The sequence below is a fragment of the Candoia aspera genome, chromosome 7 (genome assembly GCF_035149785.1).
Source record: "Candoia aspera isolate rCanAsp1 chromosome 7, rCanAsp1.hap2, whole genome shotgun sequence".
Taxonomy (NCBI): Eukaryota; Metazoa; Chordata; class Lepidosauria; order Squamata; family Boidae; genus Candoia; species Candoia aspera.
The window spans coordinates 47,484,571-47,745,743 of NC_086159.1; the positions used below are offsets into that span (position 1 = coordinate 47,484,571).

A 261,173-nucleotide genomic window follows, 5' to 3' on the forward strand; every position below is an offset into this window, starting at 1 on the left:
TTACAAACATACTTATTATTTCTCCTTCCTCTTTAAGATTTATTTATTTATTTATCGAATTTGTCACCAACATCTCCTCCCACTGGAGGGACTCTGGGTGGTTTACAACAGAATACTCACTAAAACAATAAATATATAAAATACATTATAAAATTACAAATTATTAATAATATAGATTAAAAAATATAATCAGTTTCAAAGATCACATTACATGGTTCCCTTCTTCCCATATTCAACCCTTTTTAATCAGCAAATCCAAAAATCAGCATTTCACTTTTTTCCATTTTCAGCAAAAAGTCCATAAAAGGTTTCTTGTCTTTTATCCAAATACTTATTGTTTTATCCCTGATCAAACAGGTCAATTTTGTCATTTCTGCAAGTTCCACTATCTGCACAATCCACTCCTCCTTTGTGGGTATTTCAGTATTTCTCCATTTTTGCACAAATAATAGTCTTGTTGCAGTTACCATATACAAAATCAATCTCCCATAAGTCTTTTCTAATTGGCTATCCAAAGTTCCAATAAAAAAAAGTTCCAGTTTCATCTGAATACTCTTTAAAATTTTTTGTATCATCGTATGTATTTGTATCCAATATTTCTTTGCTTTTTCAGAAGTCCATCATGCATGTACCTTCATGTTTTTCAAAATGTCCTTTCATATTTTTCACATTTCCAGCATTGACTAGAAGTACCTTTATATATCTTAGATAATTTCTCTGGTGTAGTATACCAACAGTACATCATTTTATAAAAGTTCTCTCTTAAATTATAACATCGTATGAATTTAGATCCTTTCAGCCATATTCTCTTCCATTGGTCCATCTGTATATTATACCCAAAATTCTTAGCCCATTTTATCATGCACTCTTTAACTTGTTCTTCCATTTCAAATCTCAGCAAAAGATTATACATTTTAGCGATCACATGTTCATCATTTGTACATAGTTCAGTTTCAAATTCTGTCTTATGTTGTTCAGTTCCAGTTACCTTTTTATCTATATTAAATCTCTCTCTTAATTGTGCATATGAAAGCCATTGAAAATTAAATCCCTCTGCAGTCAATTGTTTTCTTGACTTCATCTTAAGTTCTCCATTTTCCTGTACTAACAAATCTTGATATGTTAACCATTTGTCTTTGCCAGCTGTTTCTCTTCTATAAAATGCTTCTTGTGCTGAAGCCAATAAAGGTATTTTCAGGCACAGCCTGAGTTTATATCTATTCAATTTCTTCTTTCATAAAGTTTAAGTTAAAGTAAATTTTAAAAATCACTATGGCACTCCTAACACAGTGATTTTTAAAATCTACATTAACTTTATCATACCATAGAAAGTCAAGCCATCCAAATCTCAGGTTGTGTTCTTCTACTTCTAACGTTCTCTTGTTTCTCAACAGCACCTACCCTTTCATCCAAACCAAACAGCAGGCTGCAAAATACAATTTAAAATCAGGCAATCTCAGTCCTCCTCTATCCTTTGCATCTTGAAGAATTTTATATTTAATCCTTAATTGCTTTTCTGTTTATCAGTCAGTGAAGTGTGTTCTTTTCTCTTATGCAATATTCTAATAGGTATTTCTCTGAGCAGAATTACTTCTGTATTATTAATCCTTAGCCTAGTGTTATAGCTTTCAAGGGAAATATATAAAAGGGCAGAAGTGTTAGAAAATTAAAGCGGTTGTTGGTCACTGCTGATGTGATATATGTACTGTGTGGACAGGCACAGGTGGAGGAAGAATCTGCAGCTGAGGACCCAGCAGGCTGGTGGAAAAGACTGCGGCATTTGGAACAGACAGACAGACCAGACGTTGGCAAGGGCAGCTTGACAAAGGTGCTGGAATTCCAGGAAGCTCAGGGAAGAGTTATTTTTCCTTCTTTCCGTTCTTGCTAGGCTAAAAGCAAGCTTGAGAAGTGAAAGTACTGCAGCTGTCTAACAGAATCAGCATATCAAAGTTGTGATAAAGAACACCTGTGTGAATCAGGAAGGAGGGAGATAGTTAAGAAACTGTAAAAAGAAATGCCTCATAGTTTGTTAAGTTAAGGGCATTGTATATATTAGAAATAAACATATAATTAAAAGCACTGTAACAAATAAACATCTGTATAATTTAGAGGAGGATAGAGTGTATGTGTCCAGAACGTTACTCTCTGTTTTTCTACCCTCCAACAAAACAAACACATTTTTTCTTTACCTTAGTTGCAGTATCAATTGTCCAAGAGGGAACTGGTAAACCAGTGATAATATTGGAAAAAAGAATAACAGTTACGATCCAAACACTGTTGCAATAAATCGAACTGTTATTTGTCAAGGCAGCTGTCTATGTCACAAATATAATGTGGCACACTGATTTACTTAAGAAAAACTTTAAAAATGGTAGTAGAGCAAAAATCCAAAATCCTATTGTCAAAAGATCAGAATGATACAAGTGAGGAGGAAATACAGTAACTCACTGCCCTTCCTGTTTCTTTTTTTCAAGTTTTTTTTCCAGTTAAGAGCAATTGAATGGGATTCTTTAAACCAGCTTCAACCCTGGGAGCAGGACTGAAGGTTGAGACAGCTTTAAATCTATAGAGTCAGAGTCCTTCCAGGGTCCAAGTATGTCACCTCCCTGTTCCATTCTAGAGTTCTAATATCAGAAGGAATAGCCACATAACTTTCTTCAGGGAGGAGGAAGGGGAGAAGATCTACTGTCTCCAACTTGAGTGAAATCTGTGATTTATCCTATGCCTCCTAACATGCCCTGCTAAGACTGTAGTAATAGGCAGAAGAAACAGCACACTAACAACATAATCCACCATGGGATGGTCTGTTTTTGAAAAACCCTCCTCAGAGCTGAATTATAGGCATGGTCCAACCAAAGATAAAGTCAATTATATCCCTTGAAGAACAAGTTTAACTTCTCCATTAAAGCCAGTGGATTTTAAAAGTGTTTAACTTTGGCTGCATTATGCATTGTATGTTTTTCATCTAAAGTCAAACACTGAGGAGGCAACCCTTTTTTCCCTCACCTTTTCTACAGTGTGTACCCTCATCCACACTGAAACAAGTGCACATATGAGAATGATTTTATGCATGTGAACTTAAAAGTGAACATTCTGTAGAGAACAACACAATTCTAACATTTGGAACTGTTTTAAGGCAATACTCTAGATTTCTCAGTAGGTTTGATCCTGGATAAAGTACATAATGATTGTGATTTTTTTTTCTCTCACTAACTTCCCTGACCTTAATATGTTGGTTTTAACTTCAGGCTGTTTGATGAAAGGATTCTATTTAATAATTCATCTCCTATTTTTATCCATTATGATTCTTTTCCTGCTGCCCTCGGAAATGTTACAATTTTCATATTACAACTGTCTGGCTGATCTGGCTCTTTCCTCCTGTCTTTCCTCCCCACCCTTTTCTGCCACACATTTCATTCAATAGTGCTGAACTTCTTACCATACAAATGGCATCCAGAAACTTGCCATATATGGTCAGCTTAATGACTTCAGCAGTTAATTTCACGTCTGGAATCTGAACCACGGTGTAAATGCTAAAGAGTCAAGTAGAGTTTTCAAACACACTGTCCAACTTTCTTTTTCTATTTTTAATGTATGCTCTCCACTTAATGGCTTTTGTTTGCTCAGACTCTACAGAGAACCTATATATAGCTCCTGACAAAGCATAAAGGAGCATTGTATTAATATAATGCAAAAGAGAGATTCCTCATTATTTAAGCAATTCTAATTAGCAAGAAAATGCTAATTTGAGCCTTGAGCCTTAACTACATCTAGCTAAGGACTTTACTTCTGCTGCTGCACTTTATCTGCAAAATTTAGAATTCATTAGTCTGGCAGCCACTGATCTTCTGAGGAAATCATACCGATTTTGAACCTTCCTGTTTCCTTTTCATTATTCCTAATGTAATCAGCCACGGGACGCGGTGGCACTGCGGGTTAAACCGCTGAGCTGTCGATCGGAAGGTCGGCGGTTCGAAACCGCGCGGCGGGGTGAGCTCCCGTTGTTAATCCCAGCTCCTGCACACCAAGCAGTTCGAAAACATGCAAATGTGAGTAGATTAATTGGTACCGCTTCGGCGGGAAGGTAACGGCGTTCCGTGAGTCATGCTGGCCACATGACCCGGAAGTGTCCTATGGACAACGCCGGCTCCAAGGCTTTGAAACGGAGATGAGCACCGCCCCCTAGAGTCGGACTCGACTGGACTTTACGTCAAGGGAAACCTTTACCTTTACCTTTAATGTAATCAGGGAAGAGGATATCCTAAAGTCAGATATTACTGAATAAAGATGTAAGGTGATTAGTAAGTGGGAACCCAGTGAAATCCTCACTGTTAATTATTTTAATATAACCTAGCCTGAGGTTTTATAGTTACTTCCAGCACAAAAATAAAGGAACCTAGGAAAATAGTGAACAGTAACGCCTTTTATTTTTGATTAAAGTCTATGTGACTTGATTTAAATCTTGCAAGTATGTTATCCAAGTCAACAATGTTCTAATGAAGACTTTATTTGCTAATCTCCAAAACCAAATGCTTTTGTGGATACAGTATAGCATTATCAACTACATATGAAAATGGGAGACTAGTGCTTGAGTTACAGGGCCCAACTTTTTATTTGATCCCCACCTAGTAACTCTCATAAGCTACACCTTCAGTTCAGTTCCAGGAGCCTGTGAGTTCTAGTCCCGCCTTAGGCCAGAAAGCCAGCTGGGTGACCTTGGGCCAGTTACTCTCTCTCAGCCCAACTTGGTGCAATGTAGACTAGCCTCCTCGTGGTGCACCCCAGGCAATGTGACTTGTCACAGCTAAATAGTCTACACATCTGGCTTCTGGACCTCACAAGGATTTCCCAGCAAGTAGCATAAACACGGAACTGCTATGCCATATGATAAAAAAAAAAAGTTCAGTTCCAACAAGGTGTTGGACAATTATTCATATATAAAATCCCATTCACTATGGCAGTCATTCCCAAACTGAGGCCATCCAGATACAGATGGTCCTTGTTTAACAACCACTCATTCAGTGACCATTCAAATTTATGATGGTGATGAACAAGTGGTAGTTATGACTGGTCCTCAGAGTTCTGGCCATCACAGCACCCCACGGTCACATGACTGTGATTTCCAACATTCCCTGCCAGCTTTCCACAAGCAAAGACAATGGGGAAACCAGCAGGAAGTCAGAAGTCATGGTCACATGAGTTCCTCATTTAACAACCCGTGCAATCCTTACTTAATGATGACAACTGGAACTGCCATCACTAAGTGGTGTGGTCACTTGACATCTCACTTTACAACCACATCACTTAGTGATGGCAATTCCAGTCCCAATTGCCATCGTAAACCAAGGACTACCTGTATAGCAACATTACACTTCCCAGAAGCTCCAGCCATTGCAACAGTTCAGATTTCTGGCAGTTTTAGTCCCATCTTATTTGAAATATACCATATTGGGGGAACAGCTTCATAGCTACACTATGGGGGGGGGAAGTATTCACAGAAATATTACTGGGAATTTCCTCTTGCCACCCTGCGTATACCAAAAGAATTTCCAGAAGTTTGTCTGTTATCTTTATACCCCTATTTCGTTCACAAATAAAAAATGTACTGTAGCTCTAAGTCAGGCAGGGCATTCATGGTAGTGGTGGTGGTGAGGTCAGGAAAGCAGATGTTACTGACTGACTGATACATGTAAAAAAGGGATGGGGCTTTGACTATATGGTTTCATCTACCATTTTACCTTTTTTGAGCCCCCTCCCCAAGAGGTCTGTGAAGAGAGGGATACACAACATTTTTTTCACAAAATCCACACTTGGCCTGAAAAAAATAGACACTACTCGAACAAAACAAGGGGCAGAATATGATAAAAATGTATTTTAGATTTAATTACAACCTAATTAGTGGTCCCCTTTTTAAACTTAAAATATTGTCTATGTATGTAGGAATTCACCTTCTTAGAACTTTGAAAATTACTATTTTGTCTTTGGAGGGTCCCAATGAGTTGCATACCTGATTTGCAGAGGCTACACGTGACCAGGGGCCTCAGGTTAGCTTAAGTTAGGGTGGGTATTGTTATCACCAGAAGAGATTACAAAAAGGCCAACTGGTGTGTAGCATATACATTTACTTATATATTAAATTTATCACCTGCCACATTCCCAAGACTTCACAGTAATAACACACAGAGATAAAACTACATAATCATAAAAACATAGAATCCAAGGATTGGGATATTCATCCCTCTCAGGCATCAGACATCACCATAGGCTCCCTGGAACAATTCTGTTTTCATGTTTCCAGAAGAACAAAACTTGTCTTGATACAAGCTGGAGGCTATTCCAAAACACAGGCATTGCCACAGAAAAGTAGCACCTACAAAACTTGGTGGTATGTACTTCACAGAAATGGGGAACTATCCACAGTTCCTCTGGGACAAACAAGTCAGGAAGATATATTCTGGTTGGAGAAAATGGTCCTGAAGATACTTTGGTGCCAAGCCACACTGGGCTTTATACAGTAGGTAACAACCTACTGAATTCTGGATTAATTGAAGCTTCCTGTGGTCTTCAACAGTAGTTGCAGTAGTCCAACCATGTGGTGATGAGGACATGAGTAACTGTTGTAGGCATATACATATGTTGGCACAAATTTATAAATAATATAAGTTCAGTAAGATATGCAATTAAGGGACGCAGTGGCGCTGCGGGTTAAACCGCTGCACTGCTGAGCTTGCCGATCGGAAGGTCGGCAGTTCGAATCCGCGCGACGGGGTGAGCTCCCGTTGCTAGTCCCAGCTCCTGCTCACCTAGCAGTTCGAAAACATGCAAATGTGAGTAGATCAATAGGTACCGCTTCGGCGGGAAGGTAACGGCGTTCCGTGTCGTCATGCCGGCCACATGACCACGGACGGGTCTACAGACGCCGGCTCTAACGGCTTAGAAACGGAGATGAGCACCGCCCCCTAGAGTCGGACACGACTGGACTTTACGTCAAGGGAAACCTTTACCTTTACCTTTAAGATATGCAATATTATAGTAAGGATATAGAGGTCCACGGAGATAACCTTAGAGAAAGTGTGCAAAGATGGTTATGAAAACATGTTCAAAAGCATGCTTTAAGCCCAGAAAACAAAGAAAACATTAGGAAGCAACATAGACTGGTTTTACCCTAACTTCTTCAGGGTTGAGAGGGAGGGAAGAGAAAATGCAGTCGGGCTTTCAAGATTCTGTTACCACAGGCTATATCAATAAAATACTGTTCCAGTCAAACTTGCAGAGTTGGAAGGAAGGAAGGACTGGTTTGATAAACTGGTAGTAAAACTGATGGCAGTTGTTTCCATTTACCAAACAAACAAAACAATATACTGTAGTAGTATTTTAGTACTAGCTTACAAATGGGCCACCTCTACAATATTTCTGTTTTTACAACATTTATTTTGTGTCTTTGGAAATTCTATCCATTCCTTTCAGGGAGTGCAAACTGTTCCCTTTGGAGTCATGTGGAAAAGTAGGTATTATTGACTTCAATAACCATTTGTTCTTTTATTGAACAAGAGAATAAACAGTCACAATAAACTTTGCATGCTGTAAATTGTCAGGGGATTGTTCCAATCTGCCTTCCCACAAGCTCAATGTACATTTAAGCTGTTAGGGAGTTGGGGAGGGCAGAATGGAGTGTCAAGTTTTTTGGACATAGTTCAGGCTGAGCACATGAACCATGAAAGGCTTTTATTGGTATTTTTCATTGAACTTCACTCACCCCTTTAGGTTTGCTTTTAATTTATGATTTTAACACAGGATAACCAACTTGTTAGCAAGGGAAAAGCAAGTTAACAGGTTGTTAAAAAACATTTATGCATCATCCCAAGCCATTAAAAGCATGCTTTAGTGCTCAGTGTATATATTATGAAACTAGAAACCTTTATCTCCCAGTACATTATTGGAGGACTGAGCCACCTAAAACATTAGTTTCAATAGTATACAGATTTTTTTAAAGAAATAATTTCCCCAATGATTGAAAATGCATTATCAAAAACAAACAAAACAATACACAATGTCATGAAAATTGTACATGCTAATTTATATGCAGAGATGGAAAAGTAGAAATAATTACTGCAACTGAAAGCAAAATGCAATGCCCCTCATTATACAAAATGAAATTATAACAAGGAGATTGGTGTAACTGAAGAGTTTGCTATCCAGATGCTCATCACAAATAGACACCTTCCAGGTACCTTTTCAACCTGTGTTTTATGATTCTTTATCACTGAATAGATTTGAAATAGACAATCTTTCAAGCACAAAATAAAACTTCAGGATAAGAATTTTTAAAGAGAACAAACCAAAACCAAAAGAAAAAAGAAAATATACAGTATATGACCTTAAGAAGGACAAACAGTTTAAACCTCCACATTCAGTATTTCTACCAGAATAATATTAGTGCAGAAAAAAGTAGTAATCTATTAGGCAAAAATGTTGTAACATGGCTAAGAAATATATCCTTAATGGTAGGATTTTTCATTCATTATGTTACATTTTCAGCCATACTTTTAAATACTGAAAGATGTTTTTAGACTTTCAGTGTTTTTTTAATAATAGCAGACAATGGGGATTGAATCAATTTCTTATGCTGTATGTATTTACATGCTTTAAAAAATAACAGTATATTAACAGCAGGATTGTTGGGTGATAGTCCAATTTCATCAAAATATTTATTGGTTATTGTAACCAAAGATAGTAGCCCACCTCTTTGCTTACCACACACCATCAACACCATCCAGAAAGCTTACAATTATACCATCTAATTTTGGAAAAGTAGAGCACCACTTATGACTTAGCACAGTGTTTCTTTGGCAAAGAAGTATTGTGAGATTTTTATTGCATAAATTACAGCTAGCTGTTAGGTTTAATCTTTTACACTTTCAGGTTTATCATTCATTGTTTATCCAAGCTTTGTTTTTTTTTGCCTGGCTCCTCTTTGGGTTCAACGAGACTTATTATTAGAACCCATTGAAATACTGGCAAATGTTGGAATCCCTGTTTGTGCAGGAATTGGTTTCAATACCTGCACTTAATACTGCAGGACGTGTTTAGAGAATACGGGGCTGAAGATATAACTTACCCATGACAAGCTTACATTATGGGATAATCCCAGTTTTAGAATAGTGTCTCTGTTTTGGGGTAGTCTGGGCCTCTCAGAACATTACTACTTTGGATTAATTTAGTTCTGAGGAAGTGTTTTTTAAAACTTATATAGAAATAGAAAAAAAACAAGTTTGATTTACCTCAAAGTACTTCTTGGCAGTTTATTCACCTTAGGCCCTTGCTATCTGGTTTCTTTGATCTAGACATTATTGTTACTATTGAAGTTCCACAGACACTCTAAAGAACTATCTGTTGCTCATAAGCCAGTAACCCTTCTTTTTAGGGAGTTGAGGAAAGTTGATGAAATTGATATTATTTTTGTGACCTTTAGAATGATGAGTTCAAATGTTCAGGTGATAGTTGTTCAATACCTTTGGATCTAAGAATGGCCTCTTAAGAAGGGAGCACACCACAGGTTCCTTCAAAGCCTTGGATGGCATTCTTTCTCACACTGAGGTGTTGACAATGTCCCTGGTCCATGACATTAGCTCCCTCCTAGCTACCTGAAGGAATCAAGAGGGGCAGGTATCCAGCCCACAGGTAGCATAGGACACCTTCAAAAGCACCCTATCCATCAGAGGTCACAGATCAAAAGGAATCTCAAGTAACTAAGCAAGGTGACACCTGCAAATCTGAGCAACTTTGTCAGCAAAACATTGTGCTAATTGACCACAGTAACTGGGTGAGAGTCTGGATGCAGTTGTTTCCTAACAGGTAATTGACTTCCTGAAATGCAGCTTCAGGATGAAAACTTGCTGATGCAGTAAGAGGGGAGAAATAATGGTGTTTTGTTTCTCTTATCACTACAGAATAGGCCCATATGTGGTCACGTATTCATGCTTAGTCAGATTCTCTTCTTGATGTTCTCCACCAGTGCTCTAGTTATTGCTTCTGTTGCTTTATCTCCCACAGGCTATCAGTAAACCAAGGAGCCATCCATGATCAGCCAATAGAGAGACACCGCTTGGGGGAGATTTTTTCAAGGGCTTGGGTCATCTCACCATGCCAACAGTGAACCCGGCCTTTAACAGATTCATTTGCCAGATTATAAGCACTCCCCAAGCACTCACTGGAAGCCACCTAGATCCATGAGGTGTCAGAGGTGGGATTATTCAAATAGTTCCAGCCCTACATAATCAGCTGCATCTGGAGCAGGAAGTGATCTGACCATCACAAAGGGTTGATGATAATGATCTCCACATCCAGATCACATAGCAATAGCAAGGTCCAGAGTGTGTTTACTTATGTTATTGGACCTGAGATTGCCATGGATACCATGAACTCATGGGTTTGATTTGATCTGGTATCCTTAACATGGAGGTTGAAGTTCCTCAATACCAAAGGCAGGGAGTCTCCACCACCACTTCAACAATCAGGTCCAGAAGTCCAGAGAAGGACCCTGCTGGGCAGCAAGGTGGCCAGTACACCAACAGGTTCCCTAGCTTTACTCTTTGGCACTACTCAATACATAAGCACTCACATCCTGCCATTGCAGGAACAGAAACCCTGACTACAGATAAGGTATTCTGACAGATCAATACCACAACACACCCCTGGCCTCGAGGCTGATGCAGGATCTGAAACTAGGTCAGGCAAATTTCAGAGAGAGGAGTATCACCACTCTTGTCCAGCCAGTTGTAAGTAATTTATGACTAAATCATGAATGGACATGGTCTTATCACAGACAGACCTGGCATTCAACAGCCACATTCCGAGGACAGCTGTGCTAATAATCCAGCCACCAAGTCCCCATATATTGCAAGTTAACACAAAGGGATAATTTTCACTGGACATGAGATGTCTGAAAAGTTATTCTCATCCTTGCTCCTGCACAAGACAATGCCTGGTTAGAATGGATTCATTTTGGTTTCTTGTAGTAGTGAGTCACCACTTACTATGACTCTTCTCTTTGTCTTCTTGTAAGTGCTATAACCCCTCTACTATTCAGGAATTCACTTGCTGCCTTATGATCTCCAGTGTCACTTTTTCTTCCTTGAAGATTCAGCATCCATTTCTTAGGTGAAGGCTGGAAAACTGATTGGTTCAGAATATCTTCTGTCTTTTGCTTCTGGTTGTCCCTTTGGCTTGTCCTTTCATTTGACTTTCTTCCTTACAAAGAATTGCTGCTTTTGTCAATTTCTGTACCTCTTTTTTGACCTCAAAACTCTTCATCCTCTTACATGCTTATCTGTTTTGTGGTTGTGTTGACCCATCAATTCTGTTGCATTCATTTCTAATCTTTTAAAAAAGGTTGCATAACAAAAAAATAAAAAAGCATTTGATAGAAATGTATATGCCAACACATTGTCAACAGTCCACATAGCAAGGAGACTACACAGTCTTATTGTTTATTCAGGAGCAAAGAAGGAGTAGTTGAGCCACAACTGAGTGATGAAGCCTGGTTGCAGGTTCAAATACTCCCATCTTCACTTAAATGTCCTCAAACAGAAGCCCAGGGGCTACTACCAGTCAAAGCAGGGTATACTAAATGGGTTGAAACAATTATTAGATTTGGTAAAGACAGCTTTTAAAAATCCTTCACTTCATTTGGAATATTGTTTTGTGCAAGTTTACATTTCTTGCAGTAGAAATAAGGGTGTTTATAATAGCAGTATTTTTGAAGACCACTTCTTATAAAACATTATCTGAAACTGGCATCCTAAACTGCTTCAACCCCTTCCCCACTCATGCAGCATTAGCATGCTATGAAACACCTCCACACTCCTAATAGTGGTATCACCCTTTGCACCAAATCAACAGTCAAGTTTCAGGCCTGAGAAGCTGAGAGCACTAGCTGGTAACGTGGGTGGTCCAATCTAGTCAGGGCTGAAGTTGACAGCTGAACTCAGCTTTAGGCAGCAACAGGCCCAACAGGAGAAGGCAAGAATGGTAAGATTTATGCCATGGAATGTTTTGCTAAATCAGCCATGGAGAAGAGTAGGGAGGAAAATTGGCTGCTGGCAAGCATCCTTAGCCTTTCTTAACAACAGCTTGCTAAATTCAAATCAAAGGAGGGGCAGGAAAAAGACCCTCAGCTAGCAATGGCAGGGGAAGCTTTACTTACACTGATAATATGGTAATTTTGTTTGCTGTGTAGAATAAGGGAATGAATGCCAAATTTACCTCAGGAATTACTCACTTCCCTCATTGAGATCAATGATTCAGTTCCAGCCTTCTGGCTACATATGAGATTTGTCTATGTTGTAAAAGCCAAGCACTTCTGCCACAGTCCCATGAGTGGGAGAAAAACAAGTACCACAAGCACAGAAAAACACCTTAGTCCAGCCAAATTAACTTTCCTAACAAATGCCTTGATATTAAGGAGGAGTTGCATTTATTTGTATTACATTTGATGTTCAGTACCAATTAGCTCCGAAGAATTCAAATAAGCAAGGCTTTAGGAACATATTAAACAAAATAAAAATAGTGAGCTTGGAGTATTTGTTCATGGGAGATAGAAAAGAGAAATGACTCAATATAAATCAAAAGTAAAGAAGGCCTCTTTACTATGGAAATCAAGTGTCCACAAGAAAGAAATTGAGTTTGAGAGAGTGAAGTAACTATTATATAAAGAGCTCATTACCACAACTTTGAGTGCCACTTTTCATTCATGAAAAATACAGGAAGCTCATGAGATTGACTGAATTTCACCTAATTTATGAGTTTGTAAGTCGGTATCAGAATTTTCTTAAATTCTTCTTCTTTTCCAGATCCAGTGTATAAATGGTGATGGCGGGGGTGGTGGTGGCCATCTTGGGGCCCAAAGGCACAGCATTCTATGGGCTCCCTTTAGCCCTGTGTCTTCAACAAACCTGATTGCACAAGGCCCCAGTAGATGTCATGAGCACTGATGGTGAGCAGGAAGGGGCCTCTATCCAGGGGGGAAAACGCATGCGTAGTACTGAGGAATTAAGCAACCAAAGAGACACAGATCAGACCTGCCTTGACTTTTGGGATTTATCTGTCTGGGTTTTCCCACGCTTCTTCAGTTTGTTAGGATTTTCTGTCTAATGTAGCAGTAATAAAACACCAGAGACCTATTCCTCGTCTCAGCGTGGTTCCTGACTGTTAGGACAGTAGAAGATATAATGAAGGAGCAGCACTGATTGACTTTGCTCTAGGCATGGTAAAAAGTGTTTTCCAGAAACTTAACCCTGTACTTAGGAATTGCTTATAGCAGAATCTCACAGGCACAATGCATCTAGAAAAGTTGCTTTTCTGTAGAGAAGATGCAAACCATATATACACAGTATATATCTGCTCTAGGGTTTTAACTCTAGGCCTTTTCCTCCCTGCTTCTCAGGCCTTCAGAAACATGGCTGTTCTCTTCCCAGTCTTGAGACTAGGGGACATCTGCTCATACTGTAATGGTTCTGTCTAGCTTGATAACTAAGAGCTCCCACCTGCCTACTTCAGCAGTTAGGATGGTAGAAGGAAAGAAGAAGCAAGTGATGGAGAAGCTATTACCACCTCTTCTGCTATGCCACCTCTCCTCCCACCCCCCATCCACTGAATCTACACAGTGGTTGTAAGAGTGGTGAAGAAGTAATACTTCACATATATATGGACTGCTGCTCAACAACACTGTTTAAAGTTACCTGGGCCCTTTTGGAGAGTGCTGGAGCAGGACATTAAATGATGGGCCATTGTGATGAATTTGCTTAGCATTTAGAGGACAAAACCATTCACATTTACTTAGAATTGGATGCTAGATGAAGAAAGCCAGCTGAGATGACAGAGGCAATGTCTGTTATGGTTATCTGGGAATGGTCTGAGCCTGTAGATCCTGAGAAAGTTGCTAGTGATAGTTGATAGTTTTACCTTATGTAGCATGGATTTCTGCCCCACTTGGTTAGTGAAAGCCTCCAAGGAAATGTCAGAAGGCTGGTTGAAAGCAGTGGTGAAAGCATGCCTTCACTGTCTCTGCAATAGTATTCCCTGAGACTCAAGTTGCCCTGACCCTGCTATCCTTCAAATGTGCCTTAAAGACCTGGCTGTAGGGCACAACTATGATGCAAAAAACCACTCCTTTTCCCTACCTGAATGTTGGAAATCATGTTCTTGGTTTCAGTGAACTAGTTCACAAGGCCTTTTACATCAAGAAATAAACAGATCTTGAAATGCTTTAAGGAAAGGAGCTTAAAGTATTGCTGTTCTAGCAAGCTTTCCGAGGGAGCAATTGATTCTTTATACTCACATAGTATTGCAATTCTAATACACTATATTTCTGCCAAAATAGACTAGGAAATACTACACAATAACTAGTAGATCACAGAGAGGAGTGAAGAGAGACAGAAAGAAGAAAAGGGCTGCTGCTAGTCTCTAAATACATTATGATTTCAAAAGAGAATTAATTTGCTAATGGGCATAAAGCAGTATGTCTCCTTTTCCTGATAAAGGAAAGAAGGGGAAAGTCTGCAATATGTGAGTATTAAAGTCTTATAACTCAAGATTTTGCCAATCTTAGACCCTTCTTTTAGTGACCTAAAGCTGAAAGGTTTAGCTGGAAGTTTGCATGCAGAAGATTCCAAACATCTCCACTGAAAAGGCTCATTGTATATAGCATGTGATGGAATGACCCTCATCTCCCTGAGGTTCTGGACAGTTGGGACATTTCCACACCACATTGTTTCCATACTCCAATCCCTCTAAACTGTTTTGAAGTTGGTTTTGCCCTGGAACACTGAGCATAGGCAGGAAGCATCATGAGCAAATCGCTGATCATCCAGATCAGTGTTTCTCAATCTCAGAGCCTTTAAGATGTGTGGACTTCAATTCTCAGAATTCCCTAGCCTCACTTTCTTGTGTTGCAGCCACCCTTAGTTCCAGTAATTAAAGTTAAGGCAGCTCCACCAAGCAAAACATCTGCTTTGCCAGCTTTAAAACTTAAATTTTACTGGACAGCTCCATTCAGCTGAGTATATAAAAAGTGGATTAGTTGATTCTCTTAAAATGAATTAAAAAGTATTTTCAATGACTCAGACTCTGCCTATAGTACTATGTTGCAAGCAGTGTTTTCCGACAAAGAGATGCTGCAACTATAACATACATGCAGCATTATCTGAAAACAAATTATGTCTTTTTGCTTAAGAGTTGTATCTTTTAATTTAGTCGGTAAAACTTTGATTAATAAACAATGAGTACTTCAACTGAAAGAGATCCCTAATAAAACAGAATGGTCAGGCTGCCGGTGAAATGCTTGGAGAAAGTTTGGCTGCTCCTTTCAGCAGAGATGGCAGAACTGGTGGTAAAAGCCTGCTCCTCTGCTCCAAGGCAGCAGCCTCCAAGAACAGATGGGATCCCAGGATGAAGAAAGACTGATGGGGCTTATGTAAATTACAGCCCAGAAAGCTAAAGCCATGGAGGCGTTTGTTTTGCTCTTTCTAATCTCTTCTTCATAGGGCCTGAACACTTCCATTGCTGAAATATGGTAAGGTGGCTACAGCATCATCCCCACGCTTACCAAACAGGTAAAGAGGAGGAGGGGAAATGTATCATTAAAGAGTGCAAGGAATACACATTAAAATAAATTAGAGTGTTAATGCATGTTTATAGACATTGCTTCAGTCTGTGTGAGATTTTAAACCCATCCAAATTCACAACACCTCCCTTTCTTAGAAAAACAACAGGAAGCTATTTAAGACCACTTTACACATGTGAAGGGCCAAATGAGGAACTTATATGTGACCTTGTCCTAATAATACAGAGCTGCTCAACTCTACTTTCTGCATGTTAACAGGAAGGTCTGAGTCAGGAGGCCTTTGTGCAGGAGCTTTCCCGGATCACAAAACACTAGCATTTCTTGTATTTCATGGATTCCTGATTATTGCAAAACACCACAGGAAATCACTACTGAACCATCCTAAAATCCAAAACTACAGGTTCTTGCAAATATCTCAAAACCAGGTTCCTCAGTCATTCCATGCTTATGATGGATGACAGTTCCGTGCAAAGGAGATTACTCCAGATTTGCAGGAAGTTCATTTTCTCATTGCCCTTCTTCCTGCCTACCAGCTTGGGTTTCTCCCAAGTTTGGAGAAAAGCCTTAAATGAAATTATACCACCCTGAATGCAAGCAATCATGCACCAGTCTCAGAATGACTGGTAGGGAGTCTGCAGGATACGGTTAAAAAAAAAAAAAACAAGATGGCAGCCATTACGGTGCAATCAAAGCTCTCTCTGTTCTTAGGCAATGCACATAAACAACAGGCAGAGCTCCAATTACACCATTGTGGTTGCTATCATGACTTTTTTAAATCATATCTTGTGGATACCCCTGAGGTCTGAGGATATTATCCACCAGCAATGTTACTATATCACCATGATGCAAAGCCATATCTTGTCATGCCAAATTTCCACTATGAAATCATTTTATCAGGATAACAGAATTTAGAGGACTTGCTTCTATCCACCATGGTATATAAAAAATATTTTAGCTTACTCTGCAAACTATTGTAAGATTGATGCATCAGCAGTGCAAAGCATCTTGAACACACAGCACTTACTCAGAGAATGTCAGCATGTGCACAGACTCAATGAATGTTTGTGGCTCTGCATGCACATGTGTTTTAATAATCAATTCTGTTCACTTTCCAACACTGAAACTCTCAAAGCTGAATAGTTAATCAGCAGGACCCTCTAAAATTCATTTAAAAAGTTCATTATTCCATAGTAGTTGTCCTAAAGTAATTAGCCCTTTAAAACAATTTGCAATCTCATATTTTGCAGAAAAGGATAAGCTATTCTAGGAAAAATATGTTCTAAAGACTTCTCTCTCTCTCTCTCTCACTCACATACACTTCCCTTCTATTTTTATAACACATTTATAGGGGCCAGTTCAAACAGAAGTCTTCCAATCCTATCCTTGAAAGTTCTGCTTTGACCCCTTAAATGGCTTGTCAGATCTTCTAGCAGAGTGCCACCTTCAGCCTTGTGAAGTAACAGCCAAAGAAATTGGTGGTTATGCATTAAAGGGTCCAGAGTTGAATGTGGTTTTCTATTTATGCTTGCCAACATTTGTTTTGAAAAGATGCCAGAGATATTTCTGCAGCTGGAATTAAGTGGAAAGAGAAGCCCATGAAATAGGTCCTAACTTCTGGCTTTCCCAGTGCCAGTCTGATAAAGCTTGTTGACTTTTTCTTTTTGTACCAGTTACACTTATGTTGCTCTTAGGAACCCCTTCATTATTTTCCATAAGAATCTTTATTCTGAAAGATGGATGTCACAAACAAGCAAAAATCTATTCAGATTTATGTAGAAAAACTGACATTACCACATTAAGTATATGTCAGGGGTGGAGGGGGGAATTATATTTACCATTTTCAACTCACCTCTGGGCAGGATATCCAGCCAGACATTACCACAGTCTAATTAACCGGATAGGGCAGAGACCAGAGTTAAGGTTCAGAAAACATAACACTCTCCCCTCTTCACCTTCCTAGTTGCTTGACAGCAGATGCATGTGGTAGCTTTTTTTATATCTTACATATGCTGGAGGATATACTTAACCCTTTCTTTGCAAGCTGTATTTCTGCTCAACATTGTCTTCCTTCTTACCAGATTTTCTAGCCACGAGGGAAAAGATATAATACAGAAATATTTTTAATAATGGTGAAAAAACAGCCAGATATAACATAACATAGCATCCTGAGAAGAAAGAATTAAGGGCCTTCCCTCTATCTCCAATTCTTCAAGACAACTATTTATGCCTTCCACATTGACTTTTCATTAACAAAAACAACAAGTTACAAGGTCTGCTCTATGGTAGGATGGTAGGCTTAAATTAGCCAGTCCAGACATTAGATATAGGACAAATAATTAGATGCAATATTCCACAAAGATGCCTACTTCATTTTGTCTTCCTCGCTCCATACAAAAAGCAACGTCAGCTGACCTTGTAACTGCTGAATGAGCAAGTGCAGTTTTCTTAAGCATATCATATGCCATTTGTCTTTTATTTCTGATTCTTTTTGATATTTATGTTCCTATAGTAGAATCTAACAAAATAAGGAGGGCAGACTCTGAAAACAAAAGAGCAAAAGGAGGAAGGGAACAAAGTCTGAAGGGAAGCTGTGTAAAGACTTTGTTGATCGGGCCCAATGTGTTTTGCCTGGATAGCTCTTTCAAGGACGCAGACAGAAACGTGGAAACATACAATATACATTTATATATTGCAAACAGGTCAACCATGATAGAAACACTCATTTACTCTTTGGCTACAATAAGTGGAGAACTTTGTGTAAAATATTACACACATTGTAGGCATTATAAGAGCATTATATTGCTCTTATATAGTGCTTGTTTGCAATCTATATTCTTAAGGAATGGCTAATACACATTGTATATGTATAGCTAATATATATGCATGCTATTGTACAACATTTCTCTATTCTAAAAAATCCTGTCTCAGCAATTTTGATTTTCATTTAAATACTATAGCAAAAGAAAAATAATGTGTAAAGATCAAGCATCACTCTTACCTTTGTAGACTGGTTGGAAGCTATTGCACTGAAATCAGTCACTGAATTGTTAGAAAAAGAGCAGCTGTTAAAAAATTGCACATACTTTCAGCAAAAATTGGTTGAACTTAAAAAGAAAGATTTATGTGTCCAAATGACCAGCAATGTAAAGTGTGACTGGTAGAAACTGATGTGTGGGAAGGAAAGGGGGAAGGAAGTGGGAAAGGGCTAGGAGAGACTAAAAGAAACATTTTTTTAGAAATTAGTTACCAAAGTAAGGGCAAATACTGGTTGCCTCATTCAGTCCCACAAGGGATAAACTTTAAAGTCAGGATCCATCTTAGTATCTCTTATTAATAAGAAGTTTTCATTATTTTTTGTAATATGTTTTATTGTTGAAAACTCTAAGTCTGACAATGGATCCTTTTTCCCTATAAAGCTTTTGACTATAGGGGCTCCTGTTCCCTCTTTTCTGACTCATTCATTCATTCAGTTTAAACACTGTCTGAGTCCAAGTGACTCTGAGCAGTTCACAAATAATAACATAAAAGCCCAATAGAAATCAAAAACAAGATGGGATTCTGGTGCAATGTAAAGATAGAAAACAAAAATAACAAACACACCAAAGGGGCCCCATCTCTCTCACCCCAAGGCCTAGGAGAACAACCAAGTCTTCAAGGCTTTATGAAATGCCAATAGGGTAGGAGTAGCATGGATTTTGGGGGGATTTCATTCCAAAAGGCAGGCACCATGATAGAGAAAGTATGCCTCTTGGATCCTGATAGATGACATTGTTTAATTGAAAGGATCAGAGCACACCAACTCTTCCAGCACCTACCAGCCAGGCAGAAATCATGAAAGACAGGCAGTCCCATAAATAACCTGGCCCTATGCCATGTAGGGCTTTATAGGTAATAACCAACACTTTGAATTACACCCAGAAACAGACTGGCAACTAGTGCAGCTGACAGAGAAAAGATGTCAAATGGGTATACCAAGGTATGCCCATCACTGCCTGTGCTGCTGCATTATGGACCAGCTGAAACTTCCAAGTGATTATCAAGAGCAGCCCCGCTGCAGTAGCTGAGCCTTGAGGTGATTAGGGAATGAGTGACTGTCAAAACAGCCTCGCAATCCAGGAAAGTGTGTAACTGATGCACCAGATGGATCTGAGCCAGGCCCCCTAAGTGACAGCTGCCACCTGCTCTTTGAGAAGGAGCTGTGAGTCCAAGAGGACTCCCAGATTGTGGACCACTCTTGAATGGGGAAGTGCTACCCCATTCAAGAATATGGATAGAAAGTCCACGGATCCAGGGGGGCCTTATATTCACAGCCGCTCAGTCTTGGTAGGATTGAGTCAGAGTCCGTTCTTCCCCATTAAGGTCTGCACAGCCTCCAGGCACGGGGACAGGACCTCAACAGCTTCATTTGGCAGGCTTGGGGTTGAAAGGTATAATCAGGTGATATCCAACTCTAAACCAGCAGCTGACCTCACCCAGCAGCTTTATGTAGATGTTAAACAAGAGGGGGGAAAGCATCAACCTATGGCACCCCACATAATAAGGAACTAGGGGATGACCTCTTCTCCACCCTCCACCAACACCAACTGGAACCAGCCATGCAGGATGGATGAGAACTACAATAAAACAGTGTCCAAAAGTCCATTCCTAGTCCCCAAGGCTGGTTCAGAAAGATACTATGGTTGATGGTACTGAAGGCCACTGAGAGATCAAGGAGCACTATGATAGATGCACTACCTTAATCCTGGTTCCATCATAGGTCATCAACAAGTGTGACCAAGGCTGTTTCAGTACTGAATCTCAGCATGATAATTGATTGAAATAGATATAGATAATTTGTTGAGGTTTTCCTACTAATAGATTAAGACTGCTATTGTGCCTAATCATTTTGGCCGGGTTAAAAGGTTGTATTAGATTGTCTCCTCTCACGTGCTTCATGCAAATCACCTGGAGGGGGGGGAGGAAACCTGCCCGGACTTGTTCTCACTTCTTTTTTTTTCTCTCTGCCGGCAATGTAAGCAAGCAAGGCTTGCTCCAAAGGGAGCTAAGTCCTTTAAATGTTTTGCTTTTGTTTTTGCTTTCTGTAAATAAATTATTTTTATAGAAATGCTTGGTGTGTGACTTTTTTGACCTCTCCTGGGCTAAAGGCTTTCCCAGCATCTGCCAACAGGTTATGTGCCCAGTAAAACCAAGAGAGAAAAGAGAGATCAACTCCACACCTCATGCACAATTTAAAGGCAGGTAGCAAAGACCTGTGAAGATTTTCTTTGGAGCCACCTGGAGATTTTCCAGCAACTGCCGGTCTGCAGGACAAAGAAGCTAGCTGAGGTGACTTGCAAAAGAAGGAAGAAGCCATGGCTACCTCCCAGCCCTCAGCGATGCCTCTGGAGCGCCTATCAGAGACCAACTATTTGAATTGGGCCCTGAAGATGGAAATGTATCTTCGCAGAGAGGATCTTTGGCTGCCAATTGGTGAGCAAAACCCCCAAAATCCCAGTGCTGAATGGCTGAGACAGGATGAGCGGGCTAGAGCCACCATTATCTTGGGAGTTGAGGACAATCAGCTAGTCCACGTGCGAGGCATGCAGTCTGCAAAGCAACTTTGGGACGCTTTGAGAGACTTATATGTAAAGGCAACAGCAGGGAGTAAAGTTACTCTGACGAAAAAGCTGTACAGAGCCTACCTTGCAGAAGGAGATAGCCTTCCTGAGCACCTGCATTATATTCAGCAGCTGTTTGTTGAGTTGCAGGAGAGAGGAATGGAATTTACACCTCTCACAAAATCATATATCCTCCTGTCCTCACTAAATGCAACGTGGGACACGCTGATTTGTACCCTGGAGGCTATGCCTGAAGCAGACCTCACCCCATCGTATGTTACACAGCGCTTACTCGCTGAATGGGAGAAGAGAGAGGAAAGATCCCCCCCCATCTCTTCTGGAAAGCTGCAATACCAGAAAATGAGGGAAAAGAAGGGAAAGGAACCTGAGGCCACAGCGCTAGCCAGCAGCGATGCTTCACTTGTGGTTCAGCTGGACATTTGCAAAGAGACTGTGCCATGAGACCCAAGAGTAGAAAGACAGAGAAGAAAAACACAAGGGCAACACAGAAGAAGGCTCTTCAGACAACCCAAATTGCACAGGTTGCTGAGAAGGGTAATTGTGATGTATGGGTGTTAGATTCTGGGGCCAGTTGTCATTTATGTAATTGTAAAAGCTCTTTTGTGTCACTGTCTAAAACTGAAAGACAAAGTGTATCTTTGGCTGATGGGTCTGTGACCAAAATTATGGGACAAGGTGACTTGTATTTATCCTGCTTAGGAGAAACTGTAAAAGGTGTGTTGTATGTGCCAAATTTACAATCAAACCTTTTATCTGTGGCACAATTGGCTGCAACAGGGTATATCATAACATTTAAGAAAAATGGTTGTGAGATACGTAAAAATGGGAAATTGTGTGCTACTGGTATGTTAAAAGACTCCTTGTACATTGTGCAAAATGCAAGGAAGCCAAGCTGCAAGGCTGCAGTTGGCAACACGCCATATCATGACCAATGTGTACACCTGATGCACAGGAGATTTGGTCATGCTAATTTCAAGTATATAGCACAAATGCCACAGCTGTGTGCTGACCTAAAGATAAAACCCTGTGATAAATACTTAGACTGTGTAGTTTGCAAAGAATGCAAAACACTAAAAGCTCCTGTGAGTAAGCACAGTGACAGAGTTACAACTAGACCTTTGGAAATTGTACACTCTGACATTATTGGTCCTTTTGCTCCAAGTCTTGGACAAGCAAGGTATGCAATGACCATCATTGATGATTTCTCAAGATACACATTTATCTACATCTTAAAACATAAAGATGAGGCATTTGAGAAATTTAAAAGTTTTGTGACATGGGCAAATGGAAAATTCCCTAGGCCTGTATCTGCACTCCAATGTGATAGAGGAGGAGAATACCTTTCTCACAAATTCAGAAGGTTCCTAGTGGAAAAGGGGATAGAACAAATTATTTCTAACCCGTACACCCCTCAGCAAAATGGTGTTGCTGAAAGAAAGGGCAGAACCTTGAAAAATGCGATGGAATGCATGTTAAAAGATTCATGATTATGTTTTAAGTTCTGGGGAGAGGCAATATCGACTGCCACTTATGTTCAGAACAGGTTGTATAACTCTATGATTCAGGACACTCCATTCCATTTGTTTTATGGTGTGAAACCAAAGGTAAGCCATCTTAGAGTCTTTGGTAGCACTGCATGGGTTCACATTCCAAAACAGCAGAGAAGGAAAGGAGGCCCCATAACAAAGAAAGCCATCTTTGTTGGCTATGAACAAAGCCAGAGGAGCTACAGGTTCATAATGGGAGAGAAATTAATAATTAGCAAAAGCGCTTCTTTTGCTGAACAAAACTGGGGGAGATTAAATTCTAGCTCTCCAGTTGAACTGACCACCACAAGAGAACAGCAAGGACTTGCTGATGGTGATCTTATGCCTGATGAGGACATTAAACCAGAAAAGCAAACTGAAGATCTGTCTGATGAGACAGATGCTTCTCAGGAAAGTGATAGGAGTCAAAATTTAAGCCCTGTATTACCTCGCAGATCTCAGAGGAGTAATAAAGGCGTTCCTCCATCACGTTTTCAGGCTGAAACAGTAAAGGCTTTTCACATATTCACAGAACCTGAGTCTTTAGAACAAGTGAATGCTTTACCACCTGAGATTGCACAAAATTGGCATTCTGCCATGCAACAGGAATTAGCATCCTTGAAAGAAAATAAAACATGGAAACTGGTAAATCTACCTCCCAATGAACGCTGTCTGGGTTGTAGGTGGGTTTTCAAACTGAAAAGGGATGCTGATGGCAAAATCCAAAAATATAAAGCAAGGTTGGTTGCAAAAGGGTTCACTCAAAGGAAAGATTTAGACTTTGACAAGACTTTTGCACCAGTTACTAAAGGTGAATCAATTAGATTACTGTTAAAAATTGCTGCACTCAAAGGAATGTCAGTTCACCACTATGACATTCAGACTGCATTTCTCTATGGTGATTTAGACCACAGATTATACATGCAGCAACCCCCTGGCTATGAAAAAGGGGAGAATCTAGTCTGTGAACTGCAGAAGTCAATCTATGGGTTAAAACAAGCTGCTAGATCCTGGAACCAAAAAGTAGATGAAAAACTGCAGAATTTTGGTTTTGAAAAAGGAAAAGCAGATCCCTGTGTATATATGAAGGACAGACAAGGCTGTATGTATCTGTGCATTTATGTTGATGATTTGCTGCTGTTCACATCAACAGAAAAAGGCTTGATTTTGAAGCCTGCATGAAAAGCCATTTCATATTAAAAAGCCTTGGAGTTGTGACCAATTACCTAGGTTTGGAAGTACACAGAGACAAGGATGGTAGCTTTCTGTTAAACCAACGTAGTAAAATTCAAAAGCTGCTAGAGGATTTTAATATGCAAGACTGTAAACCAGTCTCTACTCCGATGATAATAGATTTTCAGAAAGATATAGGAGAAACTCAATTAACTGAGGCAGAGAACTATAGATCTGCAATTGGAAGTTTACTGTACATTGCAAATCATTCTCGCCCAGATATCTCAAATTCTGTGGCCATTTTAAGTAGACAGGTAGAGAAGCCTACATCTACTGGAAAAGCAGCATTGAAGAGGTTAATGAGGTATTTGCAAGGAACAAAGAATTATTGCCTGAAGCTAAATGCCTCTGGAACTGAGAAATTGCAGGCTTTTGTCGATTCTGACTGGGGAGCAGATGTCAGTGACAGAAAATCCACTTCTGGGATTTTAATTCAATTTGCTGGATCTAGCTTAGGCTGGCATTCTAGAAAACAAACACTTGTTGCTCTTTCTACTGCAGAAGCAGAGTTTTATTCTCTAACACAAACCTGTAATGAGGTTACATGGTTTAAACATTTGTTAAAAGACATAGGCATGGAAGTGAACCAGCCTATAACTGTTTATGAGGATAATCAAGCTTGCATTGCTATGGCAAAATCTGAAGCCTGCAGAAATAGAACAAAACATATCGATATTAGATATCAATATATCAAAGATATGATAAGCAAAGGAGAAATAATGTTAAAATATTGTGAATCAAAAGACATGATTGCTGATATTTTAACCAAACCTCTTCCTGTATCAAGACACAAAGAGTTGTCACAGAAGATTGGTTTGCATCTTAATCTGTAGTGTAAAAAGGGGAGTGTTGAGGTTTTCCTACTAATAGATTAAGACTGCTATTGTGCCTAATCATTTTGGCCGGGTTAAAAGGTTGTATTAGATTGTCTCCTCTCACGTGCTTCATGCAAATCACCTGGGGGGGGGGGGGAAACCTGCCCGGACTTGTTCTCACTTCTTTTTTTTCCTCTCTGCCGGCAATGTAAGCAAGCAAGGCTTGCTCCAAAGGGAGCTAAGTCCTTTAAATGTTTTGCTTTTGTTTTTGCTTTCTGTAAATAAATTATTTTTATAGAAATGCTTGGTGTGTGACTTTTTTGACCTCTCCTGGGCTAAAGGCTTTCCCAGCATCTGCCAACATAATTTGCTTCTTCCAGGTTTTTCTGCAACTGAAGACTAACCACCTTCTCAATAACCTTCTCCAAAAAAAGAAAGGTTGGAGACACGACGGTAGTTATCTAAAATTGTTGGATCCAAGGATGGCCTCTTGAGGAGAGGATGCACCACTGCCTCTTTCAAGGTTGATGACACCACCCCCTATCTCAACAAGGCCAACACCAAAGCATGAACCCAACTATACGTCACCTCCCTGGCCACTTTAACAACCCAGGAGTGACCTAGGTCCAATAAATAGGTGGCTGAACTAACAGAGTAGTGAACCCTGTCCACTTCCTTAGGTGTCACCAACTCAAATTCATCCCAGATCACATTCCAAGACTGAGCCTGAGATACCTCAGCTGGACCTGCCCAGTTGGAGTCCAGCTTGGAGCAGTTCTGAGCAACTTTATTTGCTAAATAGCCCAAATATTCTTCATAGCAGCCCTGCAGATGATCCTGTGGGCTGTATCCCTCCCCAGCAAGGACCTAACATGTGGCCACTAGTATGTGTCAAGTCATTCATGACTTGGGACAGGTTCATGGTTGCCATGGAGGCCACAAATTCCTGAGCCATCCTGGACTCAACACCACCAGGCAACAAATTGAAATCCCCAAGCACTAACAGACTTGGAGCCTTGGAGACTTCTGCCCAGCAATGGAATCCCGCAGCTCAGGCAGGAGGGCAGTATGTGAGCAGTAGTCCCAATGTCCTCTTAAGCCAAACTTCAGCCAAAGCATCCAGTTATTTATGGAGCAGAGCCTCTGAAAGACTGTAACAACTCACTGATGACAAGTCACTTTTCCTCCCTTTCTTGCAGTCTAAGCATGTACAGAACCCAAAACCAGGGTAGACACGGCTCCCATTGGGGTAATACCCACTTCCAAGCCCAACTGGGTAACCTGATGTTACCTAAAAGTTCTTCTGGGGCTGCTGGCTGGGGAATTCTGGGAGTTGAAGTCTACCCATCTTAAAGCTGTCAAGGTTGAGAAACACTGAATTGAAAAGCAAGAACATTATATAACAGAAATTACATTCATGCTTATAGATACAGTGAATCCTTGTACAAATATTTTCTTCTAATTTCTTCCATGTAGATGACTAAAGAAAAGTCACTATGCATATTTATCTGCAATAAATGCAGTGGCCATAAGGAAAATGGCCTTGTGGATGAGAAAATTGAATAATAGTACTGTTATGTGACAAGGTGTATCCATTACTTAGATCACCTTAGATTACTATGTCTTTGAGAACGTTTCTGAGTAATCCATATTATCTTATGGTTGACTGCAATACATTTGTGGTGGGATCCAAAAACATTACACGTAACAGAATCACTCAGTTCCCGATCTATGAGATCATGTGACTTGGTGTGGTTTTTTAAAAAAACTGACACTTATCAACAACCCTGGGTAATCTTCCCAAAGAACCATTGTTTTAGAATCTCAGACTATGACTGAAGGTCAGCCTCCAAGAAACCGTTACATCCCAAGAGAAAGATGAAGTCATATGGTCATACCACTGTGCTTTCAATCATTGTCAAATTGTAGACTTTCTTCACTTCAGAAAGAATTGCACACCAACAAATGTAACAATAGCAGCTAACTTACAAAAAGTGGGGAAAGTTGGGTAGGCAATTTCCAGCTGCAAGACTGCATTAAAAGACTTGGGGGCTTTAAGCTTAAATCTTTTCCGTTTTTTTTTCTTTCCCTCCATATCATCCTTGGTTTCTTTTAAAAAGTAACTAATTTTGGCAGCAAGATAACTATTCTTTGCTACATTCATATTATTAAGGAAATACATGATAAAGATTTTTCACCAAACAAGTATTGTATGAGTGGTCATTCTAGGGAGCAACATTAAAACTGTCCTAAGGAATAGGAGATGACTATATTGTTACGTGATTTGCAGCCAGCACCCTAAACTGTACCTTCTAATTGGGCTTAACATTTGCACAGTCTCCATAGTCCAGTTAAGCCAGAAGAATGAAAACACTGTTGGCAGCAAGCAGATCACTCTTGTAGTGAAGGTGGCATCTTACGCAGTAGAAGGCAGCAAGCAGGCTGCTCACGCTGAGGAGGAAGACAGGGAGAAAGGTCGGCTGGGGGCGGGGGCGGGCAGGCATGGTGGCAGAATACGGCAGCCTCTTCATCTCGGCCATGCTGTGCAGGGCAGCCAAAAGGGCAGAGATGGAGGGGGAGATAGGCGGGGGGAGTGAAATGGAGGCAGTCCAAGCTGGGAATGGCTTGGATCAGGGTGGGTCCTCCCCTAACGACCATGTGGGATTCGCTTAATGATGGTGACTGGGACTGCCGTAACTGCCATCGCTAAGCAGCATAATCAAGTGATGTCATGCTCAGCGACCGCTTCACTTAGCAATGGAGTTGCTAGTCCCAATTAGGTTCAATAAGTGAGGACTACCTGTAATTTGTTATTTTTCCAAGGAAAGGATAAAACACCCCCTCCTTCTTCTAGCAGTCAGAGGAGAACAAGGACTCTTGCTCAACGAAAAGATTGCCTTCCTGCCTCTCTCTCCTTTTTGTTTTTATCCAAAGGAAGGAAGCCCAGCCTCCATCACACCCAACCCAGCAGATAAGGACCTGTACCACCTATTTGCCCTCTCTCTCCTTGGTATGTTTTCCCATGAATCAGCCTCCCCAAAACCATCTCCTTCTTTCTTTCGGCTTGTTTAATCCATCAATCTCTCTGTTTTTCATAGCATCAATCTAGGAATTGGGCATTATAATCTAAAATCCCTGTTAGCCTGCAAATTATTAATTGTTACTTGTAACTATTGAATACGAAGTGATGATTTGATTACCCTCTATGACTTTAGTCCAAATGTTATTTAATACATTGTATTAATTGATTATTAAGTACCGTTTTACTTTGAATTTTAAGCCTATTTAATAAACGTCAGTTTCCAGGCCTGACAGAACTGTTATTGTGGGAGCTCACAGTTTATTACACTATCTTCTAAATTACAGAGTTTAGGTTAGTAATAGACCTGGAATTCTCTGTTCTGGAACAAATAGAAATAATTTTATTGGCTAAGTCAGAAGGTACAGGATGACACAGTCACCCGATAGATTTGTCACGCCATTCACCACCCTATAAGCATCTTTGCTGAATAATACTTTCTATATGAAAATAGTAGTATCAAGAAAAGTATATTCAGTAGCATTATAGTATTTCAGAAATTATCTATGATGTACTCAATTAACTTCCACTGGTATCTTGGGGGCAAGGATTTTTAGATAACTACTGTTCTGTGAAAATATATTTGCCCACTTTTGGAATTTTTACAAATTTTTGCAAGTCAGTGTTATCAGGTCTTAAATGTAGGACATACTGATATATATAATAGGAAAAAAAATAACACTGAAGCTTCTTTCATTTTCATTTCACAAAAAGTCATCCAACACTCAATAAACTACAGGTAGTCCTTGCTTAATGACCACTTATTCAGCAACTATTCAAAGTTACGAACTTGCTAAAAAAAGTGATTTATGACCCGTGCCCGAAGTTATGGCCATTGCAGTGACCCCACAGTCACATGATCAAAATTCGGGCACTTGGCCCCGCACTTACGACCCCAGGGACACTGCAACTCCCCCCACCCACCTATCTCCCCCCAATCTATGCCTTTTTGACCCCCTGCTGCCCTGAGCTCCACCACCGCAGCTAACCTTGCCATCTTCTGCTGCTGATGAGGCATGCCTGGCATGGCTGCTGGGCCAGGTTTGACTGGCTTTGGGTGTAGAAAAAAAAATGGTAAAGGCAGCCCCTTTGCAAAGAGCTGCTGGGCAGGACTGAACTAGCTTCACTCCAAAAAGGGGGGGGAAAAACAGTAAAAAAACTCAAAGCAGTTTCTTTGAAAGAGCTCCTGGGCGGGGCTGAGTTTTTGGAATGTGAAGCCAGCTCAGCCTCGCCCAGCAGCTCTTTGCAAAGAGACTGCCTTTACCATTTTTTTCTTTTTCCACACCCAAAGCCAGCTCAGCCCACCCAGCAGCTAGGCTGGGCACATGTCAGCAGCAGGAGCAAGAAGATGGCAAGGTCAGCTTGGGTGGCAGAGTGCAGGGTGGCAAGGGCAACTGCAGCTGGGACTGGGCTGGGGTGGCTGCAGCTTCCTGCAGCGAGGCAAACAGCCTTACACCCATGCAGTTCTGGGACTGCTTGCTGCCCCACAAGGCAGGGTGCAGGGCAGCCAAAAGGGCAGAGATGGAGGGTGAGATAGGTGGGTGGGCGGAGTTGAAGAGGGGGCAGTCCTTGACCTTACCGAGGCTCCGGGCTGGGAGGGACCAAGCCCAGAATGGCTTGGATTGGGGTGGGTCCTCAGCTAATGACCTGTGGTATTTGCTTAACGACAGCAAGGGGAATTGCTGGGATTGCCGTTGCCAAGTGATGTGGTCATATGACAAGTCACTTTACAACCACTTCACGTAGTGATGGAAATTCTTGTCCCAATTACCGTTGTTAAGCGAGGACTACCTGTAGTGTGAAGAAATAATCACTGCTCCCCCCCGTCTTCCCATAGTTCAGTTAATTCACTTTAGGGGATCATTAGCACTAGCTGTATGAGTACATCATTAAAGAACCAGGGCAGATTTGGCTAACCGTGCCCTACATAAATATCATAACTTTTGCTATTGTTGCAATAAAGTTCTCACATTAACAGCAAATATGAAAGAATAATAATGCATTGGAGTTTGCATTAAATCTACATCCATTACAATGGATTATAACAGTGCTGGTGCTCTTTGTTGAGCACAAACTATGAGTTGCACAAATTAATGAATTGTATCTTGATTCCTATATTTATTTGAAATATATTGTTTTAAAATAATTTATTTTTCAAATGAGAGGTTATCTTAGATTCAGGGAAAATACAGTAATCAATAAAATTTCCTTTGGGGGCGGAAATCACCTTAAATACAGAGTGGTCATCCATTTGAATAAATATAATAATGGACAATTTTATTTATTTATTTATTTATCATATTTTTATCACCGCCCATCTCCCCAACACCAGGGACCCTGGATGGTTTTTATTTTATAAAATAAAATTATTTTATAAATTTTATAAAAAGTTAATTCATGCATGGTTCGAAACAGATATGATCCTTTCTCAACAATTACAATAATAAATACTCTGCAATTTCCTCATTCAGCAATGCTACCTGGAAAATAAAATTCATGTTAAGGTTTGTCCCTGGGTAATTGCAGATCCTCTTCACAGATAAACATACAGTAACAAAATGATTAAATGAAACAATAACTCCCCTTTCAAAGACGCAGAAAGTGTGAACATTTTGGCTGTCTTTAGCTGACATTTTAGTCTTTATGAAAAGCTTATTACATGATTGTTCAAATTTGCCTTCTATCTCAAAAACCATGGGTGAAAATCAGTGCTTTGGAACTCCACCTGTTTAACCAAAATAACTATCTAAATGACCTCAGTTTCAACTCTGATGATCATGTTAATAAAAACAACTAAAGGAAACTGAGGAAAAGTGTGACATTTTCAAATTCTTTATCAAATCTCTCTCAAGAGTCCCTTGGATTTGTAAGTTATGTATGTACATCCTTAAGTGATGAGCTCATCTGTAAAGCAGCAGATCCAGTTAATGTGCTCTGCCACAAACATGTGCCTATTGGTGCCTAAGAAACTAACATGTCAAATATCTGATTGATGTTTTCCTATTAACTGTGCAAGAATACATTAAGTTAAGCCTTCTTTTCATCTTGGTAAATACTTGGCAGTACAGATGGCCTTCATTTGTAATCATAAGGAATTAGTGCAACAAAATAATTGCATTGGTGCTCTTACCTATCAGTTGCCTAATCTTGATAAAGAAGAGGCATGACTTAGAGAATGCAATTAAAATGAAATGAAATAATTAAAGCCAAATATTGACTAGTGACAAACATTAATCAGGAACAGGTTGAGAGTCCAAATCCCATACTTCAATCATACAAATATTTTTAAAACTGCAATCACAGATAGAAAATCCAGGTGAAATTGAATTTAATGAAGAGATAGACTATACAATCAATTTCAGGACCACAATACTTTCAACGATCTCTCTTGAATCAGGCCCTAACCCAAAATGCAAGTTGTGGAAGAATGAAAATATATTATGCAAAGTAGAAGAAATCTAAATATAAGAAAGTCAGCACACCTAAATTAATTAAGCACACCTCCTTGTGGGGGAGATGGGTGGTGATAAATTTGATAAATAAATAAAATAAATAAATGCATCAATTCATTTTAACATCATTAATTAGAATTAAAAGGATTTTGGAAAAGGTGAAAGATCTTATAACTCACTTCTGTGACTTGCATTCATAGCCAGAACTGTATAGGCTGCAAGGGTAGAATACTGCCTGCATGTTTTTGTGGGTTTTTTGTTTTAACACATTTCTTTGTAAGAAATAACCATTTGCCCAAACAAATTTTGGGAATAGTTTGTTTCCTGAATAGTTTTTGTTTGAAAAATGCCTGGAATGATTATTTTTAACTCCTAATAAGTTATTAGGTAAGATAAAAAACACCCCAAATTGTAAAGAATCTCTACAGTGTTAGCTAAGTGGGGGTAGGAGGGAAGGATTACATTCCAGGCATTTTTTTACAAAACGATGCCTCTGCACGGGTGCTTTTAATTTTCTCTTCCAACATATTATTTTAACTGGCATCAAATAATCCTGGATAGCAAAAAAAAACCCACCGAAGGTTTGAGACTCTTCTATGCCTGGATACCTGTTTTGTTTATAAGGTGAAAAGAAAAAAAGAAAAGAAAAGAAGAAAAGGGGAGGGGAGGGGAAGGAAGGCAAGGGGAGGAGAGAAAACTTAAGTGACTGAAATTCAGAATATTATTTGCTACAGAATGGGTGGCAGTATCATAGAAGGAATACATTTAAGATGTAGTTTTGTGTAACTTCTGCAATAAAAACTGTACTTCAGTAAGTTTTGTCCCTGCAATTGGAGGATTTTAAGAAAATTAAAAATCATATTGACAGCCATGTTTGCCATAGCTGTTTCTATAGTTTTAAATGATAAACTGGTTTAAACTACAATAATTTATAGAGCTATCTTCTCAACATAGTGTCCCTCAGATGGGAGTCTGTAAATTGAGAAAGACTGATGGAGAGCATGAAAAAATGAACATCCTACATGTTTTTCCAGACAATACTATTCTAGAATACAAACTAGTCAGTAAAACATAATATTTCTTTATTTTGCCCAACGTTTATTTTGACATACACAATCTATATTGACATGAATATGGTGATGCCACTTCTATAAAAGGAATACAGTATATGATCGTATGCCATCATATTAATGTATTCTTGACTATGTTAAATATTTCTAGTCATTAGCCTGGAAACCAGCAGTTAGTGAGTACTAGTTCTCTTTTAGGCATGGAAGCTAGTTGGGTGACTTTGAGCCTGTCGTTCTCTCTCAGTCCAACCTACCTCACAGGGTTGTCTTTGGGAAAATGGGAGGAGGAAGCATTATGCATGCCACCTTGAGTTGTACAACTAAAGGTAGGATATAAATCCAATAAACAAATAATAGTTGCTCATCCTTGTGAGTTGAAATTTTCAAAAACATCCATTTATCCAAAATTACAGAAATTATCATGGCTGATATTCATGAATAATTGCCTCATGCATTCCAGATAGCTTCAGCAAAGGATCGTTACCTTGTCGTGGTGCTGGAGCTTGAGCACCTCAATGATGCCATGAGCTAAACCGTGAAGGGCCACCCAAGATGGGAAGGTCATGACAGAGAGGTCAGACTAAATGCGATCCCTGGGGAAGGTAATGGCAACCCACCCCAGTATTTTTGCCATGAAAACTAAATGGATCAGTACAACCAGAGATATGTCGGTATACCATTGGAAGATGAGACCCCCAGGTCAGAAGATGGTCAAAATGCTACTGGGGAGGAACAGAGGATGAGTTCAACTAGCCCCAGACGTGATGACGCAGCTAGCTCAAAGCCGAAAGGACGGTTAGCGGCCGATGGTGCTGGTGATGAACGGCGAATCCGATGTTCTAAGGATCAACACGCCATTGGAACCTGGAATGTAAGATCTATGAGCCAGGGCAAATTGGATGTGGTTATTGGTGAGATCTCGACATTAAAGATAGACATTTTGGGCATCAGTGAACTGAAATGGACTGGAATGGGCCGCTTCACATCAAATGACCACCAGATCTACTACTGTGGACAAGAGGACCACAGAAGAAATGGAGTAGCCTTCATAATTAATAGTCAAGTGGCTAAAGCAGTGCTTGGATACAACCCAAAAAACGATAGTATGATCTCAATTCAAATTCAGGGCAAGCCATCTAACATCACAGTGATCCAAATATACGCCCCAACCACAGATGCTGAAGAAGCTGAAGTACAGCAGTTCTATGAGGATCTGCAGCACCTACTGGACAACACGCCTAAAAGAGATGTTATTTTCATCACGGGAGACTGGAATGCTAAGGTGGGCAGTCAAATGACACCTGGAATTACAGGTAAGCATGGCCTGGGAGAACAAAACGAAGCAGGACATAGGCTGATAGAATTTTGCCAAGACAATTCAATGTGCATAACAAACACTCTCTTCCAGCAACCTAAGAGACGGCTTTATACATGGACTTCCCCAGATGGACAACACTGAAATCAGATTGACTACATCCTTTGCAGCCAAAGGTGGCGGACATCTATACAGTCGGTAAAAACAAGACCTGGAGCTGACTGTAGTTCTGATCACGAACTTCTTCTCGCACAATTGAGGATCAGACTAAAGAGATTAGGGAAGACTCACAGATCAGCTAGATATGAGCTCACTAATATCCCTCAGGAATATGCAGTGGAGGTAAAGAATCGATTTAAGGGACTGGACTTAGTAGATAGGGTCCCGGAAGAACTCTGGACAGAAGTCCGCAACATTGTTCAGGAGGCGGCAACAAAATACATCCCAAAGAAAGAGAAAACCAAGAAGGCAAAGTGGCTGTCTGCTGAGACACTAGAAGTAGCCCAAGAAAGAAGGAAAGCAAAAGGCAACAGTGATAGGGGGAGATATGCCCAATTAAATGCAAAATTCCAGAGGTTAGCCAGAAGAGATAAGGAATTATTTTTAAACAAGCAATGCGCGGAAGTGGAAGAAGACAATAGAATAGGAAGGACAAGAGACCTCTTCCAGAAAATTAGAAACATTGGAGGTAAATTCCAGGCCAAAATGGGTATGATCAAAAACAAAGATGGCAAGGACCTAACAGAAGAAGAAGAGATCAAGAAAAGGTGGCAAGAATATACGGAAGATCTGTATAGGAAGGATAACAATATCGGGGATAGCTTTGACGGTGTGGTCAGTGAGCTAGAGCCAGACATCCTGAAGAGTGAGGTTGAATGGGCCTTAAGAAGCATTGCTAATAACAAGGCAGCAGGAGACGACGGCATCCCAGCTGAACTGTTCAAAATCTTGCGAGATGATGCTGTCAAGGTAATGCATGCTATATGCCAGCAAATTTGGAAAACACAGGAATGGCCATCAGATTGGAAAAAATCAACTTACATCCCCATACCAAAAAAGGGAAACACTAAAGAATGTTCAAACTATCGAACAGTGGCACTCATTTCACATGCCAGTAAGGTAATGCTCAAGGTCCTGCAAGGTAGACTTCAGCAATTCATGGAGCGAGAATTCCCAGATGTACAAGCTGGGTTTAGAAAAGGCAGAGGAAGTAGGGACCAAATTACCAATATCCGCTGGATAATGGAAAAAGCCAGGGAGTTTCAGAAAAACATCTATTTCTGTTTTATTGACTATTCTAAAGCCTTTGACTGTGTGGACCATAACAAATTGTGGCAAGTTCTTAGTGGTATGGGGATACCAAGTCATCTTGTTTGCCTCCTGAAGAATCTGTATAACGACCAAGTAGCAACAGTAAGAACAGACCACGGAACAATGGACTGGTTTAAGATTGGGAAAGGAGTACGGCAGGGCTGTATACTCTCACCCTACCTATTCAACTTGTACGCAGAACACATCATGCGACATGCTGGGCTTGAGGAATCCAAGGCTGGAGTTAAAATCGCTGGAAGAAACATTAACAATCTCAGATATGCAGATGATACCACTTTGATGGCTGAAAGCGAAGAGGAACTGAGGAGGCTTATGATGAAGGTGAAAGAAGAAAGTGCAAAAGCTGGCTTGCAACTAAACCTCAAAAAAACCAAGATTATGGCAACCAGCTTGATCGATAACTGGCAAATAGAGGGAGAAAATGTAGAAGCAGTGAAAGACTTTGTATTCCTAGGTGCAAAGATTACTGCAGATGCTGACTGCAGTCAGGAAATCAGAAGACGCTTAATCCTTGGGAGAAGAGCAATGACAAATCTCAATAAAATAGTTAAGAGCAGAGACATCACACTGACAACAAAGGTCCGCATTGTTAAAGCAATGGTGTTCCCCGTAGTAACATATGGCTGCGAGAGCTGGACCATAAGGAAGGCTGAGCGAAGGAAGATCGATGCTTTTGAACTGTGGTGTTGGAGGAAAATTCTGAGAGTGCCTTGGACTGCAAGAAGATCCAACCAGTCCATCCTCCAGGAAATAAAGCCAGACTGCTCACTTGAGGGAATGATATTCAAGGCAAAACTGAAATACTTTGGCCACACAATGAGAAGACAGGACACCCTGGAGAAGATGCTGATGCTAGGGAGAGTGGAAGGCAAAAGGAAGAGGGGCCAACCAAGGGCAAGGTGGATGGATGATATTCTAGAGGTGACGGACTCGTCCCTGGGGGAGCTGGGGGTGTTGACGACCGACAGGAAGCTCTGGCGTGGGCTGGTCCATGAAGTCACGAAGAGTCGGAAGCGACTGAATGAATAAACAACAAATTCCAGATAGAGCCAATAGTAGCATAATTGTGATTTCTGACCTTGACTTCGTTGGCTCAGTTTCAGACTGGAAGAACCATTGAGAGAGTCTGTTCTAATATTCCCATCAAACTTGTTTCCAAAGATAAAAGAATAAAGGGTTACCCTAAAGGACCTTAAAATCTGCACAAATTTATACAAATAGAGGTATACATTGTCTATACAATAGACACACCAATCCTGTATTTGAAATTAACATTTTTCAGTATGTATGACGGGTGGGCATCAAAGAGAGAGAAAGGGAGAGAAAATTTCCAAATCAAATCTGTAATTTGTATACAGTTTTGTTCCTCAAAACAGAATAGAAGTCTGGGATTGTTTTGAAAGCAAAGAGTTACAGAAGACAATTACAGAGGCCCCCAGAATATGCAAAATCTGTTTGCAAAATCTGTACAGTATAAATGTACATGTGCATAACACCTGCATGTATAAATACCTGAATGGCTGCAAAGGTTTAATACTTGTCTTGGGTTTCAAATTTCTATTCAAATCTTAGAACTTCAGAGAAATAGATGATACAATTTTTTTCAGAAATATAACTTACAGAGGAAATCAAGCTATCATATTAGACCATAACCAAAATCTTAGAACTACTTGATTATTTTAAAAAAGAAAATGAAGTATTGTCTTGAGTACTTGTTTTATTCTATCTCCTCACACAAATATAGGACTTGTGTATCTTATACAAATTTCTAATCTATAAATATTTGAAAAGTGATTTTATGCTGCATCTTCCAGGCATACCTTTCTTCTATAGATGTGTATCATATGTATTGTTGTTGTTATTTTAAGGACACAGATTAAAAGATAAAACAGTTCCTAACTTAAGACTCACTATCTAGAACCACCTAGACTGTTCAACTGTTATTTGATCAACTTAAAACCTACACAACAGTGTGCAAACTTTCAGGTTGTCAAGAATTCTTCATCAGGTAAGATGGTAAACAAAGCAAAAAGAATGGAATGAGAAAGAGGTAATTTATGTAATATGAATTTTGAATTATAAAGCAAGGAATAGAATTGTGTTTGTCACTCCAAATCATGAATGCTACTGAAGATGGGGGAATAATTCTTTATCAAGTTGGATCCTAAAGTAAGGACATTTATAGACGTAGAGTTTCCTAAGCCCATTTACTTCTAATAGGTCTCTTCCTGGCAGGAATCAGGACTTTTCAATTATTTGCAGTTTTCCTTCCCCTGGGGGAGTTATAGGTGGCTACAGAGGGAAATAAGAGATGAGAAAAGTTCTTTTTGTGAAGTTCTTAAATTAACTAGAGATCTCAGTCATTAGGTAAATACTATGTAAACCCTGCTTCAGTGATTTTGGGGGGGGGGGAATGTTCTAGGGACAAACGTTTTCATCACCAAAAGAGGAAACAAATGATGAAGAGATGAGTGACCTTTCATGCCCTTGCATATCTCTTCTTTTCACATGTCAGCCAACAAAGCAGCAGAACAAAGAAGCTGTTTATTTTGTTCCTCTAATCAATCAAACTTTTGCTAATGAGGTGTGACATACTTTATCTGAGTATTACCACTGCAAAAAGGTACAGCTGCTCCTACTGCCAGATACTAACCCTATGACATTTGAAAGATGGGAATACAGGAACACTTCTATCCATACTGAAGACCAAAGCCTGGAGTGCTGCCCATCACAACTGATTTTTATTGATTTATCTATATTTAGAAACAATCTGCTGCCCATTTCCTTAATGGGTTGGCAACTTATAAAGATACAATTAAAATGCCCATAAAACAACATTAAAGGTAGAAGAAAGAGATATAAAACTCAAAGTAAAACAGTGACATAAAAAGTTAGAAGTAAATCATCTATTTAATTTTACTTTTGTTTTGCATTTTTTCAAATTTTGCTGGTCATTGACTGAATAAACAGTATTTCAAAGGTTCAAAGCACTTCTTGAGTTAAACTCAACTACAGGTGATTTATATGAATACATCCATAAAGTTTTCTTGGTAACAATATAGATATAGTTTATCATTACCTTTTTCCAGGATTTTCATTTAGTTCCTAATCTAGTTTACAATCTAGGGATTGCCTGGTGATCTCCCATCCAAATATCAATCAGTTCTAACGCTTTTTGATCAGCCAAGGGCAGCTGGGTATAACAAGAATCAGCCAGTTTCTGATACATATTAATTTATTGTGTGTTCTCCCTAAAAGTTCAATTCTTTTGCCCCACAAAATAACATCTACATGAAATTTTGTATTCAAATACATTTGTGATATACAGTATTTGTAAATATATTTTCTTTCAAAAGATATGGTTTAAATGCATTGCACTAGGTGACTCCATAAATTGTACTAACTAAACCATTGTGTGGTTTGTTTGTTTGTGACTTAGCTGGAGCGTAAATGGGAAATCAGCATATATATAATATATATATTATTTGGGGGAGAATAAATCACAGGTTGAAACTATAGGGTTTTGTTTGTTTGTTTGTTTGTTTGTTTGTTTTGCTTATTGATCATGACCAGGGCTGAACATGATGTATAAATGGAAATGCATAATTTGATTCTGGTTTGGTGACCTTTTTTAGTGATCTATAGAAGCTTCTAACTTATTCAAGAATGGCATGACAAGACTAGCTAGATTAGGGATTTGGGATTGACCAAATGAGGAAGTAAAAAGAAAAGAAAGCAGGCTTTGGTTACAATCACTTTGCTCCTTTACAAGACTGATTCTGGCTTGTCAAGCTGGTTAAAATAAACGTTGGGTTAACGTGTGAAAGCAATTTTCATATATTATAATAAAGATCACAACTGCATTAAAACATAGAAGGTTTGAAAACTTTATCTAATTGGCATATGAAACTGGTAGGTGCAAATCAATCCAGTTAACAGAAGACTCACAAAAAATTTAGTTTCTCAAAAATCTCTAATCTATGCACTCTGAATTATTGGATTTCTTCTAATATTAACAGAAAGAGTCTCAGTATAAAGCAGCCAAATGTACTGTATAAACAGCCCCAGAATAAATGATAGGAAACTGTGTTATACCATGTCAGATCCTTGCCCTATGTCACTCAGCCCTATCAAGTACACTGAGTGGTTTCAGCTAACAAAGGATTTCAGGCAGAGGTTTTCTTGAGCCCTATCTGGAAGAATGAAGAATTCAACTCAGAACCTTCTGCTGGAAAAGAATGTGCATTATCACTGATGTACAATTCTTGCTGTTTCTTCAGATGAGAAGTAAAATCTGATAAAGATTTTATAGAAACACATTTTTTTTTAAAATGGAGCTCTTCCTGATAAAACATGCAGGCTACATATAGAAAAAAGATAAAACTAAAAAGCTACAATTTTGCCAAGGTAGCCTCACCCTCTGAACATATTTGCAGCAGGAGAAAATTCCCCATTTGATTCTACAGTTATGTTTTGTTTATAATGCTATTGATTATGGAAGGATATACTACACCGGATTGTTGTAACAATTTTCTTGCTCCCATGTCACACTCTCATGGAGTAAAGTCTGTAGAGATCTAAGAGTACTGATGTGAATTTCTTTTGGCAACCAGAGAGAATGATTATTAAGCAATTTCTTTATTCAAATAGGATAAGCTTCAATTGTCAGAGCAATAGAAAATGTTCATTAATGGAAAACAAGGACTGATAACTTTATTGGTTGGTTTGGTAATTACACTTAGAGTTATGTACAGTCACAAATAGAGGTCTATAAGATTATGGGCACTTCCTTAACTGGAAACTTTATATGTCTCCCAAAAGAAGAAACGGAGCCAAAACTATCCAGCTTACTGCTCCGATAATGGGTTGAATCTAAATCTAATAATGTTAAAGTGGACTCATTGAAATAATTTGGATTTAAGTTAGTTCATTCATTTTAATGCTTGTTAGAGTAAGCCTGGATCCAACCTACCGAATCAAGGCAATGGTTAAAAGATTTCTCTTGGCTGACACTGGAATTATTCAGATGGAACCATCTACTTTTGTTAGGTTTTCCAACATTTCACTAAAGCAGCTGGGAACTTCAGATTGGTTTGTTCATCAGAATTCATCCTGGCAAGTTTTGCAGTTGGCTGTAGTCTTCTATTTAGACATGTAGCACAGGGATCACAGAAAATCCAGAAAAAAACTAAAGGTATGATAATTACTATAGTTATGTATTTCCTTCCAGAAAGGATATCAGTTTATGATTCATGCTTGGAAAGAATTACAGCCATAAAATAAGTTCAATTATATCCTTCAATGGATAAATGCCAGTTGCTTAAATAAAATCACAAGTGTTTGAATCACATATAATGCATTCTTTATGCGGCAAAGGTGGTCGGACTAAATGTAAAACTGATTTTAGAGCTGAATCTCACATTACAACCCTTACATAAGAAGCTAATGGAAACCCTTCAAGGTGGGGTTGAACCACTGCAAACTGCTTACCCCATGACTCAGGCAACTGTATAGAGAGATCGTTGATGGGGCTGTGTGGAGATTACCCATGTTGTCATTGATTGGCACCTGCATGGAGCTGTTGAATTTTATCCAAACTGCTTAATATCTAGATGTAAAGGATGCCCCCAATGCAGTGCTTTAGCTTTAGAAAGATGTTTTTCAAAAAGAAAGATACCAGATATCACATTTATCTATGATCATCTGATCTAGAGAAAAAGAATACCAGTGTCTAATCATCATATGACTCATGGCAAGTGAAAATCCTGTCTTCATTTAATGATGAAATTGGCATCATTTAATTATGCTGATCTATCCATATCAAAGCACAGTTAGAAATAATAATTATTTTTAGTGGGGAAGGAGAATTAAGCAGATTGTTAATTGCTTGCCTGCTTCCAGTGAGACTTGCTCTTATACTATTTTTTTGTTGGAACATCTGAATTTAAATACACAAAAGACCCATTACTGAACCACATTCTGTGGGATCTGCAATTCTGGGGCCACTAGATGCATTCATGATTCTTCTGTCAGCACATACCAGTGATAGCCATAGGAAATTCAAGTGGGATAGCATTTAATTGCTATTGCTATCTCTGTCCTATGTGTCTGCTGGTATTGGGTCTGGTTACATTTACTCATTTTGAAAAATGTGTCATTTTGGCAGAGCTTGCTAGCCTTTTCCTTAAGGAAATGGTTTTCTAATGTGATATTTTTGACAAAATCATCAAAGCTTCAAGTTCATTTTATTTTGGTTGTAGTCCATCGTAACATTTAAAACTATCAGATTATGAATCCTTCTAAACTTACCTATAAACAATAATCAAGATAATTAAAAAAGGTAAATTCATAGATAATCAACAGATAATCCATGCATTTGTGATAAGTGGGTACTTTTTAATTTTTTAAAAAGAAAAGAGGCTCAGCTGTGCTAAGGTGCCTAGTACCGCTATACAGAGTGACAACAGCAGCAGTTTGAAAACACAAGGACTTCTGAAGACCTTGTCATTGAAATAGAAAGGCAAAAGGTGAGCTGTGAGCCCACAGCGATCAGTGCCGGGTAGTAGAGTCAGCTGAAAACCTTCTTGTAACTAGAGACATATACAGCTGAATTGGCTTGCAGAGCTGACAGCTGCCTCTTGAGCAGTGTTTGCAACCAGAGCTGTGCCCTGTTGAAGCAACTGGCTTGGAACAGTTCCACAATGCTTCATTTCCCTTTGGGTGGCCCACGGAAATTGCTCTGCTCAAATGAGGCTGCAGGCATTAGCCAATCTTCTCAGCTTTGAAAATACAGCTTGATTATGCAGCTTCAGTTTTTTAAACCCGAGCAGTACTTGTACTGGCTCAATAGTGATCTCATAACATAGATATGCATGCTGTGTTAGAAATATGCATGACAAGTACTTTTTTATTTCTATCTCAGAAATAAAGGATGCATTGGGAAAAGGTACCACACAGAAAGATGTTGGCATGGATATTTGCCTGATATTTGGATTTCTCCTGACTTGGAACTGCTTAGTCATATGATCTTCAGTTATAACTAAATTAGAACTAAATTGGTCTTTCTTTGAACAATAATGTTCAATATGTATTACAGAAAATTGCTTGCAGTAACCATGTGTGTTATGTAAAACTGGAAGTCAATATGCTGATGTTTGGAGAAATGTACACCAAAACACATTCAATTTTTAACTTCTTAAATTAATAAAAATATATATAAAAAATTAAATTTTACATGTGTACCAAAATTAAATGTGAAAAATCTTGGTTTCAAAAATGAAAAACTGAGAAAAACTGAAACATCAGATTTGCCCATCCATATTCTAGCAGCATGGCACTCAACTCCCATAATTCCTATTCATCATATTGGCAATGGGAATATAGCAGTTGGATCCAAATACACCTGGAGGCCAAATCTCATTCTGATTTTCGAGATGGCTATTTTAAATCGCTAAATAAATTAATTGCTTTGACTTTTAGCAGGCTTCCAATAAGTAACCTTAGATTTCAATTGATTTACCCTGAAATAATTGTTTCTGTGAATTGTGGCCCGAGAAATGTAACATTGTGATACAATGTGCTTTGGTGACATATCTTGAAAAGATTGATCATGATGAAGTACAATGCAGTATCTGGATTATAGCAATACAGAATTTTGCTTAGAAAGTAATATAAAACCATCATTGAATAGTGTGAGCTGGTGAAATAGGAAACATAGCCATAGTCTTTAGTTTGCCTATGAAAATTCATTTAAGCTTAACAAACGTCCATGACTTCTATTATTCTCTCTTTAAATATTTGCTCTATAATAACATTGCATGAGTTTTAACTTGTCTCAATTCTCATAAAATCCTTGTATAATTAACAACAGCACTCAAGAAAGCACTTGTTTAGCATGTCAACACTTCCACCTCCACTCCCCGAAATGATTCATGTTATTGGCTTTTCTATAAAAGGTGTTTTCAGCTACTGTAATCCTCTAGGTATGTGTTTCATCTTCCAGTTTTGGATTGGTGTGGACACATGACTAAAATCCTCCTAACTTAAACTTGCTATAGGTAACTCCTCATAGATAAAATATGTACTACTCCCTAGTATAACACAAACAGGAATTAAAAGATATTTTACTGGTTGATTTTAAAAAGTGCCAAATCTTTATGGCTTTTTAATTGCATTTATTGCAATAAAGTGAATCTTATACATTCTTTAGGCATGTCATTCTCTCTCTCATAACCTTCAGGCTCCATTACTGATCCTACTTTTCACTTTCCATATATACCAATTATTTTCTATTAAATAGAAAATAATTGGTATATATATATTTATTTATTATTCACATTTCTATCACCGCCCATCTCCCCCTAAAATATATGGCAAACTCAAGATATTTGGAGCTACTGAATTACCTTTTTTCTGCTTATCCCCACTGGAAAAGCACTTTATGGGTTAATAAACAAATCTGTAAATAAGCCAAAATTGAGCCATAAGATTCAAGTTGACCTTAGAGAAATTTGACCCTAACCCTAACTTTATCTGCAATACAGGGCAAAATGAACCACAAACAAAATCTGGACCAAAATATACATCTAAGATGTCCACTAGCTCTAAAGTTGTGCCTTAATACTTATCCTTAAATCAGTTTTAACCAGTGCCCTCACTGTATCATAACCCTAAACCTAAATTCACCAGATCTCCAATGCAAATTACAGAGGGAACTGAACTGCAGAAGAAATACCAAACCACAACATACATCTAAGATATCCACTAACCCTAAAATTATGCTATAATAGCCATCACAGTGAGTTTTGAGCAGAGACCTCAGATAACATAACTGTAATCCTAAATTAACCATATCTCCAATACAATCTATGCTGTAGAAGGAATTACAGAACAAACCCTGAACCAAAATTATAAATCTAAGATGACCACTATACATAAAATCATGTCCTAATAGTCATCATGACATTAATTTTAACAGATGCCCTTCAGTGCAAATTACTGGATAAAATCAACCTGATCATAAGCTCTGAACTAAGCTATGAACCTAACCCAAAAATTGTTCCCTAATTCTCATCCCGACCAAACTGAACTGCAGAAGAAATCTTAAATTACCATATGTCCTTCCAGACAGGAAACACGACTAGATGAGCTAATTCTACTTTATTGAAAGGCTACATTAACAGAATCTTGCAAGTCTGAAAGTACAAATCTCCTGCCCTCCCTATTTATCCCTTGAGTGGTCAGGGCGAGTCTTTCCTAAGTTTCTTCTTTAGACCATTACCTTCTTGTGGACTTCCTTTTATCTGATCATTCCCTAGGCAGCATCTCTCAGCATGTTCTCCAAGGTCACCCTCACATTCCATCACACCATATCTCCAATGCAAATGGTAGGGCAAAATGAATCTCAGAAAAAACTCTGAATTGAAACAGAAACCTAAGATGACCATGAGCCATAAAATCATGCTCTAATACTCATCCCAGCATTAGTGTTAATCAGTCCTCTCACTGTAACTTGATAACCTAATTTCATCCTATCTCCATTGGATATTGTAGAGAAAACCAAGCCCCGCCCCCCAAGAAACCTTAGCTTTGAACCCCAGTCTAAGAGTGTAATGATTTTCTTTTTTCTTTTCTTTACAAAACTTTTTTGTAAAGTTTTTCTTTCCCGGAATAAATTTTAACTGGAAGTTAAAGCGACTGAAAAATTGAGCCCAGCGAATTTGTTTAGGACTGAGACGCCGGGGGGTGCGGAGGGCCTCCAAATTCCTGTGATCAGTCCAAACCTTGAAAGGGCATTTAGCACCTTCCAGGAGGTGACGCCAGGCTTCCAAAGTGGCTTTTACGCAAAAGCCTCTTTTTCCCAAACATGCCACCGGTGTTCAGTTTCAGAAAATTTTCTAGACAAATAAGCGCAGGGTTTCAAGTGATTGTCAGAATCCCTCTGTAACAATATAGCCCCAATTGAGGAGTCAGAAGCATCAATTTGGACCACAAAGGGGCGTTCAGGATCAGGGTGCTGTAAAATAGGCTCAGCAGTGAAGAGGGTTTTTAACTTCTCGAATGCCGCCTGGCATTCAGGTGTCCAGTTCAGCACTCCCCCAGGGTTTTTCACCTTGCGTGTCTCTCCCAAACCCTTGGTATGTAGCAAGTCAGTAAGGGGCAAAGCAATCTCAGCAAATCCCTGGATAAACTGCCGATAATAATTACTGAACCCTAGGAAACTTTGTAGTTGCCTCCGGGTGGGGGGACATTCCCAACTTAAAATCGCCTGAATTTTTTCAGGGTCCATCTCAATGCCTTTGTCAGATACCCTATAGCCTAGATAGTCAAGTTGGGTTTTGTGAAATTCACATTTGGAAAGCTTGGCATAAAGCTTGGCATTTCTAAGCTTACTTAACACCTGTTTGAGAAGGCGTTCATGTTCCTCCTCAGATTCAGTGTAAATGAGCACATCGTCCAAATAAACCAGGACCCCTTTAAACAAATGATCATGTAACACTTCATTAATCAATTGCATGAAGACTCCGGGTGCCCCTGCTAACCCAAAAGGGAGGACTTTGTACTGAAATGAACCCAATGGGCAATTAAAAGCAGTTTTCCACTCATCTCCAGCTCGTATGTGGATGAGAAAATAGGCTTCACGAAGGTCGAGCTTGGAGAAAATCTTGCCCTTTGACAAATGGGCTAACATGTCTTTCATTAGTGGTAGAGGATATTTGTTGCAGATTGAGACAGAATTTAACCCCCGATAGCCCGTACAAAGTCAAAGCGTGCCATCTTTCTTTTCCCAGAATAGCACAGGGGCCCCAACTGGGGAATTTGCAGGTTCAATAAATCCCCTTGACAGATCTTTGTCAATAAAGTCCCGTAATGCCCCAAGCTCCTTCTGAGTCATTGAATAAATTTTTGGCTTGGGCGATTGAGTGTTAGGAACCAACTCTATGGCACAATCAGTTTTCCGATGAGGGGGTAGCTGATCTGCTTCCATTTCTCCAAAAACATCTGCAAAATCTTGGTATCGATGGGGCAAGCCCTCTAAATGTGCCAAACTAGGGCGTGGTGTGGCAATTGCAACCCTTCCAACCCCCGCTCTTGAAGCCCTCTCCGTGGTAGGGGCTTGGTAAAACCCATCCTTAAAAGTCAGAGTTCTGTGTTCCCAATTTATATGGGGGCTTCAATAAGTCAACCAGGGAATTCCCAGAATTACTAAGGGGTTGCCAACGGGTGCTACTATAAATTTTAAAGTCTCACGGTGGCTGCCCATTTGCATTGTGACAGTTCCAGTGAAATGGGTCACCGCCCCCCCCCCACCATTGAACCATCCAACTGTGTGAAGATCAAAGGCTGCTGGAGGGGAAAGCTAGGCAGTCCAAAGCAGCAACCAGATCAGGGTGAATCAGACACCTGGAACACCCAGAGTCAACTAAAGGCCAGACCTCTGTAGCCTTCGTGCGGGAGCCCAATTTCACTTTTACTGCTAGAGTGGGACAGTCAGCACTCACCATAGCATCTTCGCGCCCATCCTCCTCCACCTGCCCGCAGGCGCTTTTCATGGCAGGTGGCTGGCGTTTCCCGCTGGCTCCTTAGAGTTGTCTTCAGCCTCTCCCGAGAAGTAGGGTACTTCTTCAGCGTTGGCCGCCCCCTTGGCTGCCGTCATCCGCCGCGATGAGGGTGGCGATTTGGTCGGCAGTTTGCCCACGCGATCTCCAGCCTTGGCTTTTGGGCAATCAACTGCTCGTTGCCCTTCCTTTCTGCATCAGAGACATTGACCCTTCGCATAGCGCTGATCTCTCTCCTCTTCCCAGGCTGTATAGCCTGGCCAGGTAGCAGTTGCGGCACTTCAGGGTCCCTTCATGGTGGCTGGTTGCTTTTCAGGTCATTTGGTTTGCATGTAGGTATGCTGGGCATGCTCAGCCTTGCCGGCCACACAGATCCATTCATACAATGTCTCTGGGTCGTCTCTACACAACGCCCACTGCAGGACGTCCCTGTTGAGTCCCTCTTTAAATTGTTCTATTAAGATTGACTGAGACCAGTCGGGGATTTTCCCAGCTAAAGCCTTAAACTCCAGGGCTTAATCAGCTACAGACAGTTGGCCCTGGATAAGATCCTTCAGTGCCTTTATAGCCCTTGCCTTGGCTAGAGGATCCTCAAAATGCAGCTTTAATGCCCACATGAATTCCTCGAAATCCTCAAGCTCAGGGGAGCTAGCCTCACTTAATTGAACATACCAGTCAGCCGCTCATCCCTTCAGCTTGGTGGCAATGGCAGTTATTTTAGCCTCTTTGGAAGGGAAGCAGGGTCCAAACTGTTCCATATAACTTTTAGCATTAGTGAGGAAGAAAGACAACTTAGTTGGATCCCCGTCAAACTTGACAGAAAAGTCTTTCACCCCTGCTCCTGTTGGAGCTGAATTAGTGGCTGCTTGAGTGGTTGGGCCCCAGGTTACAGTAGTTCTCCTGTATCGGGGTGAGGACACTGATGGATGAGCTCTGCGGGGTGGAGATTCATCCCGGCCCCGGCTCCGCTCTGCCGGTGGTTTGGGTGAGGGGATGGAGGATGATTGCGTGGAGCTGGACTCTCCTTCACGCCTTGGCTGCCCCCCCCCCCCCATGACAGAGACAGGGCTTTTAGCATGTACCCCATCGATTCTAATTTGGCCTCTACCACTCTTAGCCTTTCAGGGGTTTGAGATTCCTCCCTCAAGGGCTGTCTCCCTTCTAATACTGTGACATTTGGGGTCAGTGGGACTCGATACTTCCAGGACACCCGGGACATCCCTGGCTGGGGTTCTGTCATGTTCACCATTCCAATGTTACTGTTACATCGTAACGTTTCGCATGTCATTTGGCTGATGCGTGTTTCGTCTGGGAGGGGAGGAGGATTCCATCTCGTGGGATTGTTATCTGTTGGCTGCTGGATTGGAATGTGTTTGGGTTATCTCGTGTGTTCAAGGTTCCTTTCCCAGGACATCAGCAGAAACGGTTACCAGCACCTGGGGGTGGGGAGTTTGCAACAGCAGGGCGAGGGGAGGGATTATGTTTGAGCCGAGGGTTTTTAGTTTGTATTTGGCATGCTTTTGCTCATTCTCAGCTTTCTCTGTATTTGCATACTATTCTTTAATAAATCAGATATCATTAAGTTCCTGCTTGTGAGTCTGAGTCTATTAGGGTAGGCAATTCTTACAGGTTCTCCCATTTCATCCCAGGTGATCAACTCTGCAGGCGATTCGTTGTTCTGGTGCTCTCCCATCTTCGGATTCCTCTCCCTCAGGGCTGGAACTCGAATCCGGCCGTAAACCTGAAGGTTCTGGGGTGAGGCTCAGTTCTCCGCTCCTGACCGTTGACTCGGGCATCAAGCCAGTCGGCTCCTCAAGTCTCTCGGTCGTGGATTTGGATTTGGCCATCGTTAACTGTTTTCCCTCACAAGAAACTAATCTTGGTAGGAGCTAACGGTACAACTTTGGTGATTCTCAGCTTCATGTAATGATTGCCTATTCTAAACACCATCAGACTCATAAGCAGGATCACAAAGATATCTGATTTATTAAAGAATAGTATGCAGGTTCACAAAGAAAGCTGAGAATGGAAAAAGGGTGCCAAATGCAAACTAAAAAACCCTCGGTACAAACAAGATTCCTCCCCCAGTACGATCTTCCCAGGCTCACAATCCCAGGTGCTCCTAACTGCTTCTGCTGGTCTGCGGGAAAACTCCTTGAGCAGAGCACATAACCCTATGTTCCATTGAAATGAACATAGATACAGAGCTTGGCACAAGGTTTCACAGCAGCTCCCTCCCAACAGAAACGCGCGTCAGGACCATGGCATGTGAAATGTTATGATGTACAGTGCACATTGAAACAGTGAACATGACAAAGAGTACCATTAACCATACATTATCACTCTGATACAACCCCCAACATTAATTTTAATGGAAGTCTTCTATGAAACATAACCCTAATCCTAAGTTCATCATACACTATGTACAAGATATATGGCAAAATAACTCTCTGAACTCTCTGAATGAAACCAAATGTCTCAGATGACCACTAACCATAAAATTGTTAGTCATCCTGACATTAGTTTTATAATGTAGCTGGCTCAGGTCGACTCAGCCTTCCATCCTTCCGAGGTCGGTAAAATGAGCACCCAGCTTGCTGGGGAAGGTGACGACTGGGGAAGGCAATGGCAAACCACCCCGTTCTAGTCTGCCAGGAGAACATCATGAAAGCAGCATCCCCCAAAAGGGTCAGACATGACTCAGTGCTTGCACAGGGGACCTTTCACATCACACCCTAACTCTAACTCACCAAATCATACAATCAAATTATAAGGCAAAACAAACCATAGAACAAACTCTGAAACAAAAAATAAGCATACATCTGTCCTCTTATGCTCCTCGTGAGATGAGTTTAGAGGAGAGATCTCATGCTAGGTAAATTGTATCTCCAGTGGAAAGGATGCAATAAAAGAAACCACAGAACTGAACCAATACATAAATCTAAGATGACACTAATCTTAAAATCATGATCTTAAACTCATTTTGACATCACTTTAATGGATCCTCCTTATAGCAAAATGAATGTAATTATGATAGAATTAAGGTTATGTTACAGTAAGGGCATTATATAAAATTATGCCAGGATGGGTACAAGGGCACTTGTTTAAAATTTATCCGGAAATAATCTTAATGTACGATTGTGTAGTTAGTGGTTGTCTTAGATTAATGTTTTGGTTCAGAGTTTTTTCTTGGGTTTGGTTTGCTCTACAATTAGTATTGGCGATTGCGATGTTTGGATTAGTGTTACGTTTTGTTGAGGATTCTGGTTTAAAGTAATATCAGGAAGGGTATTAGGGTACTATTTTATCTTTAGTGCTCACATTATATATATTTTTTGTTTTAGAGTTATTCCTGGTCTTGTTTTTGCTATATTTTACATTGGTGACATGGTAAGCTTAGGTTAAATTTCATTGAGCTCATTGGTTAAAACCAGCATAAGGATGAAAATTGGGATACAGTTTTATGGTTAATAGATGTATGCCTTCGTTTCAGAATTTGTTCTGAAATTTGGTTTGCCCTATTATTTGAAATGCAGATATTTGAAGTTATGGTTATTGTTCTATTTCATTGAGGACACTGGTTAAAACCAATGTCAGGGGCTGTAGAACAGTACAACTGTATAGTTAGTGGATGTCTTGAATTTATAATTTGGTTCAGAGTTTGTTCTAGGGTTTCTTATGTCCTATAATTTCTATTGGAGATATAGTGAACTTTGGGTTACATTACCCTTTGATCTTTAGTCAAAACTAATGTAAGGATGAAATCTTGGGCATGACTTTCTGGTTCCTACTCATCCTTTGTGGGGCTGAGAGTTTGCTCTGGAGCTTGGCTTGCCTATTATTTTCATGGGAGATATGGTGACCTTAGACTTCGATTCTATTTAATTGAGGACTTTAGTTAAACCCAATGCCCGAATAAGTATTGACATAGGATATTATAGTTGGTGATCATTTTAGTCTTCTCTTTTGCTTCAGAGTTTGCCCTGAAGTCTGGTTTGCCCTATAATTTGCATGGGCAACTTGGGGCAGTTAGGGGGCAAGTTCCACTTGATTGAGAACCATAATTAATATTAATGTCAGGAGGTGGATGGGAGTGTGAATTTATGGATATTGATACTCTTAGAAAGGCTCTTCAATCTAGTGTTTCTTTGGGGTTTTATTGCCCCATCATTTGTGTTAGGGTTAAATTTCACTGACGGTAAGCACTGAAATTAAGGTCAGAATTCAAGCAGGGATGCTTCTTTCTGTACAACATGTCACAAAGCAAAGCAAATTAAGACACTTAAAAGGGGGTTGAAGAAAAAGATAAATTGTTTAAAAATAATTAGAATAAGTTAAGTAGATATGAGCAATAATTGCAGAAGTTTAAAGCGCAGTATAAAATATTTAAGTAGCAGTTACTGATCAGGGAAAGAAAAGAAAAGGGAAAAAGAACAAAAGAGAGGAGGCCACTTGAAAGCTCTTCCTATAGATACAACTTTTTATTTTTTCTGTCTTTTTAATTTTTTTTTAAATCACTCAGGGTGAAGCAAAATTTGAAGACTTCGAGCCAGAATTTTCTCCAGATGAGTTTGCTTTTTTCAAATTTGTTCCTATAATCCCTTGTGATGAAGAACAGAGTTTTTCCAGATACAGGAACATACTGGTGGACAACAGAAGGAGTTTTGAGTTTGATAACCTCAAGATGCAGGTGGTCATCCAATGCAATTCTGCTGTTAATGAAAATTAATCTAGGGATGACCAATTTACTCTCAAAATGTTCATTTGATTCCTTCAATACTAGCACTTCTTCACTGGAAGTGAAGAAGAATAAACCTTTTAATTTGTATGTGTGTGTGTGTGTGTGTGTATGTCCAAGCACAGATTTTTTAAAATTGGGTGCTAATTTCAGAAAAATTGTAGAGTCATATTTTTGCTTTAAAAGTCATATTTTTCGTTTCATTGGTCATATTTAAACGGTTTTAAGGTCATAAATGCTTGCATATTTCTAACATTTTTTAGGTCATAGAAATCCTCACCCTACAGATCACTAACCATTGCTTCTTATTTAAGATCTCCAGGGCTGCCTTTAGAAGGCACAGATCAGAATAAAAGTGGGCCATGAATACTTAGCTGCCTTTGATATCAGATATAGCAAATTTGAAAACATAGTAATACCCTGTAGTTTGGTTAATTTCCCCACAGTTTTCTAGAGATTCATGAATGAAACATTTTCTGATCTTTTACATAAATATGTACAGTAGTGGTGTACTTGGATGACATACTGATTTTTTTCCCAGAAGACCTATCTTTCCACCTGTCTCATGTTAAAAGTATCTTGGAGTGACTCCATAGACATAAGCTTTTTGCTAAGTTGGAGAAATGTCTGTTCAGTCTTCCCCTATTGGATTCTTTGGGTTATCAAATCTTTACAGAAATAATAAAAATAGATCCTGCAAAAGTATAGTCCATACTGTCACGCAGGCACCTAGAAATGTGAAGGATGTTCAGTATTTTCTGGGCTTTGCAAATTTTTATAGAATATTCATTTCTAGTTTTACAGAGCACACAAGACCACTTTCTCAATGTTTAAAGAAAGGACCTAAGTTCAAATGGTCTTCTAAAGAGCAAGCAGTGTTTCAGGAACCGCAAATCTTTTTCTCTTCTCAACCCGTGCTCAAACTTCCAGACTGTTCCCATCCCTTTGTGGTACAAAAATATGCCTCAGATTCACCATTCTCCTTCAGGCATCAAAAGAAGGTAGAAAAGTTCTCCTGCTGTGTGCATTCTATTCCAGATTGCTTCTCCCATCTGAAAGGAACTATGATATTTTCAATAAGGAGTTGCTTGCAGTGTTCTAGCATTGGAGGCGTTTTATAGAAGGAACAATCCATCCTATACAGCCCAATTTTATTGTGCCTTGTACGATGGATTTTTTTTTTATCCAGTTGTGTCCAATTCTTAAAGACTGCTTGGACAAGTCCCTGAAGTTGTCTTGGCAAGGTTTCAGAAGTAATATGCCATTGCCTGCTTCCTAGGGCTGAGAGAATGACCGGCCCAAGGTCACCCAGCTGGCTTTGTGCCTAAGGCAGGACTAGAACTCACGGTCTCCCAGTTTCTAAATTAGATTCAACAATATAGAACAAAGACACCTGTTACCAGCAACAAGAATTAAAAGGTGGAATCAGGATGTAAATGTCATCTGCAGGAAGATTTGTCAAGGCCTCAAACATTAGAAAAATAAATATGATGTACCTACATACATACAAACATTTCCATCACACTATTTCTTTCTGAGGTAAACAGTGTTATTAAAGTACAGAAAAAAGGTAGGTAGGAAAAAAATTAGAATGATAAATAAAATAAAATAATAAAATAAAATAAAAGCAGAATTCCAACGTTACAGGTGGTCCTCACTTAACAACCACTCATTCAGTGACTGTTCAAACTTACAATGGTGTTCAACAAGTGGTAGTTTTGACCAGTCCTTGTACTTACATCAGTCACAGCATCCCCACGGCCACGTGATTGCAATACAGGCGCTTGGCTACTGGCTTGCAATTATGACATTGCAGCATCTTGCAGTCACATGATCGCCATTTGCGACCTTTTTTGCCAGGTTCCTACCAGCAAAGTCAATGGAGAAGCCAGCAGGAGGTTGCAAATGGTGACCATGTGATGATCTTGCTTAATGACCCACCATAATTCACTTAACGATGGCAACCAGAAGTGCCAGAATTTCCATCTCTAAGTAGCATGGTCACATGACATCACACTTTACGATTGTGTCTCTTCATTATGGAAATTATGGACCTGATTAACATCATTAACTGAGGACTACCTGTATTCACTACATCTCTCCATACCTTTCTACACTGGCAAACCAACCTTGTGTCAACCTAGTGATTCATATGACATGATTATGACAACATAAAAGATCTTTTCATCTGGCTGGCTTTGGAGCTTCCATAGTAACTAATTCTGTTCTGTTATGACATATATGAAAGAGAAAGATTCAATTAAAATAGTGAAATGGAAAGATAATTCTCCATCAATACCCACTTGCCTCTTAACAAATGTATAGACATATTCAAGTTGTTTCCTTGGCAATAATACAGACATAGTTGGGGGATTTTTTTAAAAAAATAGGATTGGACTTGGAAGGGAAACCACAAGGAAATCCCACAGCTATAGGCTAGGCTGAGGTATCAAAAAAAAAAAAAAAAGCCTGGAATAAGCCAATAGTAAATGACACACTGTTGTGAGAAAACAGCATTATGTGTTACTAGGAGTCAAGTTCAGCTCAAGGGAGTCTTTATCATTACTAGAATAAAACTGCACTAGATAGGAATGTCTTCTATATATATAAGCACAAATGTCCTATAAATGAAATATGTATATATTATCATTTACTGAATTTATTGGTACACTATGGCTTCAACTGTCTAGGCTGTTTACAAATAAAACTAACACAAACAACAAGAAACAAACAAAATCTTGGTATTCATCACCATTATGCTCTAATACCCTGTGAAGAGCACTATTTTTAAGGCCTTTTTAAATTATGCAAGTAGGCACACCCAAACCTCTGGAGGGAGGCTCTTTGTTAAGATGGGAACCACTACAGAAAAGCAAAAGAGTCCCCTTTTTGAGAGAGATGGGCAGTGACAGAAACGTGAAAAATAAATAAATAAATAAATAAATAAATAAATAAATAAATAAATAAATAAATAAATAAATAAATAACCTTCAGGCCTCCATCTACCTCATTTACCAACTGTGGGGTCCCCTAAGCTGTCCCATCTGGGAGTGTGCTGGTCAGGTAAGTTCTATCTGGAAAAGGCAGTCCTGAAGATATCTAGAATGGGAGTTTCATATCATCCAGGCCCTTATGGCTCCCAGACCGTGGGTAAATGCTTCCACAGTATCTCTGGTCTGCCCTGGGTTATATAGCTAAGTATCATCAGCATATTGATCATACTTCACCCTGAACTGATGGATGTTTTCCAGCAGATATAAAGAGATACTAAACTACAAAGAGGAGACAACCAAACCTTGTGACACTCCCTCCACAAGGAAGTCCCAGTCAAACCGTTCGTCCTTTACCAACACCAACTGTAATCACCTAGTTAAGAAGGAGCAGAATCACTGCAAAACAGTGTCCTTGATTCATGACCCTCTTAGGCTAATCAGAAGGATCTTACTGTCAATGGTACTAACTGCTACTGAGAAATCCAAAAAAACTAGTAGGGACACATTCCTGCCATCCATGTCAACAGTCATTCACCAGAGTGTCCAATGCCATTTCTATCCCATGACCATGCCTGAGTCCTGACTGAAAAGGGTCAAAGCAAACTATTTCCTCTGGGTGTAACTAAAGCCTTATTACCTTCTCAGCAATCTTACCAAAAAATGGAAGTTTGAAGACAGGACAACAGTAGTCTAAAATAGCTGGATCCAAGGAAGGTTCTTAAGGAGTGGCCACACTACCATCCCTATTTAGTTGCGGAAACCTCTGTTTGACACAAAAATTTACAAAAACAAAATCCAGATTGAAACTCTATTGAATTGGAAAATTTTCCTAACAAATAAGTTAGAAGTGAAATGGAAGAAGTGAGTCATATTTTAAGAGCCCCAGCTAGATAAGAGAGAGAGAGAGAGAGAAAAAATGTATGTCTGAGAGCCAGTTCAGGTTTCCAGATTTCCCAACCTTCTCCAACTTGCAAGAGAAAAGCTGCTTGCAACTGAGAACCAAATCTCCTAGGAGAATTTCTGAACTGAAAAACATTTTTTTTAGTTTGCCACATACAAGGGTTGTATCTGGATTGATTTATTGAGGAATTATGACCCAACTTTTTTGAGGCACATTCCTTCATGATTAAATAAAGAGAATTTGAGCAAACAAATAAGGAGAGTGAAGGCAGACAGATTAAAGTTCCCATCATTTTAACCAAAAGGTTAAATGGTATTTTGGCTCAGATGAGGCTTCAGGTGGCTTTGGTAATGGATATGATCATAGCAACTCATAAGCTGTACACATTGCGATTACTTCACCCAAGTCCAGTCCATTCTGTAAATGTGCAACTATATAAAATCAAAGAGATATTCTGCTTTGAAGGAAAATTCCTTGGCTTCTGCCAGAATGTAAAAATGAGTATGTACTCTTAAGGAATTTATTCCTACATGCAATCTGACCTAAAATTATCAGAAAATGAAAAAATTGAAGCTAAGAAAAGTCCACTATGATTGTAAACATTTTGTAAACATGATGTTGTTATGGTAATCTTTTCTCAATGGAAGGACATCCAGGCAACTGCTCAATCTTCTAACCTGCTGTACTGGCAAAATAGCAAACAGGAGAAAGGATTGTGTACTTGAAGTCTAAAGCAAAGACAAAGGTCAGCAGAAACTCAGCAATAAAAGCCTCCTTTACAGTAGACTCATGGAATTGCTTTAGAACAATTCACACAACACCACAGCGTTGGAGTTATAATTTCCAGAGCTGGGAATCTGGGAACCAGGGAACCCCACTACACTTGGGGAAGGCTGACTAACTTTTGCTGTGCTTCCAAGTGGACAGCTCTTAGCACCTCAGTCAAAAGATGTTATACAATTAAGCTGGGGCATTCCCTTTTATGAGATTTGTTCACTGTGGAGGGAAAAAGAAGACAGACAGTGGGAGAGTTGCAGTCCGGGGAGATGGTTGTCTGAATGTCTTGTAAAAGTTTGTGAAAGAAGCAGGGTAGAAAAAACTCCTCTGGAAGTCCCTAGGAATTTTAATATCACATGAACGCCACATGGGAATGAATCATTCACTCAGCTTTTCCAGAACTGAACTGAAGAACAGGTTCTGAGAAATATCTTGACTCTTATTAATAGATCTATTTGGCATATAACAGCATGATTATTCATCCCTTACATCTGCAGAAATTTAAGCACCTCAGAATGAAAAGCAACTCTGAAGCAGACTCCTTTTAGTGTGGTTTTCTTGGATCTTTTCCTCACATTATTCTTGTTTGAGCCATTCTTTGGGAAATTCTCCCCTACTATTTCTTCCAAAGCTGATTTGGGACATTGTGAAATTTAAAAATTGCTCTTAGTTTAGGAATCTTGGTGCTATTTGGCATGCTCCAATTTGCCACTAGAAAATCTCACCAAGGCCCATAAACGGAGGGGTCCCACCAGACAGTCCCTTCCCCCAAAGACCTCCAAGCATGGAAGTGACCCTAGTTAACTTCATGGTTTGTAATTCATTACAATATAACACTGCAGCATAATCTAATTACCATGGCTAGGTTAGCACAACCCACTGATGTCAAATGGGCTTGGCTACTGTAAGATTCAGTGTATAGTGTAAACACAGCCAATTCAGTATCAGGGTAAACAAAACTAAAGGAACTCTGGCTGTTTTAACAATTAAGGAAGTGAAGAACTTTTAAAATTATTGCTTTTTTGTGGGGCCTAAAGATTTTACAAAAATTGGTGTACGTGTGAATGGCTTCGTTGATGTAATGCAGCTTCCCAATCTGCAAAAATTGCCCATCCCTGCTTGGAAAAGGCCTTTTTGCAAATAACATAGTGTTAGCAGCCCTGATGGGGGTCCTCTAGCAGATCTTAACATTCAGACATATATAATTGGGAGGAGATTTCTGGTGAGGACATGGCGAGCTAGATGTTCCTGAAGGAGCAGGGACAACATTACAGCTGAAACACCAACCAGAGAATGGATCCTGGCTGGCAAAATCTCTCTGGAGAAAGAAGAGATTGTGGGATTGCCTACATGTATTTTTCAGACACTTTTTACTTTTTCTTTCTATTCCTTTATTTTTTGTAGTTTGTATTAGTTTTTATCTGTACAACTGTAATACTTAATATTTATTTTTTATTTATTTAATTACATTTATGTCACCGCCCATCTCCCCCAATGGGGGACTCTGGGTGGTTTACAATAAAATGATACTAAAAACATATCCACCTAATTTATTAATAGATAATAAATATAAAATTCAAGTGGAGATGGAACACAATCACTAAGGGGTGCTATGGTGCCAGCCACCCCCAGGTAGAGCTGTCACTCTCCCCCTCCCAAGCAAGGTGGCAGAACCAGGTCTTCAGTTTCTTCTGGAAGTCTGAGAGTGAAGAGACTCGTCTCAACTCCGGGGGCAAGATATTCCAAAGGGCGGGTGCCACTGCAGAGAAGGCTCGCCTCCTGGACACCTAGATGAAATTCCTTTGCTGATGGGGTCCATAGCATGCCCTCCCTGACTGGGTGGGGTGGGTCAATGTTATAGGGATGAGACGGTCCCTCAGGTACCCTGGTCCCATGCCATGTAGGGCTTTATAGGTGATAACCAACACCTTGAATTGGACCCGGAAGCAAACTGGTCCCCAATGCAGTTAGCATAACAGTGGTGTCACATGGGCTGATTTTACAGCACCAGTAACTGTCCATGCAGCTGCATTCTGGACCAGCTGAAGCTTCCGAATACCCTTCAAGGGTAGCCCCATTTAGAGCACATTGTAATAGTCTATATGGGAGATGACAAGGGCATGAGTGACTGTTCGGAGGGCATCTCGGTCCAGGAATGGGTGTAGCTGGCGCACCACCTGAAGATGTGCAAAGGCCCTCCTGGCCTCGACTGCTACCTGCTCTTCGAGCAGGAGTCGCAAGTCCAGGAGGACCCCCAGATTCTGCACTGGTTCCGAATGGGAAAGTGCCACCCCATCCAGAACCAAAGAAGACAACTTCCTGGAACCCAAGAGGCCATCAATCCACAGCCACTGGGTCTTACCAGGATTCAGCTGAAGACTGTTGTTTCCCATCCAGACCCCCACAGCCCCCAGGCACCGAGAGAGGGAGGTCACAGCATCATTTACCTCACCCATGATGGAGATATACAATTGAGTATCATCAGCATATTGATGATACCTCATCCCGTGGTGATGGATTATCTCATTCAGCGGTTTCATGTAGATGTTAAATAGGAGAGGAGAGAAAACTGAACCCTGAGGCACCCCACAAAGGAGGGGTCGAGGGTCAGATCTCTCACTCCCTATCACCACCGATAGGGAGGAAGGAGGTGAACCAGCGCAGAACCACGCCACCCACCCCCAACTCCCTGAGCCGACCCAAAAGTATACCATGGTCGATGGTATCAAAAGCTGCTGAGAGATCCAAGAGAGCTTTCATGTTATATATTTTTATTTGGGAAAAAAATATATATGACATGGAGAACTGCTCCCCCAATATTAAAATTCTAAATCATTAATGGCCATAAACAATTTTGAAATTCAACTGGTAAAATATAAGCAGCCAGAGCGGATTATTTTTTAAGGACCTGTTCTTTGTGTATTCTGAAAGGAGTTTCAGATAATAGTCTCATATTGCAACTCATGGTAATATAAAGGTAATTGCAAAAAAAATCCACATTTGCCATGTGCCCAGCAGAGATGTCTGTAAGGCCCAGAGCCGTTTCAAACGAAGCCTGCCTAAGCTATGCTAAGGCTCATTTCTGCCAGATCTGTCTTCTGATTTGCAGACAAACTGGCCGTTTGGTGGAAATATGTGGAACATGAAAGAGCTCTTTGAAGTGGTTGATGCCAAAAGTTGAGAGCCCTGAATATTAGGATCCTACAGGAACACTTTCTAACTGCTACATTTTATCTCTGGGTTTGTTTTATTTAATGGCTCAGCTGTAGCAGGGATGAAGGTGATTGCAGCTGTGACTTTTCAGTCTAATAAAAACGGTGGATTAAGATGAGCTGCATGGATGCTTCTCTCCCTCACTGATTAGTCAATGGAGTTATTTGCCACTCCTGGACTTTTTAGACAAGGTGATCTGCTTAAAAGGTGGACTGGTATAATAGTGCAGAATGTAGATACACTTTTCTTGTATCTCATTCTCCATTTCAGTTGCTCAAAACAATAAACAGGGGTGTTCAGGGGCATGGGTCAGAAATGCCAACATGATGTCTGTGATCACATGACCCTGCTTTACACATGCTAACCATCTTGACTTTTTTATCCCTTCCTGTGGATACCCCTGATTAGTTTAAAACCTGTTTTATTGTCCACACCTGTTTTATTCTCAGAATGAATTTGTTGAGGTAGGCTAAGGGAAGAAGGCCTTATAAATTCAAATTATAAACAAACAAACAAGGAGACTCATGTTCAAAGGCACCCAGTGAGCCAACTGCTTGAACAACTGAAATAAAATCAACTTTTAGTGTTGAGATGAGCTAAGGGACATGTGAAAGAGGTCAGATTTGTTGGTTTCTATACTATGGGCAACATAATTTTATTTATTTATTTATTTTAATCTGTTCATTCATGTTCAGTTCTCCGAGACTGCCTGGACAAGTCCCTGTAGTTTTCTTTGCAAGGTTTCTCAGAAGTGCCCCGAATTGTCAATGTTCATACTACAGAGAACTAGCTTGGGCATGGCGCAAAGGATAATTTTACCTAATTAGAAAGAAACTTACTCTCCTGATCTTGAAAAATAGATTCAGTAGTAGTAGTATGTATTTATTCAGTCAATGACCAGCAAAGTGGATTCAGAATATGAGTCTGTTATCTATTTTTTTAAAGTCTCTTTATTCTAAAAATGAGAAGATTACATGATATGTTGCTCTATGATAATGATAAGCTTTAGGATTTAATGATAAGCTTAAGGATGGAATTAATGTTCATTATTTAAAGTTATTACACTGATTTTTTTCTTTTAATTCTCTTTCTGGCCCAAGGTCAGCCAGCTGGCTTTGTGCCTAAGGCAGGACTAGAACTCCCAGTCTCCTGTTTTCTAGCCTGAGGTCTTAACCACAACACCAAACTGGCTCTTTTTATTTATTTATTTATTTATTTATTTATTTATATATATAAATAAATAAATACATAAATACATAAATGGGTGACTTGGGCCAGTCACCCTCTCTCAGCCCTAGGAAGGAGGCAATGGCAAACCACTTCTGAAAAACCTTGCCAAGAAAACTGCAGGGACTTGTCCAGGCAGTCTCCGAAAATCAGACATGATTGAACAGATAAATACCACACACACACACACACAACATATACTATGCAATTATATAATGGAGACTTCAGTACTAAGAAACTAACTCAAGACTAAAATCTCTCTTGTACAAGAAATACTTTGATGTAATCTGCAGTAGTTTTTTCTTCTTAATATTATATTCAATCCTGTATGGAAAAGTCAAATAATGTTATGCTTATGATATTCTAAACTGTAATTAATACTGACAGAATATATATATATGGGACGTGGTGGCGCTGCGGGTTAAACCGCTGAGCTGTTGATCGGAAGGTCGGCGGTTCGAAACCGCGCGGCGGGGTGAGCTCTCGTTGCTCGTCCCAGCTCCTGCTCACCTAGCAGTTCGAAAACATGCAAATGTGAGTAGATCAATAGGTACCGCTTTGGCGGGAAGGTAACGGCGTTCCGAGTCGTCATGCTGGCCACATGACCCGGAAGTGTCTATGACAACGCCGGCTCCAAGGCTTAGAAATGGAGATGAGCACCGCCCCCTAGAGTCGGATTCGACTGGACTTTACGTCAAGGGAAACCTTTACCTTTACTATATATACATACATACATACATACATGAAAACAAGAAGGAAAAAAGAATAGGAAAAAAAGCTAATATTGAGACTTAAATACCAAAAAATGACTAAAAAAGAAAGAACAATAAAAAAAACTATTGGATTTCTAACTCCTCACTCCTTTTTTTTAAATCTGATAATTTACTATATTGTAGACAATTAAACTCTCTTAAAAGCCACACTGTAATGATTATATTTGCCAGGCTGTATGATATATTGTATATATATAATATAGGGTACCTGAGGGACCATCTCGTCCCCATAACATCGACCCATCCCACCCGGTCAGGCAGGGAGGGCATGCTACGGACCCCATCAGCAAAGGAATTTCATCTAGTAGGGTCCAGGAGGCGAGCCTTCTCTGCAGTGGCGCTTTGGGAACAGCTGGATTTGAGAGACTGCCAATTCTTTGTTGAGGGAGGGTGTTTTGCCACCTGCCTTGAAGGAAACAGTTTTGTGCCCTGTCTTGAAGAAGCGTTCTCTCAAGCTGGCTATATTTGACAACTTTTGCCCTGCCTTCAAACCTCCCTTTGGGGAAAGGCTGTGAAGAAGGTGCTGGGAAACCAACTATAGAGGATCCTAAAGGAAATGGATTACCTGGATCTCTTCCAGTGAGGATTCAGGCCCATTCACGGGACTGAAACAACATTGGTCCATCTAACGGATTATCTTTCTTTGTCTCTCAATGGGGGAATGCAGCACTCTTGGTCTTCTTGCCTTTGTTAATGGGACAAAGAGAAAAGAAATAATATAACAGCACAAGAAAAAAAGAAAGCAATACAACTACATCAAAACATATATATGACTTTTCAAACATGCATATATGTATATGAAATTTTGTTTTAATAAGATGGCCGTATTTCATTATAATCGTTCATACAAAATCTGTGTCTGTTAAATCACTTGTTCATAAACCACAAGTAACATTGGGTCTTCAATCTACTGAATAACTGGTACATAAATTAATCTTTCCAGTGTTGAAGGACTAATCTCTTAGCAATAAGAAAGGCATGCAGAATTTCTGTTCAGCGATTAATCGGCAAGTAACATTGTAAAGATCTTTTTACAGAATGGACCTGAAAGCAGTCTGTTTCAGTAGCTGCTGACTCCAACAGGAATACAGTTGAAAAGAATGTGGACATCCTAAAATATTAAACTTTGTCTCAAATTCAAATTAATATATGTAATTATGTCTTCCCAGAATATAATGTTAGACGTCACAAAACATGTTTAGTGAAGCATATTCTCACTGCAACTCCAGTGCTACCACTGTAAAAATTTTCACTGCCTGCAAGGGACACCATTTTAGGGTAGTTCCACTCCTACCTAAGCAGGCATGGCCTGTGACTTGGGAGTCTATCTGCACTTATGGCTTCTGCATAAACAGGCAGAAGTCATGATCAGAGTGGCTTTTGCCTAGGCCTGGCTGGTAATGTATATCCTGAGCACTTTTTGGTTGGACTACTGTTACAGACTCTACATGGGGCTTCTTTTGGAGATGACCCAGAAACTGTAGCTAGTACAGAATTTGGCAGCTAAACTGTGCAGGATAGCATCTATTTTAAGATTATTGAACTATTGCCAGTAGGTTTCTGGGCCCATTCAAAATGCTGATAATAATCTTAAAGGCCTATACAACATAGGGCAAGGATACAACAGGTACCATTTTGGCAGAGTTGTCTCTGCTTGCCTAGTCTGAATATCTAAGGAGGCCCGGTTAAAAGTCCTTCCACTTGAGTTTCAATAAGCTAGCTCCATGGTCATCTCATTGCTTTGGAATATGCTTCCCCATTTCCACAAGGAACTTAAGAATCTTTTATTCTACTGTGCCTTGATTTTAATTGATTCAGAGTAAACATTCAAAGACTTCTGGTGAGGACATGGTGAACTAGATCTCCCTGAAGAACAGGGACAATGTTACAGCGAGATTGGCGGTTGGATGCTGGATCCTGGCTGGCAAAATCTCCCTGCAGAAAGGAGAGATAGTGAGATCACCCACATGTACTCCAGACAACTGCTTCTTGTAAGTAGAATGCAGGAACCGAGGTTTTTGTGGTTGGCTTGTGAGTTGAGTGGCTGGGAGTTGAGCAATTCCAATCAAACTCACAGACATAATGTAGCCTACATGGACAAAAGTCTCATTTCTTAATCACTTTTGGAATTACTTCTTTTACTGCTTTTTAAATATTAAGAAGCATCAGAATAGCAAGCTTTGTGGCATTCACTGGGTAAGTTTCCTTCAATCCTTAACAAAAGAAGTTTTAAGTATGAATTTAAGGACTTAGAAAAAAAATTGTTTTTTAGAATAAACAGCAAAAGGGTGATTGGAGTGTTGATTTTGGAAAGTTATAAATGGAATAAGGGTCCATATGGGTTTGAAAGAAGATTTTGAAATTAATTATAAGAATCCTTCCTGTGAGAAACTGCTGTTGTTTGGAATTCTTTGAAAAAGAAGTGATAGGGTGGGATTTTGAAGGTTAGACACTAGAGGGAAATAGAAGGAACTAAATATTACAATTAAAGGAAAAGAACACTTAAACTTGACTTGCTAACATAGAACGGAGCAAAATACTTTAACATTGGATATACTGAGGGATATTTGTGAACAATGGACTCAGAAGTTAATTTTAAGAATGTCTGCTATTATAGATAGACTGTGTAAATGACGTTTTGGAAGAGGAACAAGTTCTACTAGACAAGACTGAAATTGAATTGAATGTGGATTTTAAAATGACAGGCTATAAGAACGATATGGAAAAAGATGATACACTGGATATACAAATGAAACCAGTTGATGTCTTAATAATTAAAAGGGACATACAGATAATAAACCAAAAGAGTGATTTAGATGATTTTCCCATACTGGATTTACAAAAGAGACCTGTTAAAACTTTGAAGGATTTTATGGGAAGAAACAAAGAAAAAATGAAAAGAAATCAAATTCTAGGACATGGTTTGAAGGGATAAAAGACCATGATTGTTAAAAGTACAGGGAAGGAATATAAAGTTGGTTTATTTGATCAAGGTTAAAATAGATATGTAGTTATTTGTGGTAACCCTTAATGGGCTTTTGTTGACTAGGACTGAATGAAGAAGTTTTAAGGTTTTGATTATAGATAAGAGATGAGATATGGGAAGAAGAGATCATTTCTTGTATTTTAAGAGAAGGTGATAAGTTACTAAAATTGTTTATACTTGTGATGAAGGGGGAAGTTATTTCTTTATATATTTCTTTTCTTTTTCTTTCTTGTTTTCTTACTCTTCTACTTTTATTTTTATTTTTTTTCTTTTCTGCACTTTCTATTCTTTCTTTTTATTGTTTTATTTTCTTTTAGTTTGTATTAGTTTTTATCTTTTCAATTGTAACATCTAATAAAAATTATTATACAAAAAAGATTCTGAGTAAACATTAGATCTCTTTACAGTGTATTTTCTTATTGCCCACATGTGTGAGAGAGATGAATATATGTAGTTGTCAGATTGTAAGCTTAATTATCCTTTCACTTTATTAATTTGAAAGGAATATCTTGTGAAAATTAACAGGCAGTTTAAATTCCATATTTGCAAATTCTTTGAAGAAAATAATATACAGTTTTTACTTTGAAAACTTGTTCTGATAGTAAACAAATTTGGGCCAAGAACAATAAATATTTTTATTTGTTACATAGTATTCTATAGGCACACACACAAATTCTCCTTTATATTCAGGACAGAATTTACTTTTCCCTGCCTTCTTTTTTATTTTTTGCAAATACATGCAAGAAAGCACTCCATACACAGAAGACAAACACTCTGTAATGTTAGAAAATCAGATGTCTGTAGAAGATAAACAAAGGCTCTGAGATCATCTTCACATTAATATTTGTTATTTGATATGCCAAGTTTTCACCATATATGAATAATTCCATATCCATATTTTCAAGATATATTGGGAAATCTGATAATAAAATGTGCATAGCTTACTTCAGAGGACACCTAAATGTTTGCTGATGTGTAGGAACAGGATCTCTTGCTCCTAGAATCCCACCAAACTTGTCTGTCACTATAGTGTTTGCTGGCATACAGTTTACTCTAGAGTGGGAGGATCTGTGGCCTTTCAGATGTTACTTGACATCTAGCATTCTTGACCATATACAGACCATTCTTGACCACAGTAGCAGATGAAAGTTAAATAGCCAACAGAATATGGAGGACAAGAAATTTTCTCAGTGGCAGTGCTGTGGCAGAATTTTGGGTGATTTATGGCCTGATTTTCTGAACACAGTACAGTACTTAGTTAAGGCTGTGGCCACATGAACACCATATTTTTCTAGCCTTGGGCCAAACAGTTGATACCTTGGGGGCACCCAGCCAATTATGGGAGCACTGGGGCAAAGGGGACAGCTCTCTCAACAGCCCAGTGGGAGTGGCTGATTGATCACAGCTAGGCTAAGAAAATATACTTAATTTTAAACTGGTGCGCAGGTGGCTGCAGCTACAGCCATCTGGCCAGCATGCCAAGTTTTCATGTTCACAGATGGTGGTTAGGTGATGGCAAGAAGGATGAGACAGTAAGGCAGGGAATAATTGAAAGCATGTCAGCCAGGAGAGAGATCTGGGTTCTAAGCCACAGAGAAACCCCAGGACCTTGCCATACTTGATGAAGGTGCTGCTGCTGGATTCCCGTTGCCCTTTCATAGAAGGAAAACAAGGAGAGAAATTTAGGAAGCCACAATCACTGTTTTTTCATTGAAAGTAATGTGCCAGTTAGCCCACTGAAAGAAATTTATAACCAAATTCAGTTCAACTGCTGATTTTTTTTATGGTCCTTCCAGAAAAATCCTGATGACCATTTCCAGGTATTATCAGAAAGAAACAGATTTAGCTACAAACAAAATGAGCAAGAACTCCTCTCTGAATTGCTGTCTGAAGAAGTATTATTTCTGTCAAGATTTTCCCAGGGATTTCAGGATGGGACAATTAACTTAATTATTAATTTAATTTAATTTTAATTTAATTTATTAAATTAATTAATCAAATTAATTAGAGAGTCAGTGTGGTCTAGTGGTTAAGGTGCTGGGCTAGAAACCAGGAGGCTGAGAGTTCTAGTGCCGCCTTAGGCATGAAAGCCGTCTGGGTGACCTTGGGCCAGTCGCTCTCTCTCAGCCCAATTCACCTCACAGGGTGGTTGTTGTGGGGAAAATAGGAGGAGGAAGGAGTATATAATTCACTGCCTTGAGTTATTTATAAAAAATAACAAAGGCGGGATAAATAAAAAATAAAAAAAATTAACTATCCTCATACAAAAGACAACTGGCAGTTGTGAATGGAGCAAATTGCAAGCAAGTAATGCAAAGATAGACTGTATGTCCAAGGTGTAAAAGCATCCATCTCAGTGTTTTGCTTATGACTGTACATTGAGTTTTAACTATCCTTTGATTGAAAATAGGGCACTTTCATTTTGTAGGGGACTATTTGGGACCTACAATGTACAAAGGGAGAACTCATGCTGTTAACTTTAGACTGTGATATACTGGTAGCAAGCACACTTCGTAGCTTCTCAGCTCGACCCAAACCCCCTTGTTAAATTAAGCCACCCACAGTGAATGCATTCACAGGAAGAACAAAAAAAAATCTTTCAGTGCTCTTTCCTTTGTTAATTGTAAAACCTGTCTGGTTATGACAGTGCTCTTGTGGAAACGTTCCATCCGGGCACTCCTCTTTCAGAACAGAGGAAGCATCCTGCTCTCCTCAGATGGTATCAACCTGCAGATGTTGACATTTGCAATCTTGATCAATTAAACCTAATGGAACCATCCAAGTCGAACTAATGTAAAAAAAATATTTCCACATTGTTCATTTGATGGGGGTAAAAAGATGCACTTATTTGTAAGTCAGTGAGAAAGTCCATACCGGCATTGTTCAAACCAAATAAATGAAATGCTTCCACAGTGATTAGACACAAATAAAGCTTTTGAAAAATGTATTTCGAGATTGGTTTCCTTATATTCCATACACAGTTTCTGAGCACAGAGTGTCAGAAGCACCTACTTCAAGGCACTTCTGTACTGATAAAGAGAACTGGTGGAAGCAACGCTCTGCAAGTGGGGGCCTCTGAGCAGAATTTTTTGCACTCTCTCCCACAAGGCTCCCAGAATCATACACCAAGATCCATTGGGAAATCCCCAAAACAGAGTGATATTTTCCAGCAGAAGAATAAGGACATGAAGTATTGTACCTTTCCAGTAGGCTTAGTATACCTGGAGCCTCAAACAAATGGAACCCCCCAATTACCAATTTCCAACCAGCCAACTAACCTGAACATTAACTTTGCTTACTTGTGTAATGTCATGAGATCACCATACCTCCTCTTTGGCTCCCAAGTACTGAAAATAATTCCTTTCCAAAAATGCAGCCACAAGCCACAAAAATTTAGCTCACTTCATAAATAATGTATAAAACAAAATGCAAATTCATAGCAGCTGTTCATTGGTTATTAGACACTGTTCCACATCTCTGTGGAAATCTTTTAAAAAGAGTGTGAGCAGCCATGGCCATTTCCTGCAAAATTTCAGTATTACTTTTTCAAGCCCTAAGTAGCCTGGGAAAGGGTGGAGAACCTGTGGATATCCAGATATTGCTGAACTGGAAATACTCTTCCTCTTTGGCCCCACCAGCTGAACCTGCTGGGAACCGCAGTTTGGCACATCCAGCGGACCATGGATTCTGCACCACTAAAGCACTGCTTGTATGGCTGTTAAGATCTGCAACAAAAGTCTTGTAAAGATTCTCCTGCCCCCACCCCCCACCCACTTGCAGAGCTTTGCTTATCAGGCATATGGAAAAAGTTTTTTTCCTGTGTCACTCACTGATGGAGGAACTTGCTACCTCTGGAATGATGGCTGGCTTCCATTCTCTTGGCTTGTAGAAAAGTTCATTAAGGCCTGTCACTTCAATATGAACTTTAATGCAACCTGTTGCAGGGTCCTACATTATGGTTCATGTATTTTAAAAGGTTATATGGGTGGGTCTGATCAGGTTTATTTTGCTTTGCACCAAAGCCAACCTAATCAATACACTTTGGCAGTCTTCTTCCTCTCTCCTATTCTCACTTTCCCCATTCATTTTAGCTAATCCTTCCAGTTAGAACTTTCAGCTCTGCTTTTCCATCAAACTGCTGCTTTTTATTTGTAGACATATGCAGTCAGAGCCATGTGGCAGCCATTTGGGGGTAACATGATCCCATGCAGTCAGTTTCAGTGTATGAATAACACAATCGTGTGAATGGAATAGTTGCACTTGGCGAACCATTTTTACAACAGATGCACATTTCAATAATTGTATATTGATTTAAAAAGCCCTGTTTTTTGTGTAAAACCACAGTACTTGAAGCTCAAGTCCAATGTATTCCACAATGGAAAAAAGGAGAAATAAGTCCAGCAAGAAGCCAACAAAGTTCAGAAGATTTTATTCAGGAAATGAAAGACCTGTCCTAACCAGGAGAACAGAAAGGAGTGTAAGCTCTGGCAGAAAAAAAAAAAAAGCTTTAAGGTGGTAATAAGAAATGTAGAGAGAGGGGAGGGGATATCAATCTGAGGAGCGTGTGGCAAAATGTACTGAGATAAACAGTAAGAACTTTTTAAAATTGATTCAAAGCATAAAGCCAGCCAGCCAGAGAAGAATGTTGGACTGTTCGATATCGAAGGAGTGAACAGGATGGTCAAGGAAGATAAAGACTGTAGAAAAGCTGAATTTATTCTTTGCATCTGTCTTTACTAAAGATACAGGACAAATTCTTGACCCTACATTGACTTTCTCAGAAAAGGAATTAAAGCATCTGAAGAACATTGAGATATTCTAGGCTATATTTAGATAGTACAGAGTAACAAAGCACTGGGTCCTGATGGCACCCACCTGAGCATTCCTAAAGAAATGTGAAATTGCTCTCCTCTTAGCGAAAAAGATGTAAATTGTCCATCAGATTGGGCTCACTAGCAAAGGACTGGAAGACATCCTAACATGACACAAATTTTTGTAAAGGGACCCAAGGAAGATCCAGAAATTATAGACTGGATTATAGAACATGTTAATACATGTTCTAAAAATTTGCTAGAAGTGGCTTTCAAAATTAAATTGATCACATAGAAGAATAAGCCTTGCAAAAAGAAAATTAACATGGATCCCACAAAATGTAAATCCTGCATCACCAAATGTATAGAGATTTTCAAGAGTATCAACAGGCACATGAATGGAGGTAGCCCTGTCCATGTCAAACACTTAGATTTTCAAAATACCTTCTGGAGTTCTTTATCAAAGGTCCTTGAGTAAACTCATAGGATCAGAGGGCCTGTCCTTTAAGGGCTGCAAACTGGCTAAAAAGCAGACAGCAAAGAATAGGAATGAATTAGCCATTTTCTCAGGACAATGAGGGAAGAAGTTGAGTCTCTCAAAAATCTGTTATAACTGGTGCTTTGTAACTCATTCATAATTATCTTCATTCAGTTGAAAGCAGTGAGCTAGCCAGATTTGTGGACAATACTAAACAACTGAGGTGGTAAATACCAAAAGTGATCTACTTGTTTTTAAATTGGATGCTCTACTGTAGTCATCCAAATAGCAAATGTATCTCAATTTATGTAAGTGTAAAATGATGCACACTAGAATAAAAAAAAACTAACTTCACATATATACACACCAATAGTACTAAGCTATTTATAAATAAGAAAACCATCTTGGGGTCATAGTGGATATCTCAGTGAAGATGGTGATAAAGTGTACAGCAACTGTGAAAAAGGCAGCTTATACGCTAAGGATCATTAGGAAATGGACTGAAAATACAAGTGCTAATATTGTAATGCCATTAATGCTCTTATTCAAATCTGTGCTGTGTCTACATCTGGAACAATGTACAGTTCTGGTCACATTTGAACACAGATATATCCTGCCCTTTCAGTCAAAGTGCATGCCCTTAGGGAAATCATACCCTCTGAGATTTGATTGGCCTCAACTTTGCCAACCTTTCAGAAAGTATTGAAGATGGGGAGGTATTCCTGGGCTTGGAGGTCAGGTAGTTAGTTGGAACCCATGTGGTTGTGATTCTGAGTTTATTGTAGGTTGGTTTTTCTCTTGACTGTCTTTATAGGGATTTTTTAGGTTGTTTTGGTGTTATTTAGGGATTATGTTTTTACATGTTATCAAATACCTAGAGCTGCTGTGGTGAGATGGGCAGCCATAAAAAGCAGAGCAGAGCAGAGCAGAGCAGAGCAGAGCAGATCATACATTTTGTTGGGGAAAGTAGGGAAGAGGACAACTAAAGTGATCAGCAGGCATGACCACCACCCCTATGAGATGAGGCGTAGACTGGGACTCTCTAGCTTGGAGAAAAGGCAGCTGAGGAGGAACATAGTTGAGGTGTATAAGTGTATAACCTTTATGGGTATCTGACTCAAATGAAGAGGAAAGGATTGTCAGGATCTGGTTGAAGAGACAAAGTATGGAGTTTTTTTGTGATGGCTTTCAGAAGCTTGTCCATCATTGGCAGAAGTGTGTAGCAAATGGTGGTGATTATGTGAAGTAAATACAGATAACAAAAGAGCTCATTTCAAGGATTTTTTTCCCATTATGCAGGTGGAGGCATTACTTTTCATCCAACCCTTCTGTTGACCTTCATTGTTTCATGCTGAAAAGTTAGCCTCTGTACATGTGATTTAAATCTATATATGTGTTTTGTCTGTATGAAAAATTAAATTGTTGGTTTTAGGGTTGAATGTAAGTTGCCTTAGAGTATCTTTTATGCACATGGAAGGATAACAGTATTTTCATTATCTAACTACTGTAATTTGCCTTACTTCATCAAAACAAAGATAGCTTATAATGCTAAAATATAAAAACCTATGCAAGGTGGAAAGTGGAAAATTCTGTCCACATCTCTCAACTTTATTTTAATTAATTTATTTATTTTGGTAATTTCCTGGGAAATTATTCAGTAATGTGTTTTTATAGAAATGCACAGCTGCTGCAGGGCATATGTGGAACTTATATTGTTGAACATAGTTTACACTGTTGTTAAATGTTAACTGTCTTACCACAGTTGCTGAAGTAGGCATTTGGTACAGCATGAACATACTATAAAACAGTGTGAAAATTGCTGCCCATGGAATCAAATAACTTTAAGAATGAAAACAGTTCTTGTGATGGAATGCCCAGCTGACTCTGAGAACACAGAAGAGACAGTAAGACAGTTAAGGGATTCTTCAGGCCAAGGGAAGGAGGCAGCATGAGAAAGAGACTTAGAGCAACTCCGCCATAATTACACTAGGTATAAGTTGATCTGGAGAACTGCCTTGGCAGGCTTTAATATTCTGCTTCACTACCCTACTAGCAATAAAGGTATTTCCACAAATCCAAATAGTTCTAACTTCCTGAGTTTGCTGGCCTCACAGGGCTTGTTGTTAATCTTGAAAGCCTGTCAAGGTAATTATCCCACACAACTTATACCTGGTATAATTAAGGTGGAGTCTCTTTCTCATGCTTCCCCACTCCTCTGGTCTCAAAAATTTCTTCTGTACTGTCCCATTTCCTCACTTAACTGTCTTGCCTTGTCTCCTGTGTTCAGGGTCTGTTAGGCATTCCATTAGAGCTTGGCATAACTACAGTCTCAATTGTATATATTTTCCTGTCATTTGGCCAATGTTGTGGTAATGAAAAGTTGTCCTGTTCTTGTTTAAAGAACAATTAAACGGGCAATTAACAAACTGATCACAATTTGAAACACCTGCTATTACACTATTTCCTTTTTCAAATGTATTCTTAAGAGTTGAACTGTTAGTATTAAAGGGAGTCTGTGTGATCTGATTTTAAAATCACCATTTCAAGAGCAAAAATAAGCAAAAATGTCCATAATATCCCTAATATTGTTGCCAAGTTTACTAACTGGCAATCTGAAATCACGTATCTATGAATTAAGTGGTTCTGTATTCAGATGTGCAAACCAAGTTTTCTTTTATGAAAATTTAGTGAAATATTAAACATCATTATACATATCAATACAGCTGTTATCTGCAAGGATCAGGATTCTAATATTTATACATATCATGCTACACTCTTTTAGGGAAGCATATTAGGTAAAATGCAGGGTAAAAGTAAAAAGTAGTAAGCAAAATAAGGGAGGAGATAAAAGGAAATCTAAGTAAATCTAGCTTATTCCAGCACTGGTCACTATCTCTCTCCGTATCTTCTGTCCCTGCAAACTATCTTTGTTCCTACCACATTGATATACCAATTCATACACTGCCTTGGGTTCTTTAACCTTCTTACCTTTCTCTTTCTGAGGAATTCAACAACTCCATCCAATCACAACTTTCTTAGTCTTTCTCTTCCTCTCAAGCCATTCATTCTTCCTTCATATATTTGTTTTGTGATTTGATCCTCATACATTCTCTCTATATGACAAACCATCTCAATGTACTGTTTTCATACTGAACTGTTCAGTTTTCAGCTAGGGCTTAGACCTTTCTGTAAATCTTAGTCAAAACCCCACTGTTCACTTTCAGCTCCAACACAGCTCTCTCAAAAACAATTGAGTTCAGATAGCGAATGAAAAAGCCGTAAGATTTTATATTGGAATTTATCCCAGATATCCATGAAGAATCAAGGAAGCTAAGATCCAGTATTTTAGGCAGCAGAACCTCATGCAAGCCTTTATTAAAATCAGGCAAGATTCCACCCTTGAGAAGGAGACAGATACACTGCGGGGCATACATAGCAAAGTCTGTAAACTTTTGGTTTCAATAACTTCAAAAGGGCCCAGGTTGTAATCTTTACAAACCTGTGTGGCTTAGATTAAATGGTTCATAGTTTTGGCTATATAGATCTTAATTGCTGCCAGAATATGGTTATTGCCGTTGCGAGTGGTAAAAGGCAAAGCAGTATTTGCCAGATGTTGGGCCCACATGGCGACTGTTCCCAAGTGTCAGTGCACGGAAAGAGACTCTCAAATATTTGAATGACTTTGTTTGATTAATGCTAACGTCATCAATTTTCCACACACGGCAGCCTATGTTTTGAGGAGAATACAGCTACTTTTAATGTGATGATTATGAGGTCCTTCTCTCCACAATACAGAACAAATGGCCTGAGTCAACATCTGAGGCCCACTTGAGAAGTAGAAGGAATGGGCACACCCTCTAGATGCAACCAGACCAGCAAACTATGTTTGCTGGCCAACACAGGTGATAGAACAGTGATCTTGACGAGGTTTGCACCAGGCAGAAAGTAAACAGAATAGGTGCCAAAATACAGCCCTGTTTTACCCATTTTTGAATGGGAATGGAGCAGGAAAATAAGGGATGCCCTTGAGAGCCACATCACATTCACACTGTATGGTTCTTATAAGGTTTAACAATTAAAATAAGGAAATGCCCATCAGTGGAGAAAGTGATTACTTTCTCCCAAAACCTAATTCTAAGCCCAATGGCCTTTTTTCAATGGCCTTTTACGCATCAACCTTTTTTCCCCCAATGTACAGGAGAGCTTTCACTTTAGCCAGGTTCAGTATGCTGCTTTCAGCATTATCAGAAAAGAGATTTAATGATATCCTTCTGCAAGAATGTTTCTGCCCTCTCCTCTGGGGGATGTAAAATGAAGTTATTCAGTGTGGTGCAAGGATTAATTATGTCTCTGTTAACCAACTACCATGGGAATTCATAAACAGATTTATTCTTCTCAGATTAGGTTATAAACCAATGGCAATTTTTAAGAGTTGCAAAATTTTGCTCAGTTACTATTGCAGTTGCTCACAGGATTACATTTTGTTGCATAGTGCTGGATAGTTTTAATTCCATCATTTTAAGATTCTTAAAGGTCTTAGGATGATACATGGCTTGCGGTGACTGTCTATAAATAAATAAATATCTAATTTCTTTTGTACAAGTCACTCATTTTGTATTCAGGCATTCATAGAAAATAAAAATGCTTGGGGATTGTAATATAGTGCTCTGTTTGAAACTGTTCTCACTAGTCTAGAACAAAGACAAATAAACTTGGATAAGAGGCAGTCTGAAAGGTTAGAGAGGAGATGGAAAGCAGAGTTACAATTTTGTTTTCTGGCAATTTTTTTTTTTTGCATGTGTGTGACTGGCCCCATGGACTGTTGCAGCCATTCCAAGGGAGCATTCAAGCCATGCTCTAAACATTTGAAATGTACCCAATAACATTTCTTACCCATAATTACTCATTTCTAAGGACATAGGGAGAGTCACCTGAGATTAGACCAGCATTCCATTCCCTACAGCAGTCCACCAGATGCCTTAGGAAGTCCATATGAAGAATATCGGTGTAACAGCATCCTCCCACCAGATTCTACTGGCATTCAGAGGGATGGCATTCTCCTGGCATTCAGTAGAACTACTGGCATTCAGAGGGATGTTTATAAGTCCTAATTATAAATAGACATAGATAGCTTTGTCCTCTATGAATTTCTGAAAATTTCTGCCATGTAGCAGGTGGTCATTTTCTCATCTGTGGTAGTGAATGTCATATGTTTAACATGCAGAATTAATTTATGGAATTCATTACTATAAAATTAGTAAAAGTACTTGTGGAGGATATGACAATACACATGTCCTTTCTACCAGTCTTAATTCTGATTGTTCTGAATCCAGAATATTGCTGGTTTCTAGTGCTCTTTAAAAAGGAGGGGAAAATTTCTATTCACTTTTTTCACATTGTGCAAAATCTTTTATACTTGTATCATGTATATTCAACATACTTGTCATGAGTACTGATGGTGAGCAGGAGGGGGCCCCATGCTTCTTCAGTTTGTTAGGATTTTATGTCTAATGTAGCAGTAATAAAACACTGGAGACCTATTCCTTGTCTCAGCATGGTTCCTGGCTGTTAGGACAATACTTGTCACTCTTTCAAGCTGCAAAGCACCAAAGATCATGACTTTTTCTAAGTTGCTCCAACTTTCTTCTGCACCCATTCCAGCACTAAACTTTCTTTTTTAAAATATAGCTATGAAAACTGTACGCAGTATTCCAAGTATGAATGTGTGATTCTATAGATCTCTACCCTTATGGACTAGGGCTTCTGAATGTGTAGAAACTAAGTCAGAAAAGTAAGCTAATATATAAAGAACTCTAGGGTGGTTCCTCCATTTGGCAAAATAAGATCACAATACCGGAGGCTAGAGGACATGGAGCATGTAGCAAGCTATTGAGGATGGAACTAGTGTGCAAACATACAGTCTATTCTGCACCACCTCAAGCTAGTCCGCTATTCTAAGTTCTGTTGCCAGTTTATAATATTCAACTACCAGTACATTTGGCTCGTTATTTAGAATTCATGGGCTAGGGTTGCCTGCTCTCCACATATTTCTGCAAAGCAGCATGGACCAGGATGGAGCTGCTGTAGAGTATAGATAGCCCTCAACTTACCACCACAGTTGGGACCAGAACTTTGGTCACTAAGTGATGTAGTCATTAAATGAGGCATCACATGACCACACCCAATTTTACAACCTTTTTACCGCAGTTGTTGAGCGAATTACATGGTAATTAAGCGAATCTGGCTTCCCAATTGATTTTGCTTATTGGAAGCCATCCAGGAAGATTGCAAATGGCAATCACATGACCCCAGGATACTGCAACCATTGTAAATACCAATGCTGGTTGCCAAGCACTCGAATTTTGATCACATGACTGCAGGGATGCTGCAGCAGTGGGAAGTGCAAGGACTGACCGTAAGTCATTTTTTTCAGCACCATTGTAACTTTGAATGGTTGCTAAACAAATGGTTGTAAATCAAGGACTACCTGTATTAACTGCATCATGCTTATAACATATGAATCAACTAGAGATCACCATCAACTAAAGGATGCATGAAAAAGTAAAAAGCAGTGTGAAAGGAGGATTAGATGATATTGTTTTATAAAATAATGAAATGCAAAGCTAAACACATGGCACAACACATGGTACAGATATTTTCCTTTCAGTTAACTGACCCTTAGAGAGTCAGTTACAGTTCCAGCTGTGAAATGACTAACCATTGTGCGGTGGGGAGAAAAGACTGGTGCATGAGATTTCCAGTGACTTTTCAGTCCCTCAGATCTAGTTCTATGCTATGCAGGGAATTTCATTTAGCAAATAGCAGATTTCTGGGATTAGATCATTAGAGTCACAGCCACTTCCACTTAAAATCTCAGCAAGATAAAGAAAGAAAATAATTGTAGTCTTGGCAAAATCCACGTGAATATTTCATTCTTTAAGTCTAGATGTTAACCAGCAGGCAGACAGGCTGTTATATTTTAGGGCTTTAATTAAAAGTTTGACATATTATAGAATATGATGAATCCAAATATGTCCAGAGGGCACAAGAAAGCACATAATAACTGTTGGAATCTCAGTATAGTATAAATTTGTGCACAAGTACTTGAAGAACAGAAATACTGTAGGTATTAGAAGACTTCATCAAAATCAGTAGGACAATTAAATCACAGTAATTTCAGAGGATCTGTTCTAAACCACACTGAAATTGGTTTCAAATGTATGTGGATCCTAATAGTTGCCAAGACTTCAGCTGAGTCACATAAGAGTTTCCAAGCTAAAACCATAGAGAAGCTTAATTTTGAAATTCCTTACTTCAGCTGGTAAACAACTTTAAAATGTTGCAAGGGACAAGGAAATGTGGCAAGGTGGGGAAATGACAAAAGCAGCATTTCACTATTGCAGCACAAGCTCCACCCCTTTCATATGTATGTGCAGAGTGATGTTGCTTTATTTTAATTCCACAGGGGCCTCTACCTGTTACTTTTAAAAACAGTCTGTCCTATCTGCTTAATAAAGTCTTCATTATTCAACAGATGCATTCAAAGATCATTTGAGAAATGTATTTGAAATTCTTACCACGCATAGATTGGACCAATGAGATTTAGATTTTAATTGCACAATTTTATCTTGAAAGATCTTGATAGCTTTCAACAAATCAGTTTTTATATGCTTCAGCAATAAGATGCACAGCTGACAGCACAAGGATAAATATTCATCTAGTGGGTAAGAAGAAACAAAACAAATATTGAGATCTATAGGGACGAGGTAAAAATGCATCCACAGAAGCAGACATGGGACTGAGAAAACCAGATTGTTCCAAGATGTTATCAGCATGGAAAGCAAAAGGGAGAGAAACATCTCTAGCAAAATGCCTTGGCGATTCTTACTGCTTTTTCAAGACCCATGTAGTTGGTGCCGCTTTAGCCCAGCTGGTGCTTGTTAATGTGAAGACAGTTCTCTCCCCCAAGCTGCTTGCCCCTTAGCCTGGAGCTCTGGTGCTGCTCCAGCCTTTGTTCTTTGATTTGGTGGTGTCATAGGTTGTGGCTTGGGGTCAGGGAGCTGAGCTGATAGGTTTATGGGATGTGCAGAGCTCAGGACTACATCATCTGAACTTGGCAGCTCAACAGAGTCTCAGTATTTGCCTTTAGACATCTACACCTTCTGAGCATCTTCTGGCTGAGATATCCCACATCACAAACTTCCAGTTGAGATATTTTGATTCTCTCATATCCAATCTGGTACTTAACAGTAGTTATGATAATTTTAATATTTTCCCTCATCTCCAAAAGGACAGCCATCACATCTTTGAGAAATCACCTTAGCAGAAGACAGGCTCACTCTGCTAATCAAAAGAGAAAATAACCTGTTTTGGGGCCCAGTAATAGCAATTAATATCACAATTATAAGGATATAACTACTGCAGGAGGTGCCAGAAATGCCAATGCCTGATTACTGTATCATCTCAACTGGAATTTCCAGTTCAAAAAAGATAGTACTTCAAATTTAAAATCACAGCAACAAAATTTCCCTTTAAATATCTCACTTTCCAGAATTTATAAAAAATTTTAGGACAAAATTTTCTAGATTTCATTGAAATTGGATGCTATCTAAATAGGTAAAGGTAGTTAACGCTTTACAAATTTCCCTTCTCAAATTTTCTGGTTTAGTCAGCTCAACACATTCTGTTGCCCAGAACAGAGCAACAGACAATGTCCATCCCCCCAGACAAGGAGAGAAATATCAAAGGCCAGTTATTTTATTTTAGCATTTGACATGGAAAGTGCTGGAGTCCTAATTTATTCACCCCCTCCCTCACAGTTACCCATACATTAGTTTAGTAAAGGTAAAGTTTTCCCTTGACATTAAGTCCAGTTGTGTCCGACTCTAGGGGGCGGTGCTCATCTCCGTTTCAAAGCCAAAGAGCCAGCGATTGTCCGTAGACACTTCCGTGTAGCATGACTACACGGAACGCCGTTACCTGCCCGCTGAAGCGGTACCTATTAATCTACTCACATTTGCATGTTTTCGAACTGCTAGGTTGGCAGGAGCTGGGACTAGCAATGGGAGCTCACCCCGTCACGTGGATTCGAACCACCGACCTTCCGATCGGCAAGCTCAGCAGCTCAGCAGTTTAACCCACAGCGCCACCGCGTCCCTGAGATACATTAGTTTAGAGAACAATAAATTTGCTGCCGTTTTATGACACAAATCAAAGCATCTTTACTTTGCCTAACAGTAGATGCAACAATATTTAGCCAGTTAGTTATTTTTACTTATTGAAATATCTTAACTATCATTCTTTAATACATTTTCCCAGAACAATTTGCAATCACTTTAAAATGACAATAAAATGTTAAGTAAAAACACTGGTAATACTACAGAGCATATAAACAACAAAAAGAGATAGGTTGAATATAATTTGATACAGAATTCTATTGCAGCAAGTTGCATATATAATAATATGTTATATATTAAAAATAATTATTTTAATGTTTGTCTAGCCATAGAAAGAAAACATTCCACTGGATTTCCCTTATAAAGGAGAGCATTTAAAAAGTGGGAGCCAGTACTGAGAAGGCATCCTTCTGTACAGCTGCTTCCAAACCTGAACAAGGAAGGAGAGCTGGTGCCTGGCCAAGTTCTAGGGTTTGGGTTGGAATTATCAGGAAGTGGTTTTCTTCAGATACTAGGACCCCAAGCCATGAAGGATTTTTAGGTTAATACTAGCATCTTGAATGTGGTCTGCAAGGGACATGGGACCAACTGATGATAGTGCAGAACTGGCATAAAATGGCCATAAAGTTCCAGTCAACACTCTTACTCAGATAATGCTGTACTGATTCAAGTCTCCAGAGCAGTATTTTTCAGCCTTGGCAACTTTAAGATGGGTAGACTTCAACTCCCAAAATTCTCCAGCCAGTGTGGCTGGGTGGGGAATTCTGGGAGTTGAAGTCCACCCATCTTAAAGTTGCCACACCTGAAAACACTGCTCCAGAGCATCTTTAAAAATATACTCACATTACCTACAATCCATTGTCGTAATCAAGATGGAGATTATTGGCCATGGATTAAGGAAGCTTTGTCTGATTATTTACAAGGACTATGTTAAGTCATACATCAAAGTGAAGTATCTCTCTATGGACTATGGAATAAAGAATGGGGGATGTGATTTACTTATGTCCATTTCAACTTATTTCACAGCAAATTGGGATTCTTTGGGGAAAACAGAACCAATACTTTTGGCTGGGCCTGTAAGTAAAAAAAAAAGCACAGCTATTTATAAATAGTTTTAACATGAAATTTGTTATCACTTAACTTTGTGTCTATATTCTAAATTGTATCTGTCTCTTTAAAGGAAGATCCTCTACTGATGGATTTTTGTGCTTCTAGTCCACAGAGAACAAAGGATTACAATTGCATTTTTACATTACTCTCTTTGTTCAGTGTAGCACTACATTCGGATTATGGCCACTTTTCAGAATAGTAAGTTTTCAGAAATGTATAAAATAAGCACTAATTAAATTAAAATAAACACTGATTTCTTCCTTGGGATTTTAAAGACTACTTTGAATTAATTTATTTTATATTTGTATAGCCTGCCCCAAATCTAACAGACCTTTAAGGGCAAAAACCTTTCAGGATTTTTAGAAAATCATGAAAATATTTAGCATTCATGATTACACAGGATTACATAGTTCTTGAATATTACATTAAGAAATGAACATTACATAGACTTCAAATGAAAGACTATGAATAAGCCATAACATTGAGACTATATTAGATTGAATTTCAGAAAATATTTCAACTATTTCCACACAACCTTCAGAGGTCTTTTCAAAACAGTAGTTATGAAAACATTTATCCAGGATGAACAAAGCTTCTTGAATAAAGTACATGCCTATAGTTGATATTTTATTTCTTTTGAATTAACTTTTTAAAAATTATCAAGATAAAATATTTTCACAATGTTATTTATGCTTTACTCTGAATAATTCTGAAGATAAACAGCCGTTCTAAAACAAATGCAGTTGTCAGATCAAACATATTTTTTAAGTTGGGTGCAATATGAACCCACATTATCCTGTTTCTCAGAAAGTGTATTCTTAGCTAATGTCTAGTCTTTTAAGCAGTGTTTCCTTCAGCTGATTCCAGGGATATCAAAGCATTAACCTGTAAACAATCCCAGATTTGCTTTTACAAATGTCCTGTAGTAGGCTTCTTACTCTAAAAAACTTGATAAGAACAAGCTGTTTGATTCTTGAACTGAAAACAGTAATGTTGAGAATTGTTTCTTGTAACGCTAAGCAAACTTTGTGGGAATAAGACTAAGTTATTTGTGATACACTTATCCTATTGAATTCATTGAGTTTTGATGAGAAGCCTGTGACATTCCAGATGTTGCTGACTATAAATCCATTATATCTAGCTACGGCTTCTTGGAGTTGTAATTCAGCAACATTATAAGGGCCATGTTTCTCTATCGAGTCTACAGTTAACATGACTGAATCTCAGCAAACCCACTGGGATTATATAATAAAAATGGAAGCATGTGCATTTGAGAATTAATCTTCTATACCTTTTAATGATTCTTTGGCTATAGGAGCAGTAATTAAATCCCATTTATCATAATTACACTAATCAATTGATGAATAACTTTTATTTATTTTATTTTATTTTTTATCCTTTATTATTTTTATAAATAACTCAAGGCAGCGAACATACCTAATACTCCTTCCTCCTCCTATTTTCCTCACAACAACCCTATGAGGTAAGTTGGGCTGAGAGACAGTGACTGGTCCAAGGACATCCAGCCGGCTTCCATGCCTAATGGACTCACAGTCTCCTGGTTTCTAGCCCAGCATCTTAACCACTAGACCAAAATGGCTCAAACTTTTCATTTGATTTCAGTGAGAATTATGTAAGTTAATTTGCTATTTTTTCTCTCTCTAAGGTAAAACTAGAGCAGTTCTGTCAATGGTTCCTCCATTCAATTACAACTAAAAACATGGAATATATTCCAAGGATCATGCCATATGCAGAGAATTAGACTCTATGTTATCAATTTGCTTTTCCTCCTTATTATGAATGCTCAGTAACACAGTGTCTCAGTAAACGGAGGACCTAAGATACAGACCATCCCTGAGTGAGAAACAATGAGACAAAAGCAGAGAAAATAGAGAGAAATGTTTATTTATAAATCAAATGTATTATATATCTGTGTTCAGCAAATATATTAAAAGGTATCTTCAGTGAATATCTTAAAAGCAAAAAAAAAAACAAAACCCAGCTCTGATGAGAAGTTCCAAATATGCTAAAATAATAATTTTCTTTTTCTCTCACTATCTTTATAAACTCCTATGTAATATAGACTGAAACATGTGCATTCAGTAGTTATTCTCAGTCACACAGTACAAAATATCCAGTACACACCAACAGACTCCTCAGTTATATATTGCGCTCAATAATGTCCAAGTTACAGCAAAGTCATAAACAAAGTGATATTTTGGGCTGTGCAGCGCTGTATCAGTCACACTTAAATTCTTTCCAGATATTATTAGTGAAAAACAACATATACCCATGGTTTTCTTTTATTAACAATGTTCCACTCTGATAGCATACCTATAGGTAGCCATACTGATTCACTTCACTGCATTTCATATCCTGCAAATATAAATCAACTTATGAACATCTTACATTATAGCTTATTAGAGTCTGAGTGATACATTTCTTTAAAAGAAGACAGAAATATGTTGAAACTTTAACTGCAAGTTATCTGAAAGATTAATGCCCCATATTTTCACTGATGTTACAAATCAGAGATTTCATTTCAGAAAATATGATTGGAGAAAACTGACTTCTGTTCTAATAAAAGTACAGGAACAGTCTCTTGGCAAATGGCAGAAGGATTCACTGCAGAAATGAGAAAGTAATTGCATGCATGAGAATGATGCTACAAGTTATTATTTCTTATGTATATGGTTGCATTCCTAAGTCCTGAATCAGTCTATTGTTCAATTTTTTGCTATTAAGATATATGAGGCTAACAGATAGCAATTTTAACCTATTTTATGTGCCAGATACAGGTGATCTGTTTGATACAGATAATGCACTATGGAAAAATTATCTTAAATAGTACTATAATGTTGTACTTTATAAAATGCTGTTATTCTCAAGCATAAATATGACAGTTAATTTTCACAGCAATCACACCAATCCTCTTGTAACATGAAGTAGAAATTTCAACAAAAAATAGGTATTTCCTTGCAGGAGGTTTCTCTCTTTCTCTCTCTCTCTCTCTCTCTTTAAAATCTGAGACATATTTAAATTATATGTTTAACACAGCTGAAAGACAAAATGCTGTCTCCTTCCCAGTCCAAGTACCAAGATTGATTGGATTGACCTCTTAATTTTTTATCAACAATGAGGACAGAGTCAGGTTCACAACCATACTTTGGGAGACCCAGGACAGGTTCCACGGCAAGCCCAACACCTTTCCAAAGGAAAAGAACAGCAAAGAGATCACAAGGATCAGCTGGAAGTGGCCACACTTCACCCTCAGCATTTCCTCTCTGAGGCAATCCCTTCATGCTTTCTAATAGTATGGATGTCCAAGTTACCGCACACTTATACTTCATGACAGCCCATTATCTTCCACTGGGTATGACTGCTCTTTGTTACATTTCCTAATGTTTATGAAACAATATTGTCCCTTTATTCTTATGCAGTTGACATGATACTGAGGACAGTGGATCTTCATGCAGAAGTTGAAAAGGAGTGAGAGAGTGGAGCCTAAGTGATTATCTTCCAAGTAGTAATAAAAAGATAATGTACGCAGTTTTTGATGCTTAAAATAGGACTTGTAGCTATTCCACATACTGCCAGCTTAAACATTGTAAGCAGAATAGCATGAAGGTCTGTACCTTTTAATGAGGTATTAACTTTCCCAGGACAAAATTCAGAAGTGCAGCACTAATTGGCAAGGCTATACTGATTATGCTTACATAAGATCCAACAAAATAATAAAAAATAAAAAAATCCCCCTCACCTTTGCACATTAGTCTGTGAGTCTTTGACTTTTTGAGGATGAAAATATAATGAGAGTTTTTAAAATCCTCATTACAAGCATGAGGAAACAACTGATACACAATTACTAGTCTTCATCCACAGCTTTTTAAAGTATACTGTAACTGCTGGGGCCTCTTAAGCTGTTCCAAAGGAAAGCCACCCGCTATATAAAGGAGAAGGTCTATTATCTATCCTAGGCAGCCCCAATATAAGTGTGACCTTTTTAAAAAAAATAGTATTTATCCAACTGAAGGCAGGGATATATGGTTGCCATTTATGTAGAAGTGTATTTGTGCAGAAATCCAAGACAAAAGATAGGCTGAATATAATCATTTACCTAGTCTCCTTTATGGAATGGTACAATAATTACAGAGAGTTAGTTGATGATATATGCCTTGTAAATCAAAACAAAATTACTAAGTACTATTAGAAAGCTGTTTTCCCTACCACAGTTCTGTACTGACTGAAAAGAACTGTATTTTTTTGCTCAGAAATATGAAGGAATATAATGCAGACCTATTATAAGAAAAATGCAAGAAATCAACATTCATAGTGCCAAAAACACCTTGTTATGGGATTGCCTCAAAGCACAGAAGTTGTCAAATAGTTAAGTCTGGTTATATAAGAAAATCCATCGGCATATATGTCTTATTTTGATCAGAAAAAAAACCATATACTGCACAATATCTTTGTATGTTTTAAAAAACAGTAAGATAAAAAGCCATTTAGAAACATTTTTTCTGTGTCATCTGGGAAAAGAATCTTAAAGAGCAACCGATTCCCACTACAGCTCTGTCTTATCTGGTTGTGCAGGTGTAGAACTAGCATTGCCTTCTCCAGTGTGGTTCTTGTCTGTAGACTCAAAAACTAATGAAGCTGAATTTATGCAGTATCGTTTTCCGGTTGGACGTGGCCCATCATCAAATATATGGCCAAGATGAGCACCACACTGAAAGAAAAGAACATCACTTGCATTCATTTTTACAAGTGGAAAACGGGGAAAACTTAAGGAACATATATCGCTGTTTGAAAGTTACACACATGGGCTTTATTTTTAAACTTGTTAAAGTGGATTAAATTTGATCTGGAGATTTAAGTGTTGATCTTCAGTCACTGATCCTTTCTATTGAGTCCTTTGAGAAACTTACTCTAAACAAATGTGCTTCTAATTCATACAGTTTGATTGCAATTTGTACAAAGTGAATACATTTATTTATCTATGGGGCCCTATAGGGCTTTATCTATAACAATACACGTGAGTGCAAGGAGCAAGGTTGGCTTAAGCTTGCCCTATTTGTTTTTTTCTGTCCTCTGCAAATGAAATAAATTCTGAAAGAGAGAAGAGGACATTTGACTAAGTAAACACTACAACATTGTAACACTATAACACTACAATATTCGAAGATGCTTCCTGTAAGTGACTTATTAAGTCTATGAACAGGTGCTGCAAAAATTAAAGTATAGTTACTAGAACAAAAAATGTAAGATTATTCCATAGAGTTCTGTCAGGATTCAGGAGATCATTCCTGCAGAAGATCCTTGAGTGCTCAAAAGCTTTAGTAGATTTTTTCTACAGAGAAAATGATAATGTGTCCTTTGGAGACAAAATGATTCATTGTAGGGAAAGTATCACCTTGCCAGTACACTAAAGAATTGTATTATACACAAAGAAAGGTAGCTTTGAGACAAGTTAATATGTTTTGTTTTGTTAAGTTAATTAATTATTTATTGCTTCTAGCTGGCAACAGCCACTCCAGAAACAGACTCACATAGTTTAGGAAATTTACCTTATATCAAGACATTTTCACTTTAGCTATACAGGACTTCAACTTGTTCCTGGAAATTAACACAATGTCATGCAAAATCTGTCTTGTTCTCTGTGCTTTTAATTAATGAGATCCTTTAATGATTCTAGTTGTTGTCTTTATCTACTGACCTGCTACTTTTTTTCTATGATTTATTCTCCTTTTAAATAGCCTATTATAATAATACTATTTACTACCATTGTGAGCTATCTTGTGATTGCTTCAGAATGAAAAGCAGAGAAACAAATCCCAGAAACAGGAGTATGTGAAAGTGGTTAATTATAAACAAACACATAAGAAATTTAACTGAAAGTCATAAGTAGAAGAAAAAGATAAATACAATGATGCTTTCTCATCAGAGCTCCCCACGTAGACCTTTGCCTACAGAATGCAGTTCTACTGGCACTGCAACAATTTTAAGATTTGCCAGCAGGAAAACTCTGGGGTGACTAAGTGATAATGACTGCATAATATATAAGACCACTTCCTAGCTTGCTCAAGTGATTATCTTAATCCCAATTTTGCAGTAATCCTAGCACATACTGATCTAGAAAACCTTGAATAAAACCAAGATCAAACTTAAATTTCAAATCTATCTATCTATCTATCTATCTATCTATCTATCTATCTATCTATCTATCAAATTTGTCACCACCCATTCCTCTCACCAGAGGGACTCTGGGTGGTTTACAACAAAATAATCAGAAAAACAATAAATATATAATACAATTACCGTATATAAAAATACATTATATAAAAACAATTACAAATAACTAATAAATATAGATAAAAATAAAGTCCAGATGGCTATGATCTAATTCAGTCCTTGTGTGGGAGGAGCACTTTAGGGCACTAGCCCTAAATAAAATAAAACCAGTTCAATTTTCATTCACCATTGCATTTGCCTTCCACTTCTAAATGCTTACGACTTTCAGTCAAATTTCATTTGTGTCCATTTATAATTAACCACATCTTCCTGTTTCTGGGATTTGTTATTCTGCTTAATAACCCTTTCTCCCTGATAAGTTTGGACTGAGCCATTAATGCTATGGAAGACAGATGATAATAACAGTCAAAAGGAATTAGAATGAGACACATAATGGAAAACAGTATTTAACATGATCACTCAAGTATTTTGGCAGAAGGGACTTGGAGATAAGTGGTATGAAACATGGGAATAACTCCTGGATTTCTGTCAGTACTGCTCCTCAACTATTCATAATGATGGAAGTAACACCCACCCATCTACATTTTGCATTTAGATTTAAGAGAGCAGAGGTCAGAGGTCAGAGGGGAACCTCAAAAGGATGTTTCCCTGAAGGACAATTTCTAAGCCCTCTGATTTGGGCCACTTATGTACATACTGTTAAATAAAGTTTAACCTAGATAACAACACAGATTCTCATTAGGACTTAGACTTTAACTTTTTATACCTACCAGCTGTCATGCCTGTGACCCATAAGACAACTGTTAATTTTGGGTAACTCTGAGTTTGCAAGTCCCTCTATGTGAATGGATGAACTAGAGCTACTACAAAATTTCTGTAATCTTTTAACATCAGAATGGCTTTTTTGTTTTTAAACTGACCTGACTGCAGCTTGTCTCAACCCTGTGCATCCCAAATGAGTAGTCATCAGTAAATGTAATTGTGTCAGAGGTGATTACATCATAGAATGAAGGCCAACCTGAAAAATAAAGAAGGGACAAGAAATGAATCACGAAGGATTTGAGGGTTAAAGAAGCTTCTGACAGTTTTAATCACAAATGTGATTCTTAGGCATTTACTATACTCTGGATGAGCACACTGAACAGGCAAAGTAAAGCAGTAAGTTTTCATATTATGAAATAGTGTATTATTTATTCTTGTCTAGGGAAATAGTCCTGTAAAATCATAAAATCTGTGAACCCTCTAGAGAATTATAAGGAACTTCATTCAATACTGTCATTTTAGAATTCTCACTCTTGAAGAATCTAAACAAGACATAGAAAGTTAATAGGCTTCCAAAACAGAGACATTCTTATCAAAGTGAAAGAAAAGGGTTTTCTCAAGCACTTCATTAATTTTCCATCACCTACCACCTTTAAAAAACAAGATTTCTGGTGTAACATATACACATGTATGTGCACACGGGGGATGACTAGAAATGCATGTCATTCTAGCATGTTCTACATGCGAAAATGTCAAGGACCAACATTTCTCCAGCAAGAGCTAATTGGGAACTGTTGTTTTTCTCTTCTATCAAAAAATAAAAAACATTATATCCATTAACTGCAACTTTGACATAAACTGGGTTTATACAATACAAAAAAAAAGCTGAAAAGACAATGTAAATAACATGCTTCACATTTTCCATTCACCTTCACCATTTTTTTCTACAGAGATTCTCATGGGAAAGTTAGTATAGCTATCCTATACAAAAACTAATGGAAACACCGCATTCCTTCTCAGTCATGTAAAGCTAATGATTTAAGAATACAGCCTAAAATGTATCTGCAAAATATATCAGATGAAGAGATATAGGATTCTATAAAATCACTGAAGATGAAGACCAAAATGCCAGATTGTAGACAGCTGCAACTAGAGATTTCTCCATTCCTGCCACCTTGGTGGAAAACAGCCAAGGAAAAGCAGCCCTATATTTCCCAGGAGAATAGCGGGTCCCCAATAGGGGACCAGTCTTCTGATTGCTCCTGTTATCTGTTGCTATAAAGCAACAACAGGGCTTGGAAGAATGGCTTTATCATGCAAACATGTTGAAAGTAAACTTGTTCAGTGTTAAACAAACTTTCTAAGAAGTCTTTATCATACATAAGCAACAAACTTCATTAATCAATATGAATATACTGAGGAAATATCCTTCTTATGAAAAAAAAAGTTGCATTGCACAAATGCTTCAGATAAGTTGCTTTCCAATTTTGATATTAATAATCAATTACTCATTGTCTGTGCAGATTTTTCCTCTTGAGTTTTGCTCCAAGCCTTAAAAAAAATTACTATCTCATTCTTATGCTCTGAAGTCAGCTGAAAACTCAAAAAAAAAAAAAGATAAAGTCTCCTTCCAGTCAAGCTTCTGGTGACTATATAAAGACTTCCACGTAGCTATCTGGGCAATAACTCAGATACAGTTTGCCTTCTTCTGTATATATATTTCTTTCTTCTATTAATAAATTATGGATTACTACACAGTTAAAAAGTCTAGGCAATGAATCTCCACTGTAAGCTCCCATTATTATTTGGAACTTCATTCTTGGCTATTTTTCTATTCTAGTTAATTATGTTAGCCATAATGGGCTACTATCATTCATTGTTACAGTACTGCTGGTGAGAAAGTATTTTATATCCTTACAAGATCAAGCTTTTCATAGGCTTATAGTGCAAGATCAAGGCTGTTAGATGCGGCTTTAGTTTCAATTCCTTCTCCAAGAAACTCAAAAATTTAATGCCAGTATATTTTTTTTAGAATCAAGTGAAGTATTTTTATGCAAACACACTTCTAGTGCCAAGGATTAGTATCTTATAACTTTTATTCACCAGACACCATTTTCATTTTCTCACAGGCAACACCTGTAATACATTGCAAAACATTCTTTTTAATAACAAAATGTTTTCTTTTGAAAAGTTGTATCTACCTGATGTTCATTTCAGATTTCTTAGTATTTCAGAAAGTTTTTCCCATTGTCACTGCTGACATGTACATTCAATGAACTGCCTACTTCACATCAAATCTCAGCAAATTATTTGGGCTAGTCCAATGTGAAGGGAAAAAAGCAACATTTTATGTACTGGTATTTGGCACTATCCCATTGCTATATATTCCTATGATGAGGTAGCATTTTCTTTATTTCAATATTAAATATGTTGTCTTTCTTACATTATCATCCATTACAGCCTTTTAAAAGCCAACGTGCACTGGGGTGGTATCCCAGCGGCACTCCTGCTGCCAGGAGAGGAAGCAGGAGGCTAGCAGAATGGCAGCTGCACATGGCCTTTAAGGCCAAGTTTCATCTGCAGGAAGCCAGCATGGGCCCTGCTGATCTCAGTTGCCCAATCAGCTCATGACTTAAGAATGGATCCAGGAGTTCAGCTCAGTCATGCTTTCCAAGTTCTAGCAAAGCTCAAGCAAATTTTGAATATTTATTTATTTATTTGTCAAATTTATCACCGCCCATCTCCCCCTCAAGGAGGGACTCTGGGGGCTTTACATTAAAAAACAATTAACCACAATGTAATATAAATACTATGCAATAATATAATATAAATGAACAGTAAAAAATAAAATATAAATATACTAAAATGTAATAGAATCCAGGTGTCAAAGTTCTCTCTCAATCCGTAAGCAAAACAGGGCAATTCTAGGGAGCTAGCCATCCCCAGGAGGAGCTGTTCTCCTTCCTACCCCAGGCATGATGACAAAACCAGGTTTTTAAGTTTTTGCGAAAGTCCAGGAGTGAAGGGGCCTGTTTCAACTCTGCAGGGAAAATGTTCCAAAGGGCAGGAGCTGCTGCAGAGAAGGCATGCTTCCACGAACCCACCAGATGGAACTCTCTAGCAGATGGGATCCATAGCATGCCCTCTCTGCATGCCTGGGTGGGACAAGTTGATGTAATGGGGATGAGACGGTCCCTCAGGTAGCCTGCCCCCATGCCATGTAGGACTTTAAAGGTCATAACCAACACCTTGAATTGGACCAGGAAGCAAACTGGAACCCTGTGCAGCTTGTGCAGTAAAGGTGTTACGTGTGCCACCCTTGGGGCACCAAGAATTACCCACGCGGCTGCGTTCTGGACCAGCTGTAGCTGTAGAACATTAAGTACAGAACATAATCTGTCCTAATTTTTTGAATAGATGTTATCATTATATGATGTTATCATTATATTATATATATATATCCATCCCATAAAATCAGAGTAGTTTATAGTATTTCATCCTAAAGTGTTCTATTCCTGAAAGACTCCGACAATCAAATTGTTTGGGATATTTTAGAAAAGCCAAGAAAAATGAAAATGACAGAGCAAAAATAACATCTATTTAAAAAGAAAAGAAAAAACCTGTCCAAAATGCCAAAGATAATGCCTTTTGCTCTCTTTTTTTTTGACATTTGAAAAATGCCTACATTTTTTATTTTATGCTTACAGTAAAAGGTGTTACATAATTCAGTGGGATAATGGGTAATAGCATGATTGGAAGAGGGCAGCCAGAGACAGATCAATCTTCACCCTGTACTGGTAGCACATGCTGTCAATAGCTACCATCAGAAAAAGTGCTGTGAAATAATCCCTTTATTAAGGAGAAGAAAACTGCTGAGAATTAAGGGGGATTCAAGGAAAGCTAAATAAGAAGTAAAGCAAAGTATTCTTTGTCCCTGGAATTGTACTGGGGGAGAAACAATCTGCATCCATTTTAGCTGTATTTCTGAATCTTAATTTTTAATGAGAAGTTCCATTTTCCCTCTTTCTCTCTTTCTCCCTCTCCTATCTCACCCTCTTTTTGGTAACTATAGTTCTTTCTCCTTTTCTTTATGAATATTTAGAAATTGTATTAAAAAAAACAGTTTGCCCAGGTTGTTAGTTCAGTTTTCCAAAACACAAAACTTGTTTTAAAATGCAATTAAAAGTCACTTTAAAATGAGAGGATTTACATGTGGCTTGCTCAGATAAGTAAGGCTGACAACAGCAACAAGGACACCCCTGAAGGATGAAAAATTGTTCTTTTTATTTACCAGAGTTTAACAATACTAATTAAGCTATCAACAAGATAGTAGCTTTAATAAACTTTAATAAATTTAATACAATAAAATTTAATAAATTTTGCAAAACTTTAATAGAATTAGCAGTAGCTAATAGGATTATGTTCATTCCAACATACTAACACGCTATTCATAATCTCACCAGTTAAAATTTTGTGGTTAATTATCTATCTTTGTATTTGAGGCAAGCTATTGAACCTGCTTCATTCTAGCTAATGTATTGCTTTATCTCCTATGTTACTTTAGATCACAGAGAATGTTTGTGAAAATAGATCTTCTAAAACATAAGTTAGCTATAGATCTTCAGCATCAAAGGAGGTGAATGGCATTGGGTAGCAGTACAACCTTAAGCTATAATTTTGAAGTGCCATTTAAAAATGTTTCAGATAGTTTTAGAAATTTACTGGTGACCTAGTAACCTCAATCCTAAAGCATTTGATCTTGAATAATATTTTTGTTGCTATCCCAAAATGTAGTTCAATAAAACATCTCACATAACTGCCCAAGTTACTGTCTCGCTTCAGGATGCTATAAAAGTGTAGTTTGTATAATTAAGATTGTTCCTAGTAAAATAATGTCTCTATAGGCCGCTCTGCAGTTATTAAAGTCTATGCTTATACAACTTTATCAGCAAAGTATGGTATTGACTCCACACATCAGACAAATTAATTTTTATCATTCAAGTAAAATCAAAGAAAAACCTAATCCTGTAAGGAAAGTATTTATTAACATGAATGCAATATTTTTCCTTTTTTTAAACTACTGCAATTATTCTATGTAGTGACTAGGAATAGGTTCTAGCCAAAATTAAGCATTATTCTTATTGATTCATTTAAAAATAACAAACATGTAATTTATTGGTTTAAATCAGTGGATCTCAAACTGCAGGATTAACAAAATACTCAGAGACAAGCAATTTCTCAATATTAAGTGTATTAAAATAATTTCAACATGTTTAATTTGAACATTTTCAGTTGTCGTTACCCAGGTCAGTTCTAGGTAAAAATCACTTCCTTTCTGTAAGTAGAAATGGTGTTTATGTTTGTTACTTCCGTCTGCTTGAATACTGCCAAATTCTCCATCTTTTTTTTTTTAACCTGTTCAATTGTGTCCAATTTTCGTAGACTGCCTGGACAAGTCCCTGCAGTTTTCTTGGCAAAGTTTTTCAGAAGTGGTTTGCCATTGCCTCCTTCCTAGGGCTGAGAGAAAGTGACTGGCCCACATCCACCCAGCTGGCTTTGTGCCTAAGGCAGGACTAGAATTCACAGTCTCCCAGTTTCTAGCCTGATGCCCTAACCACTACACCAAACTGGCTCTCATACTTCAATTACACGTAGCTTCCATTAATATTGGTAAAAAAGTGGTCTTTTCATGCCAAATATATAGCAAGAGTCACTTGCTGAGATGGGCGGCTATAGAAATCAAATAAATAAATAAGAAACATCTCAGCAATTCAGTAAGTTCAATACACGTGACAAATCTCTCCAGTTTCAGTAACAACATTGGCACACCTTGGTAGTGAAATAAGCAGAATTTTTCTCAGTAAATAAAATACATGTTACACTAAATCTATACTGAAGAATATCTCATAGAATTAATGATATCTTGAATACACAAACTCTCCTGTTTAACTCAGTGAAAAAAGAAAAAAAACCCTCTCTATAAGATGCCTAGATTCTAATATCATTTCAGTCCCTTAGGACGGAATCTAGGGATGTAAAATCAGCGGGCTTCACTAAGGAACAGCTATCCTCACTCTTAAAAGGCAGACTGGCTTTTTGCCCCATTTATTCAACATTTACAAATCGTTTCTAAAACGATTTCTTGAGGCTGAGAAGAATCGTCTTTTTGTAACTGTTTATTTCCTCTAAGTAAAGGTAAAGGTAAAGGTTTCCCTTGACATTAAGTCCAGTCGTGTCCAACTCTAGGGGGTGGTGCTCATCTCCGTTTCAAAGCCGAAGAGCCAGCGTTTGTCCGTAGACACTTCCGTGGTCATGTGGCCGGCATGACTAAACGGAACACCGTTACCTGCCCGCCGAAGCGGTACCTATTAATCTACTCACATTTGCATGTTTTCAAACTGCTAGGTTGGCAGGAGCTGGGACTAGCAACGGGAGCTCACCCCATCACACGGATTCGAACTGCCAACCTTCCAATTGGCAAGCTCAGCAGCTCAGCGGTTTAACCCACAGTGCCACCGCGTCCCTTTATTTCCTCTAACTAGTCTTTAAATCTGAGCTTAGTTTTTAAGGCAGGGACGGGGAACAACCACAGACAGCTCTAATATTCAGAAATATTTTAGGAGGCACAGGTTTTCCACCCTTATCAGAGGAATGAGGAAAAGTAAAATGTACCAATTAGCTTCTCTTATGTAGGGGCAGCCTCTAACATGAAATAAAGGGTTCCAAAAAGAAATCAGCACCTACAGTGCTAATTTCTAACTCTCACTGTGGACATATTCATCACACCAAGTTGAATAATGTATGCAGCATCACCTGGAAGCCTATTATGCTTCTGAAAACCTAAATTATCATGGAATGCCTCCATCTGGTGGTAACAGCTTACAACTCTAAATGGAATCTAACAAATGTTCTATAAAAAGGCTGATGTTCCATATCTGTGCTCCTGTCTCCCCCTGGTGACAGGATCCTTCAGAAGATGCAGAATTTTAAAGATAAACTCACGGCTAAAGCTTAAGTCCAGCCAGAGAAAGAATGTTATCAGTTATCCCTGAAGTCATCTAGCTTTGCATAATTCAGATGATTTTTTTAAAATAACCACTTTAAAAAAATGCAGGGCTTTTCCATGACTGAAGCATCATTTACGTGCCACGGGAAAGATTCCCAGAGAACCTACAAAAAATATAACATGGAACTGGAATCTCTGCATAGATTATTTTTTAAAAAATGTAACCATTGATGCACCCAGGCAACTTAAAGTAAAAAAAGCGACTTCTGTTTATTATAGCAATTTAAGTCACCTTTGTAACTTAAACTGTTATAATAAACAGAAGCTGTTTGGATAAAATGAAACAAATGAAAAGAGCCCAGTAACAGAGTTCAAACAATATTGCCATTACTGTGTTCACAGTCTACAACTGCAGTGGAGTTCCTTAACCATGACTGGTGAATAAAGCTGTATTAAAAACTCCCTGCAAATAAACAAACAGGAAGAAAAATTATTCCCTTAATTTGCTGTGGTGGTCTTCTAATTCTTCAGCATAATGGAGCATTAAAAAAAAACAAAACTAAACAAGGTCCTAAGTATGTTAACTAGTTATTCAGTGCAAAAAAAGTTTGTGTTGAATATAATTGCGGCTGCTTATAATTACTATCTGAAATAATTCTGATTCTCACTTCTCCTTTCATCATCCCTTTTCCTCTTATCTCTCCCTCCGTGGATCAGTGTTTATAATCATGTACAAGATTATATTCCTGCATTTCATGAAATAAGTTGCTATCCATTAAAGCTTATGTAGTAATAAGTGTATTACTTTTAAGGTTTCACAAGGTTCTTTTGTTGTGTGTGTGTGAGAGAGAGAGATGAATGATATGGAGGGCCAACTGTAGCTCCAAGTCCTTGCACTATTTGACCACCTCAATGTTCTGGCACCTCATTTTGCCGCTTGTGTAGACAGACCTAAGTGTCTCAAATTATTTGAACACGTTTTCCATAATATGATTTAATTCAGATTTCCTCAACCTAAAGCTCTCCACAGAATTCCCATCATTGTCAACCACCATGGGATGGTGGGAGCTGTAGTTGAACACATCTGGAGGTCATCAGATTTAGGAAGGCTGAACTTCTTGTACCAAGGGTTCATATGTCAGAAGATGTTCCCTAATGTGCTGTTACTGCAGATCACATAGGATTTCCCCCCCCGCCCCAGAAATTACCTATTTGCAGGAATGGGAAACAGTCTCCAATTGGGAGGGGAGGGACGGAAACTATGGTTCTGAGAGTACAATTACAATTTAGATCTATTAAAACACTGCATACATGAAATATAAAGAGAATGATTTTTCACTCCGATACAGCACTAACATTTTAATGCTGATTCTGCTGTTTTGCTCCCAAGACAAAGCACCTCTAGCTTCCTCTGGTGTGTTTTCATAAAATGTAACAACATTCTGAAACTTCTTACACACTACTAACAGATAAACTGAGTCAACAAAGCAGCTCCATCTTGCCAGTTAAAGTTACAATTTGAAGTATACAGTAAATGATTCAAAATATATTTTTAAAAATGTATATATAGCTTCATCAGCTAACACTCATGGATATTCAAATGTATTTCACATCTGACAGTAACAGCTAGGAGGTCTGTCCTTATATACTAGAAATCCACAAGCATAAAATATTTCATTGCAAGAGTAAGAATTGTTTACACGCTCTTGGCACTCATTTCCAAAATTTACATATCAAAAGGCATCATTATCAAAATGTTGCAAAGTTATAAAAGCTGCTTTACAACTTTATAAAGGCTACCTACAGAAAGCTGGACATGGTTGGTGATGCCTTTTTGCCACATCTTTCTTTCCCTGAGCCCACCCACTGGGTGTGTGGGGTCTTGCACATCTGTCAAATTTCTTTGACAACAGCAAAGAAAGAGATAAGGTAGCTCATCACTGCCATATTATATTAAGAAATTTTTGGTGATTTGCTCAGAAACTTCAATAGTAATCTTCTTTAAAAAGTTACAGGCATACATAAACGTATGAATTATAGAATTGAAAGGGTCTATTTATGCCATTAAGTCCAACTCCTTGCTCACTGCAAATTAAAGTATCCAAACTAATGGGCATTTTCCTTCATGTGAACCCATCTAATGAAGGCAAGCTCATAACATCTCCACTGTCAATTGGTTCCACTGTCAAAGTGCTCTTATACCCAATGCCTTTGGGTATCCACATTACTTTCACATACAGTGTATGTTATGTACTGTATGTATGCACAATGTAAGAACTGAAAGCATTTCCACTCCACAATTTACTTATTTATTTGGTAAATTTATATAGCTGCCCATCTCACATACATGACTCTGAGCAGCATACACCGCCCTTAACCCCCAGAAATCACTTCCTCCCCCAACCCATTCTGGCTGATCCCCAAGGTAGTGGATCTCCAGTCTGTCACTCCAATATCCAACATACCCCTGAGAGGGTATCTGAGAATGTATCTCCTTTCACTGGCCTGGCAGGGCTACCCCACTTCACCTTCAAACAAGGGTGATCCCACTGCTACCCTCCACAGCTCTCACCCAGGTAGAGGGCAAACTGCCCTCAGTGGGGAAAGGATCACCCTACCACACACCCCACCAAGAAAAACACTTAATCCATCACAATCCGTCAGGTCTAAAGATGAAAAAAAAAAAAAACCTGGGCAGTAACAAATCCAACTACCAAAATGCTTTAAAAAAAATTTTAAATTAAAAGCAATTTGAAACTAACTCACTAATGTCCTATCTCAAAATGTTCAATGCTTTCTCTAGTTGACCAATAAGAGAGCACAAAGAGCATTATTCTGTTAGTGTCCCTCCAATCCACGTTTTAGTTCACACTGTGTTCATTTGTCTGGGGATTTGCAAAATAATCTGAAAAGTTGATATGTGACAAAGCTGCAAAGCTCTGAAGGCTCTATTTATTCTTCTGCATTTAAAAAGACCTATGAAAGAATAGCATATTGGCATAATGCTATGACAGCTGAACCTCTATGGCAGTATTTCTCAATCTTGGCAACGTTAAGATGTGTGGACTTCAATTCCCAGAATTCCCCATTGAGGTGTCCACACATCTTAACATTGCTAACGTTGAGAAGCACTGCTCTATGGCTTCAACCCAAAAATCAGGGGGTGAGGGTGAGGCATGATAGAGGAAAAAAAGGGCTCAAGGCATGAAAAGCAAGCCCCCCTTTGGGGGGAGATGGGCGGTGGCTAAATTTAATAATAATAAGAAGGAGAAGGAGAAGGAGCAGTCAGCTAAGATTCTTACAGGAAGTTAAAATAGGACAAAAGATAACCTATTTTAAACAAATTTAAAATCATGCTATTATTAATTAACATCTTCATTATAAAAGGTGTTGGTAAACAGGAAACAAAATTTAAAGACAGCAATTTCTTTGAAAATATGCTTGTTAATGATTCTGCTGGTGCATTTCTGAGAACAACTGCTGTCATCTCTTATTTTACCAATATCTGCATTCAGAGGACTTACATTTATACAGTTCCTTAAGTCAAAGGACCTTAAAGATGAAATGTTGAACAGAAATTAAAATACTAATTTAGCATTGGAAACACAGTTAAGTAGAATTCTGTTTCCGACACATTTTTTAGCCTTCCAGATATCAATGTTTTTTTCAAACCATGATTTTATTTGCTTTTTGAAGGGTCATCACCACAGAAAGGAAAGGATACATTGTCTCTCATTTGATCATCGTTCCATGGCTGACACCAAGCAACCTATAAGCTTTTCAGATTCTCACTTTAAGGCTTGCCAGCAAGCAACAAAAAATACATTAGTTTGCTTTTGCTTTACCACAGATCTCTGTGTTTATCTAGTATACGGACATCAGGAAGAAATAAATCAGTGAGGTATAAACATTTTATTCAATGTAAGCCCCACACAAGCATAATGTACACATTCACTCCTGGCCCTGAAAATCCATAACCCCTCTATATTCCACTGGAACAGAATGATAACTCTTCCAGCAAGAACCTGGAAGAACCTTATCTTCTTTGCATAATTTAGAAAACCAAATACAAATTTAGGGATGGACCTAAACACAGCCATGTACTTACATTTAACTATCACAAGAATAATGCTCTGCGGACGATTACAGCGTATTTCTAATTTTCTTGTTCACAGGCCTCAAAACTATTACCAAAAAGTGCAAAACTATTACCAAAAAGTGCAAAACTATTACCAAAAAATGCAACGAACTATGGTTTGTCTTGCTGCTATCAAGCTCCACTAGACTAATGGAACTTACTTCTAAGTAAATACACATAGAATAACTGTAAAAAGTATATTGCTTATTTTATCACTGAAATCTATGGGCAAAAACATGCTCCAATTTATACAGTGCTAATGCCAAATGCTGTTCCCCAAATGTTTTTAAAATAACAGAAAACAGCACATATGCATAGAGAAACCCTCCCCCATATCCGTAAAATTTTGCCTATTTTTCACGATTTCTGTCAAAGCTGATGACTAAGGATACCCACTGCTTTCACTACCAAGAGAGAAATAAACATAAATCTACTCATATTACCAACTTACACCACTGTAAAATATTTCATACTAAGTTATGTTTAGTTACACTTAAGAGGATGCAATAAGTAATAAAACTATAGTAATATAACATGTGCAAGATGTGTGGAACAGTGTATTCTAAACAAGAGGTCATTAGTACAATTCCTGCTAGCCAACAATGACTCGTTGTTTGCTTACAGTAATTCAAATTTTTTCCCCTGAAAGCACTAGATTTCCATAGGAATATCTCTTTCCCCTGTGTCAGATGTTCATGGAACGCCCATTAATCCAATGGTTTTACCATGCCATTCATAATATTAAAAATGCACATTTATTACATGAACATTTAAAAACTTTAAACGGAAAGCATAATTGTTTTTTACGCAGGAATACCAACATGCAGACGAGAACGTCTTTCAGCAAAAGATGTCACTGCTACAAAAGTAATTACCATCATGGTGAAAAATGGGCCATTCTATACATACGTAACAACTATTTGCATGATAACTGTTAAGGGTTTTTTTTCACTTTGAACTCAAATATCCAGGTCAATTCACGTTGTATAGACTGCATTTTCCTCAGTATTTCAATTCTGTACTGTTTCCAGATTCCATGGTTAAAATTAATAAATTGAAGCTTTCATAAGTAACAATGCTAGACTATGCTTTCATTGTAAGAAAATAAACCTGTGTTGAAGTTGTTCATGTTATTTTCACAAAACAGCACTTAGATTTCCTTTCTGCAGAGGATTAATCAGGGAAAAAGAAAATGACTGTTATAGGCTAGCATGCTGAAACAGAGTAATTTACACACACACACACACACACACACACACACACACCTCTTCAAGGAAGAAAGCCTTTTCAATTAAACAAGCTACAGAACTCTAATATTATACCACGAAAATAGAACATGAGAAAAATGTTCTCATAGAAAAAAATTGAAAGAAAAATAGAAAAGAAAAAATAATATAGTAAAGAAAAAGAAAAGAAATATATGAAGAAATGACTTCCCCCTTCATCACAACAAGTATAAACAATTTTAGAAACTTATCACCTTCTCTTAAAATACAACAAATGATCTCTTCTTGCCATATCTCATCTCTTATTAACAAATCCTTAAAGTCTTGTTGTTCAGTCCTGCTCAGCAAAAGTCCATTAAGGGTTACCAGAGATAACAACCTATCTATTTTAACCTTGATCAAATAAATCAACTTTATATTCCTTCCTTTTACTTTTACCAATCTTAATCTTTAATCCCTTCAAATACTATCCTAGAACTTGATTTCTGTTCAATTTTTTCTTTATCCCTTCTCACAAAATCCTTCAAAACTTTAACAGGTCTCTTTTGTAAAGTTACCCAAGTCACTATTCTGGTTTGTTATTTGTATATCCCTTTTAATTATTAAGACATCAGCCAGTTTTGTTTGTATATCCAGTGTAGGATATTTTTCCATATCATTCTTATAGCCTGTCATTTTTAAATCCACTTCAAATCAGTCTCAGTCTTGTCCAGTAAAACTTGTTCCTCTTCCATAACATCTTTTAAACCCAGTCTATCTATAACGACAGAACGTCTTAATATTAACTTCTGGGTCTGTTGTTCACAAAGATCCTTCAATGTGTGGCTAATGTGGGGCCACAAAGCAATTTTCTAAATAAAAATGCTATGATCTGAAGCTTACTTGTAATGTATACTTATTTTTATACTTTTAAAGTTTTTTTTAAAAAATACAAAATCTACTGGAGCAAGGAACTAGGGAGAAGCCCCTGAGCAAAGATGGTGCCTTTGGGTACCACACTATCTTCCTCTGATGCCACAAATGCCTTTTAAACTTAACATGAGACCTGTAAGCTGAACCATAATCATGCTCTTTTCTGCCCTTACAGAACGTCCACATGCAGAACTCTTTATTATCTAAGAATGGTAGATCGAAAGTACCTTTAACTAATTTGCCAGAGTGATGCATCCCCTAGATATATACAGATTTAACTACTATAACACATTCTTTCTGAAATGTTCCTAAAGATCCTTTGGTTAATGCTGGGTGGAACTCCCTTCCATAACTGACTTCCTTAATTATTACTTTAAAATAAATAATGGCTTTAAATTCTTTTATTATAAAGCTTTTTTTAAAAAAGGATGGACTGTTCAAATCTATTTTTAATTAAATAAAGTTGCTATTATTTATTTTCAAGATGCAATTCTAGCCATTGCTATTATTTATTTTTTGTTCAGCTTTTTAGTTGTTAATATAATTGTAGTCTGTCTTTTAAGGTGTGTTGTGGTTTTACTTGTAAATCTACTATATTCTGAAAAAGACTTTTTATTCAGAAATCCAGTTTAAAAATCTTAAATTCAAATAATTACACAAGTAATTTTGAAAACTGTTTTAAACATGAAAGCCTATGCTATGGAAACAAACTGCAGTTAGATTATTTTTACATCATTTCAATTTAAGAAAGTTAGTCTGTTTGTTATAATGATTATTTTTCTATACTGAGTTTAATGGACTTCTTCAATGTTCCACTTTTTATTACTGGAAACATCAATATATAAATATAAAAGAAATTTATACTTCAGTCAACTACCTAGAGAGAATTCTATAGACTTTTCTGATATGACTGTGTGCATAGACATTACTATGAGCAGCTAGTGACAAATAGTTTCTTTCCTTATGTATGAGCTACTTAGACTTCTTGTTCATGAAATATTCTTTTCCTCTAGAAACATATACAAGTAGTCCTCGCTTACCCATCCTTTCAGTGACCGCTTGAAATTGTAACACCACCAAACCAGTGGTACGTACAACCAATCCTTGAAGTTCCAGTCGTTGCAGTGCCTCCAAGTCATGTGATTGCAATTCAGGTGCTTGGTAACTTATGACAGTTGCAGCATCCTGCATTCACATGATTGCCATTTGCAACCTTCTCTTCCAACTTCCCATAAGCAAAGTCAATGGGGAAACCAGCAGGGAAGGTCGCAAGTTGCTCTGGTAAGTACCTCCCCACCAACCTCCCAGCCTCCCTGTGCACTGTGCTGCACCCTCCTTCCCTTGGCTCCCTGCTCTCACACGGACCTGCACCCTTGTTCCCTCAGCCTTCCTGAGCTCATGCCACACCACACCACAGCACCCCCAACCCCTAACTTGCATGCAGCCTGTGCAGGGCCTCCCCGGGCCTCCCCCCACACCTCCCACACTCCTTACCTGGGACTCATGCATTATGACCCATGTGTCTTGGGGTTTTGATGGCAACCGGGACTGCCTCGATTGCCATTGCTAAGCGATGTGGTTGCCTGTCATCATGCTTTACAATTGACAGTCATAACCCAAGGATTCCAGTTGCAATTGCTGTCGTAACTTGAGGACTACTTTTTGATTAGCCTGTATTCTTAAAGTTCACTTCTCTCAGCCTCATATCACTCAAAAGCTGATGCAGAACTGACATGGTTTCCCCAAAGTCACCATAATTAAAAGAATAAAATTAAATAATGATTTGGATATGAAAGGAACAAAAAATTCTACTCACATTAAACCCATTACAGCATTCTGAAACTAGAGATTTAAAATTGGCCTATTCCAAATATAGAGTTAAGGCTAAACATTAACTGATAAATTTGTTTTTTGAAATATGGAAACAGCATGTTCTACATAAAATTTTGAACATACCTGAATTGGAGTCAAACTTTGTTTCAGATCTAAAACAAAACAAAAGGAAGATATGGTTGACATAGTGTTTAACTATAAAAAGCTATTTAGGTGAAGAAAACTCATAAGCAGCAATCTTTGTTAATGCACCTTGCTTATGAACACATTCGATCCAAATGTATCCTTAGTTTTATTCTAGAGACATTAGTGACAAACATTTTCATTTACAAGATTGGTAAAAGCAGCAAGAAACACCCAACTTAAAAATACAAGTCAGAATTACAAACAGTGCATTTGAAATATTTTTAAAAGTGTACTATTATATTATACTTCTGATGAGCATTCCTTAGGAGAACATCATAACAAAAAAAAGTTATTTTATTTAGTTTCTTCCAACCCATTCTGAACAAAAGTTTATTTCCTGTCAGATAGTTGGACGTTCACCCTTGTGAATTTTTATTGAATAAAAAAATACATATGTAAAACATTGTTAAATATTGTCTCCTGTAGTATTTTAAGCTTATCACCAAAAGGCTATACATTTAATAATGAGGAAGAGGGAGAAAGAGGGAAATTAGCCTTTGTGAGAACATCGTGTTTCAGATATAGGTGAATAACAGTCCTAAATTCAGAAGCCTTTGAAGCTCTCAAATCAGCTATGGGAAAACGTAAGTTGGGTAATTACTTTCAAGATGCTACTGAAGTGCTGCCAAGCAGAACTAACCCAGTGACAAGGCCTATCTGAACAAACGGCAATAAGAAGCATTGTCTAGATCTAGTTCTCAAACCAATTAGTGGGCATGCTCCAGCCAGATTTATATCACATAATAAAAACCATTGGGGTATGCCTGTATATGGGAGGGAAAAGGAGAACAAATTATCATTTTATCGTTAGAGCTTCTAAGCAAAACACAAGAGTTGACCAGCAAGAGCATGCATTAAAATGTTACTTCATGTGGGAGTTTTCCTTTTTTAATTTTTTTTAGAAAACTTTATTAAAGCATTTCCAAAATATACATAAAAACTAAAAAGATTAAAAAGAAGCCTACAAAGAAAAAGAAACAGAACTAAAAAGGTGTGAAAAAGCACAAAAACAAACGATTACGAAGTGACTTCTGACTTTCTACAACAAAGATATACATAAATCAATATCAATCTCTTACTCTAATTCAAATTATAGTAAATATTATTTCTACAGAGCATTTAAATTCTCATTATTACATTCCCTTCTAAAACAAAATTACCTCCCAATTAAAGAAAAACATATAAAACCCTTCAAACATAATTTGGAACCTGATACAGTAACAAACACTTTCCTTCTTCACTATAATTTGCTCCTATCTGCCAACTAAACTAACAGTAACCAAAAATATAAAAATTATCCAAACAGCATAAACATTTACCCAAACCCTTAAAAAACCATCCTGATAACCACATTAAAACAATAACCTAGGCATTTACCAAAAATGTAAGAATTTTCAAAACAGCATAGCCATTTATCCAAACCTTTAAGGAACCATCCTGATCAACACTTTTAGACAATTATCCCACATCAAAGTAAACCAAGGCATTTACATGTCTCAGGATTATGTACAGAGCTTTCTTCTTGTCAATTTCAGATTCTACAACCTGCTTTAAAAAGCCCAAATATTTGTCCAAAATCTTCCAGCCTCTACAGTTTAATTCTCTTTCTCGATCATGGTGTGGTGGCAACACAGTCTTCCTATTTTCAACTTTCAACAACTCAATTTTCCTTTGACTATTTAAACGTAAGTCACCAATTCTCATCTTTTTCTTTGGAGAAACCACTTTACTCTTAAGGTAGCTTTCAGCCTTACCAGTTTCTCTCGATTCTTGTGACAATTTGGACTCCACAAATTCTGAGAAATGCTCCAAGACTTGAATAACAGCATTGAAAAGATCTTTAAATATCAAATTAATTTTCTCCATATTTCTTAACAGTAGGAAGATTGTGGTGCCCTCTAGTGCCTCAGGAAGGTAAAGTCATTAACGCTGTAACTGAACACTCTCTCCAGCCTTTTTATCTCCAGTGTAGCCAATCAGGAAAATGAAAAGTAATAACAAAAAGCATTCTCACAGGAAAGTGAAAGCAAGTAGATCAGAACTCCAATCCACAGATTCAATGAAAAAGAGAAAGTTTTATATTCCTCAAAAATCACCTTAATTAAAAAAAAAACCCAAAATTCTTTAAATCTCAATTTAACAAATTATATATAAAAAGTCAAATTACCAAGTTAATAATTTTCAAAAATAATGAGAGTCACCAAGAGATTCCACATTTCTTTGTTGTAGAAAGCCTCTCTTTGGTAAAATTCAAACAAAAAACTTTAGTGCTATAGAAATGGGGCAGGCAGCTTTAAGGTCCATTTTGGCTCCAAAGTAGCTGGGGAAGATGACACCCCGCCTCCCAGCTGATTGCTTACCAGTCAATTGCAAAACACTGTTTTGTGGTCTTCTGGCTGTGACCAGCCATCTGGAGAACACATGGGGTGACTCCTGGGGTTCTCCTTAATCTGGAGAACGCTTCTGGGCTCCAAGGAAGCCTGCCTGAGCCCAAGAAAAAAAAGCCACTCTAACAGGTCAGTTCGCAGACAGCGGAAAAAAACAGCTCAAGCTGCCATTGTCCCCACCGGAAGTCCAGTATGGGCATGTTCAAAGGAAAGGCTCCCAAAGTCACTTGGAAATGTCAGATTCCTTCAACTAAAAGAATATATTTAACGTGATTGTACAGAAAAACAAAATTATACAAAGCTAGAAATCTATCAAGAATCATCATTTCAACCTAACTAGAATACATTATTAGATGGTTATGGAAAGAATCAGAAAGCCTAGAAAATTGGGAATGGGGTAAAGGAAGAGGTTACATAAAGAAAGGCTTACTTGTTCTGTAACAACATTCCACAATACAGGTAGTCCTTGATTAATGACTACAATTGGGACCGGAATCTGATGTTGGGCAAATTTGTCATTAAGCAAGACACCCACGTGATTACTTTGCTCAACGACTGCAATCCCAGCACTCCCAGTTTTAGTCATTAAGCGATCTCTCATTAAGGGGATGGAATGAAAGAGCTGCTTGCCAAAGGGTTTCCCCACCCCTCTGTGCAAACCCATTGGCAGACTGAAGGAACGAAGCTCAAATCCTGAAGATCTCTGCTTCATCCTTGAGCCCTACCAAGGATTTCTCCTCATGTACAGAAGGGAGGGAAACCCTTCAGCAGGCTGAAGGAATGAAGCAGAGATCTTCAGGATTTGAGCTTCATTCTTGCAGCTCCATGAAAGGCTTCCCCTTCCCTCCATCCCTTCCACTTGCAAACTTCCCTGCCGGCTTCCCTACTGAGTTTCTGGGGAAGCTGGCAGACAAGATTGCAAATGGTGATCACATCACAATCGTAAATGTGATCTGGTTGTTAAGTGCCCGAAATAACGTCATGTGGTCTTGGGGGTGGGGCACAATGTTTCACGGTGGCTGGAAGTCTTTATGGGCTAAGCTAGCAACACACTTTAATAATGCTAAACACAGGAATACAGCAACACAAAATCAATAGCCATGACAACTGAATACACCTCGTAGGCTGCAGGGCCTGGTAGCGTTACCATGTTGCCATAAATGTAACACACATATTAGCATGGTAGGGGTGCATTTTGAATTCAAACCATGTATTGCTTTCTCAAGAATCTGTCAGCAATCCTCTCTAGCAAAATCCAGATTCCCAACCTTTCTCATAAACTAGGTAGTTTGACTGAAATCAAGTTAATTTATGTAATTTCCCTTTGTATATATATCTCACATTTCTAAACACAGTATGCACCCTGATTGCTGTATGGATCAATACGCTCGAGAATAACAACTTAATACAGATTTCAAGGCTATTTTAGGAGGTGATTTTGTTGACCTGTTTTGATTTTCATCGGTCATATTCCAAAAATGCAGTTAATGGGAGGGTTTAATGGGGATAAAATCAACCTAACTCAACATGGTAGCCAAGAGATGTGCTGAGACTACAACTCCCAGAATCCCCAGCAAAGGCTATACAGCTTGAGAATTCCTATAGGAATAGAAGTGAATGTGGAAAATGATATGGAGATTAGAAAAGACATTCAGAATCTGATTCGAGGGAGAAGTAATTACCTATCGTTACTTAATTATTTGCTTTTCAAACAGCTAATTACAGAAATTCAGTGTGCTATTTAATGGCAAAGGAACAAAAATAAATTATCTTCTAACTCATCTATTGCAAAAGGGTATGAATATTATTGTTTTATGAATACTGGACAAAATGATGTCCCTAGTGGCAGGGTTCAATTCTTTCTTATGTATTTGCTCCCTTTCCTCCAAGGGTCCAATGCAGCCTATGGGGATCTCCTTTCATTTTATCATCACAACTGCAACTCTCTGAGATAGGTTAGGCTATGAGAGATTCATAGAATCATAGGGTTGGAAGGGACCTTGGAGGTCTTCTAGTCCAACCCCCTGCTCAAGGCAGGAATCCTCATACCATCTCGGGCAAATGGTTGTCCAATCTTTTCTTAAAAACTTCCAGCAATGGAACACCCACAATTCCAGGAGGCAAGCCATTCCACTGCTTAACAGCTCTCACTGTCAGGAAATTCCTCCTTATTTCAGTTGGATCTCCTTCTGATGAACTTCCACCCATGGATTCTTGTCCTACCCTCAGGTGCTATGGAGAATAAGTAAATGCCCTCTTCCCTGTGGCAGCCCTTCAACTATTAGAAGACTGCTACATGTGCCCCTTCAGTCTTCTTTTCAGTAAATAGGTAAATGTACCTAGTTCCTTTAGCTGTTCTTCATCAGATTTAGCCTCCAGACCCCTTATCCTTTTCGTTGCTCTTCTCTGCACTCTTTCTAGGGCCTCAGCGTATTTTTTGTATTGTGGTGACCAGAATTGGATGCAGTATTCCAGCCATGACCTCACCACTGTGGTATAGAGCAGTACTATCACTTCCTGTGATCTTGATACTAACCCTCTGTTGATGCAGCCCAGAACTGTGTTGGCTTTTTTGGCAGCTGCAGCACATTGCTGACTCTTAAGCGGTGGTCCACCAGGACACCTAGTTCCCTCTCATAGGCATTACTGTTGATCCAGGTACTGCCTATCTTGTACTTGTGCATCTGTTTTTTCCTGCCTAGGTGTAGGACCTTATATTTCTCGCCATTGAACTTAATGTTGTTGGATAGGGCCCAAAGCTCAAGTCTGTCAGATTCTTCTGAATCTTGAATCTATCTTCTGAAGTGTTAGCAATTTCCCCCCAGCTTTGTGTCATCCGCATATTTGATGAACGCCTCTTCAATCCCCTCATCTAGGTCATTTATGAAGATGTTGAAGAGCCCAGGGCTAATATTTTTGATGATTTGTGCTCCCTTTCATTCTTTCCCACCCTCCCATATCAAACTGGTTATAATAAACGTAGATCAGAATATACTATACTACAAACCTGGAATGTATTGTACATTGCATCCTCTATTCCTTTATATTCTTTATACAGAATTATATCCTTTAATGTACAATTGTTAAATTCTTTTTCAGTCATGGACCACTAATGCCACACAGATCTCTGAATGTAATATTTCACCACCATAAAAAAGATCATGTAGCATCATCTGCCTTACCTCTGAAGACAGGAGCACCTAGTCTAGGCTTTAAAAGATAGTTTAAGAAGCAAAGACTCTGCACAAATTAAGAGCTTCTTTTTCAACAGTAAGTGTACTCCTATTAAGTGTCTAACTACAACAAAAACAACAATATGAAGTGCAAATAAGTATCAAGAGTTGCAAGAGACACTATTATTAGTTATCTGAAGACAATTAACATGATGTGATGAGTTGATGTATCAGATGTCTGGCATGCATCAAATAGATATTCTTAATAATGTTTGGTGACTGAAAACATTTATTTTATATCCTGCCATCATCATCATCATTTATAAATAACTCAAGGCGGTGAACATACCAAATACTCCTTCCTCCTCCTATTTTCCCCACAACAGCAACCCTGTGAGGTGAGTTGGGGTGAGAGAGTGACTGGCCCAAGGTCACCCAGCTGGCTTTCATGCCTAAGGTGGGACTAGAAGTCAGAGTCTCCTGGTTTCTAGCCCATTGACTTAACCACCATACCAAACTGCCTCTCTGGTCAATTTTATCTGGTTCATTTTAACTTCACTGAATATTCACTGAATATTACTGAAAATTAGAACATAGGGAACATGAGGGGTTATTTTTCCTGGAATAAGGAAATGAAATGAAGGTTGATACTGAGGTTCAACAACCATTTTTTTTTAAAAAAATAATCTATATTGGTTTTAAGTATATACCAAGCCTCTTCTAGTTCTTTCTTCTGAATAACTAAAATCCTGTGTTCCTTGATCTTACACACTGCATTTTAATGAAACAACATAAAGCAAAACTATTAAAGATGAAGTACATTCTTGTTAATGGTGAGGACTTTTCTTACCTTCTCAAGGAAACATATTGGTGCAAAGGATCATGATAACATTGTAATGACAGTGATTATTTAAAAAAACAAAAAGGAGAATAGACTAAAGGACCTAAAGGACCTAACAAAAACAGATTCATTGGTGGGATAATGGATTTTTTAAATTTAATTTTATATTATATTTCTACAATTCCAAAGAATGCATGGATGATCTGGACTTTGTGTGGAGAAAATTGCTGAATGACAGACTATACAACTGGGTTTTCAATTTCACTTTTGTTTATGGTGGCATCACTTCTATCATCCTTGTAAAAACACTCAACATTTTTGTATTTGTATAGCAGCCAAGCAATCCTATAAACAGGCACAGCTACTTTAACGAATCACAGACAGATTCCATGTTCATGCTCCTCTGCATTTTGAAACATCTCATCTAAATCAAATTCAAACCACATTATAGTCCTAGGGCTTCTCCTTGCAGCCATATTAATGTGCATTCCTCCAATCCTTGAGTCAGCAAAAACATATGCCAGCATATTTTGCACTGCTCTGAAACAAGTCTACTAGTCTTCTGAAAGCCCAAGTGATTGGAAGAATGGTAAACCTCTATCCAAAAATAGTCCTGCTGACAAGTCAGTGGAGCAAAGGAGGGATGTGGGTAAAGCTCCCAGCCATCCTCCAGTCTGCCAATCTGCTAGTTGGCAGAATTCTTGTCAGTTTCACCCAGGTCACAAAAAGCCCATATTGATAAGTGCTATAAGGGAATGGCAGTGCTAGAAGTAAATGGCTGTAGTTGGCAGCACTCAGAAATACCCAGTGGAGTTCTTACATTAATGCAGGAGTAAGCAAAATGACACTGCCTCTCTTTCAAATGATCAAACATAGTAGAAAGCAGCATCATACAACCTTTTTGTAGAAGCAGCAGAAAATCTTCAATACAGACATTAGGGAAAGAAGTAGAATACAACTCTTTCTCAGGTTCAATCAACCACTGAACATGTTTAATAACAGATCTAAGGGTCTCCCGGAAGATTGGTATACCAGCAAGATAAGGAGTCCACATGCTGCCTGAACAGTACTTTGCAATGAGCAGGTCAGATATTATATGGTTTTGGTTTCAAAAAGCTTTAACCCTGGAGGTATCAATTCACCTCCTTTGGAATAAAAAAAAATGTTGATATTCTGTGTAGATCTTGATGCCACTTGCTTGATATATTAATGATGGATTCCCTTCATGGAAGACTACTCCTAGGTATTTAAAGAAGAACGCCTGTTCAATCCTATTCCCCTCAATTATCCAAGTTCGTTGTTTTGGTTTCTTGGCAAAAATGATAATTTTAGATTTTTGATCATTTATATCCAGCCTGTTTGGGGTGCAGTAATGGACAATGGTTCTCACAGCATGTTTTAGCACAATATGCGTGCAGTAAATAATTGCAGCATTGTCCATGCAGAGTTATAGCAATCCACAGTCTTACGCACATCTGGGGAGTCCAGAGTTTCACTACAGAGGTTTAATAAAGTGGGACTAAAATGCACCCTTCACACCACTCTCTCAGTGCATACAGCATTGGAGAGCATTTCTTGAGTGTCATATCTCATCTTGAATTAAGTGTCTGATGACAGCTCTTGGATTAAGAAAAGTACCTGCTTGTCAATGTAGGTATCTAGAAGCTTTCTCCATAACAATGTCAGAGAGATGGAATTGAATGCTGCTTTAAAGTTGAGGAAGGCCAATTTGAGGATGTGTTTCTCAATCAAGTGACATGAAGCAAAAACATACTCCACTGTTGAGTGCATAGTTTGGACCCCAAACAGTTCATCCCTGATCAAGCCATCAGATTTAATTAGTCAGTTTTTGATTTAGGTGTTTTGCATGTAATTTACTTATCACTCTCATAAGACTAATAGACCTATAGTTCACTGGATCACTTTTATTGGCTTCCTTGTAAATTAGAACCGTTATTGCCAGTCCCCAGTCTTTGGGGATGATTCCTGGGCAATCAATATCTGTAAAAAGAGAGCCAAGAGGTGCCTGCCATGCACAGTTCAAGTTAAGCAGTTCAGGAAGGATACAGTCACTACAAGAGGCATTTCCCACTTTGAGAGATTCAATTAGTTTGTTGGCTTCAGACAGCAGATTGGTAGCCAGGCATTTTGTGTAGCAAATTCTGGGGCCTCAGTGATATTTGCCTGGATGCGAGGGCAATCTGGCTATGACATCTGTCACCTCACTGATTGCCAGGGCTGATTCTGCTGATCTGGCTGACTAGGCTGGTGTCCCTTTCCTCCCTCATTGCTCCATGTGCATCCCTCCCAAAGCTGCACATTCAGTGGATGAAAAGAACTATCCCTGATAGGAGTGCACCAATCTTCTGTCAAGAGCAGAAACTATCAGAGATAGGCAGTCCTTCAAATAATCAGATCCTATGCCTTGAAAAGCATTACAAATGGTAACCAGCTCTTTGAATTACACCTGGAAGGTAATTAGCATGCAATGCAGCTTTCAAATAGCAGTGCTACATGAGCATATTGTGGCATGTCCATTACTGCCTGCACCAGCACATTCTGGGCCCGCTGTAGCTTCCAAATAGTTTTCAAAGACAGCCTGTTACTTGTATACAGGAAGTTATTTTCAAATAACAGAATAAAAATTATTCAAACACAAATCTTAAGAATTCAAATACAAATACAACAATATAGTAAATTAGTAAGTAATACATTCCAATAGAAGAGAAAATATGTAGGTCAGGGCTGAACTGTGCAGTTCTTGGTGCTCCCTGAGCTTGGTTGTTTGCTTGCAGCCATTTCACTATCCAACTAAATAACATCAACAGTGTGAGTGAGTGTGGGGTTTGCTGCCTGTTTAGTAGCTTGCCTGCTAGTTTAGTGGGGTGAAGTTACCTCCTTGGTGGTTCCTTGATTAGGGTACTGTTTTCTGTCTGATTGTCTGGTATTGATCCCTGCTTATCTGAGGGTTGGCTGCTGTGTTCTAGCCTTTCTGCTTCCTTCCTAGTTTTTTATTGTCTCTTTTGAATGGTGTGTAAACGTGGCTTATCTCTCTGTATCTATTGATGCCTGATTTGTCTGAATGCCAAGCTTCCAGAAATTCCCTAGCATTTTTGGATATGGCTTAATCTAAAAAGCTACTAGTTTACCCATTGAAACTGTGGCTGAGTCTGTTCATGTGTTGTGAAATTAAGGAGTTTTCATCATGTCCTCTGACTGATAGTTGGTGTTCATGGATATGCTCTTCTAGTCTTCAGCCTGTCTGTCCTACATAGTGGCTGTCGCAGTCCTCCCATTGTAGATTGTAAATGACTCCTGTTTTTTCTTCTTGGGCTACTGGGTCTTTTGGTTTGCTTAAGATGTTCTGGAGGACTTTAGTTTGTTTGTGTGCTATGGTGATGCAAAGTGATTGTAGTAGTCTGTTGGTTGTCTCTGAAATGTTTTTGATGTATGGAAGTGTTATACTTTTCATAGGTTGTTCGGGTTGTGCTGTAGTGGATTGAGCAGTCAGGCACTTTTTGATAAAGTTGCATGGGTATCCATTTTGTTGGAAGATAAGTAATACATAACAACGATTAATATAAAACATAAATATTAAGAAGGTAGATGAAAGCAAGCAGAGAAAAACAAATCATTCATATAGGAAAGGCCTGTATGAAGAGGCCTAAAATACATACTACTATGTGCCTCATGGATATCAGGTTATTACAAGGGGATCTGGAATCCATACAACTCCATCATGTCTTGTCTGGTTCTAAAAGGATATATTAGCAGCCAGTACTTTTTTTAGATGGTAAAGAGCTACACTTACTACAGTATTTCATTGCTGAAGGCACAAGGACATCACTAAAACTGGTAAAGTTTTGGTTCCCCTGAAATGTGGGCAGAAGCGCATTATATAAAATAAGAGCAGTATTTTATTGCTTATTTTCGCAAAGTACAGTGGGAAATTGTGCTGCCACAATTTAGCAGTTTGCTGCTAAATGTCAGGGGGGGGGCTACCAAGGCAACAGACAAAAATCTAGGGGCAGCACAAGGTCTTTGCCTATTGCTTGGCCTCACATACACAAAGCTAACAAAGCAGTCAACGGTAAAGCAGTGATAAGTCTCCTTATCCTGGCTTATTATAGCAATTGCCTGCAAAATGTATTAGTGTGGCTCCCAGAATTCCAGGCCAACATTGCTTAAAAGGACAGAATACATCTATCCACTTTATGTCTGGTAACTACCACAAAATGGTCTCCAAACTAGTCAGATGTCACTTTCAGGAACAAAAAGGCACAATTACTTTGCAACTATATTCAGTCTACTTACTTGAATAAAGGACTTCCACAAACAACACATTTGTATACTCCATGAGCTTTGTGATATGTGTATTCTCCTTCAAAGGCACTAGAGCACAAGACAGAAGTAACTATTTAGTACATATACTTACAAACTCATAACTCTATTGTCTTTTGGGTGGGGAAACATTATGCAAAGTGAAAGAACGTAATAAGAAATGGTTAACTAGAAAAATGTATTTTATAGTTTTTGCATATTCTGAGCAGCTTACAACAGATGGGAGCATAAAGGAAAAAAACACATAAAACTTAATAACACTCTGCACATACATACATGGCCACCACTAAACAATCAGCTCAGGTTGAAAGCCTGGTGGAATTCAATTACTGTAATTCATGCAGTCAGGAAAAGTAAAGGAAATGTAGCCAAATCCAGTTACATCCACCACCCCATTCACAATGCCTCTCCACACTTTTCTATTCTTGCAAATCACCCTTGCTTCCACCACGTCTATATACCTCTTCTTACACCATTTTTATTCTTTAAAACATTTGCCTTGCTCTCCATCTAACCTTGTAATCCTCACTCTTCCCCCTCCTCTCCACCTGTTGGCTCTCCTTCATACAGGTAGTCCTCGGTTAATGGCGGTAATAGGAACCAGAAACTCCATTGCTAAGCAATGTGGTTGTAAAGCACAACGTAACATAACTATGCCGACTTATGACAGCAGTTCCGGCAGTTCCAGTTGTGATTATTAGGCAAATCCCAGGTGGTTGTTAGGCACAATGTCACATGATCACCATTTGCAAACTCCTGCTAGCTTCCCTATTGACTTTGCTTGTCAGAAGTCAGCAGGAAAGCTCACAAATGGCACTCACATGACTGCAGGATGCTGCAACCACTGTAATTATGCACTGGTTGCCAAGCACCCGAATGCAATCCCCTGACCATGGGGGCACTGTGACAGCCGCAACTTCAAGGACCAGCTGTAAGTCTCCTCGTCCAGCACCGTTGTAACTTTGAATGGCCGCTGAACAAATGGTCATTAACCAAGGACTACCTGTATATAGGTTTAGCAGTTCAGTCTTCATTATGTTTTTTGTAAAGCTTTATTAATTTTCAAGATATAATTAAAACACAAAATATAGAATATAGAACAGATAGAACACAAGTCTAAAAAAGAAACAAGAGAAACTAAATCAGTGCAAGAATAGACAGAAAAACATAAAGACAGGTGACTTTCAACCTTCTCCAACACAGATATAAAAGTACATAAAAGTTAATCTCTTGCTATTAATTAAGCATTTAGTAACATTATTTCTCTAAAATCAAACCATTTAATCATCAAAACCCAAAATCAGAACTTCATTTTTTTCCATTACAAGCAAATAGTCCAAAAGTGGCTTCCAAATAGAAACAAATCCAGTTACAGTATTTTCTCTTATTAGTGTTGTCAGCTTAGCCATTTGCGCCAGTTCCATTAATTTAATCATCCGATCCTCCATTGAGGGAATTTGTGCATCCATCCATCTTTGAGCATATAAGATTCTTGCTGCTGTTATCATATATAAGCACAGAGTTCCATGTTGCTTCTCAAGGTGTTGGTCCATCAAACCAAAGAGAAACAGCACCAGTTTCAATTGTAAGTCCACTTTAAGAATCTTTTGAATAATAATACATATTTCTTAGCTTTTCCACAAGTCCACCATAAATGATAGAAAGTTTCTTCATCTTGTAAACATTTCCAACAAACATTTGATACCCCATTATACATTTTGGACAACTTATCAGGAGTAAAATACCAACGGTACATCATTTTATAAAAATTCTCTTTCAAATTATAATTCAGAGTAAATTTCATACATTTGTTCCACATATTCTCCCATTGTTCAAGCATAATATTATACCCAAAATTCTTAGCCCATTTAATCATACAATCTTATGAATTTAGAAGATAAACATATTCATCTTCTAAATTCAATTGCAACATTTTATACATTTTCTTAATAAGATGCTCATCATTTGTACAAAATTCCATTTCAAATTGTGTTTTTTCATGAACAAAATTATATACTTTCTTATCCAAATTAAACTGTTCTGAAAATTGTGCGTAATTAAACCAGTGACAAATATGACCTTCCAATTCTAGTTGTTCCTTTGTTTTACGTTTAGGTATCCCTTCTTCAAAATTCTTCATATCTCAACCAGCTTGGTTTGCCTGCCATCTCTTTTCTAAGAAAAGCTTCTTGAGGGGACAACCACATAGGGACATTAGGAAACAATACTGGTTTATGTTTATTCCAAACCCTCAGTATGGCACACCTAACAAAATTTTTAAAATCTTTATTAACTTTAACTTTATCATACCACAAGTAGGCGTGCCATCCAAATTGGAGATCATGTCCTTCTAATTCCAATAATTTCATTTCCTTCACGGTCACCCAATCCTTCATCCATAGCAAACAGCAGGCACCAAAAACAATTTCAAATCAGGCAAACCTAGACCTCCTTGTTCTTTGGCATCTTGTAAAAAATTATACATAATTATTGGTTTCTTCCCTTGCCAAATAAACTTAGAGATATCTTTCTGCCATTGTTTAAATGGTAGATCTGTTGTCAAAATTGATATTGTCTAAAACAAAAACAACATTCTAGGCAAAACATTCATCTTAATCACAGATATCTGACCCATCATTGACAGTTGTAATTTTTCCTACCTTAACAAGTCTTTCTTAACATCGCTCCACAATTTAACATAGTTATTCTGAAACAACATACAATTTGTGTTTGATAATGTCACCCTCAAGTATCTGACCTATTTTTTCAATTATAAAACCAGTCTTACCCATCAACATTTCTTGATTGTGTGTAGTCATATTCTTGATCAACATCTTTGTTTTTTGCTTACTTTAAGTCCAGCTAATGACCCAAATTCCTTTAATTTCTTCATCAAATGTTCAACAACATTCAAAGGGTCTTGTAATATTAAAACTAAATCATCAGCAAAGGCTCTCAGTTTGAAGACCTCTTTCTTTATCTTCACTATATTTGATTGTCTTGTCTAATGTTTCTATTCAGAGCTTCCAAAACTAGGATAAAGAGTAAAGGTGACAAAGGACACCCTTGCCTTGTTCATTTTTGTATATGACAAGGCTCAGTTAAATTGCCATTTACAATAATACGCACTTTTTGAAGCACATAAATTGATTTAATTCCTTGAAAAAATTATCTCCGGTCCATATTTTCCAAAACGTTGAACATAAAAATCCAATTCAAATTGTCAAAGGCCTTCTCTGCATCTAAGAAGAGCTACTTGCTGTTCATTGTGGTGTTGTAGATATTCTATAATGTCCTCACATTGTCTCTTAATTGCCTTTTGGGTAGAAACCCACACTGATCTTGGTGAATAAAGTCCTGTAAAATTTTCTTCATTCTTTCAGCCAATATTGAAGCAAATATTTTATAATCATTGTTCAACAATGAAACTGTTTTATAATTCTTAGTTAGAGTAAAACCTTGGCCTTCTTTTGGTAAAAGTTCAATATTGGCTTCTTTCCAAGAGTCAGACATTGCAGAGCCCTGCAAAATAGAATGCATCAATCTCTGGAAGGGCTGAAGAAGCTGATCCTCAAAGCACCTATAATACAATGCTGGCAAACCATCTGGACCTGGTGCTTTCTCCAGTTTGGTTCTTTTTATAGCTTCCATTATTTCAGAAGTAGCTATAGGATTGTTCATTAATAATTTCTGTGATTGTGAGAGTTTTGGTAATTTTTGTTTCTCCAAATAGTCATCTATCTTTTCTAGAGAAGCTTCTTGCCTTTTATACAAATTGGAAAAAAGTTGTAAAACGATTTCTTAATTCCTTCATTATCCATCAATTCAATATTTCCTTCTTGAATTTTTAGTATCATTTTCTTTTCTATTTCCTTCCTTAATTTATAGGCCAACCATCTTCCAGGTTTATTGGCAAACTCAAAATGTCTCTGTTTAACATAATTCAATTCTGTCTCAAAAAACAGTCAACATAGATAATTGTTGGTGTAATGCTTTAAGTTGGTGTAAAATACCAGTATCCAGTGGGTTTTTCTGTAACTCAATTTCTTTTACTTTAATTTGATCCAAGATAGTTTGCATTTTTTGTTGAGACTTCTTTTATATATTACAGTTATGGTAGATAAAGTGACCTCTCATAACTGCCTTACTGGTGTCACAAACAGTTTTTAGGTCAGTTATCCAAATTGATGTCAAAAAAATCTTTTAAACTTCTCTTGCAATCAACCAAAATGTTTTCTCTTTGTAAAATAGCTTCATTCAATCTCCATCGGAAAGCCATAGAAGATCTCTTTATTTTCTAATTTACTAGATTGTGATCAGAAAAAGTCTTTGGTAAAATATCAACATTACAAATTTTATTAGCTAAATTATTTGAAATCCATATCATGTCAATTCTTGAAAAAGATGTCTTTCTGAGTAAAAAGTATATTCCCTTGCCAATCCACTTTTGTGACACCAGGAATCTACTAATGCCAAATTGTCTATCATGTCAAAAAAAGACTGTGGGAGTCTTCCTTGTTTAAGCTTAATTTCCTTTTCAGATGTCCTGGCCAATTGTAGGGAGGTTACACCATGCCAATCTCCTAGTAGACACCAGCGTTGATATGAAAAAGATGACAATTCGTTCAGAGGATGTCTAAAAAATTTACTTTTATCCTCATTTGGTACATATATCCCCACAACAATAGATTTAAGTCCATTAAGCTCACCTTCCACTGCTACATGTCTGTCACATTCATCAGAAAGCAATAAACATGGTTTCAATTGTGATTTAACATATATTACACGTCCCTTTATCTTCTTCAAACATGCTGAAATAAATTCCTCTCCCAAATTTTTATTAATCAAATATTTAATATCTTTTTTCCTTATATGAGTCTCCTGTAAGCATATCACATCAAGGTTTAATTTCTTCAACTAATGAAAAAAAAATTATTTTGTGTCGGGCATTTGTCCCATTCACATTCCAAGTGAAGTAAATGCAAGCCATGATTAAGCAGACATCTGATCAAAGTCCCTAGATGTAGCACCCATGTCTACACCTTGCAGAGCAAATTCTTGGCGTGTAGTTCCAGATGAAGGTTTCTCATCTACACCCTGATCCAAACTAGATCCATATCTAGCAAGAAAGTCCTTGGCCTTAGGGATGGAGGTCAATCTTAATCTTTGCTGTTGGAACATAAAACTTATACCTTCCAATCTTTCCCATTGAAAAATAATTTTATTCTTTCTCAAAATCTCTATTAAAAAAGTATAATCTTTTCTCTTCCTCAAAATTCTTACAGGAATCTCTTTCAAAACTATTATATCCACATTGTCAATATTTAATCTTGATTCAAAGTGAATTTGCAAAACCTGGTCTCTTGTTTTCCTTCTAGCAAAATGAACCAAAACATCTCTTGATTTATTATTTACAGCTGCATATCTTGAGTTGATGCGAAAAACTTTATCTAATTTCCCTCCATTCTATCTTCCTCCCAATCCAATGATTTTGCCAAAGCCTCTAGGATTTTTTCAACAATATTCTCCCCTTTCACCCCAGGAACTCCTCTCAGTCTCAGACAGAAATCCACGTTTCTAAGTTCTAACAGAGCCATTTAATCAAGCTCTTTTTCTCTCTTGCTTAGTTTCTAACACCTCCACCTGATCTGTTACTTGTTTCACCTTTTCCAGCATTTTTTTCCATTTGATGTTCAATCTTTTTCTCAAAGTCAAAATATTTACTTTCCATCATTTTCTCAAAGTCAGAATATCTATTTTCCATTTTCTTCTCAAAGGCATCAAAAGATTGTTTAAAGGTATTGGAAATTTCATTAATCATATTTCTCACCATCTCCCCATCATCAGAACCATGACGAGGTGGTCTCCCAGAAGCCGTGATTAGTTCCCTTTGGTGGTTAAAATTAGCCAATACAACCAAATCTTAAAGTCAGTTGAAAAGTACTACAGACTGACATCATTCAAAAGCAAAAGTCTTGCCACTAGAGGTGTTTACGGGAAGTATCCAATTAACTCATTAAGAAAAAAGCAACACTCACTTTCTCACAATAGCCATGAAAGTTCTGATTCCAATAGGATAGATTCGTTAAATCCCAAAAGGAAGCAGTAAAAATACCGCAAATTAAATCCAAAAAATATATACTCCTTTGCTTCTATAAAATAAATCCATAGTTCAGCTTTCGGTTCTTATTGCCCAAAATGTAAAATACAAAACCAAGTTCAAATGCTCAACAGTTAAGTTTCAAAAATAATGTAAAAGTTACCAAGAAAAATCTCATCTCTGTGTTGGAAAAAGCCTCTTTTAACAAAGAAAAGGCAAATAAATTGGTGCATTAAGAAATGGGGTGGTCAGTTTTAGAGTCCGTTTAAATGGCTGCAGCACGGCTTGGGAAGGGATGACACTCCAGCCTCCCAGCTGATCACCCACGGCTCAATCTATAAACTCTGTTTACAATATTCTGGCTATGATTGGCTGTCTGGAAAACACAGGGGGTAATTTCTAGTGTTCTCCTTTATCCAGGGAACACTTTTGGGCTCCAGGGAATCCTGCCCAAGCCCTAAAATGCCATGCTGCCAGGTCTACTTGCGAATTCGCAAAGAGACGCTGTTCAAAATGCCATTCCCACCAGAAGTCCTCATTCATTATTTCTGTGTGACCAAATCACCTCAACATACTTTTTGTACTTATCAGTCACTTGTATTTTCAATCCACATCATTCAGTGCTCATCCATTCTTGACTATATCCTTTTGTTTTACTACCAGTATGTCTTAAGTACTTTATTGCTGCTTGTTCAACTTGCTTTTATGCTTCTTCTGACATACCCAACTCTCAATTCCACATAACAAAATAGGCAGAAACATGTCCTTACATACAACAGTGTTCAACTTTTGACAAACACACATTCCTTACATCAGTCTGCATTCTACCCTCTACCTTTCTGCCAACACTTGCACATCCTAGAATTTTCCATTCATTTTCCCATTTCCAGCAAATGTTTTACTAAGGTACATACATTCAACTACCTGCTCTTCTGCCATTTATCAGCTTAGTATTTCAACAAGTCAGCAGTTCTAATTGTACTAGCACTGAAATAGTCTTACATTTTTAAACAATGTATTTTATACAATAATTTACACTTAAATGATGTATTACTGCTCTTTATTTAAAAAACAGACTAAAGCATTGTAATGGGATGTGATGGGCTGGCCCCTCTGGCTTCCTTGAGCAAGGGGATCCTTAATTCCTTCTCCCCCACTCCCAAAGGCCTATTTGGTAAACACTGTCATCAATCTCTCTTCTCCCCCACCCCCAAATCCTCTCTGGCACTGAATTACTCAGAATTAGGTGAAGTGATAACCTCCTCCTTCTGTTTTTCTTTCTCTTCATAGACTGACAAAGTACTGTAGGAGATGTATGCACTATGGTTAAAATCCTTTCAAAATGACAGTGCTTATTCAATAGAAATTCAACCCTAAATTATAGATATCAAAGTTAAGGAACTGAACCTGGAGTTGAAAGCCCAAAGGGAAAAAAAGAAAACCACAACTCTGCAAGTTTTATTTCAGCAGCTGCTTCCAAGGAATAATATTCACATTCACAGGCAGAACAAATAGAACAAAATATAATCAAGACATTGATCTCAAATAATTTTCCATGAAATAACTTTAAAAATATACTAATATGGATCTCATGCAACTATCCCCTATTTTGCTATAATTTTTCCTGGATCCCTAATCTTAGATTTCTGGGTACTGGACTTTCTGCTTTCCTGGCTCTAATTCTTCTACCTGTGAGGAAAAAAAAAAAGCACAGAAGACAGACAAAATGAGATTGCCTCTTTTTAAAAGTCCATCTGAGAGGGGAATCTTCCCATTCCCAATTGGTTCTTTAGAACTTGATTTTTCTCAAGCTTTCATTGTATCTACCTACTATTTAGATTGATAGATTAGATTTGACAGCTGAAATATAGATTATCCTTTAACTGCTCCACATCTGAATCTTTGAGGATGAGGTTTCTTCCCATTCACTATAAGCTTTCTTATTAAAATCTAAACATACATGGCTCCTAATAAAGAAGCTTTTCTTCAACACATTTTCAATTAAGTTTTTTTAATTTCCACCTGTACATTAAGGTGATTAAAATAAATTTTTAAAATCCTAAGAACATTTTTAGCAACATACTTTATTTACTGATCCTTTACATTAAACCAAAGTAAATACTTTATTTTGATCATTAATCAGACTTACATAACATAAAAATAATAGATAAACAAAACTGAATAAAAAATAAATTGAACACAGCCAGCACAGACGAAACTTTCTTTGTTCTTTCTTTTCTTCAGGGAAAAGACCTGAACTAAACCACTAAATCTTCAGGGAAAAGACCATCATAAATCATAATTATAGCTAGAAACACATAAAGCTTATTTTTATCACTAAATTTTTATTCTTTTGGTATTTGTCTGATACCTGATTATCAAATAATACAGTAATGCAAGATCCATGTAATAAGACAGTATACACAACTACCTAAAGAATCAATTTGAAATGTTGGAGAGGGAGGGAAGCTGAATTCCAAGCTGGGTGAAAGTTAGGAATTTTTTATTTCAAAAACAGCATTACTGCTTTAAGAGAATATTTTTCTAAGTTAACCATCTGAAAGGCTAGGAGGTCATTCTTCTAATACAAAACAGCTGTGATCCTCCAACAAAAAAATCTAAGTGCTTTGCAGCTTGTTTTTATTATCCTTTCAATTCTTTTTATGGGTGCCTTTTTTATAGTTATTTCAAGTAACCAAATATCTTATTGTTTGCATGTACTACATCATTGTGCTAATCTTGTACACAACAGAAAATGACTTGGCTGAAGCCTCCTGTACTGGAGAGCACATGAGCAGTAGTCCATGGCTAGAGGTATAGGGAGCTTTAGTACCAAGTGATCTCCCTTCAGCAAGCCTAGTTAAAAATAGAATATTGTGACTTAACTGTGGCTTGAAAATGGAAGTACAGTTGCATTATTAAGCTTACTGAATCAAATGCAAGATCAGGTTTTACCCTCCTTGGTAAGGACAAGTCACCCCCACACAAAACCACTTTAGCAGAGATATCTATTTTTCATGAATCAGGTGAAAGAAACTACATTCACTATTTGATCCTTGGAAAAGAATCATAGCCTTTTTCTTTCACCTTACTTTCTGCCAGCATATAAAGGTTGCTTAAGGACCCAATTAATATTTTCTACCTATGAGTTTCAAAGAAAAGAAACAAAACTGGAATGGAATGGAATGAAAAAACAAAACAAAACTATGCCACTTTCTTTTTCCTTGATATTTACAATGACCACCTTCAAAAATACAGCCTTAAAGGTTATTTCCCTTACAGTTCAAATCTCTTCCCCTAAAACAAAAGTGACCTGTGTTATTTACACAAATATTGTAGTAAAATGAAAGCAGACAATAAACACAGCCAAGAGACAGAATGGTATCCAATTTATATTTATCAAATTGCCCACGCTACAAATTTCTGTCTATTCAGTGAATGTTTATTCAGGTTAGTAAACAAGCACAGAATTACTTGAAACCACTGGAGAAAAAATTACAACAAAGTGCAAGAGAAGGAGCATCACCTTGTTTTTGACCCCCTTCCGGCCCCTTGCCTTACCTTTCAGTTCCCTTCTCCTGAGTAACATGGTACTGCAAGGGTGTCAGCCGCTTTCTCAGTTCTTCCTGGGAAAAGACCACTTTATAGTCCTTTTTTTCCCTACGTGACCCTGCAGAAGGATAGAATATGGAAGAAGGCATTTTTCAATTTAAAATTTTGAATCATTGCTTTGGGTGCCAGCCAAAGCACAGCTTCTACAAACTGTACATTCACTTTTCCAATGGCTAGACTGCATCCTAATGCATTAGAGAGGCTCAGCAGATCGTTCTTTCAAATCCAACCTTCAGAAGGCTGTCATACACAAGCAGGTGACTCCACGTGAAAAGAATGTGAGGCAGCCAAAGCTTTAACTATGCAGAAATGTCACAAACATTTGTGAGGTCTGACAGTCACATTATCCTTTGCAAGGAGGTAGAATCCAGAGCCTAATTTTGTTTTCCTTAGGACTTCTCAATAAATACATTTTAGGATTACAACCCTATAAGACATCTGTAAATAGTTAAAAGGTAAAGGGCATATTACGTTTAACTAGAAGTTAGGGTAACTTGAAAATCTAGCCAACAATTGTTAATTTTGAAGCATGTTTTAAAATTGTCTTGCACTTTAAAAATTATAGCTGCGAAAAGACCATGGAATTATTCAGATACTTATTTTTCTTAGAAACCACATCCACCTAATGCACAGGTTTTTTCAGGTTGAGGAATATATTTTGATTTGAGTGTTGTGGCTGTGAGTCATGCTTCAAAAAAGTAGACTATGCTAAGACAAATAACTCATTTCATTTAAATTAAATTTAAGTAGTATTAACTGTATCTAAATGGGGACGCGGTGGCGCTGCGGGTTAAACCGCTGAGCTGTCGATCGGAAGGTCGGCGGTTCAAAACCGCGCGGCGGGGTGAGCTCCCGTTGCTCGTCCCAGCTCCTGCACACCAAGCAGTTCGAAAACATGCAAATGTGAGTAGATTAATTGGTACCGCTTCGGCGGGAAGGTAACGGCGTTCCGTGAGTCATGCTGGCCACATGACCCGGAAGTGTCCTATGGACAACGCCGGCTCCAAGGCTTTGAAACGGAGATGAGCACCGCCCCCTAGAGTCGGACACGACTGGACTTTACGTCAAGGGAAACCTTTACCTTTAACTGTATCTAACTTAATTATACCCTATGTGTGTAATCATTTTCTTCTTCTGTCAGATTAAGAATTACAGCTCAGTAGCAATGTTGGAAAAGAGCTGGGATCTTACCAAGACTTTTGGACCCAGGGCTCAAGTTACACAACTCTACTGTAAAGGACAAGGAGACAGTATGTCCCTGAATCATCAGGGAACAATTTCAGGTTTCTGACATGAAAGTGACTTAGCTATGTGCCACTGAAATTTGTGGGACAGCCTAAGCAGGAACATTCTCTTGTAAAGCCAGAGAGAAAGAGACCAGGAAGATATGTCTAAGCAGCATGAGAACATACCTACATCTAGCTGTAAAAAAAAAAAAGATTTATTTATTTGTTTGTTTATAAGGCCACCCAACTCAGACCTTGTGATTCTGGGTGGCGTACAACATCAAAACACAATGAATCAACAAGAAAAAAAACAAAGAAAACTATCTAACAACAAACAAGCAACATATAAATACAAAATGTAAAATGGCAACTGGGCACTCAAAAAAACCACCTCAGGGGGGACTCCCACTTGACTGACCCTTAATGCCTGGGGGAATAGCCAGGTCTTAAGGGCTTCATATATTCATTTCATTAAGAGATTATACACACGTGTTTTAAACCAGGAACCATTTTAAAATTGACTTTAGGCCAATCACTCTCTCTCAGCCCTAGAAACAAGGCAATGGCAAACCACTTCTGAAATCTTGCTAAGAAAACTGCAGTGACTAGTCCAGGCAGTCACCAGTAGTCAGCAATGACTTGAAGGCACAAAATAATAAAAAGACTCATCAAATTTATCTACCATTTATTGAAAAAAATTCTGAAGTACATCTTTTGTAATTGCAGGTTGTTCTAATGAGCCTCTTCTGCCCTCTCTCACTTTTTTAGTAGTCATTTTTAATCCAAAAGCAAAAATGTCCCAGACAGACAAAATAGAAAAAGACAAGCCTCTCTCCTTGCAACCAGGACAGACATCATGTTACCATGGTAACTAAGCGTCACAGTCTGAGTCTTTGCCTTATCTTTTGTTGTGCAGAACTTTAAAGATAGTTAACAAACAATCCCACACCGAGCCAGTCACTTTAACTAATTTAGTAATTTATTGTATCAGAGTCTTTTTGACAAAAGTAAAAATAGTAAAAATAAAAATAGCAGGATAAAAAATAAAGACTGTCCCCTTAGCTGTTTGAAACTTTCTTAGATCTTCTCTTAATTGAGCTTTTTGCCAATAAGTCTTGAATCTTTAAATCAAAATCTCTCTTGTATTTTTGTAAGCTGGAAAGAAGATTTAATTCACTGCAAGGAGTCTTATCTTTGCTGCAAAAGGCAATCTCCCTTCAGCTGTAATTTATTACTTCTTAAAGTGATTAAGAGATGGGGAGAGCAAGGCTGTAAAGTCTGTAAAGGTTCCACTGCAGTTAGGAGCGTTGATGAAAGTCCAGGGCTCCCAGCAGCTCAACTTCCAATCTAGCTGCAAAAACTTTTCTGTTTCTGCAGTTTAATCAGAAGGAACTGCCATTCAGAACACACGTGGTTAATCTCTCAATCTCCCTTTGATCCAGGGAGATAAAAGCTGGCCAGAAATCACTTTTCAGCCAGCTTTCAAAGATGCAGCTCTCTGCACTTTGGAGAATATCAGGCTGCCATTTCCCCCAGGAAGCAACTGAGTAAATTAAAAGAATTGGGGGCATTAGCAGGCTTCAAGATTAATAAACAGAAGACAAAGATGTTAACAAAAAATATGAAAGTTACAAGACCAAACAGAACTGGTGAATAAAACAGGTTTTAAGGTTGTGAAGAAGGTAAAATATTTGGGTATAACTATGATAAACATGAACTGTATATTATTTCAAAACAATTATGTTAAGACATGGAATGAAATTAAAAAAGATATGTCAAGATGGGACAAAGTACAATTGTCACTGCTGGGGAGAATTCCTGTGATTAAGATGTTTTACCGAGAATGTTATTTTTGTTTCAGACAACACCTGTTTTGACAACTGATGTACCATTTAAACAATGACAGGAGGATATATCTAAATTCGTATGGCAAGGGGGAAAAACCAGTTACATAAAGGTACTACAAGATATGAAGAAGAGAGGAGGATTGGGCTTACCAGATTTGAAACTATATTTTGCTGCTTGCTGTTTAGCTTGGATGAAAGAGTAGGTGTTGTTAAGATATAGGTTACTTGATTTAGAAGGTCATGATTTGAGATTTGGGTGGCATGGATCTCTATGGTATGATAAAACTAAGGTGAATGTAGATTTTAAAAATCACTATGTTAGACAGGCTATTCTTAGAGTATGGAATAAATATAAACTCAGGTTTTGCCTGAAAACACCTTTATGGCTTTCAGCGTAAGCATTTTATAGACGAGAAATGATAAGTAAACATAAATGGTTAACCTACCGAGATGTACTAGAATTTTCTCAAGGGGACTATAAAATGAAATCAAGAGATTTGCCAATGGTCTTCTTATGTATAATTAACAGAAAGGTTTAAAGTGGATCAAAAATTTTATGGTTTTGAACAAAGAAAGAGTTTGAAATAGAATTATGTACTAATGCTGTACATGTTATTGCTAAAATGTATAAACTTTTGCTGAAATATGAGACAGAAGAACAAGTAAAAGAATGTTTGATAGAATGGGCTAAAAATTTTGGCTATAATGTACAAATGGACCAATGGGAATATGTGGTTGAAAGGACTGAAATTTACATTATGTTCTAGCCTTAAAGAATTTGTTTATAAATTTATTTATTTATTTATTATTCAAATTTTGCTACTGCTCATCTCCCCCAAAAAGGTATTTGTCTCCAGAGAAATTGTCTAGAATGTATAAAGGTATTTCTAATCTTTGCTGGAAACGTGAACAACATGAAGGGACATTTTATCATGTTTGGTGGACATGTAAAAAAGCCAAAAAAATTTGGATACAAATACATGCATTACAGGTAGCCCTTGCTTAATGACCATTCGTTTAGTTCAGATGGTTCGGATATACGACAGTGCTGAAAAAACCAACTTGCAATCAGTCCTCACACTTGTTACCATTGCCGTGTCCCTGCAGTCACATGATCACGATTTGGGCGCTTGGCAACTGGTTCACATTTATGACCATTACAGCATACTGTGGTCATGTGATCACCATTTTCTACCTTCCCAGTTGGCTTCTGGCAACCAAAATCAATGGGGGACCATGTGATTCGCTTAATGACATGGTTTGCTTAACACCTGCAGTGATTCACTTAATGACACTGCAAAAAAAGGTCATAAGATGGGTCAGATTCCCTTAATGAGCACTTTGCTTAGCAACCGAAATTCTGGTTCCGGAAGGTTTTAAAGGTTAAAGTACACCTGAAACTAGAGACTTTTCTTTTGGGACTAATGGACAAGCAACTAGAAAAATGGAACTTTGTTTTTATATATGACAACTTCTGTGAGTCTGTTATATGCTGAAAAGTGGAAAGGATCAACAAAACCTACTATGAAGGAATGGTTGGTGAAGGTGGTGGAACTTGAGAGAATTGGCTAAATTCTTTGATTAGAGAAAGAAACAATATCTACATTTATGGTTGACTGGAAATCCCTTACAGACTTTTTGCATGAAATGGAAAAAAAATCACTTATGATTTGTGGTTTTGATGATTAGGAAAAAAAATGGATAATAGAAAAAAGTGAGCTTTTTTGTAATCATAGAATAAGGGATAACTTTGTAATTGTACTTACATTTGCTGCAAAGAAAATTAGAAGCTTCTTTCTTTTCTTTCTTTCCTGCTTCTACTCTTTTATTAATTGTATTAGTTTTATGTGCTTTGTAAAACTTTTAATTAGAAATTTATTTTAAAAAAGGAAATGGAAATTAATGGCAGTATCTGCAGATAAGAAACAGTTAAGACTGGCTGCAATATCACTCTGACTTCTGTAAAATATGTTGCAACCACAGAACAGTTTACCTGAAAACTAGTAATTCACTAGTGCGTTACATGACTTTGGAAAGCAGCAGACATCTCAACATACACTGCAAGAACCTGTATGTGCATGCATGTGTGCATCCCAGTTTACTGCCACAAGGTACTCCAACAGCTATTAAGTCACACAGAAATTATGGAATTAAGCTCTCAAATTGCTAAGCCAAGATGTAGGCCATGCCTCCAACTTCGATGGTTATATAGCTTACCCTCAGAAAGTATGCCTTTTCATATCAGTGGCTGCAAAAGAACAGGAGTGTGGTACTGTTCATGACCTCCTTGTAGTTTTCTCATAGGCTAAAATGAATGCTGGCTAGAGGTAGGCCTTTGTTCCAGTTCTGATCCAATATGATTCTTATATTCTTATTTATGGTTAAGATAAAAATATTTCACTCTCATCATGCATACATACACTGACTTTTTTATATCAAAAGGATTATCTGCAGCTTGAAAGAGATGGAGGCTGAAAACCTACTGCCATTCACTTGGGAGTAAACTCAATTCAACATGGTGAAACTTACTCCTGAGTATATATAGGCTTGCAGTAAAAGAAAATAATCTTACATTAGTTGCTTAACTAAGAAACAGCTTTGCAAATATAAACCATTTAGCTGGAACCTCTTATTTGCATTTTATATAAACGCAGGTAGCAATATGAAGGAATAATTTATGAAGAGATGCAAATATTTTGTTCAAGTTAATATTAGTGTCTCAGCAGGTGGCTGGCTCTAACTTAACCTAAACATGGCTGGTAAAGTTGGTTGGTTGGTTGGTCCTGGGATGGGAGGATGCCAGGGAATTCCAGGGCTGTAGGCTACGTGGGGGGAAAAAAAAACTGGAAAAACTATTCTGGAAAAGGAAATGGCAAATCATTGATGTGCTTTTGTCAAGATGTGTTTCATGTGTCCACCAGGATTTGAACTAGGCCTGGGAGCATTTTTAGCCTTTTTAAAAAGAAAATGAGAAACCACTACTCTAATGGAAACATTTAACTAAGCATTACTATTGGGAAAGATTAGTATTAGTATTTTTTTCATTTTCCTTATCAACTATTTCCTTTTTTTTCTCTAGAAGAGCACAATAAATGGTACTTCTTACAGATTTAATAGATTTCTGATTTATTAGGAACTTATATAATTTATTTCTATGATAAAACAACATTATTCAATCTAAGTTAGGACAAAAATCATGAAAACCAGGATGGTAGGATAAGGGGATATTTTGGAAGTTCAAGAAGAGTCAACATTGTGAGAAAGGATTAATAATAACTCAAGGGTTATTAGGAAAAAGACTACCTGGGAACTGAAAAATGCAGCGGCATGATAGTTAGTTGGCACTCACTGACTTAATAATGTGACACATAGTATAGTATGTTTCTTGGTGCATTTCAAAATACTGGCTTTAGTTTATTAAGCCTTTTGTGGCTTGGCACTGAGGGACCACCATCTCCAACCAGAATGTTTCTGCTGAGAGTATCAGTTATCTGGAACAGCCTCCCCTAGTTATTAAGTTAGCCTCTTCTCTGATTCTCTCTCAGGAGGTGGTTAAAACAGCTCTTCTGAAGACTGATGGAACATCAACTTCCTGTGATTTTGCATATCTTGTTATTGCGCCATGTAGCTGATTTATATTACTGTTTATATTTTAATTATTACAATTTCTATTTTGCTGACTTCAGCAAAGGATCGTTACCTTGTCGTGGTGCTGGAGCTTGAGCACCTCAATGATGCCATGAGCTAAACTGTGAAGGGCCACCCAAGACGGGAAGGTCATGACAGAGAGGTCAGACTAAATGCGATCCCTGGGGAAGGTAATGGCAACCCACCCCAGTATTCTTGCCGTGAAAACTAAATGGATCAGTACAACCAGAGATATGTTGGTATACCATCGGAAGATGAGACCCCCAGGTCAGAAGATGGTCAAAATGCTACTGGGGAGGAACAGAGGATGAGCTCAACTAGCCCCAGACGTGATGACACAGCTAGCTCAAAGCCGAAAGGACAGCTAGCGGCCGACGGTGCTGGTGGTGAACGGCGAATCCGATGTTCTAAGGATCAACACACCATTGGAACCTGGAATGTAAGATCTATGAGCCAGGGCAAATTGGATGTGGTTATTGGTGAGATGTCAAGATTAAAGATAGACATTCTGGGCGTCAGTGAACTGAAATGGACTGGAATGGGCCACTTCACATCAAATGACCACCAGATCTACTACTGTGGACAAGAGGACCACAGAAGAAATGGAGTAGCCTTCATAATTAATAGTCAAGTGGCTAAAGCAGTGCTTGGATACAACCCAAAAAACGACAGAATGATCTCAATTCGAATTCAGGGCAAGCCATCTAACATCACAGTGATCCAAATATACGCCCCAACCACAAATGCTGAAGAAGCTGAAGTAGAGCAGTTCTATGAGGATCTGCAGCACCTACTGGACAACACGCCTAAAAGAGATGTTATTTTCATCACAGGAGACTGGAATGCTAAGGTGGGCAGTCAAATGACACCTCGAATTACAGGTAAGTATGGCCTGGGAGAACAAAATGAAGCAGGACATAGGCTGATAGAATTTTGCCAAGACAATTCACTCTGCATAACAAACACTCTCTTCCAACAACCTAAGAGACGGCTTTATACATGGACTTCACCAGATGGACAACACCGAAATCAGATTGATTACATCCTTTGCAGCCAAAGGTGGCGGACATCTGTACAGTCAGTAAAAACAAGGCCTGGAGCTGACTGTAGTTCAGATCATGAACTTCTTCTTGCACAATTTAGGATCAGACTAAAGAGATTAGGGAAGACCCACAGATCAGCTAGATATGAGCTCACTAATATTCCTAAGGAATATGCAGTGGAGGTGAAGAATAGATTTAAGGGACTGGACTTAGTAGATAAGGTCCCGGAAGAACTCTGGACAGAAGTTGGCAGCATTGTTCAGGAGGCGGCAACAAAATACATCCCAAAGAAAGAGAAAACCAAGAAGGCAAAATGGCTGTCTGCTGAGACACTAGAAGTAGCCCAAGAAAGAAGGAAAGCAAAAGGCAACAGTGATAGGGGGAGATATGCCCAATTAAATGCAAAATTCCAGAGGTTAGCCAGAAGAGATAAGGAATTATTTTTAAACAAGCAATGCGCGGAAGTGGAAGAAGACAATAGAATAGGAAGGACAAGAGACCTCTTCCAGAAAATTAGAAAAATTGGAGGTAAATTCCAGGCAAAGATGGGTATGATCAAAAACAAAGATGGCAAGGACCTAACAGAAGAAGAAGAGATCAAGAAAAGGTGGCAAGAATATACAGAAGACCTGTATAGGAAGGATAACAATATCGGGGATAGCTTTGACGGTGTGGTCAGTGAGCTAGAGCCAGACATCCTGAAGAGTGAGGTTGAGTGGGCCTTAAGAAGCATTGCTAATAACAAGGCAGCAGGAGACGACAGCATCCCAGCTGAACTGTTCAAAATCTTGCAAGATGATGCTGTCAAGGTAATGCATGCTATATGCCAGCAAATTTGGAAAACACAAGAATGGCCATCAGATTGGAAAAAATCAACTTATATCCCCATACCAAAAAGGGGAAACACTAAAGAATGTTCAAACTATCGAACAGTGGCACTCATTTCACATGCCAGTAAGGTAATGCTCAAGATCCTGCAAGGTAGACTTCAGCAGTTCATGGAGCGAGAATTGCCAGATGTACAAGCTGGGTTTAGAAAAGGCAGAGGAACTAGAGACCAAATTGCCAATGTCCGCTGGATAATGGAAAAAGCCAGGGAGTTTCAGAAAAACATCTATTTCTGTTTGATTGACTATTCTAAAGCCTTTGACTGTGTGGACCATAACAAATTGTGGCAAGTTCTTAGTGGTATGGGGATACCAAGTCATCTTGTATGCCTCCTGAAGAATCTGTATAACGACCAAGTAGCAACAGTAAGAACAGACCACGGAACAACGGACTGGTTTAAGATTGGGAATGGAGTACGGCAGGGCTGTATACTCTCACCCTACCTATTCAACTTGTATGCAGAACACATCATGCGACATGATGGGCTTGAGGAATCCAAGGCTGGAGTTAAAATCACTGGAAGAAACATTAACAATCTCAGATATGCAGATGATACCACTTTGATGGCTGAAAGTGAAGAGGAACTGAGGAGCCTTATGATGAAGGTGAAAGAAGAAAATGCAAAAGCTGGTTTGCAGCTAAACCTCAAAAAAAGCAAGATTATGGCAACCAGCTTGATTGATAACTGGCAAATAGAGGGAGAAAATGTAGAAGCAGTGAAAGACTTTGTATTCCTAGGTGCAAAGATTACTGCAGATGCTGACTGCAGTCAGGAAATCAGAAGACGCTTAATCCTTGGGAGAAGAGCAATGACAAATCTCGATAAAATAGTTAAGAGCAGAGACATCACACTGACAACAAAGGCCCGCATAGTTAAAGCAATGGTGTTCCCTGTAGTAACATATGGCTGCGAGAGCTGGACCATAAGGAAGGCTGAGCGAAGGAAGATCGATGCTTTTGAACTGTGGTGTTGGAGGAAAATTCTGAGAGTGCCTTGGACTGCAAGAAGATCCAACCAGTCCATCCTCCAGGAAATAAAGCCAGACTGCTCACTTGAGGGAATGATATTCAAGGCAAAACTGAATACTTTGGCCACATAATGAGAAGACAGGACACCCTGGAGAAGATGCTGATGCTAGGGAGAGTGGAGGGCAAAAGGAAGAGGGGCCGACCAAGGGCAAGGTGGATGGATGATATTCTAGAGGTGACGGACTCGTCCCTGGGGGAGCTGGGGGTGTTGACGACCGACAGGAAGCTCTGGCGTGGGCTGGTCCATGAAGTCACGAAGAGTCGGAAGCGACTAAATGAATAAACAACAACAATTTTGCTGAATTATGATTATGGTTATAACCACCAAATGTTTGCTTAAGTTCGATGGCATACAAGTCAAATACATTTGGGGCAAATATTGTGAAGGCTACAATACAGGTACAAAACTGGGGCAAAATTGCTGGATATAAGGGCAATGAATATGATAGTCATGAATTCAGAAAATTCAGCTAAGAAATTAGGGACTGAAATAAGAGACTAAGAATTCTGGTGCTTAGTAAAGTGTATACTGATTTTAAAGAGTTAAAACAAAATGGAATGTAGTTACTTAAGAACATGTGTAACTATCCTTAATTCTATAACAATACCGACATTTCTAGAAAAAACCAAAACAAATTCTTCTAGAAATATCACAGTTAAACATAAGAACTATTGAAAAGTTAGATTTTAGAAAGCATATTTTTATCCAATTGAACTGATAAAGGAATGTAAAGTGAGTCATTACTATTGATGCTCACAATTTGATTAGGTAACTTTCTTTTAAAACTTTATTAATTACATATTTACTATGTAACCCAATATGGATTTAATGTTGTAAAATATATCTCAGCAGATAGATTAAGAGAATTTGAAAGAAACTTACAAAGTAGACTCCTGATAAGTAACAATTTAAAGATCATATATGCAGGAGGTGAGATGCATTCCTCTGTGCTATTTCCTCTGAGGCACAATAATCTGCATTTTTGAAATCCAATTAAAAAGCAGTAAATAGATAAGGCATATTGTACACAAAAGGATTATACATATCTGCTCCTCAGCAAAATATTTTAGGGATGAGCTCTTTCATTTTTTTCCAGACATAATGAAAAGAACTAACAGAATGTGAAACTGAAATGGTCTATTCTATGTAGCACTCTAGCTGAAATGGAAACAGACAATATGATTTGGAGAATGAACCAGTTAGTATTTTTTAAATAAGAATTTTATTAAGTTTCAAGCAAAGATAAAAGCTACAGAAAAACAAAAAACTACAAAAGAAAAAAGAAAAAACTAAAGAAATGTAGAAACACAAGAGAAAATTTTTCAAAATTACAAAAAGAGATGACTTATGACTTTTAACAGCAAGAATATACAACAATTTTCCATAATCAATCCCTTACTCTATATTAAACCGAAATCACATTATTTCTATAAACCATTCCATTGGCACATTATAAAAATCACTAAATACAGTTGCTCCCTCCCCTTATATTAAAAGAAATATATATATATATATAAACCTCCTAATCAACTTCCCCCCAAAGATAACATTTAATTATTTCCTTCCTACTACTGTTCTATACATTCCTGTCTACTATAATAAAGATCAAACTAAAAAACATATAAATTGTCTGCCATTGTACTTGATAATACAACAATTTTAATTATCTTAATCATATTAAACCCAAAACCAGACATTGATTTTTTTATACCTTAATAATCTTAATACAAATCATTAAAGATACATGAAATCAGCCAAACCCTAAAAGCAATCCAGATACTGTAAATATTCTTAAACCCTTATCCCACTTCAAAATAGACCACAGCATGCAGAGATCCCCACAATGCACACAGAGAGTTTTTCTTAAAAAAAATCGAACAGCTCAACTGCCCCCCTCAAAAACTCCAACTTCTCTTCGGGAGACCTCCCATACATAATAACCCCTTCTTTTCCATGGCATTCCACCAGAAGATCAATTTCACTTAGGGCTTGCAACTCAATCTCTCCCTTTAATTTCTTCAACTCAACTGTCAGATTTTCATCCAGCATTTCAACAGAAGTCTTGATTTCACTCTTAGAAGAAACATTTCTGTCGCTGTTAAATTCCTCAGTTTCATCCACAACATCCCCAACCAGATAACACATTTTAGACCTCATATTTTCCACAATGTCCTGAATGCTTTGCATAAAAGCTTGGTAAGAATCAGAAAGAATCTGTTTAAAATCTTGGTGGAAGTCAGAGAGTTTGTTTAAAATCCTCCATGTCTCAAGCAGTAGATTATGGCGTCCCCTAGGAGCTTAACTAATGAAAGTCAAAGGTATGAAAGAAATCCAAAATGTGTTTACATAAGTGAAAGTGAGATATGCAGACAGTTCCCCAGGGAAAGTAGAAACAGAAGACTGAAGGTTCAAAACAGCCAATTCAATGTGCAGGAAAATGCTAATGTCTTCAAATTTAGTACAAAAATAATAACAGGGAGACAATTATTTACTCTCAATCCTCCTTAATATTTGGATGGAAAACAAAGTCTAAAATTTAAAAAGAATTTTTTAAAAAATTGATCCCAAAAATAACGATAAGTACCAAGAGAACCCACTTCTCCTTGCTGTAGAAAGCCTCTCTTAGGGTACGCATACTTAAAACAAATATAAATTGGGTCATTTAGAAATGGGGTAGCCAGTCTTAGCGTCCCTTTAAGGCTACAGAGCGGCTTGGAAATGGTGATGTCCCAGCCTCCTGGCTAGCTCTTACCAGTCAAGTGCGAATGCTATTTGCGATCTTCTGGCTGCAATTAGCGGTCCGGAGGACAGATGGGGTGATTGCAGGTGTTTTCCTTTTTCCAGAAAAACACTCCTGGGCTTCAGGAAAAACCTGCCTGAGCCTGAAAAACTGCCATGTTGTCAGTTCTGTCCACTGAGCCTGTGGGCACAGCTGTTCAGTCTGCCATGGCCCCATAAAAATCAAGAATGAACCAGTTACTATTAACTGATATATGAAAATGAATACCAACATAGTTTCAAAGTAATATTTATACAGTGCAGGAAGCTATTAAGATACTGGATGAATTTAATATAAATATTTCTAAAAATATTGAAAATTTAATGAAGGCAGCAGTATAGCTAAAAAAACTAGAAATATTTTTGTTCTGCAACTTGTTTGTTCTTCGTTTTTCAAAAGTGTTCAACAATATTGCATTGGCTAAAATGTGAATGTTATATGAATTCACTAATCATGTGGCTTGTGAACAAATACTCTTCTTTATTAAACTTTATCTTTTAAGGTTGCAATCCTTTACATATTATCTGAAAAATAACCCTCTTTGAATTCAAGGAGATGACTTATTTAGATTCCTTTTTAATTTTAGGCATTTCTCCCTCTCATTATTTGACCAAAAAACAAAATATAGACTAGTCTGGCAAGACAATAAGAAGCATAGCAATATATTTACAAATGTAAAAAGGTACGAACAGATAAACAGAAATAAATATTGAATATTTAAGTTTCATCATTTTCAAACTTTTTAGGCTATAAATATGTATGGTCATTTTTTCTGAAAACGTACAGTTGTTTAAGAGATTAAGATCTAGCAGTTTGGTTTGAACAATTAACGTTTTTCAAAATGAGCTTTTTTCCCCAGTTACTGAAGGATTTATGCTTGATTACAGCCCTACAAGTTTTTTTTAGCAACAGATATATACCCTCATAAAGAAAGCAATTGTATTCTCAAAGTAGAATGACCAGAGCAATCCATCTGTATGTCATTTAGTACAAGGAAAGAAACGGCAGGTTTAAATTACATGGTATTGAATTGCAATTTCCTATCATTGAGTGCTTTTCTGCGTTTTTACCCTCAATCATTACTAAGGAGTGTTCACAAAAAGTAATTTTAAATTTAAGTAAAAATGTTTCTTTTTTCCTCCCTTTTATTCCATGTAAGAAAGTTAAGTGCTGTCGCTACCAACTAACCACATTATCTGTGCACATAACACTTAATAGTATAGAATCAAAACCTTAGCTGTTGATTATAAGATCCTGAAAAGAAACATTTTTATTTCACCTAGACTATACATTACTTTTGATTTAAGCATTCTTTAAAAGTAGTGCATTTTGCTTTAAGGCCTACATTTACTTCTGTAGAACTCATTTTAATGGAAGACTTTAAAGACCACTGCTTCCAAATTAGTAAGATTTTTCTATATCCTGGTTTCTCAACCTTAAATATAAATATAGTTTCCTAACTATAAATGAAGTTTGTGCTTTATAATATTCAGTTCTTAATTTAAAAACTCAAATAGTGGAAGCTTATACCCTCAAACTATGCTATTTATTTGAATGCAAAAAAGATTGCTCTGCTGGAAAGCCAATGTTAAAATACCCACCAGTGCTATTATATAAACTTCAGAATTTAAGTTATCACAGCCCTTGATCATATCCCATGTCTAGAAAAAGGCTATTTGTTTTATTCTGTATTGTCTATTCTATCTCAGGGCACAAAGCAGATAGGAATGAATGAATAAACATGCAAAGTCCAATGTGGGGTAGGGGGATACTATCCTCTCATATTTCATTTGCTGTGGCAAATAGAATATACCAAGTCTTCAGTGGCAAAGGAAGTTAAAATGTAAAAAACAATTTAAAAAAAACATGCTTATTTGAAATTATACTACAGTTCTTGGTGACCTAAAATTTACTTTAAAAAAAAATCTAAAACCTTGAAGTAAAAGAACAAATCCAGCCAATTATGAATTGTAACCTTTTAGATTGCCCTAATACTGTGAAACATTTTAATGCATTTTATGTTGTTTTAGAACGGCATATCATTTTGTTGAAAAATGTTTGGGTTTTCTCCAGTTTTTCTTATTTGTAAAGCACTTTGTGGGCCCTTTGGGAAATGTGGAAGCTTGTTCTTTGCTAAATTCCTGGGAAAGGGGATTTGACAGCTGAAAATACATCTTTTCATATACTGTATTTATAATCCTGACTTTGCATATAGATTTGAGTTTGGTCAAATTTAAAAGCCATGAGGTAGACAGAGTTTCCAAAGATATGCTGAGACTACACTCAAGGTTATAAACCCTAAATAATTATTGCTAAATATTTACTATTGAAAATAAGCAACAATTTCTTCCAAGTACCTGAGCAACCACTGCAACCTAGACTTCTTGACTCAATGAAGAACCCACAAGCACCTAAGCCTGACAGCCCAAGAGATCAGAACAATGAACTAATTACTGAATCTGCTTTATGTTCTTTTAAAAAAAGTAACTGAAAGTCTTGAGTCAAACTTGACTCCTTATTACTTCATAAAAATATCCATGTATCCAAATATCCTTTTTGGGGGAGATGGGCGGTGATAGAAATTTGAAAATAAATGTATGTATGTATGTATGTATGTAGGGTTTGGGAAACAAAACAGAAGTGATTTTCCACTGCCTTCTAGAATGTTTTTTCAATTCCCAGCCTATCTTACCACCCTAGTATTCCCTGGCAGTCTCCCATCCAAGTGGTTAACCATTTTTTTACAGGCAAAGACCAAGCTATCAAACATATTACAATAGAATCCAATATAAGTAAGGGAAGTATAGGAAATGAAGAGAATTACTGTATTGAAGTTCATGTGGTTTTAAATTAAATCTATGGTCAGAGGGCAACAGTGGTTAGCTCAGTCAAATGCAGCAACCTGCTTAGACACTATTCTAAAGGTCCATCAAAATATTTGGTCTTTTCTACATTATATAGTAAGATGTCTGCAAGTTATAACTCATTATTTCAAATTCAATATTGAGCATTTAAGAGGATTTAAACTATACAAACGAAAAGAGCAAAATTATGTGAAAGCTTGAACCAGGAATGCTGTTTTGCTGAATCTGGTATCTTGATGTTTTGGGAATGCAACTGGAGGATCCTATGTTCAGGAAAGTATTAGTAAAGAATAGCAAAGGTTCACAGAGGAACATATTGGTCACCATGTAGGACAGATATAACTAGTGATTTTTTTGCAGTTAGATAATTGTCTTGATTCAGTGATTTCCTGGACACACTACAGCTCTTAGAACTCTTTTTACTCTCTTTACCCCTAAAGTGATTCACACATATTTTAAAGCTTATGAACATTTGCTCTTTAAATGAATAAAGAGTTTTGGCTTATTGGAAACATCATGAACAAGAACGTATCTTAAAGAAATATACAATCCAAAATATATACCATATAACAAAATCTATATAAATATATTTCATACAGTACAGTATTTAGATTTAGCATGCAGCAAAAAATAAACAGCCCTGGGTATTTTGTGTACAGTACGTAAGAATATACTTCATATGAAAATCAGTTCATGCATGTGAAAACCATAAGCTGCACTAGCCACTAGTAACCAGCTGAATGTAGCACATAGACTCCCCAACCAGAATATACATCCCAATATATACATCATCCAGTTCAGCAAGCCTTATGATAGGCACAGAGATGAGTAAGCTCTCTTCATAAATGAATAAAATCCATAACATAATATGCAGCTATTGTTAATATTAACCATGTCACAATTCCCTGAGAAATTCACTAAAAATGTAAAATTTAGTTATTACCTGCATCACATACTAACATTTCAGCATTGGACAAAGATTGGTGCATTCAATCTAGAGCTGCTATACAAGTATGGTAGAAAGTCTGGTTTTTTTATCCTTATTGTTTGTTCCTGCTACTTCATTTATTTATTTTATTAAATTTATATGGCTGCCCATCTCACCTGCATGTGACTCTGGGTGGTGTACACAGTTAAAACAGTCTTCTACCATTAAAGAAAATTAAAAGCTACATTTAAAAATACAATAATAAAAAGACAGATGAGAGTGCACTCTAACTATATACAATATATTGTAACCATTTAATGGGCTCCACACTTCCTTGGGCTCCCCAAGCCTGATGGCACATCCATGTTTTACTGGCCTTCTAGAAGGCCAGGAGGGTTCGGGGAGAATGATGTTCCACTTACTTGTTTTATTATTGTTCAATTTAACATGGCTGTATGTCATAAAGTATATTAATAAAGGGTGGGACATATATGCAATAAATAATAACGTATTTTAAAATAGTAACATTTTAAAACCACAGATAAGGACATAACATAGATTAAATATAACTAAATTGTATAGCTACAAAATTCAATGTTAAATACATATATAAAATAATTAACATAATATGCCCAATACCTTCCTATAGATATACTGTAATTTTCACTGTGAACAGCAAGAAATGTTTTACAAACTGCACTTAAATATTCTGCCAATTAAATACACAATACTATAAATATTTATTTAGAAAACAAACACTTGAGTTAGGAAGCATTCATGTCTTTCAAAATATTCAGGATTAATTTAATTAAAATTATGCAACTACTTTTTCCCAGTTTTAAACAGCAGGAAAAGGAAGCATTCTACCACATGCAAGAAGTGATGAAAACAAAGAACAGTGTTAAAAGGGAAAAAGGTACATTTCTCAGAGATGAATCAGCTCATACAATACAAACTCACAGCAAAGCAAAGTAAATTTTTATCCTATATAAATGTGGCACTCTGCTACAGAAAATGTTTGTATGTTTCTGCATAAATTCAAAATTAGTAGAGATTTACTGGGAAGAGAAAAATCACAGGAAGATATATTTAATTTTTACCTTCCAAATTACAAAGTTAACAAAAGTTAGGACTCAAAACAATAATTTACTAATGCTATTAAAACTTATTTTAAAGACACTACACTACTGATACTTATTAATTTGCTGTTTTTCAAGATTTTTAAAACCACTAGATTAAATTCTCTGCCTAAAATACAAAAAACATTGAACAAACCGTAAGATTTCGGTATTAGAGTACTTCAGTAATATGCAAAAGAATACCTAATTAGTGCCATCTACTGGAATTTGGGAGTTACTATCTTTTAGGCTGAAATTTCCATAGTTTATATACTAAAACAAATCCATTGTTATAAGCTCAATTCCCAGCAATTAAAAAAATATTTTTTAAAATAACTATAAGTACATGGCATGAGAAAATAGTTTGCACTTCAAATAACATTTGGAAGAAAACAAAAAGGTGCAGACTATGATAAACTTGGGACAAGAAATTTATTTCTTTGCTGGGGGTATCTTTTTTTTAAGAAAAAAAGGACATATTATATGGATACTTCTAAAGCTATCTAAAAGTATATACGTGTATATGTCATTTAAAACTAAAATGGTTAAATATATTCTTAATTTCCCATTTCAAAAACTGTAAATATATAAATAATATATATTGTGCTGATCTAAGCCAATTTCATGGCCATGTCATTTATCAATTCCAGTCTCTCTGATTATTCTGCCTTTGTGACTATTTCCATCATAAAGAAAAAGTGCATGAGAAAACAGATGAGAACTTTCTCAGCAGAAAAAGCTGCTGTGAAATATGCTTGGACACTGCCTGTTCTTCTTCCACCAGTATTTATTTATTTATTATTCAAATTTAATTACTGCCCATCTCCCCCAAAAGAGGGACTCTTCAGTAAGCTCTTACATCCATACTTTTGACTGGAAGTTCCAACAGCTGGGTAACATGGTAGAAAAGTACTATCTGCTGCTTCACTGGCAGTCCAAGTAGAAGTGTTGCCTATGCATACTCAGAGACACACAAATCGAGGGACAGCTTCCAAAACAACCATGACAAGCCTTCCATGAGGGAATGAGGCTGCATCAACATTTGGAAGGGTGGTTCTTCCCAAGCGCCAACATGCTATGTGGATTACCCATTCTGAATATGTTGCACAGCACCATTGTTTTTAGTTTTTATTTATTTATTTACACAGCTTTATCTGTATCTTTCGCATTTCAAGAAGGTTGTTGTTTGATTTGCAGAACTAAAAAATAGAAGGGTAATATTATGACTAAAACTTGTGGAAATAGAGAAGAACAATGGGCTAGATTAGTGCATATTTCTAGGAAAGAATCTTCATTTGCAACAGCTTGTATGATCACTGTATTCAAGAGATTTGCTATTATTCTTTTAAAAGTGGCACTGAACATTTCCTGAGAGCAAATATACTGCCATTCACCAGTAGTATCCCTTGATAAAAATACAATGCTAGACTATTTAAGGCTATTGTTATATTTAAAGGAAGCATACTGCCTGTTTGTTTATGAACTAAAAAATACTGTCAAATTTATCAAATTTGAGTATATAGTATCAAATACCTATACAGAAGCTAAAATGCTAACCCCTGTTACCAATTATTGTTAAAGAAAGCTGTGAAGTACAATATAGTTCGAAAGACTTTCAGCTTAGTTGGCTTTAAAAAGCTGATCCGTTAGCAAACCACAGCTTATTATTTCCTGTAGCAGAGATGCCTACTCTACTAGGGAGAACCTCCATATGCATAGCCACAACAAGTAGCACCCAGTCAACCTGAGGGAAGCCCACAGGCTTGCAGGGCCATTGGCTGGTTCTTTGTCACCAAATGCAGTAGGTTGAATGCAGACATCACTGTAATATCGTCACCAACACAACCAGAGGCAAAGAACAGGGGCAAGAGCTGAGTAAGGGAAAAAAAAAGATGAAAATGAAATTAAAACTTCAAAAACGTTAGATACATTCATAGCAAAAATGATGGTTATGATTTTTTCTGAAAGGAAAAATACAAGACTTACAAAAATACAATACAAATATGCATGTATTAAATGAGTTCCTCTCATTCCTTGCACAACAATCCTTGCAATTATTCCCACGAAATAAAGCAACTTACAAACATATACACACAATTTTAAAAAATCAATTCAAAGATGACTTCTAAAATGATCACATAAAAAGTTCAGAAACCGAATACGGAATTTTGTTCGTTCATTTATTATTTTATAGTTAGTTTGCATCCACCTTTCAAACATTTAAAAAATAGGGCACTCACTATTACACAAACAATTAGCACCTTAAAGTGGTTGCATTCCTTAATAATACCCTCTTCAACTATGCATGTGGCAAGAAAACTCTTTATACATGAAAACATGTATAAATACATGATTGAACTTCTCAGAAGAGTGGATAAAAATGGTCTACAGAAAGTTATATGAGGGGTCCATACTAAAGCTGTTCCATGTAATGACCACTTGTTGGCTTATATATTTTTTGGAACATTTTACAATGAAGACAACAATGGTGAGAACCCATCAGAAACATCTAGGTGGGCAAGCACATTGTGAAAAAATATATACACAATTTCTTGTGGTGTACCCATCTATTTTAATGTTTGTTTAGACTATAATGCACTACAAAGTTTCAAATATATTTACAACAAAACTGTTAGATAGCACTTCCAAATAAGTATCCATTTCTCTTGCTAATTTTTTAGTTGGCCATTGGCCAAGCTAGATCAGTATAGAAATATGGTTTGTAGGCACTGGAAACAGCAAAGCTGTTATAAACCAATAATAAACCAAGAGAGTGACCAGGATAATTTTTTTTTTATGTTGGATTTAAAAAAGAGGCTTGTTAAAGCTTTGAAGAATCTTGTGAGAAGAGACAAAGAAGAAATGAAATCAAATTCTATGACATTTTTTGAATGGACTAAAGATTAAGACTGTTAGAAGTAAAAGGAAGGAATATAAAGTTGGTTTATTTGATCAAGGTTTATTTGATCAAGGTTAAAATAAGATATGTTGTTATTTCTGGTAAATCTTAATGGACTTTCTTGACACCAGGATTGAAAAGATGATGCTTTATGGATTTGTCCATAGACAAGATATGGGATGAAGAGATAATTGGCTGTAAACTAAGAGTTAGGTGACAAGTTGCTATAATTGTTTATACTTGTTGTGATGAAGGTTGGAAGTCACTTCTTTATATATTACTTTTTATTATATTCTTACTTTTCTTTTTTTCCTTCTATTTCATGCTTTTTTTTCTTTTGCACCTTTCATTCTTTCATTCTATTCTTCTTTTAGTTTGTATTAGATTTTTCTACTGTTATTAAAATCCTTAATAAAATTAGTTATAAAAAAAAGAAACAGCAAAGCTGTGTGTTCTGCCCCACTGCCACTTAGCCTGCATATTTCTCAGAACATCTAATGTATACTGGTAGCGTAGATTTCCCATGTATAGTAATGGCTGAGACCAATCCATTCACAGCCACTTAAATCCTAAAATCTTCTGGCAATTAGTCAAGCCTTGGAGCAACCTGATCTTATACCAGACATCCAGGAATCCTCTGTTATTGAGCTGTGATTACCAGGGATCAACAAGTGCCTTGCACCAGCTAAGCAGCTAACTCTTTGCCTTATGATTACCATGCACTTATATTGTTCTGTAAGCTGAGTATATCTTCAGCCTGAACTTGCTGCAAAACAATAAGCTTTAGACTGTTAATAAAAAACACTGGAATGATATCAGTAAATGCTAACTGAATAGCAACATTCATTTCAAACATCAGATTTATATTGTCTCAACATCAACAGTAAAAACTATCTGTTGCTTAGCTGGGACAGACAGCTGTTGACCCCTGATGATCACACTTTGATAATGGAGGATCCCAAGATGTCTGTTCTATGCAGAGCACTCTGGGGATTTTCAAAAATCAAACTGCCCTAAGGCCTGACTAATTACCAGAAATTTTAGGGATTTAAGTGGCTGTAATGTAGATTGGTCCCAGCCATTAGTATACATGGAGAATCTATACTAAGCATGATACATTAAAAGACTGAGCAACGTACAGGTTACAGTCAATGGGGGCAGAGCACAGTGTATTCCATCACTTGAAACTGTTTAGTGTATCCATATACTCAAAGCCCAGGAAAAGATTCCAATTGTAGTTCCTTTCATCTGCTCAGAGGTGTCAGCAACAAAACAGGACAGGCTATGGCCGGCATAACATCACAGCACAAACCCCTCCTTTCTGTGTCTGCATTACAATACTGATGCAAGGTGGGGCTTGCATAATGACATCACCGTGTTACCCATATACCTTGAAATCACATCTCTTTCAGCCAGCCCAACCAGTTTGCTTTCTGCGGACAATTGCCATTACTGGCTGGGAACAGACTGGCTCCAGCAAGTTGCTCTTGGAATATTTTTTGATGGCAAGGAATAATTAAAGAGTCCCTCTTTTGGGGGAGATGGGCGGTAATTAAATTTGAATAAATAAATAAATAAATAAAATTTTATTTACTTATTTTGCTGTTCTCCGTTTGGACTTATTAAAATTTTCTGGAAATCAATTTATTGGCTATAGTACAGATGCCCATCCATCTACCACAAGCTATAGTATACGCTGTTCAAGAAGTTCACTCAAAAAATTCTGGGCAAGTTTTCAGGGGAAGAGACAGTAAGAATCTGTTGCAGAAATGGCCTTCTGATTGTGTGGCCTTAGGTTCAAATCTCTGTATTGTGTAATACAATGGATGGTACATGGAAGATTATGTTTTCAGTGCTACTCTCCATCTCTCAATTTGTTTCATGCTACAATTTTGTCATTATATCTTGAATTTCTAATTCACTTTAGAGTACCTCTAAATAAAATACTACTCAATTAAATTACTTCAAAGGACAGGACCCAAATGTTTGTGGAAACAGAAGTGGAGACAAGAATAAGCAAGAAAAGGTAAACACCACAACAAATAGCCTGAAAGAAGGATTAAATAAATAAACATGTCATTTGCATGAATGACTGCAGAATGATTTTCTGTTTCCTAATCACGCGCACAGACCATTCTCTTGTAGCAGACTATCAACTACTGTAATAAAAAAAAGGTCTATGCATTCCAAGCAAGCAAATAAAAATGTATGTTCACTTTGAGGAATAGAAGTGTGTAGTGAAAATGTAATTACCTAGCAAAGCTGTAGTCTTACTGGGCTCCAGCAGCTGATCATAAAACGTCTTCCTATTCTGTTTCATCAACTGTAGTACCAGGCAGCCTGCACGCCTACCAATTGCAGCCATCTGGCTTTGTGTCAAAGCCTGTGAGTCAAGCAACTACAGTGCAACAGGAAGAAAGGCAGTGATGTCACTCTTCAGGTTAGGCAAAGAACAAAGATGAATTCTACCCCTAAAAAGCTGGGTGCCCCAGGAGGAGAGGGTTCTAGAATGCTTTTATTTAGTAATTTAGGGCTAAAGCTATTCTCTCCATTAAACAAGGAACAGACTACCACCTAGTGGTTAGCATGCAAAAATATGCAAACAGCAAGCTTGTGTTGCTAAAGCTAGATAAAACAGATTTTGCCAGTTAATGCAAAACAAAGAATAAAGTGTTGACTGACTTGCCCATGGGGAAAACAATTAAACATTTCAAATTAAATAGCCTATTCTTTGTAATGTATAAATATGGAACAGAAATTATCTGCATTTGCCTGAAATGTTGGAAATATCATCTTATGGTTGTTTACCATCATCTTACTCTTTTCCATTATTCAGAAAATAGAGTGCATCCTGTGGTGAAAGATAACTGAACATTTTAATGAATGAGGTAATACCACTTCAGATTGTAGGTGGGTGATCTTGTTTGGAATCTGTGCCCAACTAAAAATAATCCATGCCTAGTTTTAAAACAGAGTATCACTCTAAAAAGAGCTCCAGTTGAGGTCACTCTGTGCTGCACTGTTATCTGCAACTACTATTACTACAAGAAGAACATCAGGAGTCTGGTAGCATCTTTTCTGACTAACACATTTTGTTAAAACACACAAGCTTTCATGAGCTGAAGCTCATTTCATCAGATGCAAACAGCAGATGACTTCTCTATGAAGTGATTTTCACTCACAAAAGCTTATGCCTTTTAATAAAATGTGTTAGTCAGAAAAGGTACTACCTGATTTTCTGCCACCATCGACTAACACAGCTTTCCTCCTTCAGTATTTGCAATTAGATAACTCATGTTCACTGAGTCAAATAGAACTACTTTTTCTGATTAGTAAGTAGAATATTTTTCAAACTAAATGATGGGGCCTCCCAAAATTTCCAGAAGATAACCAGACTTCTGCAGACACTTGAAAATGATTGCCTCAGAGTTCAACCATTCTCCAGCACCAGCAGCTATGTCAGTGATAGGTAAAATAAGATTACGGCCTAAACTTCTTAATTTTTTTTAGCTTTTTCTTATAATCTACCCTAATGATTTAATCTGAAGGCAAGCTATACATTATAATGCATTCTGCCAATCACATGCAACAGAATTATGCATACAGACAGAAAAAAATATTATAAAATATAAATTTAACAGATACACTGAGAGGGGTAAATCAAGAATTATATACTGGCTATAGAAGTTTCTTGGAAAGTAGTGGAGAGAAATGTACAGTATATAAATGGACTGTTATTCTGTACTGACATATCAGGGCAGAATTTACAACGTGCTGGCTGGGGAACTCTGGAAGTTGAAGTCCACACATTTTAAAGTTGACAAGTTTGAAAAATGCTGATTTAGAACATGTATTACTGCCAGGATTACCCCTGAGTAAAGACATCACTGGCAGATACAAGGAATATAAAACCATTTATCCCCTTGGGACTGTTAAGGCAATTCATGATTACAAGTTGAAAACAGTATAATCCAGCACATAATCACATGAAACAGAGAGCTAAAACCAAGGCAATTAAAGCAACTCACAGCAGTACAAAAAAAAAAAAGATCAAAGACTTAGGCTTCGCAGAAAACATGGAAAAGTCAACAGAAAGGAGGCTGACTGGGCCTCCCAATTACATAATCTGGGCAGGAGATAAAAACAGGACCTGCCTTACTTCCCAAGCAGATTTCCAATAGCAAGAAGAGGCTGAGCAAAATCTCAGATAAAAGTCATAGTAGCCAGGTAGGCTTCTGTAAGACAGAAATCCTTTCACTAGCAGGAAGCAATTGCTCTTAAAAGTTGTCCAAATGTGTAGTGATAGATACGGTATGTCTTAAGACTGCCTCCTTCTCAATTGCCCCCAATATACAGAAATAGAAGATTTTCAGAATTATCTGAGAGACAGGGAACTGTTGACAAACTACAGCTGACAAGTAAAGCCCAATTTCAACATTTTTAAGTCACAGAATTTTAAATTGCTAGCAGTTTAAACTGAGATTTCTGTTTTTTTAATGACATGAAATTGGGGCTATTTTTATTATTTATGTTTTTAAAAAAATAGCAACCACAATGTAGAGTGAAATTGTACTGTGCTGCCTGCTGACTCTGATATATAACCACTTTTCCTAATATTCTGAGGTCTCTAATAGCTGGGAACCTGAAAACAAAGCATATCCTAAATGTCCTTTTCTTCATGCATTCCAGTAGCAAGAGAGAAATTACCTCTGAATTGAGGTAATCTGATTATCTGACTGAAAAAATCTAAAAGGCCCCCTTAATCTTTATCCACAGTATGGTACCAAAGTGCTTACAGTAACTAGATTTGCAAGGACTTGGGAAAATGACCAAGTCTTAGGTATATCAGCTTCAAATGGTACCTTTCTAATGGAAGTAATATGCTTGGATTTTTCTGAGGGAGGATAACTTTTTCTCTCTTAACTGAGACTGCTTTGGGTCACACTGACAATTGAAACAGAACAATACACTTGGTTCTGTTATTATACTCAGTACTAAGCCTAGTCACTGTCAATGGAAAACTTAATGGCAATACTTTTGCTGAGCTACTGACAGAGGTTTAATATACTGTATATCTCATTAGAAAAGTTCATTCTGCAAGAAAATGTAATCATAAAAATTTTATTTGAAATCTTTAAAAACTGCCTTGTGCATTCTGTTCTGCACTAGCTTTCAACATTCACTCATTCCATCAAAAAATAAGAGCTGACATATCTGCCTGTTCTTGGCACAGTTACAGAAAGGCCTTATCTCATCCAGCAGCTGGAATGAGAACTGGTACTCTGTGTCAGGATAACAGTAACCTAAGAACAATAAATACTGGAAGATCAATGACTTTTCAGTTGAATTTTATATGGCCAATAAGACTTTTTTTTTCATTCTATAAAAGGATAGTAAAGACGTAAAACTCAAAGGGCAGCCAACTGATAAAAACTCTCTAATTCAGGGTAGGATTTAATGCAGGAGATGCAAAAGAAGTTAAAGATCCAATATGGTGAAAGCATCAAATATATTTTCTTGAGCATCATACTGGATCTTGAACATCATTGGCATATCCTGCATTAAATCCTTTTTAACAGCTGTATACCCCCCCAAACATGTATGACAATTATTTATTTTTTCCATATTTACAACTGTCTCAGTTGCAAAGGACCTCATCAACAAGAAAACCAAAGCCATAATTACTATACATAAACCAGAACAATGTCAAAACTCAAAAGTAACCACACAAAGCAAAGATACCCCCCCACAGGCACCTGCAGTCCAAAACCAAGTTGACACAAAACAGTTTCGACCTGTTTATGGAACTGTAGCAAGATGGAGGGTGCACTCACTTCTGGGAATAAAGCATTCCATAAAATGGGGGCTATTACAGAGAAGGCCTGCCTTCTCACACCATGTCCTGCTTTCAGTAGGCCTTGAGACTGACAGATTCAATTCTGGCAAGTGGTGGCCTGATGTAAATATACACAAACACAGGGAGCAAAGCAGGACAATATCTTTTTTATATCTCTCTTCTATATCCAAGGTAGAGTCCTAGAACAGTTTATAATTGCAATTCCAAAATGTTAAACTGGGATCTGAGGTGTTAACAGCAGACTTTTCTTGGTGATGGTGGATGCCATAGTACAGATTCTCTCTCCCAGAAAGAGGAGCAGAAGGTACAGAGGGATTTAGGGACTGGATGCTGATAAACAAGTCAGACCACAGGAATAACTCTTTTGTTGCTGTGAACACCAATGTAAATGCCCAACTGAATATTTTTAGATGGTGCAAACTAGTAGCTTGGAAAGCTCACTACTTTCCACATAGATGGCACAATGGGAGGGGGCATCCTTGCCAAGCAAGATCTTTTTATGCTGCTTTATCACCTTTCACACTCAATGCATGACCCAACTATCTGTCCAACAGCAACAGTTATAACCTCAATTTAACTAAAATCTTCTTGCATTCTTAATTAATTAAACATTGTTTAGTTTTCTGCCTGTTTGGGAGGAAAAACACACAATAAAGAGATACTGGCAAAACACTACAAGCTTTGAAATACAGCAAAAACTAAGATTTGTGCAAGTGTGAACAGATTTGAGTTTCAGCAGTTTGGAGAAACGAGTAACCGAAAGCAATCTTAGCTCTGGAGCAACAGGTTTCCAAATGCACCTGCTTAATTTATCTTATATAGGCACTGACTGCCATTAAAGCTCTGCCTTTATAATCCTGATCTTCACTTCCAAACAGAAAAAACAATAGCTTTGCACTGATTTGTCAGTTCAGAGCAAAAAACATAACCACAACCTTTTCCTTCAGACACAAGAAAGCAACGTATCTTTAAGAAATTAACATTGAAGATGGTGTTTGAAGGACTGGTAAAAACAAATCTAGTAATCCCTTAAACGTTGGGGGTTTTGTGTTGGGAGAATATGTTATTTCCTCAATTTTTCCAATCTTTAATTGATTTCCCAATTATCAAAAGCTTTTTGATATATTTACATTGAGTCAGAAATTGAATTCAATAAAATATAATTACAGCATCTAGATTTTTAAAACAACATGAGAACAAATGTTTTGCTTAGAACATCAAAGAGCAATAAATGTTGGAACTCCCTTCCCCTGAATACATTTGAGGCAACATGACGTAATTACAGAAAGAACATCTTTCAAAAGCAAAATAACTCAGTTTGCTTAACAGTCTTAAGTCAAAAGATAAGCAACACGTCCATACATATCAGCATGCATTCAGAAAGTTTCTTTTGTGATCTCCAGGCTCCCTTCCTCCTCCAAGCTTAATTTCTTTTAAAAGATATTTTTAACTAAAAAAAGAAAGAAAGTTGGCATGCTTCAGGAATGCATTTTATCCTTGCAAAGATCCATTGGCACTAAAGAGAACACCCTGGGAAAGCCATGGCAGGTCTAGGAATTGGCTGTTCTGCAATTGATCATGCCCACCATGACATCCACGGGGTGAATAAACTTTACATAGCAACTGTTCTGTGTCTATTTGGATATTTCTAAAAATTCAAATATGCCTCTGGCCCAAAAAGTTCGCCTAACCCTGTAGTAAGACATCATGAGGTTTGTTTGGTTGCAGCTTAGCACATTAAATGAACCCTTCTATTATTGTTTGTAAATCATGTTTCACAATTTAATGTGTTGAACTAACCCAACCAACTGTAGTTTATCCAACAAAACATGGCTATAAATAATCTGCTAGATATAAACTATTATCTCTGGTAAAGTTACAGTAACAGCAGAAAACAGATCAATATGAGAACTGGAAGGCAATTTATAAGGTGGTCCAACCACCTTAAGCATAATTAGCTTATATTAAAGGTTGTTTCTCTGTTAAACAAATTCCCCATTGTTAACTTGCTGTTAACTGAGAACCCCGAGAGAAAAATGCATTCATTTGTGAAATCTAAGACAGTTACTCTAATATCTTCTGTCCAGACAAGCAAAAGTTGCTGGATTAATAACAAAGTTTTTCAAAAATGTACTGTTTCCATAGCATTAATATGAAGCAAAAATTTCTGCAAAAGCACAATAGGTTGATTTATATCTAGCAACCAACATTGCATAGCGAGTTGGGACACAACCTCAACATACCTCCAAACCCAGCAAACTGTCAGTAGCCTTATTTCTATGTCAAATGCTCACATTTTATATGACCGTTTAAGGAGATCATTTGCTTTAGAAAGTGACGCAACTTCTCCAACCCCATCCAGAAGAAAAAAGTGTATTTTTTTTTTAAAAAAGAGGGGGCTTTCTAAAGCAAACTAGTTTAGAATAAATGTTTAGGGATTTTCCCTCCACCTTCATTCTCAATCTGAATATCAAAAGCAGCCAAGATTCCTACTTTGGTTATATATTGTACACCATCACACAATATCTGAATTTAGTTGCCACCGAGACAGAGTTTAGCTGATCCTCTTTACACCCAGAACATCCACTCTTAGTTTTATTACACACATCCAAAATACAGATTGAAGGCTTGTATTATCTGCAACCCTATGCTTGTCTAATCGGAAGTTAAGTGCCGTGGATTTTGACAGGGTTCTCGGAAGCAAGTGGGGTCAGCGTAATAAAGAAAAAAAATGTCCTTGAATTAAACCACTTTTATTTCTGAACAGATTATTACGGGCTATTGGACTGCGCTGGGCCGAATGACAAGGTATTTCATGACAACTACAACGTTAGGTGCAGCTACCTGGAAAGTCAGCCTTACTTAATTCTACCAGTCTTATTTCTGAGTCTGTGTGTGTGTGTGTGTGTGTGTGCGCCCGCGCGCGCACACACACACACACACAGAGCTTTAGACAGGTTAAGGAATAAAGCCACCGGCAGCCTGACCACTGATCGGTAATACACGTCTTACGGCAGTAGGACTCCTCCACCTTTCCTCTTCCTTCCTCATCCCCGCCACAAAGCGCCTCCACCAAGCCGCCGCCCCTTAATTTTCAATTCACCGCAGGCCGGATCGAATAATCTAGAAACCCAAAGGGAGAGACAGGAGGGTAACCTTGCCTTTGCGAAGGTTTACGACTCCCTTACCTGGTATCTGCTTAAGAGCCGCCGCCAAGCAAAATAAATTCAGCACCAAGGGAAGCTCGGCGCGCATGGAGAGGCGAGGCAGAAAAACTAGGCAGCAAAGCCTTGGCAAGAGAAAAGGTAGCTACTGTTTCCGCAGCCGCCCCAGGCCAAAGGCGCCGTCCACCCCCGCGGTCCAGCAAAATGACAGGCCAAGCAGCCTCTCCAAGAGGCATGACGGGAAATTCCTTGGACGGCAGCTGCTCAATCAGCTCCAAATATGAGCATAGAGCCGAAACAGACCGCAACCATTCTCAAAACGGGGGTGGAAGGGGAGATTGCTCGCGCTTCCAGGGCTTCAGAAGTCCATCTCGGCCAGCAAAACTTTACCTTCCGCTTTCTCTTTGCCCGGAGATTTAGACCCCATATTTATAGAAAACTTTAGTGAAATCAATTTTTTCCCCATTAAGTTTGTTCCAAGTATGACTCCACGAGAATATAACCCAGGAACTCCTAATACTTTGCCAATATCCTACCAAGGTCCGTTTAATCCAGATGTGGTTCCAATTCAGTGGCTGGACACAGGAAGCAATAATCACATTTTAGCCAAGTATGACTGAGTTTACCCAGCACAGGTGGCCACGGCTAAACCTAACCACAGTTTACTCAATTCACTTTCGGGGGTTCTTCTAATACAGTCATAAACCATAACATGGTTGGCTTGTTTATCATGCAAAAAATGTAAGGAAAAGCCATAAATAAAGGAGCCAGTTTGGTCTAGTGGTTAAGGAAAAGGGCTAGGAACCAGGAGACTGAGTGTTCTAGTCCCACCTTAGCCATGAAAGCCAGCTGGGTGACCTTGGGACAGTCACTCTCTCAGCCCAACCCACCTCACAGGGTGGTTGTTGTGGGGAAAATAGGAGGAAGAGGTATTAGCTATGTTGGTAGCCTTGAGTTATTTATAAAAATAATAAAGGCAGGATAGAAAATAAATACCTGTTTCTTTTAAAAGCATGATCTTCTGCATATTTAAGTATTTAATTTTAATTAAGTTTAAATTAAACCAATGTTTTTTCTCCTGATCTCATGATCCTTGGAGTCATCTCCCAGCATATCACTGGAGGTTAACCTGCAATCCTGCCCAAATGCACTCATATATCCCCAGTCTAAAACAAAGTAAAAAGTCTCAATTTCCTGAAGTTTTTTTTCCCCACAATATCTAAATGCTTTGTGACTGGTCTTCTGGTATGTTTTTTTCAACTTCCCAGTCTAGCCAACAGCCCTGGGATTTCCTAGTAACCTCCCTCTCAAGTCCCTACCCGCCCAACAGGTCCCTACACTTCCAACATTTAGCTTTTTTGACATCAGCCAAGGTCAGCTAAATGCTGCCACCTATTGCAGAAAAGCAAAATAAAGAAGCCAATCTTATCTTCATTGGAGTTCTGTCAACTGAATGCTCAAGATAAAACCTTGTAGAACAGCAACACCCCTTGATCTAGCTACTCTAGATGGCTCCTGGGTCTCCAACAATATATGCATATGGATGAAATGGTCCTTCAGATAGTCTAGTTCCAGACCATTTAAGGCTTTTTAGGTTGATTCTCAGATTTGAATTCAGCTCAGAAACAAAAAGAAAGTGTATGTCCAAGAAATGATTTAAGAGTTGGAGTTTCTTTGGCAATTGCTGAAAAAGAGAATAGGCTCTCAATCCCTATCAACACAACTCAATCCTAGAAGTCCAATTAAGCTCCTACAACAGCTCACATAGATGCTGAAGACTAGTGAATTTCCTGAGGGTTCAACCTTGCTTCCTAAGATTGTAGCTTAGGCCTCCAGATCCACCTGCTCAATTCTCGTTATAAGGCAACTACTAAGGATCTTTCAAAAGCAAAATTGGGTCTGAAACCAGTCTGAAAGGTTGCTATCATTGACATCTTTAAAGTGACCTCTCATAAGTATGTAACTTTAACTTCCACCAGCCAATTCACAATCTATTTCTATCAGCTTTTATAAACCCAATTGGACTTGTATCCAAGAAGTCATTTACATCATCTTTTCAACTTATTTGTCCACATCCTCCATTAATATAAAATTAGATGTAGGAAATCTAGAAAAAAATCTACTACTGAAGAGTATTTCACATAAGGAATTCCAATATTAGCATGGATAGAAATCCTCCAAATATCTTGCAATTATATTGTTACACGTAAAAGCTACACTCATTTCTGTTAATGCAGAATAGTTTAATGTGATCCTAAAAGATATCAACCCAAGATTCTCTCACATTATACTATTCTACTTTTCAGAAGTCTGGTAGCAATCAGTAGAAGATATAATCAACAGAGAAGCTGTTCACACTTAAAATTCTCATGATAAAATGTAATTGTGGTTTTGTGTGTAACAATCAGCCAACTTTCCTGTGCTTCCAACCAGTGCAAAAATTGAAATCTGTATTAACTGTTATTGTCCCCAGATGTTAAAAGACCTAAAGAACTGACACGTGTGTAAAAAGCCCTAATAAATCTTTAATTGGTTTTGTTTTACTTTTGTGTTTTTACAGGACAAATTACAAACATCTGAGTTTCTCCAAGTGTCCAAGGTATTATACACATTCCCATCTGTCTTGCAGGAAGGAAAATTGGTCAACATTTTAATTGTAAAATAGGCTACATAATGGTACAGTTTACTATAATAAATGTACAGGTTTACACATAGTTTAGAAGCAAGAAAGATGCATCTGCATCAAAAGGCAACTTTTTAAACTGCCACAATTTAATTTTACATTCACACTTGCAATAGGTCACAAAATGGTTACTAAGGTCAGAACAATAAATCACTATGATGCACAAATACAGCAAAACCTAATTATATACACATAAATACATATACATGTATATTATACATATTTGTATATGTATATAGTAAATTTCATGAAAAATCTAACAGACCTGTCAAAATCTACTCTTGTCAAAAATATGTACTTGTTCTTTGAGAGCAGAATTTTGCGTGGCCAATTATATTACATATATTTGTTAGCATCCCAGACATAAACCAATTAAGTTTTTTTCCAGATAAGAAACGGTCCATTATTAAATATGTTGCCCACAAAAAAAAAGCACAAAGATAAGGCACAATAGGATTTTTCATTACACAAATGTGTGTCATGTTCATTTATCCATAAGAAAACGTGCATTATTTGTGCAAGTTCATGCTGCAGGGTCATATCTACAATAAAAACTGGACTACAATATAGGGTTTTTAAAAAAAAAAAGTTTCCCATCCCTTCACCTATATAATATCCAACTGGATCAACACATTATGTTGCTTCAACAGGAATTACTATATCAAATTACTTTATATTTTCAGGTTATGTTCCACAAGTTTTGTAATTTTAGGTGTAAACAATGCACACATTTAATATAGAACATACAAAACTCTTTATGTACTGCATTTCTACACTGAAGATTTTATTTCCAATCTTTGTGCATTTTTTTTCTTTTGTGCACGTTTAGGTAGCAAATTTTAAAGGAAAATATATTCCCCACTAGTACATTGTAAGAAGTTTTCTTTTATAGTAAATAACTTTTCACAAAGTGAGTACCTGCCAATTACTTCTTTATTGCTCACATAATTTTGAATCCATTATCACAGTAACAATATTAGACCATTCACACAAAAATCATAACCATATATTTTAATATAAAACCTACAAAAGATATTTAACTTGTATCTAATACTTCAAGGTATTTGGCCCTTAGATAATAATACAGCCAAATTAAATAAAACATTGGTTATGAATAAAAGAGGAAGCTTATTCACTGCTTTAAAGCAGACACTCTCACAAAACAAGGTTACTTTGCTGGCGCTGCCACCACCACCGTTTATATACAAAACCAGCACATCTGCATTCAGTTGGTTTCTGCTCCAAAACTACTAAAGCCAGTATCTTTCCCATCCCCTGGCTGACACAAATGTAGCTTTACAGCAACAAAAACTAAAGACCAGACAGAAATTAACACACATATTCATTTTCCATCAGAAATTGTAGGTGGTTTTTGTTACAAAATACCCACAAGATTATTTCACAGGAAACTATGGAAATACAGTACATCTCCATGCTTTTGGACTGTTATCAAACACTTGTTGGCGCAAAAATTCAGCCACATCTGAGAATGTTTAATAAATTCAACATTTGTCATGCAAAACATAATACGTTGATTTGCTTGAGCTCCAAAACATTTTATAGCCAATGTTCTTTTAATTCAGTACTACTCATTGCTCAGATATTCTAAAAAATGAGACTGAAAAATGATTAATGTAAATGTTAACATACAAAAAGTACTAAAAGTGGAAGACAAGGCCAGACAGGAAATGCTCCTGCTGCAAGTCAACAGTTCTAATAGGAGTCAATGTCTCAAGAGTTTCCCTGGTTGTTGGCTGTGCCTGTCCGGAGACGAAGATGAGACATTGAGTTCATATGTGCATTTGATGGCTTCAGAGGCGCACTGCAAGCAATAGCCTGGGGAAAACGATGATGATACCGATCTAACCGTAGATATTTTACTGTTACCAATTTGCCTGTAGTAAAGTATAATTTAAAAGATTAATATTATCATTTTAAAAATACAATATAAAGTAATTTTACAAGAATTATAAAAATAGTTTCACCTGCAATATTTTTATCTAAAAATTACTCATTTCCTGTTGAACTATTTGTTAGGAAAACTTCTTACCATCAAACCAAGATCCATGTAATGCTTTAAAAGCTTTTCCAGCATATTCTGGAGATAAACACTTGACATACACACAACCCTGGATGGAAAAATAAAACTTCGGTTGACATCCAATAAAGAAATTGAATATACGAATTAACTATCTTAAATCACTTTTTACCTCACGTGAATTTTTGTCCACTGCTATGTGAACTATTCCCTCATTATCACTGCACTTTTCCAAGATTGCTTCTTGAATAGCCAAATGCCAATGATCACCAATTTCCCTAAAAACACATATGACACATAAAAGTTGTTTATTAATGCTTGTATATTAATTTGTTCAAAATCATACAGCAAACTAATATAGAAATCAATAGGTAGCAATAAAACAGATGTTTAGATACAGTGGCATTCAAAAATAGTCTTCACATAGATCTGCAGCATTTAATAAGCAGTTTCAAGAAGAGGGGATACTGAACCCCCAAGTTCCAATTTCCTTAGAACACAAAATATTTTACATACATTTGCATCAATGCCTCTACCGATAAGAAATAAGTTTTTGATCTCAAGCAAGCAAGATAAAAATCTTCAACTCTAAAAGGTAAAGAGAGCTTTTCTTTTTATGTCCTGTAGTACAGAGTACTACTCACCAAGAACTTTACAGATCTCTTTATCTAAAACTGGCTACATCTGACTTCCCAGTATTCTCTTCACATAAGCCAAATAAGCAATATGAAATCAGCAGTTAAAATCATTTCTATGACAGTACATGTTAAAAAGTATCTAACTTCCAATGTTCAGACACTGATATTCACTATCAATGTAAGCTCCATGGACTACAGAATACTGCTCTTAATACATTTCACCTTTCCTCTTCTGCCTTTTAATAAAAATGTTTCCTCATCACTTACTGCAACTTCTCTTATTCTGAGCAGTGATTCTAAAGAGTAGAGATACAAGTCTGAAATTAGGGCTTTGTATCTACACTAGGGGTCGTAGATCACATGCTTGTCAATAATTTTAACTGCAGAGTTGGGGGGAAAAAGTGCTATGACCCAGGAAAGTCCCTACCAATCAGAATAACAATCATGGACTAAAAGGAGCAACAATCTCACTCAATATATTGTTCTATCCTTAATTCTTAAACAAGAATGGAAATTATAATGCTAATTAAATTAGTAGGAATGATTTAGATAGAAGAAATTTGTGGGGATAAAAATAATAAAAAGTAGAGCTATTGAAAGCATTCAAAAGAGATGCTTTGCTAAGCATTTTAGTGCATATAAAACAGCTGTGTCTTCTGGAAAGCTATTTTGAAGGCTTTCCTCATTGTCTGGACTTGTTTGTGAATGCAGAGTCAAGTATCATCTGTGCATGTACACATGCACATATTCACAAATACCCACAAAGAAAACTGGGAAAGCCCTAACTTTAACCCAATTGCAATGTTTGACATAACTTGATGTAAGCTCTACACATAAGAGAACTCCAAAATATCCATGAATTGAAGAAATTATGTAGGGAGGAATGGACCAAAGTACCTCCAAATTCAAAATACCTCCAAGTCAATGTGCAGGATTGATCAACAGGGGCAGGAAGGATTTGGTTGAAGGTACTCCTTCAATTTTCTAAATCTAGGTTTCTAAATCTAAAGCTTCTCATATATTTTCCAACAAGGCAGCTAATGCTGGCTCTGTATGTTCCAGTACACTAGTTTTGTATGTTGTTTGTTTAACTAGAAACTCTTCATCTAGGACTTAGATGAAACTCAGCTCAAACTGTAGGTCACAGTACTGCAGAATTACTGATAGTTCTAAAGGATTCACAACCTTTCTCTCACCATTGTACATACAGTATAGTAAAAAATGAACGCAAAGTATCAAAATACAATTCTGTTCTCTCTCTCCTTTCCTAAACAATTTATTCTATACTGAAACAGATATTCCATTGTATAAACATTAAAGTTTTCTATTTGTAAAGAAAATAACATACTTACATTACTGGATCAAACATATTGCGAATCTTTAAGCAAGGAGTCAAACTATTTGGTGGTGAATTTCTTCTATCTAAATGAAATGCTGCCAAATACATACATATATATATATACATATATTAGTAGTAAATCATATTATTCCATATCAAATATTTTAAAACCAATCTATTCCTTATTGGTTAAAAAATTGTAAGAAGATGACTTATACACAATGCAGCGTAAATTAATGAAATCGTATAAATGTAGGAATTCACTATCACAGCACATATTTCAGAGTGATGTTATAGACCCTAATATCTTCAGTACACAGTTTTACAATGCTTACTATGTTATTCAGTACACTATTAAATTTTCACTAATGCTATTAGAAAGCACTGTTGTGTATTTAATGAAATGGTCCTTGGTACAATGGAAATGTGGCTGTAGTATTGTACACATGAGGTTTTTTCACATATACTTTGGCATATGAAAGAAACAATTCCATTATACAAGTACTAGCGAATAATAGCTACAAAATGTTACTATAAATGAGTTGAACTAAAACAGAACTCTGAGTGGAAGAACCCGAGAGAAAATAGACATGCAGAAAGTACAGTTCTTCAAATGTGTGAAGGACTTGTGTTCTACCTATTTTACATGATAATATGATAGATTTGTTGTGAAAACAAATGATCATCTAAGAGAATGCAAGATTATCTTCCTCTATTATAATATATTCTCAGCTAATCTAATTAATAACTATAATCACTATAGCCTAAGCTCGGTCCTAAGATTCAATGCATAGCTAGGGAAAAAAAGTGGCTTTAAGGGGAATAAGTTAATGAATAAACTATACAGATCTACCCAGCTTATCTCAGAGATTCTCCTCTTAGCAGTACAATGCCTGTACAATATATTGCTTGGATCAGAGAATAACAATTAGAACAGAAATTAGATATAGGCATCTACTGAAGTAACCCACTGAGCCAGGCAGCTTTCATGCAAATCCAACTTACTTAACAAGGAAAACAAAAATCATTTTTCAAATTGCATACACACCATTGCTACTCACAAATCTGCTTACTCAAGAAATATATACAATGAATATAAAAATGTAAGTTATATCAATATCACTTCAGAACAAGTGATAAACTACAGTTAGTATTAACTGAAGATTATAGGAGAGAGAAAACATTTCACAAAGTATAAATATACAGTGTTGCATACCTTGACCTTGCCACACTTTAGATGGTATAACTAGCATTTTATCACATGATGCAGATGGCTGTATCCACTTCCATACCAGAAAATCGGCACCACCTATTCTTTGTGTTTCTGTGCGAACTCTAGATTCATTAGCAGCAAGGAAATCAACAGATCTTTTCCATACTTTTTTCATTTTTTTCCTTAAATATGAAATAAAAGAAGTTATTTTGCTTACATACTTATTTAAGTATTAACACATATTAAGAATCCATACTGAATATAGAAATTGAAACATTCATCTTTGAGTATTCTGAAACATTCATCTTTGAGTATTCTGAATGAATAGTAAAAATTTTAACTATTTGCACATACCTGTCTTGTGGTGCAATTAAAGAATCTCGAACATGGGGGATAGGCATATATGGTTGTAACTCTTTGTTTTCCTGACATGCTTCATTGTGGGTTCTTAAAACATCTGAAAATATTATGTTTGAGTTAACTAAGCTGTATATCATACTGGCATCAGACTAAGCTATCTAATGGAAAGTATTTAATGGTAACACAAATTACAATGTTTTATGCGATTAGGAGTAAATAAAAAACACTCCTGACAATAAAAGGTATCAAAAGTCACATTATACCAACACAACAAATACAGGAGAACTTTATCCAAAGGAACAAAGTATCACAGTCTAACCTCTGAAAAATCTCAGAATCATTCTTATGTCATGATTCCATAGTTTGGTATATTTGAAGCACACTATTAATTAAGAGCTTAGTTAAAACTTACCTATAATTTTTACCATCATGTCATACATCTGCCTGGTCTCCTCCTCCTCTTTGTACCATCTATATTTCATATACCTTAAGAATCCCCAAATCATTCCAACACCTGTGCCAAACAAAAAAAGAAATACCTAGCTAACAGTTGGAATGCTAAGAGATCTCCAGCTTTGCTTAGGAAGTAGAGATATTCAATGAACATTTTGAGCTTGAAACAAGTATTTCTGGCATTCCGTTGTCAAAACACCTACTTAGAACAAACCCTGGTTATTCTGAGTTGCAATGCTTCAAGGGCTCCATTCTGTTCTAGAGAACTGGATTAGCAGAAGTGTGCACTATCAGATCTAAAGCAGGAAAGGTGTGCACTATTCAGATCTATTCAGATTCAGAAACTTTGGATCCAACATGGACTCTCTTGTTATACCTGCTGGCAGCTCATGAGAGCCTAGGAAAAAACACAGTTTAAGGAGCAGCCAACAGTAACAGCAAGTGCACCCACAGTGGATCCAAAGCATTTTTTTCCCACTTAAATCTGAATATTGCTCACCTCTATTGATTGGAGTGTTCATTTGCATTTTGTCATTTTTTAAAAAAATACCTTGGCCTTGTTCAGTAAGGGTATGTGGGATGATCAAGGGGTAGAGTGCTGGGGAACAGGGAGATGAAAGCAGCCATATAAACAGAGCAAATGACTCCAGTGAGGTACCACTCTGGATTTAACTCCTGTTGATGAAAGACAGTATCATAAGGACAGCTGCAAAGAACCTGCCACTGGATTAGACTCACTACTGCACTGAAACTTGTATATGTCTGGCTACCTCAGCCTGAGGCTAGTACCCTATGCCATTTTAATTCAAGTGTGCTGCTTTGGGGTTTTATTTTTTATTTTAAAGCAATTTAATGGCACATGTGGATTCAGAAAAAGAGAGAGGATTCCCACAACCTACCCTTCTGCTATTCAACTATTTTGAAATTTAAAAGGACATTTTCATTCTCTGCTGCCCCAAAAGTCTCTCCTTCCAAATAAGATTTATTTATCTATTTGAGAGTATTCTTCCAATGAGTTGTTTGTGTGAGAACTGGCTGTTACAATACTGCTGAACCATTCACTATGCTTGGCTGTCTCTCTACCCTCCCACCAGCACATTTCAGCACATCCCCATATAAAAATCCTACTCTTCAAACAAACTATGCCTGGGGAAGAGTTAAGAGGGAGGAAGGAAAAGCCAGATCAAAAGTCAACAGGTCAAGAGAGACTAACTGCTACAAGGAGGCTTGTTTTAGCACAATGCCTGCTCTTCTAGTGGCGGCAATACTGCTTTCCACCTGCTACTATAGGGCAGTGAGACGGAAACAGGGATCAACATATGGAGAGAGGTTCTTAACTCTACAAAAGCAAAGGAGACAGTAATGCTGACTCTTTGCTTAGCTAGCATACTTCCCTCTAGCAGCAACCCAGGAGATGAAAGTGATTGACAGGAAGAAGAGACTGAAATCAGTGGAGCACTCACCATCATCAGAGCAGACACATAGCTTGAAGACCCATCCTATGCTGTCTGCAACCACTGCTAGGCAAAGCTGAACATCTCAAAAAACACCTTCAACCTCAGAAATATTCAAGAACCTGCTCTGGTATCACCAAAGTATCTTACCATCACTGATAGCAGTAGATAATCTTATGCTAGCAGTTAACAGCAAGATAGTCACTCTCAAGGAGAACAAAGTACCTGCACAGTAGTTAAAGTAGCAACCAGGGGCAGTGTGATCCAAAACCATTAACCATGATAAAAATTATCACATAGATCATGGCTGTGCATGATTATCCCTTCTAAGGTGGGAAGTTTTGGATTCCAGTGCCTTCTCTAGCTGGTTGCTCTAATGTACCTTGCTCCCTACTTCCATCAGGCAGGGATGCACTCCTTATCTCACCAACACAGGGGAAAAGTGTCAGGAATACTATAAACAATAAATTGTATCAGAAGTTTCCACCTTACAAATTTAATTCACACAAGGTAAAGTGCCAGCGTATTATCTCTCCCTTACTGAACCCTACATATGAAGCCAAGAGGTTGGACCAGGACCTCTTATACTACAAGAACCTGGCTCAAACAGCAAATCAAGCGAGTGTAGTGAAGACATCTGGATGCCAAATCTACACTGTGGCACCAACATGAAAAAGGCAGCCTGTGAGATGCAGTTTCCAAGAACAACTGTGGGTTGTCTACTTAAGTTAATCATTCAGAATGATCTGATCTCAAAAGAACCAGACCAAGTTCATCACAGGAGGCGCTACGGTTGTCAACAGTGCTCATATGGAGAAGTACAAGATTGTTGGCTATTTCCACCAGTCTATGAAAAGAGAGAACATTAACTCCACTTTCCTAACACCTGATCCCCCAGAATATTCTCACCTGGTAATCACACCTTTGTAAAGTTTCAACTTTATATTAGGGCAAGCCAACACGGTGTTTTTTTTTCCCAAAAAAAATATTTCATTATATTGGTTTTAGATAGATATGGCTTTTGTTAGTGTTTTAATGTAAGGGTGTCAGGGTGCATTTAAAGTATAAAAGGACCATGCTGATATAATTGATTTGCTATGGTAGTGCTTTGTATATACTTGTATATGCTCTAATGCCTGCTGATGAGAAACTTTCAGAGTGCATATAAAAATGGAAAAAAATACTTGAATTTTGGGCATGAACTTTCTGCAGGTTATTCTGCTTTGTTACTGTAAAACACAGTAACATTTAAGAAACTAAAAGGGATTGTGTTGGTTTGGTTGCTAGCTGAAGATAAGAGCATAGGTTCATTTGTTTTGATGAGCTGTGAATGTTGATATATTGGTGTTGGCAAAGCCTGACAAAATATTAGCAGTGGGAGTAGGTGTCATTGATTTTTAAGCTGTTATAATACTAATGAACACTATTAAAGCAGTTAAGCACTACCAGGCCCTTTTGGCAGCAAACAAAGACATCAAAGAAACCATACAATGGATGGAATGCTCAAGATAGGAGATATTGATTCACTGCCAATTGAAGAATGTGAGAGAACTGGCTCTTCTTGGGTGGAATACAAATTTCTGTTCTGTTAGAGCTACCTAGGATGATGATGATGATGATGATATTTGCATCATTCCTTTTGCCAATTTTTCTGGCTGGCCAAGAGGAACAGTATAGATATCCTTTCTACCTACTCATGTGACTGTGGAGTCAAAAACAAGGAAGCGAGAGAGTAGAACAACTGAAACACTGAATTTTGTTTCAACTGAATAACAAATATTCAAACTGTTTCAAAGTTTTTTGTTACAATGCAACCAAATCAAATGTTTTGATGGAACATTCCGGGCAAGATACTATGTTCCAAGTTCAAAACAAGTTTTCTACTTCATCCATATCCTATTAGAAGGTACAACTATTTTACATACAGCAGAACAAAATTATAAATATATTTCAAGAAGAATTATATTATTAGACATTAAATATCATTAACATTTTAAATTCTTCCTGGGTGAAGTAAGTGATGCGGTGGCTGCCCTCTCTCAGTGCCTGAGGGCTGTGGGGGCCTGGATGGGGAACAACAGGCTTCAGCTGAACCCTGGTAAGACGGAGTGGCTGTGGGTGGAGCCAGGAAGTTGTCATCTTTAGTTCTGGATGGGGTTGCACTGCCTCCATTCATACCCGGTGCGTAACTTGGGGGTCCTTCTGGACTCACGACTCCTGCTCAATGAGCAGGTGGCAGTTGTGGCCAGGAGGGCCTTTGTGCAACTTTGTGTTGTGCGCCAGTTACACCCTTTCCTGGATCAAGATGCCCTCTGGACAGTCACTCATGCCCTGATCATCTCCCACATAGACTACTGCAATGCACTCTACATTGAGCTACCTTTGAAAAGTATCCAGAAGCTTCAGTTGGTCCAGAACGCGGCCGCACAGGCAGTTATGAGTGCCCCAAGATCGGCACATGTGACACCACTGCTGCGCAAACTGCACTGGGTGCCAATCTGTTTCTGGGTCCAATTCAAGGTGTTGGTTATGACCTTTAAAGCCCTACATGGCATGGGGCCAGGCTACCTGAGGGACCATCTCATCCCCATAACATTAACCCATCCCACCCAGTCATGCAGAGAGGGCATGCTACAGTTCCCGTCGGCAAGGGAATTCCACCTGGCGGGGTCCAGGAGGTGAGCATTCTCTGCCCACCCTTTGGAACATTCTGCCCCCAGAGGTGAGGCAGGCCCCTTCGCTCCCGGTCTTCCAGATGGACCTGAAACCTGGTTCTGCCGCCTCGCCTGGGATGGGAAAGGCAATAGCTCTTCCTGGGGGTGGCTGGTGTCATAGAGTCCTCCCTGCAAACTGTAATCTCCCCCATTTGGATTTTATATTTATATGTATTATTTTAGTATCTCGGTTGCTTACTTTGTAATTTTATATGTTTATGTTTTTAAATGGTTAATTTTCTTGTGAACCTCCCAGAGTCCCCCAGGGGGAGATGGATGGTGATAGAAATTGGAAAAATAAATAAATAAATATTATTGATTTTCTTCAGCATTAGCATTTTTGTTAAGCATATAGACCACACTCAGATGATTAATTTTCACTGAACTATGCAGGCAGCAATCACTATTTATATGTGCCTCTTTATAGACTACTAAAGAGATACTTATATGGATCATTTCCTTATAATCCTTTCCTTTTATATTAATGTTTTAATGTTTGGATGTCAGTTATCACATCATATAATATGCTTTAACGAAATGCTTACCAATTTCCTCTACTTTCAGATAGAGGATACAAAATCTACTGAAAAAAACTGAATTATTTGTCAGTTACCATCACTCTCGCAATTTCTTAAAAGTCACACAAGTATGAATTAAGCTTTCAGAAGAAAAACAGTAAAACAAAGAAAGACTCACCTAACAGCAGAACAAATGATCTGCATGTTGCAGTAATAAATGCACGACGAAAACGACACGTAAGAGTCATCTGTGGCCTAGTTGATACCAGGTATTTTATATCAGTTGTCTTGGTTATGGACTCTTCATCTGAGCTGTTACCAACATACCTATCAGAAATAAAAGATAATCCAACCTTTTCTCATACCTATGACTCAGACCATAAACAAGCCACAGACTTGTATACTCCCTCTCCCTTCTACAGCTTTCTCCTGTTTAATGATAATCATATTCTGTGATATTAAAGACAATCTAGAATTAAACTGTTTTTAGAAAAAGACTATGAAATAAAATGACTTACTTTATACCAACATCTTCTCCACTATTTAATATCCATTGCAAGCATTCCTTAAATGCATGTTCATATTCTGGACTTAAACTCTAAGAGAAACAAGGAAATCAAATAAAAATAAAGAAGACCAAGAGTTCTCTAATCACTGCTGTATACAAAAGGTTCAGTGGCAAGAGCTGTTGCAAATTTCCAAAACAAATAAATGCTAGTAAAATGTAACAATGCTATGTAAAGCATTCTAATAGAACTATGTACATACATACCCACCCACAAATAAAATTCAACTATATTTTTGTCATTAACCTGATTATTTTATCATAAATATAGGAACAAGCAAAACTGTGTGCATAATGGCTACAGATTATGATTTGGACTTGGGCTTTGGAAGGGGACAATAAAACCTACAAGAGACAGAAAACACTGTGTGCCCATTCTGATATCTGAGTGATGGCCTAGAGACATAGCAAGCCCTTTGATGATCTAACATGGATTAACTGCCACATAACTCTTGTCTTCCAAATCACTGATTATATTAGTGATTATACAATTAACTATTTTTCAAACTGTCATATTTTGATGCTGAATGGGCCCATTTTTCTCTCTCTTTCACTGTTCCCTTTCACTGTCTGTCTCATTAGACTACAAAAATTTTGGCACAGCCCTGTCCACTTCTGTATTCAGCACCTGTAAAAATGTAAGTACTAATTTCACCTCCCAATTAAATCTAACCATTTATAAGCACCACTGATTTTTAACATTAAATGGCAAGCATAAATGACAGCAATCAGACAAGTCACAAAAGAAGATAGAGATACTAATAGCAAAAAAGAACAACAAATAAATGTTTGTTTACTATAGTATCAAGATAGAAATGTACACTTATAAAATGCATGTATAATGGCTGAAGGTCAATACTAATGATATGTCTAATTTTTGTGAAACTCAATTTTTACCACAAAATTGCTGTTTGGAGGGATAGTGAAAAATGTTTATTAAAAAAACTATTTCATTCTTTTGTACAGGCAAACAAATCACTTCAGGTCCACAAGGTTTCAGTCCAGAAACATTTTCTACATCTCTACTCTTTTCCAGTTTTCAGCATCTATTTGATCAGACTGATACTTTTTTTCATCTGGGATGTTCAACCATACACCCAACAGAAAATAATTGAGGGGGAAAAAATGATGTTGAACATGAACATCATGAAAATATAATGTCTGAAACACATTTTAAGCATACAGCCCCCCCAAAGAATGTAATTCTCAAATACTGAAACAAATCAGTAATACTTCATCCCTTTTCTGTATTTTCCATATATTTAGTTCATAATTTTATTTCTTTCATCATTTACACTTCAGTTATATGACAATGTTGAATTCAGCTCCATACTAAAGTAGGAATGCTGCATATAATGGATAGCATTATAATTTAAAGCCATATTAGAGGATTATTATATTTTGATTATTTTTTTCTGGATAAAAGTGATAGATTCCCCCTAAACATTTCATAATCCAGACTTTCATTTATGGCAAGAATATAATATAAACATCAACCTTGTAGGATCAAAGAAAATTTAGCTTAGGGAAGGATTCATGCTGACTGTATATTGCTGTGACTACTGAAAAAGTAGTTCATTCACAATTCAAATCCATACATTTATCAGTAGAATTTAGTTATTAGATAAATGCAGGATTTTTTTAAAAATCTGCTAGATCCTATTTTTTATACAGTGAAGGAGGGATGGGGAAAAGGATCTATAACTGATTAACTTTTAAACATCTGCTTGTTCATAGTTTTGCACTGTAAAAATAGACTAAATTGTTCCATTAGAACAGTGATTCTCAACCTATGGTCTGTTGACTGATTGTCTGCAGGGGACCAGTGCAGCTTCCTTGCATTCACTGCCAATCACCAGAGTCTGCTCACAGCCCCCATCTCTTTGCACTCATCACCATTCAACTGATTTGCAGAAACAGATCAGTGACTGAAAATTGGTTCAATGAAGCACAAGGTAGCAATGTGCTAAAATGATAAAAGCTGACAATAGAGAACAGGACTTGAGTGTAGTTACCAACTGTGAGTCCACATATACAAAATGAATGAATGAATGAATGAAATATGTTGTGCTAACTGAAATGGTGATCTAGCATAAGCAACTCAAAAAGAAAAGTAAAAATAGAAAAAGATGATGAAAATGTAACAATGCGATTTCATGGGCTGGAGATTGAATTATCCCTAACTACTTCATACTCAAAAGAATTTGAATGAAACACATTCTTGACCAACAAGTTTGTGCTAAGAGTTATCATTAACATGGCATGGAGTAATAAAATGATTTTCAAGCTACTCCATGGCCCTTCCAATTTTCTACTAAAAATGTATGCAAGTCATAGTAAAGTGATACAAGAGAAATTGTGTTGCTTTAGGTTGTCCCATTTATCAATTAATCACTTTTTCCCCACAAACCATAGCATTTACCTAATTTGTTCACATGGTTCTTGGTTGAAAATAGCAGACAGCTTTTGCTCTAAGATATTATAGAACTTGAATTTATAGTCTCTGGTAGAGGTGTGCAAACCATTTCACTCTGAAATGTTTGGCATGCAAACTTTTACAAAATATCCCATTTTAATGGTGGAATTGCTCATTATAGGGCAAAACAGGTAGAAGTGCTATTTCAAACTTTTGGGAAGTATTTCAAACTGGAAACAGAGTTGGTCACAATATTTCCAGAATGTTTGAAACAGTTGCTTTACACTTCAAACAGCACTTTCATACTCAGAACAGGATGTTTTATGCAAGTTTGCACTCAAAATACAACAAGATGAAACATTTTGTATATCCCTAGTCCCTAGCATTCTTCATCTGGAGAATGAAATTATAATACTTTCACCCTTTTTAAATGAGACTTGAAGATCGTTAATATATATAAAGCAACAGACCAAAGGTATTGCAGAATTCAGAAGGCCTATTAATTTATCATCATACCAAACAGGTTATAATGAATAAATTGATCATACAAGAACAGATTATCATTTTTTTAAAAGGCCTATACATTTTCCATCTAATATTTCTTACACTTAAATATTATGCTTAAAAATTCAAAATGACTTCTTCCAATCAAATATATACATGGAATATACTAGTATTTCTAACACTGTAAGTTTTTAAAATAATTTTTAGAGTGGAAAATATATTTTAAAATGAATGTTGCTTACTTTTAAATAAATAGCTGCTTCTTGGATGGAAAGACCCTTCTTTACAGAATTGCCACATTCATGATCACCTGGGAAAAATAACTTTTCATTTATTTTATGTAAGTATTGCTTCTTTATATTACATATAGGTGTGTTGGAGCAAAACCTATGCTATAAAAATGAAAAACAGTGTTGCATCTAATAGTGACAGAATAGATTCTTCCTTTTCCCTCTACAACTATATACTCCAAAATCAGTTCTGGAGGATGGGGCAACTTACCAGAGCAAATTTAGGATACATATTGGAACTGATGAGAGGAAAGAGTAATTGGGGAAGTCACACTGCATATACATGTATCTGTTTACAAATTCTACCTGCAGCACGTATAATCTGGATATACAGTAGTTCTATAATACTCTATTGTTCACAACCTGTTTGGATATTAATATAAAAGCATACTAATCTAGCTACAAAGGCAAACTTAAATTTTGTTGAAAGATCTACAGAGATGTATTTTTTAACTATTCATTAACTGAGCAATAAAACATGTTGTCAAGCCCCATGCAGCTGCACAAGATAAAAGCAGCAAAAGATATCCAGATCAGTAAGGTATCTTCAGGCTAGTCTGGGGTAAATGCAAAATCTTGAAAGCTGCAAGAATTTCCTCCCCTCTGACACTTATATATAATGAGTTAGTTAAGGCTCTTTGAATGATTTGAAACACTTCTTCCCAGATTTCTTTCCACTTGGCCTATGTTGCCATTTATGAGATAACTGTCAACTGACTTGCCTGCTATCTCAATTGTTTAGTATACTCTTTCTTTCATTCTTTTCCCAACCTCCTACAATTTCTCACACAAAAGCAGACAACTATAATAATTTTTCACCAACAGGTTAGTCAATCATGCTGCTATGAAATAATTATTTCAGTTAATTAAAAAAAGAATCAATTAGAAGAGACCATCTATGAACAAAATAACATAAATATTATTTTTTAAAAAAATAGGGCTCATGTCTGTAGTACCAGCAACTTCAACAAGAAAAATAAAATGCTGAAAAAAGTAAATTATTTTTTCTTAAAAAGAACTAAATAGTCCTACATGCACAAGATGAGTTGCCCTTCCTCATACCAGAAGTTTAATTAGTCTTTAATAGGATTAATAATTGGTTGTAATAAAGATAGTACTTTACTGTGGATTTAGCTTTCTTTATTCCTCTCTAACCAACGTATATATTTTACTCTTTAATTGAAATCTTTATTTTCATTTAAATGTCTGATTACTTTTTCACAGTATGACTAATAAAAATGCTTCTCATATTACATCAAAAATTTAGTAAGAAATTCAACTTCCAGAGGACAAAATGGTGGACTGAAGACAGCTCCTCAAGAAGCAGAGTTGACGCCTGTGGCGAAGAACAAAGAGCCAGTGAGTAGCTAGTGAGGAAACAGCCATCTTGCTCAAACCTCTGTCAGCGCCCTTAAAAGGACACTAAGTCTGCATACTTCCTTTTCTAATCACATTCAGAAATTACTTTTCAGCTATTAAAAACCTTTGGATCGACAAGTCTGAAAACACCCAGTGAGTTTGCCTTCAATCCTTAATGAAAGAAAATGTTAATTACAAGCTTAAGAACTTTAAAAAGTTGAAATAAACAGCAAAAAGCTAATTAAGACTTTGATTTTAGAAAGTTATAAATGAATTAAGGATCCAGATAAATTTGAAATAAGATTTTGGGATTAATTATAAAGAATCCTTCCATGAGAAAGTCAACCTGTTTTGATTTTTTTCGAAGACATAAGAGATAAACAATTTAAAAATTGGACACTAGAGGGAACTAAAGATTTTAATTAAAGGAGAAGATACATAAACCTGATTAACAGCTACAGAATGATGCAAAATATTGTAACATTGGAAATACTGAAAGATATTTTTGAAAAATGAAATCAGAAGTTAATATCGATAACATCAATAGCGATGTCTGCTTCTATGGATAGGTTGTGTCCAAAGATGTTTTGGAAGAAATGGCAGAAGAGGAACAAGTTTTATCTGACAAGAAGACAGAGACAGAGTTGACACTGAAAGTGGGTCTACAAATGACAGGCTACAAGAATGACACAGAAAAAAGATGTTTCAGTGGACATACAAAAGAAATTGGTTGATGCTTTTAAAATAAAAGGGAATTACAAAAAATAAACCTGGATAGTTCTTTCATATTCAATTTACAAAAGAGGTTTGTTAAAGCTTGGGTGAATCTTGTGAGAAGGGGTAAAAAAGAAATGAAAAGAAGTTATAACATTACTTGAAAGGACTAAAGATTAATATTGTTAGAAGTAAAAGGAAGGAATATAAAGTTGGTGATAACGATGCTTTATGGTTGTTTGTTTATAAACAAGAGATAGGACATGGGATGAAGAGATCACTGGCTGTAAATTAAGAGGAGGTGAAAAGTTACTAAGATTGTTTATACTTGTGATGAAGATTGGAAGTCACTCATATATATATATATATATATATATATATATATATATATATATAACTTTTCTATTGTTTTTTCCTTTTCCATTGCCCTTTTTACTTTCTACTCTTTCTACTCTTCTTTCTTTTAGTTTGTATTAGTTTTACTATTGCAATTATAATCTTTAATAAAATCATTTTTAAAAAAATAGTAAGAAATTCATATTGCTTAGCCTCATATTTTGTTCCTGAAACTACAACCAAAAATACCCATTTTTTTTACATTTGAATGGGTTTTTTTAGTTAAACTAATTAATTTTAAAGACTTACCTGCAATTTGTGCCAGCTTTTCATGAAGTCTATATAAACTGTTCATGAGAATTGGTTTGTCTACCTAGAGAATTAAAAAGCTAATTAACATGTTTTGTTCTAAATGTGTGTTTTAAAAATGCCTGAAATCTTTCATAATCTATGACTACTTAAATCCAAAAATAACAATCTTTTTCAGGTAGGATTTTAACAGCATATGATGGCTGCCCTCATAAAATGGCTGCCATGGGAGATTGGCCTATTGACATGGTTGCAATAGTGGATAAGGTGAATCACAAATCAACCATTTACTAATACTTTCACTAGTTACATTATTTACACTAATATAAATCCCTTATAATTGATACATATCATGTGAAAGGTCCCCTGCGCAAGCACAGAGTCATGTCTGACCCTTTGGGGGGACGCCGCTTTTGCAACGTTTTCTTGGCAGACTATAGCAGGGTGGTTTGCCATTGCCTTCCCCAGTCGTCACCTTCCCCAGCAAGCTGGGTACTCATTTTACCGACCTCAGAAGGATGGAAGGCTGAGTCGACCTGAGCTGGCTACCCGAGAATCCAGCTTCCGCTGGGATCAAATTCAGGTCGTGGGGAGTGTTTCAGTTGCAATACTGCCACCTACCACTCTTCACCACACAAGGCTCTCATACATATCATACAACAGCAAAATTCATACAGTAACTTCATCAAATATTTTTAAAGCCGATATTCCATTTAATTTTAAAAAGTTGCAATAAAGCTTACCATAGTTATTAAGTACATACTTACTTCTACACTGGATTTCCCAATGGTTGGATTTTTGCCTATAAATGAAAAGAAAAGCAATATACTAAATATGCCAATTACTGTAATTGTATTACAAAGCTATTTAACTACCTCCCTAAATGCATCATCTATATTTTACAACCAATCAATCAATTTTATGTATGGCCAAAAGGCCCAAAATCTATATTTTACAGCAGAATACAGAATAGGTAGATGTCTCAATGATATCCAGCATCTCTGTAGTGTAACTTGTTACCCTCCTCCATTATGTATTCCTTATTTAAATAGCAAAATGTTTCTGTAAGTAAAAGTTCTCATTCTTAGCAAGTCACAATGTTCAAAAACATGCAAAATATAACCACATAGTATAATTTCATAGATGTCATTCTCAAGGACAATATGGCTTCTCAGTTTGATGTGTCTAAATTAAAATAGTAATAATATTCTATTTGATTGTTCTAATGTAGACAAATTTAGAAAATGAACATAAAATGCAATTTTCAGATATTATAATAAATTAATTCAGGAAAGGTTTCTTCTCTTCACCTGTTTATGTAAGTTGCCTATTTGGCAAAACTATAATGTGTACAATTTGAACTCAAAAAGTTAAGCTATTGCATTAACATACATTTAAAATCACCTTAAAGACAAGCTTGACTCTCAGTGATTTCATAAACACGCCCAATCAATTTTCTTGGCAACAGCATTACTATTGCCTTCTTCCAGGATATTTTTGTTTTCTCAGTGTAGCCTACAGTTATTTTATTAAACAACTTATTTATAATAATTTATTATGTACTTTTACCAAGACTCAGTACAAATCAAAAAGAGAACACAATAATTACATGTTTTTCAATAAAATCAGTTTATCAAGAAAACGAACATTTTCAACTAAAACAAATGAAACACCACCACACATATTTAAAGAAATGTCCTATAATACACCATAACACAAAATAAACATTAGCCTGAAAACTACCAATTGTAATGATAGAATAATGAAATAATGAGGCCTCACACTAACCTACTAGTTAAATAAAAAGTATTTAAACCGTTTTTAAAGGCCATCAAACTTTTATAGCGGCAAAGGAAAGAAGGATTCAGTTCCAGAATTGGTAGGGCAGGTCCCTGAAAACCTGGAGTCTATGGACTTGGAACAGGGAAAAGAAAACTTTACCCAATAAAATATAAGTAGAAAGCAGGGTTATAGGGAGAAGTACAGTTAAAGTTTTGTCCCAGTGCTTGGATGGGAAGAAACAGGCTCAGACTCAACCCCTGCAAGACGAAGTGACTGTGGGCACTTGGCCCTCCCAATGATGACAACCTTCCATCTTTGGTCCTAAACTATTCCAGAACTGGGGCACTGTTTGACGATCAGTTATGCTCATTCTTGCACTGAGAGGCCTTCCTCATGGTCACTCATACCTTGGTCAACCCATGGTTGGACTGCTGCAATACCCTCTAAGGGGAACTGCCTTTGAAAACCACTCAAAAGTAACAGCTGGTCCAAAATGTGGCAGCACGAGGAGCCTCACTACAGGTAGCCCTCGGTTACCGACCACTCATTCAGCAACTGTTCAAAGTTATGACGGTGCTGAACAAGGATATTTACAACCAGTCCTCGAACCTGTGGCTGTCGCAGCATCCCACAGTCACGTGATCGCCATTTGCAACTTTCACAGCTGGCTTCTGACAAGCAAAGTCAATGGAAAAGCCAGCAGGAAGTCACAAATAGCAGTCATGTGACATCTCACTTAACAACCCACAGTGATTCACTTAACCACAACCCGAATTGATGAACTGACATTGTATGTCAGGTGCGGTTACGTGACTTTTCACTTTACAACTGCATTGTTTAGCAACAGAGTTGCCAGTCCCAACTGTGGTCAGCAGGTGAGGACCAGCTGCTTATCAATATAAAGCTTCTGCCATAAGAGCTACAGTGGTTACCATTTGACTTCAGGGGGCTAGTTATCACCTATGAAGCTCTACATGGCATAGGCCTAGCTATCTGAGTGACTTCCTGTGCCCATAGCACTGCCTATCCTATGCATTCCAATAAGATTAGCTTGCTTTGGGTCCCACCAATGAAGTAACGTCATCTAGTGGACTCCAAGAAGTGGGCCTTCTCTGTTGCTGCACCTGCCCTTTGAAATAACATCTCTCTGGAGATTAGCATGCCCTCCACCTTATCTACCTACAAACGTTTCTTAAAACCTGGATTTTCCCCCAGGCCTTGGGTTAAGATGCAGGGACAGGCCCTTCAAGTTGGTTAAGAATATGTACGGAAGGTTTTGTTCTCTTGAATGGTTGCTTTTTTATCAGTGTTTGCTGTCTGTATGATACTGTTCTTTTAACTTTGTGAAGCCCACCAGAGTCATTTGAACTGGGGCAGCATACATGTTTAATAAAACAAATTAAAAAACACAAGCATTAGTAGTTTGATCTAGGCTCTGGCTCAAATAGGGAATCAGTGAAGAGCCCTGTGATGTAATGAAACATGGGAATAGCACAGAAGGTCCAGAACAGCTTGAGTGGCACCATTCTAGACTAGGTTCAGGGGATGGAGAGAGGAATTAAGAATATCTGCCAGGAGACTACTGCAGTAATCTAAGGGCAAAACTGCCAAAGTGTTTGCTAATGAAGGTAGAGTCTCCTCTGTCAACTCCCCAACATCTTACAAATACTCATTACAACCCTCACTATAAGATAAATAGGCCAATGTCAGATGATCATTAATCAAGACCCTGATCAGAAGAAACGAACAATCCAGGAGCCCTGGAGACACACTGAGGACACAGCAGAGAATGGGAATCATTAAGCTGAAACACAACAATCTCTGCATTTTCCATATTCAATTGGAGGCAATAAGAGGGCATCCAAGATGAAACATTCCATCATGGTTGACCATAATGGACCTGGGTATCAGTGTAATGGTGAGATTGAAAATTCTTATCATGAATCAGGAGTATAAAAAGTAAATGAAATAGGACCCAAGATTGATACCTGAAGAATACCCATTAGAAGGTGAAATTCTTGGGATTTAATCCTCCACTCAATATTATAAAAATAAAAATGGGGAGACAAAGGAGATGTAAACTAAGTGCTCAGCCAATTGTGCCTAAGGATGTAGACAGCAATATCTGATGCTTAAGTGTATCAAGTACTACAGTCAAGCCCAAAAGAACTAACACCAGAGTAAGGTGTTCGGTCTCAGCCACCAGAATTTCATTAAGAAACTGAAAAACTATTCTTTCAGTTAAATGACCTGACCCAACCCTTGACTAAAATGACAGGAGAAATCCACTGGAAGATAAATAAGAAATCACTGTGAAAGGGCAATTGTCTTAATAATTCTGGATAAAATAGGGACAAAGGACAGTAACTTAAATACAAGGATCCATGTGGATAAAGAACAGTTCACCAGACAGGAAGGTAATAAGACAGGACAAGAGATAGGAGAAAGGAAAGTGGGACAAGGATCAGCAGAGGAGGTGATATGGAGGTTTCCAGAGTTTGTCAACCCTCTCATTCTGCAACATAAATAAATTCAAATGCAAAGGGAGTAGAAGAAAATAAAAAGTGCAATAGAGGAGAGCTAATGGAAGGGAAGGAATAAACAGTATCTATTACTGTATCAGACAATTTTCTTATGTTCTCAATTGACAGAGTGAAGCTAGGAGACAGATTCAAATACAGTTCTAAAATGCCATTTACAGTAGATGTAAAAAGTCTACATACCCCTGTTAAAATGCCAGATTTTTGAGAAATAAAAAAAATCAGACCAAGATAGATCACTTCAGAATTTTTTCCACCTTTAACATACAAGTTGTATAATTCAACTGAAAAACAAACTGGAATCTTTTAGAGCAAAAAGATAAAATTTAAAAAACTAGAATAACGTGGTTGCATAAGTGTGCATACCCTTAAACAAATACTTTGTTGAAGCACCTTTTGATTTTATGACAGCATTCTGTCTTTTGGGGTAGGAGTCTATCAGCATGGCACATCTTGCTTTGGGAATCTTTGCCCACTCTTCCCTGCAGAAGTGCTTCAAATCTGTCAGATTGCGAGGGCATCTCCTGTGCACAACCCTCCGTCAGGTCACCTCACAGCTTTTCAATTGGATTCCAAAACTTTGGTCATCTTCTAGTGAAGCCATTCTTTTGTTGATTTGGAGGTGTGCTTTGGGTCATTGTCATGTTGAAAGGTGAAATTCCTCTTCATTTTCAGCATAGGCCTGCCTGAAGGTTTTGTGCCAAAACTGACTGATATTTGGAACTGTTCGTAATTCCCTCCACCTTGACTAAAGCCCCAGTTCCAGCTGAAGAAAAGCAGCCACAAAGCATAATGCTGCCACCACCAGGCTTCAGTGTGGGTATAGTGTACTTTTGGTGACGCGCAGTGGTGTTTTTGCACCAAACATACCTTTTGGAATTATGGCAAAAAAAGTTCAAAGAGAAACATCCAAGCCTGGCTACATTTTGCAAAATCCTACACCAAGTCTGACAAAATCATGTGGGACAATGTGTTATGGTCTGATGAGACCAAGATTGAACTTTTTGGCCATAATTTCCCCCTAAAAGATTTCAGTTTGTTTTTCAACTGAATTGTACAGCTTGTATGTTATATTAAAGGTGGAAAACATTCTGAAGTGATTTATCTTGCTCTGATTTTTTTACATCTCAAAAACCTGGCATTTTAACAGGGGTGTATAGACATTTTATATCCACTGTATTAACCCAAACACTTTAGACAATTCTAGATCAAGAGAACGTATACCTAATAGCTATAAAATGAATGCATATAGCAATGCAGGATCCAAATATCATTTAATCTCTTTAAATAATTATGTACCTGAAGACTCACACAGCAAATTAAAAACTGTGTGAGTTTTTAATTTCCAAATTTTAAGCCATCTTTCCACTGAGCTAAACATAAGGAAAACACGCTATTCCATTTTTTAATCTACCAAGGAGTGACATTTAAAAACTTGAAATAATAAAGAAAAACACAAGGGAAAAAACCCATCAAGTTAAACTAATATTTTCAAAATCAAAGAATTAGACCAGTAGTACTCAGTTTTAAGAATTCAAGAGTATACCATTTTGCCTTGAACTTGAAAAAGGAAAAGGTTGTCCTTTATGTTCCTTTTTTGCTCAGACACACAAGTCAAAATGATGTGCTATAGTCAAAAACACATATTAGAACTGTTTTAAGTTAATGAACTAGTTCATTTTACTCAAGAACTTTCACTGTCAAAATTTCTTCAACTAAAGTCAAGCGCACACTTGTTTTAAAAACAATTCTCTCAACTTTCAGAACTCCATGCAATTAAATCAACTTTATGTCACTAGTGATCAAAATTAATGTGAAAATGCACCTCAAAGAATATAGAGCCTTCAGAGGAATAAATTCTAAACTTACCATAACCTTCTAGATCATGTAATACATTACAAACTGCTACATAAGGAGTATATCCATACAGGAACTAGCATTGTGCATTTTGATCAGAATACAGCTGCAGTATAAAAATGTATACCGTATAATTATTTCACACATTTATAAATGAAAATGTCTTCCATGTGCAAATTTTATGAATAAAACAGCTTTCTAAATGAACCAACATCATATCTGAGTGTCAAACACTATAGGTCACAATCTTTGGATCAAGGTTTTATTTGATCCAAAAATTGTGTAGTCAAATGAGTTAATTTATGGGCAGACTCTCATCAACATTAAAAACATATATACTTGAAAAGTCAACATATAATAAAATGTATAGCTTTAGCATTTATGTATTTACTCGAATGTCAAGTAATATGGCAAGGAACTACTGTTCCATCCTAATACTTACTGTCAATCCCCACATTCTCAGATACTCCAGAACCTCTCATTCTCAGGTAAGTGAATCCCAACACCAGAAAGAACAAGCATGCTGCAGTTAAGAGGAACATGGACAAATAATGAGCACTGAAACTTCCTGTGGTGGATATTTCTTCTCTCTTGAATTGCTGAAACAGATCCTCTTCAGGCTCCGAAAGCTTTGGATTGTAAGAATTTTTCAAATATGTATGATTGGAACCTGTGTGATTGGAGTGATTCATTTTAGCAGATGCAGAGGTGGTAGCACCCAAAGCCAGACTGTTGGTAGCACTGTAAATGCTTGGTTCAATATTGTAGCTACCAATTGCATCAGGGAGAACATGATTGTTGGCTGGTTTCCTACTACTACTCAAGGAATCAGTTATTTTGCTGTGGTCTAAGTCAGCTAGCAGCGGCGGCAGTAACAGCTGATGCGCTTTCTTGGAAGAGCTGCAGCGGTATCGGGGGTTAAGTGGATTCAAGTCCAGGTAATCGCCATCTCCTCTGGCTGCTGCCGCTGCTTCCTCCTCGCCTTCCTCTCGCCTGTCCGCTCTTTCAGCGTTTTCACCACCGGCGGCGGCCCTAACATTACCCGCAAAACCACCGCCAACCGCAGAGCCTTGCCCCGCCTCCAACACGCCGTCGCCGGCTGCAACACCTTTACGGCCAGAGAACGGGCTGACCGGTTTACTAAGATTCTTCCTGGAGAGATAGTGGCGGGCAAGGGATTCCTCCTTCAGCCCCAGCTCCCTAGCCGCGACCTCGTCCTCTTCTTCCGAGTCCGAATACTTGTCCCTCATATTTGCGCCGCCGGAGGTGAGCAGCCTGTTCCCGTTCACTGCTCGGCTCTTACCCCGCTCCCGTCGCGGCTCGGCCTCCTCTTTCTGGGCGTACTCCTCGTCCCCGGGCGCTCTCCCACCCTGCGTCTGCTCCCGAGCCCCCGCCGTGACCGTCGCCCGTCTAGCCGCCGCTCCCCACCAGGCATTGGGCTTCCTGCGGGCCGGCAACTCCGCCAAGGCACTATGGTTGAGGCAGGCGGCGCCCGACGCGCCTGCAGGCCTCGGGTCCCGACGTGAGGCTGAACCCCGTTCCCTCCGGCTGGCAGCGGCGCCAGCCTGGCCCCTGGGACTGGCCTCCACATCCGATTCGTCAGAACTGAAGCCCAGCAGGACTTTGCCACCGCCTCCACCGAGGGGAGCTGCGCGGGCCCGAACGCCATCCCCGCCAGTTGCTCCGGACAAAGACGAGAGGTCGGCGCTGCCCAACCGAGCTCCCAAGCCGCCGCCGCCGCCTGCTCCCTGTGTATTGTTGTTACCGTTCCGGGTCTTGTTGCCGACAGCGCCGCGGGCCCCAGAAGTTCGCTCTTCCTCTCGCAGCTTCTTTAGCTTCTTTAAGTAAACTGGCCTGGTGCTCTCCGTCAGCGGTCCCGGCGAGAAGCCGAATCGCTTCAGCTCGGAGAAAAGCTCCTCATCGGTGAGCTGCGCGGCGGTGGCCGCCGCCATTTTCCTTCTCCAACACCCGCCGTGGCCGCTTCCTACCCACGCGCCGAGCTCTTGTCCCCGCCCAGGGGATATAGTCTTAATGGCTCCCCAACTAGAATTCTGGCTCCTCGATGCAGTTGGCAGTTACCTCCATGTTGGGGGCCGCAAATGTATACGAATGTACTAGAAGTCTGTATTGCCTACCGCACAGGATTCAAAGCACTTTTCCCCCCTAACAGAATTAGCGTGATTTTAAATGCATCATAATGGTCAGCATAGGTAGATATAGGGATAGGATACGTCGCTTGCTGAATTTTTGATTGACATTTAAATTACCAGAAGTTCAATTATTGAATTTCCTCCGATCTGCAGAAAAAGGAGTGGGAACTTCGTCACAGTATAAATCATTACTTCAAGGAATTGTCAAAAGGAAAGTTTTTAATACAGCCATTTTTACTTTTAAGTACAGATTTTCCCATTTTTGTTCGTTACGCATATACGGAAACCAGGGAGGAATGGATGCCTCCACCTTCCATTTTCCTTATCTCTTTGGTCTCCGCCGGGCAGAACTAACGCGTGCGCACTAGACCGTGGCCTAGGCCCACCCAAAGCAGAGGGAGAAGGGGAGAGGGATGAGCTGGTTTGTTAACATCGGGAGTACACCCTTTCAGGTTCACTTCGGTTTCTTATGAGCTGTCGCGCTCCCCTTCACATACCACAAGAACAAATGAAACGTGTGATTCTTTGAATCTGGTGTGTAGTTTATTTGGGACCTTTTAATCTGACTCGCAGAGATCAGCGTCTCCTGCGGCAAAAAAGAACAAGACAAACTTAAATGCTGGCAGGAGAATGGTAGGAATTGGAATCCCATGGTGCCTAGCGGATCTCATTTATTTTACTGAAATTGCCCAAAGTTCAGCCCAAGAGTGGCACTTAAGGGGTTTCAGCATTGTAATTCCCACCTGATGCTAGTTGACAAAGTGAAATAGCAGTTGCACGAGCAACATGGAAGGAAGGAAGGATGATTTGGGAAAGCGATTGCACAACGCTTTTATTGGGCAGGTGGAATCAAACTATTCAGCTTTACAATTGCTCCAGCAAAAAAAAATGGAGGTTTTGCCAATGATTATAAATAGAGAATTTATACAACCATGTGTTCCTAAACAGTACTGTCTTCTGTTTTAAAAAAAAGATATAAAAATAGCACTTTACATCTTGAATTTAACACCGTGTAATGAATGTCACTCAGTATTGTTTGGATCAAAGCCTTTTTCCAAAAAAATGATGTTTGCCACAAAGGAATATTATTTAAATTTCATTTGCTTTTTTTCTGGACAGTTGAAGTTTATGGGTGGTTTTCAAGGACAGGCCCATGTAGAGCATGTGGCAGTATCCAACTGTGACATAATTAGGACATTAATGACTATCTGAAGGGCCTGATTTAGGAAAGGGTGCAGCCGGTACACTAGATGAAGGTAGGGCTAGCCAGCTTGGGGTCAAAAGGTATAATTGGGTATAATCAGCATATTGGTGATACTGGACCTCAAACTGGCAAATGACCTCACCCAGCACTTCCATGTAGATGTTGAATAGGAGGAGAAAGTCAAATACTGCAACATCCCACAACAGAAGGGCTTACGGAGTGACCTCTCCCCACAACCAACTTCCATGGGAACCAGCGCCAGAGGAAGGAAGAGAACCACCATAAAATGGTATCCCCTATTTGCAACCTCCAGAGGAAGCCCAGAATACCACAGTTAACAGTTTCAAAAGCTGCAGAATGATCAAGCAGGACAAAGATGGATGCATCACCTCCATCCCAGCTCCAAGGCTGAATGAAAAATAATGCCTCCAATGTTGTAACTTATCAATAGATAGCAATACTGAAGCACCAGCAACTGGGGTTTTGTGGGCAGATAGCTAGGTGTTCCACGAGAGATGTGATTGAAAAAACCCAGTTTTTTTTTTTTACCTTCACATGAAAAACATTTGCAGTGTTGGTAATTTTTATGTGCCACAACTCAGATGCTGGCCTGCTGATTTGCTATTGTTGTAAATGTTGTAAAATGTGGATTTTGTAGGTTAGAAATGAATTGTATTGTGAAATTTTTTATTTTTTTGCAGTTTTTATGTAGGGGTTCCCTGAGACCTGAAAATTATTTCAAGGGTTCCTCCAGACTGAAAAAGTTGAAAAAGGCTGTGCTAGAATCTCTGACGTATTCTTTAGCATCCATTCTTTTCCTTCAATTGGAAGGAAGTTGCTGTGAAAAAAAGTGGTGTTGCTATTGTATGTGAAATGAAAGCCTGCAGTGAGTACTCATACTGCAGTTTAACAAAGAGAAAGGTGAGGAATTTATTCACAGCACTGTGATAGCTGATAAATCATGGGTTCATCATTATGACCCAGAAATGAAACAATCCATAGAATATCATCACAAAGCTTCACCTGTGGAAAAAAAATATTAAACCCAGGCTTCAGCAGGAACACTCATGGTTACAGTTTTGGGGGATGCAGATAATGTTATTCACATGGATTTCCTTGAACCTGGCGCCATTGTTAACTCAGAGCACTACATTGCAACACTCAAATCTTTGAAACAATGATTAAGCAGAGTTCAGAACACAAGAAGGAAATTTTGCTGCAACATGACAATACTAGGCATTCACACCTCAGGAGCCACACCAAGAGTCAGTTGTGAAGCTGGTGGTGATTATATAGAGAATTAAGTATAGCTAACAAAAAAGCTCATTTCAAGGATTATTTTCCTGTTTCATTGACTAAAATATCCCTATTTAAACTGAAATGACAGGTTGAGGCATTTTCATTCAGGCCTTGTAGGTTCAGCATTAAAATACAGTGAGAACAAGTTTGAAAAAAATACCTCTGAATTCTTACCACATTGGATACTTTCTGAACAATTTCTAATTTGCCACCTGTTAGCAAGCTGCTTAAACAGCAGTGGTGTCTGAGTAACAGGGTTTTTTGGATGAAAGCAGTTATCTAGAACTAGGATTGACAAAGCAGTGTTTCTAGATAGGACGCTGCCCTAAACAGTTCCTCAATAAATATTCTGAATAACTATTCAACCAACCAACCAACCTCTTGGATGACTAGAAGCCCTGGTGTCTATGTTGTCTCCTTCATTATCTAGTCTGAATGCCTCTGAATCCTATGTTTCCTGGTCATTTTTCAGAAGGAAAGAACAGGACTGCAACTAGGGGGTGCCAAGCAGGGCATGTACCCCTGGCGCGCTGGGGGGGGTGCCAAAATTGGCGCGGAATCCATGTTTGCCCCAGGCGACACAAATCCTAGTTGCGGGCCTGAGAAAGAAGGATAATGAACAGAGTTCTGATGCTTTCCAAACAACCTGCTTAAACTGAATGGCGGGAGTAGAAAGATAGGTGCTTCAGAGTTCCTGCTCTGTGTCCTACTTAAATACAGTGAGAGTTAAGTTGGAAGGACAGTAAGCAGTGTCAACAGGTAGAGCTTTTTCAGTGATTTTTCAGTTGGAAGCACAGGTGGCCTTCCCTCTGGATTATTTATTTTTTATTGGAATTATTTGTATTCTGCTTTACATAGTAACAATTCTCTCAAAGCAGCTTACGAACAATATCAAATACAATCAATATTATCTTATAACAAACACATTTCTAGAATTCTTCCCACAGGGCAGATAATAATGGCTGGGGGGAAGGGGGGAGGAGAGCAGAGGCGGGTGGGAAGAAGTGAGCTTGGCAGGCTTTGGATGATTGTCACCTTCACCCCTCTGTCAGTCAGATCCTTCCTACCTGGCATGGATGGTCATCATCCTGAGCAAAGAGGCATAAGTCCAGCTGAGCAGGCTACTGTAATAGTTGTTGCCTGCTTTTATCCCATTCAATATGGTTGTTGCTCAGTGTTGTATTACTTCATACTACAGTGTCTGTAATTGTGAGCCACATTCAGTAACACATCTGAAAGATGGATATAAATTTCTTTTGCGCTTTTACCTAGAAAGCTCCTATCTCTCAAAACTGAAAGCTGAAACCTTTTCCATTATCTTACACAATTGATTTGCAATCAATGAAACCCATTAGATGTGCTGGTCTAAAGGAAATGCTTTGTTAATTAGGCCAAAGAAAGACCCATACTACATATACTCTGAAAGCAAATACATTAAGGCATGTCTAGACTTTTGTACCATTTTAAAAGGGCTTAAAATTAGTAAAAGAATGAAAGCATTCACTCACAGATTTGTTTGGCACCACACCAGTTCATTCTCCCTTAAAACTGGTTAGCAAAGTGAGTTTATAACAAGTTTGAACAAAGTATAATTTAACAAAAGCACAATACTTAACATGAGATATCTTTAATGAGTTTAAATACTCGTTTACATTAGTACATATTTCAAGATGAAGACATTTTCTGCTTTTAGTTTGCTTCAGGCTAAATATTTTAATATACATTCAACCAATATATCTCAATTTTTCTGTTCTATCCCTTTGCTAGACATTATGATATAAGTGGTATCTGCTGCATCATGGGGAGAGGTGGACCTTAATTCCTCATGAAGCAGTGAAAATTCTGATTGCATACATGCACTTTATATCCCTGAGATTTTGGTCCCCAAAAGTTTGGACATTGGGCAAGCCCCCATCTTTCTTTGGAGTTTTTCCCAATTTTGACATTAATTATCTTTTTCTGGGAACTTCTCCTGAACTACTAGTCATAGATTATTTATGGAAGCTGTTCCTTAGCTGATGTTCCTTAATAAAGGGAATATCACAAGGGATATTAGGCATTCAGTGAAACAATATTAATGAAGAACAGTAGTCTTTAGAAGAGAGGGACAAAACTAAACAGGATTCTGAAGGCTTTGCAAATATCTATTTTATAAAATAGCAAGTTCTTCCAGAAAAGAATTATTCACTATTATTAACCAGTACAGTAGGATAGTGTAAGTTACAGGTACTGGTCTTCTAGTTAATAAATGTTGGGCAATTTTTATATGAAGTTACAAGCAACATTAGTATTCAAGGTATAATTGCCATCAGTACCACCAACTGGTGTCCTGCTATCAGCTGGGGATGCCTTGTTTTGGGTTCACTCACATCAGGAGTAAACCCCTCAGTGGCAGCACCCCAATTATGGTACTCTGTGTAAAAGATGCACTAAAGATGTGCTTGTTCACCCAAGCTTTTGTAGAATAATTGCCAGAACCAAACTGCTTTTTTAAAACTGCAACCTTATTGTCTTTTAAAATTGATTACCTTGATTATTTTATTCAGTTATTTTACTAAAGGTTGTTGTTCTGTACTGCGTTTTAGGCCCTTTCAGGAGTAAGAGTGATATAAAAAAAATCAAGAAAAGTATGAGAATAATGAAAGTTGGTTATAAAAGTAGGATTATCTTAGGGGCTAGCCTTATAATCACAGGTGTATGAAGGTTACAGTTGTCGATATGTTCCAAAATATAAATATTACTGAGTCAAAAGAATAAAGGACAGCTAACTACTTGATATGTAATATTATCCATCATAGAAAAAAAGTACTTTTATTGCATTCAGAAATTGTTAATTCTGCTCATATTGCAATACACTTTCCAAACATTCTCAGCTATTATTAATATCAGAAAATAAGATTAAAATGCTCAGTTTTTTTAATAGACAATCTTTCAGTAATCTTGGAAAACTAGGAAATTACTAGTAGTTTTTTACACAACAGAAAGCCATTTGAAACAGCTACTCTGCATATGGTCAAATAGGTTTTACCTATCTGGATTATATCACGTCACATAGAGGTGCCCTGTGATATTTAAAAACTGTACTGTATTACAATATACCACTGCCAGTTATAGTAGGAATAAATAATAGTTTATAACTATGTATTTATAACATTAGTAAGCAAAATATGAAAGCCGCAATCCTGAACAATTGAGAATAGGTCCTGCCAATATAACTCACTTTGAAATTTGAATAAATATGCATAAGATCATGTTCTAGAGAGCAGGATGACTATAAAAAATTGTTCCTAAACTGAACATGTGCTGGTTACACCTTGATAGCAGATACTCTGAGCTCTTTGCTTTCCTTAGTGAGTCACTGAAAAATTCCATGTAGGGTGTTCAGAATCTTAATTATAACTCGAGATTGCTGTGTGCTTCATGAAACATTTAAATCTTAAGATATAGAATCTACCTTGCAGGTCCTAACTTAAGAGGCACTTGTAGTGGTGAATCTCCAGGTTCAGCCTTTGAGGAATACTGTGACAATACTGTGTCAGTGGGTTGATTGATGCATATGCTTTGTTACCAATGACTCTTGGCTAAATATATGAACTTGATGAAAAGAGCCTCCAGTAGATGAAATTGCCTTCTAAAGATACTGTTTACGGTAAACATCTCCTTTGATAAAGTTCAAAGCAGTTGGGTTCCAATTTGTTGTGAATTCAGGGCTTTGAGGTTGCTTTTAAATGCAACCATTTCCAGCCTGAGCATCTTTTTCTCTTTGGTGGTGGTGTGTATGTGTCTGCGTGCGTGCGTGCAAACGTGTTTGTGTGAACATGTGTTTGTACATGTGTTGGGGCTGGGATTGTGATAATGTTCTCCCTTGATTATGTGAAGTGATAGAAAGGCTTTTGAAAGCTCTGGATTTGCCCTGTGATGGGGAATTTCATACTTGTCAGCTGCTGTTATTTAAGTGATGAAATGCACACAGGAAAGAGTTTTAAGACATTCATATGTGGATCTTAATCATACTGGGTGTGATTCAAGGTGCCGGTTGTTACCTTTATTACCTACATGGCATAAGGCCTGGTTACTTGAGGAACTGCCTGGCCAATTTGATCCTGTGGGATTGGCACACTCCTAGTTCCTTAAACAGTGTCATCTATCAGGACCCCAGAAGCATGCTTCTCTGTACTAGCGCCTGCTTTCTGAAACAAGGTTCCTCCCAAGACCTGGATAGCCCCCACTCTGCTGTTGCTTAGGAGAGCCGTGAAGACCTGGCTCTTCACCCAGGCTTTTAGCGAGGGAGAGCGAGACCCCCTCGCTTCACTCCATCTGTCTGTTGCACTTACCATCTTTTACCTTCCATCTTTATCTTTTAAGTTTTATTGATTTGATTGTAATTTCTCTGATTGTTGTGAGCCATCCAGAATTGTTGAAAGTCAGGTGGCATACAAGTTTAATAAATTATTATTATATTAGAAAGAAAATTGACATGCAATAATTTCTAAAGCAGTATATGCCAGCATTCTCCAACCTGATGCTCTCCAGATGTAGTGGCCTACAATTTGTACCAGCCAGGAAGAAAAGACCCTAAATTAGGTCACTAAATGTCATTTAAAAATGGGAATAATAATTATTTACTTTGAGACCAATTCAGAGTTACCCCTCCATGAATGGAACAGCTCCTATATTTGACAGAGAGAATGACAATTCTTCAGAAGCAACACAATGTGCCATTTAGTAATCATATCTCTAAGTTAGGAATGCTGTCACCCTGAGGTGTATCTGAGCTCATCACTGCTTGCTAAACTTCATGGCAATTTTGGCAGGTCTTTGAATCATTATGTCATTATGTCAGTTGATAATAGGATTCAGCTGCTTGGCTTCTTCCAGACTTTATATTTGTCAGCTAATCTGTAATGTTTTAAGTGCTTTTTAAAAAGTTACTTTGTTTCAAGTAGTTTGGGACCTTCTTGAGTGGGAAATATATATATATATATTAAATACCCTGCTGTAATTTAATTATGAGATTTAAAAATCTGTAAATTTCCTTCTGCAATTTTCTATGCACACCCCAATGAAAAGTCCCACTGAGCTCAGGAAGACTCACTTCAAGATAGACAGACTCTGGCTTTACACACACAAACACACACACACTCTCTTAAAAGACTTATATGGCCACCCATCTTGTAAAACACAACTTTGGGTGGCTCACATAAATTTCCTAAGAGACAAATATCACAATATAAATTTTACATGTTTAATAGTGCTTTATGTAAGTATTTGAAAATAAAACAATGAAAGAACAAAATTTAATTTGTAAAATTCTAAACATATCTTTTACCTTCACAAATAACTTTGTTAAAATCAAGAACAGGTTTTGTATACTTATTCAAAATTATTGTTACTTTCAGCAAATGTTGGACATTTTTTGGTTAAACAAGAATGCAGCTCATTCATAAACTGTTGGAAGCAACATATAAAGTGCCATTTTTAGCATCCTAATTGTGAGGTATTCTGCAGATACATTTTTCTGCAATGTTACATTTTTTCACATACGTTTTCTTCCTTACAAATGGCATCTTCAGTTTTGAAACTCAAAACAGCTATGAAATATAGTCAGAATAATCAATTTTGGTTGGTGCTAAAAGAAGTTGCTGCAACATCAAAATGGGTTTTGTACCTGTTTGTTGTTGTTTATTCGTTTAGTCGCTTCCGAGTCTTCGTGACTTCATGGACCAGCCCACGCCAGAGCTTCCTGTCAGTCGTCAACACCCCCAGCTCCCCCAGGGACGAATCCGTCACCTCTAGAATATCATCCATCCACCTTGCCCTTGGTCGGCCCCTCTTCCTTTTGCCCTCCACTCTCCCTAGCATCAGCATCTTCTCCAGGGTGTCCTGTCTTCTCATTATGTGGCCAAAGTATTTCAGTTTTGCCTTTAATATCGTTACCTCAAGTGAGCAGTCTGGCTTTATTTCCTGGAGGATGAACTGGTTTGATCTTCTTGCAGTCCAAGGCACTCTCAGAATTTTCCTCCAACACCACAGTTCAAAAGCATCGATCTTCCTTCGCTCAGCCTTCCTTATGGTCCAGCTCTCGCAGCCATATGTTACTACGGGGAACACCATTGCTTTAACTATGTGGACCTTTGTTGTCAGTGTGATGTCTCTGCTCTTAACTATTTTATCGAGATTTGTCATTGCTCTTCTCCCAAGGATGAAGCATCTTCTGATTTCCTGACTGCAGTCAGCATCTGCAGTAATCTTTGCACCTAGGAATACAAAGTCTTTCACTGCTTCTACATTTTCTCCCTCTATTTGCCAGTTATCAATCAAGCTGGCTGCCATAATCTTGGTTTTTTTGAGGTTTAGCTGCAAGCCAGCTTTTGCACTTTCTTCTTTCACCTTCATCATAAGGCTCTTCAGTTCCTCTTCGCTTTCAGCCATCAAAGTGGTATCATCTGCGTATCTGAGATTGTTAATGTTTCTTCCAGAGATTTTAACTCCAGCCTTGGATTCCTCAAGCCCATCATGTCGCATGATGTGTTCTGCGTACAAGTTGAATAGGTAGGGTGAGAGTATACAGCCCTGCCGTACTCCTTTCCCAATCTTAAACCAGTCCGTTGTTCCGTGGTCTGTTCTTACTGTTGCTACTTGGTCATTATACAGATTCTTCAGGAGGCAGACAAGATGACTTGGTATCCCCATACCACTAAGAACTTGCCACAATTTGTTATGGTCCACACAGTCAAAGGCTTTAGAATAGTCAATCAAACAGAAATAGATGTTTTTCTGAAACTCCCTGGCTTTTTCCGTTATCCAGTGGATATTGGCAATTTGGTCTCTAGTTACTCTGCCTTTTCTAAACCCAGCTTGTACATCTGGCAATTCTCGCTCCATGAACTGCTGAAGTCTACCTTGCAGGATCTTGAGCATTACCTTACTGGCATGTGAAATGAGTGCCACTGTTCGATAGTTTGAACATTCTTTAGTGTTCCCCTTTTTTGGTATGGGGATATAAGTTGATTTTTTCCAATCTGATGGCCATTCCTGTGTTTTCCAAATTTGCTGGCATATAGCATGCATTACCTTGACAGCATCATCTTGCAAGATTTTGAACAGTTCAGCTGGGATGCCATCGTCTCCTGCTGCCTTGTTATTAGCAATGCTTCTTAAGGCCCATTCAACCTCACTCTTCAGGATGTCTGGCTCTAGCTCACTGACCACACCGTCAAAGCTATCCCCGATAATGTTATCCTTCCTATACAGGTCTTCTGTATATTCCTGCCACCTTTTTCTTGATCTCTTCTTCTTCTGTTAGGTCCTTGCCATCTTTGTTTTTGATCATACCCATTTTTGCCTGGAATTTACCTCCGATGTTTCTAATTTTCTGGAAGAGGTCTCTTGTCCTTCCTATTCTATTCTCTTCTTCCACTTCCACGCATTGCTTGTTTAAAAATAATTCCTTATCTCTTCTGGCTAACCTCTGGAATTTTGCATTTAATTGGGCATATCTCCCCCTATCACTGTTGCCTTTTGCTTTCCTTCTTTCTTGGGCTACTTCTAGTGTCTCAGCAGACAGCCATTTTGCCTTCTTGGTTTTCTCTTTCTTTGGGATGTATTTTGTTGTCGCCTCTTGAACGATGTTGCAGACTTCTGTCCATAGTTCTTCTGGGACCCTATCTACTAAGTCCAGTCCCTTAAATCTGTTCTTCACCTCCACTGCATATTCCTTAGGAATATTAGTGAGCTCATATCTAGCTGATCTGTGAGTCTTCCCTAATCTCTGTAGTCTGATCCTAAATTGTGCAAGAAGAAGTTCGTGATCGGAACTACAGTCAGCTCCAGGTCTTGTTTTTACCAACTGAATGGATGTCCGCCACCTTTGGCTGCAAAGGATGTAGTCAATCTGGTTTCGGTGTTGTCCATCTGGGGAAGTCCATGTATAAAGCCGTCTCTTAGGTTGCTGGAAGAGAGTGTTTGTTATGCACATTGAGTTGTCTTGGCAAAATTCTATCAGCCTATGTCCTGCTTCGTTTTGTTCACCCAGGCCATGCTTACCTGTAATTCCAGGTGTCATTTGACTGCCCACCTTAGCATTCCAGTCTCCCGTTATGAAAATAACATCTCTTTTAGGCGTGTTGTCCAGTAGGTGCTGCAGATCCTCATAGAACTGCTCTACTTCAGCTTCTTCAGCATTTGTGGTTGGGGCGTATCTTTGGATCACTGTGATGTTAGATGGCTTGCCCTGAATTCAAATTGAGATCATTCTATCATTTTTTGGATTGTATCCAAGCACTGCTTTAGCCACTTGACTATTAATTTTGAAGGCTACTCCATTTCTTCTGTGGTCCTCTTGTCCACAGTAGTGGATCTGGTGGTCATTTGATGTGAAGTGGCCCATTCCAGTCCATTTCAGTTCACTGATGCCCAAAATGTCTATCTTTAACCTTGACATCTCACCAATAACCACATCCAATTTGCCCTGGCTCATAGATCTGACATTCCAGGTTCCAATGGTGTGTTAATCCTTAGAACATCGGATTCGCCGTTCAGCACCGTCGGCCGCTAGCCGTCCTTTCGGCTTTGAGCTAGCTGCGTCATCACGTCTGGGGCTAGTTGAATTCATCCTCTGTTCCTCCCCAGTAGCATTTTGACCATCTTCCAACCTGGGGGTCTCATCTTCCGATGGTATACTGACATATCTCTGGTTGTACTGATCCATTTAGTTTTCACGGCAAGAATACTGGGGTGGGTTGCCATTACCTTCCCCAGGGATCGCATTTAGTCTGACCTCTCTGTCATGACCTTCCCGCCTTGGGTGGCCCTTCACAGTTTAGCTTATGGCATCATTGAGGTGCTCAAGCTCCAGCACCACGACAAGGTAACGATCCTTTGCTGAAGTTTGTACCTGTATTGTTCATAATATTTAATGAGATCAGGAAACTCAGAAAGAGACAGTTTCTGAACAATGACACTTACCAAAGTAACATTTAGCTTTAGAGTGCATGCATATACTATTCTATGTTAAAAGAATTTTCAATGAAAAGAGATTTCTATCTAAAGCAGGATTAAGATTAAAACCAAAAATGCACCGGGATTTATAAAAGATAGCAGAAACAATTTAAGGGGAAGAGGGATAGGGTTAGGGTGAAATCTATCCAGTTGCATAATATAATTACGACATTGGTCGGTTTTATTGGGATATGAGAATCAAGTTATTTGTAAAACTGTAAACATTTCTTAACAATTTGCTGTTAGGAAGATCAACCAGCAGAGGGCCTCACTGCTTTAACAGCAAGTTTGTGTGCAAAATTGTTTAAATAAAAGTCAAAAGGCAGTAACATGAAGGCATTACTGTTTATAATACTGAATGCAAACATGACTTACTTTAATTATTAATGGACATATATATTGTCAAATTGTCATATAATAAAGCAGTCCTCTAGTCAAATCTGGGCAATGGCTTAGAGGAATGGCAGGAATTTGGGAAAACATAGGAGGGTTACACATCAAATATGTAATCTAATGCCAACATAACACCCTGTGAATAATACAAGGTGATTGTAAAATAAAAGTCATCTGAAAGCACCACTGCTGGCTTGGAAGAGACTTGAGTCATACAACCAACAGAAGCAAGAGTCCAAAAATATTCAAAAACAAAACTAATTGCATAATTTCTTGTATGTTTCATTTTCTTGCCTTTCTGCTTCAAGTTACATGTAAATATAGCATGTAAAATATGTATATTAAATGTGTATTACACATACACCTGCTTTGCTTGAACATCTATAGCCTAATAGACATCTCAAGTTTCAGACTTCAACAACTATAAACAAAGGAGGACAGCTGCCGGTACCATCTGCTTCACAATGTCTCTAATGCAGTGGCTGCAGAGAAAGAAGACACGTTCTTCTCTGATGCAAAATATGGATGAGTAAGAATAAAAAACTATTTGCTGATAAATGACACAGAACTCTGTGGTTTTCTGCTCTCCTTCTGTATTGCAAAAGAACTAGGTGAACCCAGCCAGAAACACACTAATTCTGTTCACACGCTTTGACAATGTTTTGTTAAGGGCATACTTAACATGGGGGAGGCAAACTGCAGGGGGTAAAATTATGATGGCAGTGCATAGCATGAGGTCACATGTGTAAGTCCAAGATTTTCTATTTCCTTCTGAATTTTCAAGAGAAATCAGGATTTTATTTCTTTGTGGGGGCTTTAACCATGGAAAGCCCCATTTTACACAGATTTTCACTGCAGATTTCAAACACTTCCCACTTCAAAATGGCAATAAAGTACTTCTAATTTTCAGCAATTATGGTTGGTAGGTGCTCAGAGGCCACAAAAACAGAATCTAGGGGCTACACGTGACCTTGAAGCCTCAGGTTGCCCATCCCTGCTTTTATGTCACGATTTCTTTATCTGTGATTTAAGCCACATTTCCTACCTTCACAAAAACTAAAATAAAATCAACCAAATAATGGCTCAGAATAAACCTGATATGGGTGAATTCTATGAGGGAAAAAAGGGGGGGGGGTGCTTTCTAAGCTTACATACACTGATAAGGCCATATATACATCAACACAATTCTTATTTTCAATAAAGATTTTATTTTTTATTAAAAGAGAACATTTCAATACTTTATGAAACAAATCAACAACCTAATGAAATACACCTTTTGAATAAAGTTGTTGGAGGAACTGATTGATTAGCACAAAAGTACATTCTGATTTTGTCTATGGATAGATGAAGTTATTTCCACACTGAATAAAAATACTGAACTTTGCGTAGAACAGATCCGGTATCCACTATGTGGAACTTTTTGATCTTACTGCACCAAGACCCTCAAATTACATTTGGTTGATTAATCTGGTTTGTTTGGATGTATGAATTTTTCCTGGGACATATAATAGAATGTGATTTTTGTAAATGTTTTGAGACTTACTGCATCAAGGCCCTCTTGTTATTTTAACTAGTAGAGAGAAGTAAATAAAACAGAATGAGACAGGTAAGTGGATTGTCCTGTCAGCTCATCAGTGCCATCTTCCCCCCTTGGTAGGGAAGTGGCATTATAGGCTGTTTCCAGAAAGAGAACTTTCTGCCTGTTTTCATGGGTATTTTTGCATCGATGCATTCAGGTCCTATATGACTAGTGAGTCTGGCTGTGTATTACCTGGGGTCAGGAAGTTTGGCTTTGTTCTGGACTTCTGCAAGGGGTGAAAAGACATTAATAAAGGATAATATTGAAAGAAGTAACTGTCCTTAAGTACAGTACAGCATTGTTCTCATTTATCTTTTTTACATCCCACTGTAAATGGCATCACTTTCATTTTAAAAGTATCTGTCCTTGCCTTCCAACTTTTACACCGTTTCTACAATGACAAACGAGAGAGAGAGAGAGAGAGAGATGCACATTATAAATTGCGAAAAAAGAATTAGTACGGCTATAAGAAGGTGGTAGAGGGGAAGCACGGTAGGATTAAACTATTACAAAAACGGTAAGAAGCCAGTTACCCAGTCCGAGCTCTGCAAAATCCCCTCCCCACGATTCCACCCCCCCTCCTCGGTGCTGATAGGCCGCGTTCCCCGAAACTTGTCCCCCAAGGCGCGCTTCTGGCAGATCACCGCTGCTGCCGCCTAGTGGGGCTGGCTCGGAGCTCTTGCTCCCCTGCCTCTCCGGAGCCCACGTTCCCTACTCCTAGCCCCGCTCTCACAACCGCTGCGGCTGCCAAAAGGCAAGCCCACCACCAGCCGCCGCGGGGAAAGAACAGCCGCCGCCAGCCCGCCCGGGCCGTGAAGAAGTGAGACGCCCGCGGAGGAGAAGAGCGGGCGGGAAGCAGGAGCAGGCGTGAAGGCGCTCACCCGAGGAAAGACGCCCTTTTTCCCTTCTCCCGTCCACCCTGCGGAACAGATAAGTCCGGCGCGGCATGGCCGGTGGAATCAGCGCCTTCTGCTCAGCGGCGCTCTGGCTTTGCGGCACCCTGTGCCTCTCCAGCCTTCCGCTTTTGCGCGGCGCACAGCGCCAGGAAGACACTCTCTACATGTGGATTGACGCTCACCAAGCTCGAGTGCTGATCGGTAGGTGAGGCTGGATCTCGTGCTCGGCGTCGCGCTGGCTCTGGGAAAGGAGGGCGCGCCAAAGGGACTTGCGAGGATCTCTTTCCTCTCTTTCCCCGGCGTCCGCACGCGCGCTCGCCCGCCTAGACTTCTCTAATCTGGGGCTTTTCGGATATATATTACAGTACCATTCCTAGCCGTCCAGGCTATTGGGCGGGGAGTGTGGGACTTGTTATCAAACATGGGAAGGTTTTAGAGCAGGGGGGTCCGCCGGAGATGCTTTTTCCCTTTTTTTCCCCTCCCCCTCCCCCTCCCCACCGGCTCCTCTTTTGCAGACGGATTCCCCACAAGGTAACTTTAAGCAATAGAGGATACAGCGCTGAAGTTGAACCAGGGCATAGTTCAAGTTTGGAATCCGTTGCCACCAGATGTGCTGATGGCTGCCAACTTGGACAGCTTGACAAGAAGTTTCATTAAGGATAAGGCTACCAATGGCTTTTGGTCACTGACAATGGCTACGCAGTGCCTGCAGTATCCTTGGCAGTAAGCCCTTGAATAGCTACTAGAAAAAAAGAATGGATGCTACTGTGTGGTTCCTCTGCAGAGCTACAGAATGATGGGTTAGATCTTTGGTCTGATCATTCTTCTCTCCTTGTGCCTCCACATGAATATATACACAAGGCAATGCATGTTTCCTGGGAAGTTAGACCCCTGCTGGAATTATGGAAAGAAAATGAAAAGTCCCCTGATGTAAAGTATTACATTTTGGCTTCCCCCAAACAAAATTCCTGAAAGAGTAGTTAAGGAGACCATTGCAAGGACTGAAAGAGAGTGCCCTCTTCCCCACCCTTGTAAGTCTAGCATTGAACAGAGAAAGTTTACTCTCATGGGATGTATACAGAATGGCAACTGTAAGCTTGAATGGTTTAGAAGTTCTTTCCTACCAGGATTTGTGGAGTCAAAAACGACTTGATGGCACATAATCAATCAATCAATTTACTTATTATACAGATTTTTTTAAATCTTTAATTTCTACTCTGTGGGTGACTTGGAGAAATGATATGGACCAACTATTTCAAGACATCATGGAGTCAAACCCAAAAACCATGTATAGTGATGCACAGTGGAGTTCCTTATTTATATACTATAGGTTCTTTACCCCTATAAGTGACTGAATAGGTATGTGTATCAGTATACATATTTTCTGCACTAGAGTAACTCTCTGGCAGAGCCTGCAGGTTTTCCTGTAAAAACCCTTCAGACTGAATGCTTGCTTTTCATCCCATGTTAGGATTTAATCTTCTGCCTGTTTCAAGTTAATTGGTTTTCTTTTACAGGCTTTGAAGAGGATATTCTGATTGTTTCAGAAGGGAAGATGGCCCCATTCACTCACGATTTCAGAAAAGCCCAACAAAGAATGCCAGCTATTCCTGTCAATATTCAGTCTATGAATTTTACTTGGCAAGCAACTGGAAGGGTAGGTAGAAGGAGAAAGACTGATACAGCTTGTCACTGTTGGGCTGGGGGTGAAGAGAAGGGGAGAAGAGAAATATCTTGAACTGGATCAATTTTGTTAATAGAAAGTATTTTAAAGTTATTACAAAATAGGACCTTGAATTATATGCCATGTGAAATACGAATCAATCAAGTCCATGGTATATAGTGTACCTCCTCTGTATCTGTCTCTTTAATGAAACTCTGTTCTGGTTAGGAAATAGTACAAGACAGTCCCTCAAAATTAGTATTTTAAGCCAGGACAACTTTCATTTTCTTGTGCGGGCGGCATGTTTTGCTATCCAAGGACTACAGGGAACATGGCTGGTGAGCACTGAAATCAATGGAGTAAGCAAGGTCAGAATGTTTTGGTTCTTTTTTATTTTGATTAAAAAAAATACCCAGGACTTTAATACATCTTTTAAAACCTTAAACAATTGTTTTAAAAGACAAAATACTGTACAACCTAAAGTCACCATCTTGCTGTTTAGTTTTTGTGGCACAGTCCTGGGGAGTTCTGGGGGCTGCAAAAATAGGATAGGCGGCTGCATACAGCCTTCCCAGACCTATTCTTAGCCTATACCCTGGGAGTACCAAAGTCTGTTCAAAAATAAGGGCAATGCTTGACCTTTAAATGGTGTGTTGGGGACCACATATTCTATAGTGAATGGGACCAAAAGAAAAACTAAATTTTATTCCGTTTCATTTACATGAACTGTATATTTAATTCAAATTTAGTATGGTTAATATGAATGCTTTAGTATTTAATAACCTACCTGTTCTCTTCTACTAAATATTACCATTTCATTAGCATTCAAGAAGGCTGCATCCAAAGCTTTTAAGGGCCATATACGGCCAGCAGCCTGATGTTTTGTATCCATATTTAAATATAGGTAAATTGACTGAAGTCACTTTTGAGTGGACTTGGGAGCTGCCAATTTTAATCCAATTGTGCTGTTGATCTTGTTATAGTAAGTATTTGGAGGAGTTGGGAGATCAGTGGCAGACAAACTTTTACAAGGCACAAACTTATAAGGAAGGATCACAACTTACAAGTGTGGCTACTGTGGCTCAGTTATGCTATTTGTCCCATACCCATTGGATAACTGCAAGCTCTGAAATCCAAATGTTGCCAAAAACAGAACAGCGGTTCACTGTTTCAGTGTATAAATCTCCAAATACTTTGGGGTTGTTTTGTTTTTAAAAGTATTTACAGAATAAATCCCACTGAAAACTCTATTTACCAAATGTTTATGCATCTGTGAAGAAAGAAGGGGGAAAGAGACAATTCTGTAGTTTAGGTATATACCATTTAAATGACTGTGTAGTCCAGATACAGCTTACAAGCTTTCTTGTAATTCATCTCTGCTGAGCAATAAAGCTTTTTTTTTTCTTCTGGCAAAAGTTTGAGAAATTTGCTGCTGTTTTCTGTCAGCAGCTACAACAGATGGCTGGCACATGACTGCCTTGCTAAATGAAGTGGGATCTCTACAGCATGATACTTTGATCTCTGGTGGCATGTCCGTAACACTGAGATGCAAAATACCACAGAAGCTGAATATTAAATGTTCAGAGCTTTGCTTTTGATATGTGGATCCTTGGTTTTCTTTAATTTTGTCCATAAGCTTTCTTGCATTCCATGTTTTCATCTGAAGCATGGAGCTCAAAAAATATATCTGATGACGGGGAAGCACAGTGATTGTATTGTCTGGGGCACCAGGTTATATGCAATCGCATTTGCTATACATTGATGGTTGTGTTAAGAAGCCTTCATCAGCTGTTGTCCCAAAACTTGGAATATAAACCTGAGACATCAGTAGGAAGAATGACTGAACTCTGAACTGCTCTAAGCACTAGGAGAAAAAGGTGAAAGCCAGATTCATCCAGGTAAGATTTTGTTACAGGATGGTGTTTGGTGTACATTCAGTAGTTTTTCTGTAACATGGGTTTAACCAAAGTCCCCTGCCATACTTTTGTTTAAATGCTATCACATTTAAATGAAGAAATGGGGAACCTCGACCATAGTAGCCCCATGTAGACCCTGAATTCCTTCTTGTTGCCCCTGAACCACATCTGATTACTAAGGCTGAAAACTGATGGCTTAAACATCTGTCATTTTGACTAGACACACTAAAAAGAAATAGTAGGTGAGCTCTGCAATGGACTTAACATCATTAAAGAAAGTCTCCAAACTTCCTCCAAGATCCAAGAAAAATATCCAGAAAACCCAGGACCCACCCACTTTGCATCCTTATCCTACCAACTGCAGCCACCAACACCCAAAAAAAGTTATATAGAGCTCTGGTGGTCATTCTATCGATAACATTTGTATTTCCGGGGACACTCATAGCTAACTACTTCTATCTTTGTAAAAACAAAATAAAATTCTTGTAAAAACACAACAAAATGGAGGACTTCTCCAAGCCAGCAACTACCTATATGTTGTGATTTTTAAATTTGAATAACATCTCAAAATTTAAGGCTATAATCAAGATTAAAATAGCCTAATAGCAAAAAACCCCCCACAATAATTCTAAAATAATTAAAATTACTAAAACAATTAAAAGGTTCAGTTAAAAAGTTTTATCTTGATGCCCTTCCTAAAAATCAGAAAAAAGGGGTTACCATTTGCAACTCCAAAAGCAAGTCTGTCTAGATACTAGGAGAAAAGCTTTTCTGAGCCTCTGTGGATGAAGACGTTAAAATATTCCCTCTTACAGATGTTAAAGTTTATCAGATAACCAGACCCTAAACTATTTGAGGGAATTTAAAGATTAAAATCTTGAATTGAGCCTAGAAAACAACAGGCGACCGGTACAAGTTTTTCAAGATAGGAGAGGTGTGATCATGAGACTACATACCTGTCGGAGCATACATAGCAAGCGATTTCATTTTATACTAACTTGGATTCTTGATGTTTTTCAAAGAGCTGAGATTTCTGCAAAAATCTAATATGGATATAACCAAGGCCTGGATAACTGATGACAGGTTATTCTAAAACATGGCTTCATCTAGGAGCTGAATGGCTTTCCAGAATGAATAAAGTGGTCTTCTCCAACTTGGTGCTGCCTAAGTGTGTTGGACTACAACTAACCATATCCAGTCAGCATGGCTACTGGGAATGATAGTTATGTACCACAGGGACCAGTTTAACAAAGGTTATGGTAGATGGGGGAAGCATATGAGGACATAAAAACAGACCTACAAGTGGTATTCAAATAATGATGTAACAATTTCCACAAAATGGATAGCTCCAGCCTCTGAAAAACATTTCAGAGAAAATAGGTGGAAAACAAAGCAAAATGAAAAACAGCAAGATAGTTTATTTTTTAACACTCCTGCTATGACACATGTGTTTCAACTAATATTTCTTAGCATGTGCATGTGTGTGTGTCCGTGCCTCTGAGTTAGTCTTGATTCCTGGCAACTGCAATTCTCTGCAATTTTCTTGGCAAGGTTTTTCGGAAGTGGCTTGCCATTGCCTCCTTCCTAGGGCTGAGAGAAAGTGATTGGCCCAAGGTCACCCAGCTGGCTTTGTGCCTAAGGCAGGACTAGAACACCCTGTTTCTAGCCTTTTGCCTTAACCTCTATTCCAGACTGGCTCTCAGGTATAGGATTACCTACCTACTTATCTGGGAATATATGTTCCATTAAAATCAAGGGGTCTTAAATCTTACAGCCATAGATAGAATTAGGCTGAAACACGTATCCTTGGGTTCATTGGTACTAAACTGAGATTAAATTACTCTGCATCCAATGTGCCATTAATATCATCATCAATACTGCTGCCTGTAAATTAAAAAAAAACCTCTTTTAAAGAAAACTCTTAACATGAAAATAACGTATTTATTTTTAGACGTTATCTTAAGGCCTTGCAGTTTTGATGCAGGTTCACCACATCAGGTATTTTTACTGAATGAAGTGCCTCATACCAGACATTTTATAAATGCTATTAAATAGAACATATTGGGTCAATAGATGGCAGTATTCCATCTTTCCACTGGTATTTAGTATTCCATTTACTGCTATGGTAGTCACAAACATATTCTATTCTAATAAATATTGAAGGTGTTCATTTTAGCTGTGAATGGCATTTGGAATCACATGCTGAAAAGTACTAATAACTAATATGTGTGTTGTTATATGTGAATCATGTGTGAAATCCATGGGCTAATATAGCATAGAGGCTAAGAATGTGTACACAATGGAAATTCTATATATCTTCCCTTGGAAATAAGCCAGACTGAATGCAGCAGGACTTCTAAATAAGGATACCCAGGTTTGTACTGCTGGCCTCCGCATAGATAGGCCTTTGGTATCTAACTTAGGATTGAAAAACAATTCTTCAGGATTTCAAAGAACGTAGGACCTTTTTCATGCAAAGCAAGTTGCGCCACTGAGGCATGTTCTTATGCAGTTTTAAGAATGACTGAAATAATCTGTACAAACTTCTTTACAGTATATAGTTAAGCACCATTCACTACAATTTTCTTAATGTGTTCATAAAAGGAAGACATGGAAGGTAATAGTGGAACAGGATTTTATATCACCTCTTTTACCAAATATGGATGGAGTGGCTGTGGAAGGTATAGGCTTTCTAAATAATTGCAGAACTGATCTTGGAGAAGGAAGGAGGAAACTTAAGAGGGCACTAGCAGAAGAGATTACACAACTCTAAAATAGGGGAAAATGTAAGAGAGAAACTCAAATAATCCTGGCTTGGTTTTGTTTAGTGTAAAATGGCGCAGACAGAAACTTGGACAAGTTTTCAAGATTCTGTTATTCTACCCTACCACAATAAAGAACGTTCCTGGAATCCTTGCCATGCCTACAGTGACCATACATCCTTTATTACAAAGGAGAGACCTTTATTTCAGAAAGCTGTCCTTTAGATTTAATTATTTATTTTCTTGGCTTTGCTCTTGAATTTTCCTTTGTAAAGCAAAGTTATAAACATACACAATTAATTTTTTTGTTCTTAAAAATATGCCCCTTTTTCAGGCTTGTCCTTTATTTTTTCTAAGAAAATATGGTTACTGTAGCCATGCCTGTTTCTTGACCTGGTTTATCTTGAAGTGCTAACACCTGCAGCTCTTCATTGTCAACACGGGGTTGTTAAGGGTGGCTGGAGCGGACACACATGCCATATCTTTCACTCATTTTAATATACACGAGTTACACATATATGTTAAATTTATTATACTAGCTACCATTACTACACTACTTTTGAAACAAATTACTATTGATTCCTTAAGGTTTGTTTGCTAAAATATTTGTTCATTCTTAAGAACGCTCTTTCAAATTATTTCTTCTGATCGTAAGGATGTATCTTAATCTCTTATAAGCTGTTTATTTCTGTTTGTATCTGTCCAGAGATATTTGTGCAGACCATCTGGAAGTCCTGCTCCTTCATTGGAGGGAACCCACCCATAGGGTGATGTCCAATTTGTAATCCAGGTTAGACAGCTAGCTTAAAAATACAGTGGAAAGCTGAGGGCTGCCAGCCTCATTCTTTTGAATCCTGTAGTATCTTACATTGAATCCTCAGTCTTTTATTAGACCATGTAAAATTTGTTACTTGTCTCTGCCTTGTTTTCAATTTTCACTGGAATAATTTGGAACGGAAATGTAAGCCTTGGCAGAATGTTAGCTTAACAGCTGCAATTTTCTTAGCCAAGACAATTTTAACTTTCTCCATCTTGAAATTCTGTCATTACATTTTTCTAAATCTAAACTAAATGCTTTTAAATAGGTCTTTATTGTTTTCTGTCAAGTAAATTCCCAGGTATTTACTTTTTTGCAGTGATAGTAAACCCTATTATGTAGTACAAATATTGCTTTTCTTCCTCAGTTAAGTTCTTTGTCAACATTTGAGTTTTATCCTTACTGATCTGATATTCTGACCCTGGACCGTACTGCTATATGTATTCCCTTATCAATTCCAAAGAGTCCTTTGGCTGAATAATTTGTTAATTTAATTCCTGAGAGTCTGTTGTCTTGACATATTTCCTTTACCAATGACTCTAATGCCAATAAAAATAAGGAAGAACAAAGGGGACAAAGTTTTCTTCTCCCCTTCATTATCGTATGTTTTTGTGATTAAAAAACCATGTACCTTTACCTTATGTTCTTTATAAACAATAGAAGAGAATATATGTAGCTCAGGGTTGAACTTTATAAATACTCTGTATCCATGTAAAAAAGTTAAAGCCTCTGGTCATCTTCTTCAAGTCATATGCATGAAAGACCATTCCAAATTATCAAAAGCTTTCCCTGCATCAAGAAAGACCATTATCACCTGTTCATTTTATAGCATTCAAGAATTATGATGTTGTCTCTCACGTATCTCTGTGGGACAAATCCAGTCTGGTCAGGATGTATTAATACAGTGAAAAAACATTTATTCTCTATGTAAGTATTGCCATGAAAAGCTTGTAGTTACATTCAATGAAGAAACTGGTCGGTAGGACTCTGGATGGGTTGGGTAGTTTATTTCCTTGTATATTAGAGACATAAAAAAAATCCACAACAAAGAAAACTCGTGATGTTACTGAATATCATTCATTACCTGAGTTAATGTTTTAACCAAACTTTCTTGAAAAGTCTTGAAGTGAATTGCAGAGATGCCATTAGTTCTTGGAACTTTGTTCAGTTTCATTTTTGTATAGCTTTAGTTTCAACTTCTGTTCTGAGTTTATTAAGCATTCCCTGTTGTTTAACTGTATATTTTGTAAGTAGAATTGTATTCAACTATTGTTCAATCTTTTCAATTCAGGTATCTGTTTACTATATAATTGTGAATAGTATTTAACAAATTGCTCCATCATGTCCTTCACTGCAGACACATTTCTAGTTCTATCCCAAATAGAAATAATAGATCTTTTGTCTTATTCCTTTTGAAGTTGGAAAGCTAACAATTTATCTAGACTTGTTACCTTTTTCAAAATATTTCTGTTTGATAAAATTCAACTTTTACAAGTATCACTTAGGTCCATTACATCTAGTTGATTATGAAACATGTTCATAATCAAAGATTATACTTGATTATGAATCATGTTCATAATCAAAGGTTATACTTGTGTCTTAATTCTTACTTCTTCAGGTCATTCATCAATATATTGGACTGTTTTTGCATAGCTATTTGATGCCAGAAAGATAAATAATCATCTCATAAATGCTTTGCTAGAGTTCTGTATTGTAAATAAAAAAGATAAGAGGTGGAATTAACTTAAGGAAGCTCCTTAATTCCTGTGGCAGTTCTATTTTATCTCTTCTTGTAGTAGTAAAAGTTAATTAAGTCTCCATCTGTTCAGTCTAGAGGTTCTTCTTTTTAATCTTAAAATTATGGAGTTATGATCTGCCTATGTAGGAGCTACAACTATGAACTAGTTAACAATGAGTTAGAAATCCAGCACATTTGTATTCTCAAATAAGTTTTATGAACAGAAGAATAATACATATATTCTTTCTCTGCTACACTATGAAAAGAGATCATCTGGACATATAGTCTAAGATATTTAAATTCTGGGAGTTTATCAGAGTTCCTAGATAAAAGAGATTTATCCATATTTGGAGGGAAAACCCATATTTCCAAGAAACAGAATATCTTCCTCTGCAATTTCAAGAAGTGATTGAAAAAATCTTTCATAGAACTCTTATTTTGTTGTCATTTGTAGCATAAATTTAAGCAACGGTTTTTTTTCCCAAATCCAGTCTGAAAAAGTAATAGTGTAAGTGTCCCTTCTTCATCTTTGATTTGTTTTTCAAAATTTCATAGTAAATTTTTCTTGTATATAGCTATTACATTTTTTCCTGTCTGCCTGAGGCTGCAAGGTTAAGATGTTTACATTCTAACAGGCTTACATTATCTTTTTTCAAATGCATCTTTTGAAGATACACAATATGTGAATTTTCCTTTTTTAGCTTCAACTTTTATCCCTTTTAAATGAGCTCTTCAGCCCATTAATATTAGTTGTGAATATTTTAATTTGATCCATTATCTCAATGATCAAGTTAATTTATGAAGAAATAGCAGTTACTTGGTTCAAATGTTAGACTTTATCCCTTGTTCTGTCAGAGCCAATGACTTAAGCATTCTGTTGGCATTATTAATAATACACAAAAGCTTTGCCACTATCCACAAAAACCTCTAGACAGAATGGAACAATGCACCTATATCTGATCTTTCTTACTCGAAGAATAGTTCTCAGGTTTCTTTTTTCTAAGTATATCTGGAGTACCTCTGGTAGCATCTCAGTTATTTAGTCTTCAAGTTGTAAGGAAATGTCACTCCTTTTTCTAGTGTTGCTTCTTTTGTCTTAAGATATATGAATTTAACAAGTGTATCATGTAGCAATTTTCTTCTTCATGCTGTCCATGAATTTGCTCTATAGATTTCTTGAATTTCCAACATTTCATCTATATCCAACTCAAGAAAAGTTTTAAGTAACTTTTCCATTTCTATTTCTAAATATTTTTCCCAAAATCCTCAGGTATGCCTCTGAATTTCAAGTTATGTTTATTAAGTCCCGTTTCAGCAATTTTTAGTTTAGCTTCCAACTTCTTTAGCTATGTCTTTTGTATTCTTTGAACTGAATACTATTGTTGGTTTCTTGTCTACAGGTCTTTAATTTCTTTTTCCTAATGTTCTAAAGTGGCTGTTAATTTGTCATATTTATCATTAAAGTTAGCCTTAAAAGAATCAAACCTAACTTCCAAATCTTGTTGTTTTTGTTCAATTAATTTGTTGATATTATTTTCCATTGTATGCAAGTCATATGTGAGAAGGTCTTTAATTTGTGATAAAGTAACAGAAGAATCAGTTGATTGCGATAAATTTGGGGGTCCCTTCAGTTTTTATATTGTTTCTTTCTATTAACAGAAATAAGGATCATTTTCCACTTATTTCTGATAGATAAAAAATTATTTTACACTCAAAATTTCCTCTTGTTAAACAGGACCAGAACGAATTATGCAGTTAAAGATAAGATATCAGATAAGAAGAAATCCAGTGGTCGCTAGATATCATACTATATAAATGTCCAGATAATACGGTATGAGACAAAAATAGAAACCCTTAAAAAGAAATATAGATGTTAAGGTTGTGCCCTAAGAATACACAGTAAACTCATATAAGATACTTTTAAAATACTGTCATTTATACTAGAATTCCAAGGATTTCTCCAGGCTAAATGTCTTAATTTTTGTTTCAAAGTTGAAAATCTTGCTTAGACATTCCTTATGTTGGAGCTCCCTCCTGTGGTTACGGGAAATATAAATTTCATAAAAATGAAGAAAGCATAAAAGCTTGACAGCTAGCATACAACCAGGCAAGCAGGATACCAGTCAAAATTAATTGTCTCCAGATTGGTAAAATCTTTATTGATATAGCTTTATTAAGTATGGGTTTTTCAAAAGAAAATTAGTAAAATAAAATCAAAATGTTACCTTTGCTTAGAAATTCTTGCTACATTAGCCAAATATTTATTTATTTGCTTGTTTGTTTATTTATATTTCAAATTTCTAACTCATAACTGCTCTTATTCCTCTTGAAAGCCAAATTGTAGTTCTGAAATTGGGAAAAAACGCTATTAAACAATCAAAAGGAAAAAATAGAGTTAGTTTGAGAAGTTAATTAAGTTGTCCTCCTTGATCATAAAAACATAAACTCGTAAATCCCTAAATAAAAGATAATAGTTCAAGAATTCCAAGTGATCTAATGAAAAATAAAGAAAGTAAATTATTAAGTAATTTTAATTAAAACCTGAAAGTTCAGCTTGGCTGGTTCTCATCAGTCACTACCCCATCATAAAACCATAGTTGGCTTTGGGAGAAAGGTATAAATCTCCTTAAAGATTTTATAGTCTTCTGAATTTGCCCTCTTTGGAACAGTCCCCAGAAGAAAATGTCTCTTCTGCCAGGTTCTAGATAATTAACAATAATCAAGAATAATTTCTTTATATGGCCAGTAAAGGGGAAACTTGAAACAATATTTCCCCTGAATAAGTTTTCCTGCCACCCTGATGAGCCACTAACTTGCACGTCTTCTGTTTTTTCTGGGCATGTTGCAGAAGCCCCTTTTTGGTGGCCACCCTCAGGCTATGGAGTCCACTCTGAGACTATGGCCTTTCCTGTCCTTTACTAGCACACAAAAAGAGGGTGTACCATTTCTGTCTTAAAGCCCCTTAAGCTTACAGTAGTACTGCTGATAGGGACAGTCAATTTTTAATTTTAGTGACATGATTTAATTGATTGGATTTGATACTTGGGTTATACTTTTCTATGTTACATTGCATTTTATTTTATTAGCCGGCTGGAGCATTATCTTCTGGAGTCAGGTGGCACCAAAATCAAAATCAATAATGTTTGTAGTGAACCAACAAGCTATAAACTTAACAGAATAAGTTTTTACAAGGGAATGTACCATGATACCATCCATATATTTGGGATATATGTTCAGTTTTCTTTTTGACTTGATTATGTATTGTTTACTGGTAGCATGTAGAACTGAAACATGGTTTTGCATGCATGGTATGCATGCAAGCAGAGTTTCTAATGATTATCTATGTGGAACAAAGAAATGGGGCTAGATGCTTGAATAATTTGGGAAAGGCTAACACCACTAATTCCTGTGATGAAACTTCAGTGGTGGCAGCTATCAAAAAACAGTACATGTAAAACTGTAGTGTGGAAATTGAGAAAAAACTAATTACTTTCGAGGGTGCCTGCTTCATCAATGATTCTGATCACAAGAGTAGCATACAGCTGTATATTTATATTAAAACAACCTTAATATATAGCTGTATAAGTGTTGTATACAGTGGCTGGTTCATTTTAATTATAGATGCCTGTATATGAAAAGATCATACAGTTATATATAAATGTATATATATAAATTTTAATTGTCCCAATAATTAAAAAAAAAAAAATCTGGTGCCCTACATTGAAAAACATAGTTCTTGCTTTCCCTATCAGCTGGTGGTCTTTTACTGTGTAGTGGAAATTTTAACAACATTTGAACCTTGTTTCTTTTTTCCCACAGTTCAACACTGAAAGTAAAAAAAAAATCCAACTATGGTTTATTTCATTCAAGTGAAATTCGATTGTAGAACCTCCTTAAGATAGCTTTTGATAGCATTTCATTCAGTTTTACTATTCTATACCAGTTCCCTTCTAGAGCAAGTTTTTACATTTTAAAGATCGCACAATAAAAATGACTGGTAAGTCAATAAAAGCTGATAGTTAACATTTAGAGTAATACAATACTAAAATCAGAATAACACACTGTGAACATTTTACAGTTCCTATAATATGCAAACCAAAAAGTACATTCTAAAGATATTTATTTGGGAGTTAGGCCCTGTTTCATTCCAAGAATTTGTATAAAGTGTCTGAGGGATTTGCTGCCTTAGTGTTGTCAGAAGAATTCTGAAGACTTTACTTACTAGAAGGATGATGATGTGGGAGCAGATGTCATTACTCCATTCTCCAATAATAAAATTATCACTTCTCACCAGCCACTGTTATTTGCGTATTATAATTATACAGAGGTTATTCTGACATTAGAATGTTTGGTCTAGTGGTTAAGGCAACAGGCTAGAAACCAGGAGACTGAGAGTTCTAGTCCCGCCTTAGGCATGAAAGCCAGCTGGGTGACTTTGGGCCACTCACTCTCAGCCCAACTCATCTCACAGGGTTGTTGTTGTGGGGAAAATAGGAGCAGGGCCGCAACTTGGGGGGCGGGGCAAGCGGGGCATGTGCCATGCTGTAATGATTGCCTATCCCAATAGACTCAGACTCACAAGCAGGTACTTAATGATATCTGATTTATTAGAAGAATAGTATGCAAATACAGAGAAAGCTGAGAATGAGTAAAAGCGAGCCAAATACAAACTAAAAACCCTCGACTCAAAACGTAATCCCTCCCCTCGCCCTGCCGTTGCAAAGTCCCCCCCCCCCCCAGGTGCTGGTAACCGTTTCTGCTGATGTCCTGGGAAAGTAACCTTGAACACACGAGATAACCCAAACACATTCCAATCCAGCAGCCAACAGATAACAACTCCACGAGATGGAATCCTCCTCCCTTCCCAGATGAAACATGTATCAGCGAAATGACATGCGAAACGTTACGATGTACCAGCAACATTGGAACGGCGAACATGACACATGCTGGGGGAGACACCAAAATGAGTGCAGGGGGGGCGCCAAAATGGGCGCGGAATCCATGTTTGCCCTGGGTGACACAGACCCTAGTAGCAGGCCTGAATAGGAGGAGGAAGGAGTATTAGGTATGTTCACTGCCTTAAGTTATTTATAAAAACAATAAAGGCAGGATAGAAAATAAATAACATAAAATAAAATAAATAAAATATCAATTATTTGGTAATCTTAGTTTGCATCCTCATAATACATTTTCTTAGTCTGTGACAATTTGCGTTTACTTTAAAGCTTACTTTAGTTTGTTGACTTAATGATCTTAATAAGGGCAAGAAGCTATTTAAGATAGTAGAGTATAATACTCAATTTACATGTAAGTATTGTATTGTTATGCTTTGGGGTTCTCTTCCTGAGTGGGGCCAAGATTTCAGGTCCTAAGTCTTATCCTGATGGAACAGCTCCTTACAACTACAATATCCCATGATCTGTGACAAATAACTAGTGGGTATGATTAAGACTGACAAATGTTTTAACCAGTTGCAGGATTTTGTTTTATGTAAAGATCCAAAGGGTTGTAGAAGATAAGGCATGTTTGTAAGAGTAAATTAAACACAGATACAGTCCACTGCCGACAGAGATTTGCCCATGAACCAGCAGAAGCTTAAAGGAAGAGAGCACACTTTCCTTTGCACACTGAGAGATTCCTGAGTGTGGTGTTGGGTCAATGTTTATTTTCTGCTAAAGGCTCTCAAGTAGGATCCTGTTGGGCTATAACTCAAAATTCTTCCCTACACATCTGAGCCCACAGAGAGAAACAAAGCCTTCTGGGCTACAATGACTTTAGCTTCTCGTTACATTCAGCTTATTTCCCTTTTCGCCCTGCTGAATTTAATTAGTGCACTTCTTTTATTTTGAAGCACTTGGCAGAGAAAGCAATCTGGATGAAAGGGAACAAGCCGGGGCTTTACTTTGAAATTTTCAAGGCAGGGTTTATTGATAGAGTAAGCTTGACATAAATGGACTGAGTGGTGTGCATAGATTACTAGAGACTGCATGGCATGCCCAAATTTGACTTAATGAGGGACAGTCCAAAGTTTCTACTGGATATATCTTTTTATGTAGATTGATATCATCTAGAAGGAACCGTATTGGTAGAATATCCACCTTTTCCCCCTCTTATCTATATTCATTATTCTAAGGCATCTAAATAACAGAATATTAAGAATATAAGTATATTATATAAATATCATTGTACTGAAATAATATATTGCATTAAAATTGAGAAGATGGAGCAATATGTGGTCTATATGGCTAGATTTAATAATAGGCTAAAGGATTGAGCTAGTTCTGTATTAATACTTTATGGGTATATCTTTAGTTCCTTAAAATGTCACTCATTTAAGTACTATTTTCTATATCCTTTCTGATTATATTAGCAATGTTATATTTTTGGATGACTTTCATTGTATCTTCTAGTTGTTATACTTCACCAATAAAACATTTAAATGTAAAAAAAAACCCTAGAAGGAAACAAACAGTAGATAAACCATGATTATAGAGCATGAATTCATTGAGAGCAAACGATCTCTGTTCCTTAAGGAGTCAAGAATTCTCAATAGTTTAGGTGGAGGAAATGTGAGATGGACTGAAGAGCTGGATTGAAATTCTATCCAGCAATTGAGCAAAAACTTATTTCTCATCAGACAGTAGTGCATGTTCATTTAACAATTACAGCACATATATTGAGAACTATACTCTCTTATTTTAAGTTTCAAGCCTGAGTCAGTATCAGGCAAAAGCCATACTTTAATCATCCTAATTAAATAGAGATTAAATGTAATTTGCAAAGTGTCTAGACTAATACTGACACTGCAAGACCAAGACTCCCAGAAGGACTTTCTGTAGTGTCATATCTACAGAATGGATGAGAACCATATAACCTTCTAGAATTTTCTAAACTACAACTCCAGCAATCTCCAGCTAACACAAAAATAGTGAAAGAAAAGGAATAAATAATTTTCTTAAAAGAGGAAATCTAAGTAATAGACTCCCATGTTGGAACCAGCTTTTTTGTAAATTATCTTGATTTAAGGGTTAAATACTGAAGTGGTCAAGTTTGTGGCTGATCCTAAACTATTCAGGACAATAAAAACCACATGTAATTAAAGAGAGCTCCATAAGACTCTCTTTAAACTGGATAGGCAACAAAATAACACAGGAGATTCAGTTTAAGTAGGTGCACAGCAATACACAACTGTGGCAACAATCCACAGACAGACAGACAGATATTGGTAGGTTCTCAACTATCTGTAATTAACCAGAAAAAGTATCTTGGGGTTATGGTGGATAACTTAATAAAGATGTTAACTCAGTGTACAGGCAGCTGTGAAAAAGGCAAAATCCATTCTAAGGTACATTCAGAAAGGGATTCATAATGAAACTGTCAACACTGTAATACTCTTATGCAAATCTGTGGTATGCCCATTTCTGGAATACCACATACAATTTTGGTGGCCACATTTTAAAAAGTATCTAATAGAAGTGCAGAAGAGGGCAAATGGAATGATCAGGGGTCTTAAACACTTCCTCTCAAGAAACAGCTCAAACGTTTAGGGCTCTAGTCTAGAATAGGTCTGCACAACATGTGGCCTGGGGGCTGCATGCAACCTGCCAAGTGGGCTTGTGTGGCCCTCCAGTATTTTTGGAAAATTCAAAAAATAAATTCACTGCCGCCAAATGTTTCCACCACCAGGAAGGATCTGCCACTGCCACCACCCTGAAAGACACCCTGCCAAGTATCTCCAATGCCCTCAGGCCCCACTGACACTGCCGGTCCATCACTGCAGCCTCACCGCTAGCTGCCAAACAGCTGATTGGCATGCCAGCTATTCCTTTAGGGCTTGCGATTCTTTTTAATTTTCCCTCTACGAGTTGTACAGGCCTGGTCTAGAAGAAAGGTAACTGAAGGGAGAAATGATCAAAGTATATAAAATCATGCAAAGTATAGAGAAAGTAGATATGATTTTTCTGTCCTCTCTGACCAGGCTTATTTCTTCAGAAATCACACAATATTGAGTACATAGAGCTGTACTACTTGTATTTTTCTCATCAAAATAATACTCTGAAGAATAGAACACTATGATTAAAATAAATAATATATTTATTATATATTTTTATAAACCACTTTTTATGCAGGCTGAATACTTTTATGAGTTCCTCTCTTTGCGCTCATTGGATAAAGGCATAATGGCTGACCCAACTGTAAACATCCCTCTACTTGGAATGATACCTCACCAAGCCTCAGGTCTGTAGCATCTGCCTTCATTTATGCTCCCAATGCTGTTCATGGAAAGGAAGGGTGAAGAAAAGTGTTGAGCCCAAGTGTTGTTGGTGTGTGTGTGTGTGTGTGTGTGTGTGTGCATGTATCTGTGCATAACCTTCCAGTGGTGAAAGTGACCAAAGCCAAAGATGGCTAAGGTTGAAGCAAGATTCCCTACTTTCTCTCACCTCCTGCATCCTTAGCTCACTTGGATTCTACACTGTGCAGTGAAGAAAAAAGCCTCAGACTCTGCATGGAGCACAGAAACCTAGGGAGAGGGTACTATATCCCCCACTGGCTCTGCAGCCCTGTTTCCTGCTTCTTAGTTGCTTCGCATGGGTCAGCTCAACATGATGGTACAGAGATCATGGGAAATTGAAATCTCTCCTGCAATTTCTCTACCTTAGTTCAACCAATCCAAGAGAAACCACCAAGAAGTAGAAGAAAATGGGCAAGACTTGGGAAGGGGCCAGTAGTTCAGATGGGGAAGCCTAGTCACTAAAATACAGTTTCTGGGCTGGAGGTTTCCTCCTGTTGTGGAAAAATAGATATAATTAATAGGTTAAAAGGACATCGCATTACAAACCTGGCTGTTGTCGACAGATAAACATTTCCATTCTGGTATTCTGTGGAAATATTGTCTAAAAACTGCAAGCAACTCCCTCTTGAAATATATAATCAATAGCTTTTTGAAATATGTTCTCTAAAAAGCTAACCTTGCTAGTCTTTCTAATGGATGCAAGTCTAGTAGAGCGTTCCAAGCATAAAATATAGGTAGGTAAAATGTGGATCCCATTCAGAATGCTTATAAAGGACTTACTATTTTATATCTTCAGGATCTCCATAGCAGTAGCCAAATCACAGCTGGTAGTACAATTCCTAATCAGTGGACATTGACTATAACAGAGCAAAATTATTGTCATAGTGTTTACACTGACCGCAGAGCTATATTAGACTGAAAATTAAGGAAAGGCCAAATAATAGGTGCCAAAATATCTTAAATTATGAAATAAATATTTTATACTTCCTTTGGTAGCCTATACTTTTCATCATATGCACTTAAGTGAAAAGTTGATTGAAACTACTGTAGTACAAAACATACAGTACATGTCTGTAAATTGAACTCTCCTGGAAACTTTCACAGTTGTCTGGCCACTTCTAGACTGTAGAACTGAGCCACGAGGAACATGAGTCAGGGCCTTTTCCAGATTCTGCATGCTAGAAGAAACATGGAGTAAATTTCTAAACATTACACTATCAGATAAATAGATAGACAGACAGATTTTCAATCAATCATCTATCATATATCTCAACTTGTTAAAGGGGGATCTTGTACGAAATAGTATATCTGAAATAATCCCCTCTGTTTTAAGGGTCTTTTAGGCTGATATGTGTGTCCTACAAAATATTTTGGAATGTGTATTAATCACAGGGCACTAACATTGTGTAATAGTACAATCTTCTAATATTCTCAAACAAAGCTAACATTAAAAAAAACCCCAGTGAATTTCTCTCTGAATTCTCCTTGGCTTAGATGGATTATTTACTAGGTTCTGGTCCTGCATACATTTTCCATTATAGCCACTGTGATCTGGAAGCTCTGTATAAATCAGAAATGACTCCAGTCTAGAAATTTCAGTATAGACTACATTAGATGGGTGAAAGATGATTTGTGAAAATAATAAGAGTGGGATGGGAGACAGAATATCTTGTACTGAAAAGGGCCATTAAAGTTCAAAAAAGCCTATGCTAATTGTATGGACTTTGAATAGGAATTTGAAAGAGAAGAATTAATGATGCCCAGAAACTTTTTTTTAAAAAGTGTTCAGTACATAAGCAGCAGCAAAGGAAGAAGCACATGAAATAGAAATGGGATAAAGAGACAAATGACATCAGTAGCAGTTTATGTTTTGTCGTGTGAGACTACAAACAGAATGGAGGGGAAAATAAACAATTATTGAAAAACTGGGTTTTGTTTGAACCTCTGGCTTCTACATTTTTAGAAACACATTGATAAACTGCAACATGTCCAGAAGAGGGTGATTATGTGTCAGAAAACATGTTCTATGAGGAGCAGATGAAAGAGTTAGAAAAGCTTATTTTGAAGGAAAAAATGATGACAGGAAAACATGACGTAGTCCTCAAATATCTAAAGGGCATCATACACAGAATTGATCGGATTTGTTTTCTGTTGCTCCAGACAGTAAGATGAAAACCATACAATAACACAGTTTTTCTTGCATTAGCCTTTTTGAAATAAATTGCCATAATCAATAATCTGTGGGTTTTAATCCCAAACATCACAGAAATGTAATTCAAACAAATAAGCAAATAAACAAAATACTGATTTGTCGGTGTCTTTTGGTTAGTCACTCTCTCTTAGCCCACCCCAACCCACAGGGTTGTAGTTGTGGGGAAAATAGGAGGCAGGAATATTAGGTGACAATGAAAGCCTTTGGGACTTTTATTATCTATGCATCTTATGTTCCACATCTGAAAAGAATGAGAGAAGGAATGCCCAATGTTGGACCGCATGACTAAAATTATTGTGCGGTGAAATGTGCTCATATTAATCAGAACAGATCAATTGTATTGATCAATACAGATTAATTGTATTGATTAATATGAGCACAGTACAGATTGCACTCATATCAATCAATACAGATTAATATGAGTGCAATACAGAAACATCCAGTTCTGAGCCCAACAAAACAGTCAGCAAAATCGGCCCTTCCATTTGGCAGAGGGAGCTGTGGCCTCAGTCTATAGATGTTGAAGGTCTGTAAGTAGCACTGAGATGCTAAAAGGCAGAATGGTGTCTTCACTTCCAACCTAGCCTGCTGTCCTCAGATGAAAAGGAGGATACTGACTCTTACCTTGTCAGCGGTGGCGCTGCGGGTTAAACCGCTTGAGCTGTCGATCGGAAGGTCGGCGGTTCGAAACCGCGCGGCGGGGTGAGCTCCCGTTGTTAATCCCAGCTCCTGCTCACCTAGCAGTTCAAAAACATGCAAATGTGAGTAGATCAATAGGTACCGCTTCGGCGGGAAGGTAACAGCGTTCCGAGTCGTCATGCTGGCCACATGACCCGGAAGTGTCTATGACAACGCCGGCTCCAAGGCTTAGAAACGGAGATGAGCACCGCCCCCTAGAGTCGGACAAGACTGGACTTTACGTCGAGGGAAACCTTTACCTTTACTAGCAGCCCAGTTGGCTTCTGGACTCGTAATATCTTGTATCTTTTTCAAGATCATATAGAAGGCAATGACATTTAGCAAGCTAGCTGGAAATATATCTCTACACTTCAAAATGAACTTACAAGGTATAACTCAGTGGAACTGATCAACCAGAAATAATGTAGCCAAGTAAGTAACATGTTATTTTGCTGTGAATGGGAAGAGATGAGTAGCCAAGGATGAAAAGGGTATCAAAATAAAATAAAAGTAAAGATTTGCTAATAATGTTTTACTGCATAACTTCTGAGCCAAAGAAAACTGATATAGAATGGCTACCAAAAGCTTCTGCAATGAAGACTGCATATGTTCTGTATGGTGCCCTCTTTGTGATAAGTTAAAATGCCAAGATGTTATTTTTTTGCTTTATATTAACAAGCACTTTGGAAAATGCTACTTTTGTTTGTTTGTCCACAACTAACTGGTCTCAGCAACATCCATATGCTAATATCACTGGACATGTAAGTACAATAACCTGGATAAAACTATGTTAGACAGCAGAGGTTATTCATACCAACCTAAAGCAACCTCCCCACCCTGATGCCTTCCAGAATTATGAGAACAGCTGCAACTCCCAGAATACTGACCTATCATATCTATTGGCTGAGAATTATGAAAGCTGAAAGAGTCCCAACACATCTGGAGGACACCCAGTTCAAGGGGACAATCTTATAACTGATTATTAATTAGATATGACCTTTCCTACAAGAACAAATGTAGCATTTTCTCCTATAACTGATTTGTATTGTATATCTCAATCTATTATTTAATTTAATTCCCAATAATCAACTACATATTTTAACATTTATTACAATATTTATACATTGCTGACTCCACGAACACCCCAGTAGTTCACAATATCTCCACATAAAATCAATAAAATAACCACATAAAAATACGTATCAACCCTTCTCTACTATCCACTATCCCAGTAACATATAAGAGTTCTGTTTTCACTTCTTTCCTAAATACCATCAGGAAGGGCACTACATATCATGTCTATTTTTCAAGTCCAGCTTTCCCATATAATAAAACATCATTAACATCATTAACATGCCATTGAAAATGTATAACTTTTTTATCTTTGTTTTTAGTTGTTCAGGTCGGATTTCCTTGCCTTGGAAAACAAGATGGCGTGGCAGCATTTGAAGTTACAGTAATTATAATGAATTCAGAAGGCACTATCATACTGCAAACACCACAGAATGCCATCTTCTTTAAAACATGTCAACAAGGTAACTGGAAGTGGGCTGAATAAAGATTTGTCTGTTTTCAGAGTCTTCAGTATGTTGGGAATATCTACATTTGACCCCATTTCCCAATCCTGAAGCATGAGAGGAGTAGTAGTAGTAATAGGAAATCCCAAAGGAAAACTACCTAATCCAAACCTTACTAGTGGTGTAGAAGGTAGGAAAAAACAATTTTCAAATGCATGAACTAAGGAAAATTTGAAATATTCAAAGCAAAAACGAAGCATACCAGACTGGATACTTTAGGAATAGCTGAACATGAATGGACCAGTAGGCTATTTTAATTCATATGATTATGAGATATGCAGGAAATATGGAAAAATATTGTGTGGCTTAGAGATCGCAAAAGATCATTATATTAATATATATAGAAGGAGGGAGATGGAGTTAACCAAACCATTGCAACAAGTGGAAGAACAGAGCCATACTGGAGAGAAAAATAAAACATAGACAGATTTAAGAAAAAGCAGGGAGGCACCAAATCAGAGCATTAACGTAAGATGAATAATGAAGAGAATACAAGAAGGTAGCTTGAGACAGCCTGCGTTCAGCTATGTCTTCACATGCCCATGCAGAAACCCAAACAAACACTTGGCACTAGTTTTGCTGATAAGGAGAAGCTGCTAGGATTATAGCATAGTTTTATTTCTCATAGGAAAGGTTTGCATAGGAGGAGGAAGGGTATTATGGTGTCAGTAGAAACAGTCTTAAATGACAAGAGAACTGAAATGGAAGTAATAGCTGGTAATTAAGATGGACCTAGATAGCTTTGGCTATGAAGATCTGCATGGTCTGGGAAATCTCCTTTGGTCTGGGCCATATTTACACTGCTGAAGACTTGGTAGTTCAGGGCAAATCTGGCGAATATTGCTAAAGAGATCCAAGAGATCCTGAAGAGGAAGAAACACCATAGGACCTGTTTACCGAATGCAGATGGACCTGTTGAGGTCAAAGATGATGGAAGATCAAAGGTTTACCAGTGAGAGAAAAGCCAGTTGCCAGTTTGTCCTGCTTCAAAAAGTCCATTAAACTGAGATTTCACAGTTAAGTCCTACTGTGTTAAATGGGGTTTATTCCTTCCAAAAATGTGTTTAAAACTTTTCCTGACTCTGAAAGTGGGAGAATAAAACTGGAAATTTTCCTTCATTACTTCTTTCTCTTAACATTCTTTTAAATTATAACAACTTTATATCCCTGCCTGTGATTATAGTTTTCTTACACATCTTGGTCTGTGTGTGCTATCAAAATCTCAGAGATTTTGACATGGAGAAGTTCTTTTTGGAAATCCCTAACTATCACGTCATCAATGGAAGCTGGTGTGCTTAAGCAACAAATAAGTAAAATAATTTAATCTGTGTTATCTTCTTTGAAGCTGAATGTCCTGGAGGATGCAGAAATGGAGGATTTTGTAATGAAAGGCATGTCTGTGAATGTCCAGATGGATTTTATGGTCCTCACTGTGAAAAAGGTAATCAAAAAGGGTTCTTCAGTTCTCTTCTGTACTTTGTTTATAGAACAAAAAGCAGCTAAGCAGTCACTTCTTTCCAAAATACTGTTTTGGAATTTTTGGATATGGCTAGGAGGCTTCCTAAAATTAAATCTAAACACATAAGAGAAGTATTTAATGAACTGCAGCTCTTAAGAAAGCATAGTTTGTTTATACAAAAGATAAAGAAGTTTCCACTAAAGGATCTGAAAGGCAAAAAAGAATTGGCCAACAACTTAATGAGAATTCATCTGGCAAAACATTAAGTAGAATGAACACTAACTGTAAAAAACTAAGTACCACAATTGTTTTACTCCATCATCATTGCTCAAGAGAATGTCCAACTTTCATTATAAATCAAGCTTATATCTGCAAAAGGACAGACTGCATGGGTCAGCCCTATTGCATTACCCCAATAGTACTTTCAGTTGGGCCCTGTTTGCAAAGACTAACCCTAATTGTTCCTCTTTGCCATAGGAAAGGGAAGAATGTATTATGGAATCTCTTTCTAAAATGTTCCTAACTTGTAGAGTTGCACAGCCTTCTGGAACCTGGTTTCTTCCAGATACATTGGCTTCAGCTGCATCATTTTCCTGGCTTCCATTTGGATGGCGGTTAATTATGGGAACTGAAGGATGAAATAGCTCTTTCCTGGCTTCCTGGGATTAGGAACTCTGACTGGCACATGTTTTTTGTCTGTGTGGCCTTAGCATTGGGAGCAGGTCCAGTAAGCATAATCTATTTGTGTCTCATGCACTTAAGGAATATATGAATGTACAGCCCATTAAAAATGTTAAGTAAAATTTCAGTTTTCTTCCACTGACAACAGTTTGGTGTTCACACATGCTAGTTGTAGAACCACCTGGCTGAAAATCAAGCTCAAGGTCTGACTTGTATCATTAGGTTGTCTACCAGTGAATCAACAATTTTCCTTGTAGGAGAGAAAGTTATCTCAGTTGTGAGATAAAAAGTGATTTGTAATTTAAGATCTGTCCTCTCAGTATGTTAATGCCAATTGTTCAGTGGTAATATTGGTTCTTCACTCTCTTTAAATCAGCTCTGTGTACACCACATTGCATGAATGGTGGACTCTGCGTCATGCCCGGATTGTGTATCTGTCCACCTGGTTTCTATGGCATCAACTGTAACAAAGGTATGGTGGAAGGAGCATGAATAGATACCTAGAAAGAAACATGTACTGCCACCTTCTAATGTGTGGTTGACTTAAAGTTTGCACAGGATTGTACTCCTGCATCCTCTGTATTTATTCTTGGATGTACTTCCTTTTGATCAGAAACACCAAATGAAAGCAGTATAGCCTACCTGACTCTCAGTAAAAATTAAGTCTAGAATGAGCCTGGAGGATTCTTGAACAATTTCATTTTCATTGAGTTTGGTTTTTTAGGACGGCAGAAGCTTAATATCATTCACCGTGCAAGCAGATAAATGAGCCCCAAGCATCATACCTTTCTTACTCCTGCAGCTCTGATGAACACAAGCTGCACTACTCCAGATGTTTTTAATTTCAGTTTCAATCAGCCTCAGCCATCATGGTCAATATTAAAAACTTACAGAAGTTGTAGTCCACAATATTTAGGGGACACTAGGATGCCTACTTCAGAGAAAATATGCTGGCTATCTGCAAATATAAACATGGTACTTTAGATCAGGATATTACATTTTACTGAGCTCTTTAGCTTTTGAAAAGACTGTAAATTTTACTGAACTTTACTAAAGCTTTATGTAAATTGTCTGTTACACTATTTGTAATATTTTAATGCTATATCCCACAGCAAACTGTACAAACATCTGTTTCAATGGAGGAATATGCTTTTATCCAGGAAAATGTATTTGTCCTGCTGGTCTGGAGGGGGATCAGTGTGAAATCAGTGAGTCTTGTTTTTATTTCATTTAATTAAATTAGAAATATTTTACTTGAAATTTCTAAAATAACAAAAGAAGCTACATACTATAGAGTCCAAATGTGACTTATCATTCATAGTACAGTCCTCCCATGGGGCTGATTTTTGTCCTTTGTAAACTAAGAACGTACAAGATGACAATTAGATATTTATGTTATTACTCAATAGGAGAAATACCAGATACACAAGCATTCCTGATTATAATAAACTAGATTATTAATAATCTAGATATGGATATAGATTACAAAAACACAGATATCAGCTAGAAAAAATGCACTCACTGACTAGCTTAAAGAAAAATTGAAGTGGCATAGCATTTTGTGCAAATCTATTTAAGTGTCTACGTAATCCAATGTGAATAGGTATAATGACATTTAAATAGCACATTATAAGCATAGGCTTATAACAGGGTTCCTATGCCTTTTTTTTAATTCCAAGGAAAATTGAAGGCATCTATTGGGATCAGAGTAGTGTGGAGTAGCAGATAGACTAAATTCTCTATCCTGAGGCAGTTTTGCTTTAAAATAAAATTTTAAAAAAACCTGGCATCAATGTTGTGTTGCCCATGTTTGTGTTAACTGTATAATAAGTGTAAACATATTAGAATTATTTCCAGCAATCAAAGAACTACTCCTAGCATGTCCAGAAGCTTTTATATGCCCAGTGGATTCTAAACTTTGTTTTATTGAACAGTAGTTCCCTATGTTGCCTTCTGCACAATGAAACATACTGTTGCCTTGAATATCAAGCAATAATTCCTGCTCTTGCTTGATATTCATAGAGGATTAAGATGTGGATGAAGGCAGGGCTTTCTTCAGGACCAAGGCAGTTAGGAGGAAGAAGATTTGAATGCTGGCTGTTGAGGAGTTCTCTTAAGAAATCTCTTACGGCTCTAGGCCTCTCTTTAATAAAATGATCATTTGCTTCTTCAGAGGCATTAGCTATCTTTCAGAAAACATCACAGTTACCTGCCCTCAGTCAGAACAGTCTTCAACCCAATTCATACGTAATGGCTGAGTAATATATACATCCATCCCCATCATTTTCTTCCTTTCAGGATAAGCAAAGCTTAGAAAGGGAAAAAGAAAAAGTCAAATAAATAAAAGGCATGAGATAAGAAATGGAAATATATCGAAATCTAGTTTATATCAGCACCATTCACTACATCTCATCCATATCCTTTCTTTCTTTGCAAACTATCCATCCACCACATCCACACATCGATTTGTACATTATCTTTTGATCTTTCAATGTTTCATCTTTCTTGTTGAGGATCTCAGCTCCATCCAACCACAGCTTTGTCTGCCTTCCCCCTTTTCTCAACTTATTCACTTTTCCTTCATCTATTTGTTTTGTAGTTTGATCCTCATTCATTCTCTCTATATGAACAACCCACTCAACATGCATATTTTGTACTGGTCACTCATGCCACTTTTGACACTGGAAAAATGGTATGTCATTCAGAACTCCACTTCACCAATATATCCTCTAATTCTCTCACTCTTTCATCATAAATACCAAATCAATCATCCTTTCAGATCTACATTAATTCCTTTGCTATTAATATGTATGGACAGACTAACATTTAAGCCACACATTTGAAACAAACAGTCCTTTTTCTAAGCAGATAACTCACAAAGCAATAACCATTCTCTTCATTTTTGGGTCTCTGCCTGTCTTGGGTCTCTCACAGTCACCTTTTCTGTGTTCCATAGTCTTCTTGTTTTTACCCTTTATGTTACATAACAGAATATAATATTGCACAACTTTTCACAAAACTCATCACTGGGTCTTCCAGTATCACCAGTCTCTGAACATACATGTGCAACTAGCAGCAATCTCTGAATTCCTATTTTCATCCGCAACCTAGATTACATCATTTCTGACATATATTTTAGCCTATGTACTCTTAATTAAGCTTATATCATCACTGCATTTCTATGCATGTATTCATTTGCACAAGATTTAACTATTTTCATTCATTCATTCTTTCCTTCCTTCGTTCATTCATTCATACAAGAATGAACCACCTTCATTCATTTGTTAATTCATGGTCTGTATCATTTACTTCTCTTACATTCCAAACTTCAACCTTCTGTAAGCCATGATCACCAAATGGGCCCTTAAATATTGATTACTACCCCCTGTCATGGCTTTGGTCAGTCAAGACTTTCACATAACACTTTTCATAATACAGAGAAGATACTTATTTCATTATCAGCCTTAGTTGTACCCTTGCCAAATGCAGCATTCCCTGCTAACAATAAGAGCAGTACCAGCCAGTTTGAGCCAGTATGCACAAAAGCAACCAAAGCAGAGTTTTACCCCATGTGTATACCCACTTAGCTTCTATTCAAGCTAAGATCTCTAATATACAGACTACCTTGAATATTTAGGATGTGCTGAGTTAAAAAGCTGTAGGTAAAGGTAAAGGTTTCCCTTGACATGAAGTCCAGTCGTGTCCGACTCTAGGGGGCGGTGCTCATCTCTGTTTCAAAGCCGAAGAGCCGGCGTTTGTCCGTAGACATTTCCGTGGTCATGTGGTCAGCATGACTAAACGGAACGCCATTACCTGCCTGCCAAAGCGGTACCTACTCACATTGGCATGTTTTCGAACTGCTAGGTTGGCAGGAGCTGGGACTAGCAATGGGAGCTCACCCCATCACACGGATTCGAACCGCCAACCTTCCGACTATGCATAAACTATGGTTTATGGCTTACTGTTTTTTTTAAACCCAGCTATTATGAGTCATTCAACAAATCAGTTTCTGAACCCACATGGCTACTGAATGTAGGAAGTCAGAGTTTCTTAGCCTTTCACATAATTGTCTTATTTGGGTTCTTATCACTTAAAAAGTGTGGTTCCATGCAGCCGATCAGCAATCCATTTGCAGCCCCCAGAGCTCCCCAGACTGGGCAAGTCCAACATGTTCAGCCCTTCTTTGCTTGGGAAAATTTTAAAAAGTGAAATTGTGGAAAGAAGTTACAATGTGCCCCTTCCAGCTGAAAAATGTTGTGCAGTCCTGTTTTAGGTCAAAGTAGATGTTCTGAATGTGTATCCATCCCAGAGCTGGTGGTGTTGGATTTGATTTAACTTAAATAAAACAAGGCACCATTGTTACATTTTCTATTCCTAGGCAAATGCCATCAGCCATGTCGAAATGGAGGTAAATGTACTGGTAAAAATAAATGCAAGTGCTCCAAAGGCTACCAGGGGGACCTTTGTTCAAAACGTAAGTAGGAGTTCTTTTTAAGAAGTATTAATCAGTCAATCAATAAGCTTTATTACAGTCATTGACCAAATTCAAAAGAACAAGACAACAAATTATGAAACAGAAAATAAAAATCATAATAAAATTAAGTAATTATAAAATTGATGTGATCCAAGTATTATACATCTTACAACTAGTAAAGCAAAAAGTATCTGCATTCATAGAAATGAAATCACATTAGTCAGACAATCATAACTATAAACAGAATGAATCCAGGTAGGCTGGAAATCTGACCAGACAGGGAAGACATTGGCTGTAATAGGGCATATTTGTAACAAGGGCAGTATACTAAAATATGGATTAATGTTTCATCAACTGTTTCACCACAAAGGCAGTCTTCTGCTTTCCTTTGCTTTATAGACCTGCAAAGGTCGTAAATGCAAGGATTGGTTGTAACGATTGGTTGTTAGTTTTTCATCGCTGTTGTAACTGCAAACGGTTGTTAAATGAGGCAGTTGCTAAACAAGGGCTACCTATATCTCAAAATTTCCTATCAAGAGCAGTTGTTGGAAGGTTTGGGTTTTCTGAATTTTCCACAGTTTGGGTTTTCTGAATTTGAGAAATGTTACTTGGCTTAGATATCTTGATGGCTGGAAGAAAAGGGGAGGGTGACAGATTCAGGAGGTCACTGTCTTCACATTAACATCATGTTGACAAGTATTGTAGAGTATAAGGTTCTTCTATAGAAAGACATTGACTTTGATGTTAATATAACCCATTATAGCTGTCTGTGAACCTAGCTGTGGATTATATGGGATCTGTATTGAGCCAAACACATGCCAATGTCAAGATGGCTGGCATGGAAGGAACTGCAATAAAAGTAAGTCCCAATAAATCTGACATTTCAGATCTGTCTGTATGTAACAGAGCTGTAGTGATTTTGGGTGATGTGGTGACAATGAAATCTTACCTGAGCTGAAAACCTAGCATGCAAGATGGCTGTTAAACATTATGTACACAGGTCTAGAATGACTGATGGTGAATGAGTTACCAGTTATCATTCTCCAATCAATTGGGTTTGAAGCAACAGTTTTCAGTAATGGCACAGTGCCACATTTTAAAATACTGGCTGGTGCTTGATAGCACAAGTACTACAGCTGCCTAAATTTGCTCTCCAAATTCAAACTGTTGAGCTAGTACAGGTCCACAGTTGTGAATCAGCCTGGGCCAACAGTCATACTCCATTGAAAGCCTTTACTTAGAAGACCATAGACATATTGAACCAGGACATGGTCTTGAATACTGTAAAACATTTTCTCAAATTTTACAACAATTGTTTCACAATTTGGGCCTTATTGCAATTCACCACCCACTCCCTCTCTCTCCCTCCCTCCCCCATCTATATATACACACACAAATACTAACAGTGACCTTATTATTCAAAAGTGGGTTTTTATAAAGGCAAAGAGAAGGTGTTGGCATGTTCAAGCAAAAAAAATAAAACAGAAAAAGATTTTTTATTCTACCAGAACCACTGAATTAGGAGGATGAAGGAAATGGGATATCATGGAAAGTAGTGTAACTGGCTGAATTCCACTGTACAGCATTCTGTTGCAGAAAAAATGAAATGTGCCACCTTAAGCTGTTAAATTAGAAGATTTATGATGGAATAATCTGTTAAATGCACCATATGGAAAATAATGATATGAACTGTTTTTCTGAACTGTAGTGCCTGTACTTTAGAGGAGAAAATATGTAACATGATAGATCCATGAAGATCATGGAAAAGTAATATTATTCACATTTAAATATAAGTGATACAATTTCACTAGCATAAAGACATTTTTACACCCATGAACCTGGTTTCAGATGCAGAATACTGTTCCATGTGCAATATTTACAGTGACAGTAACATGTCTCCTTTGGTAGTTTCTTTACTTTTGAACTGGGTTATTTGTTTTTAGGGTATGGAGCCAACCTTCTTAATGCCCTGAAGCCAACAGGCACCAAGCACAGACAGCACACGCCTTCACCTAAACGGGCGGAAGAGAGCCAAACAGTCCCTGAATCCAATTATATCTGGTGAACTGCAACATCTGAAATGTTTTACATTACACAATGTTCTAGCCTTCATTAACCTCTCATGTGTTCAATATTAAAAATGTTGTTCATTATGTTTTAAGATTACTGGCCTGAGTTTTATTAGCTTCATTATAAACCCCAGAGCCAATACTTAACTATTCTTTTAAACTTTTATTTCTCTAGCACGGTTATATAGGCTTCCTGTTTTCAGTGCTTTTGACTGGTTTCTTTATATACTACATTTCAGTTCTTTATTGAGACCATGGTGTGTGGGTGTGGGTGTGCACGCACATGCACACATACCTGCACACACACTCATGCTCAGAAATTCCTCAGAATAAATTGATGGTCCATAAGGATAAATTTTAAAATGACAGCCTATAACATACAGTTTTTCTTGTATTCAACCTAGCGTAAACAAATAGACGAAATAGAAATTATTTTTGATTTCTATTTCAGAATGAAGGGCTTCTAGTATTTTGTTTAATATTTTTTTAACTTAAAATCAATTTCTGTTTCTACAGCTTGTTCTATATGAAATGCATCAGGGCTGTGGCATTGAAACAATATAATATATTGGAAATAAAGTGGAATTATGAACTCACCCTTTTCATTGGCTTATAGCAATATAATATATCATACACAAAACATCCCTTGCGTAAGAAACTTTTTTGTACTTATTGTTATATATTAAATAAAGATGCTGCTTTATTTTGTGTTGAGATGTAACAATTCATGAAGAGGAAACTGGGGCTGGGCAGACATTTCTTAAAGTATGTTCTGAAAGGAACAGAGCATTACAACACAAACATTTTTAAAAAATCGTATCAAACTAAGAAAACAATTCACCCATCCTACTAGAGAGACATATGTAGTAAGGACCCACACATAAACTGTTATGACTTCATAAGACATCCTGTAGATTAAGTCACTGAATCTTGGTAGAGTGGAGAGTGGGAGACTCTCAGTGGACCACAGCTTACCCACCCTGGAATGCAAGACCCCCTTTCATCCTCGTGCTTTACATACTGTGCTATGACTGAGACAGCTGCAGGAAGACAACCCCCGTGCAAAGATCCAGAGTCACCTTATATACTGGCACAACATTACTGTTATCTATTCCTCCTATCCTCTGTCTTTGGAACCAAAAACATCAGCAGGAACAATACTGAGATGGGAGAAGCTGCAAGAATGCAAGGGCCTGTTCACATGACTTTCGAAGGAGCTAATACATTTGTTTAATCTACAGTATTGTATACTCTCTGGGAAAGGGTGGAAGCCTGTCTCAGAGAGAGAAATGATTTGAATAAGAAGGCAGCAACCCTCTGTATTCTTATTTAGTAGTGTCATTAAACTCAGTAATACTGCCCCACAGTGGCACAGTTGACCTTTTGAACAGCCTAGCAGCTGCCTTCTGGACCAGCTGCAGGTTACAGGTTGTCCCCAAAGGTTGCCTGACATGGACTAGTGTACATTACAGCTATCTAAATAGCTGGTGCTGAGCTAATAATCAAGGCTTTCAAGGAGAACTAAGGTATGGTTTGCTCATTGTACCACAACAGTGTAGTCCATCTGGTTTTGGTTAACATGTTGGGTATCTGGCCACTGGTCTGTAAACCATGTTTTTTATTTGAACCATGTCTAGTTTATTCAATAAACCATAGCTGAATGAGTCAACACACTGTATGAGTCAGGTCACTGTGTAACTAACTTGCTTTGGATCTATCCAAGCAGAATGCTAAAGCACATCCTGTATTATTGAGAAGTTAGAGTTATAATAAGGATATTAATTTCTATCCGATTTTATTTTTGGTGGACATTATAAATGAATCATAACCTACACTGTAGCACATTTTCAATTTAAAATCTATTAATTTATTGTGATCTTCCTGCACATGTGTTTTTGTTAATGCAGTCTACTACTATGATGCCAATTGCTCAGAAATATGTTAAAAATAAAAAGATTGAATAACAGAATTAAATTACAATTCATTTGTTTTAGAAGTATTATTGCATTCACTCTGTATAGAGAAACAACTTTGTATTTAAATTAGAAACAAATGAAAAGCATTCTCCTTACGACAGGCATGCCAGAAAAGGAATAGATTCAATAGACAGCTATTTTGGGGCCCAGTGCATTAGCAACTCTTTGAATACTTTTTTGCCTGAGAGATACTGATTTAAGTTCCAACGATGCACTGAAACAATGTTATGGCAGGCACATTGTGGGAAATTTTAAAATAGCTTGTTCTAAGCCAAACTATCAGCCAAGTGGCTTATGACTTTTAATCCAGGAGAGCGTCACTAGATGTAGGGCTATCAGATCTGGCTGCAAGAGTTCAGATACCCACTAGGCAGGAGCAAAGAGGTATAGAAAGTTCTTTGCTCCCATCTAGTGGTCATCTGTATTTTAACAGCCCAGATCTGGTTACCCTTCAAGCTCTGGCTATGTCTATTTGAATTGAATTTCAATCGGATATCATGGCCACAATTGTCTGTATTTAATATTCTATAGTCTAGCATGGTAGGCCTTACATAGTGCTTTAATACTTAACACCAGTGAAACCAAGCGGGAATATCGCCCTGTTCCCATATAGTTGACTGACACATCTTAGAGAGAAATCTTAGCTCCTAATTAATTATATTTCAAATTATATCACCGCCCATCTCACAAAATAAAAGTTTTGTGCTTTATTGTGTTATGAATCATGGTTGTCCATGACATTTATTTAGTGTCTTGTTCCTTTTGGTAACTGATATTCTGCCAACTTAGCTTTTAATAAAGCAATTATTTCATTATTAAGAATGTCAAGATATGTGTAAAAAATTAACACCTGTGCGATAAAGGCATTAATGCATTTTGCTTCTGTATTCCAGTTGAACATTTTAATTACTTAATCCTGAGTAATGATACAATGATATATACTTATAAGGGAATAAGCCCCATAAGCTCACTGGAATGAACTTGTGATGAAAGATAGGAATGCAACAAACTAAACCTACATATTTACTTAGAAATAATTTCAACCAAGTTCAGTCAGGCTTACTTCTAAAGAGCAGTACATAAAATTGCAGTTAGCCCTAATGAAATCATTATTTTTATGCACAGAGTGATCACACTTTATTTATGGCTTTAGGAGCTCTCAGTAGTACAGAATTTAAGAACTAGACTATAGAGTAGCTTTCCTTGAAGACTTCTTGGCCCAAACAATTCCCATCATTCCCAGTTCAAGAAAAGCTTTAGGAATTCTACTACAAATGAATTGTATTTCTAACAATCTATGGCTCTTTTCATTATATATTTGATGAGCCACAAAACTTGGCTTAGCATGATGTATGAGCACAGCTTTTGACTGATAAAAGCAACACCTGAAATACAACTAAAAGGAATCATATGCAATAAACTGTATAGCTAAGGTGGAAGAAATTGTATGATTCTTCCACTGTAAAAAAACTGGTATCTATTGAGCTCAATGTTTCAATTTTTATTACTTATTTAAAACCATTAAATAACTTTTGCAACTACCTACAAGACTTCACAGAAATAAATATCAGATTGATTGGTAGATTGCACTTGTGGATACCAAATGTTATCGTATGGACTCTCAAAATGTTTGATTTGTCCCAAACCAATGAATTTGTCCATATCATCTAAGAATTTGAACTTAAAACTCTAATAAATCATTGCTGGAATCCTAAACGGTAATAGAAAACAAACGCCTAGCAAGAATGAGTCATTAATTTTTTCCAAAAACCTATATCCACAATAGCAAAATTGTAACATAAACTCATGTAGTTGAAATGTGTACTTTATGATTTCTAAATTTAACAACTGTCAAATCAAAAGAATTATCAAACTTCTGTTTTGTGTTATATTTTATTCTATATTAATAATGTTGTAAATGCTAAATAGTGCGTGCATTATAAAGTTAAGATGACTCATAAACTTCAAGAGAGATGATAGAGCAAGGCTGCCAATGAAAGGGTATTTACTTACGTACTTCTTGTATCTTTCTTTTCTTATATCTTTCTCTATCCTTCTTCCTGCCAGGGTTGCATAATAATCTTTTTAGCCAACACTTTCTTTCATAAGGAAAAGGACCGATGGTGGGAAAACATGGGAATTCCTGGAGCAAAGATGAATTAAAACCTAACAATGCGTATAGGTGTTATTATGTACAATGGCTCAGGCATCATCCCAAAAAGAGCTTTCAGTTGTCCAAAGTCTTATGAAATCTTGCGAGATATCAAAATCTTATGAAACATGGTTCTTGTATCTTACCTTTACTGTGGTTTGGGAGTGCCTCTTGGTGGGAGTCTGATAGTGTCTGCAGATGTCACCTTCTCAGGCTGTGCTTTATAATGCAGTATGTAAAGAGCCAGTGTCGTGTAGCAGTAAAGTGGATTGGGGTTGGAAAGACCCAGTTTTCAAGATCATACTTAGTCATGGAAGATCACTATGTGGCTTTGAGCCAGTCATTGTCTCAGGCCAAATTCCATCAAAGGCTTATTTTTGTGGGGAAAAGGCAAGATGTAAATCAATTTTTTTAAAAAAAAACAAATAAACAGATTCTGCATTGCATTCCTTAAGATATGCTCCTTAAGTAACAATTACACTTAGGAAATAATATTAGCACAACCATAACTGACAGAAATTAAAGGGCTCCAGTATAGATTCTACCCATGAAAAATAATCTTAGTTTAAAACTTTGCAATTCATGAAGAAGTAGCTTGAGACCAGGATATCTGAAAGATCCAGATGAACCTGCCTGGAGACTACCTTCAGAGGATCTGTTGAATCTCCCATCAGCAAAAGATGTTCAGTAGTTGGGAACATAGAACAAATCCTTTAATATGGTAACATTTCACTATAGCATTTCCTTTCAAAGTAAGAACCATAGGTCCCAACGATTTTTAGGCAGGCGTCTTACTCAGTTTGACTTTCAATGGCTTCTAAGATAAGGTTAAATTTTTTTCCTGCACATTTTGATTCTGAAGTTCTAGTTTTAATTTTTGTTATTTACAAATGTTTGGTTTGATTGAGTTTTGCAATAAAAACCATTTTCAAAGCTGATCTTAGGGCAGAAAAGGAATATCACATGCTTCTATAAATAAACTAAAATAAATATTGGAATAACAAATTTATTTGCTCTATATTGCCCCCCTGTGTTTCTTTCCCATGAAAACCTGTTGGAGTATCTTGAGACCACCCACAGATAAAAGAAGAGCTATGTTAGGCCTGCACAATATCTTGAGGATTTTAGGAACAATGAGAAAACAGTTTGTTTCTTAGTATTTAGACTAAAACTCCTTTTGATCATTCAGATGGCTCTGTTCTACCCGAAAAGGATCAATCAATTTCCTCTGGCACCAATCAAAAAACAAACAACTAAATCAAAGGATCCATTAAGCACAGAAAATACAAAGAACTATGCAGATGATGATTTATTAAGTAGTTAGACACATGTTCACTTGTTAAACAACTTGAAAATGTCCCATTTAACATAAGGAAGAGACTGAAATTTAAGCTTGTAATTCATCTACTTGTTTCAAACCTTCTACAGATATATTTGAAATTATGAAAGATAATTGAAAGCTCACTATCCTAATAGAAACATTAATTGGAGCAATCATGTCATTTGTTTTTGATTGCCTTTGTTTTTGAAATAAAACAGTATTAGTTCCTTATGTGACATTCCACTTTTATTTTTGTTTTAATTACTAATGGCAAATGGTAAGTAAAGTCAAAGAGATGACTGAAAGCAAAAAAGAGATGCTGGCACTCTGTGAGCATCTTGGTAGTGAACTCTAGGCAATAGCAAAATGTAACATGGAAATGAATAGTGACATCAACATTATCTTTACTTCTTTTTTTTTTGTTCCTTCGAGTCATTGTTGACTCCTGGTGACTGCCTGGACAAATCCCTGCAGTTTTCTTGGCAAGATTTCAGAAGTGGTTTGCCATAGCCTCCTTCCTAGGGCTGAGAGAAAGTGAGTGGCCAAGGACACACAGCTGGCTTTGTGCCTAAGGCGGGACTAGAACTCACAGTCTCCCGGTTTGTAGCCTGAGGCCTTAGCCACTACACCAAACTGGCTTTCTGCTTACTCATATTGCTAACTATATTTTACTATTCTATTCTAATAGTAATCTAGATATATACTGCAATAAGTCACTTTTAAGAATACCATTAGTCCAAAACATTTTGAGTTGAAGGATATGATGATGTCCCTCCCATCCATAGCATAAAAATCAATGAGATACTTTAACATAATAATGAGACAGTGTAACAGGCACCTCTAGCAACCCATTTCTAGAGATCACAGTTAGATCAGAACACAGAATTGTTCTATATATGCCCTATACTTCTAGTGAGATAAACCCCTTAGTAAACACAATTCACCTCTCCTTGAGGTTAAATAGCAAGGGAAGAGTGTGTTGGAGAATTTTGTTGTTTTGAATCTCTCTGGAAAAGCAGCTGGCTATAAGGAATATAAATCCTTCAGGTAGTATCTTGAGGATTCAGGAAGAAAAATAATCCACCATGATTTCTAGGTGCCATGAATAACTACATAAAAACACATGGTAATGGTCTGATTTTTTTTTTCCTGAAGCCTTGGCTAATTTTCTTCAAAACTAGCTTTTCTCTGAGGCCCAGTCTCCTTTTGGTATGGGCACACCAGTTATTGTTCCACTTTTCTTTGGAAGTTTAATACTTTTCTTTATGCCTGATATTAATCCATGTTTATCTCTGCTGTCCTGGTGTCTTACAGTAATGACATTTTAAACAGATTTTTGGTGCCAAACTGTGTTTTGAGGCACAGAGGTTAGAAACATGCTTCAGAAGGTCTAGGCCTCCCCAGTTAAACTACTAGATCTTTGCCTAAGGCCCCCTGTCTCTTCTTTCAGGTTTGATCACATAACTTTGGTTAAGGTGAGGAAAATATGGTGGGAGCAGCAAATACCAGTTGAAAGGTATAATTGGTGCACCATCCTGGGCTGCTCTGGTGAGTGGAGCAGGTCCAGTGGTACCCTTCTGGAGGTCATTTCATAAAAATACGTAAAACTTGTACTTTTTGCTAACACTGAATGAGTATATACAAAACACCATAAACAAAACCTCAGGATGTCCAATATCCAAAATGATCTGTTGAAGACTGGAGTGTGGGAGGAGGAGATACACCAGCTTTTTCCTGTTTGGTACCACAGATGTATCAAAGAAAGTTATGTGATCCTTCCTCAACTCTCTGCCAAGCTGAGCTTTCCACTGTTTGCCAAAATCTGTGTTTGGAAAAAAAAAATTCTTTTTTGGCAGCTTGTTCTGGGGATCTCTTTTATCTACTAACTGAAAGCTGAAAGGCATTAAGTTGCACAGTAAATCATTTAACTAGAGCTAGAGTGCGATGGCTAGACCACAAAGAAAAATAATAGAAACATATCCATTCTGAACAATTTTAGTATTAAAATGGACTAGCATATGATAGGCATAGCCTATAGTTTTCAACAACATTTTAAACTGTTGTTATTGTTGTAATTTGGTGGTTCTGAGAAGTTTGAGATTTGTTATCTTGTGATTTTTTTTTTCTTTTTCAAAAATGAATCATACTGAATATAAGTGGACTAGAATACTAATTGGGAATGGGAGATTACAAGCATCTGTACATGCCCACATAAAATAGAGAATGAAGTGGAAAACATAACAGGTTAATAGGAAAAGTACTCACCATATCCTATAAACTAAGGTAGTCTAGTGAACTTTGTGACAAAATGATAAAAATATTAAGTTCATTCTTTGAGCTAAGCCATGGTTTGTTTATGCATGATTTATTGAGCAAGCTGTCATTGGTTGCATTCACAGATTGCATGAAGCCATATCCCATAATTTGCTGAAGTTTATACATCATGCTGAACCAAAACAAAATAAATTACATTGTTCCTGTGTTTACACATACTGTATTTAGCTGAATGATGGTCTACTATAAGATCTGGCAAGAGATAAACAGCTTGAGAAATGGCATCTGTGGAGATGGGTGAAATTTGGCATCATCATCATTATCATGATGCAAATCCCACCCCTTTTGAATGTGGGTGGGGCTTGCATTGTGACCCTCTGGCTACCAATTTGGACTATCCTGCTGTCGATTCTGCTGAACCTGAGACTACACTGTTTTGTTACAATGACAATACAGAGATGTTCATCATTTGTGCCCCAAAGTGTAAGGAGTTCATCCCATTATGCTGTACCGTACTGGCAGGAAAAAGAACTACAAACATTCAGCCTTGCTTGTACTATAAACAGGACTTGTATCTGACACTTGATGATTGCTAGATTGCTTCTTTAATAGCTTTCCTGGTTCTTGCAATAAATACAAAGATGTATCAGGAAGTACAACTTTGATCCCATTGCCTGTGAGGCTTTTAGTTCTGGTATAGGCTGAGAAAAACCTGGCATCTATCAATTCCCCCAACTCTCCAGTTTTGCACAATATACTGAACTGTAAGCTAACCAACCACACGTATGAACTCATGGCTTAGCATGATCTCTAAACCCATCACATGGTGACTATGAGATGGGAGATCTCTACTTAAACAGTCACTTCAGCCACGAACTCATTATGCTACCATTGGCCTGCCACAATATAAACATAAAAAGTTGTGTTATAGGGGTAAGGCAACTGATCAATCTCATTAAATATTATCTACTCATCATTACAAAAGGTTTATGTAGATAACTGTCCAATTCCTACCTGGAAATACCAGGGATTAAACCTAATACTTTTTCAGTCTCAGCCTCACACTGGCAAAACAAGGATATTCATGTACTGTAAGCATATTACGTAGCAAGGTCCAAGTGTTGTTGGATTATAACTCACATCATCCCTGATCACTACTCATACTAACTAGGGCTGATCAGAACTGGAATTCAACCAAATCTAGAGGATCGCAAATTCCCTACCTTTGCCATGTAGGCAAGTAATAACGAGAGGAAGGACATGGAATTCTGAAATACTGTTTGCATTTGAATTGATAATGATGATATCATAATCTCTGATTTTAACAATTCACCACAATTTGGGGACAAATAATTTGTGATGAATGGTACCATGTACATTGAATATACTGCTTATGTTCTTCATCACTATGTGATATGCAGGATCACAAATAAAAAGTGATGAACTTTGACCTTTCCTCTATAACACTGTGAATGAAGCAGGATAATTTAATTTTAAAAATCTCATTGTAAGCACCAAAGAAAATAGTTTGACTTGAGATAGTGTTCTGCAGTTTCTTATTATGCCTGTGGAGAGCAGGAAGGTAGGCAAAGAAGGGTGCACCCCTTATTTTACTTTAATTTATGGCACCAGACAAGAGGATTTGCCACCCAATTGCCTGAGTGCTATGCTTGTAGCACAACCTTCCTCAATGGGATCATTCCGAGATATGTTGAATATATCTCTCAACACTCCCAACCATGCTGTCTGGCAACAATAAGAGATGGTAAAAACCATCTGGAAGGCACTACATTCTAGGAAGTAGTGTATTTTAGGAATTAGCTCACCCTGCCCGCATATGAAAGGTGCAAGGCAGTTCCAAGACTTGAAAAGAAGGGCTGTGAAATTCTTAAGGACAGCCAACCCCCTTCAATACAAGCATGCTAATTCAGACCCTCCTTGAAGTTTTCTTGTGTGTCTCGCCTTGAGCTCCTATTCCCATAAAGTTGTTTTTAGCACAGCAGTAAAGCTACTCAGGGGGGTTCTGTCTCTTGTTTAGTTGGTAACAGATTTACAAAAGATGCATCAAAACAGAAGGGTTGGAAAGGCCATTCAGCCAGTTTGTCCCAGGGCATTTCATATCCAGCCGTACTCATGACAATCAGACTGCATTGTCGCTATTGCCTGTTCCCTTGACAGAGGAATCTCAGCCATTTCGACTTTAACGAGTTTGGTTCGTTCTTGTGTTTGAAGTTGCTGGAACTACATCAAACAGCCATGGATAAAGAATGCTGCTGAAGGATTTATTCTGTCTGGATAGGAATGTGATGGGGAAGGGGGAGAGAAGGGCAGAGAGTATAAGGAGGAGAACAGAACAATGCTTTTCCAGCCCCCTTTGAGATCTACCCACTAATATTTTGGGTGGAGAATCTCACAGAAAAACAATTCAGTTCTGAGCTGCTTGAATTATACCAAACATAAGAATTAGCAGCACAGATATTCAGAAAGGTTGTATGCTAGTTAACAAAGATACTCAATGGTTTTAATTATCACTGTTTGACTTATTAGAAGTTTACATTACTCATCAGATACCAAATTGCCTATCTCTAAGCTTATTAGCATAAATCATCCCAGTCAATACAATATAACTGCCCTTACACCAAACTGGCTCTCAACTGCAAATAAACCTCACTTATTATCAAGGAACTAAATTAAAAGTGAGAGAACTAGTTTGGTATGATGGTTAAAGGCATCAGGCTAGAAACTGGATGACTGTTTTAGTCCTGCCTTAGGCATGAAGCCAGCTGGTTGACTTGGGGCCAATCACTCTCTCTCAGCTCTAGGAAAAAGGCAAGAGCCAACCACTATTGAAAATGTTGTCAAGAAAATTGCAGGGGCTAGTTGAGGCAATCACCAGGAGTCATGACTGATTTGAAGGCATGCACATACAGACACACAAAGTTTGAAGTAAGCATGCATCCGTAGATGTTCAGAAGCATCATGCAATTTGCAGGTAAACTGAAATTTCCCTTCACAATTTTAAAAACTGAAACAAGGGTGGAATTTTCAGAAATTGCTGAATTATATCTCTTACTACCCTTATCTCTGGCTAGTTTATTATTTAAGACAATTTATCTTTAAGAGTATTGGTTTATCAAAATCTTCATCATAACAGGATTCCCTCCATCCATCCATCCATACACACAGACACTGTTCCAGACAGAACTGAATGTTTAGCAGGCAACAATAATCAATCAAATGGTTTTCTGAATTCATCTTTAGTCTTTCTGCTGTCATTTAACCTAAGAATTATGTGTTTGACAGGACAAAAAGAGAACAGAGCCAGAAAGATGAAAATGGTCTCAGAGTATCATATTCAAAATGTTAAGACATGGTCTGTGATGACAGCTATAATGTAGGACAAAAATAAACGAACTGTATTATATGCTGTAAGAACTGAGTGTAACCTCTGATGGGTAAACAGAATGTTGTCCAATTTTTTAATGACCGTGTTGGTCAGCAGCATCTATAGTTATACAATAGAAGAGACTATCTGTAGGTCAGGGTTAAACTCTGGAGTTCTTGGGACTCTCTGAGCTTGGTTGTTTGCTTGCACATTTCATTACCCAAGTAGGTAACATCATCAGTGTGAGGTTACCAAGGTAAGTAGGCAGCCAACTAAGCCAACCAGATCTAGGAGCAGAAACTTGACCAGTAGATTCAACTTGACCAGTAGATGGCAACAAAGGGCTAGAATTTTCTGTACCTCTTTGCTGTCATCGAATGGTCATCCAGGTTTTGGCAATCTAAATCAGATAGCCCTAGTGTCACCACAAAAAATGATTTTCTTCATACTATCACCAAATAACAATTCCTAATATAGACAGCACTGCTTCCCTTAAACACTGTAGAGGTTTGGTGTGTTTATATAGAGACTTACCTCATTTTTTACCAGCAACCACTAGGAATGTGAGGAATTATAAGATGTGGCCTTTATTGCAACAACAGAATATAAATACAGCTGTTATGGAGGTCCAGACCCTAAAATGTGTATAATTGCCCCAACCTAGTACCATGAATGTGGACTAGAGAAAAAAAAGTAGTGAACAATATATTGGGTTTTACCACACAAAAACTAAGATTTATTGAAATTGGTCTTCTTTCATGGTAAATATAACCACCTAGAACATTCTGGTGATTTAAGAGTCTACTCTGGTATAAATTATTCCTTGCAGATGTTTCATATTCTTATTAATGAGAGTATAATGAATAATAAGTAGTATAAAGGCGCAGAGAATATTCCAAACAATACAATATTATAGTAAAATGTAAAAGTAAAGCTAGCAGTAAAGCAATAAAACATATAAATAAGAAGTAAAAGAACCAGACTAAAATTACATAGCTGGTAAATAAATCAAGCCATTACAATGAGAATAATATTTTCTCATACCTGAGGACTTCTCTAAAGAGGGGGTTGTGCAGCAGACTAAAGTAGTTTTGTAGTCTGGTAATTTACATATATGTTTTGTGCTGGTAAGTTACATACATACAGTATATTGCTAAATTAATTTTAAGGAAATTAAACACTGACTATTCTAAAAAACTTTCTGAAAAAAAGCCCTTATTACTTTGCTCCTACTTGCCTGAAAATTCCAGATTGGCTTAATTGCAGTTTACTGCCCAGTCTGTTGCTGGCTACTTTCTCTGTTGTATTAATGGATACAAGATTTTTTTTCAGCTGACCTATCTAGAAATGCGCGGGGCCTCCTTTGGAGGAAAATCTTTCCTCTTCGTCAAGACCTTTTCCACTCAAATTATTCAGCTCCATCTTTTTTTATTTAGCTTGGGCTTGACATTCTTTAATAGGGAAGGAGAAAGGAGCAAAGAAAAAAAGACATTAAAATTAAAAAGCAATTAAGCCGAGAGTATAATAAATCGTGGGAGAGAGCGATGTATTCCAATTGTTTGACAAGCCCCAGTTCTTTTTTTTTTTTAACTGTCTTTGGCTGCACAGAATCTTAAATGACTTTAGGCCTCAGTTTCTGTGCTGGCTGCAGTCTTCTCCCAGTGGTAGCTGCTGGTCGCCTGGTTTCCTTCCCTGACTTCTCCTTTGTTGAGAGCCTCAGAATTGCTCTCTTCTGCCTTGGCCTCCCATTCTCCTTAGAGCGGTGTTTCTCAGCCTTGGCAACTTTAAGATGTGTGGACTTCAACATGGTGGCTGTGGAATGCTGGGAGTTGAAGTCCACACATCTTAAATTTGCCAAGGTTGAGAAAAAACTGCCTTAGAGAAATGCCCTTGTCTGTCTCCACCTTAATATTCTCTCTTAACAACCCTTCCAATCTGCTCAGAAATCTTCTGAACTGTGCTTTGGTCTGAAGCCCAGCAGGACCTCTTTAAGCAGCCAACCTTTAGAGAGGAAGAAAGAATTCTCTGAGGGGATATGAAGGGCGATACAGCATATTTGACCACCTTTCCAGAGCTACATGGGCTCTACATCTGGCTCCTTCTCAGATTCTGAAAACAGGTTATGCTGATTCATATGCAATCTGCGAGCTTTGGCTTATGGCTCTACATTTATTTATTTTTCAGTTCTTAGAACCTGCCCCAGAAAGAAAACTAACAAACATAAAAACAAGTCTGGAGATCAGAACAATATCCAGAACAAAAAAACATAAAATTTCATTTATTTATTTAATTATTCAAATTTTGTTACCGCCCATCTCCCCCAAAAGAGCGACTAACAGAACAGAAAGCAAAAATAAAACCCACAGGCAGGCATCTGGTACTAGAAGCACGTTGAAATAAAACTGCTTTAATCTTTTTACGGAGTTGCAGCAAGGTGGGGTCTTCACATATTTTGGAGAGGGGAGAGTATTGGTGGGGCTATTACAGAAAAGCCTCCCCCCACCCATACCCCATGAACCTTACCAGGGAAGGGAACTTGCAGCAGGCCATCCCTCAACGATCAGACTGGACAGGCAGATTTTATTTGTTTATTCAAATTGGTTATAGCCATCCAAATCCATAGGACTCTGGGTGGCATACAAAACCAAAAACAAAAAATCATAAAAACAGATAAAAGATAAAATCACAGATTCAAATCTGACCAGGTGTTGCCTGATATATCGTTTAAGGCGTTAAAGGCAATTGCCAGCCTTTGAATTGGGCTCTGATGTCTTCTGACCACCATGCTGCAACATTACTACAGGTGAAATTCTGTATTGGTGGAACTGCCCTGCCCATAACCTTGCCACTGCATTTTGCACCATCCGCAGCTTCCAGGCGGTTTCCAAAGGCAGCCCCACATGGCGTGCATTGTAGTAGTCCAACTGAGTGGCGATCAAGGCATGAGTTACTGAAATCAAGCAACTTCACAGCTTGCTTTCGATTTTTTGGATTTAATTCTATCATAAACAACTTTGTGTTTTGGAGAGCAGCACAAATTTAGTAAACAAACAAATAAATGCAACAATTTTTTATTGGGCAGAAACATCTCAAACTTTTCAGACTTCTGGCAAAAGGATTTTGTTCTTTGCAGCAGAGCAAATCATAAAAAGAGCAGAATGGGGGGGCGGGGGGGGATGGAGCAGGGGGATAGCAGGAACTGGTGTGAGATGATGTTTGTTGGTTTCCAGAGGGTTTATTCCAGCAGCTCAGCAGCTCAGGGCAGCATTTGGCTCCTTTTCAGGCGTGGAAATGCCTTGAGCTGGAATAGGCCTCTATGGATAAGCACGCCAGCAGGAGGCCGTGCAGAGGTGATCACCCAGAGGTATCGGCCCGCTGTTTTCATCTAGGGAATTGCATGGTTCTTTTAAAAAAAACCAGAGAGAAGCCCCAAGGACTTTGTTTTTAGTCACCTTTAAGCTGTTCTTTGTTTAGAAAGCCATCTTCACATCCTGGTTAGTGAGTTTCCTCTCCCTTAAACAAGAAAAAGTGTGCAAAAGAAAGCAAGCCTCCAAACGAAATAAAATAAACCTCATCCTTCAAAATAAGCTTTCCTGATATATACAGTTGTACCAGGTGCACCAGGTAAAAAGGATAATGGGGAAAAAGTGGGAAGAGGGAAGGCACAAGGACAGAGCAACTCAGCCCATGCCTGGTTGTGACAAACCCCAGGTCTGGGTTTAATTTAGAACTTTCATCTCTAAATATTTGTACACTTTTTAAAACTGTAGCAGGAACCTCTGTCCCACTTCAAAATGGGACACCTTGGATCAAATAAAAACAGTTTCCAGTGTTGTTTGTAAATGATTCCCAGATGTTTTGAACACAAGCCCTACAGGTTCATTGTAATCTGCTTCCACTTGAGACAGTAAGAAAGAAGGCACCTTCACAAATGTGGTTTTCCCCATGTCACAGAGGTAACCATTGGTTGTTTCATGGGGATGGTGGGCGGGGAGGGGAGAGATATGAGAGGCAAGTGGAAGAAAAGATATCTGACTTTCCCATGAAACATCTTAAACAGTGTTTTTCAAACTCAGCAACTTTAAGATGTATAGGCTTCAACTCCCAGAATTCCCCAGCCACATCTTAAAGTTGAAAAACACCAGTCTAAAACTATGCCAACAATTAAAGATAATCAAAGTCTGCAGTTATGTAAAGCTGAAATTAACAGTTCTATATGTCAGTCTTCCAGTTTGGCAGAGAATAATGACTACCACAAAATGTCACCATGTAGTTTGCTTATATTTAAAGATCTCTTATTATTGTTATTTTCCTAGGGTTAAGTAATGTTGGTATTTCAGAAAATTGACTGTAATAGTCATGACAGGAAAAGACATTTCTAATATATTTTGAATTAAGTTTGAGGGAGAGACCAAGAAATTGTAGTAAAAGAGTAAAGTTCATACCACAACTGTAAATTAGTCTTCAGCAAAAAGTTTTCATTTGTTGAAATGAATGGGTACTTTTATATAACAGCTTACTCTTTAATTTTAATTGCATTCGTGTGCTAAATGCTCCCAAAGGACTGAACTTTTAAGACTCTTCAACTAGTAGAAATGCTATTTAAGTCATTTTTCCTCTGATTCCCTGCTGTCCTAGGGCTCAGAGTACCCCTTACATTAAATATATGATACATACCCTACTCCATTTTCTTCTTTACTCAAAAGTAGGCATGGGAAGTTTAGATCCAGATTTAAATTTCAGCCTAAAGAAAAGAGGAAATGGAAATCTTCTCTCCTTAACTGCAATCTCTCTCTCTCCCCCCATCTGTACAGACACAGACACCCGTTGGGGTACTGTATCTTCCTGCAATCTGGCAGGATGATTGGGGGTGGTGGTAATAAGAGTGCAGATTTCAACATCTCCTTCTTATGCACTGCTCTTATACTCTGGAAGGGGAGTGAGAATGGAAAGAACATCTTTTTTTTAATTTGACCTAAGTTTCTTAGCTAACATTGAACCACATCTGATAGGAAAATGGTACCCAACCCACATTTTGGAGATGGTAGGTAGGTAGGTAGGTAGGTAGACAGATAGATATCTCCGGAACGTTTTCTTGTTCTCTAGACACATAGAGATTATATTGTGTTTTTGTTGTCTTGTTTGCAAAGATTTGGTAGGAATCAGTTCTTATTGCTTTTGTGATCTTTTTTGAGCTCTACTTTCTTATCTGAGGCAAATGAATCACACAGTTGCATCTTGATCATATTAAAAAAAAAAAATTTCCTAGAAGGCAGTCATTTCCATGATATTAAATTATAGGGAAATAATTATAATTACATATAATTACAGGGCAACAGGATGATATCTAATTATAGAGCACAATTTGTTTCTGAGCTAAATTCAGTGCTTTGGTCCTGTCCTTTAAAGCTCTAAACTTCATAGTTTCTAAATATATTTCCACTTATTTGTGGTAGAAAGTTCTCCTGATTAATAAGTATCACTGCTATCAGATATTGCATTTTCCTGCATTGGGAATAGAGTCTTCTCAGTGATGGCTCCTGTACTCTCAAATGATCTTGCTGCTGGGACCTAACAATTATACTGCTTTTCTATTCATTTCCCCTCCAAACCTGAAATCATTTTGTCACTAAGAAGCAAATTGATCTTAATGCATTATGGCTGACTTTACTTGTGTGACTTTAAAAAAAAATCATTATATTGCAAGATTTGAATAGAAGTCTATAAATTTGAAATAATAAGATAATGTATCTTAGATTCCTAACATAAAGTTCTCTGAGAGGACCCTAGAGCCAATGAGCCAGTTTGGTCTAGTGGTTAAGGCAATGGGCTAGAAATCAGGAGACTGAGTTCTAGTCCCTCCTTAGGCATGAAAGCTGGCTGGGTGACCTTGGGCCAGTCGCTCGCTCTCAGCCCAACTCACCTCACAGGGTTGCTGTTGTGGGGAAAATAGGAGGAGGAAGGAGTGTTAGGTATGTTCCCCACCTGAGTTATTTATAAAAATAATGAAGATAGGATAGAAAATAAATAAAATAAATAAAAATAAAAAGGTAAACAAAATCTAAATATGAAAACCAACTCATAGACACAAACCTACTCCCAGACAAAAGCACACAAATAATATTCAGAATTTTTCTTTCTTTCTCTGTGAATGTAACAAAATATGTGTAGGGTTACAAAAGGAGCTTTCAGTAATTAAAGTGTAATGCCTTTCACTGATTTTCCTTTGTTTCTCATCAAACTGTCAAAACATTTCAGATTTCATGTTTATGTTAACCACCTCCTCTTCAACCAGCCTTGGTCAATTTTGAGCTATTTTTATGTTATTGCAAGTATTTATGTTTGTTATTATTAGCCACTTTGAGTGTCTTTTTCACCAAAGGAGGAGGAGAGGCATCAACTCTGTTTTTATAAGAATTGTTAGACCTGGAATATGTAACATGTATAGACCTATATACTTGAGATGAAGCAGCTGATAACTCCCTTAAAAATTATAGAGCATTATTTCTATTACATTCACATATTTTATACAATTTAAATGATAGATGCTTTTTAAATATGTGAATGATTCATTACTGATTTCATTTCTAGTATTTCATCCTACTGCAAAGAGGTTGCTAAATCAACCTGCTCAGACTCAATTCAATAAATATAGACCAGGTGAGCTAACAAGAAATTCAGATAATATAATGATCTGTTCAAAAGGAAGGAGTAAGGCTGGAATTTTAAGTGGAATTTATAGTTCCTCTTTCTTTTCAAGCAACAGGAAGTTCAAGTGAACTGCTAAAAGCTGCCCCTTAAGAGAGTCAGACATCAGATCCACACTTTTTGTTTGGCCCATCACCAGTACGGACCTCCCCACTGTTTTCTGAATGCAGGACTAGATAACGTTGTCCTTCTCCCATTCCTAGGCTATTGCAAAGGCGCTCTGTGCCCATGTTTTCAGCTTCAGTTCAATACTGCTATTTTCCAACCAGACCATCTTAAGTCCTTCAAAGCAGATGGTCTCCAGTGCTTTGCTCTCATCTAGAGGCAGCCCAGCTCTAATCGGCTGCAGTGCCTGGCATACTTCTCCTCTCCAGGGACTGGTCACTGCCCTGTGCAGCTATTTCATCCTGGGCTGCCAGGCTGCTATGTTCCCTGCATTTTCTAATAATTTTGCAGTTGAGCCAACAATGGCCTGTTAAGTTAATGAACTATCCTAACCTCAAAAACTCAAGCTCCATTCAACTGTTACATCTCTCAGCGGATCCTGTTTCAGTTTCTGAGTAAAGCATGCTCCCCCTGCTTCCCCACTCCCTGTCCACAGTACAGTACTGCAAAACTTCCCTTCCCTTCCTATTTTTTTTTAAACCATTAAGCTGTAAGGTAGGAACACTGGTACTGTGTTTCTATGAAGGTTAAGTCTTCCTTGCTAAAAGTTTCCATGGTCCTAGAAGGGGACCTAGGAATGAAGAAAAAAGTGTTCCCTATTGCTTTTATTATTATAGCATCAGAGCTACAATGGTATCATATAGGGAGAAAAGGCATCCATATGTTCAAACTTCTGGAAAAGCAAAGAAAAAGCATGGAGGCTGGAGAAGACAGAACAGCTCCGAAATCAGCATGCTCTGCGTCCCACGGATTAAACAATGTCACCTGATGGGACCTAGCAATTGGGCCTTCTCTGTCATAGCATCTGTCCTCTGGAACAACATCACCCAGACATCCATACTGTATGGTCCACACCTTGGCCTGACAAGCTCTTAAAACCTGCCTCTTCCCCAGGACTTTGGGTAGAGTAGGTGGCAAACCCTTAGTAGAATGATTGGTCTGTCAGATGCTGTTGTTATTTTTTTCTGGGTTATTTTCTTTTCATATTGTATTTTTAAAACTGTTTTATATTGTGCATGTTCCAGAGTCATGATGGAGTCAGGTGTCCTATGAATTTAATAAATAAATTTAATAAGAAAAAAGAAAAAGAGATTGGTAAACTGGTCCACACAGAACTTGAGTACTCAGATATTTTAAAAATACAGGTAATGTGAAACCCTTTTGTGTTCCACTTTGCTGATATCTTGGATGAAAATATAACCAGTTAGTTCAAGGAATTTAAAGACATTTGATTATTCATCCATGCTCGACATGTTTTCTGCAGGAATGTGCAGCACAATATTGCCATAGTTCTCAACATTTATACAACTGCATTGGTTCACATAACAAAACATACTGAACCATGAACTACCCATCCAGGCTAGGTTTGCACAACTCAGGAAGTTACTATCCAACCAAACGCATCTTAGCCTAGAAGATGCAAATCCAGCCACTGTAATGTTGACCCACAGCTGAGTTTCCAATCTGAATCATTCCTGGATTACAAGAAAGCTTAATCACTGCTGTTCCAATTGTCTAGTCCCCATCTAATTACATTTCTTTGGCAAAGAAAGCATGTAAATAAAAAGGAAGTTTCACCTAGAGCTAAAAGGGGGGAAAAAAGGTAGGTACCTGTTTGCAGCATGGAGGAGCATTTAAGAAGACCAGCCAAGACATCTTCCTGCTTGAGATCTATGAAAAGATGGATGCCACACAAATCAATTTGGTAGTTGCGTGATAATCCAGCATTGAAGAAAATATAGCACCTTTCATTTCACTAAAGAGAAGCAAGCTAATTTAGGTGGGTTCAGAAGAACTCATAGGGTTCACACAACATTGTCATCCAACATCTCACTTCCACTTCCCAGCATCTGTCCCTGAAGCCAACTGCTCCCATTTCCTAATGATAAAGATGGTCCTGTAAGTCTTCCAACAAAAATTGTACATTCCATTACTGCTTGTCATACATTTTGGGAGCTGAAAACATGAGCTTGAATTATTTTACTGCAGTAGCTATCAAAGCAAGAGTTAAACCACTCCCTCCCATCTACTTGCAATCTGGCAAATGCCATTAGGCCTAGTTGCTGCAATCAGAATTCCCTAAGATCAGGAAGTGGTTACACCTGTCAGCCTTTCATCACAGTAGTGCTCAAAAGTGACACTTAAACAATGTGAAATATTAGAAATTTATATTTGTTGTCAAAAAAAAAATCTCCATTAGATCTATCATTCCCTATCAGGTTCTTCCCCATAATTTGAAACAGAATCTCTTTTGATGGGGGATGGGGTGGGAGGAAGCAGCTTCTGCTTTCCTTAGAGCTTACTGTAACTAAAAACATGTGATTATTCCATATATTTCTCCAACCTGCTGTGCTCCACTTGAGTTGTAGTTCAACACATGTGGAGGTTACAAGGCTGAAAAAGAGAGTGCTAATTAAAAGAAACTGAACTTCTTTCCTTAAAGTTTGTGAATCACTCTTAGTTTTTAGAAAATATATTAGTATTACTTTTTCCTGCTACACCAAACACTCACCCAAATGAAAACCACACAACTTTCTGGCTGAAATAAAGGGACTGTATACATATATGTCCACTGTGCCCTAAAATAATTCTGAGCTTGCACAGAATATAAAGTGAGAAAGTATTCCAGAGTCAAGAATTAGCCTGTCTTCCAAAGGCCTAGCACCTCTAGGACAGCAATATTTGAGGATTTTTGGGCTGCAACACAAACCCCTGCCCTCCTAAAGGAGATCATTTGGCAATGTGATATCATCACAAGCAAGGGAGCAACATTTTCAGACTGTTTTGGAGGGGGTTAAGGGTGAAAGAAGGAGTAGGAGGCCTCTAAGAACCAGTTTTCCATTTCAGAAGTGAGAAAAGGAAGGAAGAGGCTTTCTCTGCACCCAGGAGAATAAGCCAAGCTATGGGAGTTATCTACCATGCCTTTCCTTGTCATCTTCTCTTTGGAATGCCATTAGTTTTAAGGAGTAGGGCAGGAAATCCTACTCAGAATTTATTGACCATATTTTCAAATAATAGTAAGGCACCTTATGATCTAAAAAGATTAGTAAGTCCAGAGTGACTTAATATGAGATTACAAAATATTCTCCCCTCCCAGCTAAAGCAGTGATTAAAGCTCCCTTCCTGATGGCTAAGGTCAAGCTTTTTGCAAGGACAAAGATCTCTTTCTAGGCAAAGAGGTGGGAACCCAATTTTATATCCCACCTCTCTCTCTCTATGGAACTAGGGAGCTGCCAGTGGGAACTGTCCCAATGAAGTGCTAGCTATGGAAATTCTGGCTACAAATTGCCCAGCCTCTACCCATTTGTCAGGTCCCTCTCCCCACTTGCCTGCGACTTATTGGTCCCCTCTCCCTTTGGAGAAGTTTGCAGGATAACACTCTCACAGAGACATGTGCCCACAGATGCATGGAGACCTTTTGTTTCAGTCCCTCCTTGTATCTATCTATTTATTTATTTATCAAATTTTATCACTGCCCATCTCCCCCCAAAAGGGCAGTTTACAATAAAAGCAAAGTATAAAATTCAATACAATTATAAATACCATATAAATAGACAATAAAAATATAAAATGTGATAAAATCCAGATGGCTAAAGATTCCATATCAATCCGTGAGTATAAAGGGCCATTCTAGGGGGCCAGCCATCCCCAGGAATGACTATTACTCTTCCTGCTCCAGGCATGCTGGCAAAAAAAGATTTTTAGTTTTAATTTAGAATTGATTATGCATTATTATTTCCTGTATCCAGCAGTATCTTTTTTTTAAAACCTCTACCTTGAAATGGAATTTCTGAAACAACTTCCAAACAAATATTAAACCATGTGAATGAAAGCAACAGCTCTATGATTTAGCACTGAGCAAAGAATAAACTTTTTCCTAGCACTGAAAGTACCAAGTGAGCCACCTTGGGAGAAGTAGGAGGAAGAAAGAAGTGTTAGTCTATGGTAGCAAAAATCCAGGAGCCTGGTAGCAACTTTTCCAACTAACAAAACCTTGTGCTTTTAAATAAAATTTATTAGTCAGAAAAGATGCACCAGATTACTTCTGATTTCTTGGAAGAAGGAATCCACAGCTGGGTTGTCAGTTCTAAATCATCTTTTCTTCCATTTGTTGTGTGGCTGATCTGTGGGCAGAGAACAGCCTTAATGCATTGAGAAATAATTATGCATAATTATGGTTTAAATAGTAAAAGTAGTAAGAATAGTAAATAGTAGTAGTGAAAGTAATAATTATTGAAGGAAAAGGTTGATCTGACATTAAACAGCATTGTTCAAAACAATTTTGCAGTGATAATACTGCATGTTTGATTATGGCTGTGTACTTTTTGTAGGCTCTACTAAGAATGATTCAAAAATAAAAATGTATGAAGAAAGCAGCAGCAAGAAGTTCCAAGGATTCAGGTCATGCAGCTTTTCTGCAACAGCTAGACTGGCCTCCCATTAAGCATTTGCAAAGATCACCAAGCTACTTTTGGACTTGATTCCCAGCTTGGAAAGTATACTGACCATGTTATGTTAGTCCAGATGGGCATCTTGTCCCAAATTATTCTCCCTACTTCTGCCATTTTTGAAGGGACAGCCAAGTTTTAACAACTGATTCTCAAGAATTGGCTAGCTAACCCCTGGCTGAGATGGCTGAAAACTTAGGGGATACAGTTTCTGGGCTATGCCTAATCATGCATGCAAAGCATGACAAATCTCCCACAAGAAATTGTAAATGCTCCAAGATTCCAAACAGGCTATATGCAGGTCTACAATCTATGTATGTAAATCACAGGGACCTTGATGAAGAATTTGAATCACCCTTTCATTCAGAAGCAAGAACCAAAGCTGAAAGCAGAAGGTGGCAGTACAGTAGGCAGAGGTAGATTGGTACAAAGGTGAAATGGCGCAAGGCTGAAATGGCCATCAGAGTAATTGCAGTAACCCTGCTGTTTCTCATTAGTGCATTTTGATTTGTGCGTTTTCTACTAGCAAATTAGGTTAATAAAAGGGAAGAATGACAATTCCAGAGAGGAGGAGGCATATTGGCATATCCACCAATGAGGACACACTGTTCAGCACTAAGCACCATAGATGCTTCAAGAGCCAGGATGGAGGCCACGATCTGACCCAATTGATTTATGACATGAGGCCCCTTAAACTAGTGAAGGAAATGGTCTTGGTAGTGAAAGGCTGTTCTAAGTAAATATCAAGCATACCGATTAAACCTACTGTATGTACAGTGAAATGTCAATATTGGATAAGCAGTGCTTCTAATAAATACCATGCTGATAATATAGAAAACCGTTTAATTTTGATACCACCATACCAGTGCCATACTAATAAAAGACCTAGGTTAATAAAGTTCTATAAGGATCAGGATTTTATTTTAGCAACAGAGACTGAAGGATTTTTTTAAAAGTACCAGATGATTTAGATAGATAGATAGATAGATAGATAGATAGATAGATAGATAGATAGATAGATAGATAGATGAGATGTGAGTGAGTGAGTGAGTGAGTGAGTGAGTGAGTGAGTGAGTGATGGGAGATTCATAGACTTTATCCTCAAAATTTTAGAAATAAGAATGATATCAGCAGTCAGACAGCCAATATGTTTATGTTATGACCATCCAGGAAGATAGCAAAGACAAAATACAGATGTCCTATGCTTTGAGATCAGCCTTTTTCCAATTTCCTGTCACTTCCAGATATGCTGGATTACAACTCCACACTGTATTCATTTATTGAAATTATTTATATTCTACCTTTCTGCCCAAAGAGCACTCAAGGCAGCTAACAATTAAAAAAAGTTCCTTTAATCAATATTGATTAAATCTGGAGGAAGCTTTTGACTCTTATCCTAAAAGCAAAAGGGTGTGTATGAGCAGAACTTGTAAAGAAGTGCATTGCATAGTTTTGAAGCAACACAGAAGGCCATCCCCTTTATGGCCAACAGACCTCAGAAAAAGAGAATATTTATAAAAGGGCCTCCCCTGCTGACATTAATATCTAAGCACATTAGTACTGAGATAGATATCCTTTGACCAGTAGTTCTTAAGCTTGGGGTAATTGCCCCCAAGGGGATATTTTCGACATATCCTGGGTCTAATGGAGCAATTTGTAATTGCTTGTTTATGAGTTGAGGATCCAAATTGGTACTGCTGATGCCGAGATACTTGCATAAAACTAAAGTCTAGATTTGGTGGTGGTGGGGTAATGACATTATTCAAGACTGAAAAGAAGGGTAATTGGGTCAAGCAGTTTAAGAATCACTGCCTTAGATAGTCAGGCACTGAGCCATCTAGGTTTAAAGATGAGAACTAATCCCTTGAACTGGGCTGGAAAACAACAGGCGACCCATGAAGATCTTTTGACATGGACAGAATATGCTGCTATTATTGGGCATGAGTTAGCCTATCTTTTGGACATTCAAGGGTGGCCCTCCTATAGAGCACCTCACAGTAGTAAATTTTAGACATGATCAAGGCATGGGTAAGTGTTGCCAGATCCAATGCACTCATAATTTCCAGTCTATATGCCTTTGGCTGCATATAGTGGGATCTGAAGCCCAACATCTGCCAATCATCATGTTGTGGAAGGCAGCAGTAGATACAGAAATGAGTCACTTATTGCTTTCCACTCCTCCAGCCCACCGCCATAAAAGAGAGCATATTATTCTTCTCAGTGTGAATTGCAGATAGCAATAACTTATGGAGACCTTTTTATACATTATAATACAAAATATAAGAGAATGGGCAAGCATTTTCGTACTGGGTGGAGTAGGCAAAAAGTCCTATCTCATCTTGGAGTGGTTTCTGCAAAAGTGTCAGCATTTAGTTTATTGTAGAACAGATCACATTGGTGACTGAATCACTCTGGTTTAGCAGAAGATGGGTAATTTGGCTGGGGCTTTAGATAAATACTATGTTTGATCAAGGCAGTCAGGAACATTAAAAAACATAGTGAGTAACGGGTGAGGGAAGCAGTGGCTCTTAGAAATTCTGTATGGAAGTAAATTGATGTTTTTTCCAATGTCTTCACTTAAAAAGCCCACTTGCAGACAACTAGGTTCTTGGCTTTCCAGCTTGTGCAGTTTTGCTAGAGTAGAAATCCATGTTTTTTAAATTATGGAAAGTGTTCTCATCCATTTCTATGAGTCTGAACAGACAGGTGTGCAGATCAGAGACCACATTGCTTCCCAACCTTTACTTGTAAGATGAATGGTCCTGATAGCTTATAGTTACAGTTCAAGGTACTGGTTTTAATTTTAGTCTAGGCTGTACTACAGAAGTACATAACCTGTGACCCCAAACCTTTGGCTGGAAATAACAGAAACCCTCCAAGAGTGGCTGCTAAATTACAATTTTTAATGTAGCAGAAGAGAAAAAAGCTTAAATACATGGGGCATATTTATTTATTAATCAAATTTATATAGCTGCCCATCTCACGAGAAGTGACTCTGGGCAGCATACAATAATCAAATAAAACAATGCATATATAAAAACAAGTAATTAAAAATATAAAAAGTCAACATTAAAAAATAAAGATTAATGAAAACTAAAATATATACAAACCCCAGGCAGAGAGAAAATGAGTACATCTACCTCAATAGTGGAGGCATCTAGACATACAGTATCTCCAGTTCCCTGGGACCCCCATGCCTGGTGACATAACCAGGTCTTGATGAACTTCCAGAACATTAGCAGGGATGGAGCTAACCTAATATTGGGAGGGGGGGGGATGTTCCATAAGGCAGGTGCCTGGGACCCACCAAATGTAGGTCCCTAGCAGATGACATCTGCAGCATGCCCTCTCTGCTGGATCTAATGGGGCAGGCTGATATAATCAGAGAGACGCAGTCTCTCAGATAACCCAGTCCCATGACATGAAGGGTTTTAAAAGGGTTTTAAAACTAACTAAACTAAAGGATAAAACTAAAGGTTATATCTCACAGAGCAGAGATATAACATGTGCTGTCCTAGGACCACATATAACTGCCCACGCCACTGCATTATACACCAGCTGAAGCTTCCAAATACTCTACAAGGGCAGCCCCATGTAGAACACATTACAATAGTTCAATCTGGAGGTGACTAGGGCATGAGTGACTGTGAGCAGAGCGTCCTGATCCAGTAACGGGTGCAACTGGAACACAACCCAAAGCTGTGCAAAGGCCCTCCTAGCCATGACTGCCACCAGCTCTTTGAGCAGGAGTTGTGAGTCTAGGAGGACCCACAGATTGTGCACTGGATCTGTCTGGGGCAGTGCCACCCCATCTAGCACCAAAGATGACATAGTCCTAGAACCAGGAGGCCCCAAAACCCAGAGACATTCAGTCTTGCCATGGTTCAGCTGAAGCCTGTTGTTCCCCATCCAGACCCTCACAGCCTCCAGGCACTGAGATAAGATGTTCACAGCATTGCTTAATTCGCCAGGGGCAGAGATGTATAATTGGGTATCATCAGTGTACTGATGATAACTCACCCCATGGCAACAGATGAGCTCATCCATCAGCCTCATGTAGATGTTAAAAAGGAGAGGAGAGAGCACAGAACCCTGTGGCACACCACATAATAGGGGCTGAGGGTGGGACCTCTCCTCCCAAATCATCACTGACTAGAATCGACCCCGAAGGAGGCAAACCAGCACAACACCATACCACCCAACCCCAGTCCTCTGAGCTGATCCAGAAAAATACCATGTTCAATGGTATTGAAAGCCGCCAAGAAGTCAAGTAGAGCAAGGATGGATGCACAACCCCCATCCTGCCTGTGATCATCCAAAAGTACAACCAATTCCATTTCCATCCCATAACCGGGTCTGAATCCTGATTGAAAAGGATCCAGATAATCCGCTTCATCCAAGGTCCTCTGAAGCTGCTGCGCAACCACTTTCTCAATACCCTTCCCCAAAAAGGAGAGGGTAGAAACTGGACAAAAATTGTCCAGTACAGGGGGGTCTAGCAATGGCTTCTTGAGAAAGGGACAAACCAAGGGATCTTTAAGAAGTAAAGGAATAACCCCCCCACTCAAAGAATTAACCACCACTAGAACCCACTGCTTCAGCAAAGGATTGTTACCTTGTCGTTGTGCTGGAGCTTGAGCACCTCAGTGATGCCATGAGCTAATCTGTGAAGGGCCACCCAAAACAGGAAGGTCATGACAGAGAGGTCAGACTAAATGTGATCCCTGGGAAGGTAATGGCAACCCACCTCAGTATTCTTGCCATGAAAACTAATTGGATCAGTACAACCAGAGATATGTCGGTATACCATCAGAAGATGAGACTCCCAGGTCGGAAGATGGTCAAAATGCTACTGGGGAGGAAGAGAGGATGAGTTCAACTAGCCCCAGACGTGATGACGCAGCTAGCTCAAAGCCGAAAGGATGGCTAGCGGCCGACGGTGCTGGTGGTGAACGGCGAATCTGATGTTCTAAGGATCAACACACCATTGGAACCTGGAATGTAAGATCTATGAGCCAGGGCAAATTGGATGTGGTTATTGGTGAGATGTCAAGATTAAAGATACACATTCTGGGCGTCAGTGAACTGAAATGGACTGGAATGGGCCACTTCACATCAGATGACCACCAGATCTACCACTGTGGACAAGAGGACCACAGAAGAAATGGAGTAGCCTTCATAATTAATAGTCAAGTGGCTAAAGCAGTGCTTGGATACAACCCAAAAAATGATACAATGATCTCAATTCGAATTCAGGGCAAGCCATCTAACATCACAGTGATCCAAATATATGTCCCAACCACAGATGCTAAAGAAGCTGAAGCAGTCCAGTTCTATGAGGATCTCAGCACCTACTGGACAATATGCCTAAAAGATGTTCTCATCACAGGAGACTGGAATGCTAAGGTGGGGAGTCAGATGGCACCTGGGATTACAGGTAAGCATGGCCTGGGAGAACAAAATGAAGCAGGACATAGGCTGATAGAATTTTGCCAAGACAACTCAATGTGCATAACAAACACTCTCTTCCAACAACTTAAGAGACGGCTTTATACATGGACTTCACCAGATGGACAACACCGAAATCAGATTGACTACATCCTTTGCAGCCAAAGGTGGCGGACATCTATACAGTCGGTAAAAGCAAGACCTGGAGCTGACTGTAGTTCAGATCACGAACTTCTTCTTGCACAATTTAGGATCAGACTGAAGAGATTAGGGAAGACCCACAGATCAGCTAGACATGAGCTCACTAATATTCCTAAGGAATGTGCAGTGGAGGTGAAGAATCGATTTAAGGGACTGGACTTAGTAGATAGGGTCCCGAAAGAACTATGGACAGAAGTTCACAACATTGTTCAGGAGGCGGCAACAAAATACATCCCCAAAAAAGAGAAAATCAAGAAGGCAAAATGGCTGTATGCTGAGACACTAGAAGTAGCCCAAGAAAGAAGGAAAGCAAAAGGTAACAGTGATAGGGGGAGATATGCCCAATTAAATGCAAAATTCTGGTTAGCCAGAAGAGATAAGGAATTATTTTTAAACAAGCAATGCGTGGAAGTGGAAGAAGACAATAGAATAGGAAGGACAAAAGACCTCTTCCAGAGAATTAGAAACATCGGAGGTAAATTCCAGGCCAAAATGGGTATGATCAAAAACAAAGATGGCAAGGACCTAACAGAAGAAGAAGAGATCAAGAAAAGGTGGCAAGAATGTACGGAAGACCTGTATAGGAAGGATAACAATATCAGGGATAGCTTTGATGGTGTGGTCAGTGAGCTAGAGCCAGACATCCTGAAGAGTGAGGTTGAATGGGCCTTAAGAAGCATTGCTAACAAGGCAGCAGGAGACGACAGTATCCCAGCTGAATTGTACAAAATCTTGCAAGATGATGCTGTCAAGGTAATGCATGCTATATGCCAGCAAATTTGGAAAACACAAGAATGGCCATCAGATTGGAAAAAAATCAACTTATATCCCCATACCAAAAAAGTGGCACTTATTTCACATGCCAGTAAGGTAATGCTCAAGATCCTGCAAGGTAGACTTCAGCAATTCATGGAACAAGAATTGCCAGATGTACAAGCTGGGTTTAGAAAAGGCAGAGGAACTAGAGACCAAATTGCCAATATCTGCTGGATAATGGAAAAAGCCAGGGAGTTTCAGAAAAACATCTATTTCTATTTTATTGACTATTCTAAAGCCTTTGACTGTGTGGACCATAACAAATTGTGGCACGTTCTTAGTGGTATGGGGATACCAAGTCATCTTGTCTGCCTCCTGAGGAATCTGTATAACAACCAAGTAGCAACGGTAAAAACAGACCATGGAACAACACACTGGTTTAAGATTAGGAAAGGAGTATGGCAGGGTTGTAAACTTTCACCCTACCTATTCAACTTGTACGCAGAACACATCATGTGACGTGCTGGGCTTGAGGAATCCAAGGCTGGAATTAAAATTGCTGGAAGAAACATTAACAATCTCAGATATGCAGATGATACCACTTTGATGGCTGAAAGCGAAGAGGAACTTACGATGAAGGTGAAAGAAGAAAGTGCAAAAGCTGGCTTGCAGCTAAACCTCAAAAAAACCAAGATTATGGCAACCAGCTTGATTGAGAACTGGCAAATAGAGGGAGAAAATGTAGAAGCAGTGAAAGACTTTGTATTCCTAGGTGCAAAGATTACTGCAGATGCTGACTGCAGTCAGGAAATCAGAAGACGCTTAATCCTTGGGAGAAGAGCAATGACAAATCTCAATAAAATAGTTAAGAGCAGAGACATCACACTGACAACAAAGGTCCGCATAGTCAAAGCAATGGTATTCCCAGTAACATATGGCTGCAAGAGCTGGACCATAAGGAAGGCTGAGAGAAGGAAGATCGATGCTTTGGAACTGTGGTGTTGGAGGAAAATTCTGAGAGTGCCTTGGACTGCAAGAAGATCAAACCAGTCCATCCTCCTGGAAATAAAGCCAGACTGCTCACTTGAGGGAATGATATTAAAGGCAAAACTGAAATACTTTGGCCACATAATGAGAAGACAGGACACCCTGGAGATGATGCTGACGCTAGGGAGAGTGGAGGGCAAAAGGAAGAGGGGCCGACCAAGGGCAAGATGGATGGATGATATTCTAGAGGTGATGGACTCCTCCCTGGGGGAGCTGGGGGTGTTCATGATCGACAGGAAGCTCTGACGTGGGCTGGTCCATGAAGTCACGAAGAGTCCGAAGCGACTGAACGAATAAACAAGAACCCACTGATATGATACTCCCCAGGGTGCTTTCACAAGCCAGGAGAGGCATGGATCTAAAGAGCAGGTGGCTGAGCTCACAGTCCTAAGGACCCTGTCCACTTCCTCAGGGCAAACAAGTTCAAACCATTCCCAGATAACTAGAGATTCCACCCCAGGCATCTCTGGACCTGCAACAAAACCAGCATCCAACTACAAGCGAATCTGAGCAATTTTGTCTGATTTTGTTCCCCAGGTCCCCTTTAGCCAGGCAGGCTTGTGTCACCCAAAACAGACTGCAGGGCACAATCTGCAGACATAATAAGAGTGGAGGAGTCCTGCTGCTTCACTGCTCTTACTGCCACAAGGCAGGCCTTAATAGTGGCCTTAACCAGTGTTTCGTTCAGTTCCTCCTTAATTGAGCACCAGAGACACTCTAGATCTCTTCTCTAATTTCCTCTGCCTCAATTCTTCTATAAACCATGGGGAGCAACAGGCTCCCCAAGAGGGAAGAGGTTGCATGGGTGCGATCCAATCCAATGCCTCAGCCACCCCCTTGTTCTAAGCAGCAACCAAGGTTTTGGATGGACCCGCACCAGACCAACAGGAACAACCCCCAGCTCTCTCTGAAACCCATCCGGGTTCATCAGTCACCAGGGGCAGATCAGTCTAATATGTCCAGCCTCCTTGCAGTGAATAGTGGCACTAGAGAATCCCATGGAGATCAGGGCAAGATCTGACCAAGACAAGGGAGACACCAAAAGCTCCCCCAAGTTCAGATCACATAGCCACTGCTCAGATAGGAACACCAGATCTGGAGTGTGAACACTGTCCCATGTCGGGCTCTGGATGACCTGGGATAAGTCCATGGCCATGAACTCCCAAGCCAACTCAGACACAATTCCTAGGGAAGGCAGATTGAAGTCCCCCAGAACCATAAGTCTGGGGAATTCCACTGCCAGCCCAGAAATGGAGTCAAGGAGCTCAGGCAGGGAAGTTGCTATGCAGCAAGGAGGTTGGCACAGCAACAATTCCAATTGATCTCTAGAGCCCAACTTAATGAACAGGGTCTCGCATCCAGAAACTTGTGGTGCAGCACCCCTGAAGGCCATAAGGGATTCCCAGATGACGATCACCACACACCCACCCCTGCCCCGGAGCCTCGGCTGATGCCATACTTGAAACCCAGCTGGGCATATTTCCAAAAGGGCAACCTCTTCTTCCAGACCCAGTCATGTCTTGATTAATACATGCCAGGTCAGCCCTCTCATCAATGATTAAATCAATGAGGGAGGCCTTATTGCAGGCTGACTGGCATTCAGTAGCAGCAGCCAGAGGCCAGGGCTGCTGAAGGCCTGCTGATAGGGCATTGGGACTGAGATCAAGGACCTGGAACAAGGAACTTTGATAACTGCGCATTTAATTAATTCATATCTAACTGTAAATTAAATCAAATATAGTTTTGTCTTCACTTTGCCCACTATCTGAACATTCTGCATTTGCAAAGCAGAATGCAGAACTCACCCTCTGCAAAATAGTGGAATAATTGTTATTGGTTTAATGAGAATAAATCCAGTGACATATGTACAGGATTTCACTATAAATGATTAAAAAGTCATATCTATCACAAGGGCTGAGTTACTTGCATCTAGCCTTTCTAGTCTAAGTATCAGCTGCTGATACAATACTTTTCTATGGATGTTGCTACATAGTTCAGTACATCTGGAAGATACCAGATTCAAGGAGGCAGTAGTAACCTTATAAGCTTTTGGCTAAAGATTTCACTGAATCAAGTATCTGGGCTTTTTTGATTCACTGTTATGGTAATTTACTTACAACTGAGTTACTTTAATCTTTTAAAAGGTACTTTATTTCAAAAAGTAAAACCCACATATTTTAGCACTGAAAACATTTGTATCACTTTGCTTCTGTAAATTTGTATCAGTATTTCTCAAATGCAGAGAGGATATTTTATGGAGCAATAGTGGCATCTAGTGATCAAGTTAAAAATTAGTTATTTCTTATTAGTACAGTAAATTTTTCATTTATATTTTCTTCCACTTCAAAGAGAATGTAGTTTCATTCTTGTGCTTCCAGAATTGTCTGAAACAAAAATCTATAAAGATGAATAAATAATGTGTATAAATGATTTAGGAACAGGCTGTACTAGTATAAACTTCTCAAACTGGATGTAAAATAAAGTTCCTAATTATTTCTTACACTCTCTCTCATGTCAAGGGATGAATTTACCAAAACAACAGTTGGAAATTAATGCTTTATTCTGTCAAGCAAACTGAAATATGTTTATTTTTGTTTAATGGAACTAATAAAAAACTGTTTATTACTATTTATCAAACAGTAGTAAGCAAAATGGAAACCAGAACAAGAAGAATATTTCTGCATTCACTTATTTGAAAATTATTACAATTCTAATCATTGGCATCTGCCAGTGAGGCATGATGTAAATCTTGCCCTTATGCATTTGTATCTTGACTTCTGATGCAAGACATTTGCATTTTTTTGTCAATTGCCACCCTCTCTCCCCCTGTGCAGATATCCATGTTCTCTGTCTTTCATTATATAAATTATTAAAATTTAATTTTTATACCACATATACTGCCACTCAAATTCACACTGAACTCTGTGAAGCATACTCTCAAGTATTTAGGGATAAAATTACATCTTCACAATGCTCTACAGGTTAGCTTAGATACCTTAAGGCCCTTGTTTCTCATTCAAACCTATCCTAACCTGCCAATTTATTTAAAGTATTTTAAGTGTTTTATTTAAAGTCTATTATCCAGAGGACCTTGTAGCAGATTACAAGCCATAAAATAGGCAAAGTAAAATGGTAAAGCCACCTGAATTTAAAACATGCAGTAATGACCATCATAATCTGATACTGTGACACTCAAGGTATGTAAGGAAGGCAGATAGTGTTGGCACTGTCTCTGGTTCTTTCTGCCATTAGAGATAGGTGGGGATGGTGCTAATGTGTATTGGCACAGTGTGTATTGGCACAGCCTCCTCCTGGCAGCAAATGGGTGGGAAAAACCTATTTGCTTAGTCTTTCTTTAGATGTTGGTTTTAAATTTTTGTTCTGTTTCTTGTTGCTTCTGTAATGCCTGATTTTAACTGTTATAGTTTTAATACAAATTAAAATGTTATATAATCTGCTTTAGGCAGTTTCAGCTGGAAAAGCAGATACAACGAAGAATGAATGTTTCTTGATCATTCCTTGGATTCTTCATTGAGAGGACAATTCTGTGGATCACTAATTCCTCCAAAGGCCTTAGGAGAAAGCATGAGTAAAATGTCTTCTCCATTCAATATTAGGTCTAGTTCTGAAACTAAAGGTATTTAACTATAGGTTGAATTTGGGGCTGTTGTCACAGTAACAACATTTTTTTGTCACAGTAACAACATTTATTTTTAAATAAATAAAAATAAAACATTTTGTTAGATTTATAATCTTTCTTCCACAAGCCCAAGACAGTGTATATAGCACTCCATTTTTCATTTTTCTCTGCAACCACTCCTCTGTGAAGTAGGTGGGGCTTCGAAAGTGGCTGGTGCAAAGTCATCCAGTGAGGATAGACCTGAATAAGGGTCTCTCCGATATCAGTCCAAGACCTCAACTACCATTTCTTACTGGTTCTTTTTCATCTATAGAACTGAACATGATAAAAGAATCACAAACTTCTTGAAGGTGTTTCACACATCCTCTTTTTCTCTCTATATACACACACACACGAAATTTGAAATACCTTTAAAAATCATAGATATGATACCTATAGCATTGAAACACAAAGAAATGTGCCAAGACAACACTAAACATCAGGATAGTTTAAGAGTACACAAGGGGTTGGGGAAACAGAACCAACCCATTATGTCCTTAAAGTTTTATACTCAGGTCATTCAAATGGCAACAGTAATGCATGCAGACCTATTCAATACAATATGGCAAACTTCAAGACACCATTCCCTATGTAGCAGCTTCTCCTCATGGTTCCTCCATAGCTCATAATAAAGAATTCCATGTAGATGATAACCTGAGTGTCTATTATGTTCATGCAGAGAACTTTTCCCAATATAGAATACTGTAAAGTATTTGTCCAAAACCTTCCAAAAGTGACAATATTGTTAAACCAATTTGAAAACTCTTGACAGGAAGAATGCTTATTTCTAGTATTGGAAATGGTTTTAGCTCACTATATTTCATTTAGGTGTTTTCTATTACGACTGTATGAACAGAAACTGGAATAACATCCTCGTAAAATATTTAACTTGGAAAATATACACATTTTGAAAAAGTCAGCAAGTAAAGCTCCTAAACATGATTTTAGGATAATCAATTATGGATTTAAAATGAAATCAGGAATCAAAATTAAGGTTAGGTCCATGTACTTCTGGTTCCAAGTGTTATAATGGCTGCATGTTATGTAGAGACTAGCCATTTATATGTGGCGTACTAATTATTCAGGATCCAAAGAACTAAATATGACACTTTTCCTGGTGCCTTGGAATCAGGATTAGTTGAGTCCCGTTAATGAAGATTTCAGTTCTGATTGCCCTTTTACTATTTAGCATGTGTTACTGAATATGCTATTTTTGTATTGACTTATGATTTTCTCTTCTTGCCTATACCCACACCCGAGTCACATGGTTTATCTTGAGCAGCCATATAAATGATTTAACAAATAATAAACAAACACAAGCAGAGTGGGATTTTTATAATCTGTTTAAGAGCAGACCTGAATACCCCAGATATCTTATGTTCGTTTCAGAAACACTTTGCCATGGAGCCTGCAGAGGGATGTTCCAGAATCCAGAACTAGATGAAGACTTACTTAGATCCCAGTCACTTTCTCTATTTTACTGGTTTTTTTATTAGACTGGGTATGCTTATCTGAGCCCTTAGAATATAAAACTTAAATGCATTTATAACCACAATAACTATTACACAGATCCTAAAGGATTCTCTTGTTCTATATAAGGCAATGGTTAACACTAATCCTTTAATCAGCTGTTAACTAACCCATTACTCTTTCTGAGACATACTCAAGTGTTGAGGAAGACACAGACTGGGACATCTTGTACATCTGAGAAATCTAGAGGGCTGAATCATCATCATTCTTTTTCTTCTGTTTATACACTTAGGCTGAGGACTTACAACTATTATCCACTGTGTTTTATCCACTATTAAATGATCTTACTGTAATTGCAGCACTTATTATTTTGATTGTATTAACAGTCCACAAATATTCTGTCCCGAGAATCATCTTATGAAGTATGTTCCTAAGATTCTTATTTAAATTGTTTCAGAGAGATAAATTAATTGGGACATGCTGGAAAAGTTATTTGTTAGCTATTAACCTCAGATACTGCAAATTTTATATAGTTAAAAATGCAAAAGCAAATGTTTTGCATGGTGTATTTGAGGGAAAAAAGAGAAGCTATCTTCCATGTACTGTTTTTTTAAAATAGTCTATCATGTGTTACCGTCTATCAGACCAAAAACCTACATTTGTAGCAGCACAGAAAACTTGTGTGTGATTGCCTGTCTATACATTCCTGGTCAGTTAGCAATAAAAATAACATGGCTAGTTTTTTAGGGCTTTTTAAAATATTATATGTATATTTGCCACATTACGTTATGCTAATCTTGACTATTGGTCACTGATAGTAATAAAGCTTTGTTTTAAATACGTAAATAAGAAAACACACATTTCATAGTACTTGCCAGATCTTAGAGTTTTAACAGTTTACATCATGAGTGAAGAACTTATAGTTCAGCAACATCTAAAGAGCCACATCTCCTGTCACTTCAAACCAACGTAGCTAATAATGAGATTTCAGTAGAGACACAGGTTCCTCGTTCTGTTTTACACTGCACAGTACACACCAGATCCAATCTCTTCACACTTCTGAATCAACAGATCATTTCACTACAGATGTAGATAGAAGTAGCAACGTCTGGAGAAATAGGCTAAAAACCCTTAGCCGCCAAAAATGCTTTAAAAAGTACATCAGAAGACAAACATGAATCTGCTTAACTCACAAACTGACACATTAGGGAAAACATCACACCAAATCTGACTTAAGGAAAGAAGGTTGGTTGGTTGTCAGGTATCCTTCCCTTCATTCGCATATCTGGGAGCAAGCCCTACCCAGTTTAAAACTGAGTAATATAGGATTAGGCCATG

At 37.8% G+C, this 261,173-nt stretch overlaps 3 protein-coding genes and 1 long non-coding RNA gene across 8 annotated transcripts in view; 2 read left to right on the forward strand and 2 right to left on the reverse strand.

Annotated features, from left to right (window-relative positions):
• The window catches only part of LOC134501426 (uncharacterized), a 21,596-nt gene extending 17,691 nt beyond the window's left edge, over nt 1-3,905 (forward strand). Inside the window, exon 3 of the long non-coding RNA XR_010068355.1 lies at nt 1,718-3,905. This is a non-coding gene — a long non-coding RNA (uncharacterized LOC134501426). The remainder of the gene's footprint in view (nt 1-1,717) is intronic.
• An 8,500-nt stretch (nt 3,906-12,405) lies between these two features.
• MSRB3 (methionine sulfoxide reductase B3) lies at nt 12,406-152,095 on the reverse strand. Of its 4 annotated transcripts, XR_010068356.1 has the most exons (9): nt 151,888-152,095; nt 145,096-145,240; nt 141,688-141,814; nt 122,522-122,630; nt 112,834-112,911; nt 102,056-102,084; nt 86,976-87,073; nt 84,254-84,532; nt 12,406-12,416 (listed from the first exon to the last, which is right to left on the reverse strand). XR_010068356.1 is itself a non-coding variant. In XM_063309233.1 (8 exons), exons 3-8 carry the CDS (start codon nt 141,761-141,763, stop codon nt 84,368-84,370), a joined length of 555 nt encoding a protein of 184 aa, XP_063165303.1. In that variant the 5' UTR covers nt 141,764-141,814; nt 145,096-145,240; nt 151,888-152,095; the 3' UTR covers nt 82,862-84,367. The 4 variants fall into 4 exon arrangements, 3 of the variants coding, with proteins under 3 accessions (XP_063165303.1, XP_063165305.1, XP_063165306.1); XM_063309233.1 differs by lacking the exon at nt 12,406-12,416 and having other exon boundaries at nt 82,862-84,532; XM_063309235.1 differs by lacking the exons at nt 12,406-12,416; nt 145,096-145,240 and having other exon boundaries at nt 82,862-84,532.
• Nucleotides 152,096-154,368: 2,273 nt separating this feature from the next.
• Nucleotides 154,369-179,945, reverse strand: LEMD3 (LEM domain containing 3). Of its 2 annotated transcripts, XM_063309239.1 has the most exons (13): nt 178,388-179,944; nt 172,534-172,568; nt 171,767-171,830; nt 169,001-169,068; nt 165,792-165,871; nt 165,452-165,600; nt 160,547-160,648; nt 160,129-160,231; nt 159,778-159,956; nt 158,575-158,656; nt 156,757-156,862; nt 156,597-156,675; nt 154,369-156,441 (listed from the first exon to the last, which is right to left on the reverse strand). In XM_063309239.1, exons 1-13 carry the CDS (start codon nt 179,895-179,897, stop codon nt 156,278-156,280), a joined length of 2,721 nt encoding a protein of 906 aa, XP_063165309.1. In that variant the 5' UTR covers nt 179,898-179,944; the 3' UTR covers nt 154,369-156,277. The 2 variants fall into 2 exon arrangements, with proteins under 2 accessions (XP_063165309.1, XP_063165310.1); XM_063309240.1 differs by lacking the exon at nt 160,547-160,648 and having other exon boundaries at nt 178,388-179,945.
• A 14,468-nt stretch (nt 179,946-194,413) lies between these two features.
• WIF1 (WNT inhibitory factor 1) lies at nt 194,414-224,891 on the forward strand. The gene is made up of 10 exons (XM_063308622.1): nt 194,414-194,667; nt 195,984-196,123; nt 211,492-211,600; nt 215,940-216,080; nt 217,468-217,563; nt 218,639-218,734; nt 219,375-219,470; nt 222,641-222,736; nt 223,500-223,595; nt 224,680-224,891. Exons 1-10 carry the CDS (start codon nt 194,517-194,519, stop codon nt 224,799-224,801), a joined length of 1,143 nt encoding a protein of 380 aa, XP_063164692.1. The 5' UTR covers nt 194,414-194,516; the 3' UTR covers nt 224,802-224,891.
• Nucleotides 224,892-261,173: the final 36,282 nt, after the last annotated feature.

Excerpts from the sequence above, each read along its gene's own strand:
- MSRB3 (XM_063309235.1), bottom strand. The coding sequence starts at position 141,763 with ATGTCTGCATTCAACCTACTGCATTTGGTGACAAAGAACCAGCCAATG. Across the intron at positions 122,631-141,687 it reads AGCCTGTGGGCTTCCCTCAG|GGTCACGTAGGGAAAAAAAG; the intron begins GTTGACTGGGTG and ends ATCCTTCTGCAG. Across the intron at positions 87,074-102,055 it reads AAAGTTTGACTCCAATTCAG|GTTGGCCTTCATTCTATGAT; the intron begins GTATGTTCAAAA and ends TTTATTTTTCAG.
- LEMD3 (XM_063309239.1), bottom strand. The coding sequence starts at position 179,897 with ATGGCGGCGGCCACCGCCGCGCAGCTCACCGATGAGGAGCTTTTCTCC. Across the intron at positions 165,872-169,000 it reads AAGCAGCTATTTATTTAAAA|AGTTTAAGTCCAGAATATGA; the intron begins GTAAGCAACATT and ends TGTTTCTCTTAG. Across the intron at positions 159,957-160,128 it reads TTAATTGCACCACAAGACAG|GAAAAAAATGAAAAAAGTAT; the intron begins GTATGTGCAAAT and ends TTCATATTTAAG.
- WIF1 (XM_063308622.1), top strand. The coding sequence starts at position 194,517 with ATGGCCGGTGGAATCAGCGCCTTCTGCTCAGCGGCGCTCTGGCTTTGC. Across the intron at positions 216,081-217,467 it reads CTTTAAAACATGTCAACAAG|CTGAATGTCCTGGAGGATGC; the intron begins GTAACTGGAAGT and ends TCTTCTTTGAAG. Across the intron at positions 218,735-219,374 it reads TGGCATCAACTGTAACAAAG|CAAACTGTACAAACATCTGT; the intron begins GTATGGTGGAAG and ends TATATCCCACAG.